Source organism: Emydura macquarii, unplaced genomic scaffold (assembly GCF_026122565.2).
Source record: "Emydura macquarii macquarii isolate MOO-44397 ecotype Brisbane River unplaced genomic scaffold, CSIRO-AGI_Emac_v2 contig_1363, whole genome shotgun sequence".
NCBI lineage: Eukaryota > Metazoa > Chordata > Testudines > Chelidae > Emydura > Emydura macquarii.
Window position 1 is genome coordinate 14,478,067 of NW_027131500.1, and position 288,358 is coordinate 14,766,424.

At 40.0% G+C, this 288,358-nt stretch overlaps 1 protein-coding gene and 2 long non-coding RNA genes across 5 annotated transcripts; 2 read left to right on the top strand and 1 right to left on the bottom strand.

The window, feature by feature from the left end:
• Nucleotides 1-60,971: 60,971 nt before the first annotated feature.
• On the top strand, nucleotides 60,972-121,342 carry NAF1 (nuclear assembly factor 1 ribonucleoprotein). The gene is made up of 8 exons (XM_067551802.1): nucleotides 60,972-61,433; nucleotides 65,836-65,962; nucleotides 70,126-70,219; nucleotides 83,408-83,490; nucleotides 88,319-88,479; nucleotides 106,840-106,891; nucleotides 116,207-116,315; nucleotides 120,575-121,342. Exons 1-8 carry the CDS (start codon nucleotides 61,216-61,218, stop codon nucleotides 121,000-121,002), a joined length of 1,272 nt encoding a protein of 423 aa, XP_067407903.1. The 5' UTR covers nucleotides 60,972-61,215; the 3' UTR covers nucleotides 121,003-121,342.
• A 32,566-nt stretch (nucleotides 121,343-153,908) lies between these two features.
• Nucleotides 153,909-176,637, bottom strand: LOC137155600 (uncharacterized). Its single transcript, XR_010920566.1, has 4 exons — nucleotides 176,578-176,637; nucleotides 176,393-176,443; nucleotides 175,680-175,783; nucleotides 153,909-154,123 (listed from the first exon to the last, which is right to left on the bottom strand). It is a non-coding gene; the product is annotated as an uncharacterized lncRNA (long non-coding RNA).
• Nucleotides 173,041-181,813, top strand: LOC137155599 (uncharacterized). 3 transcript variants are annotated; one of them, XR_010920565.1, is made up of 4 exons: nucleotides 173,041-173,082; nucleotides 178,935-179,088; nucleotides 179,296-179,411; nucleotides 181,679-181,813. It is a non-coding gene; the product is annotated as an uncharacterized lncRNA (long non-coding RNA). The 3 variants fall into 3 exon arrangements; XR_010920563.1 differs by lacking the exon at nucleotides 173,041-173,082 and adding an exon at nucleotides 176,935-177,086; XR_010920564.1 differs by lacking the exon at nucleotides 173,041-173,082 and adding an exon at nucleotides 178,315-178,840.
• Nucleotides 181,814-288,358: the final 106,545 nt, after the last annotated feature.

Here is a 288,358-nt window from a genome sequence, read left to right on the forward strand (position 1 = left end):
TGATGGGGCCTGAAATGGTAATGCCCAATAACCTATCCCAAACAGAAAGAAAAGAAAGAAATTAACAAATTAGAAGTGATACAAGCTTAACTACGTACATACTGCGACTCGTTTGTGACTAATGTAGTCATTTGAAAATGCCAAGGCCAGGGCAGGCTGCAAAAGGAGAGCGGATTCTCCCAACACTGGTGGATAACACAGCAGTAAATTCACCAACCACTCGCAAACAGTGCTTCTGATCCCCCACACTGGTTATCAAGAAGTTAAAAAACAAGAAGCTACACAGCCGCCTTATTGCATTTCAGTCTCAGGCTCCCAATCAGCCACTAGGTCCAGTAAAGAGACAAGTTATTAAAATGCTATTCCCTTTACCAAAAAGTTCTCCTGACCCCAAAGGGTCAGCCACAGTACCAGATCAATATGAGTTTGGATCTTACCCCAAATACCAAGCTGCCAGCCAATCCGTTAGTAACTAATACTAAAGGTTTATTATAAAAGGAAAGAAACAAGGTGATAGGTGTTATATAATTAAAGCAATCAGATACATACAAATGATTTGAAAGTCCATATATACCAGATTCTCAGTAGAATTATGGGTTTGCAGGCTTGTATAGTCCTTCTGGTGTACGTCCAATACCTGGATGGGTCTCAGTCCTTTGTTTCACAGCTTCAGTTGTAGATGAGTTGATCTAGAGGTAGGAAGCAGGAATGAAGACTGAAGACAATGTGGATGTGGTGCAGCTGCCTTGTTTCAAACACAAGTCCTCAGCCCATGATATGGAAAAGCCTCAGTCCCCGTCCATAGGGCATGTTCTTACATGTCCTGGTGACTTAAGGTGTAGTCCTGGCTTCTCTCCCTGGGCTCATTGTACTTATGAGTTTCTTTAGTGGGCCATTAAGCAGGCTTATTGCTGCTGCCATTCTGTCTGGCATTACAAATATGACACATATACATACACAATATCATCATATTCAACAAAGTATAACCTTTCTAATGGTACCTGACTTGGCATATCTCATACAGATTATTGTAATTTTGCAATATTGATATTAAATAATAATCTAAAAGGTTCTTCTAATCTAGACAGTGTCACACATACATACATGCTTTCTGTCAGGACAGTTTCATACTATCAACATAAGAATTTTATTCCCACCCAAAACTTTGGGGGCTTTTCTCTTCCTGAATTTCTTTTCAGTGTGCTCCTAAGGCATGTCTATTGTTTTTGTGGAAATTGCTGTCTGTGACAATTTTCTGCCCCTTCTATTTAATTAGAGGACTTATAACTGTCACAATTTTCTCAGCCTCAGGATCCGCAGTAACATTCTTAACTTCAGGGGGAGCCCTGCCCTGATACTGCTTATGTAATCCTTATGGTTAACTTTAAGTTTAGTCCTGGGACCCAATTTATCATATGAATCACTTTGTTTATCTGACTCATTACTGGATACCTCCCTAGGTTTGTCCTGTTTAGGGTTTCTACCTTTCTTTGTCCTAGGATTGTGGAACAGGCCAGCTCCCCCTTTTTTAAAGTATTCCCTTATGAACTTACATCACACAGCCTTTTCATTTCATCAGAAGCTATCCTCAAATTTTCCCTAGTAAAGATGTGAGGTTTTTCATTGTGGATTGTAGGATTTCTACATAGTCCAAATGGTTCAAATCCCTTTATTCCTCTTCAGGAACTTCATTCAAAATGTTTGCTGGGGTCCTTTGCTCATGCCCAAACATGAGGCAAACCGGGGTATACGTTGTATTCTCAATGACTGCTGTTCTATAAGCTATCAAAAGGAATGGGGTATGCTGGTCCAAGTCCCTTTGGTGCTGTTCTACAAAGGTAGCCAGCTGAACCTCCAAAGTCCACAATCCCATCAGATTGTGGGTGTGCTGGGTGGTTTGAGTTTTGTGGATCCACAAAATCTCTCAAACCTGTTGAAATGCTTTGGATTGAAAGTTTCTCTCTTGATATGTGTATAACCCACCCACAACACCAAATATGGTGAAGAATTAATTCAATATGACCCACAGCATCTTGATTTCTCATTGGATATGCCTTGAGCCATTCTGTGAAGATCTCCACAGCTATCAGCAAGTATTGGTTATTTCCAGCCTCTGTCTGAGGCAAGGGCCCAAGAACACCAATGGCAATGGGCTCCACTGGTGCCCCCATAGATACTGTTGCCAGGAGGCTCTCCCAGTTTTAAGGGGAGCCCTTCTTTGCAAGAGAAGTATCACATTTCCTGCACCAATTTCCTAGTTCCTGCATGTATTTTACTCAATAGAAACTAGAAATTCTCCCTTAGTTTCGCTAAGGTTTTTGCAACCCCCAAACATCCAGCAGTTTTATGATCATAACACTGGGTATGTCTACATTGACAGCGGCACTGGTGGCACCACCAGATTGATTCTGCAGGATTGATTGAGCAGCAGTGTAGACCAGCTCAATCATCCAGAAGTCGACACCATTAATCCATCCCTACAAAAAGATGAAACGCTGCATTGACAGGAGGGCATTTCTCATTGGCGCAGTGTAATGGGGACGCCACACTAGGTAGAAGTTAGGAAGTCGACGGAAAATACACAAGCTACTCTACGTAAGTTGTGTATCTTCCATCGACTGCCACTGAATTTCGCTGGCAGTGTAGATCAAGTCATTATCTCAGAGCCTCCTTTTTTAACGTATCTGGTACAACCAGCTGGTACCTGTACCATCAGCCACTGGCTTCTCCAATCCCATATACAATATTTCATCTTTAAATTCCAAGCTGTCAAACTGACCAGATAGCTCCTACTTTTGTATTGTGAGGGGATGCTATGTTGCAGGGTGACTGCATTTGTTGGTTGATTTTCCTCTCAGACACTATCCAGATATCAGGATCTTCACTTTAGGATATCAGGAAAGTGAAGTTTATGACTACAGATGACAGGATAGGTGTGAGTATATCCTCATCTTTCAAACATGTTTCCATGAAACTAGAAGGAAATGGTCTAGATCATTTAAAAAGAGGTAAATTGGCAGGGGGAGAAAGACATTAATCCATAGCAAATGACAAGAGTTCAAGGCAATTCTCCTGTTCAGTGAGCAGACATCGTATTTTCTATATCTTCCATAAAAATTCTGAACACACTTGCTGTTCATGCCATCACCTTTTATTTTTTACAAAAATCAAAATACAGCATCTACTGTGCTTACTCTGTGCTGCTGTGTATTAAAGTGTTTACACTAAGAAGAATCACACTAGTGATGTGTGTGTGAAAGCTTTGTTATTTTAGAAATGCTAAAAGTGAGAAGTTCTGAAGTCACTATGGAAATGAATTGACTCTTGCCATGTTCTGTAGTAAAGGTTTGAAAGATGCAGCAGTAGATTTTTTTTTAACATAACATAAAACAATGAGTGTACACGTGATAATTTATAGCCCAGCCATGCAAACATTTACTACCATGTATAGTGCTCAGAATATATGTGGTAGACAATAAAGGAGGAACAGAGTGGGAGGGGGAGAGAGAAAGAGATTATTCCTGATCCTCCCTTACTAGTATCACTGGGAGTTTTGCCATTGACTTCCACTGGAGCAGCATTAGTTTTTTATAGGGTATGTCTACATTGCAAAGACAGACCTGCAGTGCAGAGTCTCAGTGCCCGGCTCAATTTGACTTGGATTTGTGGGGCTTGGGCTATAGGGCTAAAAAAATAGCACTGTAGGTGTTTCAGGTTCTGAAATCTGGAGAGGGTTCAAACATCTACACTTTTGGTTGGTTTTTTTGTTTCTGTTTTTTGGTTTTGTGGGAGGGAAGGAACAAAGAAGCATTCCCAAAACAGCTATCGGTGTCTTCCTTTCATTTTCATCAGATTTGCTACTATCACTTTGATCCATATAACTGGCTGACAAAATTATCTGTATTGTTCACCAGGGGGCACATCACAGCTTGCAGAGCATGTATATAGTATGGTGTAACTATAATGTAAAAATGCTTATGAAATGTCTCAAGCTACAGCCTTTCATTCCATTGACCTTTCCTTTTGGCTCTTTCTTCTTTAGTTTCATACTGAATTCTAACCTTCTCTGTTAATTAACTGATGATTTTCTACGATAACAGATGGAATAACTTAGTCAAAAATGCCAAACATGATTTAAATAAAATAGTTCTTTTGCAATACATATAGAGTTCCTTTCCTTTAACTGACAGGGAGGATTAAATTAACCAATGTTTAAAATAAATGCAAAACACTGTAATGCAGGCCAGCTAATAACAATGGGATTTCCAATTTACCCCAAAAGCACAATTAAAAGAAATCCACCTTTCCATCAATAAAGTAGAATGTGTCACCACTTGTACTGACACTGAAGACTCAAGATGAAATCCTGGCTCCGTTGATTTCAATGGAGCCAGAATTTCACCTTCAATTTTTTTAAGGGGAGATATATATTGGGAACCATGATCACACAGAAAAAACAAATAGAAGAAAGCATTTGAAATGAAAAAATTGCACATAGAAGGAAATATTCAGGACTCATTCCTGAAGTCCCAGTGTGGACAAAGCTCTCATTATCTTTGGAGAATGGCCAGCACAATGTATTGCAGGATCAGGCTCTCAAAGACAAGCTAATAATGTGCAGTCAGCTTCCCTTCTCCCTTATAACCTTCTCCTCTTACTCTCTCATCATAGATAGAGAAGTTTCTTATCTGCTACCCTCATCTAACCACTACATTGTCCTCAGTGACCTCTTCCCATTCTATCTCCTGATCTCTCTCATGTCATCCCTTCCCTTACTCTGAACCTCTCATTCTCCTCTGGATCTTTCCTCTCACAATACAAGCATGCTTTAGTCTCTCCCATCTTTAAGAACAAACAAAACAAAACCACCCCCTTGATCCTCCAATTACCACTCCATCTCCCTTCTTCCTTTTGTCTCTAAGATAATTGAATGAGCTGTTTACAGTTACTGTCAGGAGCTCCTCTGCTTCAATTTCATATTAGGCCATCTCCAATCTGGCTTCCACCCCTTTGCACTCCACTGAAACTGCCCTTGCCAAACAAAGTCTTTAATGACTTCTTCCTAGCTAAAGCTCAGAACCAGTACTTCATCCTCATCCTTCTTGACCTTCACACCTTCCACACAGCTGCCCATACTCTCCTCAGAATAATGTCCTCCCTTGGCTTCTGTGACTCCGTCCTCTCCTGGTTCTCCTCCTGCTTTTCTAATCACACTTTCAACACATCCATCAGAGAATTCTCCTCATTGGCTCTATAGCTTTCAGTGGAGGTCCTTCAGGGCTCTCCCTTGGTACCTTTTTCTTCTCCCTCGACACCTTATCAAGGTCAGTGGCTCTCAACCTTTCCAGACTATGTATCCCTTTCAGGAGTGTGATTTGTCTTGCATACCCCAAGTTACAACTCACTTAAAAACCTACTTTCTTACAAAATCAGACATTAAAATACAAAAATGTCACAGCACACTATTACTGAAAAATTGCTTACGTTCTCATTTTTACCACATAATTAAAAATAAATAAATTAGAATGTAAATATTGTACTTACATTTCAGTGTATAGATCAGAAACTCATTCTGTGTATGAAATCTTAGTTTGTACTGACTTCACTCATGCTTTTTATGTAGCCTGTTGTAAAACTAGGCAAATATCTAATTGAGTTGAGGTACTCCTTGAAAAACCTCTGCATACCCCTAGGAGTACATGTACCCCTGGATGAGAACCACTGCTCTAGGTAATCCCATCCATAAGCACATACTCAACTACCATGTCTATGTAGCTGATTCCCAGATCTACCTCTCTATTTTATGTGCAAACTAAACTCTCAGCTTATCTATCTGACATTGCCTTATGAATATCTAGCTATCAGTTCAAAGTCAACATGGCTAATAGAGAGCGTCTAATCTTCCCCTCGAAATCTTTCTTGCTACCTCCTTTCTCAACCACCGTGGACAATACCATCATCCTGCATTCCACTTACAGACTAAGGTCAGAAGGGACCAATATGATCATCTAGTCTAACCTCCTGCACAACACAGGCCACAGAACCTCACCCATCCACTCCTGAATAGACCCCTGACCTATGACTGAGTTATTAAAGTCCTCAAATCATGGTGTTACCGGGCTGCCCTCTCTGGCCCGGTTGTTGGGGTCCTTCCTCAGACTCTGTCTTTGTGGAGGCCACAGCGCCTTCCTACTCACAGGGAAATAGCTCACTCTCGGTGAGTAAACAGTCTCTTGCTCGACCCTTAGGCAGGGTGAGCAAGCAGTTTAGGGCTCTGGCCCTCAGGCAGGGTGAGCGAGCAAGTAGTTAATTGCTCCAACCCTTAGGCAGGGTGAGCAAACAGTGGTGCTCTGGGGAGCGGAAAGGAGCAGGAGGCTAGGAAGAGGGACAGGGAGGGGGACGCAGGCTCACCCATCTCCACTGTGTCCCAGCCCAGGGCCCTAGCAATGGCGAAAGCATTTGCCACTGTCGGCGGGGCTCCCGCCGCAACATGCCGACTAAGCCTCCGACTCAGCCACAGGCTCTGGCTGCCCCTGGGCTACTTCCTCCCAGTATCCCCCGGTACCTGCCTTCTCAGTGTCGCTGGCGTACTCCGTCTGGGGTAGGCTCATCAGTCCCTCCTCGTCCACGGGCGGCAAGGCGGGGAGCTCCTCTTCGAGGGGTAGCTCCTTTAGGTCGTCCGGTGCAGGGAGGGGTCTGACTTCTGGCAGCTCCTCCAAGCCCTCTTCCAGCTCAGGGGGCCTGGCAGCCGGCAGATCCTCCAGGTCCTGTCCGGCCTCAGGGGGTATCATCCATCTGGGCTGCTCCAGGGCCTCTGCCCAGTCCCAGGGCTCCAGTGACTTGGTCCAGTCCCGGGTACCTCGGTCCAGTCTTTCTGCCCAGGTTGCCTGGTCCAGCTCCGGGAAGGCCCTACCCAGTCTCCAGGCCCGGTTGGGGCCGGGGTTGGTCGGTGGCTCTGCTCCAGCCGAGCAGCACATTTGTCTCCAGCAGCAGTCTGTCTCTGACTGAGCTCTGGGGCCGTGCTTTTATACCGCCCCTTCCTGTGGGGGCTCCGCCCCGCTGCCGCTGATTGGGCTGGCCGGGCGATCCTATCGTGGGCTGGTTCCCTTGTTGCCGGGCAGACCTAGCCGCCGGGCTTGATTGGGTACATTCAGGCTGCTCGCACCCTCCCTCGGGCTCTGGCTCCGAGGGAGGCCACAGCGCCTTCCTACATATGGTTTAAAGACTTTAAGGTACAGAGAATCCACCAGCAAGTGAGCCGTGCCCCATGCTACAGAGGAAGGCAAAAAACCCTCAGATCCTTTGCCAATCTGCCCTGGGGGAAAATTCCTTCCGGATCCCACATATGGCGATCAATTAAACGCTGAGCATGTGGGCAAGACTCACCAGCCAGACACCCAAGAAAAAATTCTCTGTAATAACTCAGAAACCACCCCATCTAACATCCCTTCACAGGCCATTAGCATATCTACCACCAGCAGTCAAAGATCAGTCAATTGCCAAACTAGGCTGTCTCATCATACCATCCCCTCCATAAATTTATCAAGGTCAATTCTGAAGCCAGCTAGGTTTTTAGCCCCCACTGCTCCCCTTGGAAGGCTATTCCAGAACCTCACTCTTCTGATGATTAGAAACCTGCATCTAATTTCAAGTCTAAGCTTCCTGATGGCCTGTTTATATCCATTAGTTCTTGTACCCACATTGGTGCTGAACTTAAATAATTCTTCTCCCTCCCTGGTATTTATCCTTCTGATGTATTTATAAAGAGCAATCATATCTCCCCTCAACCTTCTTTTGGTTAGGCTAAACAAGCCAAGCTCTTTGAGTCTCCTCTCATAAGGCAGGTTTTCCATTCCGTGGATCATCCTAGTAGCCCTTCTCTGCAACTGTTCCAGTTTGAATTCATGGGGGACCACGTGTCATCTTCAATTCTGACTCCTTTCTCTAGCTTCTTACTTCCAGGATATGTCTAAGTCTTGAAGATTCTTTCTGCATCACATCTCTAAGATATGGGCTTTCCTATGCATCCAAACAGCTAAAACATTTGTCCAGGCTTTCAGCATCTTATGTCTCAAATACTGCAACATCTTTTTCTCTAGTCTTGGCAAATGCAATCTTACCCTGCTGATGTCCATTCAGAATACTACTGCAAAGATCATTTTTCTATCCATGGCCTTGATCCCTCTCTTTGCATCCCTCCATTGATTCCTTCTTCTCTAGCATATAGGCTACTTGTTTTCACTTTCAAGGCCCTTCACGGTCTATTCTCACCCTACCTTTCATCTCTCAGTCACTATGGAAAATTTGACCTGTCCCATCTCCCTCCACACCTCCAATCAGCCAGTGATGCCAGTCTGGCCACTGGTTAAATTTTCAAAACAAATACCTTTGCCTTTCTTCCATGCTTCTGTGCTTTCTTTATGCTTGGGAAGTGTTCTTGTAAACCTCTGCAAAATTAACTCATCCTCCAGATTCCTTTTTAAAACTCTCGCTGGCTGTGATGTTTATAAAACATTGACACTGGCTAGGCTGCTGGTGCACTGATACACCACAGCTTATAATGGTGACCAATATTGTTTGTGTTTCCTTGCACTCCCCATCTATCTTTGTTTATCCATCTGTCTCTTGTTTAATACTTAAGCCTTGTCTATATAGGAACACTTAGGAAAATTAATCTGAAGTAACAAAAGGTGTGAATGTAAAGTGGATTGGTTAGAGTGCATTAATCCCCTCATTCAGAAATAAAGTGCCTGTATTTCAATCAGTTAAACTAAATGAATGAAGATCATTTTAATTCTGAATGAGCCCTTAGATTGTAAACTCTTTGCGGCAGGGACTGTCTGTTTTGTTCTGTGTCTGTACAACACCTAGCACAATGAGGTCCTGACCTGTGACTCCTAGGTGCTACAATAATAATAGTAATAATAATTAATTAATAAATTAATCACTAACAACAACATAATATAATATTGGAAGGAGCTCAAATACCACAGTAATGTGTATGCCATAAGACCCTCTATAGAATAGACAGTAAATGTGTAATTTAAATTTAATTCAGGAAATTAATTCAATTTTCAAATTTAATTCAATGTAGTGTAATACATGCTGTTAATACTGTCAGTATGTATTTTTACATTCAGAACTATGATGGACCAGTTATTAGAACGTATAGCTTTTAACTGGTCTTTCACTTCCTGCTTCCTTTGTTATTGTGGCTTTCATGTTTCACTAAGAAAGAGACTGTTTACTGTCTGTGTGTCTGTTTTAATGTCTTCCTTCCCAATTTTTGTGATCTTTTTCTTTATCACCTTAACTCTAGCTTCCCCCATTGATTACACTAATATATAACACTAAGCATCAAGGAAGTTGATTGCTCAGCTTTCAGTGAAGATAGTTGCTTATGACTCTGTTGGGCCCAGTAAAAGAACATAATTATGTTTTCTGGTTTTGTGAGTGCAGGATTCACGTGGCTGCTATCCAGACACAATATTCTTCTAAAAAGACACTCATGACCTGATTATCAACATCAGGAACTTTTCTTGAGTTTGAATACTCTAAATCAATATTAGCCTATTAGTATTAGCCAGCATTATGTACTATCTTTTAAAGTCTAAATAATATAACTATTTCCTTTCCTGCCAGTTTTCAATCCCTGCTTATTATTAAGCAGATAAAATTATTTTGAACATTCCCCAAATATTGTATTATTTAAAGAGGAAAAAATGAAGAGCCCATAAGATTGGGTAACTGGAATCTCTGTGATGCCGTTTTTGGGACTATAGTGTTTGATTAATAGGTGGAAAAAATTTTAGTAAACCTTCACTCATTTAGAGCAGGATCCATCAGCAAATCTGTGCCAGTTAGCAGGGTTAAGAAAGAAATAAAGACTTCAATCTCGCTTGCTTCTCCTTTCCTTAATTAATTTTACTTCATGATTTAAGTTCCAGTTGGTTAGCATATTCAAGCAGTAAATTAAACCTCTTACATTTTAAAATACACGAGTGTATTAACATTGTTAGGAAATTGTTTACAAAAACTTAGTGCTTATGTTTATATGCTGCTTTTGGGGATTTCTTGATGATTTTAGCTATTGATGCTTTAGCAAGCTCAGAAAGATCACAGAAAAATGAAGCTAAATTTATGAAGATGAGAGGGTATAAACATACTACTTGCTCTTCCCCATGAATAGATTGGACTTACCATCCTTGATCGTGTTTAATTCCTGAAATGATGATTATCCTCAATTATTTCCTGTCTGTCATTTTCCATCTCAAAGTGCCAGGGTGGTAGGTATGCTTCCTTCTGAGACTTCTCATCATCTTTATTCTTCAGAATGCTGGCTGAAAAGCATGTGCCTGTCTAAATCCATATTGATTCATCCAGAAGGAAGCATCTTGATAAGACTAAACTTCAAGGTGCACTTCAAGGTCAGAACACTTCAGAAGTTAGAGCAGTGAATGCTTTCAAACCTCCCTTAATTGAAACTAAATATCGGTGCTTTCAGCAGAAGGACAAAAGATTTAATGAGCACAGAGGCTCCACTGCTGTCTGCACCTTAAAGATGGATTCCAGGTCAAGTTGAGGTACACTGAGGAGGGACTGTGTGGGAAGCTTACGCTACTATTCCCTGGGCTGTACCTATTCTGTGAATAAATGGAAAACTTCAGGCTCCAGGGCTGTCAGACCAACATGTTTCACAAGCACTAGATACACTCTAACTTCTCCCAAGACTCCCCCTCTCAAAACCAAATTTGCTACCAATTAGAATAAAAGCTACTTGAAGCCCCAGGAAAATCCATTTTCTTATACTATTACCACTTTTAGCATTGTGAGGGGGTGACTACACTATAGCAAAAATGAAATGCACAGCATTCACAACCCTTCCTACCTGTAGACTAGATTAGTAGTTTTCAACCAGGGGCACATGTATCCATGGGGGTACGCAGAAGTCTTCCAGTGAGTACATCAACAGATATTTACCTAGTTTTACAACAGGCTACATAAAAAGCACTAGAGAAGTCAGTACACACTAAAATTTCACAGGCAATCACTTGCTTATACTGTTCTATATACTATATCAGCAGTTCTCAAATTATGGGTGAGTTCGTTTTAATGGAGTCGCCAGGGCCAGTGTTAGCCTCGCTGGGGCCAGAAAGCCCAAGCCCAGCCATGCAGCTGGAGTTTTTAAGTGAGGTGAAACTTGGGGTACGCAAGAAAATCAGACTCCTGAAAGGGGTACAGTAGTCTGGAAAGGCTGAGAACCATTGGGCTAGATTAAGCCTTTATACATAACCCTGAGAAAGGTCTGGTGTGTAGGCTGCACCAATCCAGAAGCCTGACTCAAGGTATCCTTTCTGAGGCACAGTTCCCTCCCTGCCTTCTCCTTGTGAAGGGCAGGGGAGTATTTTGCTGCTGGCCTATATGAACAGCAAATTAAGACATCCGCCACATCCACCAGCAAAGGAGTGATTATTTTCTATCTATTTCCACCCACTTGCTCCAGAAGGGGAGGAAGTGTACATGATGGACCACTTGATGGCCTGGACTCAAAGATCTTATACCCACTTACTCCCTTGATTGGGCATGCAGTCTGAATTTCAATTTAGCTCTCTAATAGGAAAAATCCATCCCTCATTAATAAGAATAACAATTACAGTACTACAGATTATCACCTACTCAGTGCAACTCAGGGATCATTTTAGCCAGTGTATGTTTGTGGAATTATTTAAAACTTCTGAAGACTTACTAAAAAGGAGGTTAGCTATTGGTTCCCAAAATCAGTTACCTTGGTTGCCTTCTCATCGACAGACATCTTGCATGTTCAGTTTTTCATTAGAGTTTCTAATATCCTAGGGAAATAAAATTTATAAGATACTTTTTACAGGCTAAGTTAATATGCTGTTCTTGCAGACTCCAGAATATGTGTAGTATATCTCTCAGCAGGGAAATAATAATTAAAAAAAACCCCAAATGGCTTTTTTAAATAACATCTAAATTTTTATAACACACCCAGGACTCAAAGCCAGACCATCCACAGCATGACATACCCTGCATTTTGCCAACAATTCTGTCAGTAACCACGTATTAGCACTGATCTCCCATGGTGATCATAGAAGGCATAAATTAGAGTGCTTAACAGTAAATGTGTTGAACTAAGCCCTGCTGGCCAATGTTCCTTGCCTGTATACTGTCCAGCACAAAGTCATGTCAACTCCAAGAAATGTGACATTGCAAGGAGCATGATATTTCTTATAAATACATCAAAGTCAGCCAACAGCACTGGTGAAATGAAGTGCCAAGCAATTTTGTAGAATTCATAGAATCATAGAAGAATAGGATTGGAAGGAACCTCAGGAGGTCATCTAGTCCAACTCCCTGCTCAAAGAAGGACCAATCCCAACTAAATCATCCCAGCCAGGGCTTTGTCAAGCCAGGCCTTAAAAAAACTTCTAAGGATGGAGATTCTACCACCTCTTAAGTAAACCCATTCCAGTGCTTCACCACCCTCCTAGTGAATTTTTTTTCCCTAATATCCAACCTAGATTTATCCCACTGCAACTTGAGACTATTTCTCCTTTTTATGTCATCTGCCACCACTGAGAACAGTCTTGCTCCATTCTCTCTGGAACCCTCCTTCAGGTAGTTGAAGGCTGCTATCAAATCCCCCCTCACTCTTCTCTTCTGTAGACTAAATAAGCCCAATTCCCTCAGCCTCTCCTCATAAGTCATGTGCCCCAACCCCCAAATCATTTTCATTGCCTTCTGCTGGATTTTCTCCAATTTGTCCACATCCTTGCTGTAGTGGAGGGCCAAAACTGGACACAATACTCCAGGTGTGGCCTCACCAGTGCAGAACAGAGGGAAATAATCACTTCCCTCGATCTGTTGTCAATGCTTCTACTAATGCAGCCCTATATGCCATTAGCATCCTTGATAAAAAGGTCACACTGTTGACTCATATCCAGCTTCTTGTAAACTGTAACCCCCAGGTTCTTTTCTGCAGAACTGCTACTTAGCCAGTTGGTCCCCAGTCTGTAGCAGTGCATGGGATTCTTCCATCCTAAGTGCAGAACTCTGCACTTGTCCTTGTTGAACCTCATCAGATTTCTTTTGGCCCAATCCTCTAATTTGTCTAGGTCACTCTGAATCCTATTCCTACCCTCCAGCGTATCTATCACTCTCCCTAGCTTGGTGTTATCTGCAGACTTGCTGAGGACGCAATCCACCCCATCATCCAGATCATTAATGAAGATGTTGAACAAAACTGGCCTCAGGACTGACGCCGGGGCACTTCGCTTGATACCTGCTACCAACTAGACATTGAGTCATTGATCACTACCAGTTGAGCCCAATGATCTAGCCAGCTTTCTATCAAAATTATAGTCCATTCATTCAACCCATACTTCTTTAACTTGCTGGCAAGAATATTGTGGGAGACCGTATCAAAAGCTTTGCTAAAGTCTAGGTATATCACATCCACCACTTTCCCCACATCCACAGAGCCAGTCATCTCATCATAGAAGGCAATCAGGTTTGTCAGACATGACTTGTCCTTGGTGAATCCATGCTGATTTGTTCCTGACAACCTTCCTCTCCTCCAAGTGCTTCAAAATGGATTCCTTGACCTGCTCCATGATTTTTCTGGGGACTGAGGTGAGGCTGATTGGTCTGTAGTTCCCCGGATCATCCTCCTTCCCTTTTTTAAAGATGAGCACTATGTTTGCCTTTTTACGATTGTCTGGGACCTCCCCGCCATTACCATGGGTTTTCAAAGATAACGGCCAATGGCTCTGCAATCACATCAGCCAACTCCCTTAGAACCCTTGGACGCATTGCACCCAGCCCCATTGACTTGTGTATGTCCAGCTTTTCTAAATAGTCCTGAACTTGTTCTTTCACTGCTGAGGGCTGTTCACCTTGTCCCCATACTGTGCTGCCCAGTGCAGTAGCCTGGGAGCTGACCTTGTCTGTGAAAACAGAGGCAAAAAAATCATTGAGTACTTCAGCTTTTTCCACATCACCTGTAACCCGGTTGCCTCCCCCACTCAGTAAGGGGCCCACATTTTCCCTGACCTTCTTCTTATTGCTAACATACCTGTAGAAACCCTTCTTGTTATCCTCATGTCCCTTGCTATCTGCAACTCCAATTGCGCTTTGGCCTTCCTAATTTCACCCCTGCATGCTTGAGCAATATTATACTCCTCCCTAATCATCTGTCCAAGCTTCTGCTTCTTGTAAGCTTCCTTTTTGTGTTCAAGCTCACCGAAGATTTCTCTGTTAAGCCTGCCAAATTTACTATTCTTTCTGCACATCAGGATGGTTTGTTCCTACACCCTCGGTAAAGTTTCTTTAAAATACAGCCAGCTGTCCTGGACTCCTTTCCCCCTCATATTAGCCTCCCAAGGGATCCTGTCCATCTGTTCCCCGAGGGAGTCAAAGTCTGCTTTTCTGAAGTCCAGGGTCCTTATTCTGCTGCTCTCCTTTCTTCCTTTTATCAGGATCCTGAACTGGACTATCTCATGGTCACTGCTGCCAAGGTTGCCATCCACTTCTACTTCCCCTACCAATTTTTATGATAAAAGCAACATGACTCCTACCTGAATAGAATGTAAATATATTAAAAATAAACCCTCCATTCTTTGAAATTAGGCTGTGCATTATTTCCACTTCAGGTTCCACATTCAAAAGGTTTTTCTTAAGTTTTAGGTTCAGAGCCATCTTACACCTAACAGATATCAGTGAAAGCAGTTGTGTTTGAATTGTCCTATTAATCCCTCTTTAATGAGATTCTTTGTGTCACAAGAGGTGTATTATGAAACCAAGTAATTACAAACTAGAGATGAAAAAACCCACCTTGCTTTAGCTTTTTGCATTTAGAAAAATCAACACATGATAAAGAAAAGGGGATTGTGACAAGGTGTTGTCCTGCTCCTGTCTTCAGATGTGTCTACACAGATTGTCTGGAGACATTCAGGTGTTAAATGCCACCATGTAATTTTATTTATACTGTCTTTCCACCACCTTTACTGATCCATACACAACATTATTTACACCATTAGTTTCTCCTTCGCTCTCTGCCAAGGTGAGGAGAGGAAAGAAATCTCTTCGCCTAAAGATCCTTCCTAGTTCTGGCTCTGCTGGCTGGCTTGCCTCTACCCCTCAGATTCCCCCTTCCTTCCTTCCTTTTTATGCCTTCTTCTATTGCCTGTGTTAATGGACTAATTAGCTCTTTAGTCTTCCCCAGCCCATTCAATCTATTAATTAGATAAAGTCAGGTCCAACCTGAGGGAATTAATTGGAGTTTAAGTGATCAGAGTTCTGGCTATGCTATTGGTTCCCAGTACTCTGTCACAGGGATTTTCAAGGATATCTCTGCAGACTTGACAAACACAAACAAATAGTCTGTGGGCGTGTCTAAACTTGAAAAGCTACAATGATGCAGCTGTAGTGCTGCAGCCGTACCACTATAGCACTTCAATGTGGACACTACCTATTCTGATGGGAGGTGTTCTATTGGCGTAGGTAATCTACCTTCCTGAGAGATAGTAGTTAGGTCAACAGAAGAATTCCTCTGTTGACCTAGCACTGTCTACACTGGGGCTTGGCTTGGCTTAACTACATCACTTGGGATGTGGACTTTTCACACCCCTGAGTGACATGGCTGGGTTGACCTAACTTTTTAGTGTAGACCAGATCTGGGATGTTCAGTGGGCTGTTCCTTCTATTTTTTAAACTAAACACTTGACCTAAATAGAATGGTTAGGAGAAAGGTAAAGGATATGCATTGATAAAGGGTCAGAGTTAAGGTTATTTGTGGAAACTTAAATTCAGAATTAATCACTTTCAAGTGATTTTTATAGCTATACCATGTTGACAATGTTGTTTTAAATAATCTGTATTTAAAATTTTAGCTTTATCTTGGCACTTTTCGCAGAGAATTTTTTCCCTAGGAAGTATTTAATAACAATGGTATGTGAAAATGTAATATATATTATTGTTTTTTACTTTAATACAGTCCTTGAACCTAATCAGTTCACCTGATGTCAACCTGTTCCTGCAGAGTTGATAAACCATTTGTTTTACTAGTCCAGCTGGAGGAATATATAAACTCTGCAATCTATGAATGAATGGGAAGAACCATTAACATTTTTGATTCCACCATGGTCAAAACATATTGTCACATCTACACTGGGGATTGCCATAATTTGTTCTCTGAGGAATCTGTTATTTTGACTATTCTTGCATGGAGTTTGAAAAAGAAGAACACCAGCCCTAATACAGATTCTTGGAGAAGTCCACCCTCTCACCATTAACCATTTGTTATGTTGAAAATTGACCATTTATTCCTATACTTTCTTTCCCCTGTATATTATCCAGTTTCTACTTTGAGATAGATCTTATCACTAGTTAGTTTTTCTTAATAGCCTCTTCTAAGGGACTGCATCAAAGGCTGTTTGAAAATCCAAATACATTATATCAGTTGGTTCCCCTTTAGCCACTTTTTGTTGACCTTCTCAAATAATTCTAGTAGATTAGAGAGCCATGGCTTTTCTTTGCAGAGCAGTTTTAGTTTACCCTATCATATCGTGTCATCCAAGTGTTTTATAATTCTGAAGGTACAACAGTGACTGCCCTTCACTTACTTCAGACTGCATTTGGCACTTGATTTCTCTACAAACAAAAGATTTGTTTTCTCAACATCATATGCCATTTCTCCAGAGTGTTTCAATAGTGTTACAACTTCACTTTTTACTTTCTATTGACAAAGTATGCTGAGAATGAGGTGAATTTATTGGCATGGACTAAGATTGAAGTAGGAAATCATATTTAAGGCAAACAATGTGTGCTTGTACCGCCTGTTTTAAATACTAGATAGTCACACACAGGTTGAACTTGCAGCAGCTAATTCATTTCCTTTTTCATAGTGGCAAATTGATAACAAGTACAAATACAGTTAAATGTATCTTTCATTGTTCCATGTTCACTACTCCACATGCTTTACCAATGCATCCAATACATAAATGGCAAGACTATAAAAGCTCTCATTTTACTCTTGTTATGTCCACAGGACATTTTTCTGGTACAGAGACCTTGCCTATAGAATTTGTTCCTTCTGGAACTTCATTGAGTGTACTCATCTACAGGGCAGAATGCATCTAGCTAATCAGGTTTTTCAATTCATTTTGAATGGAAATGTGTGATGTACAAAACAGTGGAAGATACCAGTTAGATATTGTGTACAGTATGGTGCTGTACAAATAATAATAATTGGGCTACAGTAATATTGGCTGACATTGTTTGTTTTAACTGTATATTTTCAAATAGCATGACAACCGTCGATGCTATGGAAATGATTGTGTGGAATGCTTCAATTACAAATTTCCAAGTTATGACTTATTTCAGCTTTTGATGCCTCCATGGTGATGCTTCTGGAGCAGAGTATAAGTGCACTTTCTGTGGGAGATCCCCAATGCTCTTTGCTTTACAGACTGCCTGGTTCAAGTCTCCAGGCATAATTGGAAACTGATGTTATTTATTGAAGCTGGCATCTCTTTCTTAGTCACTTTTTCTCTGCCCTTGGGAAAAACAAAACAGAGAATAACAACGTAGAAAACTGTTATCAAATCTTCATTACAACTGTGCCACAAAATAATTTGTAGAGAGCTTGTTGTGGGAGGTAACATAACTGATTACCTCAATATTCAGTATAGTTCTGTTCTCTGCTCTTCACCCAACATATTGATTTTTTTTTAAATGTATCTTTATCTATGCAACTTGAGACAGTACTTGCAGGTAACTCTCTCTCTCTTTCAGAATGATAGGCATTATGTTACTTTTTTACCTTTGGATTATGACTCTTCAAGATGCCTGAGTTTCACTTTCCTTTCACAGTCAACATTATGATGCCTCTGCAGGGACTGACAAAGTTTCCTTGGGTTTGTGATTATATTAGTCGAGCATGCCAAACAATGTGATGCTTCTCCACTAAACAAAACTGAAATATTGCATAACTGTTGTGTTCCAAAAACAACCCTGTGGGAAAACACTTCCAGTTTTTGAGAGCTTATGTAAGTACATGTGAGTAACATTGTAGTTTGTCAAAGAGACCTGTTGGGAAATCTAGCATTTCAAATTGCAGACATACTAGTCCTTGCATACTACATTTAGGAGATGTGACAATTAAAATACTTTTTTGTCTCCAGAATCCCAAAAAATTATAAATAGCTGTTTGTGATAGAGTTCTGAGAACCAGCAGCTGAATCGGCACTTTGGTCACTGTAACTCCAGTTAGCTCTCTGGAGAGGGCGTGATTGAGGGAAGGGGTGGCTAATCACTAGATCAGCCTGGGCTGGGGAGAGCTAAGAAGCTAATTAGCCCCTTAACTGCAAGAGTAAAAAAGGAGCACAGGAAGGAAATGCAAGGAAGAGGAAGCTCTTCACATGGAGTGAGCTCTTTTTTCTCTTATGATTGTATGACACTATAAATAAGAATTGCTGCATGGAACTGTAAGAGGATGGTGGTTGATAAAACACAAATTACACAGTGGTGGTTACAGACTGGAGTTGTCAGAGTCCAGGAAAGACAGGAAACATGAAAGACAGGAGGAACGGAGGGCTATGCTCTGTCACAGTTAACTGATGTTCCCTCAAATTTAGAAGAAAGATATTCCAATTTTTTTTGTGAAATGCCTTGAGCTAAACTTATTTTGATCTCAGGTATATAACACTTTCAAGATTCAATTTAATAAGAGTTCATATATTTGCCAGGAGATAGAATGAAGAAAGATCTGTTCGGAAAAAATGACGGTGGTTAAGCCCTTAACGGAAGAGGAGGATGGCGTTTCTGTTAGTCCACCAAAACTTTCCCATGTCTGACCAGCATCACTCTGGTCTTGCTTGGTGTCAATCTGAGACAGCTGCTTTTCATCCATGTATGATCCCCTCTAGGCATTGTGATATCTGTGTGAGTATTGGGCTGTTTCTGTGAAAAACGAGATGTACAGCTTAGTGTTGTTAGTGTACTGATAACACAGTCTGTATCTCACTACTTCTCCAAGTGGTCTTACGTAGACATTAAAGGAGTAGGGGAACTTTTAGGATCTCACAGATCAGGTCTTTAGGGGAAGAGGAGAAGTTGCCTATCACCATTCTCTGTTGAAGAGAACTGACTGGCAATACTGTAGCAGGGCAAATAATGTACACAAGTTTTAGTATTCACTTGAGTATTAAAATGAATTTCCTTCAATTGTGCTTATCCCCCATGTTGAGATGGTGTTGAATCAATATATAATATCACAATGGACAAGTTTGGTGAGCCTGAGTGCTAGAGGATTCTGGGAGCAGGGCCTCGTAGCAATAGTCTGTGGAAAATCATTGAAAAGGCCAAACTTGCACTTGGCATCAATACGTGTCACAAATGTTTATCCAGACCCTGTGTAAGCAGCTATGCTGATGTGGAAGACCAATGGTCACAGTCAGCCAATGGCCAGTTCACCTGATGTGTACATGTAGAGGCGGGTAATGGCGAATCTGGGGCTAGCTGACATGGGTCAATTGACCCTATAGAATGACGTGACATCAGGTGCCTGGACGGGAGTAGTCCACGATAAGAAAACATCAGCCAATCCTGCAGCCCCCTCCCAAATTATGAATTAATTGGAATATGCCACATAATTCGCTGGCAAAGCATATTTGCATATTTTGGGGACATGTGGCTTCTTTGGGAAGAGGGTATAAGTATTGGGAAGATCAGATGGTAGCTAGCTTTTTCTATCTATATCTCATATATCTAAGAGGGCCGGTGATACTGCCAGACAGAAGAAGGATTAAGACCAGAGGGCCTTGGGGTAACCTAGACCCCACTATGAGGGACTTAGATCAAGGACCTGAGGGAACCTGAAGAAGGAAGAGACAGTTTTCACCTAGGAGTGGTAGCTATCCTGCTATGCTTGCCAATCAGGATACTGTGTGGGGCCAGCATAGTTACTGAGAGTTTATGCTTGGGAAATTGAGGCTTACTAAGGAGACGTATTGTATAGTCCTTTCTATTTGTCTGTGATACTTATTTTTCAATAAACAATAGCTCTGCATTGAAAATATTGACTTTTGACCTTCACTGGTATGGTTACTGGGTGCCCAGAGGTGGGCACATGAATTGATCTGAATTGATCCCCGGCTCAACACCCCTCTTTCATCAGTCATTGAGATAGAATCCAGAGCTTGAACTTGGCAACTGAATCAGAGATTTCTAATGCTTGAACTAACGGAGTAAGGGCCAGATTTTTAAAGGTATTTAGGCACCTAACTCCTATGGAAGTAGACAATTAGGCACCTAAATACCTTTAAAAATTTAGTTTTAAGTCCTTTGCTAGTGGAAAAATACAGATCATCTCATTCATTCACTTAATATTTGTTGATAAAGCCTACTATGATTCTTCCAAACTTTGAATGCCAGGTTCTAATGCATAAGCACCTACTCTAATTAAGATAAGGTCATTTTATGTCTGGCTCATACTAACTGACAGAGCAATACACTGGAGTCTTGGAGTTCATAATATGTATAATGATGATAGTTTAAATAAGTTACATTCTTTATTACAATTTGCATAAGTTAACCAGCTCACTGCACGATTTCTCTACAATCAATTATATAAACTAGAAATCTAATCTGATTTGAATATCTAACCAGATTATGAAGGAGATGGGAGAGCTTGCAAAATAGAGGTGGATTCCATTGCAGGGTGATGTTAAAAAATTTGAAGTAAAATTTGTGAATTACACATTTAAATTACATTCTCAACTAATCAGTTCAATCAAATAAGAATTTACTGCATGCAAAGGAGAATAAAGACTGAATGAGAACCAGATCCACCAAAAAGTCAGAGGCCTCACACTTTCTGCATAGCCTCTTCCTCCCAATCCCAATCAAATCCTTGACCTGGATCCTAGCCAAACAATAAACACTTGTTTCAGTTCATTCTTCACTGGTGCCTTGGCATGTTAAATGAAGACTTCAGAAATGCTCACCCAAACTGGATATCTGGTCTAGTTGCCAAGTCAAAGGAATGTTACTGTGTAGGGAATGAATATAACTCCAAGTAGCAGCCTTGCATGTCTTTTTAATTTCTGAGACATCCTTCAAAGGTTGCTTTAGACCTACATGAACATGTTACAAGACTTGGATGCTGAGACCCACAAGGTCCCAATAAAATTTGATTAATTTAGACAGTATTTGAACTGAGATCATTTTAATCCTGAAGTCATGTTCATAAAATAATCTAGGAGGCTTCAGTTATTCACAGATACAATCTAAATGTTGTTTTCCATGAACATGTGCGGAAACAAAACACACTCACTGAATGTTCACTGAAAGGAACCACAAAAGAGGTACATATACTGGCTAAGAGTGTTGGATCATTTTCCCATTGTTGAGTAGGAAACACACACTACGCCATCCAGTAGGTATGCCAAATGAATCTCTGAGTTGATCTATATTTTAAATTTCCTTATCTTTGCTGTTATTGAGTTTTTACTACTTTTATTTCTTTGTTTTACACCAGACAAAAAGTCATTGATCAGAAAGGAGGACCAGCAGTGGAGCATGATGTACATTAACAACAGCAGAATTCATTTTCTTTATTATTATTGTGAAAGGTAAATGGACCATATTTGCAGACTTTTTTCCTTTAAGATTTTATTATGGAAAACATGCTTATTAAAATATGCCAGTGAAGAATTAATGGATTTAAGTTTATAACTTGGTGAGGTTGGAGAAAGCAATCATTTTAAACTGTATGAAAAGAGAAGATTTCAGTGACACAACCCAGAAAAATCAATGTCATCATCGCAGAAAGGACACTGAAATCTTTTCTGACACGATCTGTGTGCCAGCATCTCTTCCCCCAACTCCTCCACAGCCCATTATCTGAGAGTTATACACTTGTTTGTTTTTCCCCACATAATTATTCACCCTGAGTTCCACCCTCAAAGTGATATTAACAGAGGAGAAGAATAGTCTTGTGACATGACTCAGGAGACACAAGTCAGATTTCTTGTGCAACCCTGGGCAAATCACTTTGGGTACATCTACACTGCATCTAGGAGATTCATAGATTCCAGGGCTAGAGGGAACCATTTTGTGATCATCTAATCTGATCTGTATAATAGGCCATAGAACTTCCCGAAAATAATTTTAGAGTGTATCTTTTAGAAAAATATCCAATGTTGATTTAAAAATTGTCAGTGATGTAGAATCCACTGCAACCCTTGATAAATTGTTTCATTGTTAATTACTTACTATCAAAAATTACATCTTATTTCCAGGCTGAATTTTCTAGTTTCATCTTCCAGCCATTGGATTGTGTTGTACCTTTCTTTGCTACATTGAAGAGCCCCTTACTAAGTACTTGTTCCCCATGTAGGTACTTATAGACTAATCAAATCACCTCTTAACCGTCTCTTTTAAAATGAATAGATTGAGCTCCTTGAGTCTATTAATATAAGGCATGTTTTCTGATCATTTAACCATTCTCAATACTCTTCTCTGAACCCTCTCCAGTTTACCAACATCCTTCTTGAATTACGGGCACCAGGACTGGATACCATATTCCAGCAATAGTCTCACTAGGGCCAAATATAGAGCTAAAGTAATCTCTCTACTCTCACTCAAGATTCCTCTGTTCATTCATCCCAGGATTGCATTAGCTCTTTTGTTCACAGCATCACATTGGGAGTTTATGTTCAGGTGATTATCCACCATAACCATGACATCTTTTCGGAGTCACTTTTTCCCAAGATGCAGTCCCCCATCCTGTTAAGTATGGCCTACATTCTTGGTTCCTAGATGTATACGCTTACATTTAGCTATATTAAACATTTAGCCATTTGCTTGTGCCCAGTTTACCAAGAGATCCAGATTGCTCTGACTCAGTGACCTGTTCTTTTTGTTATTTACCACTCCTCCAATTTTTGTATCATCTGCAAACTTTATCAGTGATGATTTTATGGTTTTTTTTCCAGGTCATTGATAAATACATTACATAGCACAGGGCCGAGAACCAATTCCTGTGGGATCCACTTGATGACAATTCCCTGTTTACAATTACATTTGGAGACCTATCACTTAGCCAGTTTTTAATCCATTTAATGTGTGCTATGTTAATTTTATATTCTTCTAGTTTTTCAGTCAAAATGTTGTGTGGTACCAACTTAAATGCCTCAGAGCAGCATTTCTCAAACTGAGGGTCCTGACCCAAAAATGGGTCACAAAGCTATTGGGGGGAGGGGGGGGGATTTACGTCATTGCCACCCTTATTTCTGCACTGCCTTCAGAGCTGGGCAGCGAGAGATTGGTGGCTGCTGGCTGGGTGCCCAGTTGGAAGGCAGCACCACTGCCAGCACCAGCACAGAAGTAAGGGTGCCGTGTATGATATTGCTTGAAATATTTTCAAAGGGGGGCCCAGCAAAAAAAGTTTGAGAATCCCTGTCTTAGAGAATTCGCAGTATATTACATCAACACTATTACCTTTATCAACCAAACGTATAATCTCATCAAAAAAAGATATCAAGTTAGTTTGACAGGATCTATTTTTCATAAATGGATGTTGATTTGTTTTGATTACAATTACCCTCTAATTTTTTATTAATTGAGTCCTGTATCAGCCATTCCATTATCTTGCCTGGGATTAATGTCAGGCTGACAGGCCTATAATTATCGAGGCCATCCTATTTACCCTTTTTAAAACTTAGCACAACATCAACCTTTTTGAACTCTTCTGGAACTTCCCCATTGCTCCAAGACTTATTGAAAATCACTTTAACAGTGCAACGAACTTCTCAGACAGCCTTTTAAAACTCTTGGATGCAAGTTATCTGGATCTGCTGATTTAAAAATGTCTAACTTTAGTAGCTTCCATTCAATATCCTCAAGAGATACTAGTAAAATGGAAAGAGCGTTGTCATCAGCATTTGATGAGATTTATATCATCTACTTTCCCCCAAAACACAAATAAAAATATTTATTAATATTACTTCTGCCTTTTCTGAATGATGATTATTATAGATAATTCTTCCATTTCCATCTAGTAATGGACCAATACCATTGTCAGGATTCTTTTGATTTCTAATGTATTTTAAAATGTATTTCTTATTGTCCTTAACTCTGCTGTAATTCCCAGTTCACGTAGACATACAGGACTAGCTTTGATCACGTTAGCATGCTAAAAATGGCAGCATGGACGGTGACTTGGGCTAGCCGCCCAGCATGTTCCTAGGATCTCAGATGGGATTATACTCAGGCTCTAGCTCTCACTGAGCAGGTGCGAATATAAATAGCAGTGTAGTTGCGGTAGCTCAGGCGGCAGCAGCGGTGGCACAGCTGAGCCATGCTGAGTATAAATCCTCTTGAAATCAGTGGGTCTGTACTTGGCATGGCTCAGCTGTGCCTTCTCTGACACTACCAGTACTACCAGGGCTACACTGCTATTTATACTCATGCTAGTTCTATGAGAGGTAGTGTAAGTATGTGTACATGAGCTGGGGACTCACCCCCCAAACTTGTACTGTGGACATATCCTTCATCTCTCTGTGCCTCAGTTTCCTATCTGTAAAATGAGGCTATTTATACTTCCCTATTTCATAGGGCTGTTGTGAAGATAACTCTGCTAATGAGTGTGAGGGGCTGGGCTACTATTGCAATGGGGAATAGATTGATAGATAAGCAAGTCTAAGAATATGGTAGCACAGAAAATTCAAATGTCAGCAAGCAGGAAAAATAATTTTAAAAAAAGTTGTTGGTGGTTGCTTTTCCCTGTTGTATAATCAGAATAATGTTACTGGCAAGCTCAAGGTATAATTAACACCCCCCCCCTCTCCGAAATGAACACTGTGGTTTCATCTCAGCATCTAATTGTTTGGGGGAAAATGCTGCCTAATATAACCTGCTGCTATGAATATAATCCCTTAAAGACAAAGCTGAAATGTATTCTATCTGCTTTAGGCAGTTAAAAAGTGTTTCTCTCTGTGATATTTAGGGTCATTTTCTGCAACAGTCCCAGTCCCATGGAGCTTTCTGGTTTTTCATCTCAGCTTAACTATAATAAGCAATGAAAGCTGATTATTTTATAGATTTGAATGGGGAAATATAGCTGAATACCAACTACCTCCAAATATTCTGAAAAGTACAGAAGCAGGAAAAGTAAGGATCTATTTCATCCAATGATTTGCTACCAAAATTTTAATAAGGGGATAAAAAATGTTCCATGTGAGTTGAAGCTATATGTAATGTTGCCTAGATAAAATCATTTCCCCACCCCAAAACCATCAGTCCACATAGCCATGCCATCTCAATCCACCATTGCTACTTCTCCTTGCATCTCATGGAGGCACCTCTATCTGGCTCCGTGACCTGGCAGCTCTTTCTCATCGCTGAGGTGGGTACAGGTGGGTGATCTGTAGCCTTTGCTGGTAGCAATGGAGGCAGACATTTCATTCGGAGGCTGTGGCTGGTTGATGCGGAATGGGTCCCCTCTGTTGGCTGGTTGGAATAGATCCCCTTTGGCTCTTGCAGGGACGAGTTTCACTTTGCTGGTAAAAGAGGGTGAAGTGAGGGAGCAAGTCTCTTCTAGATGGCGTAATGGGTTTGTTGGGGGAAGAGATTTACCCTGCCTGGTGGAATGTCTGCAGGGACTAGGACACCAGGCTGGGGGCAGGGCAAATAAAATGTCTGGGAGAGAAGTCAGTTTCAGGATTCCCACTCAGGGCAGAAGTAACGTGACCATGCTTCCTTCCCATGCATTGCTGGAGTAACGCGCAGGGGTGCATCTTTCAGAGGCTATGTGATGTAGCCACCTATCATGCTCTTAATGGTGTTGTTAGGGGATGTAGGAGGGGAGTTCCCCTTGCAACAAGCGCGGTGGCAAAGGCAGGCACACGCACAGCACAGCAGTTAATGTCAATGCCAGCTCGAAAGAGGGCTGGAAATTTTAACAAGTCAAGCCAGCCTCAGCCTCTCAAACAAGATTCCTATTCACCATTCTCACATCACTATGATCAGGCCTGCGGATTTTGGGGCAAGTTACAAATTATTCTTTTTTTTAACATCCCAGATTTAACATAATCATTTTATATAAGACGCCTGTGTGAAGGGGTGAATGGAGGTAGTGTGGATATCTTAGTAACCTGCTTACCAGACATTTGTTGCTGAAATCGAAGCAAGATACTTGTTCCTTTAAATCATAGAAATCAGTTTACATAATTTTATATTTTCAAGGTTATCTTCTCAAGAAAAGGGACTCGACATTTTTTAATGATAGCTGGGGCCAAAGGTCTTTTCTGTTAGAGGTTTGCAGAAGCCCCAGTCCAACTCATCAGTAATTTCTTTCATTTGTATAGTGCCATCAGTTTCTTCTTTTCCTCTAACTTGACTACAGGAAAGAGACTTCTAAAATGTCCCCATTTATTAACATTAATAATGTTAATAAATAAACAGAGCTTCTTTGATCGTGTGAAGAGAAAGCTTAATCTCAAAGGATTGTGGTTTGGATCAACTCAATAAGCAAAACTTGTTGTAGACTCTAACAATTTTCCTTCCATACTTTGTAGGTGTTTGTAGTTAATAGGTTAGAAACATGATCTTTTCTTAAATGCCTCAAACTGATTTTATTAAGTGTTTTGGATCTAGGATATACCTAACAGAAGCTGGGTTTTGTTGTTTTCCTTCTTTCAAACTGCATTTAGGGTAGGATGACCAGATAGCAAGTGTGAAAAATCGGCACAGGGGGTGGGGAGTAAGAGGCATCTATATAAGAAAAAAGCCCTAAATATTGGGACTCTCCCTATAAAATCAAGACATCTGGTCACCCTAATTTAGGGCTAGTTTGGAAGTGTTAATTCCTTTTTCTCCCTCCATTACCCATTCTCAAGAGCCTGATAGAATATATCACTCATGTGAGAGTGTCTGTTGGAGGGAGGGTGTGTCTGATGCAACTGTATATTTAGCCTCTGCATAGTTAGGGTAGCTACCGGCTTCCATGATGAAGCTCAGTTTTCTCTATCTTTAATTTGGAAAACTGGTTTGGCATGGATATCTCCAGATTTACTCTATAGACATAACAGAGTATCTTGGTGAAGCTGAAAAAAAAATTGCCAATATATTTTTTAGTTACTGGTTATTTAAAAGTTATCAGATTTTAAATAATTATTTCTTTTGTCTAACATTTTTGTCTCACTCTTGCTAGTTGCTACCACCTTCACAAATATAGTAATAGTTTCTTGAAAACATGTCTGACTATATTTAAAGAAAATATTATGTAAATAAGCAAAATCATTAACAATTTCTGGGCACAATCATGTTCCTACAAAAAAACTCCTATTGACATAAATGGGAAAAGGATCAGGACTGTTATCTACAATGCACTTACATTCATATTTCAGTCACCATAAAGACCAAATAAAGTAAATCATTAAAATGTGACATCATTCCTAAATCAGAACAATCTTCAATTTATTTGAAACAGCCAGGATCAGTTTGAAGTATCTCTTCAAATTTTTCTACTTGTAACTTTTCTTTCATATAGACCTAAACACATACTATTAAATATAATTTTTTAAATTATTAAACATTTCAGGATCTCAAAGTTTTTCTGTAAAGCCTGATAGGATTGTATATACAAGAGCATGCACATTTTAAGTTTATTTTTTTAATTATTGCAGGGGATGACTGTTCTGTTTTTATAGGAGACGCTATTTAACTGTGATATATGTCTAGCTTCACAGTCTTGAAGTCTGCATCATAAAGATCTGCAGATGAGCTCCATTAGCACTGACTAATGTACCTTGGTTTGTAGACCTCCAAACACTTGCTTTGCGATGTCTCTAAAGGCATTATCTTCATATATAAGTGCACTAGCTTTTCACTTACGGAGACTTGGGTCTCAGTCTTGCAGAGACTTCAGCGCATGTGCTTAAGACTTTTCAAGATTGTGACCTTGGATTCACACTGTGGCCAGGCACAAAGCATTGATAATTTCAACCTTTTCTCTAGTAACTTTTTGTGTATCATAGAAAATCACCATCCAGTGGCCAGCCCCTTTTCATTCAAGTCTCTCCTTTCAATATCCTCTCTGTGAAGCCTTATCAGAACTATCCACCAAATAAATAAACAAACCAGACAACTTCCACTGCTTTGGGACTGAATCCTCATTGTGTCATCTGGTATATTTTGTGTCTGAACTTTATTGTTTGTCTAATTTAGAATGTAAATTCCATAGATTAATAGATTCCAAGGCCAGTAGAGACCTTTGTGATAATCTAGTTTGAGCTCCTGTATAACATAGGCCTTAGAACTTCACAAAAATAATTCCTGTTTGAACTAGAGCATATCTTTTAGAAAAATGGTACTGTGCAGTGTGTGCAAACAAGAGAAAACTGACAAAATCCACTGAGATTGCCCCCTCCTATCTCCTCTTTGCATCATCCTATTGTTGGAAGTGGAGAGGGCCACTGTTTGCTCTACCCTAGAGCGGGCTGTGTCATGACATTCCAAATGTGGGACTGTCTTGTGATTTTTCAGGACATTTTATGGATCTTGGAACAATCTGAGAGCTGGAGCATTCATGCAGAGACCCAATGCCTCCATAACACTCCCCTTTTCTAATGATAACCACATGCCTTTCATGTCCCTTCAGGTTTAAAGGGGAATGATGCTTGTGGAGAGTAGCCGTCCTCCATTTGGCAACTCATCTCCTTTCCCTACCCTAGCAAACTAAGACACCCTACTTCATCTGCAGAGCCAGTGAAACAGTGTGGACTGAACCGTTGAAGAGGGAACTGATCCAGCCAACCTGTGCCACATTAATAGCCTCTTGCTCAAGCCAGCTAGAAGGCATCTGGACTGTATAAGAAGCTAGAGGTGGACAGGCAACAGGGAGAGGAAGTGGTGGCAGAGTGAAGCTGTAAGGAGCTAGAAGTCTCCTGCAGGGTGTTGAGAATAGAAGATTGCAAGGGAGTCTGAGACTTCAGGGACCAAGACTGCAGTCAGGTAGGGTTGGGAGTGACCTGCCAAAAGCAGGGAATAACCACAATGAAGTTAGAAGGCTTGGCTCCTCTCCTATGAAAACGTGAGAAACCCCGGGACTGAATTTGAGACATGAGGGGGAATAATACTCCATGGTCTAGGAGACAGGAGAATTCTCTTCTGGAAGAAGAGGAGACACCTCAGGACTGAGTACTGTTTTAAATTCTATAAAGTAAATTAAACATAGAAGGGGAATGTTTTAAGGATTCTGGACTGGTGGAGCTTATGTAAGGAGTCCCGAAGCGAGGGAAACTGAAGTAGGGTGTTGCAGAGCCACCAAGCCATGAGATGGTGGCTACTCTTGATACTACCCTAAACATGTGAAAGAGGTTTCTGTGGATGCAAGTTGCTACTGCATAGCTCAGCTCCCATTCCTCTGTCCATAATTTTCTTAGTTTTTGAGGAAATTCTGGAACATTCCTAAATTCCACAGGATTGCCTTGCAGTGGACATTATTTAGTCCTAAATCAGGAAACAATTATCCTTTATAAACTAATCATTGAAAACATTTGAACAGAAAGTGGAAGAGAGGTACCTACTCAAAACAAAAACAAAAACAAAACCAATCAGTGTTGCTGAAACAAATAGGACCCTATTCCCGTCAGTGTTCCTCTGCTCTAGGTGTCCCTGTTTGTGGTGTATGAAACTGGAGCATGGAACTGATTTTTTTTCTCTTTATTTTACTTTGCCTTTTGAACAGCTAACATTCATCTACACTTCTAAGCTTTGTGTAAAATTTTTTAATTGGATATTATTCTGCTGTCGACAGCATTTGAATTAAACGGTGAGAATTTATTCTTCCACAGTACATTAACCACATCCATTTTCTGCTAATCCACTAGCAATAAAGCACCCCATTGGTATTTGAACTCAGTTATTTCTATACCCAAACTGGCTGTGTTACCCCAGCAGGCTAGGCAGTTTGGACTCAATTACTTTAAATACTCTTTTGATGTTAAATTTGCCACCAGAAACTTGCTGTCCTCCTCCAGTAATGACATTGCTCAAATATATTTGACGAAGTAAGCCACTAGGTGAAGTTGTTAAACAAAAGCAGTCACATTCATTTTATTTTAAAGCCCTTTAAAATGAAGGTGGAAGGAATCCATGTTTAATATATGGGAAATGTAAAAGTATTGTGAACCCATTGTCTAAGAACCCATTAAAACAAAGAGACAAAAAGAAGGGAGAAAAACATTGCCTGACTCATTTAAAAAAACAAACAAGGCTGAAATAGGTATTGAACTGTGTGATTAACTTGTTTACAGGTAACTTAGACTTTGCAGTCTTTCTGACATTTTAATGTCATCTCATAATTTGGTTCAAAGCTTTTCTATAAATTGATTTTGGATATCCAGGAAAAAAAACATAACACTACATAATATATTTCTGAGAAACAGAAGCTGGGTATCATAAACACCTAAACATTCACTCAGGGAAACAAGACTTCAATATCTCCTATTTGTATTTTATACAAAATAAGCTGCTGTTTTTAATTCAGTGTTCCTTCTTCACTATGAAGGCAATATTGGTGGTTCTGGCGACAGGTTACACCTTTTTTCCCAAAATGAAGGCTTAGATCCTTAGCTGATGTAAATGGTTGACTTACACCAGCTCAGGATAAGGCCCTAAATACCTAGACATTTTACAGACACCATGTCACTGTGCCTCAGTGGGCCACAGCTGAGGATATCAATTTCAGGACAAACTGCTGAGCAATAGGGCAGACTCACCCCAAACTGGTGGTTATTCTATCATTAGATTATATCAAGACAGTAACAAAAGTGAACTTCTGTCTCGCCACACTGGTTAACAAAGATGCAGTTTCCTTAGGCATTCCAGCCCTTCTCTCACCACTCAGACACCGGACTTTATAAAAACAATTTTATCTAACTTAGGGTTGATCTAATCCAAAGAGATCAGCTACATAGCTAGGTCAATATATAACCCAATATATAAATATATATAATCTTATTCAATAATCATGCTGATGCCAATACTTTAGTAACTAAAACTAAAGGTTTAATAATAAAAGAAAAGAAGAGAGTTAGTAATGGCTAATAGATCATATACATACAAATAATTGCAAAGTCCTTATATCAGATTTGTAGCAGTGATGGAATACACTACTGTCTTGTAAAGTCTCTCTGGTAACTTCTAAAATGTTGTAATGTCCTCAGTCCATAGTTCAAAATGCTCCTTTTAGTTGTAAATCCATAGTCTAGAGAATCAGAGCAGAAAACAGGCAAAATGGAGATATCTGAGGAGTCTTTTATATCCTTTGTCATGTGCCTGGAAATGTACTGTTTCAAATAAATCTCACAGCCCAGGTGCATGGAAAATTACTGGCCCCCGATGGAGTCTTGGGTCACATGAGCATATCACATGTCCTTACATGCTTTGACTCTAGGGGCCCATGATCTTGCTGAGGCTTACTAGGCAGGATGAGTTTCTTCTATGGCCCACTGTTAGAGTGAAGGGTCCTTAATGGGCCATCAACACATAGCTGTCTAGCCTTGATGTAAATCTTATCTGGTGGGTGTTACCCAAGAATGCAACAGGTGTAAGATACAAATCCATGGCCAATATTCTTAACTTTAGATACAAAGATGATATATGCAACAGGCTAATCTTACGTATCAAATCATCTTTCCATTGACACCTTACATGATATACTTTGTACAAGATTTGTTGCAATTGTCTAACAGTAACAATATCAATGACATAAATGATCATATTCAATCACACAGCATCCCCACCGCTGGTGACACTTCACAAGTTGAAAGACACACTTGGTAATTCAACTACCCACTGGAAACAGCACACAACAATGTCGCTGCAAGCCAACTATTACATTAAGAGAGACTGGAATTCCACAGACCTTCAAATATCAAAGATTAATTTATATAATAGGCCAAAGATGTAACTCATAAAGGAATAATGTATGATTTATAGTTATAAAGAAATAATTAATGCATAAATAATGCATTTGGTCATACTGTTCTTATCATGTATCCTTTTTACTCAAGGTAGATTATGGCAATACATGTACTGTATTTATTCATGCTTTAAATTCACTCCTTCTGATTCCTATATTCTTGTGTTTCTCTCTCCTCCCATGTACTTTTAAAAAATCATTTAAAAAAAATAACATGAAAAGGCACTAAAACATCCTTCTAAATTTTAGGAAATTACTATCAGTTCAGATGTTTTAGTGCCTTTTCATCTTATCATAAACTTCAACAAGAAACATTCCTTCCATCAATATGATATTGGTATTGAAATCGAATACAATGAGATTTTCAAGGCATATAAACACATAGGAAATTATACACAATTATATATGATTCAATATTCTGAAATATACAAGAAAAATAGAATCCATAATTCAAAATACTGGCTGCAGCAATTTCTTGTCAACACGCAAATTCTATTTATATTGTATTTATATTATTTAACAATACTAAATAGTGTTTTTATTTATTGAAGATTTGACATTTCTGCCCAGCTACTAAGGGATAAGAAAGAGCTTAATCTGTGTCCTTTAAGGAGGTTTCTGCATAAATCATCAGCATAAACATGGTAGTTAAAATCATAAAAGCAGATGGGGTCACTCAAGCACAAGGTGTAGAAAGAACAGAGGAAGGGACATAGTGTTACCAGTGCTAGCACAAGTGTGGCTCTTTGTTGCCCTCTAGGGACTAGACTGAATATAACATTTTGTGAGGCTGCAACTGCATTTTACTAGAGAACCTTATGCTTTAGCTCGAGCAATAGAGGTTCATGACAGGCAAAGGACTTTTTTATAAAAGCATGCATCCCCATAGAGAAACCAAACTCAGATCTCCTCTGTGACAGGCAGGGACATTTACCAATATATGTAACCCTACCATCACAGAAGTACAGGTGACCCAATTATGGATTTGAGCCAATGCCGGGGTTTGGTGGGGTCAGAGAATGCAGCTGGAGAGAGGCGTCAAATGTGGAGAGAGAATAAAGTAGAAAGAGTTGACCATGGAGTAAACATTGGTGAGGTAGGGGAGGAAGGGCAAAAGAGAACTCAGGGTGCTGATGATTGAAAATCATAGAAAACGTAGGAAAGAGGACAGGAAGGCGTGTGTAATGTTAGGGAGCTGAGATGGCGGTCAGAGAGGGAACTGAGCTATAGAGTGGTCAGAGTTGAAGTGGTACTGAGTAAAGACAAGGGTCCAGATTCTGAGCTGTACCTCCCAAGGGGTGCAGTGAAAGGTTGGGACAAAGGTAGCTGTAGATTATCGTTTATGCCTTCTGAATTCTAGACGGGTCTGGGAACTGATGCAGTCTCTGGCATAAGTTAGGGCAGCCTCAGAGCCTTCTCTAAAATTACTGCAGTTTCCCCAGGGTTGCTCCACAAAGAACTCTAATCACACTTTTTCCTGCCTCCGGGCTCACCTCTGCTCTGCCACAGAGCCAGGAACCTCACTAGGAATTCCTGCTTGATAGTGGTAGTGGAATCCAACAGCTTTCCATTCCCTTGGCTCAGATGCAGTATAAAGACACCAGAGGGTAACTGGGAACAGAGATCACAAATTAGAGCATGGCTAAGGGTGAAGGAGAAAGGATGAAATTACAGCAGAAGGTGGAGACTAAAGGTCAGAAGATTGCCAGTGTAAAAATTGAGGTTTCTGTGGATAGTTGCTCAAATGTCCATCATTACAACAACCCAACAAGGACAATGGAAGACAATCAAAGACAAGTTGTAAATATCAAAACTGCTTGGAAGTGAAAAGGAATTATATGACAGTGAGAGGATTCTTCTGTCTGTGAATAGACAAAAAACCTGATTCAATATTGAACAGGGAGGGGAAAGATTGGATCCATTCGCTGAGAAGGTACTGTGAAACAAAGGGGGTGCTTCATGAAAAACTGGGTCCTGGTTTCTTGAGAGCCAGCAACTGCTGCAAAAGATTGAAGTTTGGGGTGAGAATCAACTCTATTAGCTAGAAAAAGTAACTATTAGTTAAGTGTAGACCCTAGTTTGCCTTTAATTAATTTATTTGGTATATAACCATTTGTTTTCCATCATTCATACTTGTTTCTTTTTGAATCATAGAATCATAGGACTAGAAGGGACCTTGAGAGGTTTTCTAGTCCAGTCCCCTGCACTCAGGGCAGGACCAAGAATTATCTAGATCATCCCTGAAAGGTGTCTGTCCAACCTGCTCTTAAAAATCTCCAGTGATGGTGATTCCACAAATTCCCTAGGCAATTTATTCCAGTGCTTAACTACCCTGAAAGTTAGGAAGTTTTTCCTAATGTCCAACCTAAACTACCCTTGCTGCAATTTAAGCCCATTTCTTCTTGTCTTATCCTTAGAGATAAATTAAAAGAATTTTTCTCCCTCCTCCTTGTAACAATCTTTTATGTGCTTGAAAACTTATGTCCCCCTCAGCCTTCTCTTCTCCAGACTAAACAAACCCAATTTTTTCAATCTTCCCTCATAGGTCATGTTTTCTAGACCTCTAATAATTTTTGTTGCTCTTCTCTGGACTTTCTCCAATTTGTCCACATCTTTCCTGAAATGTGGCGCCCAGAATTGGACACAATATTCCAGTTGAGGCCTAATCAGCGTAGAGTAGAGTAGAAGAATTACTTCATGTGTCTTGCTTACAACATTCCTGCTAATACATCCCATGTTTGCTTGTTTTTGCAACAGTGTTACACTGTTAACTCATATTTAACTTGTGATCCACAATAACTCCCAGATCGCTTTCTGCAATACTCCTTCCTAGGCAATTCTCCTTCATTCTGTATGTGTGTAACTGATTGTTCCTTCCTAAGTGGAGCACTTTGCATTTGTCTGTTTTGAATTTCATACGATTTACTTCAGACCCTTTCTCCAGTTTGTCCAGGTCATTTTGAATTTTAATTCTATCCTCCAAAGCACTTGCACCCCTCTCAGCTTGGTATTATCCACAAACTTTCTAAGTGTACTCTCTATGCCATTATCCAATACACTGATGAAGATATTGAACAGAATCAGACCCAGAACTGATCCCTGCAGGATCCCAATCGATATGCCCTTCCAACTTGACTGTGAGCCACTGAGAATGGTTTTCCAACCAGTTAAGCACCCACCTTATAGTGGGTTGTGTTTCCCTAGTTTGTTTATGTGAAGGTCATGCGAGACAGAATCAAAAGCCTTACTAAAGTCAAGATATACCCATCTGCTGCTTCCCCCCATCCAAAAGGCTTGTTATCCTGTCAAAAAAGGCTATCAGGTTGGTTTGACATGATTTGTTCTTGACAAATCCATACTGAGTGTTACTTATCACTTTATTATCATCTAGGTGTTTGCAAATTGATTGCTTAATTATTTGCTCCATTATCTTTCCAGATGCTGAAGTTAAGCTGACAGGTCTATAAACTCTAGTCTTCCTTACAATTTCTGTCTCAGTGTGTAGGGAGTTAACAGGTGAGCCTGCACTCTGATCATTTTGACACCCATTAGTTCTCCCAGAGACAGCTGATTGGGATAATTAAAGGTAACTAGCTAATCAGAGTGGTGAGCTAATAAGCCAATTAGCCTGTCAGCTCAAGACTGATAAAGAGGCAAAGGGAGGAAGTACCGGGGGAAGAGAGGAACAGGGCTAGCTGAGTCTAGTCTCACATGTGCCTCAAGTAAGGGAGACCACTGCTTCTCTTGGGCCCTGAGGAAAGAGCCAAAAGCACAGGGGATACTGTAAATAGTATGGTTGCATAGGACTATAAAATAAATGGCACTGTGGATATACAACCAGTAGATTCCAAACCAGTTTCTGTGGCATGAAAGGTAGGAGTGGAGTGGGCCTGCTACAGTTTCCTGTTGCTTTACAATAATCAAACTTCTATGCTCTGTATGTACAGGCATGGTGGTCTAGGAGTACACTGTTCCTTTGGGAGCAGGGGACCTGGGATTTCTGTGGGTACCCAGTGATCAGGTGGTAGATACTGCAGGGGGACACTTTGGATGGACTTCTTAGTGGTAGGAGTGTATTTACTCTCAACCAACAGGGGTGCTATAGCGCTGCAGAGAGTGCTAGAGTGTCTTTAATTTTGGTTGAATTATGCAGCTAGCACCCAGCTGGCACAGGCGGGACTCCTTCACACTGGAGGCAGGTGAGAACAAGGTGACTCTCAGCCACAAGTTTCCTGAGAAGCAACATGGAACTGCCCCCTGTTCCTCCCACAAAAAGACCCAACTGCAACAAAAGAAGACACTCTATTGCACAGACTTCTCTCCCTTGGGAGAGGATGAGAGAAGAAACTCATCACATGTTATCAGTGTGGCCAACCTCAAGAGACCACAAATCATGAGACTGGCCCAAACCTAGTGAGGCTTTTCTTAAAGTTTCAATTATATTCTTTGGAACTAAGTGGTTACTATTCCTTTTTTGCTAAAAAATTAATTTCCCTCACCATTAAATGATTGTCCTCTTGGCCTTATCCTCACCATTGATAAACATACACTGTTAAAATAGTCAGGTCTAATAATGAAGGGCCCTTGAGAGAGTATTCCCCCAATGGGAGTGTCATCGTTCAATGAGACTTTAAGCTGTGGCGTCATTATCCCAGGAAAGTGAGGAGACAGAAACTTATCCTAAAAGAACAAAAGAGTCCCCAGGACAAAAGGGAGGAAAGTCATTTACACAATTGCACACAATTCCATTTTCACTTACATCACCTGCATGTAGACTCTATCAGTGTGTTCAAAGGCATCACACCTTTCTGTGTCCAATAGGAGCTGAATGTTGAAGTAATGAAAGCAAAGTCAAAAATTCACCTCCTTTTGAGGTTTTCGCTCAGTGCTTAAATTGAGCATTACCTCCAGATTAAAAATATATTCCTACTTGCAGGTCCCCTAGCAAATGAAGAGGATAAACAATGGAACCTAATTTTTGGATCATTTAAAGATGTGTTAAGTGTCGTATATATTGTGAAAATCCTGACAAAGGCAAATGTCAGACTAATGCAGAATACATTAGAGTGCTACAAAGAAATTCAACACATAGCTAATAACATGCTGAAAATAAGGATCTTCATTTATGTGGATAATAAGACAATGAGTCAGTGATAGCCTAAATAGCTTAGGTCAAGAGGTACTTGATTTCTTCAGTCTGGGCAGACAAGAATGAAAATGCCACTGATAAGATATATGCAGAAAACAAGTGAAATCTATAGGCATGGAAGTGAGACCCAATGCCCTGCTCTCACAGAGAGAAGGAGTTAAAGTGATACAAATGAACACTCTTCACCAGCCTTACAGTATTGCTAAGTAGTAACCCCTCCTACGGGGCCACAGCTCATCATGCTGCTGCCACCCCCAGATCCCCGATCACCCCTCAACCCCCCCACTGCATACCATCCCTGGATATTGTATTACTGTGCCTTGTAAACCCTGACCGTTGCTTTTTTGTTTTTTGCTTAAACATTTTCTGATACAAAGTTTAAATTTGTAAAGATATACAGTTTTTCCTTTCATTTCTTAGAGGGCTGGATCCACAATGGGACTTTTCACTGTGGCTCTGAGCATCACAACACCTAACTTCTAGGTGCCTAGAAATCTCTGGAATGGTATTGGGATCAACAAAGCCTGAGTTAGGCACCTATGCTCCCTATACAATGAATGGAGAAAAGCAGGCCTGTAAGAATGCGAGATGAGATTGTTATTCAAATCCCTTCTTCTCATCAGGCAGAGGAGGGGCATTGAACTGGGGTTTTTTCACATCCTGAGTGAGTACGCTAATCACTAGGCTAAAGATGGTAAGGGAACTCAGCCTCCTCTGGCTTAACTTATGGGAAGTTAAGTGACCTCTGAGCAGACCTACCAGATCAGGCCCCACAAATTAGATTGATGAAGGAGTGCTTATTTTCCCTCAGTTTCTGGATCATACTGGGGCTTCTTAGGCACTTGGATGCTTAGAGTCAGGCAACAGTGTGCATGCCTAGCGGCAGAAACATGGGTGCCTGGGGAACTTTTCCAGTGAAAGATGTTGAATGAGTTCACATGCCTACAGGGTTAGGTGGCAGCCAAGCAGCGGTTTTGTTGATTGCAGGGGTGCCTCAATCTGGGGGTTAGGCACCTGAGTACCTATATGGATCCAGGTCAATGTCACAAGCTTCTTGAATCAATTATAACACCATAATCAGAAAAGGAATGGGGTAATGAAACAAGAAGAGAGGCTCATCAATGTCTCTTCATTTAGCATACCCCTATGGTGCAAATGTTTTCTCTTTAAATTGAGTAATCTCACTGAAGAATTAACATGGGGTTATAGCAAAGAATCACACAAATGTGTTATTGGTTGCTCTCTCAAAAGCCTCAGTGATATTGACAAGATGTACTCAGGTTGTGATAACGCACTATGCCATGCTCTCTCGGGGCTTCAACCCTGCTGAACATTTATTGGAGACACGAAATCATAACGGACTCCTTCCACAGCTCATATCTTATTTAATGAGCCGAGGAATCAAACATGACTGATGTCAAGTAACCAAATTACAGCATCGACCTTTGCAATACAAAGGCTTCCTGTCAAAGTTTAATAGGCTATGAATCTGAGAAAATGTATCCTTCAGGAAGTGACTGCCTTGACCCCCACTTCATAAAATATTGTGCAGAGCCCTAGTCCACAGAGACAGCCACTATGGATATCATACACATTGCAGAAGTCAGCAGACATCAGTTTGATGAGGAACGCTTTTAGTCAGTGACATAGTTATTTGCTGCTGATTCCAGTCATAAAATAGATTATTTCAATCTCTGAATCTTCAAAATGCATGTGGGAGCAAGTATGGAAATATCTGTTGGCCTCAGGCAGAAAATGATACCTGAAATTTTCTTTGATACTGAATGGTTATTAGAGCTATATCTCCTCAATTAACAGGAGTCATACTGCTTGAGACCATGGCAGAGTCATTTTACTTCTTCTTATATATAGTTAGAGAGCCATGTGTGGATATTACTTTTTACTAATCTGCTGGGTAGTCATGACTGATCGTCACACCAGCTGCCAAGCATTTGGAAAAAGTGCTCCAGCAAAGAGAGTATATAATGACCAGAAATTTACTCTGCAAGAAAATAAGATTGGAGATAACTTTCTATTACAAAACCAGCAAACTTTCCAAAAGATCCAAAAGCATGTGTTGGATTGAGTTGTTACTTTATCGTATCGTATGCTATACCTGCATTTCCCTGATGGCCCAGATTATTTTCTGCAAAATATAAAATTTATTTACATGCTTTGAGGTCTAGATATGAAAAAGTGATATACAAGCTAAATATTATTAAATTTATACATTAAGTTTCTAATCCTTAAGGTTTCAGACAAAGCTTTCTGAATACAAAGTAACCACTTGACTACAGTGTTTTTAGAGGCCAATCCAACACTCCTGAGATCAATGATTGGGATTATACCAAACCTGCACAGACAGACACAAACAATGAGTGAAATCCCAACTACATTAAAGTCAGTGGAAAATCTCCCATTCACTTAAATGGGTCTTGCATTTCACTTAATAGCTGTATATGTGGCAATTCCCATTACTGATACTAAACCTAAGAACAAAGGCTTTATGGAAAGCTGACTCGGAGTTTTGGGAACACTGAATCCACCCATACCAATCTGGAGTCACTTGCAGGCAACTGGAGCACCTGCTCACGCAGTCCACAGCTACAGCCTAGATACTACAGGGCATCTCCATACTGGTCTATCACATGAAGGTGGCTGCCAAGTCCTCTTGCCTAGCCTTCTCCATAATTTGGCTCATTTGTGCAGCAGAACCATGATATCAATGAATTTTAGGCCTGGATAAAACACACACTTGTATGCACAGAGAAACAGTATAAATGTCAATAAGCAGCACTGCCTGTTTATTTTCTGTCTTCCTCAAACAAAAATTTCCAAGAACACAGTATTTGAAAACATTCAAATGTATAAATACTGCCTTTCTCCAAAATCAAGATTCAGCGGGTGTAAATCTATATAGCTTCTAAATTAACTAACGCGAGTTCAGAAAAGGAGCATTTTATCTGTGAAGACAAGAAACATTAGTAGTAATTGGTGAAATTATTTTGAAGAAATGCCAAATTTTTATTGTTGAATCTACTGACACTTCTGGAATGGAAAACTGAATCTATCCTCTATATTAATTCTTTCTATGTTCTGAATACTATGTTACTGTATTTTAATGTACAAAAAGAAAAGGGTATCTGAAGAAAACATCCAGTTCCTACTAACTGTGAGATGTAAATAAAAGATATAATAGTGTAAAATTAACAATCAGCTAGGAGTACCTGGCTAAGGAATTGTTGCATTGGCTAACCAACTGTTTTTGCAAAACAGCAGAAGGCTTTGGTAATACTGCCAATGTATTTGATCCTAGTCAGCTTCATCAAAGAAATAAAATACATACACACATTTGTATTGATTTTTTTAAAATACAAATCAGAAAGTACATTTATTATACCATGTAATACCAGATGATAAAAAGAAATTTAATACAGCAGTGATTAAATAGGGAAGTGGCAATAAAGTGATAAATCAAACAAATTATTTGCCTTTTGTTATTGGTTACCATGATTATCTTTCAGCAGTCTTTTTGTATTTGATATCTATGCTCTGTGTGTGAAGGCTACAAAGATAAGCAGAAGAGAAATTAAGAAAAAGATAGGCATGCAAATATGGTTGCAGATAGAGGTCGCATATTCCAAATTTTCTCAACCTTTTTGTCATGTTTGTTAAACTACCTTTTTTATTTTATATTTCCATGACTACCATACACTGTAAAGACAATTCTATTGCTTGATTATATTGCCATTTTGTATAACATCTGTGGGGCCCTGCTTCTGCTACCATTGATTTTAGTGGTACAAGTTCAAGGCATAGAATAATTGAGTAATAGTAACACTCAGTCTACGACAGTAATAAGAGATATTGGACAGATTCTCCTCTCTCACAAGGGTAAGTGGAATTTCCAGGATGCTAAATTTTTATTTGAGTCACTTTGCAAATAGAACCACACTTTAATGAAAATGTATTTAATTTAAATGTAGCTGTATTAGAAATACAATTATTTCATCTAAATTATTTAAAGGGACTCTTTTGATAAGCCCATATGTAATTCTTTGACCTAAGTATCTGTGGCTTTCTTTCTTTTCCTTTTTTGTATGTGATACTAGATGGAATTAAGATGCTGCATTTTGATGGTCTGTTAGTGATCTGAATCAATGCTCACTCTTACGGTGACCATGGGGAGTGGCTTCACATGTTAGTGCCACTATTAAACTAACATTTAAATGACCTTCACTGCCCCCTGCTCCAATGACACTGCTTCCCCCTCTTAGCATCTCCTCTTAATGGCCACAATCCAGTAATTTACTATTGCTTCCCCAGATACCGAGTCACTGCCTCATGCTGTCACTTCTCTTTTTCTGCCCTAACCCATTGCCCTTTCACCGTTGGTTCATTTTCATTCCATTTGCCCCAATCAATGTCTTTCCCAATCTTGTCAGTCACTTATGCCTCATTGCCCTGTGTCAGTTCCCCCAGTTCCACCCTGTACTGACAGAATTGATTCCCCAGAAGACAGCGGGACCTCCAATCTGTCATCTTTTATCCTTCCGGCCCTTGCTGAGTGCCACTCTTCTAAGCGGTGCTCCCTGTCTACTTTCCCTAGAGAAAGGAAGTAACTAATAGCCGTGGCTAGGGTGGTCTATATACAGTTTAGTAGGACAGAGGTATGGGAAGTTGGATCAACGGCACCACTTGCCTACAAAAACAAGGTAGTTGCAGGCTGAAGGTACAAGGAAGGGAAGTTTCAGACAGCGGCTCCGCTTGTGTACTTGGAGCTGCAAATAGCATCCCAGGCTTCTTGTTCTTCAAGAATTCTTCCATTGTTAAAGCTCTTCTTCTGTTCTGGAGCTGCAAAAATAGTGCAGATGACCAGAAATTCCCAAGTGGACTGAAAATGAATGAACAACTCTGGCTTATATTTCCTTTTACTATATTGAGTTACTTCAGTAAGTAAACTAAATTAAGAAAATTATAGGCATCATTCAGTTTTTCCAGAGACACTAATGAGTTTTAAAGTTCAGGGTATCTTTGCCTTGCCATAAAATAAATTATGTCTTTTCCCTGATGAAATTAAATTCAACTTGTTTACCAAAAGGGTCAGCAGAGGTGGCAAAATCAGATGAACCTCCATTGCCTCCACTATATTTTTGTTTTCTATTTGCAGCTTCTGATTTCTTAAAGTGGCTTACTTTACAGACCCTTCTCCCTCCCTCCACAAAACAAAAGAAATGAAGTGTTCTGGTGCCACTGAGGATCAGAAGATTATTATTATTCTAACTAGAATCTAACCTGTTTTGCGGAGCAAATGGAGTGCTGTATTCTGAACCAGTTGTAGATTCTGTAAATTTGGCAGTTCCATTCTTAGGTACGGAAAAGTCCAGTAATCAAACCTGGAGGTCGAACGGGCATAGACCTCTGAGGTGAGGTCTGAAAACAGAAGGGGCACAATCTTCTTGTCATCCATAGATTTTGTGGTCATGGCTATTTGGGTATCCAGAAATATTGCAGATGTCAAGTGAATGTATGTAAAACTCATGAGACCATGACGAAGTTATTTATGATGGACCCAGGTGACAATGAATTCAAAAAGATTTTGCTCTGAGTTCAGTTGTCTGATCAAAATTACAAGTCACAACATGACACCTAATAATCATGGTCATGTATACTATCATACTCCACATACATTTAGTATGTGCTAACTCCAACATTTAATTTGATATGAGAATGATATCACATATCTCATGTTATAGAGCTAGCTGCACTTCTGTCCCCTCTCTAGTCTCTCTATGTTGGGTGTAATTCCACAATTCTCCCACTCTTAGAGTGGGCCACTGGGCTAAAGTATCCTGTGTATCTACTGTACTTATATAGCTGGTCCAACTGAGTTTGATATCAGCAGTTATTCCCTATAGGTGTATACATTGGTTAAATAACTGTCTTAAAACAAAGTATTGTTTATTTTAACAGTAGGAGCAAAGCATTTAGAAAGAAAAGATCTTAAAATAACAGTCTACATGCATGTCAATCTTACCTAATGGGTTAATGTGCTCTAATGGTAACCTAAGCAGGCCTAGCTTCTTGAGGTGCCACAATGGCACCTAAATCTAATTTCCCTGAACAATTCTTCTCCTCCTTTGAGAAAGAGAGAGAGAGAGAGAGAGAGAGAGAGAGAGAGAGAGACTTCTTAAACTGCTGTAGTCTTTTTGTTCTACTGTGTTCCCATGCTGTCGGCCTTTGGGACAAAACTAGTTTAGCAAGAGGGCTGAGGAGTGGGTAAAATTATTACAGCCCCCCAGCTACAGAGTTCTGACTCTTCAGCTCAAGCTGTGGCAATTAACACTTATAGCTCTAGAGTTCCCCATTCAAACCTATATGTGTTGGCCAAGAGTGCAACGGTCACACTAACAATCTAGGCCTTGACCCTTAACAGCCCTTGAGTGTTTGTGGAGAAGTGGCTTATCTCAAGCCATTACGTGTTCTTTCTGTTGTTGTTTTTTCCTTACAGCTCCCTATTAAATTAAACTGACATGTTCATACAATAAATAGCCTAATAACAAAGTATTCAGACATTATTACAGAGCACCTCCAATTCTAGCACACCCTATGTTACAGAGCCAGATTCATCCCAGTGAGTACAGAAAGATGCAAACTGCAGCTCCCTATGTCAGCCAGGCACAATGCTCTCCAGTGAAAATTTTGCTTAGAGAGGGCAGGAGGTATTTCCACCCTCAGACTAGATTGGGGAGCCAGTATTAACTTGTGGCCAAAGCTCCATAGGATCCCGCCAATAGAGGCTGCTGAAGAGGTTCACTAAATCAGAGCATCTCCCCAACTGCCTTGTCTAGCTGTCCCAGCCTAACACAGCACAGTTTTGAGCTGTGCTTGAATTCCTTTGTGCTCTGGCAGAGGGTAGGTTATGGCTTCTTTGTGTGACTTCCAAGTCCTTTGACCAACTTTTCACTGATGGGGTCCTGCATCCTGATTTATATCAGCAGAAGTGAGCATAAGTTGGGGTGAATCTAATCAGCTGTAGTGCAGAAAGATATGTGATGTGCTAAATCAGAAGCAGTTTCCTGCTGACATTGTGAAGAAGTTAGAACATCCTTCATTAGTAGTAGAAGATCCTTGCCACTCTCTCAGTGGATCAGTTTTTACCAGTGACAGGTAATTTTGTCAGTTTCATCAAGATCTCTGAAGCAGTTCCTAATGATTCATAATTTATGCAGAGCTGATGTGAGAGGCCTGTCACCCTGGAATACAATTTTATATTTTGCGTTGCTTGGTGTAAATGTGAACAAACAAGAGACAAGCTCATTGCTATAGGCATTCTGCTACTGAAGAAGAATGTGATGTTTAGAACAGGGATCCGTATTCAAAGTAAATGGTCTTCCATATGAACACATCTAATCTCCAAAACTATACTGATAGATTCTTGTTCAATCCATGTATGGGTTTTGTCAGCTGCATTCAGTGTTCTCGATGGAAAAGTAATTTGGTTTCTTGTCCCCATTTGGAAGTACAAAAGTGATGCTTGCTTTTATATGAAAAGTATGTATTGTAAATCCTAAATCAAAACAAATTGTTCAATTTAACACCACCTCTGCTTGTTTAAACAAACCAAACTATTTCACACTCTTATCCATTTCCACTAGAATAATTGTATACTTGGTACATAGGTTTTTCAAGGATTGCCATATTGAAGAGTTCCCAGAAATAATCTTACCTACAGTCTTGTATTGAGGATTCCAAAATTGCATTTACCTTAACTGGTGAGGAATGAGGGAGGTAATGCTCTTGTGATTAAGGTACTGGCCGGGGAGTTAGGAAACTTGAATTAAAAAACAGACTTCAAAGTGAAACTGCAGAATTGGAACTCATCTGCAAACTTGACACAATCAAACTGGGTCTAAATAGGGACTTGGAATGGTTATCTCATTACAAGAAGTAATTGTCACTGTTCACACATTCTCACCTCCTAATCAATGGTTGTGAATAGGCCTCAACTACTCTAACTGAATGGATTTTGCTTATACCTAACTTCCCCATTGTTGTTCCTTAACCTTAGATGTATATATCTACCCCCAATGTGATTTCTATTCCTCACATCTGACGAAGTGGGTTACAGCCCACGAAAGCTTATGACTGCAGAAATTAAATTTGTTAGTCTTAAAGTGCTACAGAACTCTCGGTTTTTTTTGTTTTGTTTTGTTTTTTTAATTCTACTACCACTCTTTTTGGGATATCTTGTGTGACCCAGTATGAGTCATTTAACTTTTCTGTGCCACAGTTTCATAATTTGTATAGGAATAATACTCCATTATCTCCTTGGATAAAAGAATTGTGTATCCATATAAGTGAACTGCAATCCATATCAATGCAATCTGTTTTGTTTCTAGAGTCAATCTCAGCTTGATTTGTCTCTTTTGTTTGTCATGGCAGTTCTTTTCAATGTAAATCTCCATTACGCCCTTAACAGTACTGACTTTTTTATATGAGCTAGAGAGGGAGGATCAGATTTTCAAATGGCAGCCTGGACTTGTGAATGCACAACTTTGAAAGAGGAAATCAAAGATTAAATTTGGCATTCTGAGTATAATTTTCAATGAGACTGGGCTGACATTTGTGGTTTCATGACTTTGAACACTCTCACATCTGCATGTGCACTTTCTGTGCACAGTTGCCTGCATACATACACAATGAAATCAGAGTACAAGCAGGTGTAAACCTCTATTATTTGTTGTAGACAAGTGATGGAATTTGTCATCTGAAAGTCTGATAGAGTGCACAAAAACATGCATATTGGAATATGTATATGCACACCTAAGGTAGAGAATAGGATGAGACACCACCACTCCTCTTTGAAAGTTAGACCTAGGTAATGTCAAATGTAACCTTGGATTTCCTATTTTGTTATGTTGTATGAAGCAGAATCTTAATATTAAAAAGATTTTTAAATATATAATTGATATACTTCTAGTGCAAAATGAATGGAATGGGTTGGCAAGAACATCTCATACTTGCATAGGGAGGCAGAGAGGTTTTGTAGTTAAGGTACTAGAATAGGACTCTGTAATCTAGCTTCAATTCTTGGCTCCATCAGAGATTTTGGACCAGGCCCAGCCTCTATTCTGCCTATCTCTATTCTCATATAACCCTTCTCCTGGCAAGGGCAAACCACAGCCACTTCCCCCTATCTCTCCTATGCTGTCTTGTCTGTTGAGTGGTCTTTTTATCATTGTTTGACGAGGTCTGCAGATGTGTGGCATATATCTGAGCTAATGAGTGTCATTGAGGTGAATATATTAATTTTGCCTATTGAGTTAGCTCAAATTGTCTACATTTGAGTTATCATCTCTTGAGTTAGCCTAGTCCCAATGAGAGGAGCCACAATGCAAATTAACACTTGAGATGCACAGATGGTTGGGATTAGCAGCACACAACAAACTGCATCTGCTTCCCAAATTACCAATTTCACTTTTGCAGGCTCTTGAAATTTCTGGCCAAAATATAAATAGAATTAAAAAATTAAATCACTTTGGTAGATGCAGTTACAAGCTTGACAACTGATAAGACAGTCCTTAAACTGGCATAAGTAAAAAGACCTGATCCAAATCAATAGTGATACAAATCATAATCAGGAAATGTCTAATATAACCTACTACAAGAGATGATAAATGAACTGTACATTCTCTAAGAATAGTTGGAGATGAACTAAATTGCTATAAAAGAAATTGGCTGTAGGGAGCTCAATAATCAGGAAATTACTGGTTGTGTTTGGAAAGATATAGAATATGATGAATGTTTGGAAAATAAATCTTAAATGAACTTTATTTCTTCAAAATTTGAAAGCAGATGTTTTGAAAAAGGTCTTCTGTAGCTAGAAGGTCAAGCTGTCTAAGTTTCTTTTTATCTATTTATCAGAAAAGGATTTTATATATAGAATAACAAAGTTGACGTTGAAGGTGAAAATGTTGTGCAGTAACTTTTAAGCATGTTTCAGAACAAGACATTTTAACTGTGCAAGCCATAGTATTGATATACTGGCAAAGATGAAACGTGGGAAACAAAAAAAAATTATACAAGTAAAGATGGACCTGTTAATATCATAGCAAATCATAAGGACTGTGGGTTGCTGATACAAATATGACTGCAAAGGAAATATGAATTGGTATGCAAGACAATGATGAAATTAAATACATTTATCAGTAACAATACAGAATGTGTCCTTAATTTTCATTAATTTTTTTCTACTTTTTCTCCTCACACATATAAAGTAGCATATTAATCCCCAGGAATTTTGCAAGCTTGAGATTTAAACTGAGATTTTTAACTAGTTCCTAAAGTGAAAACAATTAACCCAACATCATAATAACAATACATTGCAATTTTTATGGTGTCCCTTTTAACTTAAAAAGTATGATGGAGTCAAGCAAGCAGAATCTCTCAGCAGCTTTTGGCAGGAATTGATAAAGTAAGTGTCAAAAACAGCTACTTGGAGCTCCAACAGAAGGAATTGCACATGCCAGAGAATAGGAATGAAATCATTTTTAGTCCTATCTTAACAGATGGCATTGGATCACAATCCTAGTAAGAACATTCATTAAATGTTAAGGCTATGAAAACTAGTACTGTAATTAATGGCAACACTTTTACTGAATATATGAAACAACTTGCAAATATCCCTCTGTGGACATGATGATCTATGCTAGTGACCCAGAAGACAGCTGTCTTCCCTGCCCTCCAAGAAGGGAGAAAGGAAGAAGAGAAGTAAGCATGAGGAGGCACAAAATCTAGTGTCAGGACCAGCCATAAAGACTCCTGCTCCCACTCTTGCTCCACCAAAGCAGATTCAACTCACTCTCCCCAGGGCTGGAGGGAAGTGGCAAGATCTGGCAAGGATATCATGGACAGAAAGAGCCATGAAGGTGCAATGCCCAGAAGTTTCAGTTCCACCTTAGAACACTTTGACTAGACTAAGCACCTTTTGCTTAGCTGAATTTTTCTTATTACACAATATAATTCTGATTGGGTTATCTGATTCTTTATCAGGCAAGGAGAAAATGGGTAAGATGAGTCACCAAAATACATTGGAAGAGGGATGGAAATGGTTCTTATATTTAAAATATCATGGCATTAGCAACACACATTCCTCCCTACTGTGTTTGTATGCCTATCACCTTCTCATACACATTGTTTCTCTTGCCACCTTAGGTCGTGATCCTGTGCTATGTCCTGACATGCATAACTTTACTCACATGAACAGCCCATTGAATACTTACTCTGCCCAAATAGACACTGTCAGCTGCTGACATTTTCTCTTGACTCTGTTCACTCTGAAGAATTATGCCATTTATGTTTCATGAGTCATGAAGAACACTTTGCTGTATTAATAATAAATAATAAATGCAGAAAGCTATGCACGGCAGATACAAACATCATTTGTACTTAACTATAACTAGCACAGTATTCAAACATGCCATTACAGACCAGATTTTGAAACCTTATGCTAAATAGTTCTTTACTCATCAAATAGTCCCACTGAATACTATGGAACGGCTTTCAGAGTGAGACGCTATTCACCTTGAGTAAGGGTGGAAGAATCCAGCCCAGCATGAATACGAAGCTTGTCCACCTTGGAGCTATAATACAGTTAATTCAGCAGAAAATATTCTATTCTGATTAGACTATAGCTGCTATGATGAAAATCTGCAAAAGCAGAACTGATAAGGATAGGATGTGGAGAAAGGAAAAGGAACTTTAGTGTCCTCATACTGCCCTGTGCAATATCAAAAAGGCAGATCACAGTCCTGCCTTTAAAAAAAAACTAGTATCTGAAATTAAACATGTTGAATAATAAGTTGATATACAGTTGATTTTGTAAACGCTGTATGGACATAAACAACTTAAGTTTGGGTTTTTTTTGCCTGTTTGGCAAGTTAATTAAAATATCATCTGATACAGTCTCATTGCAAATCAAGGTTAACTAATACTCCCCTGACATAAGAAATCAGTATGCTCCATGTAAGTAAAAGGATTTTAAAACATACTTTTTTCCAGTTGATGAAATGTCTGCTTTCATATTTTCTGCTATTCTCCCAGAACAAAAGCAAAAAAGAGCAATGGGGGAGATACTCAATAAAATAAAAGCAAAGAATTATTTTTGTAAACATATTTATGCAAAATGTACCTAAGCCACCTAAAAGAAACTGAAATTGCATTATCTTTTCATTGCAATAGAGGATGGAGAATAAAATAGACATGTGAACTATACTGTCTCAGCTGTTCATATATTTAATATTTCTCTTTTTATCCTAGAACATTTTAGTGCTGGCATTGCTGCTTGCAGATTGCTTCAATCTCTGCCCTTGTTGAACAGATGCTGATGTTTACTATGTATAATGCCTTTCATCACTATTATTCGAAGAGAATCCCTATGATAGATGTTACAGGCTCCATATACCGTGTTCCCACTAAATAGTCTTCAGATTTGAAAGATTCTCCAATTTGAGAGAGATTCCATTTACTCAGAATGAAGAATTCTGCTGGAAATGATGATTTGCTCAAAATGGAGGAAACTTGTAAAGTACAATCGATATAGTTGCTACAGGATAATTTCAAAAAACTAAAATACTTTACAATGCATATATAGGGAAGGTATGATTCATACGATGCTTAAAAATCACTTAGTGCTTTGCCCAAACAAGGACTGCACAATAGGAATCAGTGTTTTATTATTATTATTAAGATGTTTACATTTAGCAGGGAACTTGTCTGAACCTGATTAGCTCCTTCCTTGGAATGCCTTCCTGCACTGTCTTTGAATTGTGGCTGGGGAATTGAACTTGATGTTCCAGGGTGTTGTCGAGTGTGGCTCCTCCTATGGTCACAACTGGGTATGGGGCTGCAGGGCTTTGGGGTCCCTTCCAGGGATTCACCAAAAAACCTGTCAAAATGGCACTTAAAATCAGTAATTTGACAAATTTGCAGCCCTTGATGTATTATTTATTAATTTTAATATTGGTTTTATGTCCAGGTATTTATATGGCTCCTTTAGTGTATTTCCTGCCTGTTGCATGTTGAGCTACTGTCTTCAGTAGTCTGTGAAACTTATAATGCCAAAAAGTGAGCTTCCATATATGAGCCCTCTACTGAGCTCAATGTCTCTGTTCTGAATCAACTCTATAGTGTTGAGTCAGAGCAGGTCCAACCTGTGCACTGAATAAGTCAGGGATCCTGGAAAAAATAGTATGGGATCATGTAGTTAAGGATTGCATCAAAAGCACATACAGGAGGAGGTTGAATTAAGGTTGCACACATAACCTTAATATTGACATTTCCAACCTTTTGAGTGCTTGACTTTGCAACCTTAATGTTCTTAACATTTTTTAGCATAACATTTCCTATGTGTTTTTAAAAAAGCGAACTGAAATAACAGAAATTCATCCATGTGGCATAATACTGACACCTATATGGGTCATCAGCAGGGCTGTAACCTTTCAATCCATCTCGCAGACCACTGCCACTTGAACCAATGGATAGGACTGATGGGAGGAGTAGTAAGTTGTCGTCCTTGGTGTACCAGCAGTACAGGGAGATGGGACACCACCAACTTGTTTCACAGATATTTGCTGACAGCAGAGGAATAATGAAACTTAGAAATCTTGGGTTTCATTGCAGGGTCAGAGGGAAGTGTGCTCCATAAGGCACACACAGACTCTTCTGCCCGTTCTCCCCAAGCATAACCCCCCTCTGCCCTGTCTTGTCCAGCCTGACCTTTTCCCTGTCCTGTCTCTTCTCCACCCAGTCCTATTCTCCTCATCTCACCAGTCTATCTCCATTCTCCAAGCTTCTCATCCAAGTCCCAATCTCTGTGCCAAGCAAGTGCCAGTCTCACTGCCAAGTCCCACCTCCTTGTCTCTTTGCCCAGGCAGTCTCAGTTCACACCCTCCCAGCTCCTCATTCGATCTCTCTTTCCTATCCTGGACTACAGCCACATTTCCTATCATCTCTAGCTCCCAGTCCCAATCTCCCTCCCCAGGCTCCTTCTCCAATCTCACTGTCCCCCTCTCCCCATCGGCTCCTTGTCCCACTCTCTTTGCTCCATGAGCCCCATTCTCCACACCGGTTCCCAGCCCCACTTTCTATTCCTGGCTCCCAGTCCTAGTTCCAGTTTCATCATCCATCCAGTTTCAGTCTTCCCTCTCCAGCTTCCTGCTCCCACTTCTGAGTTCCCCTGGGTCTAGCTCTTCTCTCCACAGCATTAAATCAGGTGCCTGAACCCAGACCCAGCACAGTCCAGGGTGGCACAGAGAATTGTAGGAAAAAAACTCTGCTCAGTCCCAGGCTTGAACATGTCCAGTGCGGATGAAATCTTAGTGGAAGTTAGCTGCTTAAATGTAAGAAGCCTCTATCGAGCATGTGCAAATTGCAATTTTTCAAAGGCTTGTAATTTGGCCAAATTTTGATGGACTTTCATAGAGATGATAAAAGGTTCATCCCTGACACAAAAGCCAACTCCCCAACCCACCAAATTTCATGTTCCTATTTCAAAGCATGAGGTTGCTAGTGCTTTTCAAAGAAAAGGTACTAAAATATTTAACATGGGCAAAACAATGTATTTTCCCTAGTCTCTTCCTCAGAAACAGCTGAACAGTTTTGGCTGAAATTTCCCAAAAAGATTCCACTTGAGGCAGACACATGACAGAAAATTTGAGCCCAAACAGCAAAAATCTAGCAAAGTTTTAAGCAACTGAAAACAGGATTTCATAATGGGAAGTATCAGGCAACCTTAATTGTCAGTATTACTAATCCCACTGATAAGAAAGGGATTGTTCTGAGGAAAGACGGTGACTACCTTGTATGCTTTATGCTTTCTGTTACATTTTTGAGTTTGGTGTGTATAAAATTGCATGGAAGGATTGCAGCTAGAGACATTTATTAAGCTGATGTCAATTTGGGTTGAACCAGAATTCCTGCAATGACTCTTATCCAGAGACGTTGACTTGTGTTCCAACCTGAACTTCTGAATATTTTCTTTGCTGGATTGTCCTAGCCCTGCTACAGTCACCTTGTATACTCTTAGGCTCCAATCCTGCAAAGGCTTGCTTAACTCTTAAATTAAGCATGTGTATAAGTCTTTGCAGGGCTGGGGCCTTAGCAGGATTCTGCCTTTCATCCATCTTCTGTGCTACATATTCCTCCCTATTTCTGTCCTTTCTGAGTTTCTGGTAATCAAAATGAGTTGAAACCATAGTGCTAGTGAGTTTTAAAATATATTCTTTCTGATAAGAGTTCACCATTTATTTTGGGACATTAACTGTGCAGTTATGAAGAACTGTTTACATCTAATGTTGTTAATGTGTAATATTTTTATTACAGAAGTGCCCAGGGACTTTGATGAGGGTTGAGGCCTTATTCTGGTGGGTGCAGTGCAAACAGAGAGGCAGACATAGTTTCTGTTCCAAAGAGTTTACAATCTAATAGATCTGCAGAAATATTTAACAATGGCCCTATTCTAGTTAATTGTACATAACAATTCCAGGTAAATCTACCACAGTAAAATAATGCTGCATTATCCTACAAACATTTACTTGGGGGCTTACTTTACATGGTGAATTAGTCCTATTATTTCTATGGGACTACTCACTTAAGTAAAATTAAGCCTGTGCATAAATGTTTGATAACTCAAGGCCAAAATTCTGATTTAATCCACAAGAGAATAAAAATGTACCTATAATGGTAAACCCTCCTGCATGCAGTGGTAATAGGGCATAATTTGACATTGTTAAAAATGATATAGTATTGATTAGACTTTAGAGGGTTATCTTTAACAGGGAGTACCTATACATTAGAAATTAATTTTGACCACAGAAGATGTTCATGATGCTGTTCTGCCAGCCCCTTAGCTGAGCCATCTGAAATACTAAAATGAATGGAGAATTCCTCATATCTTCAGCATCACTCAAGGTTTTATTTAAAAAAAAATCTTCATAATGGTGTGTTCATGCCTACTCAAAACGAAACAGAAGCAACAGTCCCTATCTTTGTTCTGTCATGTAAGTAAATACATGCCTAATGAAAATAACTTACCATTTACAACTTTAAATAAATTATGAAATACAGTAAACATTTAAATTAGCAATCAATTAAGCAAACAAGGTTTCTTTAAAGGATGACAAACTGAAAACCATTATTCATATCGGTACAGCAAATTAGAGATGGCAATAACTAATTGAATATAAATATTGACTGTACCTTTGCCCAATAGATTAACAATAGTTGCAATGCTTTTCTTAATTTCTTGTGGCCATAAATGACCTATTTTAATATAGGGCTCAATCCTGCAAAGTACTAAATCAGCCTGCTAAATAATTACAGTCTTTAATGAAATAGCACAAGAGTTTCTTAACTTTCTACCTGCATTGTCTCCTTGTCCAATACTTCCCCTTTTCAGAGGCTATAACTGGCTCAGTGCCCTGCCCTAAGAATTGGGCATCATGGCTGTGAAAGATGCTCTGTGCTTTGTACTATTGGGGGGAGGGTGCAGGAAGAGCTGATCTATGTTTCCACTCCTGTGCATCGTTCCCTGTAAACTTCATGCACATGTTGGGGGCGGGGGGAGTGGAGGTGAGAGTGGAAGCTGGAGGGGATGTGGTGGGCACCATGGCCCCTTGGATCCGGCTGGGGAGCAGGTAGAAACTCTCCTTGCTGAGTCTCAGTAGCTTACCTTGCTCCCCCAAAGAGCACCCAGTCTACTCCCACTCACTACTTGACTCCCCAAGCAGAGCGCCTCTGTCCCCCATTCACAGCCAGCTTCTGCTGCCTCTGCAGCTTGAGCCCATAGTTAGATCTGTGTCTGCAAACTAACTCTACTTTCATGTAAACAAACCACAAGTCACGTGGCTTCTAAGGGTACATCTACACTTGCAAGTGGACACACGTACATGTGTGCACTGCTAGTGAGGCACTCCATACTTACACAATATGTCCATATATGCCAGTCCAGGCATGAGTATATGCTGTGCACTGGCATGTACCCACATCCACACTGACCCTTTGCAGCACACAACAGTAGAACCATGAATTCAATGGTGGTATCCCAGAATCCTTTGAATCATAGGGGACACTCTGGGAACAGCTTTGCTGCATGTTTCAGGTATCATAAGATGCTTTCACACATTTTGGTGACAGCAGCATCTGCTCATCTCACCCTTCTTCCAAACTACTCTGGAGACACAGACTGTGAGGATTTGTTTCTGCTCCTGCTTGTGGAACAAATGTTCCAGAGGTCCAGTACAGGACACTGGAAGCATTCACTCTAGAGAATTTTGAGTTGCTGAAGACAGGTGGCCTGAGAATGAAAGTCCACTGGCATCTTATAGAAATGCTATCTTGAATGCTGGGATTGCAATGGTATGCCCATGGGTGGACTGCCTCTTCGGATCTTTTAGAATCAGAATGGTGTGGTAGGACCACATTGTCTTGGACAGTACCAGGGATGCCAGCCAGTGGCTGCAGACCATCAGGAGGAAGAAGCACACCTTTCTCAAGTTGGGTGAGGAGCTTGCACCAAATCTCCAGTGCCAGAAGTGGTTGCCATGCTGGTACAGAAGTGGGTGACCATCACCTTTTGAAGCTTGCAATGCCTGACTGCTACCAGTCAGTTGCAAACCAATTTTGGGTTGGGAAGTCAACGGGAGGGACAGTGGTTGTAAGGTGTGCAAGATTATCACTACTGTGATCTACCAATGGGCAGTTACCATCTCCAGTGTCCTTGAAATAATAGCAAGATTTCAGAGGATGGGATTTCCAAACTGTGCAAGGACCATCGAGGGAACACTCATCCCTAGCATTTTCCTATCAAAAGAGGCCAGTGAATACTAACCAACAAAGTTACTATTCACTTGTTCTCTAAGTCTTACTGGACCACAGGGGTCGGTTCATGAACATCAACATGACACACAGGAAAAGACAGTGATGCCAGGGTGCTTAGGAGGTTGGGACTATACCATAGGGGCAAGAAGGGACTTTATTCCCCAGAAACAATGTCATTGTCTACGGTACTTCTGTGCTAACCTTTATTTGGGGCAACCCTGCAAACTGCTCCTACCATAGCTAATGAAGCTGTACTCTGATACTGATGACTCAAGGAAAAGGGAATTCAACCACAGACAGAGTAGCTGCAGAATGGTGGTGCAGTATGCCTTTGCGCATCTGAAAGCCCATTGGTGTTGCCTGCAGAACCAGCCATGAGATTTGGATTATAGGCAGTGTGCTTGTGCTTTCCACGTCTGTGAAGGCAAAGGACAAGAATTCCACAGTGAGTGCTCGCAAGACAGAACTGCTTTCCAAAACTTGTACAGACAGCCTGACCTACCTATGTGCACACCCCTGGTTCCTGGTGGGCAGAAGAAATTTGGAATGCTGTGTGTTCCTACATCAAGGACCAGGGGAAGCCAGGTGTCTTGGAACTGTGCCACGGTAGACTTGTGACACTATGGTGCTACAGCAAAAGCTCAATAAAGCATTGCAATTCACTTGTGTGGCAAGACACTAACTACTAAATCACACAATTGTGGCAAGGATCCTCAAGGTTAACTCCTTTTCCTGTGCATTTGTGCTGAAGTGACCATTAATGCACTGCAATGCCATCATTCACCAATTTTCTGTTACATGTTAAATGCTTTGATTTGATTTGGTTTCTGGAGAGTGCTTAGACACTGTTAAAAAGTAATCCATTTTTTTGTTTGTTTTTATCAAGGACTCCACACATTCCTTCCTCACAATGTTCTCAACCTTCCAGACTACTGTACCCCTTTCAGAGTCTGATTTGTCTTGCATACCCCAAGTTTCACCTCACTTAAAAACTACTTGTTTACAAAATCAGACATAATACAAGTGTCACAGCACACTATTAATGTAAAATTGCTTACTTTCTCATTTTTACCATATAATTATAAAATAAATCAATTTGGAATATAAATATTGTACTTACATTTCAGTGTGATACTTGAACCTATTTTTCAGTTGTGAGCCTTGTCTGAAGCCTGAGCCTCAGGCTGCATGTAACTTAGCTCTGTGGGGCCCTGGGCTTCATGGGGTCCCACTTGCCACACTCTAATGCCGGTCCTGCACTTGCAACCCCCCCTCAAACCTATCCCGTGACCCCCATGGGGCCTGCAACCCCCAGACTGAGAAACAGTGATCTAGATAATTTGAGCACCCACTGGAAGACCTCTGTGTATCCTTGGTTGAGAATCACTGTTATAAGACATTGTTGTTCCTAGGGCTTATCAGATGCTATGCATGATTATGCACATGGCAAAACTACTCCCATGTTTGCCATTTATGACTGCTTGGGGGAGGTATGGGAAGAGGGGTCATCAAAGCACAGTGTCAGATTTCTCCCATGTCACTTTATTTTTGTTTCTTTTGTATTGTGAGTTAAATCGTTAACAAAACTATAAAGACTTTTCAGTTAACTTCATTGTTGTTCATTTTGGCGCTTCTGAACAGTAACAGTTATTGTACAGCTTACTTCGTTGTTGGTAAACCCCTCCCTCCTTTTTTTAAACACAAGTAAATTCATTGGGGGTGGGAAAGAATGGGTAGTGTCAGGGATATCTATTTTCATTTCAATGACTCCAGATTTATACAGAAAACACAATTATGTGCTATGATTCCTGATATCCTATCCTAAACCCCTGTGAACTCATCTTCATCAGATTCGGAAAAAAAGGTGCACATACATACAACTGAAGTGAACATAAACTTTTTTATTTACAAACATACATTTTACTTAGTGCAAAAATGTTTTGTAATAGGAACAAATCAAACAAAAAATGGACAAAATCCCTAATGAGTAGGCAAACTTTACTGACTTTGGAAAAATCTACGAGTCCTTCCTCTCCCCCTGCCAAAGAGGGCATGCCTGAGGAATATTGTACAGGGGGACACCGGGAAAGTCTCCTGGGTGGGGATTGGGCACCAAACACAGGGTGGGCTACAGCAACAGAATCAGGCTCATTGTCCCCCCTTTCCCGAATGCTCTCAGGAGTTCCTCTGCAAGGGGGTTCAGGTGTCTGTGGAAAATGCTGTGCCAGGCTTCCAGCATGCTCTTTCTCATCAGGGGTGTGATGGGATTCACATCCTCAGCATCTGGCAATGCCTGGAGGAGGAGTAGGGGGAGGTACTCCCGGACAGGAGGCAGCAATGATGTGTTCTGTCACAAATTGGACCAGGGCAGTGATACTCAGGCCTCAGTGGTTCAAGAGCCAAATTAGTGATCAACATTTCCCCAAAAAAGCTGCAGTAATGTGAATTCATTGTTTCATTTACTATAGTACCATATATTCATATTTAGTTTATATATAATTCTCACATCAAAAATGACTGACCAAGTAATATTATTGTATCAACTACAATTGGCTAGTAACATAGTAAAAGCGTCCTGACAGGTTAAGAACGTAGTTATTAAATCACACAGTGTTTTAATATCATGTGCTGCAAAGAGCCACCGAAGACACATTAAAGAGCTTCAATCTGAGTATCATTGAACTAGAGATTGCACGAGCATATTGTCCCTTTTGCTTTGCCCACGTTCCCATTGCCTGTGCTATGTCTCCATTTGTAGGAAATGATTCATTATAGCATAAGACCCTTATTGTCTCTTGCCCTAAGAAACTCAAATTGCTCTTGACTCCTCTGTCTATGCCACTGAGCAGCTCTTCCAGAGTCCTCTTCTGTCGTCCTCTGCTATCTCTACACTGCCACTCCTGATTCATGGAGGAATGGTTTCTCTGTCAGCATTGGAAAGTCCTCTTAAGTCAAAAAAAGATAGCATTATATTTCATGTTTTTGCTTGGAAGATACCTACTTCCCTCCCACATAAAGCAACTGTGCGCTAAAGGTCACAATACTGATACCTTTTAGAATCCCAGGAGTGCAGCTTTTACAGCCACCTTCCTTCAGACTATTTCTGGAGCCAACAAAGAAGTAGTTGAGGTTAAAACTGGTAAGATACCTGCATTACTTTTATTAACATGTTGTAATGTTTACATGCATCAAAGGCCTGCTTGGGGTGGAGTTTGGTTCTTTCAGGTGTAACAGTACAAGTCTCCTTTTTTTTCTTTTCTTCCTTCAGGAGGTTGGCCATCACTTGGAGGACACAGTGTTACCTGGGGTTTTGCTGAACCCAAAGCTCTTGGTAACTTTAGTTTTTGAGAGATGGGGGCAGGAAATAAATTGATGGAGACACAGCTAGCTGATAGATAGTTGTCTATCTGATAGATAGTTGATGCAAGCAGACAAGCAAAAGGGCTTTCATTGAAAGCTTCTACTTTATTTAGTCTCCAGCATTTACAGATGTCTGTAACAGATTAGTATAATACCCCAAATTAATCCCTGATTTATAATTATCCAAGGTCTTGAGAAGGTCTCAAGTGGATTTCTGTAGCTGTCCAGTGGCTAGCCTTCTGTTGCAGTGTGCAAGTGTTCACGAAGCTCAGATATATCCCTCTTTTTATACCCAATTTATTAGTATTACAGAGCTTGTTCATCAAAAAAACTGCTGAGCAAAAGCTAAGTGTGGAGTTTTCAGCCTGTAGTGTAGAGTTTTCCATCAGTTAGCCAGCTGTGTAGCAACAGTTAACTGTTGCCAGACTTTCCGCCTTGCACAACTGCACGCTTCAGAAAAGAAAGCTCAAATCAGGTGGGCACAGGGTCATGTTTACTCTTTATTGTCATTCTCTTCCCCCACTCCCCTCCTGGTCTGTTAGTTGTGATAAGGCTTCAGAAATGGCCTTTCTAGCTGTTTTCAGCAATGAGCAAAAGAACTGGTATTTCAGCAACTGGCAGAGGTCTAGGCATGTTACTGGGCTTTAGGCTATCAAAATCTCCCCCTCCTACAACAGCAGACTTGCTGGTGAAATAATGGAAAAGAGAAGTGGCTTTCCAATCCTGTGGAGGACACCTGAACATCTAGCCCAGAGAGATTTTCATGCTGCTGATGGTAACCCCTCCACATATTGCTGAGGTGTGAAGATGAGCAAACAAATTTGCACTGCTGTTAAACTTGTTGAACCAGCTGGAATTTCTTCTAACACCAAAAGTTTGCTGAATTATGCTTACAGAACTGGGTGGTGATTTGAGAGAAAACTGACTTTATTCTAAGATAGAAGAGGGGGTTTCCCAGGCAGGAGGAACAGAATCACAGAAGTCAGCAACCCAAACCCCCTAGTCTCCTCTGCACTACCTGAAAGTCTGGCCCGTGACTAGAGAACTGCCAGGGACAGGGAAACAGGGATTCATTGCAGAAGTGTATCTTCTTCCCTGAATGTGTGAAATAACACCACAAGTCAGTTGCCACTCCTTTGCCAAGGGACACGGCATTGGGTTTGTGCAATTATCGCAGTGGATGCTTCACCGATCACTGCTCCGCGTGGGGAGATGACAGACACTAGGGACTAGAAATGGTGCAAAACATTTGAAATGGGTACAGAAAGAGTGGACTGCTCTGACTTTCTTCAGAAAACCAAATGGTTCTCTTTCCCTTCCCAGACTTAGGGGGCCTGCACACAAGCCAGCCCTCACCCCATTTCCCCTTCTGTGAAGCTCCCATTCGTTAAGGGGAAGGGTGGTGCACAGCCATGTGTCATGAAACTGTTCTGTCCCCCCGTGTCCCCCATTTTGCATGGCCCAGGAAGTATTGCTTGTCAGTGCTGTCTGAGAAATGCACAGACCCAGGGCCACCATGACTGCTTGTTTAATAAGCTTTACAGTTTTGCTAAATGCTTTGTGATTCATGGGATATCAATAAAATAATTGATTCACAGCCATGTCTAGCTGAGGGTCCATGTTGGGGTGGACTGTGGGGTCTAGCCCTGAGGCATCTAGTACTGAAGCAATAGAAGATATTGTTAGAGAGAGTGTGTGTGGGGGGGTGTTTTGCAAAACTTACCAACATGGAACCTGGTTCCTGCCATGGCTTAGAGTCCTCCACAGGCAAGGCTTCCTCAACCAGGTCCACAGGCTAGAGGTGCAGAATAACATGCTTGACTTCCTCTAAAATGCCTGCTGATTTCTCACCCTTTCCCTCAGTGCTGTCCCATCATAGGATGAGCCCCGCAGGGTTGAAGAGGAGGAGGAGGTCATGATACATCAAGTTGGGCTCCATGCTTGCAGCTCTGGCTATGTGGGTTCAGGGACCTTTATACCTTCATTGGGTAAAGATCAGGCAGCAAAAGGAGCAATGCACTGTGCGAATAGCCCTGGAGGCCTACCGCAACCTGTGAGTTGTTATGCACTTCTTAACCCCATCAACACTGCACTGTGGGATGGGTACAAGGCCACGGCCCAACTTGGGGGCATATGCAACTACTGCCCTCATGTTGTGCCAGGTCTCTGCCCATCCCACAGTGCAGTGTTGACAGGGTTGAGTGCGCTAATTTCCCACACTTCCCTCTCCTTCATGCTTTGTGGGTTCAGCTGGGGGTGGTATGTAACCAGGTAGGGCTGGGGCCTTGGAAGCTGTGTGTGGAATCATGTAGCAGCTTGCAGGCTGGGGGCTGCTCAGAGAACTGGGTCAATGCAAAGAATCACACTCACAATCTGCAGTTTCAGTGGCGGGAGGCCGAAACTGTCCACGTGCACCTGGGCCCGCCTCCTCACCTTGACTGACAGGACAAAGCGGCTGCCCCCGCCCATGCCGTGGTCATAAGTGAGGGCGGGGGAGAGGGGCGGGACTAGCGTAGCGCTCCAGTCCTTGCGGAGCTGCGTCCCCGGGGCTAGCATTTTGCGCATGCGCACGCACACAGAAAAAAGTCCGGACGAATTGGAACTCGAGGGGTAGAGGCGCATGCGCGCTGGTGCTGCCGCGGTTGATCCAAAGAGAGCGGCTCCGCCCCCTCACCGCTACACACGTTTAGGAAAGCGCGAGCCGCCGCTGTAGTTGTTGGGAGAGGGTGAGATTGTGACAAGCGTGACCGTTAGCCGCGTGGTGTTGCGGGGCGGGGGGAGCGACCGGCTGGGCCGGTCTCGCGGGCAGGAGGACATGGAGGTGGTAGCGCAGCTGGAGACGCTGAAGGTTGATAACGTGCCGGCTCCGGGGAGTCCTAGCGCCGGAGGGCCGCAGCCGAGTCAGGGCCACGAGGGCAGCGAGGAGCAGGGCCAGGGCCAGGGCCAGGCCTCGGAGCCGGCAGCTGGAGGAGCCCCCGGCGCTGAGGGCCTGCAGGAGGAGCAGCCGGGGGAGAACAGCTCTGACTCGGACAGGTGCGTAGCGCTGGGGCGGGTGGCCCGGTCCACCCGGGGAGCGGCGACGCCTCTAGCCTAGCTGCCCCCCCCCCCCCCCGCCCCTGGCGGACACTGTCCCCGCCTTCAAGTGCTGCCGCCCATTCTCGTTCCTGCGCTCAATTGTCGCCTGCGCCCGCCGCCTCCTCTGCCAGTGACAAGCCGGCGGCGCTCGCAGCTCTTCTCAGTGCCGGGGTTTGCAGCAGCAGCAGCCCCGAAACTGAGCGGAGGGTTTGGTCAGTTTCACCCTTGTGCGACCTGCGGGAGCGCAGACCAGGCCTGTCGTCAGTCTCCACAATCAGGAAAAAATCATGCATTGCCCCGTTCACGTGGTTTCAGTTATTATGGTCAGCCTGGCTTTGCCCACACGCCCGCGTCTGGATGTGGTTTGTGCCTCCTCCTCCTCGCAGTTGTTGGCCTGGCCAGGCCAGTCCTCCTCCCTGTGGTAAGGGACTATAAAGGAGACCCGCCCACCCCTAAGCACTAATTGCTGAAAATGTGAACATGTCAATCAATGTAAAATGAAAGGCAGGATGTTAACTGTCAAGTGGCATTTTAAGCCAAAATCTAATCTCTGCTTGTTGTGGGGTTGGTTAGTGGGTAGGGTCTTCATTTTAACAATGGGCCCTCAACCTTTTGCTCTAGTATTGGTGGATCGTGGTGGACAAATTTGGAAGAGTTGATTTAGAGGACTTCTAACATTCATAACTATGCTGAAGCTATAGTGAAGGGTAAAAATGTATCTAGTCCAGGCCTGCAGAACTGTTCTTTGGTGTATGAAACACAACTGAGAAAAGACTCATTTTGTAAGTACAGATATGAACAGAAGTATAGTGCAATTAATGAAAGGAATCTTCCATCTGCTTTGTGAATAAGGTCAGATCCGACTGACTTAAATCATTCTATAGATTCACTATCAAAACAGGAGAAGAGAAACATGCTGACCTGTTGGTTTTGTGTACTGAGGTGCTGAGCATGCATGGGGAGCTGCAACTTACTAGCTATGAGATGCACACTTTGATACAACCATGAGTAATGCTTTCTACCCTCTCCATTTGGCTAGGAGACTCCATCCCATCCTAGTGTACAAAGTCTTGGCCTCTGTTGTTCATGGCTTTGTCATCTTTTGACTGAACAGCAATGCAGTATACCTGGGCATGAAGCTTTTGGCACTTTGAGAACCCCTGCTGTCGATAGTGTTTCCTAACTTTTTTACTGGGACTCCTCTGAAAATATTTCAGGCTGTGATTCTCCTCCCCCTCTCCCCCAAAGTGATAACCTTTCCCATGCCATGCCACCCTTACTGGCGCACACTGCGGCTGACAGCTTGCTACTCCTCCATAATAACCTTGCGACCCCTTGAGGGGTCATGACCCCCAGTTTGAGAGCTCCTGATCTAGAACAAAACACTGCAGTGCAGCATCAGAAGTTATCTTGAGCACAGCAGACCTGTTCTTTGCACTGGTTTCCCATATAATTTTGAATCAAGTTCAAGGTCTCAGTCCTTGTCTTTAAAGCACTCCATGGCCTGCGCCCAAGATATTTAAAACATCATCTAAAGGTCCAGGACAAATATCGTGGCCAACAGCTACCTGCTCTTCTGGTATAATGGAACTCTCCAACAATAATAGTAAAATTAATCTGTGAGGGAGACAACCGATTCTTGGGGGGAGGGGGAGTAGTCCACAACTGTAGAGTGTGCTTCCCCGAAACTAAGGACCATCACAAACATCATCACTTTCCATTCCAAGTGCAAGGCTCATTTCTGTGACTTGCCTTTTCTAATAAAAACACATAGTAACAGGTATATTTATTTAAAACAAACAAACAAACAAAAAAACCCCCAAACAAGACATTGCACAATACATTCTTCTTCCTCAGGGGAGAAGATGAGATAACAAAGAGTGACAGATGTGTAGTCATTTTTCTTAATGCATTACTGGAAGGTGATCAGATACCACAGTGATGGGTGTGGTATAAAAAAACCTATATAGAATTATGTCTGGTAAAAGTTAGTGCAGAGGTTGAAGGTCCATTATTTAAAGGAAAAATACCTTAAGCAAGTTGTGGGTCATCTTATGCTCAAGAAGTCATCTCTTGACACCAAAAAATTTGATGGCACTTGTCTTGAATCTTTCTTTGGCTTCCTAGAGATTCCATTTTGTTATCCTCCTTTTAGTGTATGTTTGGGAAATTGTAAAGAGTCCTAAGCTGTAGTACAGCAGAACCTCAGATTTACGAACATCTCGGGAACGGAGGTTGTTCGTAACTCTGAAATGTTTTAACTCTGAACAAAACGTTATGGTTGTTCTTTCAAAAGTTTACAACTGCACATTAACTTAAATATAGCTTTGAAACATTCCTATGCAGAAGAAAAATACTTCTTTCCTTTATTTTCTTAGTAGTTTACGTTTAACACAGTATTGTACTGTTTGCTTTTTTTTCTTTGTGGCTGTCTGATTGTGTATTCTGGTTTCAAATGAGGTGTCTGGTTGACTAGTCAGTTTGTAACTCTGGTGTTCATAACTCAGGTTCTACTGTACAGTCATTTTGCTGCTGATACTTTGCTCTGTCTTTCATCAGATCTTGAAGATAGATTTTGAGAATACGATGAAATTGGCTTTGAGAGAGTTGGTTGAAGTTGGAAAAGGTAGTTTGTGGGGGAGAAGTAATTTGGACAATGGATCGTGACAGTTGATTGCTCTCCCTAGTTGCAGACAGTGCCATGCTCAGACTTAAATTTCCAATGTCCAGGTCAGATTGCTACAGTGCATTCAGGGCCGTCTTTGAAGGTGGTTCAGAAACTGACTAATGGAGAACCTGGGAACTTGTCTGCTCAATGGAATAAGATCTGTCATACTGGGGCAGGTCAATGGTCCATCTAGTCCAATATTCCATCTTCCAACAGTGGCCAACAGGTTTTTCAGGGGGAATGAACAGACTAGGCAATCACTGAATGATCCATCCTCTGTCATCCACTTCCACCTTCTAGCAGACAGGCTAGGCACACTCAGAGCATAGTGTTACATCCCTGGCTGTCCTGGCTAATAGCCTTTGATGGACCTATTCTCCATTAATTTATTTAGTTCTTTTTTGAACCCCTATTATATTCTTGGCCTTCACAACATCCTCTGGCAATGAGTTCCACATGTTGACTGTGTTGTGTGAAGCAGTACTTCCTTTGTTTGTTTTAAATGTGCTAATATTAATTTCGTTAGGTGACCCCTAGTTCTTGTGTTATATGAAATAATATTGATTGTGTTATGTGAGTAAATAACATTTCCTTATTCACTTTCTCTGGACCAGTCAAGATTTTATAGACCTCTATCATATCCCCTCTTAGTCACCTCTTTTCCGAGCTGAAAAGTCCCAGTTTTTTTATTCTCTTCTCATATAGAAGTTATTCCATACCTCTGATCATCTTAGTGGTGTTTCTCTGGGCCTTTTCCAGTGCTAATACATCTTTTTAGAGAGAGGATGTCCAGATCCATACGCACTATTCAAGATGTGGCTCTACCATGGATCTATATAGAGGCATTATATTTTCTGTCTTATCTATCCGTTTTCTAATGGATCCTAACATTCTGTGTCTACATCCGTTATAACTGAGCACCATAAACTCTTTGAACTGCATTGGCCTCCCATCTATTTCTGTTTGCAAGTCAAGGTGTTGTTTCTTATCTATAAAGTCTAATGCTTAAGGACTTGGCTACCTTAAAGACATCTTGTACCCTGTGCATCTTTGTGACAGGTGAAATTGTTAAATCTGTAAATACATAAATATAGAAGAGAGGCTACTTGCAGGCAGTTGTCATTGACCATGAAAATGGTTCCTTATCTATAAGAGGTAGGAATTATTCACCTTCAGAGCATTGTGCAAGGTGTATTTTTTGGGGGCAAGTATTTGCTTGACTGGGTTAGACTCCATGTTCATATTTTTGTTGTTTGTACAGAAAGGATTGCTGTGTACTCTGTAGCAAACAGTTTAAACTAATGTTTAATTTTGTCCTATGCTCAGATGACATAAAACACCTGCACATAAACAAAAAATACCTCCACATAAATTTAAATTCGTTTTGTAACAGCAATATTTTTGCATAAAGTGAATTTATTAATACTATAATAGTGTTCAGGAAGCCTAGTAAAGTAGGGCCTTAGTCTTGACTATGTAAACACTCCTAGACCTAGAGAGTTTACCATCTAAGAAAGATGTGGGTTTTGTTCTGTTGCTGGTAACTGGTCTAACCTTATGTTGTGGCCTTATTTGAGTTATCCAAGGATAACCGATTAAAGTATAATTCTGAAGCCTTATTTTACTGTAGCATAGGAATACTTTTACAAAGAGAACTAGAGATTTATAACTTCTGTTTTTTGTCTTGTGCAGTGATACGGATTCGGATAGTTCGTCTTCTGTTTCCTCTTCTTCGTGTTCTCTTACAATTGTATCTGCTGAAGGTGGTGATAAGCAAAATGGAAAGGATAATACATCTTACCATGTTAAAACAAAAGACGTAAGTATATTATGAAAGCTATCTTTCCACATTCTTTCAGTTTTCATATTAAATATATTAACTTAATATATTTACCAGTTTTGTAAAATCACTTTTTTAAAATAAAATGATCAGTGGTTTATGGCTTTCGCTCGCTGAAAAGAACCAGAATTGATTATTTAAGATTTAGTCCTAAGTGGCACACAGGATCTGGTCCAAGAGGTGAATTCTGAACCACTCGGTAATAGCAACCATAATGTAATTAAACTCAGTGCCCTTGTAGCGGAGAAACTAACGAAACCTACCACAGTAGCATTCAGCTTTCAAAAGGGGATTTACACAAAAATGAGAAGGCTAGTTAAACACAAATTAAAAGGAATGGTGACCAGTGAAATGCCGGCATGGAAAGTTTTTGAACACCATAATAATTTTTAAAAAAAAAAGAGGACCAAAAAAAAAAAAAATGCCACCACAGCTAAACAGAGTAAAAGAGGTGATTAGAGATAAAAGGACATGTTTTAAAAATTGGAAGAGAAATCCTAATGAGGAAAAGAGAAAGGAACATAAACTCTAGCAAGTCGAGTAAAAGTATAATTAGGCAAGTCCAAAAGAGAATTTGAAGATCAATTAGCAAAAGACACATATAAGCAGCATAACTTTAAGTACATAAGAATGAGGAAGCCTGCTGAATAATCCGTGGGGCAATTGGATGATTGAAGTGCTAAGCACTCAGGGAAGGCAAGGCCATTGCAAAAAAGCTAAATGAATTCTTTACGTCAGTCTTCATTACAGAGGATGTGAGGGAGATTCCCCCAGCTGAGCTGTTCTCTTTAGGTGACACATCTGAGGAACTGTCACAGATTGATGTCAGTAGAGGAGATTTTGGAACAAAATGATAAACAGTAATAAGTCTCTAGGACCCAGATGGTATTCACCCAGATGTTCTGAAAATGTAGAACTACTAACTGTGCTATGTAACCTATTGCTTAAATTAGCAATATTTGTTCCAGTGGCTATACTGGCAATTACAGGCTGGTAAGCCTGACTTCGCTACTGGTGAAATTGCTTGAAACTATAGTAAAGAACAAAATTATCAGACACAGATGAATATGGTTTATTGGAGAAAGATTTGTAAAGGGAAATCATGCCTCACCAATCTTAACATTCTTTGGGGGCAACAAACATATGAACAAGGGTGATCTAGTGCAGTGGTTCTCAAATGCGACCACGAGGGGCTTTCTGTGCAGCCATGAGCAGCTGGAGGGGAAGAGGGGGGGGGGCAAGGATCCACAAGGCCCAGCCAGGTTTCATCTGATCACAATCCCGGGACTTATTGGGAGCAGCCCCTGCAGGGTGAATAACCCCCGGCCCTTGGCTCCCAGAAGTCCTACTGTAGAAATTTGCAGAGCTGCTACGTGAAGCTCTAGTCACACATTTTTTACTAAATAGACTTAGCATGCTGATCAGATGCTCAGTTTGGTAGCAGTACTTCAGTCTGTTTAATTAGGGCTCTACATTGCACCTTCTCAGATGATGGTACTTTTTCTCAAACTATCGCATGAGTTTGAAATGTGTAGAGGCCGCTATCTCAAAGTAGAAATGATGGTTACTCACCTGTACCTGCAATTCTTTCCACATTCAGACTTCCTGCCTATCTTCCTCTTCCTTGGAGTCTTAACTACAATTTCAGACCTGAGGAAGCAATGGAAGGCACTCAGGTGGCTGGAGCACCATGCTGCCTCCTATAGCCTCACGCTTAATTCTCAGAGGGCACGAGCACTCTAATGAGCACTGCTATGAAATGTTCCACCATCCTATGAGTGAGAATGTGCAGGATCCATCAAGATGAACTCCAGATGCTGCAGAGTAACCTTCATATGGTCCCTGCCCCAAAGAGCTTACAATCCAACTAAAAAGTTGATCGTTTGTGTGCGGTAGGGCTAAGAAGGAGAATTGAGGCCAAGAAGTCCTAACCAGAAAATGTAGAACATAGCTTGTTGGTGGCAAATTGTTGGGGTTTGATTCCTCAAGAGCTGAACTCCTGTCAAGATTGAACGCTTATCTGCCAAGACTGAGGAGATCTTGACTACATGCTGCCTCCAAGAAACTATTGAATATATTAAGCTAATGTGTTTTTAGTTATTTAGGGATGTGAGAGTCCAGTAAAAACAATAGTTACATATTGAAAGTAGAGACAATCTGGCTAATTTTCTATCCCTATCTTATTTTAGGCCAATCCCAAATCTTTGTTTTCCAAATTAATTTGGCCAATTCAATGTTTCGTGTGTAGAGGGAGGCTGGTATTAAATGTCAGGCAGATATGTTTTGGTTTCCAATGTTTGTATCTTTTTGCATAACTATAAGGGTAAAATTTTCCAAATCCTGCACTTTTTTTGTATATGCTCTGCCAGGACCCTGAGTATTTTATGTGGGTCCATAAAGTAATCATTGATGTTACTATATTATCCCTGAAATACATTTTGTGTACCCTAAGCCCTCCTAAAAGTGTGGTTTCCGCTAATATAAAAATTCAATGAAAATGGGAACCTTTGTTAGATCTAAGTTTAGAATGATATGAAACTATATCTCAATACAGGAGATCTAATAGTGTTGGATGAGGTATTACAGGCAACTACCAAAGCCTCTAATGAGGTTGATGCAAGAGAAGCACAGTACTTATACAAAACCCCTCAAGCTGTTCCTTCATTGTTCAGATGAAAATACATTCCAATAATTGTCTGAAATATGGCAAAAAAATTATAAATGTAGGTCCATCTCTGGTTGTGTTGAGGAGGTATAATATCAAAATTGTTTATCTTAGCATACAAGTCCATCCTAGAGAACTGGATAAAGGACTCCTCGCTATTATCTGGTTTTTAATATAATGGTGCTTCCTGTTTGTGGACCGGGAGGGGAGGGAACAAAAAATGAAGCTTTGAGCACTTTGAGGTCTAATGACTATTTCGGAACTCTACCTGAGAGAATCCAGAAGACATTGAAGGATGAGTGAACTAATGTGTGAATTATCTTATAACACTATATGGTCCGTAGCAAATTTGCAGGAATATAGGGAAAAATTGTACCTGGAGTCTTCCTGACAATATCAATATAATAAAATCAGAAGAAGAGGATAATTAATACAATTTTGAGTGTTTTTAAGTTTGTTAATGCTTTTAGAGAAAAATTTTAACTTTGGAGGGTAGTAATGGTTGCTGTACAAGGATGGGTCTTTCAACCTTTTGTTATCTACAGTGACTCTTCGGGTAGGCCTATGCTGCCTTTAGGAGGTGTGGTTGCAGAATGGTGGCTGGACAGGTTAGTTCTGCCCGCCCAGGACCTATGGGTACATAACTCAGTGCTGCTGCTTATGCTGCTATAACTTTACTGCTATTGTTATTCAAGCTAGCTTTGATCTAGCTGGATCAAAACTGTCCTGTGTATGCAGTATAAATATAACTTTAGATATGTGTTACATGTACTGATTTATTTATATTTGTATATCTTAACACCTTCCTTCCTCCCCCAAAACCTAAAACAAATATTTAAAAATATTATCGTAGGCTGTTTTAATGTGTTCCAGGCAACAGCTCAGAGATCTTACTGAAGGCTTAAAATGATTCCTCTACCTAATTTATTGCAGTATTAGCATCCTATATAATTAAATAATATTTAGGTTTAATACACTTTTCTCTATGCTGTCATAATCAGATATTTAATTTTTGCTGTATTGCATTTAATTCCGTTTTTGTCTGCTGCTACAGAAATATTTTCCAGTCTTGTACCTACATGTGATTATATAATCATCTAAAAGTTCATACCAGAAAGTGAAGTTTAAAACCAAATTCCTCTTAACTGTTCAAGTTAGTCTTCTCAGGTTGAGTAAATCTGGTTTAGATGTAATGAATATACATGCAGCGGTGCTGTGGTAAGTATTTATAAAAAAAAAAAAAAACCCAGAAAAAGTGCCCTGAAGCAATTTTAGCTCTTTAATTTGAACAACTTTGTCTGAATGCCATTTATTAGAATGAATTATTACTATAAATTAGCTGTAGATTTTTTTTTTTCTTGAACTGCAAAAATGAAATGTTTAAAATCATTTAGTAAGGGGTGAGTGTCTTCAATGTTTATCAGGGTATGTGTAACCATGAAATACTATATTTTGAAAATTAATTTTATATTGGCAGGAACTACCTCCTGTTGAAGATTTGACAATAATTCTGCCTGAGGATGTTGAGCTGAAGCCCTTTGGGACAGTTTCAAGCATTGTCGAGCAGTTGGGTAAGCAAGATAAAATTCTTTTGTTTTGTTTCAGTGTAAATATTTTTATATGTGTATGAGTACATATATTATCAGTATTTTGTGATTTGTGTTGCCACAACATCAGATTTCTTAAGGCTGTCCTTTATTTCCTTTTACTTCATGCCCTGCAGAAGGGAAGGGAAGATTGGGCATTGCATGCAAACTGTTTTGCTGAACAGATAAACTATAACACTTGTGCTGAATGCCCCTCTATGGTTATTGGATAGTTGTCATGTGGTCTGTCTGAGTTTGTGTGAAAATACCATCAAAAGCTGAATAGAATCAGCACATATAATGGAGAATCTGGAAGAGACAATGGAAAAACTCAAGGTATGTCTACACAGCAAAAGAAAAGCTCTGCAGGTGGGAGGGTCCCAGAGTCTGGGCTCCAGCCTGAGTCCAGAAGTCGGCACAGCAACGAACCAGCCCCACAGCCTGAGCCCTGTGAGCCTGAGTCCGTTGGCAGAGGCCAGCCGTGGGTTTTCTTTGCTGTGTAGACATACCCTCAGTGACCAAACTTTAACGCTTAATTGGGAATCCAAAATGAATACAATGTGGTTCCAGCAAGAGACACAGGAAGGAGGTGTCTAGTGGCTGTGTTTTTTGTGAAAGTTTTAGGTGGGAAGTGCAGGAAAATCAAACCAAATCTCATTTTAAAATGAGAACTTTTTTCTCATGATTTGGAATGAGTTATTGAGGCAGTAAATGTTTAATCTTCCTGTAAACGATTATCATCAGAAATTTTTTAGTCCCATATGTTAAATTTAAATTGTTGGAGAAGGTATATATAGAATGGTGAAGGAAAGCCTTCAAAATTCTGTAGCAGCGCAGGCCAAGTGCTTTCTCTTCTCTCTCCTTCAGTATATGATGATACAGAAACAACCTTGTGTTTTGTTTCTGTCACAGTGCACTATGCATTTGCTCATCCTTTTCACATTTTTTGCTTACTTTGCTCCAGGCACCCTGACTAGATACAGGTTGCCAGTTCAAGCAGCCATAGGATAGAGCATGACTGAAGTGCAGAAGTGTTTCATGTATTGAGCTGGTTGCAGAATTAGACCAGGTAGGATTGTGAAGTATAGTGGGCAGAAGTATAGATACAGGTACTGTATATTAAAGGGATATTTCAGGTCCATATAGGCCCCGAATTTAGATCTTGTGAAATCATATATTTCTACAGCACATGACATTAGAAGAAATACTTCTATGAAATCTTGTTTAAAAACCTAACTCAAAGCTTATTTGTGGGAGCACATTAGTCCTTTAAAAATATTTCAAACCTAATTGTTGCAGAAGCCTTCAATTTATGAGAATTGGGAATTGAAACTCATCTTAAACACGATTGAAATTGACTAGTGTTCTTTTGTTTCTTTGAGTAAAAGATAAAAAATAAATTAGATCATTACAATTTATTTGAATCTAAAATTTTGTTGGTAACAAGGAAACCTGCTGTGTTTTTCTTTTTAAATGAATTTGAACCTGACAGCCTCTTTAATTTGGAACCAGATTTAAACTGCAACAGCAGTTGCTGAAGGAAAGAAAGGAGCTGTTCTTGCAGTCACCTTGCATTTCTAGCCATTTGAAGGAGTGGAAATGAGTCTTGGGAGGAAGTTGTGTTCAGTTGTCCTCAATTAGAAGGATAGTCACCATGATACAGAGCTCTGGAAGGAAGTAAAAGGAATAAAATAGGGCCTAACACCTCTTTCAGTCACTTATTTTCTGAGGGTCACTTATATTTAGTTGTCTACATGTAATTTTAAGAGACTGACTTTACAGGCTTGAACAATTTTGTCTACATTTCTAGTCTGTATGGCTTCCAAGGAAACCTTCCAAAAGTAAACCAGTTCAGGGGGTGGTGTCTTCCCGAGTTTGCAGACTGCCTTATGCAATAGCTGAGGTGTGAACTGCCCCATTAATCTCAATTGGTTATCAGTTTTGAAACTTTATAATGGCAATGTAAGTCAGCTATTTCAATTATCACTTTAGAAAGTAGCATTTCACATAATTTAGGCAAGGCATCATGGTATAAAGAATGGGAATCAGAGGTTCTCACCTCTGACCTGCTGTGAGGCATGGGCAGATCACTTCACCTCTCTGCACCTCTGTTTTCCCTCCCCTTTAATTCATCTGGAAAGGGGCTCTAACCCTATGGCCTTGTGTTGTCTTCAGTTGGTTTAAGAGTGCCCACACTAGGGACTTGCACTGGTTTAACGAATCAGTTTCTGAACTGATTTAATTAAATTGATACACATTTTTGTGGGTAAATAAGGTCTATATGTTGAAACACTGTTTAGCAAGATAGGGCCACAGTCTTATATGAGACTTCTAGTAACTACTTTTAGTACAAATAACAAGTTTATCTCCCAATCTCAAACTGTCCTCCTTCCGTTTGGGTACCAAAGCCTCCACTGTCCCTTCTGCACTAGCAAAACTTCCAGCTTCGTCTCATCAACAATGTAACAATACATCATAAATACAAAAGTCTGTGGTGTGCTGAATAGTAAAATATAGTTGTCACAGAGTTAAAGTCTGTGCTGTGCCCCGAACTTAAAAAAGTCTCCTTGGAGTAACCCTTTCAGTGTGTCAGGTCCCAAGGGCCATACTTTTTTCAGGTTGGATCATGCAACCCCCTGATGCTGAGTCTGAACCTTTGGGCTGTAGCACCCCTTGTTTCTTACTATGGCTCTCAACAGCGAGTCCAACTGAGATCAGACTGCTCAGAAAGTTTTTGTCTTCTGAGGGAGCAATGCAACCAGCAAAGTATTTGCAGTGAAGCAGGCAGCCTTTTCAAAACAAGATGGCATTTATTAGTCAATGGGAATACAACATATGGCAGACTTTAGGTGAACATGATAAAGCCAAGTCTAAGATTGAGTCCATATTGGTGGGAACAGTGGTCCCAAGATTCCTGTGCTTCTGAGATCCTTGTTGTCTCCTAATATAGCTGTCTGTGTATGCCTACACTGCAGTGTAAGCCTGTGCTTGAGCCCAGGCTCAATCCTACCCCCTCTTGCTTCTATACTGCAATTGCACTAACTCAGGGTTTGGGTCCAGGGTCCCAGGACCATGCAGGGATGGAGGATCCGAGGTTGGGTCAAGCCAGGAAATCTGATCCAAGCCCTACTGCTTTGCAATGTAGATGTGGCCCTGCTTGACTCAGTTTCTGGGAATCAGCCAGAAGTACTCCACAGTTCCACAGGACAACTTCCTTAGTCCTCTCTCTCTCCCAACAACCTGCAATCCACTCTACTGAAAATGGAAGCTCCCTTTTCCTTGGCAAACACCAGCAGCTCAAGTCAGCATTACCCTATTCTCCTCCGATCACCAATCTACAGGCACGCTATCAGAGATCCTCCTGAGTTTGCCATGGAGTTTTTACAAAGTGCAGCCAGATTTTGGTGAATCTCTGATTCGAGGCCAGTAAAACTATAAACTTTAGCAAAAACACCAGGAATGACTGTGTGTACCAGCAGATTGCTAAAACACTGGCAGTTCTGCAGATTTTCCAAACTGTGATCAGTGCAGGGATCGTAGTGAGATGCTGACTAGTGAGTACTGGAAGGCCAGGGACAAGAACTGAACCTCAAGCAGCTTGCCAACAACGTGCCCATTTTATGACTGTTTTGACCAGGTTCTGGACATTGCACCCAGGACGGAGCCAGCTGTGCTTCATGACAACTTAATCTGCAGTGATGGTGCCCTGCTAGCCCCTAAATGCAGCATGGGGACTGATGGGAGCCAGCAGCAGGCTCCCAGTGAGGAGCACAAAGTGACTCTTTTAATGAGACCAGTCTCAGAGCAGGCTGTGGATCAGGATTGACAGCAAATACTTGGTCTCTGTTTGGAAGAGCTGTCTGATTTCCGCTCCTCCCTTCTCCTCTGCCGAGGAACAGCCCACGAACAAGCTTACGGAGAACGTGGTAGAGACAGAAGCTATCCAGAGTCCAGTAAGTGTATGATTCAAATGTAATTATTACAGTAATGGGAGAGATTTCTGCTGTAAGAAGCAATGCAAAAATAACCCTGGCGACCAGCATTCGGCAACTGATGGCTGAGTGTATCACAGTGCCTAGGTGCCGTGCAGCCCCCTCTCCCTCCCCCCGGTATAGCTGACTAGTCTGCTCCACTCACAAATGGGCTGTTCAGTCACTGTACATTTGAATACTTGACCTGCACACACCACCGCAGGTTTCCATCCAGCTGCTTGGAATAACATCTTCCTCTGCCAGTAGGGTACCACAAAAATAGTTATGTCTTCCAAATATGAAAGGCAGAAAACGTCTTTTGTAGTAAGGCACTATACACATTTGCTTCCCACCTGACTTTCACCCCCTCCCCCCCCAATGGTACTTAGTTATTACATTTTTTTGAAACAGAAAATGGTTATAATTTCAAACTTACCATTGTCTCTGCACGGCTGTCACTGCAATTAACAAGGCTGTCCCCTGAGACAGTATGAGGATTGAAACATCCACATCACAATATGTTGGTTCACTTTAGAAATGTTATATTCTGTGTCCTTGAGATTCCACAATAATTAATTCTGTGCTCCTCCACAGAAGTTTAGCCAATAATCCTCTGTTTCCTGTCCTGGTTCGGGACCTTCCACCTATACTGCCTGCTGTTCTTTAGGAACTTGATCCCTGGCCCAACGTACCTTCACACACCATTTCAAAAGGAAGTGTTTCCATGATGACATTATGGTCGATGTTCTTGAGATGGTAGACCAGCAGGTCTACCACCAAAAGAAGAGGGATGAAAGATTGGAACAATGGTATGCTGACAGACAGGAGGAAAAACTAAGGCTCAACGCCCAAGTGGAGGACAGGGTTTCAGCAAGGGAGCAGGCACTTGCAAAACTGATTTTGGAAGAGGAATGATAGCTAAGGGAGCAGGACAGAGCTCAACAGAGAGAACTGTTTCAGCAGCTGCTGTCCATAATGGCTGCAAGAGCACCAGTTCCTACTGTCTCTCTGACACCAGGGCATGATCACCCTGCAACATACCCTCAATCCAGGAGTAGTTTGGATGTCTCCATGCTGGGGTGGCCTATGCATTCAGGCGTCACGAGCAGCTGGGCAGGGCAGCTACACCCCATGCAGCCTTTCTTCTTCAACTGCTTTCTGGTGGAAACCCCCATCCACCTCACCTAAGTGAGGGGGAAAATGTATAAAGAAGAGAGAGAATAATGTGGGGACATGTAGTGATATGGGGTTTGTGTCAGGCATTAACTATTTTTTTTGTACCCTTTTTGTTGTGTGTGGTTTTGTAATGGCAGCTGGCCTGCCCAAAATTGAGTGTTTTAAGGCATGTTTACAAAGAAAGCATGTTATGCTTTCAAGAAAGTTTTTATTGCTATCATTGCATCACATGCAATCATGGTTTGAGTTAATACAGCTAAAGACACATTCAGGAGCATTTAACATTAGTAGGCAAGCAGCATACCTCTGTTTAGCTAGGTACAGCAATTCACATTTCAATAAATTCTGTCTTGTTTACCCATTCTGCTCCTTCTCCAACAAAATTCATTATTTGTGTCATTCAGACTTCCACTGCATGGTAATCAAGCCCAGACCCCTCTCAAGCACATTCGTACAGGTACTATCCCCCCTCTTCCATTGGACCATTAAAATCTATAATGAGAACACAAAGCATCCTTGACTTTTGTTGCCCAGGTGCAACCAATTTTCTGAGTGCTATCTTTACTTTCTGGCTGAGGTTACTGTTCCATTGTCCCCTCGCTGTCATAGGTCTGTTCAGGGATAAATGCTCACCTTTGGCTTCACAAAGGTGAAGAGTACCGAAAGCACAGTAATGCAGACAGCATTGATGACACTGGCATTTGAATAGGTTTGTTGAACCCTCCAACGTGTTTTTAATCTTCCAAGAGTACATTCAGTAACCATTCTGCACCTGCTAAGTAAACCTTTTTTTGCTAGGACCTCTGAAATCAGGGTATGGTTTCATAAGCTAAGGCAAAAGAGAGTACATGGGATCCCCCGAAATAACTGTGGGGACAGTAACACCTTTTAAGTCAGTCATTTGGTGAGAACAGTGTTCCAGCCTGTCCATGAATGTAGACTTCTGAGTGGTGAAAAATTCTGGCCTTGTGAACTTTTCCTGTACAGCCCACATTGACTTTCATAAAAATGCCTCTGTGGTCCACTACTGCCTGCATAACAATGGAGTAGTACCCTTTGTGGTTTATGTATTCATGTTCAATAGTCCTGGCATAGTTAGGAAACCCCATTCTCTCAAAACCACCGATTACCTCAGGAATATCTTCAATACCTATCTCCTTGGGGTAAACCACAAGCCTGATAGCCTCAGAAACATCCACCACCAACCACAATTGACTTTCCAACCCCAAACTAGTTGGCAATGGGCCTGTAGCAGTATGAGGTAGTCAGCTTCCAGATAATTATAGCAACTTATTTCTGGACTGGCAAAAGTGATGTCAGATGTGTGTCTTTATGCTGGAGGGTGGGGGCAAACTGCTCACAAAGCTCCAGAAACTTGGCTTTCTTTATGGGAAAGTTCTGGACCCATTATTGGTTATCTGAGGTCTGCATGACGATGTGGTCCCACCAATCTGGCTGTAGCCCTGTGCCAGAAGTGTTGGCCTGCATGGGGGCATCAGGGCCTATGTCAATTATACAGAGCAGCATCTGCCAGTGCAAATCTGCAAGTTTTGTTTCTTGCTGTAACTAGTCTGTGTTCACATGTTTAGCCTGCTTTGACTTCCCAGATGTTAATCATTAATCATAGAACATAATCATTAATGTTCAGTCATTGAGAGTCATCTTTTCTCTTCCAGATCCCCATTCATATGTTCTGATTCTGTTCAGTTCTTGATGGCTCCTTCATATCAACTCAGGCTATGTGACATCCCTTATCCCCCCATGGCACTCAGTGTATAGCAGTATAAAATGGGTGGGTAGATCGAGGCACACATATGGATCATAAAAATGTGATAAATGTGAGGATTTTTGATAATAGTAAATTAATTTGTAATGTTAGAATATAAATACAGGTAATACTTCACTACTGTGAAAATGAATACTACAATAAAACCTCCCTTTCATAGGAGCTGGTGCTGGGAGTGCTGCCGCACACCCATGCTTGAACTGGTTTCCGTCACATTCAGGGTTTACAGTTTGGTTCAATGGCTCTCCACACCCCTGCTCTGTTTAATATGTACCTAAAACTGCCACAGAATTTCTTGCCTGCCATGCCAGAGTGCCATGGTACTTGGGTTTGTTTTGCTGCAGAGTACGTGGATGGATGGGGGAAGTTTATTGTGATGCTAAAAGGTGTATATGAATTTTTTTGCTCCCTTGTGAGAGTTTGAATTAAGCACAAACTTCGTGTGTTCATTTACTGTTTACTTTGGCTTCTAATGAGAGAGTTGAAGGTAGACCATTTTCCCTACATCCCCAGAGATTAAGTAAATGGGCCAGTCTTACTTATGATAGCATGCTTGCAGACTTGGTTGGTATGTCAGATATCCAACAGTGTAGTTTGGACAGTTTTAATACATTATCCTGCTGGGACACTTCATTGTTTCAAGTCCCATTGCAAAGAGTTTGCCAAAAATGCTGCTACTTAGAAATGTTTATTGAAGTTTTGCAGTTTTGCAGACATTAAATGATCAAGAGATGGTGATGGGGCAGTGAGAATGCCTAATTGAGCATTATGCTGCCTCTGGAGGGGAGAATTTACCTTTGAGTCTGGATTTAGTATTCCTGAATGTTGTACCCAAAAGGCTTATTGAGTTTTTGTGGGCCAGCAGCTAACTTCTAACTGGGATAAAGAATAGATCTAAACATTTATGTGTGGTAAAGCAGCAAAAATAAACTAAACTCTAAAATACAGTGAAACTCTTTTTTAAAAGAGACTAGAAAAGGAATAAACTTCCATTTCCGCAAAGATGAAAATACATAAAAAAATAACTTGATTAAAAGAATCCTGTGAACTCCTTTCCTGTCTATTAAACTATCTCTTCAAAACAACAGAATTTCTTGCATATCTGTTTAAAGGAACAGGTCTGTTAAAAATCTACTACAAAGCAATTGTTCTTCTAATGTATTAATATTTGATATAATCTGCCCCATGCGCATGCTCCTCTTACAGTAGCTGGTGTCCCATCATCCTAAATAACTTCAAAGGAAATGCTATCTAATTCTACTTTCATAGAATCATAGAATCATAGAATATTAGAGTTGGAAGGGACCTCAGGAGGTCATCTAGTCCAACCCCCTGCTCAAAGCAGGACTAACCTCAGCTATATCATCCCAACCAGGGCTTTGTCAAGCCTCACCTTAAAAACCTCTAAGGATGGAGATTCCACCACCTCCCTAGGTAACCCATTCCAGTGCTTCACCACCCTCCTAGTAAAAAACTTTTTCCTAATGTCCAACTTAGACCTCCCGCCCTGCAACTTGAGACCGTTGCTCCTTGTTCGGTCATCTGCCACCACCGAGAACAGCCTAGCCCCATCCTCCCTGGAACCCCCTTTCAGGTAGTTAAAGGCCGCTATCAAATCCCCCCTCACTCTTCTCTTTTGCAGACTAAACAAGCCCAGTTCCCTCAGCCTCTCCTCATAAGTCCTGTGCTCCAGCCCCCTAATCATTTTGGTTGCCCTCCGCTGGACTCTCTCCAACTTGTCCACATCCTTTTTGTAGTGGGGGGCCCAAAACTGGACACAATATTCTAAATGCGGCCTCACCAATGCCGAATAGAGGGGAATAATCACTTCCCGTGACCTGCTGGCAATGCCCCTCCTAATGCAGCCCAATATGCCATTAGCCTTCTTGACAACCAGGGCACACTGCTGACTCATATCCAGCTTTTTATCCACCGTTACCCCCAGGTCCTTTTCTGCAGAGCTGCTGCCCAGCTCGTCGGTCCCCAGTCTATAGCTGTGCATGGGATTCTTCCTTCCTAAGTGGAGGACTCTGCACTTGTCCTTGTTGAACCTCATTAGATTTATTTTGGCCCAATCCTCCAGTTTGTTTAGGTCACTCTGTATCCTATCCCTACCCTCCAGGGTATCTACCACTCCCCCCAGCTTAGTGTCGTCCGCAAACTTGCTGAGGGTGCAATCTACCCCATCCTCCAGATCATTAATAAAGATGTTGAACAAAACCGGCCCCAGGACTGACCCCTGGGGCACTCCGCTTGTGACCGGTTGCCAGCTAGACATGGAGCCATTGATCACTACTCGTTGAGCCCTATGCTTTAGCCAGTTCTCTATCCATTTTATAGTCCATTCATCCAACCCATACTTCTTTAACTTGCTGATAAGAATACTGTGTGAGACAGTATCAAAAGCTTTGCTAAAGTCAAGGTATATCACATCCACGGCCTTCCCTACATCCACAGAGCCAGTCACCTCATCATAGAAAGCAATCAGGTTGGTCAGGCATGACTTTCCCTTAGTGAATCCGTGTTAACTGTTCCTGATCACCTTCCTCTCCTCCAAGTGCCTTAAAATGGATTCCTTAAGGACCTGCTCCATGATTTTTCCAGGGATTGAGGTGAGGCTGACCGGTCTGTAGTTCCCTGGATCCTCTTTCCTCCCTTTTTTGAAGATGGGCACTATATTTGCTTTTTTCCAGTCATCAGGGACCTCCCCCTGTTCCCACGAGCTTTCAAAGATAATAGCCAACGGCTCTGAAATCACCTCAGCCAACTCCCTCAGCACCCTCGGGTGCATTGCATCCGGCCCCATGGACTTGTGAATGTCCAATCCTTCTAAATAGTCTTGGACCCGTTCCTTCAGCACTGTGGGATGTTCGCCTCCTTCCCATTCTGTGCCACCCAGTGCAGCAGTCTGAGAGCTGATCTTGTCTGTGAAGACAGAGGCAACCTTTTTCCTCATTTATTCAAATTTTTATACTGTTAGCCTAAAGACTCCAATTAAGACATCTGATTCCAATTCTTAGAAACAAATAATCCTAGATGCCTTTTGAGGTGGGTATATCTTAAAAATGCTTGCTTCTGGTACTGTTCTATGCACAGACTGCATGGTGTTCAGGCACATGAAGAATACTCTATGGATGTTCATTAAATACTCCAAGGTAGCAGTATCATAAATGTTCTATAACAGATTGCCATAATCAGTGTGGTGTTTTTCTTTTTTCTTAAAAAAAAAACAAAAAAACAAAAAACAAAACTACTGCTCAGTGACTGTTCAATTATACCACTCTAGTAAGCTCCCATCAATTATAGAGTATTATAGCTCTCTGTCAGGAATCTAATCAGTTTACAATTAGCTTTAACAGCAGCACTGTGCGGAAGCAATGAAGCTTCAATATTTATAGCAACAACATAACATGAAGTTATAACCTCCATGCCATAGTGTTTTGGCACATCTGCGCTTCCCTTCTGACAAGTTTAGCACTTTGCTGGAATGGAGGATTACCACAATGCAGGATATTGAGATGACCTTTTAAAAAGACAGGAAAAAGATGGCAATATTATTTTTAAAAAAATACTGTGAACTGGGATGTACTGACTCCGGAGAAACCAAGTACATATGTATTCACAGTACTGTTTTCAAAGGATAATGCTTATAACCAAAAATCAATTTAACAGAAACACCAGAGAGAATATTCCCCCACCAGTGATTTGGCCTAGTCCTATAACCGTGTCTGTGGAGCACTACTTTCCTACAGGCAATCTCCCTTCTTTCTCTCCCATGCAGCTAGTGTCCAGCATTTAATTGCTGCACATCTTCCCTTCCACAAGTGTTCAGGAAACCATCCACTTCACTGGGGACAAGGCAGTGCCTTTCACATCTGTTCATATTGAGTCATTTAACTCAGTGTTTCTCAACCTTTTAAGAAGCAAGTACCCCCTAACTTCTGAAAGTTTTAATAAGTACCCCAACCCTCACTTTTCCATGGGATTTTATATTTACAGACTAATATGAGCCATATGTAGGAAGAAGGGCTGAGTATATAAGGCCATGATATGGCAGATGTCAGATCTAGTGTGGGTACGGTTACCACCTTTACAGCAGGCGTGCACAACTTAAGTATGTACCTGGGCTAGAGGTGATGTTGGCCAAAGCTAGGAGACTTTGAGCAGCATGCCAATGCTGGGGAATATAAAGCACTGTGCCAAATTTTTTGCCATAGATTTGAGAGCAGGAAGGGGTGAAAGAGAGACAGGGAAGGAGGGTGAGCGTGGGTGAGAGAGCCAGGGAAGGAAGGTAACTGGCAAAATCTGGGGCTGTCATAGAGCAGTGAAATTGATAAGTTTTCTGGGCACCAGGCTTTGAGTCAGAGAGGGAGGCTGCCATCTGGGCAAGTTGTAGGCAGCTGCCACCTGGCTGCTAGCCTGGGAGATGGGTGACTGCCACCCAATCCGAACTGGGGCAGAGGAGGCTTCCGTGCCAGCTGGGACCTATGGATGTGGGCAGGTGGCTGCTGCCCATCTTCAAGCCGGGGCGCGGGAGGCTGTCCCTCGGCTCGGAGCCGGGGCACGGGTGGCTGCCACCCTACTGCGACACCAGCTCACGAAATGCAGGAGGCTGCCACCGGGCTCCCACCTGGGAGCTGGGACCCAGCGGGAAGCGGGGGCCTGCTGCCCGCCTCCCAGCTTGGAGCTGGGACCTGGCAGGAAGCAGGCGGCTGCTGCTCGCCTTCCCCAAAAGCCGGTGGCTGCCACCTGCCTCCCCAGCTGGGGGCTATGACTGGGAGGGAAGCGGGGGCTGCCACCCGCCTTCCCCAGAAGCAAGGGGCTGCCACACGCCTCGAAGCTGGGACCGGGTGGGAAGCGGGCTGCTGCTGCCTGGCTTCCCCAGAAGTCGACAGCTGCCGCCCCCCTCCCCTTCACTCTTTTTCCCTAGGTACCCCCCGCCTGTGTCTCGCATAACCTTGTATCCCAGGTTGAGAAACTATAATTTAAGTGTTTTCCATCTTACAACAAGATGCCAGGTGATGTAGTTAGTCCTGTAGTTCAAACTCTGTATGTTGGGGTTGAAGAAGGTGGTTACAATTGTAAATAATGGTTTATAAATAGTTGTCTTGATAATACAGATAGTAGCAATTCTTTGAAGTTGTTAACTGTGTATGTGTGCTCAGGTATCTTCACTGCAGCTAAGCTTCAAAGTCCCAATATCTTTGAAGAAGAACAAACTTTATAGAGAAGCTAACAAGTTCTGCTGTGTTCATGGGAGCAGTATGTCTTGTTTCTTTTAAACTCTGTAAAACAATTTGGGCAGGGGGAAGATGGTGGAGGTTAAGAGTGTAATTCAAATAGTGCACTGTGTAGTTGTGCATTTAATCTGCAATTATTTGCTCATTCCTGATCACTGTAGCTAGTCAAGCTATTTTTTTCAAACAAAAACAAGCCTGCCCCCAACACTCAACAAACCAACACACTTTAGCATGTTTCAAAGACTGTCATCCATAGTCCAGGACATAACTTTAGTCTTCACAATGATTGCATCCAAAAGTAAATCTAAACTGCCAAGCCACTTTCTCCACAAATTTGACAGGGTCAAATTATACGTAGTTGTAACAACAAGTGACTTGCTACTTAATATGATCCTACAGCCCTCACTTGAAAGATAAGAAGCTTTTAGGGGATCCACATTATTTTTTTGAGCCAGAAGGGAAGTTTTGCTTGGCTGTTGTGGCTCTTAGTTTGTGAAACTATTCTATCTTTGCCCCTTCTTCCGTTTCTTCTTCCATTTCCATCGGGATTAGTTTTTTCTCACTCTCGTCCCCCCCCATGAATGACTGTTATGAATATTGTCATGTACTTAACCTTTCCTTTTCCTTTCTTCCTATCTAGAATCTCCATCAATCTGCCATTCTTGTTTGCAGTATTGCATGGGAGGTTTTTTATAGAATGTTGGAGTTATTGTGTGCTGCAATTTTCTTGGGTGGGTGCTTTTATAAACTCATGCTCTTGCTAATAAAATGTTGATACTGAAAACAAAAATACATTTTCATGTATTATGTATAAAAAGTTAAAGCTGTATTTGAAAAATAGTTTCATGTATGCCTATCTCAAAACAAACAAGCATTTTATTATTGAAAGCTGTTTCATAATTAAACATTCAATCACATGCAATCACTGCTTCTTGTTAAAATTATTTCATAAATGCATCTTTTTAAAAGTTAATACGTTTTAAATCTTCTTTTATTTTAGTAATAATTGAGTCTCTGAAAGGCCTACCTCCAGTAAATGAGGAAAGCATCATTTTTAAAGGAGATCGTCATGCAGCAGGAAAGGTGTGTGAAACACAAAAGCTATTACATTGTATTACAATTTGTTCTGTAAAATAATATTTGCTAGGTTAATTTGCTGGCTCTCTTTAATGTAGATTTTAATTTTGCTTACTTTTTCAAACATGTGTCTTGCCTTTAATAGACTGTATATGTGATACTAGAATAATTAGACTTTTAGTACTTTCAAGGAAAAGAGTCTTAGAGTTTTTATAAAACGTTGAGTTTTCAATAAGACACTTCAGAGGTATCCTTATAAATGAGACTATTTCTTAAAGGGACTCAAATGTCAAATCACGCATATATGAATATTTTACCTTCTCTTACATGGTAACATTTGACAAAACTATAAATGAAACATCGCCTTTTTTTTTGTTTTGTTTTTGTTTTTTGTTTCAGTTTTATTTTGTGCATCTGACAGCATTTCTCTATAATCATTTTCTCTGTAATCCATTTCCACATCTTGTTTATGTGGGAATTAGACAGTAGTGGGGGAGAAGCACCTTTTTCCCCAAAAGAAAGTGTTTGGAAAATTATAAACATTAACTTTTTTTAAATTCTGGGGTTGCACTGGTGAAATTCTGTCCCATTTTTTTAAACTGACTAGACCAGTGTTTCTCAATTAAATTTGGCCACGGAACCCTTTTGAACTCCATAAATAATTGCGGAACCCCCCAAACTCTTAACAGTCTTCAAATGTCGAAATAAACAAAGGTCAGCATTTCTTACTTAAATTAGACTTACACTGGATACCCTCCGCCGGAAAATCGGAGACATCTTCCCTTTTTCGGCGGCGCGGAGAGCAGCTGTTCGCAGAACCCTAACAGTGTTCCCACGGAACCCCAATTGAGAAACATTGGACTAGACTTCAAGATCTTTGTCCTTTTAAGAATTACAGGACAAGATAAAAGTCTCTGCTGTGGTTTGATTTCAGGCATGTAAAAATGATCAGTTAGCTCTTCTTTCAGTAAATCAGCTTTGTGCAGGGAACAAGGAAAAGTTTGGAGAGAGTAGGATCTACTCCTAAACAATAGGATAGGTCTGGGGTGATTCCACAGATCTCTGCTGCTGTTTTAGCTTTGGGCTAGTGTGGTGGTGGTCATGTATAATCAGTGATATTCTCTGAGAAAATTGGCTGATAAATGTCATTTGCTTTTGAAAGGTGACTTCCAGGGCTTTCTCCCTGGAAAATATCAAAGTTCTGATGCAAACAACAAATGTGTTAGAGATGATGATTCTTCTTTTTTTTTTTTTTTTCCCCCTAAGAAGCTCTTATCACAGAAAGAGTTAAGTTGCTTCTGGCTTCTACTATAATACTCTTTGTAAATTAAGACTGAATGCTTATTTCCTATTTAAGAATAAATAGTGAAACCTCTTCATCATCATTAAGTTCTGACATTTAATTACTAGCAAATCTTACTGTTTGATTTTAGGAATATGACTCTTTGTGTATTCAGGAACTATCTGCAGCTGTCCTCAGAGTAGACATCTCAATATTAATCAGCAACTTTTCAGAAGGTATGCTCTTGGTCATAGGAAAGATAAAGTGATAGAAGGGCCAGTAGGGTTTTGTTTCTACCAGTCTATTGAGTCAGCTGCCTGTAGAATAATGGGTTCTGATACCTGCAAAGGAGAAGGAGTTGTTTCTGTATTTTCATAAATAGAAAACTGACCTTATTGGTGCAGGAGAGGGAGTGTTGGATGGTGTTGGGGGACCAGTACCAGCTGCTTAATTCTAAGGGTCAGCTTTAGCTTTGACAATTGAGAAAGTGCCTGACAGCTACTGTAACATTTACACCAGTGATGTAGGGGCTTTGATGGCTCTCACAAGATTAGCAGAGCTACAGCTTTTCAGTGGGATGATGAAAAGAGATGGTCTCTAGAGCTGGGTGAGAAATGGTTTTCCCATGAGATTTCAGAAACTTTTCTATTCTGCAACAGTACCAAATCAAGACCTTTCAAAATGTTTAATAAAAATTGAGAGGTCTCTTCTCTCCCCTCCTCCAGTCCCATGTGAGTGCCATAATCACTATAGTCAGCCGCCGCCCTCCCCCACCCAATGAATATTGATTTATTTATACAAAGTGGGATAAATTGAGGACTTGAATCTGGACCTCTCAAGTCACAAGTGAGTGCCCTAACCACAAGGCTACCAACTTTTCTGCAGTGGGATTTTCTCTGTGGTTAAAACCAGAAAATCCATCCTAGATCTGAGAAATATTCCTAACAAAAGTTTCATTGGAACAGATAGATTTTGGTTTTGACGAATCGGCATTTTCCAATTAAAAATTGTAATGTTGGGGGGAAAAAAAAAATCCTGATCAGCTCTTAATAGTGCCTTCCACAGCTTAGAGTTTGTGCTATGCACTCTTCACTCCCCTTCTCAGCTAGTGTGGCGAGTGTAGGCTCTGGTACCTTCTTGCCCTTTTCCAAATCTTTGTAGGAACTATCACTACTAGGGACACAGGTCCTTCTGAGTTCTTCTGTTTGGTAAGTGAAAGGACTTCTGTCATGCCTGACTCCTTGTTAACTCACTTCCTTACCGTATATTTGTTTCTAGATGCATGTGACCAGGTCTTTCTCCACTAAATTTGAGTATGATCCACCTTTTTATAAAGACAGCCTGCTTATCAAGATTTCATTCAGAGTTGAGTTTTTCCTCAGAACTCAGTGAAAACTTTGAAGCCATCTAATTGCAGAACATATTTAAGTGGGTTTTTTAGATTAAATTGTACATTTCCCTTTATTTTATACTGACTTGAAAAGAAAATTGTGTCTGTTTTATTTTACACAGGGAAGGAAATAGTTCTTGAAAAATATTTCCTTTAAAAATTGTTACCTTCCAGTTGAATAGTAACAATTTGTGGCCCTGTTGGTATCAGAAGCCAGAAATGAAAAGCCCAAGAGCGTAAAATAAGTTTCCATTCTGCTTTAATATTTTAAGTATTAAAATATTTCTGGTATTTGTACACTGTATACTGTCTGTACAGTGAAAGCTTTCTTTGAGTTGAACAAGCAATAAAATGTAAAGGATAGAGACTTTTACACTGTCACATCTCATTAAGATAGTGGTTGACGACAGACTTAAAGCTGCTTATCTTAATTTAACTACAGATTTTGAAAAAATCGGTTTACCCATTGAGAAGTGTTTTTTATTACATACATGCTGTTTGACTTATGTGAAAAGCAAATGGATTACTTATCTAAGTTATATAGTTTAGATAAGTAAAATTATAACTTAGATTAAAAAGGAATATGAACATGATACTTGGATTATTACAAATCATTTATGTAGTGCTGTAAATTTACACAATATATAGTGAACCTATAAGGGGACATTCCCTGGTCCAAAGAGTTTCCAGTCTAAATAAGACAAATTGCACAAACTCAGTGGTACAAGTGAGGGATGCAGTGTGGATGTTAAAAAGAGAGGAAGGATTGCTTGAAGAGGTGAATTGTTAGTAGGGGTAGAAAGTTCTTGGTAGACAAAGATAAGGAGACTGTTCCAGGTATAAAGGACAGTGTGGCAGGGCAATGTCCTGTCATATCCCTGAAAACCTTATTGAATTAAGTATCTTTGGGGTCCATTGTATTAAATTAATGTTTTATGTATTATTGTAACCGGGATTGTGTGTAACCTTTTGAAGCGGGAGATATGAGAGCTGGAGATTCAAAGGACTATATTGAACAATGTACCAGACAAGAATGGACTTTTAGAACAAAAACTGTTAAGTGGTTTTCCTGGTGAATGTCTACGGGGAGATGAATGAAAATTCCCCATCTCTGGTTATGTAAAAAACTCCATACTTTTGAAGTTATGCCCTGAAGAGTGGGTCGTTGTCTGCTGATCATTTGTTACATGAGACCAAGATCAAAGTCCTAAGCAGTATAAAGGAAAGATGGAACTATTTGAGGTAGTTGTGGTTCTGCATGTAAGATAGGTATGAACTGGTAACCCATGGGAAAAACTCAGTTGTGGGTTTTGAAGGACTGACACGTACCAGAGGTTGGAGTTCTTTGGTAAGCTTTTTGGCATTTGTATAGGTCCTTTTATTGTTTTCAATTTATTCTCTTAATTCTTTCATTTTAAGAATAAATGTGCTACCTCACAGCTTTCTAAGAAAACTTGTAACTTTGAGCAATTACACTGTTCATAACCTTTGGGAGAAAGCAAAGTACAAATGGTTGCCCTTTGGGCAGTCTGGCTTGTTGGGAATATCATAAATGTAGGTAGGGAACTATGCAGACTGAGGGGGAAAAAAACCATCGAGGAAGGGTAGAGACATGGTTCTTTAGTCAAGAAAGGTGATGGCTGAGGAGTAATGGCTGTTGGTGGACCCTGGAGGGGAATACAAGTGCCTTGCCCTGAACTTTGACAAGCAACATGACAAAAGAGAGGAGGCCAAGAGTAAGAAAGAAAAGCAAGGAATTAACAAGGCGAAAGGACAGGGAGGAGCAGAGGGAGTCAGAGTAGTAGAAGAGGACAATGAGAGATGGGTGGAAGCAAGATTATGTTGGCAAGGATGAGGAGTTTGCATTTGGTCAGAGACCACTACTGGTGGGGTGGTGACACAGTCAGATATGGAAGAGGAAAATTACTTTTTAACAGAAGACAGACCATAACTCTCTGTCAAACAACTTATAAAAAAATCTGATCACAAAATCTCAACATGCAGAAAATTAATGATTTGATGTGTCTCTGCTTTCTTAAACCGCACTAGTTAATAATGTTGTCTTGATAATAACCAATAATGTTTACATTCAAAATCTCTCAGTTGTCTTTTTCTCTAATAGTGGTTTCTTCAAGTAAATTGTAATTTTTATTTTCTTTCAGATATTTGAAGTATTTGGTCCTGTTTTGCATCCCTTCTATGTGTTACGATTTAACAACCCTGAGCATATTGAAGCAAAAGGTATTAATACCCAAGACGCTTTGTATTTTGCTCCCTCAGTGGAAGACTTCACCCAGTATATATTCACAGAGAAACTAAAACAGTAAGTCTCTAACTTATTAAAATATTAGTGTAATGTATATTGTAATGTAGCTAAACAAAGCACAATAACTAAACTGGCCATAATAGGAATGAAAAAGGAAAATAGATAAAAGTTTGACACTACGATCTTTGACAGAGATAATCTAATTTTCTCTGCATGTATTTTTTCTTTAAGAACAACTACAAAAACCACCCCCACAAAACTGTTCCAGAAATTCACAACCATACTGTAACAATAAGGTTGTAAATACTGCAGTGTAGAAAGAAAATTATTAAAGGAACAAATGTAATCTTCAAGCTTCTAAGTGTTAATGAGCAATTACTGAAACGTAAATCATTGTTAAAACAAGCTAAACTACATAACCAGACTTCCAGTCTTTTCATGTTGCTATTTTATCTGAAATAGTTTAATACTATTGTAACTAGACACAGTTTCTGCAAAATAAACCTTTTCTTTTGTAATGTATTGCATTTTTTGTCTTCCCCAAATGAAAGCTTTCTTTTGTCCTAAAACTCCTCTATGACCATTTTAAAAATCCCTTTAATGATCCTGATTTCTGATTCCAAATTTGATGTTATAATACAAAATGTATTCAAAGTCTAGCAATAAAACAAAATAATACTTGTGCAACTGTACTTGTACAACTCAGTCTGAAGTTTAGATATATCAGTAAACCAGTTTTAAATATACATATCAAGAGGTAAAGAGAAATATGTTCTAATGCCAAAGGATGAGTTGTAGGATAGGTAAGAGACCCTAAATATCTGGTCTTGACAACTAGAGGAGCAGGGCAGTACACAAAGTGTAGTTTTGGTGGCCACTTGCGACTTATATATTGGCTATTTGAGGAAACAACCAAATAGATAGGATGTGGTTTCTAGTCTCTCTCTATTAAAAGTAACCTGAAACTGGTAAACTGTAAATTAAAAATTGGGACATTATGGTGTTAACTTGGATTCTAATATTTGCTTATGTTCCTTTTGAATTATAGTGTTTGAAGTAAATTTAGGTAACAAGTAATAGATTCTTCAAAGATCTTTGTGAGATTCTCACTACTTGGTATCAGCTCCTTAATGTTGGACTCTATCTAACTCTTCAGGTATTTTGATTGGAGGAGAGTGGTAGCCGTTTACTGCTGTTGGCATGTGGCTGCCCATCCAGATGTACATGTGGCTATCTGACCAGTCAGGTTGACTCCTTTTTGACCATGGTTAATGAAGACGTTCCCCACAGGAGACTGCACTTTTTCGATCTCTAGAGCATTCTTTACCATCACTTTCCTTCCAGTCAAGTTTCATATGGTTACTCTGGTTTTTTTAACTCATGCATTTCAGCATCTGTTCGTGGTGTTTTTTTGGCCAACTTTTCTTGCTGCTTCAGCTGTAGTGCTCAGATACTACTAATCTCTGGTGCCTAGCATAGTCATTGTGCAGTATATGTTAGTTGTACTTCAGCAACAGTGTGGCAAATTTTATGTCAAGTATGGCATTCATGGAGAAAGTAATATTGTTCAGTGTCTTTATGCCTTGCCAGTGTAGCTGAACAATGACGAAGATTGAGTGTTCATTGTTACTTGGTGTCATATGTGGCAGGAGTGTCAGATATGTCTGCAGATGTCTCCCTGAGAAATGTAGGAAGCCATCTCCATGTCCTTGAAGTCTCTGTGGAGATGTATGTAAGTCTGGCATTACGTTTGCCTGGACCTCTTTGAAAGTCAAAGCCTAAATCAATCAAGACCGTTGAACATTGTTACTTGGTACCAACACTCATTTGTCAGCACAAACTCTATTTCCTCTCTGGCAAGCTCATTGGGGCAATTTCACCAAAGCATTGTGCCATCGCTAGTGGAAATGACTGTGCTTGAAGTCTGTGATACTGAACTCTGGCCTACAGGATGAAGTAGTCAAGAATATGAAGCCATGAGAGCAGATGCGGGGAAACAGCCAGCTGATCTCCCTGATGTATGTCAGTCATAGCCCTTGACTCCAAGTAGCTTTATATAAGGCTTCTGGATCTTCATTTCCTGCATCCATGTGCTACAAGTGCAGAGGGGGATGGTCATATTGAGTACCAGTACATTGTCTAACCTAACCCACAGTCATCTGCAAGGCTGCCACAAAGCATTTAGTACTGGTTTTGCATTCCTGTCATCCTGCGTCAGCAGATTCCCTCAGTGCAGCTGGAATGATATATTTTTGTGCATGTGTGTGTGCTGAAACTGATGCTTGGGACCTGAGAATCAGAGCTCCAAGTACAGCTAGGTCTCGCTCCTGTGCAGCCAGCATTGATGATGGAGAGCACTTATAATGCTGTAATTCTTCCTCCTGGCTAGATAATTGTAGCTTCTTGAAAAGGGACAGCTTGAGGATCAGGATCATAAGATAAGCTATCTGTATTCAGATGAGCTCCTTTGAAAACAGCCTGTGTTCAGGCCATTTTGAACAAAATAAAGTTTTAGTGTTTTATGCGTAAACCTCACTTTGTTTTGTTAACCAGTACGCCAGAGGAAATGTAATGCTTTTAATGATGAATAATCACCTGCTAAAAAGGAAAACATTGTCAGGAAACATGATGTCCAATATAAAGAGTATTCTTTTAAGGTTTATTGTTATACAATATTTCTAATCAGCCTTTTGAGGGACTTGTAAATCTTAACAATAAATGCCAAAGTTCAAAGATTGAAGAATTATTACCCCTTATTGCAGAAGGTTATTTAGTATCTCTGTTCATGTGAACTGTGTTGTGCTGTGCTGAGGAAGAAAAGCCTGGCTCAAAAGTAGGATGAAAAATTTGTCATTGTTCCCTGTCTGGTTTACAGCAAGGTTTGAGTTTTATGGACAATCAGTATGTTTGCATAGTGTAATCTAGTGACCTACCAGAGCTACAGGTTCCCTTCGATACTTTGCTCTGGTATTTCTGACAGACGTTTATTTTTCTTACAGAATAAACTTTTGGGGTGAAGGTGGGGGAGGAAGAGAAAATTTTTGTTAATCTGACATCAAAGGCAAGAATTACATTCCATTGTTAAAGCAATTTAGCAGTTTTATGCTGGAATAATTAAAGGTGTGCATACACACAAAAAGCAAGTTCCCCTCCTAATCATTGTCTCATCATTGTAATGTTTGAGTGCCTCATCATTATTAATAGATTTTATCCTCCCCTCCCTGTGTGAGGTAGAGAAATGCTATCTGTGGTTTTACAGAGGGGAGAATTGAGGCACATGGTATCTCTAATGACTTGTGCAAGGTTGCACAGAAAGTCTGTTGCTGGAGCAAGAATTGAACTGCTGAGGTCTCTTGAGTCCTAGTGCAATGCCTTAATGTGTAGACCATATTGTCGGCACTTGAGGATCAGAGTATGAAATGTGTGCTGCTATGAGAATGTTAGATCCTCTTGATCTTTACTGCATGTTGTATCTGCTTAATATGTGTATCTCAGCAGTAACGTACTTAGCAATAACTCTGCTATCTTCTTCCCTCCATTGTCTTCCTTCTCTCTTGGGGAATGTTTGTGATGTGGTGGATCTCATAAAATAATTTTCTTGATATAAAGTCTTTTGACTGAGGTAGAAATGGGAGGGCTACTGTGTCTGACTTCAAACCGCTTGGAATGTTAAATTCTTGCTGCCTGGCTTCCTTCTTGATAGAGCCATAATATGTAATGTAGGTGATGCTAAGATGAAGGGAGAGCAGTGCAAGTAAAATTATTAAATAGTTTTGATGTCCATTATGCAGCTGCTATTAGATACTTTTGAGGGAATATACATGTGCACTTCAGTTATTTCTATGTATACATTTTATGTAACACAACTGTGGTGAGAAAAACTTATATTACTTTTTGGCACCACGTGTTTAGTGTTATCATAGCTGAAACAATTTTTCTGAAAACTGTCATTTGCAGTTAAAACCCAGTTGCTGTTTTGAATATAATTGACATTTGGGCTTAATGATTAGCATGGGCTGATTAGTGTTGCCTTTGACAGCCTCAGGAGCCTTTGAGAATGTTGACAGATGCTTGGATTTGTCTGAATACATTTCAAATTAGATCTTCAGAAATCCCAGTTTATTTGTGTGTTTTCAAGCCAAACCCTATAAAAGCATTCACCAATAAGAGCAGAGTACAATTCTTCACTGTTGCGTTTTGGTAACCTCCCTCCCTTACATATCTATTGTTTGTTTAGATTGCCATAGGATCTCTCTTCTATTTGGTAAAATTTTGGTGAAGAAATTTTGGTCCCTTTTTGTGAACAGACCCATAGGAGGAAACCTTGTAGGATTCCCTCATATAGGTCCCACACATATTATTTCAGGGTTGAGAGTGGGGACCTGGAAAAGGCTACAGAGCCTCTACTTAAACCTGTTCAATCCCCAGTAGGCAGGGTCAGTCCAAGAGAGGCAGCAATGACTCAAGGAAATCCTACTCCCCAGTATCATGGTTTATTTAAAGCTGTGCTGTCAGAGACTTCCTTGAGCCACAGATGTTTTCAGGAACATTGAGGAAGATACAGAGAAGTTGTATGATCCAGTTTCTGTGGAGTTGGAGAAAGATGAAGTGCATTTCTTCCACCCCTCCCCACCATAGATTCCAGATATAGAGAGGAGATGGTGTGATGTTCACCTAGTCTGGAGTGGTGAATCACTGTCATCACAATCCTCCATTCCTGGAGCCCGTCTTACTCTGCTTTACTGTGAGCACTCCCACTCCTGGGTGTTCATGCACAACCTCCAGCAAGTAAGTTGCCCCCCAACTCATTGAGCGAGTGCTTCTAGCCCAGCCACTCTTTGGGTTATTCCACAGAATATATCTGAGAGAATATCCCCAGTCCCAGATGCTGCCCACTGAACACTACAAGCTCATATGTGTGTCAGTTTATCAATGAAATAGATATGCACCAGCCTTGTCACTTCAAACGGAGTCTCTAACACACCTTAAACCAAATGCACTGTTTTAGGTAAAATAAGCAAATAAATTTATTAAACTACAGAAGGATTTTAAGTGATTATAAGTCAGAAGAAAACAAGTCAAATTTAGTCAAAATAAACAAAAGCCAAATTAATTCTAAACTAAGCTTAACACTTTCATCAACCTTACAAACTCAGGTGATTTTCACCACAGGATGGCCAGATTCCTTTCTAGCCAGTCTCTTCCCCCTGGCTCAGTACTTCAGTTTCTTGGTGGTGTTTGTAGATGGAGGTGGAAGAGAGTGGCAAAATGTCTCCCCTTTTTAAAATGTTCCTTCTCCCTTCGGGGCTTTGCTCCCCCCTTCAGGGTCAGGTGACACAGTGTCAGTGTATGGTTCTCTCCATGCCCTGAGTCACTGAGGTCCTTTCTGGATTCCTTTCTTGAGGTCTAGACCAGTCCCTTGTTCCTGGAATGTTGAGCTGGGTTGTTCTATATAAACCTTAATGAGGTGCAAACTGCCCTGCTGCTCAGAAAGTCTTGCTTGGATATTTTTTAAGCCATGAGACATCTTTTTTGGGCATATCATATAGCTGAGCCTCATAACCATACACATGACATCGCAACAAACATATTACTATAACAATAATGTTTAGTATGTCATGAGCATTCCAGAAACATCTTACATAATATACTTTGCATTAAACAACACACACTTACACTGTAAGGGTGATCATGGGGGGGTGCAGTGTGTCACAGATGGTACCACAGAGGAGCCTGAGTCATCCTTCTTTGTGGGAGATCTGTCCACATAGGATCTCCTTCTGTGTATGGATTGAAGGGGAATATTATAGTCCATAGAATGTATGTAAGTCAATTAAAGCCCATTCAGGGATGCCACTGATGCATTAAATATTGATGCTTTATCATAAATACTAAATGTGGATTTTAATATCTAGAATAAGTAGGTTCCTCATTCTGAAATAGTAAGAACTCAGTATTAGTACCTATTTTTTGTATATTTTATGAATCAAGTTGAGTACCCTTGGTGCTCTTCCTCAATGTGTCCATCATAGATAACTTATTGTGAGGATCACAACAGGCTTCATGGCAATCATAGATTTAGTAATTCTTTAGAGCACATTTCATTTGTTTTTTGTTTAAATATTTAATATCTAACTTAACTGTTAACAATTTAAGTTAGATATATTAGCAAAGTATAGCTTAAAAAGCAGTTGTATGAAAAGTGGGGGGAGATCCCCCCAAGTCCCTTTTACTTTCTGACCGTTTTCCAAAATATAACTCTTTTTATACTCATTCATTGTGAGATGACACTTGTTTTCCTCACTTCCATCTGCTTTTTTTCCCTAAATAAAAGTTGCCAGGTTTTTCATGTTTTATGTGCTTTGAGAATAGATGTTGTCAGTTTCAGGATAACTGCACCTTTGACTCCCTCCATGATCTGCTCAAACTGTACCTTCTTAGGTCTCTGGCCTCTTGCAGTCACTTCTTTCTGGGCAGAGACATGCACTCTTCTATCTCCAGATTGGGGTTCAAGGCTTGTGGGCCTCCTGCACTTCAATGTTGTTATCCTAGCAGTCCTGACCAGAGTCCAGCACCTGCACTTTACATTCTCTAAGGGCTATACAGTGTATGCCAGCAGTTACAAGTTACAAGTAACCAAACAGTTCTTTCAAATTAGAGTACATTTATTTTGGGATAAAAAACCTTATAAGAGAATACATATAAAAAAATGGTAAAAAAAATGGTCTAAACACCATGTTAAGCTCATCAGTGGAACCCTGGCAGATTCCAGTCCTTTTGGAGGGTTTGGTCCCCACTTGGACAAAAAGTCGTGTCAGTTTGTTGGATCAAAATAAATGTCCCCCCTCTTCAGTTCAAGTTACCCCAAAATTTTTTGTTCCCAAGCCCCCTGAAACCAATAAGATTCGTTATTGTCCATTCCCCCAAGGGAAGCCTCAGTCACTGGGTATGTGAATAATCAGCCTTGGACTTTTACAATAATCACTGTCTAGAGATTCCATATTCCACAGTGAGCCAGGAACACACAAGTATATTTAAACTTATACAAAGATATATGAATGTTCCATAGGTCGATATCATCTGGCCCATCTCAGGATAATAGTCTTTGAAGTTTTCATGCTGTGAAGGACTGATTCACACCATACAGATAGTATTCAGAATGTTAAATACAATAGTCTCAAGATATGGCTGTGTCAATCATATCTGTCTGAGATGCTATAAGAAAATGCAAACTTTTAGGCAGCATCTTGCTGATGGGCAACCTACTATTTGCACTGAACCATTGGTTGTGTAGTTTGTATTTCAATCTATATATTTGAAAATCTATAAAAATTCCACATAATTTGTTCTTGTAGCACTGAAAAGTTCTGGAAGTCCTACTGGCAGTTCCTTAGTTGAGGTTGAGTTTTTTACACTTAAATATTTTTATGTATGAAGAATTCAATGTATCCTCTCCAAAATTTTAGCACTTAGCCTTTGGAAACAGAATATATTTTCTGAGAATTTACAAATAAATCCAAGTTAAAATTTAATTTAAAAATGGGTCTTTTAAGAAAATTAGCACCCTGTGTCAGACAACTGTTATGTCCTGAGAGATCTTAATAATGGAACAGTTCAGGCTCTTCAAGCTTCCCATATAGTTATGGTTCACTGGCTATATTTAAAGAAACTTTAAAGTATTAAAAGTCACTTTTTAACATTATTCTTCATAACTGAATGTTCTCTCTTTGAGTGATTGCTCATATCCATTCCAATGTAGGTGAGTGCACGCCCCGTGCACGAGTCTCCGGAAGCTTTTTTGCCTTAGCAACCCCCGGAGTGCAGCGCTTATGCCACTGTATATATGGCGCTGCGGGCCCCCAGTTCCATCTTTCCGCCTGCGACGGTAGCTGGAATGCTTGCCCCTTGCTATCACACAGCAAGTATCAACCCCTGTTTTCCATTGTTATTGTTCTTTCAGAGTTAGAATTAGTGTTAAAGTTGTTTATAGTGTTAAGTAAGTAGATTAGAGTTAATTGTAGGTATTAGCCCTTAGGTGCTTGGATTGAGTCATGCCGGGCTCGATGGGGTTTAAAGCCTGCGCAACCTGTGCGAAGGCCTTCCCGGTCAGTGACCCCCATGACAGATGCCTCCGATGCCTCGGGGAACTGCATCGTAAAGAAAAATGCAAAATCTGTAAAGCCTTCAAACCCCGGACACAAAAAGAGCGGGATGCTCGCCTGAAGGCAATGTTAATGGAGTCAGCACTCCGACCGGCCTCCGAACCCTCCAGGTCTCCGGCGGCACCGAGCATTTCGTCGGTGCGGAGTGCTCCACCGGCACCGGTATCATCGCAAAAACCGGTACCGAAGAGAAAGAAGCGGCCCGAGGCTGTGTCTATGGACTCCCCCCTGCAACCGATACAGCAGGGGGTGATTCAGGAGATTCCCCAGCCACGTGCCATCGAGATCGCTCCAGCACCGGCATCTCTCCCCCGGCCCCCAGCGCCCCTGGCAGGGACCGTCGAGGCTGGAGGTGTTTGCGGCATCACGCGCCTTCATGGGCATGCCCACGCCTCTGTCCCCCCTCAGCTGAGGGTTCTGGGAATGGTGTCTCGGGGTAAAGCCGTGCTGGATTACCCTGGTAGATGGCGGAGATGGGATTTGAGGTCTCCCCCCAGACGGTCAAGGAGGGACAGCGACAGCTCCCCTCCTAGCTCCGACCAGAGGTCGTTGAGCCCCTCGACACCATGGCACCGGGGGGGGGCGGTCGCAAGGTTCCAGGCGGAGTCACCATAGTTCCGCCTCTGGCGGTGACTGGTCCTTCGAATCCCGGCACCGCTCTCCTGCCTGTACCTCGGCACCGGCAATGATGGGAGAGACGGGACACTCTACCACAGTGCTCACCTCAGTGTGCTCACCGAGCAACTACACCCAGCACCGATCTCCCTCCCGGCACCGGTCCCGCTCATCCAGAGACACCTGGCACCGGTCCCGCTCGCCTGGGCGATCCCGTTCCCCAAGACACAGCCAGCACTGGTCTCCATCACCGATCCCAGTGCAGGGACCTTGGTACCGAGGCACGAACACCGCTCCCGATCCCCGGCACGGAGCCCAGCGTGGATTCTGGTGTCCTAAAGGACCAAATCCTCTCAGCATCAGTCTAGATCCCCAGTCTACAGCCTGGCACGGTCCAAATCCCAACACCCTGGGTGAGAAAGGCACCGAGCAGCTCAGCACCGACCGATGACCCCGAATATGGCCGCACTCGCTCCTCTGCACCTAGGGGCCACAGTCGAGACCGCCGGGGCTCCAGATCCCCGACGTACAGCCTGGTGCAGGCTCCGGCCCCGGAGTACTCAACACCGACCAACCCTTCGGCACCGCAGCATAGGGGGCGCACTTCTGAGCGGCACCACTCTAGGTCTCCGGCTGAAAGGCACTATCCTAAACCTGAGGCGCCCAGGAGACACTCCTCTACTTCCTCCAGCCACTCACCCCCACGCTGGTGCCGTAAACATCGCCGGGACCGCTCCTGGTCATCCCGGAGTACATCTCCGGAACGGGCGGATAGAGACCGCAAGGTTAGGAGGCACCGCTCCAGCAGTGCTGCCCTCCAAGCAGCTGCCTTGTACCCGGCACCGGAACCAGTACCCAAGGAGCTGCCTCATACCTGGCACCAGGACTGGTGCCGACGTGGCCACAGGGACCTTGGCAATGGCCCTACTGGCCTCCTCAGACTACCCAGGGCACGGGGTCAGCACCTTCCATGGGAACTCACCTGCCACCCCCTCCCCCCAAGCCAATTAGATAAGGAGAACTCTTCGGAAGAAGAGTCTGATCCCATGGAGGGCCCTTCAACGGGTCCCATTCCTCAGTCTTCCTCTTCATCCCCAGCTGAGTCAACTGCTAGGGACCAGAGGACTCCTCTGCCAGTTTTTAAAACTCATCAAGAGCTCCTGAAAAGACTGGCAGACAATTTAAAATTGGACATTAAGGAGCTATTAGAGGAGGAGGACCCGCTCTTGACCAGCGGGCCATCTAGAATTGAGTTCCCAGTACACGATCAGGTTCTTAAATTAGTTCAGCCCCTCTGGGAGACCCCAGCCTCGGTAGTACCCACTTCTAAGACGGCGGAGTGCAAGTACTATGTCCCACCGCAGGGTTTCGAATATCTTTATAACCACCCCTCCCTGGGGACTTTGGTGGTTGATGCGGTGAACCAGCAGGACAGACAGGGTGCCCAGGCCAATACTCCATAAAACAAGGAGAATAAAAAGTTAGACCTTTTTGGAAGGAAGGTCTACTCCACAGCAGTGCTACAGCTCCGCATTGCTAATTATCAAGTGCTTCTGGGGCGCTACAATTTAAATTTATGGTCCTCCCTCCAGAGGTTTGTCCAAGCCCTTCCCCAGGACATGGTAATGGACTTTAATACACTAGACCAGGAAGGTTCCTTGGTCGCAGGGGCCGCCCTAAAATCGGCCAGCGATGCTACGGACGCTGCAGGGAGGGCTATGGCTTCCGGCATCATCATGCGCCGGTCAGCATGGCTACAATCCTCCGTCCTTTCACCAGAAATTCAACAGGCCATTCAGGATCTGCCCTTCTCTGGAGCAGGCCTCTTCTCAGACAGAACTGATGAGAAGTTGCATGCATTGAAAGACTCCAGGGCCACCTTAAAGTCCTTAGGCCTATATGTGCCACAAGCCGCAAGACGTCAGGGCAGACCGCGCCCCCCGAGACAACAACAGCCTCCGCCCAGACCACCTCCCACACCCGCCCAGACAAGGAGGGGTCGAGACCGCTTCCGGCAACCAAACTGTCGGGACCGCCAAGGCTCCGCCGGGGGCTCTCAACAAGGGCCGCAGAAAGGCAATAAGTGGTCGTTTTGATGAATCTCACTCGGCCTTTCATGAACAGACTGCGGCTGTTCCTCCCAGAGTGGCAGAGCATAACTTCAGACCGATGGGTGCTCAGTGTAGTTCAGAGAGGTTATGCCCTGCAACTCTCGGCCTTCCCACCGGCCTCTCCCCCTTCCCCGTCCCTCTTCAGGGACCCCTCTCACGAGCTGCTCCTCATTCAGGAGGTACACACTCTCCTCCTCCTCGGGGCGGTGGAAGAGGTTCCTTCCCAGGAAAGGGCCAGGAGGTTTTATTCCTGGTACTTCCTTATCCCCAAGGTGAAGGGAGGTCTTAGGCCTATTCTGGACCTTCGGCGTCTAAACAAGTTTATCAGGTGCCTCAAATTCCGTATGGTCTCCATAGCCTCCATCATTCCTGCTCTAGATCCAGGGGAGTGGTATGCTGCCCTCGACCTCAGGGATGCCTATTTCCATATTTCTATCCTCCCGGAACACAGAAGGTTTCTGCGCTTTCAGGTGGCTGGTGGCCACTACCAGTTTTTGGCCCTACCCTTTGGCCTCTCTTCAGCATCCAGGGTCTTCACAAATTGTATGGCGGTGGTGGCTGCCCACCTCCACCGCAAGGGGGTTCAGATCTTCCCCTACCTAGACGACTGGTTAATCCGGGGCAGGTCCAGAGACCACGTTCAGAACAGCCTGGCACTGACTTGCACAATATGCGCCAGGCTGGGGCTGCTCATAAACAAGCAGAAGTCCACTCTCACACCGGTACAACGCATAGACTTCATAGGGGCCACCCTGGATGCTGTCCAAGCCAGGGCCTTCCTTCCACAGCCCCACTTCGAGGCAATGACCGCCATAATTACAGATCTCCACAGGTTTCCCACTACGACAGCCAGGCACTGCCTTCAGCTGTTGGGGCACATGGTGGCATGTACTTATGTGGTAAGGCTGGCTCGCCTCAAACTCAGGCCCCTTCAAGGTTGGTTGGCCTCTGTATACACCCCAGCCAGGCACTCTCTGAGAGAGGTAGTCACTGTTCTGGCCCAAATACTAGCGTCCCTCAATTGGTGGATAGACCCAAGGGAGGTATTATGGGTGTCCCCTTTGCAGACTTGACACCCTCCGTAACCCTGATCACGGACTCTTCGGATGTGGGTTGGGGGGCCCACATGAGCAGTGACCTCAGCACACAAGGACTTTGGTTGGCACAGGAACAACGCCTCCATTTCAATGTGCGGGAGCTCCGGGCAGTCCGCCTGGCCTGCAAGGTGCCCCTCAGGTTCCTGAGGGGCAAAGTGGTTCAGGTCATGACGGACAATACAGCAGCCATGTTTTATATAAACAGGCATGGGGGAGCTCGCTCCTTGGCCCTTTGCCATGAGGCGGTGCAACTTTGGGACTTTGCGGTGAGGCACGACTTCCACTTGTCTGCCTCGCACCTCCCGGGGGTCAGGAACGACGAGGCAGATCGCCTCAGCAGGTCGTTCTTACCCCGCCACGACTGGTCACTACACTGGGAGGTGACAACTTTTCTTTTCCGCAATTGGGGGGTTCCCCAACTGGACCTATTTGCGTCGGCATGGAACAAGAAGTGCCCGAAATTCTGCTCGCTCCGGGGTCGCGAGCTGGGCTCCATCTCCGACGCATTCCTCATAACGTGGAGGGGGCCCCTAATGTACGCATTTCCCCGTGTTCCACTGCTTCCCAAAGTATTCTTAAAAGTCAAGAAAGACAAAGCGAACGTCGTGATTGCACCAGCTTGGCTGAGGCAGCTCTGGTTCAGTCTGTTGCTGGACCTCTCCATAGCCACGCCAATACCGCTTCTGAAACACTATGACCTGCTTTCCCAGGACCAGGGTCGCCTGCTGCACCCGGACCTGGACTCCCTCCACCTGACAGCTTGGAGGCTCTGTGGTTGATGGAGGGGGAGAGAGAGCCTGTTCGGCACAGGTCCAGCAAGTCTTGCTAGGAAGCAGGAAGCAGTCCACCCAGGTTGTGTACAGGGCTAAATAGAAACATTTCACTGTTTGGGCAGAGTCCCGGGGTATCCCGCCAAGCTGTTCGCCCATTCAGGCGATTTAGGAGTACCTGCTCCACCTAAAGACGCAGGGCCTGGCACTGGCCTCCCTGAGGATACACCTAGCGGCCATCTCGGCCTTCCACAGACTGATGGAAGGAAGGTCGATCTTTTCACCTCCTATGTTCCTTAGGTTCTTCAAAGGGGTAGAGAGGCTATATCCACAGGTCCGTGACCCGGTGCCTCTCTGGGATCTGAACCTGCTCCTCACCATACTGACAGGATCCCCCTTTGAGCCTATGGCTACATGCCCACTGCTTGTCCTCTCATGGAAGGTAGCCTTCCTGGTGGCCATTACATCGGCTAGGAGAGTCTCCGAGATAAGGGCATTGACCTCGGAGCCCCCCTACACAGTCTTTTATAAAGATAAAGTGCGGCTGAGACCCCACCCGACCTTCCTGCCCAAGGTGGTGTCTCAGTTTCACTGTAACCAGGATATCTTCCTCCCCGTGTTCTTTCCTAAACCACACGGTTTGGAGGGGGAGCGGAGATGGCACTTGCTGGACGTCAGACGAGCCTTGACCTACTATATCAAGCGAACCAGGCCATTCCGGAAGTCGTCAAAGTTCGTGGCAGTGGCGGAATGGATGAAAGGCTCACCTGTCTCCACCCAGTGCATCTCCACCTGGATCACCGCCTGCATATGGACCTGCTACGAGCAGGCGAAGGTGCCACTCACAGGACCTGTCATTGCGCACTCAACCAGAGCCCAGGCCTCATCCGCGGCCTTCCTGGAACGAGTGCCCCTGCAGGACATCTGCAGAGCAGTGACCTGGTCGTCGGTCCACACCTTCATGTCCCAATACGCCATCGTACAGCAGGCGAGAGAGGATGCGGGCGTCGGCGGAGCTGTGCTGAGAAGGGCTACTCGCCAGTGACTCCTACCCTCCTCCAAGGTATGGCTATTTAATCACCTATATTGGAATGCATATGAGCAATCACTCAAAGAGAGAAAACAAGGTTACTTACCAGTAACTGTTGTTTTTTGAGATGTGTTGCTCATATCCATTCCAAACCTGCCCTCTGTCCCCGCTGTCGGAGTCGGCAGAAAGAAGGGATTGGGGGCCCGCAGGGTTGGCACCATATATACCGCGGCATGAGCGCGGCACTCCAGGGGGCGCCGGAGCTGGCCCTGCAGGGGTTGCTAGGGCAAAAAAGCTTCTGGAGACTCGTGCACAGGGCGTGCACTCACCTATATTGGAATGGATATGAGCAACACATCTCGAAGAACAACAGTTACTGGTAAGTAACCTTGTTTTTCTCCTCCAGCAGGCCCTCATAAATTGTGGTATTACAGAAAACTATTAAATATCACCCTCTTTCAATATGACTGACATCATATAGCTCACAAGAACAGTGAAGTTAGAATTGCCCCTAGAAAAATGTCCTTTATGAAAATGGATACAGCCTCCTATTGTTCCCAAAGGGAATGAAACCTAGATGCCTGAGGAAAGATTGTGATTCTTGACATGTTCCACCATCCCTCAGTTGTCTTGGTTTTCCCATGAGGAAAAAACTGCAAGTCAAATGTCTTCAGAAACAAATGTCTTCTATCTTGAGACTACATACTATTATGCATGAATCTTAATTGTATGGCTACTGCATAATTAATTGTAGGATGAAGTTAAGGTGCCTTAATTGTGTATTTTCATATCTTACCATGTTTGGATATCTCTTAAATGTAACTTTAACTTTGAATTTCCTGAGTTTGTAATGCTTGTTGTTGTTGAGACAATAATATCTCTTAACATTTTTATCCTTTATTTACCCATGTACTTAACCTTAATGGGTTTAATATTATATCTAGGAATGTAAGTAAGGTCACATGGCTTGGCTTTTTAAAGATGTTAATGGGTGACCATGTTTGCTATGAGATGGTATAATGGCAGGTGCAATTTAAAATGAGTTCCTAACAAAGCAAGTACTAGTGATTCAATACACAAAATGCAATTTGGTTAAAATTAATTTTTTTAGAAAGTAGGAATCATACTTATCTAGTGTTCTGAATCCCTAAAATGTGAACTGGTAGTTCACATAATGGAAAATGATGAATGAAATTCAGATTCTGAGCCAGTTTTGGTCTTAAATCTTTGAAATAGTCATTTTCATTATGTGCTTTATCTTGATGGAAGGTATCTCTCTATTTCATATATATTTTAGTTTCATACAGTTTAAGGTCAGAGGGAACCACTGGATTATGAAGTCTGAGCTCCTGCATATTATTACAGGCCATTAAATTTCACCCAACTACATCTATATCTTCTATATCAGTTTTTTCCTTATCAAGAATTCGAATTCATCCTTTGTTAAAATTCAATTTTGAAACTAGTTTTTATTTATGTCTTCGATAATAAAGAATACTTAACATTTATATTGTGGTTTACATTTACAAAGTGCTATTAAAATATTTATTTTTCACAGTGTCTCTGTGAATTAGGTAATTAAACATTCTTATCTCCATTTTATAGATAGAGAAGCTGAGACAAAGTGGTTCAGTGACTTTACCAGCTAATATAGTGGCAGAGCTAGCTTCAAAACTCAGGAATTTACTAGTCTATCTTAATTTTCTTATGGGTATTTCAGTTTTAGGTTGTTAGCAGCCATTAATACAGGTTTAACTGTATGCATATGCTGTGACCCCATCCTAGGGAAGGCTATGCTAAATGTGAGGGGAGGCAGAGGCAAACCAAGACAAAAGAGCATTTTAATTTTTTAGAATTTTAAAAGGGAAAATCCCAAATTGTCGCAGGAACATAAATAATATAAGATATTACAAAGTACTTACTACTTTTAATAATAAACTATAAGTTAACAACACATCAAACTTTGTGAGCTTGTACACACTTCCTTACTTTGTACCATTAACACCAAATGCATCTTTACTAACAAGAACAAGAAATTATTCAGTAAGACACTGTCACTTCAGAAAAGAATAAACTTTTCCTCTCCTTTGTTGTAAGTCCAGTGCCACTCTTGTTGTCCTATCCTTTGCTTCTCTTCAGCTTGTGCTTGTTAGATTCGATGTTCCTGTGGCTATATTTCTTTTTCACTGAGTTTATCCACGGGGGAGAGGGAATTCTTCACTTAGCAGCCCTCTCATGTCCATTATGTGTCTTTGAACTGTATACTTTCCAATAGATGTTCAGACAAGTCATTCTCTGTTCATTTATTTTAGTTCCTTTGAAAATGGGCTTCTCATTTATTGTTTTCAGCATCTATTTTCATCTAACACAGCTTTTCGATCAGTTCCCTTTTCACCCATTATATTTCCTTTCATTTTTTTTTCTGTTTGATATTCTCTCTTTGGTTCATCTTTACCATCTGTGCATCTGTAGATTTTATTTCCTCTACTTCCCTTCTCTCATATATACCCAGTTCTATTTTTTTCTCCTTCTGACCTGAAATCTTTCTTATTTTCCTTCTCTTTGTTTTTCTCATTTCCTAGTCCTACTTTTATTCTCTCGTTCTTCTTTTATCACCTCACATACCCCAGCTACATTTCATCTGCTAACTTAGCATCTAGATCCTTCTCCTCTCCTCCTTCTCTAACAGTTTTTTACAACTGCTCCAGATCTGACATCATTGAGCCCCTCTTCTGGCTTGAGCTGCTCTCCCATTGACTGTTGTCTTCCCAGGACATCATTCCATGCTGCTGCATCACAGCTGCAGGACCTAATAGCACCTCTATAACTCAGAACTGCAGCAGGTGCTAGTGCTGGGACCAGGGTTACTACACAGAAAGTTGCTGTGAACAAAATTAAGTTATTACTGGCTTCAGTGATAATGGATTGGCATTCACAAATCCATATGAGTAGAAATGTTTCTGCTATCAGAGCACAGTTAGGAATCACTGTGGCCACTGTTTGGGGAAAAAACCCAAAAAACCCTGAAATGCATATCCCAGGAAATATGCTTAGAACATTTAGAAGAATAAGAGAATACCTACAACTCTGATTTACACTCAAAATATATAGATACTGCAGTGTATAAATTCATATGGTAGCAGAATTATCAGTGTTTGAAGACAAGATCCATGACTCATTAGGAGACAAACATAAACAGTGGCCAATATGGCCTTCATTACATATAACATTATTCACCCAGTCTGTACCCTACTTTAAGGTCCTCTTCCCCCATATACTTGCTTTCCACAGAGTGCAGCGACAGCTCATTCTGTGTGCCGCCTGTGGGTCAAACACACCAACAATGGCAGGGAGGATTGATAGGAGATGGAACACATTGGTATATTGGAGAGTTTGAAGAGGTGTTTCAGTGCACATGCTCACTGGAGAATTCTGCCTTCCTGAGGTAGCATTCCTCCCAGAGCTCACTTTGAGGCAATGTAACCCTGACCCTTCACAATTTGGCGCTGTGACTTAAAGGGATAATAGAACCACAATACTGCTTTCTAGAAATATCCATTGGACTTTGCTTAAACCGTGGCTCACCACTGAAATAGAATGCTGGCATAAACAAACATCTTAGCAAATATTGCAGATCAAAGTGTTTTAAAATTATTTGTGAGATATATGGAGAAAAATATTTTCATTATTTAAAAAAAAAAGTCTTGCGTAAACTTTCTCTCGAATATCATGATTTAAGTTTGCCATCTAATGTTGATGTTTTCACAAATTGTTGATAGTACAATTTAACCTTTCATACCTACTAACTTGCAGAAGACTGACTTGTGGAAATTCAAGGACAATAGTCAAATTGACCATTTTTGCATTTGCTTTTTATGTTGATATCTTTGGGGGTTTTTTAGAAACTTTTGAGTGAAATTTAACTTCAGACTGGTAATTGTTCATCTGTGTTAAGAAAGAAGTGTTTACCTTAGCTTTCTTAAGCCATCTTTCTCTTGACAGTTTACTTACTGGCACAATAGAATCTGCAACCTACTAGAAAAGTTGAATGCTCTTCAGCTAGTGGTAGATGTGGCGGTGAGGGGTTTCTGATAACAGGAAGGGGAATGAGACAAAAATGATAGAAAGAGATAGTGTGTGATGATTATGGTTTGGGGTAAAAGGGGAATGCAATGGTAAGCACAAACCTGAATTGGCAATGAGGAGGAGGATGAGTTGGCTGGACAGAACCATAAGTAAAAAGAACCTTCTTTTAACATTATCTGCTCCTCCAAACTATGTTGTGCTATTGTCAAAACAGGCCCTCAGGAAAGAGAGTGGCCATGCAACAGGTACCCCAGTTTACTATAATAATTTAGCTTTAAAAAATATTTGAAAAAGTACTCAGCCAAAGCTTAATATTAGCTATATGAAACTTTCACTTTTCACGCAAAGTAGAAACTGTTTTAAAAACAAGCTGAAAATCTGCTTACATTAAATTCAATGTGTGCCATAGCTGCCTGTGTGTTATCTTAGTGGGTTTTTTATAAAGTAATTACTTTAGATTAAGTCACAGAATTAGGACTCTCTTGTTAACCAGTGAATTAAGTTGCCATTGAAAGCTTCTCAAAATCTTTCTGCCCAATATTTTAGGGAGAAAGGGTCTGATGCATCATGGGAGAATGACCAAGAACCACCGCCTGAGGTAAGTGTTAGTGGATCCTGTGGTGTCCATTTTGAATTTGCCTTCAGTGCCTGTGGAGGAGATATCTCATCCAGTGTTTGACGTTCTTGAGGCTACTTCCAAAAATATGATGTCTTTTCCAGTCCCTGATGGTTTGCTCCAGCCTGGTAAGGGAACTTGGTCTGCTGTTGCTTCTTGTCTATAGCCAAGAAGGCAGACAAAATTATATCACATATCTTTAGAGGGGTTTTCATATTTTCATACACACTCTGTATCTAATTCACTGGTAGTGGCTGCTGCAAGTAACAGGTTGAGGTCTGGACAGGCACATTCCACCTCTTCAGATAGAGTGGAAAAGAAGATTGATTCTCTAGGAATAGAAGTGTTCTCTTCCTCCTCTCTTGGTATTAGAGTGGCAAATTACCAAGCTCTTATGGTCTGTTGTAAATTCCACCTGTGGGAAAAGATGGCACTGTGTATGTGAAGGATTTGCTGGATGACAAAAGGACATTAGCAAATGCGATCCTAACGAGGCTCAAATTGTGACACAGCACTCTCTCTGGGCTTTGTTTGACACCTGAATCTCTTCTGCTAGAGCATAGGCTTCTACTATTACTCTGAGGAGACATGCTTGGCTTTGTTCCTCTTCTCTGTCTCTGGGTACTAGAATAAAAATGGAAGATCTTCCCTTTAAAAGGGATGATGTTCTCAGTGGAAAGGTAGATTTGTTGCTGAAGAAGCTGAAGGAGACGATCAATGGCCTGCTCTTTGGGTTTGATTTCTTCTACTAAGAGGAGACTTTTACTCCTCCTTTCTTTTATCAGACAATATTATCTGTAGTCATCTTCAGCTTGTTTTTCAACAAATCAGAGATGTCAGCAGCAGCAGAGTAAATCATTCCAGAGCCAGCGTAAAAAGAGATCTTTTTAATTCAAGGCCTAAACCTAAGCAGTCTGCTATCTTCCCATCATCTTCATTGCACACACAGCCTGAGATCTGATGTGAGTTTCAAGAGACCAGAACTAATCAGCAAGGACCCTTTGCTTCCTCAGTTTGGAGACAGGCTAGCTCATTTCATCAGCAAACGAAGGCTGCTTATATCAGACAAATAGGTCCTAGAAATTATAGAAAAAGGGTATGCCATTCATTTAGAAAAACTTTCAATTTCCGCTGCTCTTCCCTTTTCAGGGAACTGTCGTATGAGGCTCTTCTATTTTCAGAAGTGCAGAAGTTGCATAATGGCTGTAGAGAAGGCATCCAAACCCCTGAGTGATTAGGGGTTTTCTTCAAGGTACTTTCTGGTGCGGAAGAGGAATTGGGGTGGTGTGTCCAATTTTAGATCTAAGAAACCTGAAGAAGTATATTCAGAAGTTTTGGTTCCATATGTTAACTCTTGTCTCCTTAAGTCCTCAGTCATGGATTAGTTCATGACTCTCGATTTAAGGGACACATTTTCATAAATCTATTTGACAGTCATTGAAAGTACCTTAATTTCATGTTAGCAGGATGGCATTTCCAGGATAAGGTGCTGCCATTTGGCTTGTCCACAGTACCTAGAGTTTTTAAAAGTGCCTCTCTGTGGTAGCAGGTCAATTGAGAATGCAGGGTATTTTGTTTACTCCTATTTGGACAATTGACTATTGAAGGTTTGCTATTTGCAATGACCTGTTAAGCCACATTGCTTTTACAACCACCCTTTGCTCAACCTGGGATGACTTCTGAATGTCAAAGCTGAATCTCTGTCCAACTCAGAATTTTATTAAGAGGCTCCATATTGGACTCAGTAGCAGGGAAAGCGTTTCAACCAGAGGAAAGATCTTTTTAAAGATAGTGCAATATATTTTAAACATTCAGATATATCAAACTCAGATACTAATCTTCTCTCCAGGTCTCATGGCAAGTACTACTTACAGGATTCCGTTTACACATCTCAGAATGAGATCAGTGCAGCATTGGATGTCATGAGTATACAAACCAAATCTAGGCAATCTTCAAATGTTACTCATCATGCCTTGAGACATTCTGAACTCATTGATGTGTTGGTTAGTTAGAGCAAACATTCACAGAGGTGTCCAGTTCAATTCCATGTCATCAGTGAGGGTAACTTCAGATGTGTCAACAGATGTTGGGAGGGGTAAGGGGTGCATCTGAACCATCTTAAAGTTTGAGATTACTGGGCTTCTAAAGAGAGGTGTTGCACATGGTGTTGGAGTTGTCATTTGTCTTGCCCTCAAATCATTCTTCCCTCATGTGTAAGAATTCTGCAAGTAGTTCTGCTATGCGGTATGTGAACAAATGGGGATGCTCACTTTGCTCAGCTATGTACAAAGGTGATCAGGTTGTGGGACTGGTGCATTCTTCATGATGTTTATCTGATGGCATTCTTCATGATGTTTATCTGATGGTCTGGCATTTAGCAGGAAAGAACACAATTGCAGATTGTCTCAATAGAGACGGTTCTCAAATGTACGAATGGTTGCTAAAGGATCAGTTTATTCAGAGCATATTTTCCAGTTGGGGTCAGCCAGAGATAGACCTGTTCATTATGACGTTCAACAAAAAGTGTTGCCCCTTCTATTCAAGAGCAGGCAGGACAGTCATTCTATATCAGATGCTTTCATTTTACACTGAGGAAGGAGGCCTTTTGTATGCTTTCCCCTCCCTTTCTTTTCCTTTGATCCAGAAGGTAGTGAGGAAGATAAGTCAGGACAGGGCAAATGTGCTTCTGGTTACTCCGGCTAGGTCTCATCAGTAGTGGTTTATGGATCCCCTTCAACTGTCCTGTGGGGTCTTTGTACGTCTTCTATCTCCAGGTCTTCTGTCCCAGCAAGTGGGCAGGATTCTTTATCCAGACCAGTAGTGCATTCACCAGATGGCCTGGATGATCAGACTCTGTCTCTTGATGTGTGTTCCTCATCAGTGCAGGATGTACTGCTAGAGAGCTGTCTACCAGAAGATGTTACCACTTGAAATGGACCAGATTTGTAGCTTGGATTGGGGGGAAGGTCTGAATTCTCCTGTCTCAGCTTCCATGCCTTGTATTTTAAAACATTTAATGCATTTAAAAACAAGGGATTATCTCACTCAGCTGCCAAATTAACTTTCAAACATCCATCTGCTTACCATTTTTTAGTTGATGGTAGATGGCTGCTTCTGCATAATATGATTAAAAAGTTTATGAAGGGCAATGCATTATGTATCCCCCTTTGAGAAATCCTGACCCTTCTTGGGATCTTAATGTGGTTTTAGCTACACTCAAGAAACCGCCTTTTGAAGCCTTGGGTGAGTGTTCCTTGTTTTCTATCTGTTAACATGGGGTTCATTAGTGTCATAACAGCAGCCAAAAAGGTGAGTGAATTAAATACCTTAATGGCTGATCCACCTTTTACATCTTTTCATCAATATAAGGTGGTTCTTATGCCTGGTTTTTTCCCAAAAGTGGCTTCTGATTTTCACATCAGTCAGACAATTAATTTGATGATATCTTTTCTGCATACTTAATAAGAGTGAATCAGTTTTACATACTTTGGATATAAAAGCTCTTACATATTGAGATAGAACTAAAGTTTCGACAGTCATCTAGATTATTCGTGTTTTATGCTAAGAATCACATGGGCTATAGTTTTTCTTAGACGATGTCTAGGTGGATTAAAAATATAGTATCGAATGTTAAAAATTAGCAAAAATTCCTGTACCTGCAACGGTATGATCTCATTCCACTAGGCACCACTAGGGAGCACAATACTCATAAGTGAATATGCAGAGCCATCTCAAAGAACTCCAGTTATAAGTACCTTGTTTCTGGAGACTGATTCCTGAAACAAGCTGGTGGAGTTACCCAGCAGTAGTTCTTCTCTGAGAGCATTGCCCTGACATTCCTATTTGTGGAATGAGCCTCATTCCCCTCCCTCCTCCACATCATTTGAGCTTTGGAATAGCCTTCAAAAAACAGGGTTTGCTGGTGCTGTACAAGAGCTCTCTCACAATAGCGGTTATAAAGAGGTCACTAGCAGTTTTACATAGCCAGCTGTGGATGAAGGACCTTCTTTTTTGCCCAGAGTGACTTTTGTGGAGTTATGATCCAATACTCCTTTAATTTCTAGTATTAAACCATATTCTAGTTAGCTAAACTCTGATTTTTCAGCTATTTAGGTGCCTAGATATTCAGAGGGGTGTCTGATAAGATTTTCAAAAGCACTGAGGTGCCCAACTCCCATTCTCCACACTTAGGTCAACCCATTTCAGACCTCTTTTCCTTGTTCTTCCTTTAACATATGGACTTAACATGGCTTTACTGCCAAGTTTGTAATTTTCAGTTAGGTCTGGATTAATCATAAACTCAGTTGTCCCATCTCGTGGTCCCCCCACATCTTTGGGGTCACATGAGGATATCTACTCAGTTAAGCCACACAGCTTTTTCTAGCAAACTGAGGTTGGTTAATTTGCTGCAATGCGAAGGGGAGGTCATTGCAGCTCTTCAAGAAGGTTGTTTTTACAGAGCATTAAGTGAAAAAAAATCAGGTAGCCACAGGAACTGCCTTAGTTGTTGGAGGAGGAGAAAAAAGGTTTGTTTGTACAAGGTCTTTGAAAAATCATGACTGAAAAAAGTTGCTGAAAGGCTTCTTCAATAATAAACATTACGTTGGGATATCCTTCATGACTTTTATGGTTCACTTATGAATGTAATGAATGAATTTTGAATATAGCTATTTGCTGTTCTGTGTTATCTTTTTAACGATTTTTAAATCCAAGCAGTGTTTTAGCTTGTTGCTTTTAATGGAAACTTGTGCCTGCTTTGTTTTTCTACCCTTACTAATATAGGTTTTTAGTATAGCAGCAAAATAATTTTGACGTTAGGTTTTTTTAAAGCCCAAAACAAGGGAGCAAGTTCTCAAAGAACTAATTATACTACAAGACTGTTATAGTGTGTGGGTGCATACTGTGGCTTTTTTCTGAGTAATATTGATCTTAAATGAATTGTGTTAGTCAGAATTCTAAGTGCAAAACCAAGCTGAATCAACACAAATGATGTAGTAGTATTGAATGCATTATAACGATGGCAAATGGTCTTTAAAGATCAACATTCTTTAAAAGAAAGAAGAGTTTTCCTTCTATTACTCCAGCCTTCAGCAACCTGGTTTAAAATTTACCATTGTTGTGAAACTTCTGTTGTATAAAAGGTGTATATATTATATTTGTAATAGTGGATAACGAATTAAAACAGAAGGCAGTGAGTTAAAATGTATTGTTGTTTCCTGCTGTTGATTAGCACTATTCACAAAAAAAATTACTTTATGTATTGAATTATTTTTCAAACTTGACTTGTTATAATGAGTACTTAACAAGCACTCTGTCCTCTGTGTAAATGGTTAATTTCTCACTACAGCCTCTAGGCAGCTGAATAATTAGAAGGCTCAGATTTTTAAAAACATTTAGGTGCATAACTCCCATTGATTTTTGGTGGGAGTTAGGTGCCTAAATACCTTTAAAATCTGGGCCAAAGTGTCTTTTATTTTTCATCAGTATTTCTGTTTAGTAGCTGGGAATTTGTTGGGCTGAGGGAAGAAAAGAGGAAAATTAATGTTATTTCTCCATCCTCTGATATGAGGAATTTATGGTATGTGCTTTTTTAGATTGAGATTCACTGAATCAGCAGATGGGTCTAAGAAATCTTTATTAAGGCAAAATGTTAAGCATGTGATCAGTTACTTACAAGTAGGAAGCTCATCTAAACAGTCTAATCACAATCGACTCTAGCACTGGACAATACAGTGACAACCTCCCTATGTTACACAAACTTTTTTTATAACTTATCTTTTCTTATACATATGTATTAGTCTCTCATTTCTTCCTCCATCAGCACAAGTTTAGTGTTCGTTCAAGCCAGTCTTTTCTAGCTTTTTAGTTACTTTATCTGTTTTTTCTCACAACTTGATTACTGTGCAATTTCTTACATGTGCAGTTCTACTTACGCTTATTCTGTTAAATGTTATCAGACAAATTCTTAAAATTTGCAAAAGACTTCTATCAGGCCTAAATATACCTTTGCTCCCAACATGCTGCAGAGGGTTTTCTAGCCAGTTCAAACTTTTGGATGAGGAATTACTTGCTGTGTGACAAACAGGCTTAACCAGTTAGCTTCTAATGCAGGGGTTCCCAACCTTTTACTCAGCGTGACCCCATTTAAACACTGAAAACTTTGGCTTCCCCAGCAGACAAGTCATGGCATTGCAATGCTTATGGTATTTATATTTTTCATTTAAAACATTTCAAATCATTTCAATGTTTTTTAAATAAAAAATACAACATTGAATACAAAGCCTAAAATAGCTACTAAATTCATTTATCTGACATTTATTACTTTTGCTTTAACTATGGATTATATTTACTGTGTGGTCATATTATTAAACAACCCTAGATTTCATGGTTGCTAAATTGAGATTTAAGTGTGTAATCCTCAAAAATTATAAAGGAAATTAGCCATTACAGTTATTGCTATGCTTGCTTATTACAACTGCCTCTAAACTGCCACTAAAAATGAAGCAAAAAAATATCACATTTTCTTTTAACAAGAAAAACAATAAGTGCCATTCCATTTTCAACAATGCGTCAGGGAAAATAAATATAGTCTATATATGCATTAATTTATCAATGCAAATAACTAATTCTGACTATAGTCTTAAACGACAAACAGAAGAAGCTCAGAACGTTAAACTGACCACCTAGTGTAGAAATATTTAGCAGAATAACATTTTCTTTGAATTTTTCGTGCCAGGTCATATTTAAAAACTTTATTATTATTAAATACCTGAACTAGTGTGACACTTGGGCCTGAAAGTCCCGACGCAATTTGCCAAAGTGGTAGACATTACTTCAGAGCTGCGGTGTGCAATGTCCAAAGTAGAGTGATAACATGTCTTGATGGAAACTAGGGTACTGAATCCTGCTTAACACAAGTAAGTTGTGGCAAAGGGCACAAGTATCTTGAGGGCATGTTTCAACAGAGCAGGATTTCACACTGAACCAGAAGTCAGCTATAGCTAGTTAAGAAAATAAAGATCGTAGACTCCGATTGCAGGACAGTTTGATGAGCTGTTTGACTTCATTTGACGGCAGATTCATCGCATCAGGCTGACACAGAATTGGGCTATGCACCAGTCCATTACGGATGTTTCTGGGATGTCTGCAAAGAATGTCTCAAACTGCTCCTCAAGTTGTTGAAGATGGGCAGTCATCACCTATGTAGAAGTCTCAATTCCATTGTTCTAAGCCAGGAAAGCGGACAACTGAGGGAACGACTCATAGTTCCTCTTGATGAGGTTTTGTCCCCAGAAAGTGATTTTTTTCAAAAATTCATTGATACGATTTCTCAGCATAAGAATGTATGTGTTTTTTGCCTTGAAGACTGGCATTTAGATCATTTAGCTTTATAAAGATGTCACTCAGGTATGCCAGCAAGACACATCTGGTCGTTATCAGAAAGGAAGTTCACAAATTCTTGTTTGTTCATTCAACCATGTATGCATCTTTGAGTTCAAAAAATCGTTCAAGGACTTTTCCTTGTGAGAGCCACAGAACCTCAGTGTGAAACTGCAGAGCATCATACTGGGACTCCATTTCATCACACAACTGGGCAAAGAGATGAGCGTGTAGTGGTCGAGCCTTAATAAAATTCACAATTGAAGTGACATTTTGTAAAACATTGCTCAGTTCCTTACTCAGTTTCTTTGAAGCCAGCTGTTCTCTGTGGATGAGGCAGTGTGTTCATACTGCAGCAGGTCCAAAATTCTTTACCATGGCACGCAAGCCTGCTTTGCACCCAGCCACACTTGGTGCTCCATCAGTGTAAAATCCCACCAATTTATCCCAAGGGATTGTTTTCTCCTGCATGTAATCCTGGGGCACATCAAACATTTCTTCTGCCCTTTTATTTTTGGGGAGAAGCTTGCAAAAAAGTATATCCCCCAAAATGTCTCCTTCCCAGATGTAGCGCATGTAGGCTGAGAAATGTGCATCACTTCTCTCAGTGCTTACATCGACCTGAAGAGCAAATGCCTCTGTTTGCTGCAGGCATTTCATCAGATTTTCTTCTTGATTTGCAGCAATTGCTTCTACGCTGTGCTTGACCGTAGTATTAGAGAGCGGTATTGTTTTAAGTTTTTGCTGCATTTTCCCCAAGCATAATTCTGACCACATCAATTGCAGAGGGCAACACTAACATTTCTCCAGTTCTGTGAGGTTTCTTGCACTGAGTAATGTGATAACTCACTTCAAAGAGGCCCTCTGGGACTGCACCAACACTGATATAGCGGTTTTGAATATTAATTTCTGGGAAGACAATTCCTTTTCATATTGTTCAAAAAATGACCTTGGCTTTCCTTCATGTTCCCCATGTTGTGAACTCAGGTGACGTTTAAGTTTATTTGGTTTCATGCTCTCTGCAGACAAAACAGCCTGGCACAAAACACAGTGGCCTTTCTTCCCCTTTCACTTCCATTCTTGTAAATCCAAATTCAATGAAGAATTCGTCAAACTTACGCTTTCGTGTCTTGCATTTATTTCGGTTCCCGGGATCATCTTTGTCATTAATTTTATTCCTCGAGCCCGAAGCAGAAACTTTTCGGAGAAAAGAATCCATGTTAAATTTCTCTGGGGTGTATGACGTATTTCACTTAGCCAGTATGAACATTCTAATTTTTCATCAGCTTCCTGTAATGTACAGGTCTTGCATTGGAGCTGCAAGTGTCATGGTGAAGAAATAATTGCCATGTACAAGTTGCATGTTTATAAACAGAAAGCGTATTCATTGATTAAACAGTGATCAGATTTATAAGTGGTATTGTAAATGTATTGAAAACATTTGTTAAATAGACTGATTATCGGTTTTACTGAAACATACCAAGTGAAAAAATAAAATCTTGAATGACATTGTTGAGCATCTTTGTGACCCCATTTTTTATCATTACGACCCCAAGATTGGGAACCACTGTTCTAATGAGTAAAAACACATTGCAGGCAGCATCCAGTAGCTATTAACAATACTACATGTATGTTTATATACATATATATAGTTAGTTATTCCATCCAAAAAACTAAGTTAAAAGAACATTACCATTGCAAAGCCAAACATTCAGAAGTTAAGTAATTATAGAATTAAGGCTGTCTGTGCAGCCTTAATTTAGATCTATTGTGCATATGTATTATGATAGTCTGTAATTACTTGATCACACTGTTTTCCAGAGGACTTCTGTAAAGTGTTCTAAAACTTAAAATGTTTTACTTTTAAATGTATAACAGATTTTTGATAATTTTTCTATCTTTTTGTACTTTTCTAAGGCCTTAGATTTCAGTGATGATGAAATGGAGAGGCAGACAAAATCTCAGAAGAAAAAGAAACCTCAGAATCAAGAAAGAAAGAAACTCAAATCAGAAATGAATGAATCAAGTGAGTAAATACTGTAGAGAAAATAAATGGCTTAACCTCAACTTCTCAAACCAAGTCTGAAAAGCAGAGTGATAGATATTTCTTTAAATTTCATACTGGTTTAATATTGGAGTTTCGGTACAATTCATTATGAAATCTTTCAATTCTTTTAAAAGTTGTAATTAAAAACACATGAGGGCACATCCTTTGAATTTGGACTGCTTGATACAGATAAGTGCATTAATAGTTTTTTATGAGGAGATTATATTTTTGTTAAAAGATCATTTTTAATGCAGTTATACATAACTTATTAGGTATCAGCAGTATGTATAATGAATATTCTAAATTGTTAGTTTACCTACTATGCAATAATGAAAAAGTAAATATGCTGGTCTAGGGGGCTTGTTGAAGCATGGTTAGCAATGGAATTCAGTTCTTTACTCCATAGCTGACAGGAGCTGAGAACACAGTGGAGAAAGTTGCCACAAACTATCATAAAAGTAGCAGTGACTCTTCAATGACCCTTTCGAGACAATAAAAACGAGAGTTCTGTGGTACCTTAAAGACGAACAAATTTATTTGGGCATAAGCTTTCGTGGGCAGAAACCCACTTCGTTAGATGCATTCTATTGTAGACAATATATATCAAAACTGACAGATTGCATGGAGCTTCATCACAACCACCTTGGCTAGAAGGGCAGAGTTTTGCGTCAGTGCAGAGCCATTAAGAAGAGACAGAAGACCCTACCTACTAAATTAAACATTTAATCTTGATGAAGTACTCAGTTCGTCATTTAAATCAGAATGTTACAATTTTGGTATTGATAGATTTTAATTTATATTTGTCAGGAGAATGCACAGACTCTTTTAAAACATATTTATCATGGTATTATGCAGTGTTTTCTACCCTGTATACTTTTAAACTTTAGTGTGGATTGTTCTAAACCTTGCAAGAATATTGACTTACACCTATTATCAAGGAAAGAGTAGTTCCTTTCTTTTTCTGTTATAATCTATTAAAGAATATATAGACTGGTAGGGATTGTGGTGTAACTGACATTTTAAATCTAATTTCTTTACTGGAAAAGTGGAATATCTGTTATATGTTGATGTATCCATTGAAATTTCACAAGTGTACCAAAGAGTTTTTTAGAAAAGTCTAACCCTTAAACCATGGGCAAGGGTTGTCCTTGATGTGCTAGTTCAGTGGCAGCCTGGAATTTACTGGTGTTCAGCATTGTTTTTCTCTTTTGAGTTTTGAGCCTGAAAGCCAAATACAAACATACCCACTAAATTGGAACAAAGAACTGCTATCAGATGAGCTTAAATATTTACAGATTAAATGACAACTTTATTGTGAACTAAAATTTTTACTTTGCTGATCTATTGTATTGTCTGAAAGATTATATATATACACTTAATATTAAGTTTGCATGTCTGTGCACAAGCTATAGAATGGTGATTGGTGGTATACTAATTTAGATTGAATAAACGGGCCCAAAGAGTCAAAGGTGTTACTATTCAACATTAATCTTTTAAAATCAGATTCAGCGTTTGGTATACAGAGACCTTAGCCTGCTTAGTGCCATGGCAAACACCATTAAAAATCCTATTAACCTTATATTAAAGATACAGAAAAGAAGGAAAAAAATTAAAACATTGAAAATGTAAAGTACTAAATAAGGTTTCATTTTAACTACATCTCTAGTTCTCTTTCCCTTGAGCTGAAGAGAATTTTTAGAAGGACAAAAACTCTTGTTTGACAGTCTTTTAGATGGTATCAAAGATAGTAATAGCTGTCCTTTTTGGAAAAAAGAGTAGTTAGTTGTAGATAGGCAGGAGCTGTTAAAGTCCAATCTTGTTTCCTAAGATGATATAAGACAAACGTGAAAGGGGAGAGAAGAACAGCAAAAATAGAAAATGCAGCGTTTGTGCCTGGTATTGACTTTCACTTGCAACCTCACCTCTGGAAAAACACAGCACACAGTCTTATCAGCCACTCCAAGACCTGACAAACTTGTACCAACATTGGACTGTTCAGGGCATTACTTTTAGGTGCTTCTTTCTGGTCTCTGGCTTATAGCTGTGTTATAAAATATGTAATCTTGGCTAGCTAAACCAGCCTTTTATTAAACAGAAGGCAAAAGGAGAGGGATAGGAAAGAGAAGTAAAGTGGGGAAGGAAAAGGACCCACGGGAGCGTCAAGTGGTTGACAAAATCTAACATCATAGAAGGTATTCAGGATTCAACTGGAACTGGTGGAGGTAGTGATGTCATCTAGTTCCCTCTCTCTGTCACAGTCTAAGACATCTTTCAGGTTCAGGATAAAGAAGTCCTGAGGTTCCAGGAGATGGTGGGGACAGCAGCCATGAGGGGGAAGCTTGCTTCAGTAGCTGTTGGCAATCAGCTGCTGCTTCTGCTATTTTTTTTTCAAAAGTCTTGTGGTTTTTTTTTTTTTTAATGACCCCGACAGGGAGGTTTGGATGGAATAGTCCATTCTTTCATTATTTTTGTTCATCAATTATTAGGCCTAGTTTCCGACACATCAATTTTGGTCTATTGATTTTCGGTTCTACACTTTTCTTGTTTACCAGGCATGATTTTAACATAGTCCTTGACATATACCAGTAGGCATTTTTACTGGGACTAATTGAGTCTTTCTGTTTTGCTTCTGCACCTTTTTCCATTAACATTTGTTGTTATAGATTGTAACCTCTTATGAACTTACTCACTTTTTTATAGTTGAGCTCATAATTAACTTGTAGGCTCAGTTATTATAACAGAGGGAATGTGAATAAAAATGAATCTTCTGAATATTTTATGACCACAGACATTCTGATAATTTTCCTTTCAGTGGAATGATAAACTAAGTTGTTTGTTTGTTTGTTTTTTAAATGTACATGCCATTTAAGCTTAAATGATCTTGCACAGTGAGTCAAAATATCTTTTAATTAAGGGCTCCATAGCTTGTTTTTTGTTCTAATAAAATCAAGATCCTGATTAAGCCTCTTATGTGCTTACTCTAATAAACTAAATAATTAGAGTTAATATTGGGGATAACATTTGACACTACCTTACATCACCCATGTAGATGATGAAATCAAGATTGTCATACAGCTATTGATAAATTGTATAATCAGTTGCTTGACCACTCTTTTGTTTGGTATGAAATATATTGAAGAGAACAAATAACAAATGTCAGTCAGGTTTATTGCTAAAATTCAATAATAGTATAGTACAGGAAGAGAGGATACTAGTTGCAGCAAAGCCATCTTGTGCGGTGTTAAGTTCACCATACACAGAAGGTGTGCTTGCAAAGTTACACATTTAACTAGGAGTGTTAATCATCCTATAAAGATAGTACAGATTACAAAACCTTTTACACATCACTAAAATCCAACCGGCCAGTTTGTCCCAGTTCTTAAACTTGTTGTTCTGTTCAGTCTTTATCTTTGTTTTGGATACTAATATTCCAGATACTGGTTCATGAAGGTACCTCCTTAGCTTGTACTGGGACAGAACATTAATGTATTTTGCCTTTGGCACATTTTTTATGTTCTAATGCCAAAGCTGACTTCAACTTTGTAAAATGTTATGGTATGCTTAACATAACTGAACAGGATTATAAAAAGACAAAGGCCTAAACAGGCCATATTATTGCTTGAAATATATATACAATATAAAGTTACATTGATACTGTGTGCTTAAAGCATATGTGGTATCAATAATTCACGTTGATAATGTGTGATATAATTAGCCTATAGTTGGTCAACACTGCATAAATACTATCTCTTGGCTTTTTAACTGAGCAAAATGATTTTTGACAGCTTGCTTATAAGCGTTGCAGGCAATGCTAATTGGGTAAATATAGTACCAGTAATCTTAGCAGTGTTCAGTGGAGTTAAAATCTGAAAACTCCCGCACAGAATGAGAACACAAATTTTACATCTTCAGTTTTATATATTTTCTCCTCAAAACAAACTCTTACATTTTATTGTAAAGGAAACCTTAGAGTGTTGTGTTCATAATTTGAGTATCCCTACAGTGGTAAACCAATGAGCATCTGATAACCACTGAGCATAATATATTCTTGTTTTGAATTTAATTGCAGGTTACATATTTTTATTCCAATACTGTTTAAGTATTGGATTTTGGAAGGTGGGGAGAAGACCACGTTTTGTGAGACTTTTAAACTAAGTTGTTTTAAACATAGTCCAAGTTCCAAAATTTGAATATTAATACTTAAAAAAAAAAAAATAATTCTGTGCGTATTTTTTAAGGTGAGAATAATGGAGTTCAACATCAGCCTGTACAACAGCCTACTTCAAATTATTCAAGAGGATATCGTGGCAGAGAGTTTAACCCTGGTTTCTCAAGGGATAGATTTCCTCATCCGTCTGTTAATCCAAGCTTCTCAAGACCACAACTAAGACCTCCACACTTTTACTCTTCAGATCACAGGATACATCAAGCATCTACAGTGTTTCCACAGCCTCACAGACAAGAAAATCCCATGATGCAGCAGTATCCCTTTCCTCCTCCAGGATTTGGACCTGTTGGTAATCAGATGAGATTTCCACCCCCAAATCTAAACATGATGTGGGCAGGGCCCAACATGCCCTTTAATATATACTGTCCACCATTCCCTCCACCCCCACCTCCGCCGCCTGCTTCTCCAAATGGTCATCCATCTCAGTTTAGGCCTTAATGTTAGATGAGTATTTTCATGACTTAAAACTACCATGAGCTGCAGATCCTGGAAAACTGTGGCTTCCCCACCCACAAAAACCCACTTGTGTTTTGTGATTGCTATTTACATTTTGTATGAGGAAGTTTAAATTATGTAAAAGAACAAAACAGATCCAAAGTTCTAATGCTAAATAGCTACAGCCTTATGCAGCACATATCAAACATTCAAAGACTGTGGTATTTCTTTTGATAAGTCCACCATTAAAAATTTGAAATATATTGAATAATGGTTTAACTTTGATAATATGCAGTAAGTTTGAAATATTCCAAGAATTAATAAACATTATTTTTACATTGTAGTTGTCTAGATGTGTTTCTGTAGCAACTTTTGAACTAGCATTTATATAAAATATCAATCTGATAGAGGTACAAGAGAAAATATTTGCTCTTGAGATGAAAATAAGGATATATTGGCATAGATAGCAAGATGATTAGTCCAGAAAAATATTTGAGGGGAAAAAAGCAAATATTGCATGTTGCCAAATCTTAACTGAAAATATTGCTTCTGTACAACTTGTTGAAAAAACAATTCACTACTTTCATCAGATTCTGAAGGCTAGTATTATGCCCCTTTCAAAGTGGGTTCTGTGATGGATATCGCAACTGCATGCAGCATCTATTGGGACAATATTGTATTAAGTTTATGAAACTGGATAAACAAGCAAACTAAACTGAACTATTACTAAGCGCTAAAAGAGAGAATTTATAATCCATCTCGGGCCAAAGTATAGTTGAAAAGGAAACGAGAGTAGTTCTCCCACATAGCTCTATATATCTCAGCACAGGGCACAAGAAGGTGTAAAGCATATGTGTAGATTGAATGGGCACTGCTACTGAAAATCTATCAAGGGCATATGCGCAACTGAAGTGAAGCACCCATAAAGCTGCTACTCAAAAAGGATTCCTTTGACAAGATAGAGGTCATGGATACCTATAGCAAGATATGGAAGTTGGTCATTACCAGCTGAAGATATAAAATACAAGGAAGTGTTGGTGTTGGGAAGCAACTGATATATATTTCTTAGACCTATAAAGAAATAGTAGCAATTTTCCATATTTACATGGAATAGAAGTAAAAACACTCCCTCTTTCTTCCTTCTCTCTTCCACACACTCCCCTTCCCCACTTGAGTGGCTATATTCAGGAGTTGTCATTTCTGTGATGTGCCAGGTTCCTGTCATCTAGGAAGGAAGAGACACTTACCCCTCTGGCTGTATGTATGTAGTGTCCACTTCACACTGAAGCCTTTTTTACAGACTGAGCCGAATGCTAATCAAGAGACTGTGAAATTGACAAGAGGAATACGGGGGGAAACATCAGAGGGGTGTTTACAAGTAAATAAGATGGATTGGGGTATGATATTGTTTATATTCCATCATGTCTGCCTTTCCTTTTTTCCCCTTTTTATGATGTTTTATCTACTTATCCCTTTCCTGTGGTTTACATTACAATCTATAAACTTGTGATTCAAGTTGCTTAGCTAATCATATTTTACTTAGCAAGCACAGATGTGATTAAAAGAAAATATATACAGCTGTACCTAGAGGTCAGATGCAAACATATTTCCACTTAACAAGCAGTTTAGCTCTTGTTTGCTAATAATTCTACATTATCTATTTTAGCATTACTTTTTGGAAAGTTTTATGGCAGTTCTGTAGCATAGCCATGATAAATATTTAAATTTTAGGCCTACATAGGCCAATGGGGTGGGAGGAGGGGTCTTTGAGCCTGGACCTGAGACTGGTCTCAGGGCTTGCTCCTCATGAGCAGCCTGAATTTAATTGCCCTGTTTTTATAGATGTGCAGATCTTACACGTGACCACTGTCTCCCTGATAGCAGAGGCACCAAGAATGACCACTGTTAACTGGAGCAGACTCCCAGCAGGATAGGCAGCACTTGAAGCCTGGGGCTCATGTTTATCACATTCTGGTGACCTGCCTTAACTCACATACAAACCTTAAGTGCATAATTTTCAGTATTGATACATAACTCCTTAAACATCAGTACATGTTTTGCAATGATTATTATGAACAGTGGGCTCTTGGGTTTGGGTAGGGACCTTGCATGCCACCCTTTGGTAAACTTAATATGTGTATATCTGACCCCTGTACATCCCCTCTATACCTCAGCTAGTTGGCACAAAAGGGGTCTGAGTCACAACTTCCTCCCCCTCATTGGCACAAAATTGACAAACATAGGGTCTGAGTCACAACTTCCTCCCCCTCATTAGGGAACTACTGTATAGCCAATCACAATCTCTCTTATTATCCAGGCATTCAAAACCTCATGGCCAACAATCTGAGCAGGCACTTCTTCTAAGATTACAAATGTGAACTTGATTCTTGGATTCTCAGACACATTTTTCTAACTTGGGTTCTCAGAAGTGTATCTCTTTGCAATCATTGTCAACAGAAAATGCAAGAAATTCTGTTTGGGAGGGAGGTGTGGTCTGGGTCATCATTCCATAGGGGACTCACTTCTCATTCCTTGGACAAAGCATCTCTTATACATATCCACACACACCTCTATTTTTGATGGTGCTGAACAAAACCAAACAGGACAAAAGTTATTCTAATTGCACTAACTTGATCCAGACAAGTGTGGTCTCCTTACTTGATTCGCCTTGCTACCCATCTGCTGTTACTTCTGACTATTTTTCATCTGTTATCTCTGAGCTCCAATTGTATTCTCCATCCCAATTCGGATATCCTTTGACTTGAAGATTGGCTCCTTAATGACTCTTAGGGATAGATGTTTCCTGTTTGATGGAGGTTCAAAAGGTCCTGTTACAAAGCAGAAAAGTTTCCAGTAGACCTACTAACCTTCAAAAGTGAAGGAGATTTCATCACTGGTACTGTTCTTGATTATTTATTGGAATTAAAGTCAGGTCTTTCTATGAGTTCTCTCAAAATTCATTTAGCGGCAATTACAGCCTTCAGTGGAGGGATTGTCCATATTTGCCCACCTGAAAATGGCAAAGTTCCTTAAAGGTTCTGTGACTGACAATTCCCTATAATATCATGAATAAAATTGAACTTTATTGAATTACCTTTAATACCTTTGGGGGATCATTGTATTAAAATGCAATTTTGTATATGTTGTTATGGAATTGTATGTATGTAATTTCTCTAAGAGACTGGCTAATGCAATCGCTGGAAGGTATTAGGAACTTCAAAGGGCCTTTTGGAACAATATGTATAAAGTGGATTTCCTAGGAAGTACCTGGATGTAAGGAGAATTCAAATGACCCGCTTTGAATCCACCCCTTTGAAGCTATGCCCAGGGGAGGAAAACCCATTGTTTACTAATTGTTCTGGAGTTTCCAGGAACACTTGTAGACCTCTGAACAGTATAAAGGATGGACTAAGCATGTTATGAATATCCTTGTTCTGAGCTGAAGCTGTGATGAATTTGAAATCACAAGGAAATCCCTTGGGTGGGGTTTGGAAGGACTTCTCTAGCCAGAGCCCAGGTTAGGATTGGGGTGAACCCTGGTTAAGTGTATTAGCACGTGTAGAGGTTCTTTTATTGTTTTTAACATGTTTTCTTTGTAGTGCCTTAAGAATAAAAGAAGCTTGCCTAAAAAGAGCTATGTGGTAAATATAACACCAACTGTTTCTGAAGAGAGAGCAAGTGGCTGTGCTTGGGCAGCTTGTCTCTGCTCGGAATAACACAGTGAAGGCAGGAACAGTGAAGTCTGGAAATGCCTGATATAAGGGAGTGTGATGTGGGCAATGGCTGAAGATCTAGAAGCCTGAGAGTGAGTGCCCTTGCTAGACCACTTAGGGAAATACAGGTGTATTTGCCCTGAACTGTGAAAAGTTGATGAACCTATTCCCACAAATAAGGAAACCCTCTTCTGCATTGGATTTGAACTTAGTCCTCAATTGCCTCATGAAACCTCCACCTGAGCCACTAGCTGATTGCTCTATGCTACACTTATTTAAGAAAAAAGCATTTTGGTAGCCATAACTTCCATCCACAGGGTTGGAGAACTGGGGGCATTAATGGCAGACCCACTTTTACAGTTTTCTTTTAGAGAAAGGTTTCCTTATGACCATGTTTTACATTTTTAACTCCAAATATCCTCTAATTTCCACATCAACTAGGTTATACACTTTCTTGTGCTTTTTCCATAGCCTCACCATTCTAGGCAGGAATCTACCCTCCATACCCTGGGTGTTAGCCTTTTTTTTGGACAGAACCATTCTACGATGTGTCTCTGAGACTTTGTTTCTGAGACTTGCAGATATCAAAAAGGCTTACAATTTCCACCCAAAGACTTTCACAATGGGTTTCCGGGCTGTATCCTTACTTGTTAAGAGGCTGCTAACATTAAGCATCCTTTAAGAATGTGACAGCCCATTTCACAAGATCTCAATCCACCTCCCTGACATTAGTGAAAGATGTACCAGTGACTGGAATTTGCAAAGCTGGGCATCTGTTCATACTTTCTCAAAGCATTATGCCCTAGTACAACCTCTAGGACAGATGCTGCTGTTGGCACGACAGTTCTATCACCAGTCTTACATCTGGCTCCAAAGTGCTCTCCTACAAATATTGCTTGGGAGTCACCTGAAGTGAAGTTTATAGGACACAACTAAAAGGAAAGGTTACTTGCCTTGTTCTTCCAGATATGTTCCCCTATGGGTGCTCCACTACTAGCCCTCCTTCCCCTCTGCTTCAGTCTCTCATCTGTGGGATTTCACATTGGAGAAGGAACCAAGGACAGTTCACCCATACAAGTGTATATATACTAGGTATCAGACACAAGGAGGTGTAGCACACAAGTGTAGGTCAAAAAGGCACTGCATCTCTGATCAAAATCTCTGATCAAAGGTATGTGGTCCACCCGCTGGGGGGGAACACCACAAAGAACTCCAGTTACTGCATAAGGTAAGTAACCTCTCCTCCTCAGCTTTACAGTCTCCCCATTTTCTTTTCTCCTGCCCCACAGAGAAAACAAAATCTGTACCTGAAAGGCAAATACCTCCTTACAACTCTGCTAAATAGCCCATCTCTTGCTGATCTGGTTCAATTGATTGTAGGAAAGACTCTTCCTCAGCCACAGGTTTCTTTCTTCTCTTTTCAGAAACAATACTTCCTCTAGCCTTTTGTTGTTGTTCCGATTACTAATGAACTTACACTACACAGTAATAGGTAAGATCACGTCATTTGAAGGCCCTTTCATAATATTTAGGCACAACAGAATGATTAGATATATAGAAGCCTTCAATGTCTTTGGTTTTCGAAGTTAAAGCACACTCCTAGGGTTAGTTCAATATTTTCAAGTTTGTTGATTAATATTCATGATTATTGTAAAACAACATTGTACTGACTGAGCTACAGAGCTTGACAGACTTAAGAGTTACATGTTTTACCTTCTGTCACTTATGTTCCAGAAGATTTCAATAAATAGGTTTTAAAATTGTAGCATGACAAAATATTGCGAGTTTCTTTTTTGTAGGGAATTCCCTATCTGGTTATAGAACTAAGCTTTCAAGCAAAAGGTGCTGGTTCATCTTTTGTTTCACAATATTTTTGGTTTTACCTTTCTTACTACATCGTGTCCCACCTTGAATTACACCTATGGAGGAGCAGAACTTATCAGTTTTTTGTGTCTGAGGTGCTGAATTCATTTGTGATAGGCAGTCCCATGACCCATGGCAAATTAGACACTTAAGATTTACATATTTTCCATTCCCTCTCTCTTCTGTGAGCAGTTGGTAGAAATTGAACATTTTAAATATACTTCCAGGAATGCTGACTTTCACACAAGTTAGTGCTGGCAGGCAGGGGCTGAGTATCCTGATCAGTATGATCTAACTAGACTTGAGATGTCATATAGGCAGTGTGTTCCTTTGATTGTCGTATGTTATCAGCTTTATCTGTGTTTTTGATACACAAGTGTCTCCTCATTCTTTTAAGTTTTCCGCTAACCTGAGGCTCTATTTTACAAGTGCCCTTGTCTGCTCACACATATGGTGGGCAGTACTGATGTAATTAACAAGCTTCTTGTCTGACTTCTGTCCAGTGGCAATATTTACTCTAATTCTGCACCTCCTGGAAATCACTGGTGTTTATGTGCATTTGGTCTACTTGCCATTTGTCTTGAAAGCAGAGTATGGCTATGCATTCGTTCATAGTTGGGATCTTGGTTTAAAAAAATGTGTTTGCCAGAACATAAATACATTTTTTGTGTACTCTTGCATGGCTGCACAGTTCTAAGGCAATAATCATTGTGAGAGAAAGTAGGAGAGAGGAATCAGCTAGAGACTCCAGCTGGCGGTAGCACCCAAAGCAGTTACTGATGCACTGGGGGCCTACCTGGTGCCACCCCTTCTCCAGTACCCAAAAACTTTAGAACTGTGAAAAGAAACTTCCCCATGCACACTTGGGAAACTAGGACCCAGGTGGTGCATTCCCTCTCCCTGTCATTTGTGGTTTTGAGGGGAAAAAACTGCAAAAAGGAACCAGCTAGTAGGATCAGCTGCAGAAGTAGCCAAAGCAAGGATCTCCAGACATTCAGAAAACTTTCTGCAGTTTTGACTAGACTTTTTCTGTCCTCTGCTGAGGGGCTGGTTGCACCAACCCTCTCCCTCCTATTCCCTCATAGTCTTTTTACATCAGCCTCATTCCATGTGCCCATCTTACCTTCTTCTCTGCCATGTTCCTCTCATCCTTTTCCTTTCAGTATCCTCTCTCCCTTCACTTTTCTTTGCATTTTAACTTATCCCTTCCTAACTAAACCCACCCAAAAACAAAACTATGGAACTAGCACGTTTTCTGTGCTCACATAGTTCACTCTGCTTGTGCGTTATACCCCTTTCCCCACCCTTCCCTCTCTATTTACGTTGTAAGCTCTTTGGGGCAATGATTGTCTGTATAGTACCTAGCATAATAGGGCCGAATTCTTTGCTGGTCCATTAGACACTGCCCTAATAAACATGATTGAGGCTATGTCTACACTGACGGCGGCAAAGTCGCCACCATCAGATCGACTTATCTGGATTAACTGAGTGGTCAGTGAAGATCTGCTCAGTCGATCCAAAAGTCGATGTACTAAAATCACCTCCTCTAGTGGTGTAGTGCTGCATTGATGGGAACGCGGTTTCTGTCGGCGCAGTGCAGTGAAGAAGGTGCGCAGAAGAGAAGCACAGCAGTCAACAGGAGTTACACAAGTTCTTTGCATTGACTGCCGCCAAATCGCCGAGGTAAGTGTAGACCAAGCCTAAGAATAAATTAAGACAATCAGAAATGTGGTGTCTCATTTCTTGTCTTTTTCAGAAAGGTTCATAAGCTTTGTTTTTTTCAGTACTAGGTTGCAGAAAAAAGGGTTTTAGATGCTAACATTGTCAGGCATTTATTTGTTGCGATTAAGAGCTACCACTGATCTGTGTAGTTATCCTAGGACATGGCTTGATCAGTACTGCTACATCAAAAAAAAAAATGTGGTGGCAATGGATTGTTAGATATAAAACATGATGCGTCATAAAAAGAACATAAAACCATGACATAAATGTTCAGAAAGTAAAGAGGCAGATCTTTAGAGAAAGATGTAATGTTTTTCACATCTTGGAAAATAATCTTAAAATGCTTTCTTATGTTTTTACATGTGAAAAGTAGCATCAGGTAATCAGGAAAAAAACCAGATTTGTGCAGTAGCTCAGAAGGAACGACTCTTCAATGTGAAGGCAATAGTTTTCTAAAATAGCTGAAACATTCCTTTTTAAGTGATGAACTGTAAGTAGCATTTACAATATACTCCCAGTCCATTTTTTACACAATTTTGAAAGGCTACTTCTGAGCAGAGCAGAGTGAATAATGGATTTTTCATTCTTTTTGGCAATTCAAAAAAAAAAAAAAAAAAAGAGAGAAATTTCAGGTTGAACTCAAAACAATTTTTTCCAGCAAATGAAAGTCAGAAAATCTTGAGTTGTATTCAAATTAAACATTGAGGTTTGACCTGACAAATTTCCGTCTCAATAATCTAATAGTCATTGGAGCAGGATTTGAATTTGGTCTCCCTCATTTTAAGGAAAAATCATGTCCTGACTTCAGATATGTAAACTACACACATAAGCACCTCTGAAAATTAGGCCATTCATTTATATGTTTATTCCTAGTGAAGGCCCATTCAATCATTTTTACTGGAATACAGTACCAGTTTTAGTAATTTCATATTTGGGATGGGAATCCTAAAGTTACAAGCTTATGCAGGGGTATGTTTTAGGCTAACATTTCCAAATTTATCACAAAGCTGCTGGAATAGATGATTTGCAATAAAATCTCTCAATAATACCCTTTCACTCCAATGAGACATAATTAGAGCAGAGCAGATTGGCAATTTTTCAGCTAAACTTTGTTTTTTGGTTGGAGATTTTTCTGCGGAGAGTAAGGCAGCGAGGGTAAGTCGATTTTAATCCAGTGTGGCCTGAAAATTCCCTAGGTGCACACCCAAATGTAATGTGCTGCGCACACCTATGCTAAGGCACTACAGTTTTTACCATACAGCTAAATGTGGGTATAACTAACTATTTTAGTGAGGAAATAACTAAAATCCCTGCCCACGGTAGTTACAACTTACTGTGGTATTTGAAGTCTCTGTTCTGAGAGCAGGGAATACCACAAATAAAATATTGTGGTAAAATTAAATATTGCAGTATGGCATGTGTTGAAGAGGTACCTATTATGCATAGTAAACAAACATTATTCCTTGCATTAGCTTTTTAATCCTTCTAATTTTATTTGAAATTTTATTTACTATAAGTATAGAATTAACTCCGTTTTGTCCCCTAAAATATATAGAGCACAAAGATTTCCACAAGTAACAGAAGTTTCAAGTCTCATTTGAAGTTTCTAGGATGAGCTGTTCTACTGATGTATAGGAAAGAATGGATTAACTGTGTTCAGAGTAGTCTAAAGTGATTTAAATCAGCAATCAGAAAATCTTGATTTACATAATGAATTTTAATCTAGTTTTGCATTTGTACATTTTAGTTATTTTCCTAAAGAAAGGTTGTCTCATTGGTTGGTAACTATGAAAACATGTTAATTTGTAACCAAATATAGCCTTTACACTAAATTTGGTACTTCTTTTTGCTAACCAGGAGGATATATACATTTATTTAAGCAATTGTATAGCTTAATGTAATGCATTCAGATACATAATTTTTACATTTTGTTACATATGTTACAAAATGGTGAGTGATCCATTTCTTATTTACTAGATAACTAAAGTTTTACTCAGTGTAGTTATAGCTGTGTTGTTCCCAGGATATTAGAGAGACCAGAAGGATCAGGTACTATCTTTTATCACCCACCTTGTGTCTCTGAAATTTTACCTGTGATTTGTATCAAGCTCTATTTGGATGGAAATTGGAATTCAATTTTTAAAAAAACAAACTATATATATCTAGAATAGTTAAATAAAACTACCTTAGATGTGCTGGGTACATAAGAAAAAATAGTAAGTTTATCAAAATATGTTTTGCATTTAAAACTAGCTGATTTATTAAACAAAAGAAGTATCTGCAATTAGTGATGTAAACTTATTGTTTCTGGTCACCATGTCCTTCCGCAATTTAGAAATAGTAGATGTCATCCTCTCACACCTTTTTTTTATTCATAGATTGGAAGAGGAAAAGAGACTTTCCTGCTTTTTCAAGTGCCAGTTTGTTTCTTAAACTTTGAATGAATTAGTCATTGAACTAAACTAGTTGAATACACTGAAATGAAGAAATATTCTGTCTGCACCTGCAAAAGGCTGTCAAAAGCTGGTTTAGCACTTCAGCACATTCTGGTGCCAAGGACTTAGGCCGTAACTTCTACCAGTTCAGTGGTTTGTCTCTCTTTTTAAAATTTTGGCAACAATCTTAATAGTATTTTAATTCATAGAGTACAAAGCCAGAAGAGACTATTGTGATCTTCTAGTCTGGCCTCCTGTATAACACAAGAAATTAGACCTTCCCCAAAACAATTACCTTTGAATTAGAGTATATCTTAAAAAAAAAAAAAAAAATCCAATCTTGATTTAAAAATTGCATGTGATGGAGACTCCCCCAATCCTTGATGAATTGTTCCAATAGCTAGTTAATCTCACTTATATTTGCTTAGCTTCAATTTCCAGCTATTGGATCTTGTTATATCTTTGTCCGCTGTACTGAAGAGCCCATTATCAAATATTTGTTTCCAGTGTATGTTCATATAGACTGTATTCAAGTCACCCCTTAACCTTTTCTTTGTTAAACTAAATAGATTGAGTTCCTTGTCTATCATTATAAGGCATGTTTTCTAATCCTTTAATCTTTTTTATGGCTCTTTTCTGAACCCTTTCCAATTTAACATCTTTCTTGAATTGTGTACATTAGAACAGGACATAATATTCCAGCAGTAGTGTCAAATACTGAGGTAAAAATTATCTCTATTTTTACTTGAGATTCCTGTGTATGCATCCAAAGATAAGATTAGCCTTTTCGTTACAGCATTGCACTGTGGGAGCTCATGTTCAGATGATTATCCACTATGACCCCAAATCTTTTTCAGAGTCACTGCTTCCTAGAACACAGTCACCCATCTTGTAAGTATGGCCTACATTCTTTGTTCCTAGATGTATATATTTACATTTAGCCTTATTAAAATGCATTGTTTGCTTGTGCCCAGTTTACCAAGCTATCCAGTTCATTGCTGTGTGTCAGGGACCTATCTTCTTAATTATTTACTACTCCTCCAATCTGTCTCTTTTGTAAACTTTATCAGTGATGATAAAGTGGTCATTGAGGGAAAAATGTTAAAAATAGCATAAGGCCAAGTAGTGATCCCTGTGGACCCCATTGGAAACACACCCACTCAGTGATTCCCCATTTACAACTGCATTTTAAAACCTATCAGTTAGCCAGTTTTTAATTAATTTAATGTGTGCTATTTTATATCATTCTAGTTTTTTTAATCAAAATGTTGTGCCATACCAAATCCTATGCCTTACAGAAGTCTGTCTATTACATCCACACTAGTATCTTTATTAAACATGTAATCTCATTATAAAAAATATTATTTTGACAGGATCTATGTTTTTCATAAACCATGCAGAATGTCATTAATTGTATTACCCAACTGTCAGCTGTTCCATTATCTTTCCCAGAATTGATGATAGATTGACAGGCCTATAACTACTCTAGTCATCCTGTGTACCATTTTTTAGAATATTGGCCCAGCATTAGCTTTCTTCCAGTCATCTGGCACTTTCCCATTGTTCTAAGATTTATTAAAAATTAAAATTAACATTAATAATCTAGCAAGCTCCCTAGCCAACTCTTGGATGCAAGTTATCCAGACCTGATGATTTAAAATTGTCTAATTTAGTAGCTGATGTTTAACATCCTCCTGAGAGACTAGTGGAATGGAAAGTGTGTCGTCATCTCATGATATGACTACATCATCTGGCTTTTTCCCCAAAATATTTCTATTCTATTTATTGAACGCATCTGCTATTTCTGCATTATTATTGGTACATCTACCACTTCCATCTAGTAATGGAGCAATACTATTATTAGGGTTCTTTTTGTTCTTAATAGACATAAATAACTCTTTATTGTCAAAATGAGGTCTAATATAGAATTTTCCCATGTTGAATGAAACACTTTTTGGGTTAGGAAATTTAATTTTTGAATAGATTGTAGTAATTTTAGGCCTTAATAGATTGCCCTAATTTCAAATTTAATTTTAAATACACCTACTTTAAAAAGAAAAATGTACTTAATTTAAATTAGATCAAGTAAAAAAAATCTGTATCCACCCTGATCACGTTTTATAAATTCTTCTAAATCTGTATCTCCAAAATGTCTCCTACAGAACACCTCACATTTAAGCAAGTATTTGGTCCTCTGCTCACAGACCACATATACAGACTTGGAAGTGGAATTTATTTTTTTCAAAGATACTAGTCACTGTGCGTGTGGAAAGTTTGTTTGTAATGGAAATGAAATCTGAACCTTAAATAGATTACTTGTTTCATAGAGTTTAAGGCCATAAGTCTAATCATCTGGTTATTACAGGCCATTAAAGCTCATCCAGTTATCCTTGTATTGAGCCCATAACTTGTGCTTGACTAAAACCTATCTTCTGGAAAAGTTTGATCTGAGGACATCAGGAGATGGAAAAATCTACCTCTTACCTTGATAATTTGTTTAAATGTTTGCCCTCAGTGTTTTTTTTAAGTGCCTGATTTTTCATTTGAATTTTTCTACTTCAGCTTCCAGCCATTGATTCTTTTTTATATCTTCTTCCTCTAGAGTGAGGGTCTATTTTAGTACCTAGTATTTTCTCCCTGTGTAGGTACTTATACACTTTAATCGAGTCACATCTAAATCTTCATTCTAATAAACTAAATAGATTGAGTCATTTAAGTCTTTCATTGTAAGGCCTGTTCTCCAACCCTTGAATAATTTTTATGGCTCTGTTGCACCCTCTCCAGTTTTTGACAGCCTTTTTAAAATGCGGACGCCAGAACTAGATGCAGTGTTCCAATATCAGTCTCACCAGAGGTAAAATAGGCCTCCTACTCACTTCTCCTGTTTATAAAACTAAGGATTACATTAATCCTTTTTGCCACAGCATTTTACTAGGAGCGCATGTTGATTTGTTTGTTCAGTATGACCATACATCTTTTTTTTCTGATTCACTGCTTTCCAGGATACAATCTCCCAGTCCGTAAATATGGCCTACATTCCTTTGTTCCTAGATGTATAACTTTGCCTTGGTTGTATTAAAACACATTTTGTTTGGTTGGGCCCAGCTTATCAAGTGGGCCAGACCACTCTAACGGCTGTGTCTTTTGCCAATCTTTGTCATCTGCACATTTTATCTCCAGTGATTGTATATTTATGTCCAACCCATTGATGAAAATGTTGAATAGCATCAGGCCTACTACTGTTCTCTGCAGAACCTTCATAGAAACACCCCCGTCCCGTGATTTTCCTTTGACAACTACTATTTGAGATCTGTCAGTCAATGTAGTCCACTTAATGTGTGCTTTATTGATATTGCGTGCTGCTAACTTTTTAATCAGAATGTCACAAGTTACTGAGTCAAATGCCTTACAAACCTTTATCAACCAAACTTATTTAATCAAAGAATGAAAACAAGTTTGTTTGAGAAGCCCTGTTTTTCATAAACCATATAGATTGGCATTAATTATGTTCCTATCTTTTCATTCTTTATAAATTGAGTCAGTATCAGCTTTTCTATTATTTTGCCTGGGATTGATGGCAGGCTAATTGGCCTATGGTTACCTCAGTCATCCCATATGACTATTTTGAATATTGACACAAACTTATCACTTCTTCCAGTCTTCTGAAATTTCCCTGCTATTCAAACTAGAGAGGCTTTTGTTTCTACATTATAGAAGGAGGGAATAGCCTAATCTGAATTACTGAATTAAGCCTAGTTCTAATTGTTTAAATAATCATAGCTTTTAATTTGCTACTATTATGCTATTATACTATATACTATATGCCATTATACGATTACTATACTATTATACTATTATGCACTATTAATAACCTAGTGGTACAGATATCTGAAATCTCCATAGTGTGTTAAAAGTTGGCCTTGCTGTGGAAGTTAATCATTAATCTATTTTCATTCTATTCACTAATTCAGAGGATTGTTCTTTTATTAGTTGTTTGAGAACTAAGGCTAATTGAGGTCTCGGTTGCTGTCATTTTCTCCCATAAGGGAAAAACATTTTGTGTTGTACAATTTACTTTGAAAATAATTTTCTAAATAGTAAAAGAGCACCAAAAAGTAAATAAAACCAAGATAAAAATGTAACTTTGAGAATCACTTTTAACTTCTGTAATTTAGCTCTCCATAGATTTTTTTTCCCCCCTAAAGGGGACCTTTTTAGATCAAGCTGTGCACTCACGCTAATAGAAATGTTTCTGTCACACAGCTGGAAATAAGAGTCTGGCAGTTTTTCTAAGTATAGCTATAATTAGTGATTTCCAGGAAGACTCAGTGGAAAATATTGTGTGGACATACTGCAAGATACTGAAACTGCAGGTGATAACCTTTCATAGTAAATATACATTTCAGACAACAGAGTTAATGTTTTCTTCTATGCCAGGTTCTGGAGGTTTAAGCCCATCTCCACATCAATAGATGGCAAAGCAGTGCAGTTTTGGTTTGATGAATTCTTAACTATAGAAAGTTATTTGTGATATTGTTCATCTAAAATTGTTTGTTCTTTATTTTGAAAGTGTACATAGCTGTAGCACTGTGCACTAGCACTTTCTATGCAATTGCGTGTGTGTAGAACACAGATGACAATTCATTAGAGTGGCTGAAGATTCACAGTAACACAAAACCAGTGGCCCCGCATTCCCACATGGGTAGTGATGGGGCACTGCCCAGCATCACCCTGCTTCTGAGTTGGGGAGGTGGAATTAATCTTTCCAACTGTTTCAGACTTCACCTACATAGAGTATGAACAGTCAGGTTCCTGTGTAGATACAGTGAATTTCCACCCTTACTGAACAACTGATAATTTGTTCCATTAGATGCTGAATCCTAAATCTAGCAAAGAGGTTATGCTGGCTGAAATAGCATAGCTGAAAAATCTCAAACATTAAGTATCCACGTTTGCTTATAGTAAGTCTTTACAAAGGCCATTTGGTTTGTGTTCTCAGAATGGGCATGTGTAGTCAGACTATGGATCCCATTACAAAGCTAGGAACTTCTCAAACTTTAAGAATAAAATGCCAGTTAAACACAGACTAGCTTCCTTGTGTGTAAGAGTGATTCAGGAGATGATATTTTTCTTCTTTTTACAGAAAGTATATATGAGCATATAAAGGTTCGGAAGAATATTATTTATTGAAAATATGTGTGAATTTGGTAGAATTTCATGTCTCTCTTGTGAGGAATTATGTGGAAACAGATTTGGAAATGGGAACTATATGAAATGGGAAAGAGAAAAATGACCAATTTTATTTCAACAGTGATAAAAACATTATACCAGTATAAGAAATTTAAAGGTAATATTGTATTATCTAGATGTAAACTATACTGGAAGGACAGGTTAGATCAAAGATGTGTGGGAGGTAGAGATTAAATTTGGGTAGAGGGGACCATATGGTAGAATTTGAGAGGATACAAGTCCAAAGTCAGAAGGACACATACATTAGTAGGGTTATTCTATTGGCCTCCAGCTCAGGAAAATGATAAGGTTACAATAGGTAACCAAGTCTAATGAAACTGGATTAGCTGGTGACTTCACCTACTATTAAACTGCCCAAATGTTAGGATAAGCTTTAGAGAAGTTATACCTGGATCAGTTAGCAGTAGAATACAAAAGAGAAGCACCTGCTGTTTAACTAGATCTTTCATACACCCCCCTCGCCCTCCAACCTTTCTGAACCAAAAAAAGTTAGGCAATTAAAATCCTTAGTCAGCCTGGAGATTACTTAAATTTATCATAATATTAGCAGGAAATATGGATACCCCTTAAAAGAAATAATATGATTAGAGAGCAAAGGCACAAGAGACTATGGAAACCAAATAAATGTCCTTCAAAAAGTGGAAATTAAGTTCAAATGAAGTCAATAGAAAGAAGTATGAATTTATAGCAGATAAAATGTAAGATGAACGTTAGGGAGCCAAAAAGCAATATTAAAGAGCAAATAGCTAAATTAAGATATAAAACCAGGACTACAAAGAACTCACTGTATTCATTTGACTACCAATAAATAAATGAAGCAATTACAGGGAGGATAAAATATTGCAGAGACTTTAAGGGCCAGATATTTTTAAGTCATTTAGGTGCCTAAAGATGCAGGTAGGTGCCTAGTGGAATTCTCAAAAGCACCTAAGTATCTCTCATTAGGTACCTAAGTGCTTTAGAAAAATCACACTGGGTGCCTACCTGCATCATTAGGTGTCTACATTCCTTTAAAATCTGGCCCTAAGTGATTTATTTGCATCTGTCTTCACAGCAGAAAATATTGGGGGGAGACATCCTCTTTTCATGTGATAAAGAGGGCCAACCAAACCTACTCTTTTTAAGTGGTTAAAAATGAGATGCTGTCAGATCCAGCTGCCAGAAGTAAAGGTGCTGGAACAAACTGAAGAGCAACAAGTCCCTAGGACCAGAAGGCATATAGCCAGGAATTGTGAAGGAACTTAACAAAGAGGCTGATTGGAATCTCATTAGAATCACTTGCAGTACCCATCTTCAAAAGAGTGACTGGAGCTGATTCTGATAATTACAAATATGTAAAGTTTATTTCAGTACCATGGAAATTGGTTGAAATGATCAAAAATAAAGTTATAAACATCTAGAGGAACATGAAATATATAATGACAAATCAGTACAGTTTCTGTAAAGGAAACAATTCCAATATTTTATGAAAACTCATGGAAGCAAATACTTGCTCAGACTAACATTCACAAAAAGCAAACGGGCCAGTGGATACAGGCAACATGAATTTGTTTCTATTTTAAATGGTTTTTTACTAATACTGTTTTAGTATGCACCTAGCTCTGCTTTTGATCTTAAAACTGCATGCATATACAGATTGAATATTTCCCTTTTTCCTTTTCATACTGAGGTACAGAGAGAGCTACTGTACATTACGTCTGACTATCTAGGATCAGTGCTTCCCTGCATAAATGTAGCTATTGCTGTACTGAAGGGTGTAGTATCTTATTGACCAATAGACCAGTCCCAGGATAAACCCTTTATTAGGAAGAAAACTCTGCAGAAATAAGGTAACAATGTCCTTCTACTCTCTAGCTGCAGCCTGCCACTGCACTGTGTTGGGCTCCTTTGTTGTTTCTATTGCCCAGCATACAGCACCTCATAGGAAAACCAGGCAACTGCAGCAAGACAGGACCTGTGGAATCCCTATACTTCCTGGAGGACTTACTCGATCACACAAGTGGCTCCTTTTGTATGGGCCAAAAAAGACAGAACTTCACTACTTCTCTAGCCCCCTGGAAGGAGCAAAAGATGGATAATGTTCTTAAATCAGTATCTCCATTTCTACCTTGTTTTAATATGACCAAGCTAACTCGTAATTCTGATCTGAGCTTTCCTTGTCTTTTATTTTTACGCTTTTGTCTTGAGAAAGCTGTGATGTATGGGGAAGAGATGTGGTTTGAGCACAGGACTAGCAGCTGAAAACCTGAATACCTTCACTGATACTGTTTCTGTGGCCTGAGAAAAGTAATTAGGACTGAGATTTTTAAAGCAGTCTAAGGAAGTTAGATGCACATCTTCCTGGAAGGCTAATGAAATTTAAATCAGACTAAGGGATTTAGATATCTGATAACCTTCCAGGAAGACCTGCATCTAAATCAGCTTTGAGGGACAATATGACTTACCTACAGTGCCTCTTAGGAATGCTGTAAGGATTAAATATTTGTAAATCATTTTGAAAATAATAATGCAATGCAAGTGCTGGGCATCATTTTCCTTGAATATTGGTGCATGAGAATACAGGGCTTTATTAGCATCCAGAACGTTCTATCAATGTTTAGTTAAGTATTTTCCTTTTGAAAATCTATTTTTTTTCATTGGCCATTGGCAATTCTAATTAACCTTTGGATGGTGCACATCATTGTTGTATATACTGCTGCAGGATTCTGACTCTGGACCCAGGTACCAGCCCAGTGTTTTCATCACAAGGCCATTGTTTGTCTTTCTGAAACCCCAGCCTCATTCGCTATATAACCTTACCTCATTTCTGTTCATCCTGTAGGAAAAAAGTATATGATCACATAATTATATACTGTCAATGTATATGCATATGAGGTCAGCATGAAGGTTTTACATGACAGTCTTAATCCTGGCATTTCCTAGCTTTTTAATTTCATTTTACAACACTATTAATATTCTCTTGGTGTGGATTTTTTTTATATAGAACATACATCCCTCAACACAAGTAAAAGTGAATGTAAGTCTGTTAGTGCTGAACACTCCTCTGTCTTTAGTGCAGAGTTAGGTGTGCTCATGCCTACTGGATTGAGCCCAACATGCAAGATAGATGAGAGAATGCATAGTTTGTGAACCCCTCTGGATCTTTGACATGAGTTAGATGCCAAGTTGCTGAGGTGTGTCATGAGTTAGTGTCATGAGTGGCTGTGCGCATCCCCAGCCGTTGAAATGTAGGTACCTCAAGGACATTAATAGTGGAAATTTAGGTGTCTATTGACTTTAAGCACCTATAGGCTTAGGTGGCAGGTGAGTAGGAGTTCTGTAAATGCCAGTATCACCTAAAGTGGATTTAGACACCTAAAGTGGCAAGCAGCTAGGCATCTAAGTCCCCCTTGTGAATGTAACCCTATGTCTTTACTGTATTAAACCCTGGTCCTGCCAACAAGATCTTTACCCATATACTTTACTCATGCAAATAGTCTCTCTAAAGTCAATGGATCTAAATTACATGCATAAGTTACATGCATTTGTACATGTTTGCAGGACTGGGGCCATCCTCAGTGAGAATCGGTTTGCATACCCAGAAGAAAAAGGAATAAAGACTCAAAGGAATGTGTAAAATGGGGAAAACTCAATCAGAGCATAATCTTCACCTTTAGCTAGTAATGATGCTTGCAATCTAAATGGATGGGAGGCATTGTCTTTTTCTATGCCAGACTTCTTAGCATATCTATCAATTCTATCCCTCTACCTCTTCCCTGTAAGGTTAAAATAAATAAATAGGGTAGGTATCCATAGGTGATTAATCACTTATCCAAAAAAACTATAATATTCTATTTCAAACCACATATGTCTGGATACAGAGTGTAGAAAAGTAATCATAATTTCTTAATAATCAACTCTGAACCAGACATAATGCAATAAAAAGGGAGGTGTGTGGGTGGCAGAGAAGGGAGGGAATCACTGAGGCTGATCTTTTTAAGCCTTATATAGTTTATCATTTTCAGAAGCAATATACCGAGGGCAATCCCATCTGCCCATCCCGGGTGAGACAAAAGAGAGAGAAATTTTTTGATTCTGTGTGTTGGGCTGGAGTGTGGTATCAACTGGATTAATCTCCATTCTGGGTAAACAGTAATCTTATATTTCAATATGAAAATATATACAACTTTAATAAATAAAATAACAAATGCTTTTTAGTTATTAATTCTGAACCAAGAATAGAACAATAAAGCAAACAACTAAGACTCATTGTTTTATATTATCTTCAAGAGTAGCCTAGTAAAAATCACCTTTTCTTCTTTCAAGTGTGGGGAAAATCTATTTTATTAATGACCTTTAACACTACTCTTTCTTCTCTTCCCCTTTCTATTTTTATTTCTTGTGTAGGTTTTTGCATTACCCCATCACTCTTATTCTCCCTTTCTTTTTCAGTGCTAAATTTCAACCAAATTGCTGTGTGAATATACTTACTGGCTAATTTTGTTAACATTTTGGTCTTCTCAATTAGCCAGTTCAGTTATTTCAATTCTGTATTGGGGATCAGTGTCCTTGAGACATTTGAGGGCTTCAGATTAGTAGTAAAAATACCTAAAAGGGTTACAATACCCCATCAGGTCCCAGGGGCTAAGCACAAATCTTTGTTGTAAAGAATCAGCTGTGGTAATAAAGCAAACCATGAACAAGGTAAATAGCCAGAGACAATAATAATTGGCTAATGGATTCTATTAATACAGGTCCTTCAGATAAGTTTCTACCTTTTCCATTATGGGAAAAATGTGAAGCTGGTCATTTTTTCCCCACTCAGAACACAGTCATCTAGAAATTAAAATATAACAGCTAAAGACCTCTAGTTAATTCAGTAGCTGTTCAGAATGTGGAGTCTTGTCCTATAGATTTTATACAGACCTGGAAAACGACTTTTTTCAGGGCATCAGATACCTTGCTACAATTTTTGAGCTTCCTGGCCTTCCTCCAAAATGTTCCTGGGGGACTTTGGTGCCAGATATGGAATGTGCACATAGATATGTAAATGAAGGGTATCAGTGGGTTGTAATGATTCATATAAAAAGAAAAATAATCTGCATAATTTCTGTGGGTTTTCCTTTTATCACATATTCTGGAAAGACAAACAGACATAACTTGGAGTGCCCAAATGGGTTTTCCAAGTCTGCAACCTTATTCTGTAAAGACTTTTATTTTGTTCTGTGTGACATTAGTATTCTGTGTCTCTAGCCAGATTCTTCAAATGAAGAGTTTTGTTCCATTGCATTCTGAATGCATCTCTGCAAAGTACCTCGCAGTAACTGGTTTCAATTTTAATTGTGTCTGTAGACAGCCCCTTAGAAAGGTGTGGATTTTATCATAGTCAGTAATATTGTTGCTGCCATTCCACATGGTGCTTAGAAGTATTTCTGCAGACATAATAGAAATTAAAACTGGTTAGCTGGCCTATGCTGTGGCCATTATTCCAGGCAGGGGTGTGCGCAAGGTGGGGAAGTAGGGGCATGCGCCCCCCCCCCCCAATCAGCGGGGACACAGAACTCCTCTGAGGCTGGGGTGGGAAGAGGCGGGTATTAGAGAAAAAGGCTGTTGCACAAACAATAGAATGGTGGTAGGCAGAGGTACAGAGGAACCAAATAAATGGATAAATCTGGGATGAGAATAAAGTGGATCAGCATCCATGAGATATGCTGGAATATGTCCAAGTATGTCAGTTTTAGGAAGAACAGGAGGCCGGTGCAGGTGACTGAGGATGGTGATGATATGGTCATGCTTATACAAATGAGAAGGCAGGAAGCAGCACTGAAAGCATGCAAGATTTTGAGGATCTAGGGCTTGTGGACTGAGATACAATAAAGGGTAATGGTGCATTTTAATGGCCTATGATATTCAGGAAGTCAGAGCAGTTGATTTATTGGTCCCTTCTGGCCTTAGATGGAGTCTACAAAACTTTGAAAGATATTTGCAATTAGAATTGGTTGAAAGATTTTTTGATGCAGTTTTGCCAAACAGGTTACTCTACTCACCACTAGAGCACCTCCTTTTGCCATGTCTGGGGATTAGCTCCTCCAGGTCAACACCCCTTCCTGCTGTTGCATTCCATCACCCTTTCTCTGTGTTGATCTCCTGGAGCTCAACTCCTGTTTTGTGGCTTGCCCCTCCAGCCAGGTCACTCAAGTTTCCCCCTCTTTGGGGGGTTACATTCTCAAAATCTCTCAGGACTTGCTGTCCTAGGCAGTCTTTTCATTCACTGCCTCTTAATGATGTCACTTCCCCAGGGGCTGGTAAGGGAACCCAGACCCACCTTCTACACTGGGTTCCAGTCCAGGGACCCTAGAATAAGCAGTTAAGGTCTGCACAATAGTAAACTTTACTGCAGTATCCCCTGACTGCTGCCTCCCATGCCTTCTCTCAGCCTGAGTGTGACTGCAGTCTCTCCCTCTACAGCCCCCTTCTACTCTCAGCTATCGGGCTTTATACAGGCACCAGCTCTTCTTGTCCAGCTGAGCTTCATCTTTAATTAACACTCATTTTTCCCTGGCTCCTTCTCCAAGTGCAGCCTAGATGGATGGTTAGTCACCTTAACGCAGTGTTTCTCAACCTCGCAAGTGCAGAGCTGGTATTGGGGGTGGCCTTAACGCCCCGTTTCAGGCTTCTTCTGTGGAAAGGTTAAGAACCACTGCCCTTTAGGCATGGATACCCCATTGCATGTGGGAAAAGGGGGATGACAAGTGAGCAGCATGTGTGGAATGATGGCAGGTAGGTCTGCAGATGTAAAAGATCTGGGAGGAGAAGAACATCATCAAGGTACTTGTAAATATCACATTAATAGTTTCGGGTGCTGTTGTGTAATTATCTTGGGCACTTGAGAGTTATGAGGTCCAGGAAATAAAATGTCAAACTGGAAAAAGCTACTTAGTCAGTGATTGTTTATTACAAAATACTTAATCCAGAAGAGGACCCTACCCTTACCCAGAATACAGGAAAGCCAAATACAGGAAAGGAGGAGGAGATTACTTCCTTGACAGCATTAGTGCTTCCTCCATTTCAAGACTCCCAGGCCACAAGCATCCTTCAAGTCCCACTTGATCCCTTTTTTGGCTCTCCTTTGAAGGCAGATAACTTTGCTTCTCCCTTGCAGATTCCTGCAACAAGAATAGATAACTGCTCTTTTTTTGTAGGAAAGCAGATCAACTCTTTCCTCACTTCCCCGAGAATTCCTTGGATGAGTACTCTCAGTAAAACTAATGAGACCAAAGGGTCACACTCTAGTCTCATTTACCCAGGTGTAAATCCAGAGTCACGTCACTGATGTCAGAAGAGTTACACTGACATAAAAGCAGAGTAAGAGAGAGCAGAATTAAACTTATTAAGGCCCAAATCCACAAAAGTACTTAGGTGCCTAGGTGCCTAATCCCCAGGTTTAGGCAACTAAATCTCAGCTGTAGGCCCCCTAACTTCCATCGTAATCCACAAAACTCCCACTGATGGCAGGCACCTAAACTCACTCAGAGCCTAAATTTTCAAAGTTAAAGTTCCCTGGGTGCCTACATTTAAGCTCTCAGTATGACCACTGCTGCTTTCCTTCAGGTGCCCACAGTGCTCAACTTATGGGGGGAAAAAAGTGTGTGTGTGTGTGGGGGGGTGCTTAACAAATGCAGAAGGTCCTGGAGGCAGTGTAGCTCCTGTGCTGGCTCCTCGGTGCTGCTGAGCCAAGCCCAGCTACAGTCAGACTGCCCATTATTTCCCTACCTATTACCCTGCCTTCTCCCCCACCTATTCTCCCACTCATCATTCCTCCTCCTGACCCCACCACAGCATCCTTTCTGCCTGCCACTACCTCTTAAAGCTCTGGCTGCTTTTTGCCCCTGTTTCTAGTCTGCCTCCCTACCACTGCCTCCTTCCAGCCTTCTGCACATGCAACACCCCTTAGCTCTCCTGCTCCACTCCTGGACATTTTGAAGCTGTTTGCCACACCAAAGGAGTCAGTGAATTGACTCATATTGCAGACAATGGAGAGCCATTGTTTCTGGGATCTGACACTAGTGATGACACAGAGCTTGCTTGGAGAGAGAAACAGAATATCCCAGGCAAGACTATTGACTTTAAAATTAACTCAGGAGCTGATGTCACAGTCATCTCAGAAGGGACCTACAATCTCCTTCAACCCCTCCCAGAGCTGAAGTCACCTGCCACATCTGTGACTAGCTCTGGAGGTATTCTGAACTGCATGGGCCAGTTCTCTACCGAACCAACTTACAAGACAAAACATATGCCTTCAGAGTACATATCATCAAGGGATCAAAGACCAACAACCTTTTTAGCCGCAGCATGGCAGTCATGATGGGCCTAGTGAGAAAGGTGGAAGAACTCGATGGAGGATCTGATAATATTGGAGATGTAAGTAAAGGAAATAAAGGAGATGTAGTAAAAATCAACATAAGAAACAATGCTGAACCATACAGTGTACAAATCCTTGACCAGAGAGACTTTGGAAGTTACTATCAGCTGATTTATGCCAATTCAGAGGACATCATTACCAAGTTGTCATAGACTATTTTTCCAGGTATAAAGAAATAATGTACTTGAAAGACACAACATGTTGCAGTGTTACTGAGAAACTGAAACGCAGTTTTACTCACTTTGTATTCCAGAACAGCTAGTGATGGACAATGGGCCACAGTTCACTGAAGCAGAATTTAAGTCATTCGAAATGATCTTGATCATATTAGCAGCAGCTCACATTAGACATAAGTATATGGAGAGGCTGAGGGAACTGTACAGTCAAGAAAATCCTATCCAAGAAGATCAATTCCTTGCCCTTCTGAGTTACAGATCAATACCAATCGCAGCTACTAGATATAGTCCAGCACAACTCCTGATTGGAAGACAACTCAGAACTGGTGACAAGAACTAATGAACATTTAAAAGTAGATGTCACTCAGACACATCACTCAGTGCCGGGTCTAGAACTGGATGATAGTGTTCATGTCAAATTGGATGGAGAAAAAGGATGGACAACTCCAGATGTCATAAAGAAAAAAAAAATCAGCACCTAAATCATACGTGATTAAGACCAACATTGGAGAGTTCAACAGAAATTATTGACCATCTACAGTTTGTTTCTCAGAGAAAGCAATCAACAGAGCAAACTACAACTGGCAGATGCAGAACAAGAAGACAGTTCAAGGATTCTGGCTGATCACAGCCAGTCGTAACTAATGGACAGCTAGATGACTAAATTGTTGTGTTTGTGCCATATAATTAACAAACTGATCCATACTGAACTTCAAAGACCATGTGGCAGTGTTAATATTGTAAAGGGTAGGAATGTAGAACTTAAAGGGGGAGATGTAATAGAATGAACTGTTTTGTGCTGTTCAGCCACCAGCTGGCACTGTGTGTAAAAGTATTTAAGCTAACCTCAGCCATACCTGAAAGAGCAGTAAAAGATCTTATGGTGTTACACATCTGGTGTATATAAGCAAGACAGAAGCATGACAAACACCCCCGCTGCCTGCCCCAGGCCTGCCCCCATCTCTTTCTCTCCTTCCACTTTGACTTCCCACCCAGTCTACAGATGCCCTCTCCCCAGTTTGGAGCCCCTAGAATGGGCAAGGCTGGGTCTATGCCCCCCTCATTCCCTGGGCCCCCGGTGCTGACAGCTCCTGTTCCCAGCCCTCTTTTCCCTTTGTTGGTCTCCTTTTCCTTTCTCCCACTCCCTGGCTCATCAGGTCTCTGGACAAGTGGTTGGGACAGGAGGCAGCTGCACTGGGCACTACGTGTACCTCCTGTTCCTTCTGGGATGAATGGTTCTAGAGCAGGGTGTCAGAGCCAAGGTTGGGTAGTGGGACCTACTGTGGTTGGGAGACCTGCCCTGATGAAATGGTGGTGCCAGGGACCCTGATTGCTCTGACAGTCTCCCCTCTCTTGGTAGACTGTCCACTTGCTGCACCCTAGCTTCCCCCCATTCCCACCAAAGGGCAGCAGAACCTGCTGATGCTGCTCTCTCTGTCTCTCCTATTGAAGCTGTTCCACTGTGGGTAAATAATTAGACATTGGGCCAGAGAGAGCAAAAGAAGGAATGACTCTCTAGTCCAGTGGTTATAGCAGCCACCTAAGAGATGGGAGACCCTGGGTCCACTCCCCCTGTTCCAATCACTTTCTTATTATTTATGCACAGTGGAACAGCTTTAATTGGGTGGCAGTCACATCAGAATATCCCATAGCTCAAACCACTGGGATAAAACATAAAAGGTGAGTTGTGGTGATAACACCACCAGCTCCTTCAGTCATTCATGGATGGCTAGGCACCTCCATGCATCCTAGACTTTGGTATCTATCTCGGTGAGAGAGGTGAGGCTTAGTGCACACACCTCCAATTGCCATTTCTCGTTGGCAAGTTTAAGTGGCTTCCCACCTAGCATGTTGATTTTTGTGGATCACATTCTTTCCCCATTCATTGTATAGGGAGCCTACATGCCTAACTTAGCTTTGCGGATTGCAGTGTTGTTCCTATGATTATTTTAGGAACTAAAAGTTAGACTCTGTGATGCTGAGCTTTGAAACACCAAAATGCCACTCGTAGGCTCCGCCTGTGCTAATTAGAAGGTAAAGCACAGTGCCAAGAATTCTCTGGAATACCCTTCTATTCCATGAATGGGACAGATCTTCTAATATTATAGATGTATTGTATGGGAGACCATAAAAATGCCTGGATGTCAAATGTGAAACTGCTTCTGATGAGTGAAGTCTTTCCAGATTATTAACACATGTCAAACTGTCAACAACAATCAAGAAATGATAAACTGATTAATCCTCAGCTTTATTGCCACTGTTTTAGGAGGATTAATTAAATATTTATAGCACATTTTTGGGTTCCTAGACTCATTTTGCAGGAATATATTACTGCATTTTACTCCATTAGTTGTGTGATTATAAAAGAAGGCAGTTTTTAACTCCAGAAATAATCTTGGCAAACTCTAGATGTAATTACAGTGCATGATGGTTCAGAACACAGGCAGGTATTTTCTTATTTTCACTCATAAAATGAAGCAGATGCCGAAGGCATTTTGAGCAAAATCAGCACGATATTATGTAAGCAGATATTCAGAAAGTTCAGTTACAAAAGTGGGGTATTTTTAGTCATCAAAATGAAGAAAAAGCCACAGTTTGCTAAATGCAGTTTGCCGCTTAGGGCACAGTCTTGCTTCTGTTGCATGTATAAGAATTTTGTCATAGAACCCAATGGGAGCAGAATCAAGCTGATAGTCTGTAATAAGAAAGAATTGTTGGTGCCTAAGATGAGCATGATTACTGCCATTATTTTTAAAGTTTATAAATATTTTTTCAGATTCTCTTTGTCACCTTTTATCTTCCCACTTGTCAAAAAACTATTAGTTAAAACAAAAATAAAAGATCAGGTACAGGCATAAAAAAGTCAATGTTCTCCTTCACCAACATTTACAAAATAACTTGGAATTATACCAGATCCCAAAGCAGTTATTTATGTGTCCATTGGAAACATCAAATATGTCTATTATATACAGACAAACCTGCCCTAGGAGTAATCCACAGACACACCCAGCTTCTCTCCCAAGACATTCAAAGTGTATTTCTTACTTTTATTGTTAGTCACTATGATGGCTGTGAATTTTTTCTGTTTTACTGTTTATGGAACTAACAAGTTACAACAATATGTAGATACGCAACTGTAGTGCGGTGGTGTAGCCTCTCCGTGAGCCGGAGGGGGAGGGGCCACTGTCTGTGGGCGGAGCCAGGCTGGACCCATCCTGCCCACTGGAAGTTGAGAGGCAAGACAAGAAGTATAAAGGGCACAGCCTCCAACTAAGTTGTTGCAGAGCCAGGGAGGGAGCTAGATGTGTCCTGCTTGCTGCAGGCCTTCAGCTCTGCTCTCAAGCCAGCGGTTGCTGCCACTGCCCTGAGGCCAGAGAGGAGCTGCTGAGTCTGCTCGTGGCCGAATACTCCGATGAGGCAGAGGACCTCTGAACAATGGTACCCTTTCCTGAACTTTGCTAGGAAGTAGCTCAGGAACCAGACGGTAGCCTGGTTCTTGTGGTGGACATTTGTGTCAGCGTGTTTCAGTTGGAATCCTGTTGACCTAGTGGTGGTACCCACTGCTACTTGACTGGGACCTAGTGGAGTTGAGTGGGCCCAGGTCTCCCTGCCACCCCCACCATAAGCCAAGAGGCCTGCATTTGCCTGTTGTTACTTGAGCCAAGACATCAGGCCATAGCCCATTCACTTTCCCTACCCTGCCTAAGGGTCCAGAGCCTATAGTTTGCTGTTGTCTCTGTGCCTATTTAAGGGCCCAGAGCCCACAGACTGCATATTCACCCTTCTCTGCCTGAAGGCCAGAGCACCCATAAACTGCCTATTTGCTAATTCCCCCTTCCAACAGATTGTGAACTGAATGACGTAGATATGGCCTTTCTCTGAGCCAAAGGAGGAGGGGTGACCACGACTACATTGCACCAACAAAGTATAAATGAAGAAAAATTTCAACACAGAACTACTCATTAATATTTGTATTGTTTGCTAGCAATGTCAGTTTGTTAAATTTTTAAACAGGATAGGATTTTGCCTGCATGAGAGGCCTAAAACTATCTGAAGCATCCTATTTGGCTACTCTATACTTTGAATCTTTCTACACATCTTTTAACAAAAACAAAACAAAACAAAAAAGTCATATTTTGTTTTAGATGAGATAGATCCTGATCCAAAGCCCATTGAAGTCACTGGGAGTCTTTTCATTTACTTACATGAGCTTTGGATCAAGCTCAAATTTCATTTTCCTTTTGCTGTTTAAGTTTAGGATATTTTACCACATTTCAGGTTCAGTGGGGTGTCTAATTTCAAACCCTTCAAAGATGAGAATTTGTCAGTCCCTTGACTCCCTAGCATTTAATAAATTCTGCAAATTCAGTGCTCAGTCCAGATGCATGGGTGTAGCTGTATAGGAACTGAATAGTATGTTTAAGCCTTTTACTGGCTCTTCCTTTACTTGAGCCCTTTACTGGCCCTCTCTGACTTCTGTGTTTCAGAAGCCACCAGAACCCTTCCAGAGCAGCAATGTGGTGTATGTATATAGTTAGACACTATGTGTTGTATAGTTAGTAAACACAATTATTTGGACTACAGCGTGCGTATGTTCCTTCATTTTATGTTTGTTGTGTAAAGAAAAAAAGACACAATTATGGATTCTAAGGAGCAGCTCCTCTGCTGCTGTAAATTGTTGTTGTACCATTGACTTCAACAGCACACTGGCCATTTATTCCAGTTGAGGATCTGCCTGCTTATTTCCAGTCACGCTAGATTGCTGTACAAATGTCTACTCTCTTCTTAGTGACACTGCATGATTGCAAATATGGACTGGTAGGAAATTTCAATAGTTCAAATTTATTTCTGGAAGTAGTGAGGGTACCAAAATATGGTAATAGATGAGATGTTAATAGAATGAGACTGAAGTACTGAATCCTGTTAAAACATGTTTGTACTACTCACACTTAATGATAGTTTTGAGGAGGTACTGTATGCACCTAGTCCATTACTGTAAATCAGAATTGATAGATCTTGTTCTTAACTGCTGTTGTGTTAACTTCTTATTGCACTCTGAATTCCATATAGTAATGCCTGGTTATAAGAATCCACAAAAGAATCAGGGCAAGACAGCAAGAAGATTAAAGAAAAACCTGTGAAATGTGGGGTGGTGGGTTCATTTTATTTTTTTAATGTTACACAAAAAGAAAAAGTAAATTGTGTTTGTAAATATAACAACTATTATGATAGCATTAATAAAACTTAGTAATGGAGGCAAAAATATGGGAAGTTTACAGACAGTACAGAAACAAACATGCTGCTGTCTACTTAATACATGCCTTTCATTTTATTCTGACTTAGGTTCCAAGCTCTAAAAGTCATAGGATTCATTACAAATTGCTCAGAAATAACACAGGTCCATCTAGAGATTAAAATAAAGAATCCCTTGCTTCACTTCAGTGCTTCATCCATTACCTGCAAATAACCTCAGCTTTTTTGTTAGGAAAAAAACAAAACAACCAACCACATAATGGATTCCTCCAGGACCTAAAAGGTTTATATCCTCCTTGATTAGTAAAGCCTAGAAGTTAATGGAGGTAGAAATTGTGATTTCATACCCCCACCTTTATTATTCTAATACCACTCAGCACTATAGTTGAATAAATCATTGAGTTTGATATTGGACAGGTATAATTTAAGAAGAATCTGGTAATTGCATAAGGAGAAGAGAGAATTGCAGATGTGAGTATGACGTACATAAGCTCTCCTGTACCTGGTGATGTTTCAGACAGCCTCAGGGGCAAGTGTAGGAATTTAAATTTCAGCACTTTTGGAGCAGCACATTTTGTGCCCCTGCTAGGGCTCTGGGAGTTGGAGGAGCATGTGTCCTCCCCGCCGGGGCCCTGGGATTAAGAGTGTCATTGAACCACTGCACAGATAGTTTAGTGTTTGAGGACAGAAGAGACCCTGTAACAGGCTTCACACTCTTCTGGGGTGCCCCTTTGAGGTTGGATCTGGGAATCAGCTCTTGTCTAGTCTAGTGCCCCCTTCCATCTGCTCACTCTGCAGTCCCTCTCGCTCTCCAGGACTTGGGTGCTCTCTCTTTGTGACTCAGCTATCCAACCAATCACTGTATAATTTTTCTCTTCTGGGATATCGACATCTCACTGGACCAACTGTCCAGATGCTGCCTTCATCAGTCCTGCACCACTTCCCAGTAGCTGGTAGGGGAACATGGACTTACCCTCTACATAGGGCTCCAGCCCAGAGACCCTATAACCACCAGCTAAGATCTGCATAGTTCTATTCCTTACTGCAGTTTTCGTGGGCTTCTTCCCACACAGAGTTTTTCAGGTTTCCTTCTCTGCAACTTCTCTGGGTTCTTTCAGGGCCAAGATCCAGGGCTTATTCTCCCCCCCTGGATTCCTCCTCACCACCTCTGCACTTCCAGAGAGTAACTGCAGACTCTCTTCCTGCAGCCCTCTTCTACTGTCAACTTCCTGGCTTTATACTAACCATCCTGCACCTGCCCAGCTGGGGTTCATGATCATTTAAGCCTGGCTCACCATCCAGGTGCAGCCAGGTACAATAACTGGTCTATCAGGCCCACATTAACCCCCTCAGAACCTGTGAGGGGGAGGGCGGTGCACACCTCATTATAGACCACTGGATCATTGTGTTTGTCCTGTATAACAGACTAGGTTAGTTTTCATGATGTCATTGGACAGCATAGAGGCCACCAGTACACTGGGTGCTTCCATGATGTTTTGTCCTGAGCCAAATCTGGCATGTTATGGGGTAGGATGCCTGTGAAGTATAGGTATCTGACACCTTCTAGCCAGGGAATCAGGTTTTAGGTCTTTGGGGAGCCATTCCTATCCTGCTTTCATTGTCAAAGTCAAAGATGATTCTCAGGGAAGTTGGTAGACATTCAGAGAAGATGACCATATCACCTTAAAGAGGAGTGGTGGCCAACTGTTTGTGAGAACAGGACTTGTTTAGTTAGAAAACTGAGCTTTTAATTCAACTTGAATTCATACCATTTCATGGTTTTGATGATTTGGAGATGCTTCATCTGAATGGTGTCCAACTTCTTCTCATGAGAGTGAGGTGCAATGTTTCAGTTCCATATTCAGGTCAGAATACTGACCACCAAAGCAATATCTCTTTCTTTCTTTCTTCCTTTCTTTCTACTTATCAGCTCTGTCTTTCTACTTATCAGCTATTCTGTGGCTGCAGATGCTCTTAAATATCATCAGAAGCAGTCCTGTCTGACTGGCAAAACGGCATTATTTTGCCAGTTTGGAAATGAAAGGCAGCAAATGAGACTGTTGTAACTATCATGGCATTGCTCTTCTATATCTTGGGAAAAGTTTTTGCTTCTGTCTTGTTAGCCCAAGCAGCTGATATCTAAAGGAGCGAGAGAAAACCTCAAGCTGGCTTCCCTCCAGGTTATCAAGAAAGTATGAGAATTCAACCGTTCACATTGCATTTGTGTATATCAAGGCCACATTTGTTTCTATTGACAGGGAATCACTATGCTGACCTAGAAACTCTCAGGCCTCCCTGACAAGCTCTGTGGAATGTTCTTTCTCTTATATGATTACTCTTCAGGTTACGTCCTTTTAAACTGAAAAAGAACTGCCATTTTCTCAATTAGATTGGACACTGGACAAGGATGTGTTGCCACCCCAGAAATCTTCAGTTCCTTCATATACTGTGTGCTTGATCAGACACTAAGTAAATGAATTTTAGGCATATGACTTGATGATAAGAACCTCACTGATGTTGATTTTTCTGATAACATAGCATTTGCTGTCAAATCAATGGATAAGCTAATTGTAACACTTAAAGCCCTGGAAAGCTCAGCTGCAAAATCAGCCTGAAAACTAACTGGGGTAAAACCAAAATTCTTCCAGTCAGTGATTATGAACATGCTGCAGGCTTGGCATGTTAGTGGGTGACCACCCAGTCAAGATTGTCCATGATTTTACTTATCTCGGCAATGTTGTTGATAAGATAGATGGCACAGAGAAAGAACTTGCCTGCACTGCAAAAGTTTCATCAGTAATGGGACACATCCTCAAGATTGTATTTTGCAAACTGAACGCTTTAGTTAGACTAAAGCATATAATTCCTTGGGAAACTAAACTATTGTGTCCTACAGGCAAAGAACAGGAGAAGTTGAGGTCCCACTAAGACCTGAGGTCCCTGAAATAGCAGGGAATTGATTAGGTGACAGATAATCCTAGCAAAATATTCATGCCCCAGCCTAAAGCAAGGCAAAAAACTCCCAAGGTCCTTGCCAGTCTGATCTAGAGAAAATTCCTTCCCAGCCTGACTTCTTTTTCCCCATTAATGGCTACGTTTTGAAATGGGTCAGAGAGTCAGTTTTTAATCTCTGTGCTCTGTCTATGCCATATAATGCAAATTTCAGTCAATGTGTCCTGCAGTACTAAGTCAAATGACTTGGAAAAATCAAAGTATGCTATATCACCACAGTTGCCTTTATCACAGTTGCCTTTTTCTTATCAAGGAAAAACACAGATTTGTTTGACAAGTCCTACCTGCCATGAAACCATGCTGACTGGCAGTAATTATATTTTTAGCCTCTAGTTCTTTGTTGCTTGTCTTGAATTAACTGTTCCATTGTTTTATATGAGATTGATGTCATGCAAACTGATTTATGGTTCCCTGGGACATCTTTTACTTTTTTTTTTTTTTTTTTAAATATTGGAACTACATTGGCAGTCCTCCAATGCTTTGGAATTTCCCCAGTTTTCCAAAATATGTCAAAAATTAACATTTGTACTTTGGAGAGCTTTTTGTTCTACATTTGAAATGAAGCAGGAGAATAAATCTATTTCATATGATGTTGTGAGTGGAATAGAAAGTTTATCATCTTTGTCAAAAGAGGATGTGAGGCAGCATCAGCTAAACTTAAACATTTTCAAATCAACAGGCCCCAGATAACTCCTTTGGGTGTAAGTTAGCTGAGAAGCTCTCATCAGAGAGTCCAATGATTGAATGAACATGAAGACTATCAACCCTTGAGGTGGCCCTCCAAATCAGAGTTGTCAACAGAGCTAAAGACAATAAGAAGGCATTTTAAAACATACAGTATTAGGAACAAAACAAACAATACTAGATCATGTACATGGTCATTGCTAGATGCAGATGATAAAATTGTCAATAGTGATGTAGAAAAGATACTTGCCCTGCTTGCTTTACTGCACATTAGACCATTTCGTCAAAGACTCAGCTACAGGTCTTTAGCTATTGAGTAATGGTTTTATGAATTCAATTATATGAAGAAAATGTAAGATCATCACTTGCATTTCACAAATTTTTATAACTTTTAGTTTATTTAGAAAGATGAACAAATACAAACCTTCTATGAAGGAAGTATTCTTAATATTCCCATTGATACAGCTAGACAATGTAGTTCTAATTTTCACCAGCACAGGTACAATGCAACAGTTCATGCCCTCTTGGGTCTTTGTATCTCAGCTCTGATTTGGAGGGCCACCTCAAGGGCTGATAGTCTTCATGTTCATTCAATCCTTGGACTCTCTGCTGAGGCTGGAAACAAATGTCAGTTTTGTTGGTGCTGGGAGTTGGCTGTGTGGTTAAAATATTTTCTTTTTTTTTTTTCTTTTTTTTTTTTTTAAATCCATTGCTCCTTTACTGACTCATCATTTTGTATGCCTCCTTTCTCTCCCTAATAATCATGCAAAAATAATCATGTTTATGTTTCTTCTTGGCTCAGATCTTTGCAGAACAAAGTGAAAAACTTTTAAAATGTGATCCTAATTCCCCCCTTGGAGCTTAATGAGCATTGCTGATTGCCAGCCTAACCTTAATTTCAATAACTAGCAGTGCAGCAAATGGCATATGAACTTTAATTTCTTACTTCCTGTAACAGGGGGGCTCGCTCTTAAGGGTTGGAGGGCTGGGGACCAGCAGATCCTGATTACTGAACAAGCCACACCTGGGAGGAATCAGGTGATTTCCCTATAAAAGAACAGCAGGAACCTGAAAAAGAGGGGAATACTCAAAGACTTGAACTGGTAGGAGCGAACAGGCTCAGGTGTCAGAGGAACAGAGTGTCAGGACTGAGACTCTAGCTCGGTAGGGCTTAGGAGTGGCTCTCCAAAGCAAGGAAGGCCTGGGAGAAGGGAGAGAACACTTTATGTAGACTTTTGGATGGACTTTGTTCTGGGAGTTTGAATTTTGTTTGGAGTTTTTTTTATATTAATAAGCCCAGTCCTCAAGGAGGGGATTTTTGACCACAAAAAGCCTGAATGAAATTTTACTTGGACAATTTTCAAGGGTGCACTTGGTTGATGGCTGGCCCTGTCATCCTTCCCTGTTCTAATGTGGTATTTTTTGTTGCCCCAAGCAAAAAAACCCAAACAAACCTCAGTGGAATAAAATGTTATTTAGGCTCATAGACTTTAAGGCCAGAAGGGACCATCATGATCATCTAGTCTGAACTCCTTCACATTTCAGGCCACAGAACCTGTAATAGACCTATAACCTCTGTCTGCCTTACTGAAGTCCTCAAATAATGATTTAAGGACTTAAAGTTTCAACCAAAGTGGATTCTCTGTATGTGGATCTTTTATCACTTTTTGACCACTCCAGAGAGGACTAAATTTGCCACTTTTGCTTTATGTGCACATTGTTTCATGAAGTAGCCATGTGGCAGAGGACTGATATAGTGGTGGCTTTTGTACATTCAGGTCTGCAGCAGGTTGTGCAAAGAAGAAACATTCTTGATTCTCTGCTTCATTTGTCAGCAGGATGGGTAACATTCTACCACCTTTTCTTTCATTTACATGACTGACCACTTGAAAATAGAATTTGTCTGAAGGCAATCAATTACAGGTACTGCTTACTGATCTGCTGCTTGTAGTGATCTATAGAAAAGATGCCTGGTTTTCTGCAGGTGTTTTTGGTGTTGAGCCAGATAGAAGTTGTTATGAAAATCAAAGCCCAGTGGTCATTTAACAGTCTTGCTGTCTTCAACTGTGATATCATTAACCTTTATTCTAAAGTAGCCACACTTTTATTTGCATATTTTCATCTGTCATTAAATAGGAATGATCATGAAACAACATATGAGATCTGAATATCCTTAAAGTTTTGATTCAGTCTTCATAAATGGCCTGTAAGGTATAAGGGGCCTAAACTTCGAAGCAGGTGTCAATTTTTTTTTGTTAAATAAACTAGTGGAAAGCAATGTGGTATGTCATATCACAATAAACCAGAAATATAGTTTTGGAAAAGTTTTATAAATTGAAAACACCAAGGATAAATGCTTCAGAATAGTTCTTGTATCCAAAAACTATGCAGAAAATAAATGTTTTATCATCTATGAAAAACAAGCATTCAATTCTTTTTGCTCTCCCAAGGTATATACGGTTGACAGGCTCTCTTTGGCATACCTCCATTTGCTATTTAATAGGCAGAATAATTAGGATTAGATGTTTAATTCACAATAGAAAGGAATATTGATGGGGTAGCTAAACTCATAATAACCCATCCAGCCTGATGGAGTTCTGAGCCAAAAAGTCTGTAAGCAATTCAATTATAACAGAGGTTCAGTTAAATGTTACAGCAGTTGTTTATTGCTCAGGAACATATCGCTTTCCAATAATGAAACATCTGCCAATAGAAACTACAGGGAAGATCCATACCAAGATTTTTTTAAACAATCTACTCATCCATAAAAGACGGTAGGAACCCACTCCTCCACCTATTGCCATCAATGGCAATTTTGCTATTAATGTCAAAGATGCAGAATTGGACACTAAAGCCTCACCCCTGAAAAGATTTATACAGGTGTTCAACTTTACACTCATGAGTAGTCCTAAAGAACTCAGCATGTGCATAAAACCTTACAGGATGTAGGCTTGAGTGTTCAGCTGAATCTGTCTTTAATATTTACATGGTGATTCAAGTTTTGACTTAGCAAGTTTCCAGGATAGTGCCATCTTCATCTGGATAGCCTTCACTTACATTACGATTATAACTGGTGTTTGCTACAAATTACTTGTGAAGAGGTGACCAATTAGGTTCCTAGGTTACTTAGGCATTTTTTCTATTAGGTGGGTCTCTGGGTAGAAGATAAGGGAACACCCTGAAGATGCCAGACAACTGTGAATACCCTATTGGACCAACTGTCAGCATCACTCAGCAGGGCATGGTGGGGTAGCTGGTCTCAAAGCTAACTCTATAAAATGTCATCTGGGGCCTATGATGATGTTTTAAAGGGGAGTAAAGACCACCTTAAAATAAGTCTTGTCAGGGCATGTGGGTTTCATTAGTCTCAGTAGGCAGCTTACTTAGGAAAAGAGAAACTTCGATTTCAAACCAGGGGTGTCAGGGCTTGGACAACTGACCTGTAAAATTCATCTAAAGGATATGCTCATGTGAACATACCTACGTTGAATAGGGAAGTGGCAACAACAGGGTATGGTACAAATTAACATTTTATTTTTAATTTTTTGCCTCATTTAACCTTTTGTTCCCTTTTTCACTCAAGACATACTTTACTTTTTATATTCAAAGAATGTGTCACCTCCTTAGTGAAAAACAATTGTCACTCATTAATATTAATAGTCTGACTTTTGTCTGAAAATTTCAAGTTAGACTTTTATTAGTCGTTTAACAAAGAAAGACTTGTGATTGCAAGGATGTCTAAATGTGCGTGTGAATAGAAAAGAGAAAATGCTTATTGGGGCGTCTATTAATTTAAAATAAAAATTGATGGTGTAGCATTACTTGCTTAAAAATAAGGGTTCGTGTGAATTTAGCTGTTACCTGAAATCAGTTTGTTCTTACCCTTAGTAGGGAAAGGGAGCCGATTCCTGCAAGAACCAGGGTATATTGAATTTAATACTCCTAGATATGACCATTTAATTTGCTAAAATCCCACAGAAGTGCCTGTTTGACAAAGGATTCCAGATTTTTTCAAAAGTGACTTAGGGATGTTAACACTGCAGAGGGAGACTGCAGCAGTGAACCTAAGATCCTGGGTCAACTGTCGAGGATTTGCAGGGTTCATGCTACAGAGCTAAAAATAGAAATGTAAACATTCAAGCTGGAGCCTAGGCTCTGAAGCCCAATGAGGGGGGAAGGTCTCGGAGCCCTGGCTCCAACCTGTGCTCAAACATTTACACTGCTATTTTTAGCCCTGTAACATGAGTCCTGGTCATTGACCCAGGCCCTGAGACTCACTGCAGTGGTGTGTGGTTTTTTTTTTTTTTTTTTTTTTTTTTTTGCAGTGTAGACATTAAGGCTTGTTCTACACTTACTGGTCAACCCAGTGCTACACTGCTTGAGGAGGTGGTTTTAGTGTGTCGACTTCCTGATCGAATGAGCTGGTCTACACTGACCGCCCAGGTTGATCCAGATAAGTCAATTTGACAGCAGCGACTTTGCCGCCATCAGTGTAGACATACCCTTAGCAACCAAATCCTATTGATGTGTAATGAGACTTCAGGTTCCTAAGCGCTTAAGAACCTTTTGATAATGGGATCTAGGCTCCTAGGTCAGTGTGTGTCCACACTGCAATAAAACACACACGGGACATTCCCCACAGCCCAGGCTCCATCCTGCCCACGTCTGCACTGCAACTTTACAACCCTGCAGCCTGAGCCCTGTGAGTCCGAGTCAGCTGACATGGGCCAGCTGCAGGTGTTTCACTGCAGTGTAGAAGTAGCCTTAGGCACTTTTGAAGATTTTACTCTTATAGGTTTTATCATTATAGATGGAGCTTTTCAGTTGTTTATAACTGCCAAACTTTAATCATTTGGGCTGAAACTTTCCATACTGGGTGTCTGCCTCAGCCTGATTTTTTATTTTCTTTTGGACACTTCAGCTAAAATGGTTCAGCCATTTTCAAGAATGATATTATGGAAAAATGTTGTTTTGCCTATGTTAAATTCATACAACCTTTCACTGAAAAGCTCTAATCCCTGCAGTCTTTGGCGTATATTTCCTATATTTGTTTCTGACAATTGTTCTAGTTGAGGAGAGATGTTAAAAGAACAAGCTGAGAAAAGAAAGGAGAGAATATCATATTTAAGAATGAGAAATGTTTTAGCCAGAAAAATTAGGAGTATGTCTTCATTGCAAAGCTAACCCAGACTCTTAGTTATTGTCCTTAAAACTGCTCCTATTCTCTCTCTCACACACACACACACACACACACACACACACACACACACACACACACACACACACACACACACACACACACACACCCCCCTCCCTCTCTCAGCCTGGGTTGAAAGCATCATTAAACTCCACTATCTGGGCCATTTGGGACTATAGGCTAAAATGTGAGTGCTTCTTTCACTTGGACTGGTAACCTGACCACTTTGCAGTGAGGATTTGGACTAAATCACTCAAGTGCTGTTAGTCTTCCAGTGCTTCCCCACTTAATTCTGTACCTGAAAATATAACTCTTGGAATGAAAGTGTGATAGCATCTATAATTAGGCTTGGAAGAGTTCAGTTTATTTTTTTAGAATTTCAATGGATAAGCTATTTAAGCAAGTTTTCAATTTTTATCAATTTAAATGTTCAGTTGTAAATTATGGGGGGTCAGATAATAGAAGGGCTAGTCAATAATTATTTAATGACTGTTGATGCTGAGAGTCAAAAAGTTAAAGCTTTATAATCGCTAACAATGTCAACATCACATGTTAAAATACACAAATTAAACATCCTTTAATCAAGCTCTAATGAGTTCTAATAAGCATTTTTCCTATTTTGCCTCTAAAATTTTAATGATTACCAATGAAAATATTTTTTGTCTCTTTGTGTGTGTGGTGAAATCAATGTTTGCTGCCATTTACCAATAAAAATCAAATTCTTCCAAGCCTATCAATAATTTACAGCATAGTTGATTTTGCAAAGTGATATTAATGCTGCCTTTATGTAGTGGGCTGTAATATGATTACACCATTAGATTTCTTGTTCTCTGATGGGTAATAATATGAGTGGAGTACAGACTCTTCTGTCTTGGGTTATTGTATCTAATCATTTTAGATTTTTTTCATAGTAAATCCAGCATTCTGATAATGTTGAAAAGTTTGTCTTTGTTTGGCTTGGTGCAAGAAACTTCTAACTTCCACAGAGCTACTTGTAATAAAATAACCTTTCATAATTTCAAGACAATCCACAATTCTTTGAGAGAGTAAATTTAGGTTCAACTTAATGTTAAAAGCAAAGGTACATGTTTCTGTGAATGGTGCTGTCTGTGGTTGCCGTGAAAAGGTTATGATATTTGATTAAAGCAGGACTGGTTTATGTAAAGCATTTCCTGAGTCCTTGGTTCCCTATGTGTATCTGGAGACACGGTAGCAAGCAATCATGAGATGGAAATGTGGGGATAGAGCAGGGTTGCTAGGTATAAGAAACAACCTTAGGCACAGTTTGAAAGGAAAAAGTAGTGGATGTGAGGCTTTATTAGATTCTTTTAGGCTTCAGCCCTGCAAGCATTCAAACATGCTTCACTTTAACACATCAGTAGTCCCATTCCCTTTAATGGGGCTATTCGCCTGCTTAAAGCTAAGCATGTGCATAAGTGCTTGCAAGTCTAGGGCCTTGGTGTAGACAGCATATTTCCTGAGTAGGAAGAGGTTTTGAAGCAGCAGATTATTCATTTAAAAATGCAGACTGAAGAATGGGAAGGCAGATTTAACTACTGAAATTAATTTGACAACTGAGCATTTGAGACAGATGGATATGTTTAGACCACTGGAAAAGAAGCGGGAGTAAAATAAAATCTTGCCAGATATAAATGAATCCGTTTAGAAGCTGCTTTAGCATCAGCTGGACAACATTAAGGAATACAAGATAAAGAATTCGGCTCTGAGAAAAGATCTTTGTCAAGCAAGAACGAAACTAGAGAGACAGAAAACTGGAAGTTGATATCTCTAAAGCATTGGGATTTATTACAAGGTGACTTGCAGAAGCCACAAAGGAAAAAAGAATGAAGAGATAAAGCTGACAGAAAGCTATTGAGTTTGAAGAAAAATTAGAGGCCCAAGCTGAGGGTACATCTGAATTACAGAAAAGTGTGACGATGTATGGAGATTTTAATCAACAGAGAGGTAAAGAGTTGAATGTGCTAGTAAGGTGCTAAATTCAAAGAGGTGCTGTAATGAAAACACTTAAAGGGGAGCGTGCAGAGGCTAGATAAGCAGCTCCTGCGGTTTCTGTGGAGAAAAGAGGAGAGAAATCTCAACTATGAAATTGTTCCAACCAACAGCCAAATTTAATCTCATGTATGATCCCAGCTTCTGTGTAGAGGATCTTAATGAAACTCGGAGAGGGTATGAGACTTTACGAAAGACTAGTTACCAGGATAACTGGTAACCAGGATAAAATGAGTCTCAAGCAGACAGCAGCTCCAGAAGTAAAAGCTTCTTGAAACTCTACCGGAAGCAGTCGGACATTTAGAAAGCGTTTGCATTGAACTAGTGGAAAAAATAAAGCAAACAATGAGAGACAGACTGCCAAGGGTGTGAATAATAAATCCCTCCCCAAATCTTTTCTGTCCAGCCAAAACGGATACAGTATATTGTTAAGACCAGGTTTAATCCTGATAAATCAGCCCCCTCTGCCAATGATGCCAGCATTTGCTATCCATTTCCACTTCTCACACAATGAGCTTCCTGTCTTGTTACCCCCTCTGCAGGGAACATCTTTGTTGAGTTCATCTGAAGGGCCCCTACCCTGTCCATATTTAAATCCCTCTAGAGCACGCTTTTCAGCTGTGTCGCCTACAAGGAATCTCATTGTTTTACACTGACATGTTTTGCCAAGATGGGGCCAAGCACCACCTCAATCATTCTGTTTATATGTTGGAGACATATTCCGCTAACATTGGTCTGTCCTTGGATTGTGAGATCCTCGGGCTAGGACTGTGCTCTCTTGTTTCTCTGGAAAGAGTACCTATCATAACCAATAATGGTGAAGAATAGTGAGTTATAATGAGGTTGTCTGAAGATTTAAGGAAAATATGAAGCACCATTTGTTTGTTCCAACACCACATTTTCCACTAGCAGAAATAGCCAATGGGTTTCTGTCCAGAAAGTATTGCAGGAAAAAATGTTTTTAAATACCCACTCATCCCAAATGAAATAAATACACTAAATACAGGCAGCTTTAAGTAATAAGTTGCTGAGATCCCTGCGGGATTGCAAATGGGAAGGAGCGGAGAGGGAGGGAACAACTACCCCGTCACCCTAATTTCAAAGGAAGGGAGAGGGACTTAAATTTAAATTCAGAAGCTGTTGTAATATATGGGAAATTGGATTCCAAAAGGCTGTTGCTGGAGAACAGCATGGGAATCACGAGCTGGCCAGCTATATGGGTGATTTTGTGCCTTTTTTGCTGATTCTGCCCTCTAATGTTTTGTCTTAGTTTTCCAGGAGAACGTCTGAGCTATTTCTATTGCTAATGACATCCCATTCAAAAAACATTAAGTTGGAGATGGCAAATATTCAGTAGCAAAAAGACTTGGTAAATGAAGGATCTGCTCTACATTTGTTGTACTGGTGAATTTACATACCAACTTATTGAGAGTTTACTCAAATTGTGATTATGACCTTAGACACTCATCACAACCTATTGGATTGTTAATTCAGAATTAGGGCCCAATCCAATGTAAACTGAAATCAGTGGGATTGCTTCCATAGTCTTCAAGTCCTTAATCAGGAAGACTGACAGAAGTATCAATGACTTGACTACATCCCCGATATCAGTCTATTTAATTCTAATGAGGTTAGATCCAGCTGCCTTCTGCACGTAAATCAAGAGAATTGAGTCAAAACAAAAGGTGATGCAACAACCTAAGATGTCCTAGAGCTTTGGGGGGGTCTTGCTTTGTCATCTGTAAGTGCCATTATTGGTATGATCCAATAGATCTCCCCAAATGATTTGAAAGCATGATACTTAGCACCAGCTGAATAGCTTGAGGCATTAGCAATGCATTTGTTAGGATGTTATTGCTTGGTTGCTGACATAGGTACTGTAGAATTCTTGGAGAACCAAGACTGTGCTTTCTGAGCTGTAGTCTGAAATTGACAATATTGGCTAACATTGTATGAATTTTTTAGAAGTCAATTTGCTACCTACCTGCAGATTGAGATAAAACAACAGCTTTTAGCAGCAAGCCTCAGATTTTTAATGGTCTGCTTTTCTGTTGTAATTCAATGTATTTTTAAATGAAATAATGTATATTTTATAGTAGTGTTTTTCTGTAAGGGATAAATTTGTGAGGTCTTTAGTTGCTTGTCTTCTGTGAGACATTCATTTTTTTACATCACTTGGAGAAGTAAATGAGAGGAAAAACTAATATTGTACATATCTGCATCAAGAAAAAAAAAACTTTCCACAGATAAACTCGATACAAAAAACAACCTTACAATTGTTGTTATATATTTGTATTAAAGTAGCACAGATGGGTCCCAATTGACATTGGGGTACAGTATACCAACACACAGTAAGCGGCAGCCTGTGCGCAAAAAGCACACCATCTAAAGAGGGGAAAGAAAGGCAAAGTGATTTACCCAAGAATATGCAATAGGTCAGTGGAAGAGCCGGAAATAGAATCTCTTAAGTCTCATCTCAGTGCCCTGTCCACCAAGGGTAAGTTTTCACTGCAAATTAGTTTGGGTGATTAGCATTCAGGTGTAAGTGCCCAGATTGTCATAGCTTGGGTGTGAGCAACCACACTGCAAAGCCACACTTGTGTGGCCATTCAGCCATGTTCACACTGATACTGTATTCCCTCATATGACATGTTAGAACTTCTCGGGGAGCCTTACGTTACTCTTGGCACTGCAGTTAGCTGAGCAGCTGTAGGATTCTTTCCCAGTCACCAGTGAGAGAAATTGTCCATGCTGGGCACACAGGGAGATTTCGGGGAAGGGAATGGAAGGCTAAGTGTTTAACCTACATCCACAATGCAAAGTGGGTGAGTTTCTAACCTGTGTAAGCAGTACTCAGACTTTAATCAGGACGGGCCAGCAAGCTCGTGTTATAAGTTTTGTGTATAAATAGGAGTGGTAGGAAGTAAGAGTCTGCATTAACTCTCAGGTGAAGATGAAGACACACCCTAGGACACACTACCTCCCAAGGGTCATATGCTTTATTCTGTGTTTTGAGTGACAAAGTGAAATCCCCCTATTGAAGTCAATGACCTCCTGTTCACTTTAGTAGGGCCAGAATTTCATCAATTATGCTTACAAAATACACTATATGGAGTAGCTGTAAAGCACTCATCACTGTAATATCTAGATTTCTTACACATCTGATTCACTGTGATTTGAGCTTGCTTATGTCTGAAAGCTGCACAATCACTACTCATGCTCTATTTGTTTCTTGGCTAGGGTACTCAGTCTCCAGGGCTGTCAAGTTGGAACCTTTCAGAAGCTCTAAATAATAAAAGGCATGGGTCTTAATTTTGACTTTCTCCTCTCCTACAAATGATTTAGGTATGCAAAGTGTTACTATGAGCACTCCTTATATTTAAAAGGTGTTTTTATTGGAGTAGATATAATGAAAGTGAATACAAGTGATAGTCATAATGCTAAAGCTAGATTTAAAGACTACTGCACATAGCATCTTTCTGCATGTAACTATCATTATGTTTTGCACAAGATAATATTAGTGTCACTCAAAATTCAGCATTTGGTAAAATCCCTGCTTTGCAGTGCCATTATTTTTAACGTTTTCTGGTAAATGTGGCTGCCTTCAGAGTATCCACATTCTCCTAACCATTTATAAAGCACAAATGAGACCTGACAAAGAATGTATATGCAGTTGTCTCTATTGATCATTGCATATTGTGGCTAACTTGCTAGAGCCCATCTTTGCATTTACAGGTTGTCAGATTTATTGTAGTTCTCAGTCAGCATCATGATTCCCTTTAGCAGTCTGTTATGATGGGATATTGGATTTTAATGTGATATAAAATCCAATCTGCTTTTTCATGCACCTTGTGTTGGAAAAACATTGCATTTTTTTATTCCCATAAATTTACTGAGATTAGCTATTTCCTTGCAACAGAGCAAAGAATAAGTAACTGAGTTGAGGTACGGTTATCCTTTAAGAACACAATAGTCTAGAAATTAATTGCTCCAGGGATGCTGCAGGACACTGGGGAACATAGCTATTCACTGCTAAACTGCAAATCTAAGTAATCTAAAAAATGAGTCTATATGGAATTTTTCCAGAAGTGAATGTACTGGTAATTCTGCTTTCCACCACTGTAAATGTATTTTATTTTATATGGTGTAGTGACTGTAGACACTGGACTATCCTTTTTCAAAGCAACCTCAGCTCAGTAAGACTCCTCCAGCTCCAGCATTGTTAAATTGATATAGTTTTTAAAGGCTACTTGTACCACTGTTGCCAGGCTACCTGACTCCACTGTGCTGATTGGAACCTCTAGGAACAGCATTTCCCCTCTTAGTGCCATGTCTGGAAGTGTTGATTATACACAGTTAGGGATTAATGTCTCAGAGAAAATAGCATGAGGCCAGAAATTCAGACAGAATTGGGATTTTTCTGAACAGTTCACCTAACTTTCTACAAGCACTTAGAGAAGGGACGAGCTGAGTTCTTTACCTTTCCATATTAGACTCAAGCGTCTTTCTAATCAGCAATGATTGAGTTCCCCTGCATTGTAAATTTATTACAATAGGTTGTGCCTGTTTTCTCCCATAAAGAACACATGGGATCACTACTACTGACTGACTAAGAATTGCATGCATCCTATTAGATTTATTTGTTACACTGCCTGTCCCAACCCTATCTTGACCTGGTTCTTTGTCACATTCATCTCTTACATCTTGTCTTTTTGCTTGTAAGATCGTGGGACAGGGACTGTCACTTATTGCATACTTGTACAGTAACTGCAACAGTGGGCCCAACTTGGTCAAGGCCACTAAGTACAACCATAATATAAAGGTTGCATTACAATACAATTATTATTTTTTATTTTTTTTTCCCCAATAGAAAGTTTGAGATTGACTTGAGTCTAGTTTGAGTCACCTATTTAAATTACCCACATGGAGCATACAGGGTCAGCTTTTACATCTTCAGGTGCTCAGTAGAGCTGGTTGGGAATTTTCTGTCGGAATAATTTCCAACAGTTTCTTCAGAAATGAAATTTTCAACAGGAAAATCTCAATGTTTCACTCACAGTTTTGTTTTTTTCCCATTGGGAAAATTTAAATGAAATTTCATTTTGGGTCAGTTTGATCTGAATTGGAATATTTCATTTTTAATCAGTTCACTAAAACATTAAACTGTATTTTTCTATTGGCACATTGCAGTATGAAAGTTTTAGTTAAGCACCCCGTTTCTCTGACGAGCTGAGCTCCCTGCAGGACTACATCTCCAATAATGCAATGTGGATTTCTCTCTAACCAAGCTCTATGATGCATCATGGGAGATGTAATCTAGCCAGGGAGCCTGGTCCATGCGGGAGAACAAAGGCACTATGACTCTAAACTATAACTCCCATAAGGCAATGCACCACTAAAGGAAAATGCTGTTTAATATTGAACTGACTCTAAAGAGAGCATTTCAGGTCAGCTCAATAAATTGAAACAAAACCTTTTAATTTCAGGAATATTGAAATCTTTATTTCCAAATTGAAATTTTTCAGAATTTCCAATCTGTAAAATTTCAACTATTTACCCTAAATTGAAGGGAAAAAATCAATGTTGAAATATTGGCATTTTCTATGAGATGGAAATTCTGAATTTTTCTCAGCTGTAGTCTTCATTTTCCAGCGAGCTCTATTAATTATTCCTTAGTGCCATCAGAAATGCTGGGTGCTTCACTGATAACTAAGTGATGCCCTTGACTGCAGGCATCCTTTGAGTACTCAGACTTGCCCGTCATTGTAACTTCTCTTTACTACAGCTAGTTCTGAAGGAGCTGCCTAGCTGTCCTTCTTTTCCCAGGTGAATTGGTTTGCACAGAATGTCCTTAGTCTTGTAATAATCCTCAGGTCCCACTGTGCCAAATGGACAGCAGTAAAACAAATTCTGTATGGGACCTGAAACCATACATTTCCTTTTCATTTCTGAAATTGCAAAACTTGCAAATATTTGGTTTCTTGGCGTGTTTTAAATCTTTTTATAAATGTTTCTGCAGTATTCTGAGCTTGCGATTCATAATACTCCCACAGGGTTATTTCAGACAGTTTGAAGTCTAGCAAGAGAAAAAATTCTTCTGTGAGCAGTTAGAAAGAGGTAATGAATCATATCAAATTCCTTAGACACATTTTGACCCTGTTTTGAAATCTAAAGGAAGTAAAAATTAAATACTGCACAATTTATGAAACAACCTGAGCAAGAATATAGATGGTAGAACAGTTTCCATGGTGAGAGATCTGAGCAAGATTCCTCTCCCCATAAAGTAAGCAGAGAATCCTCTTCTGAAAATTCATCTGTATTCTGAGTCATGGACAAAACTATAAAATGTCAGTTGACTGGTAGCATAAATAAGAGGATGAGGAGCTGAAAGTAGGAATGACGTGCACATACTGAAGAAAAGCTATTCTAGAAGGAGTTGGTGTAAAGTCCTCAATGCAATCCATTTGATAAAGCTTATGATTCTTAGTTTCTACATTATACATCATTCCTCTTTGAAGATTTTGTCACAATTGAAGGATGCACTGCTGCATTGCCATCTCTTTATGATTTCTCCGGGTACATCTACACAGCAAGCAAGATCCTATGACTGAGAGTCTCAAACCAACAGGTCTACAGACTTGAGCTCACAGGGCTTGTCCTGCAGCCCTAAAAATGTACATTTCAGACTTCAGAACCTTGTCCCTTGGCTTCAGAGCCCAAGCCCAAACTTCTGCACAGCTATTTTTAGTGCCTTAGTGCAAACTGCACAGGCCCAAGTCTGGACATCTGGGCTCTATGACTCATTACCATAATATCCTACTTGCTGTGTAGATCTTCAGGGCTTAGGTAAAGGTATTAGGCCTATGCTGGGGTGGAATTCCACAGTTCTCCCTCTTAAACTGGGTTCTGGGATTTAGTGTCCTGTGTATTGACTGTTATCTAGGAGCTCTGACTGGGTCCAAGGCACCAGTGTTTCTTCCCTGTGGGAGTCTGCGATCAGTTGTGTATATAGCAACCCCACAGACTTCTTAAAATCAAAGTAATGTTTGTTTTAAGAACAAAGCCATTTTGAGAGAAAAAAAAATAAAACAGTCTCCATGAATGTCTATCTTACCTAAAGGCTTACCACTTAACTAACTTATTCAGACTCCCGAAATAGGTGTCTGTGTCTCAGTCTGGTTCTCCCAAACAACTACTTCCTCTCTTGAGAGAGTGTACCTTTTTTAAACCCTGCTGTAGTTCTTTTCTTCAATGTTCGCCAGCCTTTTCCTGTCCTTGTTCAAACCAGTTTTATAGATTGGCTGGAGAGAAGATAGAACCTTCAAAGCTAATATTTTGGTCATTGTCCCGTAACAGCCCCAAATAACAACCCGTACTTGTTTACTGAGTGGTGGCTTCTCTTGAGCAATTCTTTCCCACCCTGCCTGCTTTTCCAGACAGCCTCTTTAAACTAAACCAACACGTTCAGACAGCAAACATCCCAATAATGAAGTTAGCATACAGTATTCATAAGTATTACTGAGCGGCTCTAAATCATGTTGCATCATGGATACTACCTTATATTTTCTAAAATATTAAATCAGCCAAACCAATAACTGACCCCTTTTCTGAGCAGAAGGATATAATTTACTCATCAACCTTAGGTGCTGCTCTGACAGCTGGTAAGTGTCCACCTATTTTAGAGCCTGGTCCAAAGCCAGTGGCATAATTTCAATTTATTTACTGACCTTTGGCTCTAGTCATTAATGTTTACTCTCTTCAAATAATTATAAGTGAATTTAGTTTTAGTAAAACAAAATATCACTTGGATGGCTATAGAGATGGAAATTCTCTATGAAAAAAAAATAGGTAGGCAGAATCAATGTGATTTCACTTGGAATTTAACTTAGAAGGACCATGTTTAGAAGTGAGATAGTATCTCATGTTTCATGTATTTTAAATCCTTGGCCACTCTGATAAGACTTCTTCTAAGAGTGCCAATAATGCTTGTGGATTTTGTAATGTGGAACTGCACTATTCACTAAGCCATTCATTTATACAGGACACAGAACAGCTATGGTAATAATTCTGGGTCACTCACTCACTTAGCTGGCCCAAAATCCAAATTCAATCCAGACCACTTGGCTGTGGCTTTGTATAGCCTATTAAAATCTCATGAACTTTCTACTCTTTATTTTTTCTTAATTTTCATTCTGTGCCTAATTCAATGTGTTCTGCAATACATTTGAAGAGATTTAGTTTAACAAGCAGCATTTTGCTATCTAGCACAGACACTTCTATAGACATTTAGGATACTGCCTGTGGCTTCTAATACATGGTAGAATTACCACATCCAAAAAAAAAAAAAAAATCAATTAACATGCAATCCTTATTTAACTCAAAACTTATAGTGGTAATTGCAGGAGTGACAATATTTTTTCAAAGCTGGCAGGAGATGTTTGATATGCACACCCAACTTGAATTGAGCCAAAATATTTAGAATGGAAAAGGATACTATGAAAAGTTAGGTCACACTCACTGTGAATAGATCTGGTTGAATCTGATTCATAGATAGTTTAGTGAATGAAAATGAGTCTTTTTTGGTATTGTTTGAGTATTTTGAAAAGTGACAGCTCTTTGTGAAAATATGCAGGAATTCTTAGAATCCTATAATTTAGGGCAAATGTGTATGAAAATTCATTCCAGAAAGTTAGTGTTTGCTGATCATTGTTTTCTTGCTTAAACTGTTTCAGTCAGCCAGTAAGGGACCAGAAGCAACTTCAATGGCCAACATGCAGGGCTTAAGGTGGGCAGGGTCATGTAACAAAATAAATAAAAATTGAGCTGGATCACTGAAGCGTATACTAGACGCACTCTCTTACCAAAGTTACTGATCTCAGTTCCAGCCTCTGCTCTCCTTCCCCCTGTGCACAGGCACTATGTGCTCATTGGCTGACAGCCTCTTGGTCAAGCATGCAACCATGCCACTTAGCTCTGTTTACTGGTTCCTCATTGACAGAGGTGTGCTCCCCATCCACTCCCAGGGCTGCTAGCCTGCTGGTTGGCAGAATCTGATTGGCTGGCTGTTTGTGACCTGGATAGAAAGGGATTGGATGGTGAGTATGTTAGTCCCAGAAAAGTGCCAATGGTTGTGTACCTAACACAGCTGGGGAGGCTTCCACGTGTGTCAGATTGAGGTGGCATGAAAGTGACAGAGGAAGCTGAGGAAGGGCAGTGGAGGAGAGGCAACAGGAGGACCACTGCTTAAAGTGCACTAGGTTACAGATTTGAGATACAGAATTTTCTAAAATGGGGGACTGGAGGAGGCAAAACTGATGAGGGATGGAAGGCAGAATGGATGGGCTGAAGTTGTGTGGATGCAGAATAGATAGTGGATCAGAATTGGTGGAGGTGTGGGGGGAGCAGAGCAGTTGTGGAGACCAAATTGATGTAGGAACTGGAGAATATGATTGATTTGGGGGCAGAATTAATTGATGGGTGGTGAGCTGATAGGGGGTTGAAGACCCCTCCTTTTTTCAGAACACATTCACCCGAATAACAGCCTGAATAACAAATAGTGAAAAACTGAAGTTTGTGAACATAGTCTGAAAATATCTGCTAAATGCTTACCACTAATAAATACCTTCAAAGAAAATCAGGATGAGTTCACATATAATTCACTAACCTAGGAAAAGTGTCTAAATTCATAATGAAACAAGCTCAGCCTGTGAAGATTCTATTGTTATCTATTGGGTTATTGATAAAAGACATGTAGTTGTCACTGTAGTACTGTATTAAAGAGGATAGAAGACAGAAATATCTTCTGCCAGTCTTTTGATCAAAGACAAAATAAAGCTATCGAAAAAATTTAGCTTAGATTGAAATGGTAGCTTGTTTTTCAAGAGCCTTTCACCAAGCACATTATCATGCGTGATATGTCACCCTCAGCCTAAGAAAGCCAAAGTGACTCCCTAAGAAAAATTAAATTGATATTACAATTTTCTGAAATAAGGACACAGTGTTTGGGACCTCAGCATCTATCTCAATTATAGGCTTTGTATTTAAGAGTTTAGGGCTTGATCCAAAGTCAATTAAAGTCAAAGGAAGTCTTTTCATTGACTTCAATGGGGTTTGGATCAGACTCTTACTCTTTCTGATATATAATCTGAAACAGGTCTATTTGCAGCTCCAAAAATAAAACAGGGGACTTTGGCACCCAAATGCTTTAAGATTATGTAGCTCTCTTATCTAGAATTTATATTCACCCATAACACCAGAAACTAACCTCAGTGTTTCTAGTACCCAAGGTATTTAGTAAACTAAATGGAATTCTACACTTTCTGAGGTTAACATTTTTATTCAGCTTAGGTAAAATAGGCCCATTATTTTTTTAAAGGGCCCTGTATAAACATATTGAACAGACCCACTGTACCCACATCTGGGGGAGGGAGTAGGCAGCTTAGGCAGACAACCACACCACACGGTAAGTGAGAGGAGGGTAAATTTGCTATTCAAAGCTAAAACATAGTCTAAGTACATTTTATGTATTTTGACAAACTCAGGATGGACAGCTGCAAGAGAGTGGTCCGGGATGTGGGCGGGTGAAAGCCTATCACAGCTGAAAGCCCCGCCCCCAGCCTAAGGGGAGGAGCTACAGAGCCCAGGAATCAACCAAGTATAGGGGTGGGGAGGGGGGGCAACAAATGACAAATCAGGAATGGGCGTGGGGTCAAAGGGTCAAAAGTAGGGAACTGTCGTGGAAAAGAATCACACTGCTACATTTTAGAGTTGGATCGGGTGCAGCTTTAATTGTGACACACACACAATCATATAACCATAGCTATGGGGAATACTATAGCCATAGGGAAAACCCAGGTGGCTATAGGGAAGTCAAGCAGCATGTCTGGATGCTGGGCAAATGTACTTCACCTGGCTACCAGATACAAAAGACTTATATACGGGTTGCTTAGGTTCATTTACATGAATTCGTATAGTGGAATTTGATTAACAGTTTATACTTAACAGGAAAGACAATTATATGTACAATGGGGTACGCCAGATGTTTTCACAGGAAAGACCAAAGAGTCACTTGATTATACAATGTGGTTATCTGGTACCTGGCTATCACCCAAAGATGGGTGGCTACACAATACATGTTAAAATGCTAAATTGTATGGAGTAACTTCCTATGGGGCCAGGAAGACAGGGGGGCACGTACTGATACTTATCAGAACAGGAGATGTCGGTTTACAGACATCAAAAGGGCTAGAGTTCACAAAAGGAGTTTGCATTTAAATGTGGTCCTGAGACATCCTGTGGGATTTTAGCATCTTTATCTCAGTCTGGGGCATCCTGTCAATGACTTAACCTGAGGGCTTCCATCACAGTTCAGGCTACCCGGTTTCAGGCCAGGCCTTCTATGACCAGTTTCAGGCCAGGCATTCTATTAATCAATTCTATGATTAATTCTTTGATTCCACAGAACCTAAAGGGGACACTGAACAGAGAACCCTGGACAGTGTGCATTGCTCCTCAAAGGTGTCTAGGGAGCCAGCAGACACAGCCCAAAGGAACACCTTTTCATTACACACACCCTATCTGTGGCTGGACTATCTGCACTATAAAGAAGTCTCTGCCGGGCCTGGAGGTGGAAGACATGGACCTGAGTGTGAAGGCAAAACAAATCCTGTCCTCCTTCCTCCAGGGGGAGACACAGGACCCCACAGAGACCCAGTGGGGTGCTGGCCAAAAGAACCCCAAAGCTAGCTTCTGGAGATGGACCAAGAAACCCGGGCTGGGCTCAGGGTGTTGAGCCAGTGTCAGACCACGGATAGGACCAGCTGGTTAAGCACTGCAGGGAAAAGCACTGGAGCAGTCCTGTTCACCTCCACAGCTGCTCATCCACCCTGCCCTCCAAATCTTCCCAGTTCTTCAGCAGAGAGGGTTAGGTGATGGAAGGGTGGCCCAGATAGAGAAGTGGACCCATGCTTCACCAAATGGCTTGAAGTGTGGGTGGGAGGGAGCTCACCTGCTACCCATCCCCAACCATCAGGCAAGAGCTCTTGACCCAATTGACCTGGGCGGAGGAGGCCACTGAATAAACAGTCTGACAGGCCTCCACCCACACCAGGTCACCCGGGTTCTGTACCATGAGGAGTCATTGGCATATGCTGACAGGACCACCCGCAACTCCAGCACACAGAGCACCAACCCCATTAGCTCTACAATGATAAAGGCCCTTTTTCCTATAAAATGAGAAGGGGTTACCTCAGGTCAATTAGGGACACCTAAGTCCAATTAAGGGCTGTCTGAGACCTTCAAAAGCCCCTCTTCTGATTAAAGAGGTGGAGGAGAGACAAACTGCTGCAGGGTGATAGGCATCCCAATGGTAAGCGCTGCGCTCCTTCCTACAGGGGGAGTCACTGAAACTGAATGCCCGTTTACGTGAAGGACTGACACGCCAGTGCCATGAGCAGGACAACATCACCCCATAAGGGGGTGGGGAAAGATATTCCCCTTTGGGTTTGTGTTTGTAAATTGGTTTCTTTTTGTCTGCTAGAGGAACACTCCTTTCGCCTGTCCTGAGGCCTACTTTGAAAATACTGATAAGAGAATACAGAGAGGGAAGACCAGCACTGTCTAGAGGGGGCTGATTAACCCAAGTCCCTACTGGGGGAAGTGCCAAGTCTGGTGAGACAGAAGAGGGGCCTTGCCACAGTATTTTCATCTATTGCACAATGTTACTGATATTTTAAATAAGGGATATAACTGTATACAGTTGGTGCCACTGGAAAATCAATATTCACCCACAATCACCTCAGCACAACCTCTGGGATCCCACAGTTGTTCTCTATTCTAAGTATGTGGTGGAAGGATGGTCCAGTGGCTAGCACACTAGCCAGGGCCTTGGGTTTAAGGCTTTGCCATAGACTTCCTGTGTGATGTTGGACAAGAGCCTTGTGGGTAAAATGAGGAAACTAGCACTTCCATACCTCACAAGAGTATTAGTTGTGAGGATAAACACAATTGTGAGACAATCTTTAGTTATTTGGGGGCCATATAAGTTTCTCAGATAGCTAGATAGTTGGTAAATGTTGAGTTTATTATGGTAGCTGAACATTGCAGGTGAAATCCTGGCCCCATTGAAATCAATGGAAGTTTTGCCATAGACTTCAGTAGGGCCTGGATTTCACCTTTTGTAACAACATTTTTACTTTTGTGATGTCAAGTTGCTTGTTTTAAATGTATTTGTTAATTATAATACTTTTGTGCTCCATGCAATCCTAAAATTGTGTTCTATTGCGAATTCTTGACAACCCTCTTTTTAAGTGCAAAGATTGCCTGTGCACGAAAGAAGTGTAAGGACAAAGTCTGTAGGATATCCGAGGTCCTGAAATTCTTTGAAAAACTGTCAGTTCTGCTTACTAATGATACAATAAATGGTGTCTGTGATTAATATTATGAAAGAAGGAATATCTGTCTAGTAAAAAACAAGTTATCTAAGCTCACTATCTATATAAATTGATTTTAAAGTCCAAAGGGACCATTATGATCTGCATAATACAGACCAGGGAATTTCACCAAGTGATTCCTACATCAAGCCCATAATGTCTCAACGTGCTATTATATATCTTTTAGAAAGCAATCCAGTATTGATTTAAAGACATCATGTGATGGAGAATCCACTACATTCTCAGTAAATTATTTAAGTATCTAATTACCTCATTTAAAAATGTGCATCATATTTCAGTCTGCATCTGTGTAGCTTCATTTTCCAGCCATTGGATTTTGTTATATTTTTGTCTCTTGCTTAAAGGGATCATGATCAAATCACCTTTTAATCTTCTTTGATAAACTAAATAAATGGAGTTTTAAAAGTCTCTTATAACACATTTTCCAGACCCTGAATCACTGTTATAGCTCTTTTCTGAACCATTTCCGGTTTTTCAATATCCTTATTTTAATGTGGACACTAGAATTGGACACTGTATTCCAGTAATGATCTCACTAATGCTTATTCATACATGGTACTCCCCTGTTTATATATCTAAGGATAGCGTTCACTTCCTTAACTATACATCATTTAGGTCTTTCAAAAAGTGACTTTTTATTATTTTAGAGCAGTCTGTGTTTTAACAAATGTAAATGATACTTGAATGTCTCTTGGCACTACGTCAGTGAGATTTATTATAGTTATATTTTAAAAGGCATGTTATTTTAGAAAGTGTGGGACCTTTCCTTCTGGCAACTGATTTACATTTTTAATACAATCAAATTATGTTTCTTCTCCTTCAGGAAAATGTGACTTTCTGTAATTGAGTAGATGTATATTGGGAAAATGGTTGTTAACTAAGGGACAGATTCTACCACACTTATTCATGTTGCGCAGTCCTATATTCTTTCAGTAGTCCCATTGATTTCAGTTGCGCTAAGCTTTATTAGTGTTGTGCAAACACATAATTGTGGATTGGGATGTTAAGACAAATACCTGGGCAAAAATATTGTAATGAGTTTTGAATGAAAAAAATTCTTATCAATGGGGAGAAGGAGATGAATAGAATGTAGTATTCTCTACAAAAAAATTAATCTGGAAAATCAAGGTGTCATGTACAAATAAGAAAAATATATTCAAATGAACTGATTGCCAAAGTAATATTAACAGCGCTCAAATAGGAGTGCCAGCTTTCCATTTCCCCTTCCCCAGCATAATCTTTGTGCTTACTTTGTATTTAAAAATAAATTAAATAAACCATCCATTAGTTTCCATGATTGTGTGTTCTGAACAAGTTTAAAGGCTTTAAGGCAACTGGAAAAGCCTCAGAGATGGATTCTGCTCTTACTTACACCTGTGTAAATTTGGAGCAGCTCCATTGATGTGAATGGAATTACAAGGGTGTTAAATCAGTGTAAGTGAGAGAAGAATCAGGACCCCTGTATTTGGAGAGTCAGTGTATGGAATGGAATGTAGTAACCATCCTACAGTACCTTGATTGGTGTCTTGGTAGGGTAGTTGGCTAGCTCTCTTCTGAATCTGCAAAGTATGTTGGTCTGATGCTGTTCTCCTTTCTTTGTGGAAACATGACAGGGTGCTAGGCAAAGAAAAGCTGAGTCAGTCCTCTGTCATATGAGCCTCGATTCAGAAGGGAGAATTGGAGCCAGCTGGGTAAGCCTGCACTTAATGGGCAAATAGGGAGCAGCTGCTGGCCTTGTTAGCCAGGGGCTACAAAAGGCTTACAGGAACTAAGCATGGGAGGGGGAGATGTTTTAAAAAAAAAAAAAAAAAAAGGTGTGTGTGTGTGTGTGTGTGTGTGTGTGTGTGTGTGTGTGTGTGTGTGTGTGTGTGTGTGTGTGTGTGTGTGTGTGTGTGTGTGTGTGAAGGTGAGGTCATCTTTGTTGATAGTTGAGGTTCTTAAGATGAACTGTCTATAGATAGAAGATTGAGGGCAAGTAAACTATAAATAAATGACACTGGTGGGTGCATGAAGCTGAGGTCTTTGACTAGTTTATGGGTGCAAAGGACCTGAGCAACAGGAAGACCCTGTGCAAACTTGCTACAGGGAAGTAGAAGCTGGCAAGGAATTTTCATATCCCTCTCCTCAATCCAGACCTTTAGGAGAATGGATGGCTTGTTCACTGTCCTCAAGTTAAAGCGGGTGGTTAGGTTCCATCTTTTGCCATTGCTGTGAATGGTCACTTACCTCACACTGCACCATGCTATAAGGGATACGCTCTAGAAGAAAGACAAGCTGCTAGGGGAGAAGTAAGATGGCTGATTATTATCTTGCCACTAGAAGACAGATTTTAACAGAACCAAAGCTTTGTTAGTACTGACTCAATAAAACAAAACTTGATTATTAGTCATGTCCTGACAATGCAGAATTACCTCTAACATGCTCCTTTAGTTGCTGCAAATGTAAATTAGTATTAGCTATGAAAATAGAACTGGAAAAGATCAATTAAGTAATAAAGTTCTCTGTCATATGACATTTTCTCTCTACCTTTCCTCCCACACCACCCAAGAATTGAGGAACAGTTGTTACGGTTCTGAAAGAACTTCTTCTAGGCTAGTCCTAAAATACAGAGTATAGAAGATAAAACTAAAAAAGGAGAATGCTAGATTATACAACAGCAGCATCTGCTAACATGCTAATGGGAGTCTGCTAAATCCCCATACTCCCACTTTAAATTGCACCATTACAAGTCTGTCAGGATTTCCATTATAAAGCTGAGGTATGCCTGGGAGGCTAAGTAGTTCAGTGGGCTATCATGCAAGTTATCTTTCAACTCCATGGTGCATTCAAATCCTGATTGGATAAGATGTGAATTTTGTTTGGTGGTCTAATTCTGATCTCCTGTGGATATTTATCCACACCACATAATGATGCATGACTGGTAAATATGTCTTATTCAGGGGGTGGCTCTACATGAATAAGAGTGGGTGTTGTAAAATTGATCAGAATGAAATAGCAGAACTGCAGTACCTGAAAAACTTGTATGACTCCTGGCTGTATCCAGAAGTATTAGTATCATTGACTTGAACTTTCCCATGGATTTGAGTTCTTTGTTATTCACTGCAACTGGTTCAGAAACTATGCTGGAATTGAATGAGTTCAGGCACTGTAATCCATAGAATGTGTATGTATAATACCAGCATTTTCTCTGTTTTAGGATCTCTAGTAGAGAAAACAATGTCTTTTGCTCCTTTGTTTAGAACTGGAGGAACACTAAAGAGTGGTGCTGATGTTTAGCAGGAGGGTTTAATTAAAGAACAATAGCTATTCTGGACTAATTTACGTAGCTTGCAGATCTCTTGTTGATTGTCGCTGAATTTGCCAGTAAGTGTAAACCAGGCCTTAGAGTGAGAATATATGCTGGCTCTTTGCATATGGAAAGCATAAGACAGAAAACTGGTACTGAGGGTGGATTATTAAAGCCATAGACCATTTAGTGAATGCAAAGTTGTAGTGAACAGAAGGTAAACGCATAACATCCCTTACAGTTAAATAACTGCATACGATACACTGAGTTCACATACACCTGTTATTAGTGGATATAGTAAAGGTTAAAGTTATCAGTGAACAGTTTGCATTTGTGCACTTTGTACCCTTACTTTCAGGGAAGCCATTTCTGGGAAAATAAATCAGCTGTCCAACTGCAGTGTCCAAAATAACTCTCAAATCCTTCAGTAAACATGGAAGTCTCTGGCTTTTGCTAAGTAATTTCTCTGTTTCACTTATCAGAGTGCTAGCACGGGATGGCGATTCTGTATATCTCTTGCCTTCCTGTGCTACGTTATCTTATTAAAGAGTCCGTATAATAGCTCAGATTTAGCTAAAGTTCTCCTCAGGGAGTTTCTTATATTTTACTGATAGTGACTGTTGGCACTTAATTAGGGCATTTGACATTCAGAAGCACTTCAGGACCATTTTCATTTGGTAAAAAATATTACATGAAACTGTGCTTCTTCTGGAGCGATGCTATGTGCTTGGCCATAATGGCATATCTGCAGAATTCCCTAATAGTGGATGTGTAATGCCCGGTGGCCGAGGCAGGCTTGGAGGGTCAGTCTAGAGTGCTAGGGTGGTCAGGTTGTTGGCAGGTCAATCTGTATCAGAGGCAATCCAGGGCAGTAGTCAGAGTTTTTGCAGTAGTCAGTGAGACGGCAGGGTAGCATGATGGAAATGTAACCAGCAGGTACTGGTTTATAGCCCAGACAGATTCCTCTTCGGTATTTATTCAAGTCCAGGTACCCAATGAGAGTGCCATCTGTCCATCCAATCAGGGACAAGGGGTGTGGCTTCTGTAGGCTTTTAGCAGTAAGGCTGTTAGTCAGGGGTGCTAATTAAGTGCATTACTATAGCACAACAGTTAAGGAGTTCAACACTAGCCTCCAGATAGGATATAATATTCCAAAACACCTTTTGAGAATTCCACACTCAGAATTATTTTGTTAATAATGTTAATGATAATTGATAATTAAGCAGCAGTTTCACAAATTCAATTTGAGATCTCTCCATGACCCCTCCTAAAATAAGTAGATTCAGCCTCTGGTTATATATAAAATAAAGCTGTTAGAATGCCATAACTTTCTATGAGAACTCTTGGATATATAGCATTCCATATGTCCACAGAAAGGAACTCAAGTGGTAAGTCAGCCTAATGACCTAAAATGGAGGGAGGAATATCAGGATAAGGTGGTCCAGAATAATTATGTGGGGTTTTTGTTTGTTTTTTCTGCAGGGGACAAAGACAACAATTTAATTCTAAAGTTTACTGGAAAAGTAAGGAGAAACAAATAATAATCCAGGCTCCACCATCCTCGCAGAGCCAGTGTGCCTATTCCTCCCAGCACAACCAGCAACAGGTCCAACATTTATATTAAGGACTCTTGAAGGTTTGTCATCTGGCATCTGTGGCATGCACTAGAAAAATCACAAAAAAATTTTGGATAAAGAATATCAATTTATTTAACAGGATGACACAGATCTGATACCTCAATGGGCTAAAGCCCAGGGACCCAAACCACGGAGTGTCTTGAAAAGGGAGTAATAACAATACAATTGAAGGTTTATAACTCACACCCCCTGGGCACTCTCAACAGGGATGGATGACAGATGGGCATGGAACTGGACATCGGGGAGGATGACAAGAATGGTCAGAATCGTGGCAGGACAGCAACCAACAGCAGGGATAGATGACACAAGATCACAGGAACAGGTAAGGTCTCTCAAACTTCTTTATCTTCTGTCTTGATCTGTCGTATTGGGGAAAAGCATGGGTTGCCACCTGTGTGAGGACAGCACCCCATGGGAGCTCTCCAAAGTCTTTTATACTATTAGGCTAACCAATCAGAATGCCCCATTTTCCCACTTGTCTGCACCTGTCACTCTAGGTTTTACAACCGGTATGTTCACATGGTGCACACAGCACACTAAATCTTTGCACACAGTCCCAATTTGGTGCACTCAGTACTCTGGTGTTGCACACGGCATTGTATCATTAACTTTTAATCTTTACCTGGGAGGAGAGGGTTTACAATTTCTATCATCAACCAAAAGCAAGCCTAATCTAGAGGAATCATTAAAATCAGTATCATGGGTGGGATCCAAAGTCTCCTCAGGCTGGTATTAATTGGCCAGAAGTAATGCATAATGAAGCAATAATTTTTCTGTCAGTACAACCCAAAAGCCAAGGCATTATCACTGGAGGTGAGAATAGGTAAAAAGGACTGATTGGAAAAGGTTATTTAAAATTATATTCCAAGTGTTTAAGAGATGGTCCTATCTGTGAAATTAGAAGGCCACTGCTCACAAATAACCTCCTATATTTAATTGCAAAAAGCATTATATTATCATTACAATATATTTTCAAAGTTAACTCCCTGCATTCTCTGTCTCTGCTGTACCATTGGAAGACACACAGATACGGGCAGAAATAAAATATCTACCTTTAAACGTAACTCATTTCATAGAACAAACTGATTTGGAAAACATAAGAGCACCTCCACCAAGTTTTCATTCATCATGAGAATTGAGCTCAAACTGAACTCTTTTTGGTGGGAGTGTAGGGAGTTCAGGTAATGAAATCTGGAAGGTTCAACAGTCTCTACATGGCTGGTAGGCCTTACTTCAGCAGCCACCTTATCCTCCCATCTTTCAGGAGTTGAACAGAGGACCTGCTGAGTGTTTCCATGGCGTGGCTGGAAGCCCCTTCCACAAGCTTCTGAATAGCAGCATGCTTTCCCCCTGTTTTTCAGCAGTGGGATCCTGAAATGCTCCACAAGGTTCAATTGCACAGCAATGGCATGCTGACATGTTAGAGAGCAAATGATTTTTGGGGACTCAGGAGAGAGGAGTTTTGTCCTTGGCTCAACGTCAAACTTCCTGTGTAACTTTGGCCAAGCTATCTAATCCCTCTGTACCTCAGTTCCTCAGCTGTAAAATGAGGATAATATTTCACAGAAATATTGAGAGGATAAATTAATGTTTGGAGCAGCTCAGATACAATAGAGATAAATGATATAGAAACGGCCATAAGTAAATATACTCTGTAAGACACTTCGATGTACAGATGTAGTAGAATACGCTACAGTGTTTTACAATCCTTGTCTTTCTGTGTGAGAACAGACATTTCAGAATACTGCAGTGTACTCTGTAACAGCTGCAACAGAACTTCAGCAAAACCTTTCTGACTCTGAAAAATGGGGTGTGAAGCCTGAAGTCAGTGGGAATTGAAGGCACTCGGCACCTTTCATGATTGAGGCTTTGATCATCATTGCATGTTTTATACCTGTAAAACATGGAGGAAGGGGGATTGTGCTTTTCTGTGGAAAAAACCCATGGGAGGGCTCCAGAAAATTCTGCAAACTTCCTCCCAATTCTTCCAGTGGGCAGAGCAGGGTACATTGCTTCTCCCTTCGTGCTCACATGGAAGGAGCAAGGTCAAGCCCTAACCTCTGTGGGTTCCTCTGATCTAGTCTAGGCACAGGCCATTCATGAGACAGCTGTGTACTTTTACACTTACTCCAGCACTCTCTGCTTCCTTCCTTTCTTGGCTCCCTGGAGGCACACAGTGGTATTTCCACACCATTTGTTAACCCTGGGACCTTCCTGCAAGGGAAGACTCCATGATGCAGAGCAATAGGGATTTTTCTATTCTGCACAATGGTTGAAAGGGTACAATACATATCCCCAAGCCTTGCCTTTGGCTTCTGCCTCCCTACTAATGCATCCCCAGGAGATGGCGGCGGGAGGGAGAGGGGATTTGGAGAATTGTATTGTGTAGGCGGTTGGTTTCCCCCCCTCATGGGAAAGGGGAAAATGGTGGTGTGTGGATTCAGGCACCTCCGTCTAATCTATATGGATCACTGTTGTAATTGTTTTTTTAAAAAAATATGTATTTTAAAGGGATACTTTGTAAGTTAGTTAGTGGGAAATCCTTTAGTTTTATCCTTCTGACACTAAAACCAGTGTTTTTCCCCATAGGTTACTATGATGTAACACAAAAAAGCAAAGAATAAACTATATATATATTTATAAAACCCCACAAAACAAATAAAACCTATCACAACAACACTGGAACAGACTGTTTTCCTTCATGTGTCTGTGTGCTCTGTGTTTGTGATCCAGCAAAATAATTAAATGTATTAAGAAATGCTTCTGTGAGGATTCTTAGACATTTCAGTATACTGCATACTAACAAAAGAATGAAGTAGACCGGCAGAGCAGGGAGAAAAGCAACTTGAGCATACACATGCTTTCAGTCTGAAACACAGCCAGTAGGTTTTATTTTCAGTCTTCCAGGCTTGACTATCTCCCTTAATAATGGATACAGCTCAAGAAAGAAAAGAAAAAAAAAAACACTAGACAAAGATTTCTATTGCTGTAATGCCATTGATTTCAATGGTGTTAGGTTAGCAGAGAATTTGGCTCTCTGTATCGAGATAACACTCAAAATAACATTCAGTGTTTAATAAATTGTGAAAGATGAAATATTAATTATGATTCCATCTTGTATATAAAAATAGTTTAATATAGCATCTGCCATGTTAAGAAAATACATTCTAATATACTCATGAGTATTACAGTCATCTATGCAAACATCAAATTTCCATGACTACATTTTTATAATAACCATCAGGTAAATATATTGCTTACAGAAATAAATTATTCAGTGACCATATGTTTAAAATTGACTGCACTTCTATATATTTACAATATTTATTTTGCCCACAAGCAGAGTTTTGGACTCAACACTTGAAAAATGAATTGGTTGGATGTCCTTGAATGTCACACAAAGTACACAAAGGCTGTGTGGGCTTTGGTTTATTGCAGATGAAATAAACAAAAATAAAATTAATCAGCAAAGGAAGAATAAACTGCATGCAAAATCCATATAGGAGCAGAGCTATCAAAACCTGATGCAAAGCAGAAAGCCATGTGATAACACCAAAGACAGAGAATGAGGCTGAGAGAGGAAAATAAATAGACTGGATTTTAAAATTAGCCTTAACTAGAACATATAGCTGAGGAAGTGTTTTGACATAGCTATCATTTGATGGACCTAAATCTTTCTCTCAATAATTGTGCCTGGGCCTTATGCCAACTCTGAATGGTTTGACAATGGCTAATAAAGGCTAACCAGAAAACTGTGTTGAAGAGCCTGACTTTTTCCTATGTTTTAATTAATAATTTTAATTCTTGAATTGTAAACAGCTCTAGGTTTGTATGTTATAAACCACGATTTGTAGTTAAGAAGCAGAAATATTCTGTCCCTCAATATTGATTTCTCCATCTTAAATTGGATTAAGTGTCCTTGCTGCTTAGTGCTCACTCTGTACATTTTCCTAAGCAAAGATGTTTACTAACTATATTCTATATTTGTATTTTTAAGTTGCCTTCCTATTATTACTCATTTATTGTAACTTGTTATGCATTTGAGTATTGCTAATGTACTCTGCATTTCCTTGCACTCACTGAGGCCAGATTCTGATGGCCTTACTTTGAGTAGTAGCTTACTCCCAAGAAGTCTCATTGAAATCACAAGGAACTATGAAATTAATGAGAATATTCCAGGAGACAGGGACTACTCAGAGTAAAAACATCACTATTTTGCCATTAATAAACCACAGGAATATAGATTTTTTTTTTTTTTTTTTTTTTTTTTAAAGAAAAACTTTTAAAAGGGCTTCAGTAATAAAATATGTGGTTTAATTTACACAGGGTTCAGAACGCAACAACACTGGGCTGCATTGATCAGAGGAGTAACAGGTTAATATATTTCATATCTGAAAACTGTACTATCAAATGTTATTACTATCTACATAATAAGATTCTGGGATTGTCACTCAGTCTGTATGTGTCACTTTGAAGCCTAGAATATTTGAGTGAAGGAATTGTGTCATGGGGTGGGCTTACCCCACACTAAAGAGTTAATCATACACCGTGGGTGGCAGAAGTCCCAAGCCCCAGACACTGCTGGGCATGCTCCGACTGCTGCCCTAGGATAAAAGAGAGTAGCCCAGCTCATTCCAGGTGGACTACCGAGGAGGGAGGAAGTGTGGTGGAGGCTTTGAACCGGGAGTCACTTCAGCCCCCAGCTGAGAGAACCAGGGAGCTGGGAGACCTGGATGAAGACCTGCTACCTCTGGTGCCTGCCCTAAGCCAGATACGCAGAGAGTTGCTGGCACCAGGGAACCCGAAGACCTTGAGGAGACCTGGATGCTGGCATCCCAAGGCACCATAGGAAGTGGCTCAGGGGGACCGAGTGAGTGGTATCTCCCACCCAAGATAGGTCAGTGTCTTGCTGGGATCCACACTGACCAGGAGGGAGATCATCCCAGTCATGGACAGGGCCCTGGACTGGTATGCGGTGAAGTCGGGCAGGTCTGCGTCCCCCTACAAGCTTGCCTGTCCCCCTGCGGAGACAGCAACTCTGCACCTGAGCCTCAGGCTACAGAGGTGCAGCAGTTCCTACTGCCACTATAGACTATATACTTGCCCCATCCCACTTGAGGACCAGGGCAGCAGGCCATGTATGGCCTGGTGCCCCTGGGCACAGGTATTGACTCTGGCCAATAGGCCATACAGCCCTGACCCAAGGGCAGTTATTGATCCTGGCCACTAGGCCACGCAGCCCTGACCTGGGGGCAACCATTGACTTCGACAATTAGGCCGCACCGCTCCACTCTGACTTGGTCTCTTGAGACACACGACTGGCGAGAGACCAGTCAGATAGACTGCACCCATGAGGTTGCTTCGCAGCCTTGTCTCCCCCTAACTTCCCCACTGAGGGGAGATGGGGTGGGCTTACACCACAATGGATTCTGACAGTTTACAAGTGTGGTTGAGAACTTTTTTTGTTTAGAATATCACCAGGTTGAATCATCACTGGAATTCATGGTGTGTTACTGGCCAATTTTTACACTTTCAGCCATTTTTGTTTTTTTATTCTTTACAAATTATCCCCATGACAGGTTTTCACTAGTTCTGTAATAATGTCTTTTCAGATTATCAGTGAAACTTTTATATAAACAGTTCTATATTTATAGGAAACAGCGCATGTGTAGAGGACAGAATGTCTTTATAAAGAGTTGGTTATCCCTGAATAAGGAAGTTAGGTAAACATCACTGGAATCATATGTTAACAAGAATTAAATAACTGCTGAATGCTATTTATTCCCTCAAGCTGAAATGTTCATGGGGTGAAACACACATGCAACACCCCCCATACTGGCACAGAGGGTGAGGAAGGAACAGCAGAGTTTCAGCCAAGGGGGACTCTGACATAGGCTAGCACCTTGCTTTGGCTGAAGCACATTTTGGCTTATGTAGATCGGATAGCTATCAGGATTATGGCCCTATGATTATTTTAACATTGCAACAGGTAGAGAGTTATTCTCACAGGTCAGTACTGGAATGTTCCTAAGAAAGAAGACAAATATATTGTTCTACCCTAGTACAAACCTAAGAGAAGCTTTCACACCCCTTGGTACTTGGAATGCATGTGTTCAGAAAAAAAAGAGAAGGGGTACACTATGGTATCAGAAAAATAAGGTAGAAAACAGATTGGTTAAATGTCGTTTCAGATGACATATACATTACCTTTTACCAGTAAACAGGTAGGGTATTAAAAGATGGCTTTAGGGGTGTAAATTTGGGAAGCACACCTTCTGCACAAGGTGAATGTAATTACTCCGCACAAGATGGCATCCCCCAGAGAATGGTATCATCTAGAACCTTTTTCCTATACTATATTATCATCGTATTGCAATAATCCTGACTGACATTTGTCATTTGGTCTCTTGAGTATAAAGTGGCTCATCAATTGCTTATCAATAATAAGAATACTTGGGGTAAAATCCTGGCTGGTTAAGTTTTGCCGTTTACTTCAATGCAGCCAGGATTTCACTCTTGGTCTAGGTCTTGGATTATATGTTGTTTTTTTACCCTAAAGTCACATAGAATAACAACTCTAGTCATATGAATTTGAAACAATTCTTGTTTGTTTTCTCCTCTTGGTATAAGTGTGATTAGGGCTGTGCAGAATGTGCTGGTTTCAGTTCATTGAGATTTTGAGAATATACACCACTGAATTTAGTTCACATTTAGCCCTTTAATTTTGAATTTACCTATTGAAACCAGAAAACTTCATCACATTTTCTTTTCCTGTGTTCCCCTACCCACATTTTTCAAGGTCATCCACCTGTCTTTTTTTTCCATATACCAAATTCCCATGACAAACATCTTCAGGGGAGTGGTCACCTAAAAATAGGGCAAAAAAAGCTACTTCTTCTGTCAGGATCCTCTACTCTTGGAAAAGACAGCTGATCCAATGTCATCTTCTCACCATACAACTGAGAAGTAGTGTAAGAAGAGCTGTCTTGGATTTTGACATGAAAACAATATCCTTTAGGACAAATAATAGGCTCTAAAAGGTGCTATTGCTCTTAGTATGTTCCTACTTTCATACACACACCTTTTCTTCTAACAATGACTGCAGCAGTAGAGAGTGGAAAAGTGATGTCACTGCTGTCTCTAACTGGGAGGAAGAAAACAAAGGGGGAGTGAGAATGTGTCACACCACATGCCAATACCACTCATTTTTTCATGGAGGGATGATAATTCAGAATATATACAGGCAGTTGGTGTAGTGGTTGGTCACTGGCTCATGTTGCACATAACACTTATTTGGCTTCACTAGGACATGCTCAGCATGCAAATAATAGGTTTTTTGTTATGAAGATGATTCATCAAAGACATGATCATTGGACAGAGATCCTCAGGTGAAAAGAGCTACATATGTGCAAGTACTGTGCATAAGTGCAAAATATTGCCTTGACACCTCTTGTAATGAGTGCACAAATTTTGTTTTTATGGAAAACCTAAGGATAAAACTATTTTCCTCCAGGCAACTGAAGAAAATACTAAATGCTGCATCTCTATAACAACTTTCAGACTCAGAGAAATGCAAATATGCTATTTACTATTAGACTCATAGACTTTAAGGTCAGAAGGGGCCATCATGCTCAACTAGTCTGACCTCCTGCACATTGCAGACCACAGAACAGCACCCACCCACTCCTGTAATCGACACATAACTTCTGGATGAGTTACTGAAGTCCTCAAATCATAATTTAAAGATCCACCATTTACACTAGTTTAAACCTGTAAGTGACCCATGCCCCATGCTGCAGAGGAAGATAAAAATCATCACAGTCTGTGTCACTCAGATGTGAGGGGAAATTCCTTCCCGATACCATATATGGTGATCAGTTAGACTCTGAGAATGTGGGCAAAACCCACCAGCCAGACACCTGGGAAAGAATTCTCTGTAGGTACTCAGCGCTGTCCCCATCTATGTCCCCTTACTGACCATTGGTGATATTTGCTGCTGGCAGTATCAGATTGACTACATGCCACTGTAAGCTGTCTCATCACACCATCCCCTTCATAAACTTATCAAGTTCAGTCTTGAAGCCAGTTAGATTTTTTGCCCCACACAGTTCCCCTTGGAAGGCTGTTCCAGAACTTCATTCCTCTCATGGTTAGAAAACTTCATCTAATTTCAAGCCTAAATTTGTTGATGGCCAGTTTATATTCATTTGTTCTTGTGTTCATATTGGTGCTTAACTTAAAAAATTCTTCTCCCTTCCTGGTATTTATCCCCCTGCTGTATTTATAGAGAGAAATATTAAAATAGTGGTGAAAACCATATTCCACAGGAAAAAATATTTTCTGAGCGTGCCATACATTTTTCTCTTGTGAGAAAGCAGGAGAACTTATAGCTCACTAAAATATAGAGTTTCTAATACCAACCAAATACAAGATTGAGACTTAACAGAATCTTTAATAAGGGGCTGAATTATTTATAGAATCCATGAAAACGCTGTAAGGGAAAAACCCTAATGAGAAAGCAGGAACTGACTTTGGACTAAGCAAGACAATCTACACTTTATTTATGGGTTGTTCTTCTAGTAAAATCATTTGGGTGCTCAACAAAATAAATGTTGTGAAAGTGCATCTGCAGACATTATACTCACCAGTGAAACCGACTAACAAACAAAATGCAGAACTACTGATGTAATACGTGGGTAAGGGTAGGTATTTATAATCATTCTTCTCTTTTAAGAAGTACTCTTCCTTTCCCCCACCTACACACTGCTGCCTTCATAACACTGGGTAAAATGTTGTGACAGTTGGGCCTTTAACTTTTTATATGCTTGGGAATTAACCTTGAAAAGTAGGTCAAGTTATTTTCAGTAAAGAATGTTCTAAACAGATGCTAGAAAACCAGACAGAGATTAAATTAGTCCAAACAAAACAGCCTGGTGAGATAACTCAAAGGCTGTGCGAAGATCGTGCCTGGTAAACAAGATATGGATCTGGAAATTAATTGACCAAGACTGGTGTAGCAGATATGGGGCCTTGATTGGTGAACAAAATAATGAGGCAATAAACTACGTCACCCACCTTGCCTGCTCCCAACTTTTTGAGGGGGGTCCTTAATAGGAGACTTTAAAAAATCATCATGGCATCTCAGCACAGCACATCTCAGTTTGACTCATCTTGTTCCGCTCATCTCATCTTGTCTTCCCTGACCCCAAGAAAAAAGCAGTAGAGCAGATCAAAGGACTTTCTTCTCAAGAGGAAGGCCATCAACCCTTGCTCTTGTTTAAGGAACTTTGCTTTTCATCTGAGAGCCCTGAGAGTCAATATATCATTATATCATACCAGTCCTCAGCCCATCAGTGGGGATACCTACTTGTCAGCAACATAGAGGCTGCAGTCAGAGGCACATAAGATCCTGTTTTGTCTTCCTTCCATTTCTGTGTTACTTTTTGCCTTACTAGTCTTCTTCCTATCCAATCTCTCACTCTTTGAATTTCATTGTATCCTGAAATCAACTGTATTGCATGCTTTAACACAGCGATATGAGACAACCAATCCAGCCTTGCCCTGTCTAAGGAGAAAGGACCCAACCAGATCACTTCCTGAACTGAAATATGAGCCAAGGTCCAAACAATAGATGTCGTGGCTGGCAAGCCAGCCCAAAGCCTCCGTTCATAACTGACAAGCCACTCAGTGTTCCAAGAACATAAACAAAAGCCATATTTACCCCACGCCTTTCCTATCTTGTCTCTCTGTCACCTGGTGTTTCTCTGCCTGTTTGTTTAAAACAGGAGAAGGGAATGCCTTTCACACAGCAGGATTGAAAATTAACCCTTTCCTTTTCATCAAAGAAAGGTCGTTTATGAAAATCGGAGACTGGATTCACAAACTGTATGTTCTCACACTTCTCTCACCTTCTGGGGCTGAGCTAATAGATATGCTCTTGTTTAAGGAACTTTGTTTTTCATCTGAGAAATATTAGTTTAGGGCACTCACCTAGAAAGTTGAATACCTTTACTTTTACTGGATGTAGATCAGAGATTTGGATTTGGAGTGCCAGCCCTAACCACTGGATTATAGGGTAGGGCTCTCTCAATCTCCCTTGTTAAATCTGCTCCACTGCTTAGGTGCATAACTTCAGGAGAGGAATAAATCCCAAGCAGAGATAGATACCTCCCTCCAGCCTGGACTGGTGCCTAATTCTCTTTGAGGGGTTGGGCTTAGGTCACACTCCTCTCCTCTGCATATCTTTCTGGTTAGCTTATTTGGATCAGAGGGCTGACCTTTGTGAATTGCATTCATAGGCATCTAACTCTCCTAAGCAATGTGTAGGGAGCCTGGCACCAAACTTAGGAGTGTGAATTACATTTTGTGGCGGGTGCCTAAGTCCCTTTCACAGCTCCATGCAGGCTTCCCCTGCCAGCAGCTCCGAAGACTTCTGTGAGGGAAATCTGGCCTCTGGATCCCCAGTATGAGGGAACATGAGTCTCAAATCCAGGCCCAGGTCCCTAAATAGTGCTGAGCATGACCACCACTCAGCTGAGCAATGACAGAAGGGAACCAGACAAATTCAGCACCACTGATTGTCTGAGAGTCTCTGTATAAATCAGGAACTAGCACAGGAAGTTGACTAAGCAACTAGAGGAATCCCTGGCTGACTGCTACTATGGACCCTTCTTGCTTTCCTGATCCTGACCCTTGCATTCCTGCATTCTTATCGCAGTCCCCTGTCTATTCTCAGTTTCTGGTTTCCTGCCTTACGCCAAGTCCCTGTTCCTATATCTTAGCCCTGACTCTGATCTTTTGCTCTGGCCAGTAGACCTAACTACTGCTCTGACCACTAGGCCTGACCAGTCATGCCCTGGTCATTGCACCCAGATATTTGTAAGCCTCTCGAGTCTGTACAGAATCCCAGGTACTGTCCCAGTCTTGAGGTCCAAAGGCACACTCTCAGAGTTCAGGCTTTCTATCTAACACCCCCTCCTCAGAGTTGTGACCATGTGGCCCAGCTGTTTACCCCTTGGAATTAGTGCTAACTCCACCAACTCCCCCTTTAGCTTAAACACACCCTCTCTCAGAATCCTGCTGAAGGTGTGAACCTTTGGGTTTCCAGCTGAATGCTTTGAGGGCCACTCTGTTGCTCTTTACTTAATCAGTCAAGAGATATGCATTTCCCCTTGCTAGCTCACCCATCCCTGGGGAGTCTTGGGGAGATGGTCTGAATAGAAGTAGCAGGTTACCTCTAGCTGATTCAGCTCCTACAGCAATTTCTCATAATCTTGAATTAGTGAAAAATGGCTGAAGACAGAGCCCAAATAGAACAACTTCTTTCATTTTATAACTTTCCAAGTTCATCAGTCAGGTAACTCCATGGTCAGCCTATACAGGTGATCACAAAGCCCTACCAGGTGACTTCATTGCTAGATGACCTCTTCCCTGCTTAACCAATTCCTCTGGACAGGGGCCAGCCTTTTGTCTAGAGCAACTAGATTTCAATGGTTGCCATTTAAGTTAACCCTCTTTTGTTAGCCCTTCATAATTTCACACAGAATTAACAAATTGTACAGATTTCTCTCTCAGTCATCACAGCCCCAATTTTGAATCCCACTCATAGCTTCTAATGTCCACAAAAAGCTGAAGAATATCCTAGCCAAGTTTGAGTAAGTGTGAAATCAGAATTGGGCCTGATTAATGTTCCCTATGTGTCAGATTCAGTTCAATAGAGAAAGAGACAGCTGGAAAAGAGACTTTCTAATACTGGATGCAAGACAGAATCCTCAACACCAGAAAAATGTGACACTGAGAAAGGTTAATGAGCAATTAATAATGTATCCAAGCAGAGTAGTTTCTAAAGCCACAAGTTTATAAACAGTATATTTTATTACAAAATGTAACTCAGAAGAAAGGAATATTTTAAACTGTATCATCTTTCAAAATATTATACAAATTAATAACAGCACAGATGGTATGTGATCAAAAATCATTATGAAATGTTATGGTAAAATAGCTGTAAATATGCAAAACCACTGAATTGTTAATAACAGAATATGTCCAAAATTGATAATAGCAATACACTGCAATTAGCCCTAAAATTTGAGGCTTGCAGGTAAAACATATTAGTGAAATGAATATGAATAAAAGCATTGTAATTTAAATATATATATAATATAAATGGTTTTAGGGAATCTAACTATAGTCCTGAAGAACTGTAATCCAAATATTAGAGCATTGTGGTATTTCATTAGAATCAGCAAATGTAATTAACCAGTCAAGTTTCATTATCCACTTTGATGAAAGTATAGAACAAACCACACAAATGGCAGAAAGTAAATTGGAAAAGGTACAGAAAAGGGCAACTAAAATGATTAGGGGCACGGAAAAGCTTCCATATGAGGAGAGATTAGTAAGACTGGGACTTTTCCGTTTAGAAAAGAGATGACTAAGAGATCTATAAAATCATGAATGGTGTGGAGAAAGTAAATAAAGAAGTGTTATTTACTCCTCATAACACAAAAACTAGGGGTCACCAAATGAAATTAATAACTCAAACAAAAGGAAGTATTTCTTCATACAAAGCAGTCAAACTGTGGAACTCCTTGCCAGAGGATGTTGTGAAGGCCAAGACTATTACAAGATTCAAAAAAGAACCAGATAAGTTCATGGAGGATAGGTCCATCAATGACTATTAGCCAGGATGGATGGGGATTGCTATTTGCCAGAAGAGGGAAATGGGTGACAGGATGGATCACTTGATGATTACCTGTTCTGTTCATTCCCTCTGAAGCACCTGGCATTGGCCACTGTTGGAAGACAGGATACTGGGCTAGATGGACTACTGTTCTGACCCAGTATGGTCATTCTTATGTTCTTAGATTAGATAAATTTCTACAGTGTTAATAGAAACATAGGCAAGTTTATTTATTATTTTTACTTTGACAATGACCCCTTAACAAAACCAAACCAAATAATATGCAGTTCAAGAATTTGAGAATTCAAAATGATATATCAGATGGAAATGGTACTTAGTAAACTCTTCTTTCTTTGCAGATTTGTTATTGTTTTCTTTTTAATGTCCCTTTTTCTTTTAAAATGTCCCTTTCCCTACTGTTGATTTAATTCTAAGTGGTGCAGGTAAATGGAAATTAGTTCATTAATTTTTCTTTATCACTTAAGAGAAAACTATATTTTGCATCCCACTCACCTTTTGTACCTAAACAAGGGACCAGATCCACAACTGGGGAAAATTGGCATGCCTCCATTGATGCCAGAGGAATTGCATTAATTTACACCAGCTATAAAGATCTGGGCCTAAGTTATGTATTTATTTATTTTGATGTTGCTCCTTTTTAGTATTCAGTTAATTATGGATATGAAGAATTATATTACTCAGTTGGATAAGATTCATTCAGATTTAATTTATTAAAGTATCCTTGGTTTTGTGAATTTTGTATAGATATATAAAAGACAAGACTTTGTACACACTTAGTATGAGTAAGAATTAAGGTATCATTTTTAGGCACAAATGAACATTTTTGAAAGTTAGATGAAGGGTGGATAAGATTGATTTAGATTTGTAGACTTTGAGTCGTCTGTCTGAAGGGGTAGAGTTAAAGTTGTTTTGTATTTGTATTCTAAATGTACACAGAGATGTTGATTCCATTAAAAATATTAGTTCATTTCAGGACAACCCTGTTTTTTGGATTGGTAGAGAAGATAGTCATTTGCAAAAGTTCTCCGTTGAAGTAATTAGAGTATTGCTATTATTTAGATCCTATTATTTAATTATTATTTAATACATCCTGTTGAATGGCAGCTGAGCACTGCTTCATATTTACCATGAATATATGTGACTCCAAATTCATTTTTAAATGTAGTACTGGAAAAATTCCATAGGAGTTTTTAGAATAGTTAAAAAAATAAGTTTATAAGCAATCTCTCTGGTTTCCAGCAATGGTAATTTTTCGTATACTTTTAAAGTACAATTCAGCACAGAATATAAGGATGTTCTTCTGTGCTTTGTTGACTAGAGGTGGACTGCTGAATTGGGGCCAAAAAGTTGTTACACTTTAGGTTTTCTTTTCTGAAAGTAGTAAAGGTAGTAACTTTCTGTACTGGACATGTCTGTTGATTCAATAAAAGATGATCCAGTGAAGCTGACTGCTGCACAAAATATGGTGAAGCTGAAACGTTTGATCAGAATGCAAATATTCAAAGAGGGATAAATAATTAATCAAAACCACAGACTCATCTGATGTATCCCACAGCACTCCACAACATCAATAGACAGCAACAACTAACATTAATTAGATGTGTGGTTTATTCAGCTTCTTGATGTGGCTTTTCAACAGTTTCAGGTAAAGTTTATCTGGAACTATACAATTTAACCCCTTGACTGATGAGAGCATTTGCTACCACCTTGTGCTGCAACTATTATCTGATTTAAGGATTATGTATTCAGTTCCTATACTCCTATAGTATATTCCATATATATATATATATATATATAGCTACACACCTTTTCAGTCTCAGTATTTGCTTACAAACATACATTTCTAAATCAAAAATAAAAAATATTGGTGGTGCTGAAAACAACATCTTTCCAAAGAAGACAGAGTGAGCTGGATTTTTGGAATATATTTTACACATCATATAAGCAGGAAAAAAAATGGTATGAGATACATTTGCATTTCATAGTTGACTGCAACCCCTGCCAACTCATTACAGCTATAAGGATGGTATGTATACGAAAATATAAGCACTCCCACCCACCCTCCAAATAGTTACACTGTGACATTTATACATTCTCTGCGACTGCAAATAAGGATTTATAGTTTATTGCATTTAATCCCTTAACCTCAAGTTATCCCAAATTTTCTTTGAAACAGGAACAATATAAATAAATAAAAATGAACAAGTCACAGCTTTTTCTCAAACTACATTCATTGAAGATGTCAGGGATTCATTATAATTTCAGCTGGCACTGGCAGCTTAAATATTGTCTGCCAAAGTCCTACTTACACATACAGCTCCTGAGGGTGGAAGCTACATATTTTGTATAAATCCTATTTTGTCAGTGTGAAATTTGAATGTGCAAGGGACACCAGACTGGACCCCTAGTTATCAATCCAAAATCTCTGCATCTTTTCTTCACAATGATAATATTTAAATTTTTTCCTATTATTATTATTATTTCCCAGTTATGTGCACCTTAAATTAAAAAATTAAACAAACTATTTCATATGAAGATTTATTATTAATGACAAATATACATTGGAACATAATGGGAGAAGTAAAAATTTGGAGGAAAATAATATCCATTTGAGTTAGTCAGGAAATAAGGGTTTTTAAAGACACAAAGCAACATTTTAAAAAGCCTAAAAAACCTGGAATACAAGAAATGAAACTATCATTTACTTCCAATTTATTGCTTCTTAAAATTAACTTCACAATACACTTTAATGTGTAATTACATAGGAAACGGACACAAATTGCTTAATCCAAAACAGCATAAAATTAAAAGCCTGCTCCTGTACCACTGAAAACAGTGGGAGTTTTGCCAATAGCTTCAATGATCTCAGTATTAAGTCCTAAATGAGCAGTTGCTTATTGATGATGCCACCGGTATCATTCCTGTGAATTTCCCTACTTTTCTCAACTTGTGTGCAGGGCCATAACAAGACCAGTAAGAGTGAAGGTTATTGTTGATGGGGAGCTTTGGACAGTGGAGCCAAGGCACAGATTTAAATTTACAATTAAAGTATGTTTGTGTATGTATGTGCTTATATCATATGCACATTAGTTATTTGCCTTTTATCAGATATTGAAAACTTCCAATGGACAATAAAAGTTTGATTTTCCTTGATATCATTTTGCAATTCATTTCTTAAAAAAATGAGTTATTATTTCCCACCAAATATTATATTTTATCTCTTTTCTCTTCAAAACAATTTTCTGATTTTTCAGTTACTCTTTGGTTTATTTTGCCTGTCTAATGTTCCTTTTAGAATTTTCTGTCTGTCTTTCTTTCTTATTTCCACATATTCCCTCTTTCCTCTCTTTCCTGTTGTCTTTTCCCCCAAATTATATCATTTTCTTCATTCAACTTTCCACCTTATTCTTTCCTGTCCACCAAAATAACACCTCTCATTCCAGCCTCTGGACAGATTCTTCTCAACCACAGATTGCCTTCCATCCAGTTCTTCGGGTCTTACCCATTCCTCCTTTGGTAAGTTCTCACCCTTCTATTGAGGTCTTTCCCATAATCTTTCTTTTGAGTTCACCTTCTTTTTCTGAGTTGTCAATCTTCCTATTCTTATTAGGAAAGGGCCACCAGTAACTAGGTCTTTCAGGCTTAAAAGATTTTTCTCTGCTTTCAATCACATTTCCCACCACTGGCTTCTCTGCTATATAGTAAATCTCCTTCTAGTGCTTCCTATTCACCACAGGTGGTAAACAGGAAGTGCTTGAGGGAACCACATTGTGAAGTAAGGTGGCCAGCAGTAGAATGGGAACTGCTGTGAGCACAGATAATGTGCAGCACCAATCAGGTGCTCAGTATATAGGAATGGGGGAACGATCAGGGTGTTGAAGTAGCTGTGTTCTCCCAATAGGGTCCCTCAAAGATTATCCTTCTTGTGTACCATATCAGAGTTCAGGAATCATGCCATTCTATTCTAGAGAACAGTAACTATAATGTAACTGCACAAGAGGCAAAACTGACTGACACAGCACTCATGATAAATGTCTAGTAAGCACTGGTGGTAGCATGTTCATAGATGTATCTGGCATGTCCATCAGCGCACTGAAGCAGAAAACAACATTGAGTACTGAATGTTACTAAAGTGAATGACTCATGTGGAACCTTCTCCTCCCATGTCTTATTTAGAAAATACCTACGTAAGCGTTTTTTTCTATAGGAGGCTAATTAAAATAATTATTTCTCAGTAATGAGAAGCTTCCAAACCAGTTCCATTGAAACTGCAGGAATAAAATGGTGTGTTGGATGGCATGTACTAATATTTCAATGCTCCTTCTAGTAAATACAATTGAAAATAAAAATTACTAGGAGATCTCTTTAGTCATAAACATTTCCTTCTCAACATTTCTTTGTCATAATTCTTCAGACTTCAGGGTATTTCATAATGCACTCTCCTTCCAGCAACCAAACATAAGCGTTGTTTATTTCAAATGTATTCTTTCTGCCCATCATTATTATTGCCCTCATTTGTGTATTTCACATTCATAATCAGTTCAATTGCCTCACATTTAATTCCGATGTAATAGCTCAGTCTGGTATATTTTTTCTTCTCCTGTGATGTGAATTTAGGTCACTGATAAATCCATATCTTTTCAAAAGCAGTGGTAGCACAGATCTCAAATGCGGGTCTGATTTGATTCCCCCACTTCAGGGTAGAAAGTTTGAATGGCAAAGCTGTAAGTCAGGTGAAATGTAGTGTAGATTAAAACCCCCAAAATACATTTGATAAAGGCATTAGATCAAAACTGACAAGATAAAAATCTCGCTTTTGTAGCTCTTTACTAATATGTGCTCCACTCAATCTATAAAGGAATTTGCAGATCTAGTAAGAGCTGAGAATAATTGAAAGACTTTGCCACTGCTCTTTGAAGTAATACTTCTTCCTTAGCAGCTCATCTAACAATCTAACCTAACACTTAGTATTGGATCAGCATGCTACAGTGATCCAAATATTGCTTTTGTTTAACCTTTTGGACATCACGCATGGCCCTTGCCCTCAGCTCATCTATGTTTCAGCATATTCATGTGAGCAAGGACCTTGTACGCTGTCTTTGTTTATTTTACTCATAGGGCCTGAACTAGCACCCACTGAAGTCAGTGGGAATCTTTCCATTGACTTCAAAGGCACTAACTTTAAATTTGAAAGATCGAGCAGACACTGTCAAGTTATCCATTTTAACAAAAGCAGCTCTGGCAAAGTAAGTGAAAGCTGCAGAAACATCTTGAACACAAGACCTCATAGTTCTTTCTCAGGGAGGACTCCATTTTCTTGTTAGTGAGTTCTTTAGAAGAAGGCATTACTTTAACTAGTGATGCTTAGAGAATGATTAAGTCCTTTTGGATTAACAAAACTTTTGATTTTTGTCTGTTTAGATACCTGGTGGTGTTAACATATTTCTTCTCTGTTTTAGATTTTCTGAATACAGTGGGACACAGACCAGCTTAGCTGGGTCTGAAGGGAATTGTTATTTATGGCTGGTTTTGCTATCATTTTTAATCTTGACTGTCTTTTTCTTCTTGCTTTCTTTCTCTTCAGGCTGAAAGTCAAGGGTAATAATATCTTCAGCATAATTGCAATGCACTCCATTGGGAATAATCTATCCTGACTTTTTTCCTCTGACTTTTCTTGTTCAAAATCTGAGTTGTCCCCTGAGTTGACTCTGGGAAAGAGGAGCTGTCAGTGAAAGAAAAAACCTCTCTCCCTCTGGTCTTTCTTAAAACCCAAGGGCCAGATTTTTCCACTTTAATTCAAATTTAATAGTACTCAGTGAGAGGTACCATTGAAATCAATGGGGTTACTTGAAAAGTAAGATATTACTCAGCTTGAAGAAGAGTAGCAGATTCCCTAAAGGAGGAATGTTCTGTTTTTTAATAGGAAGCTCATCTTCTGAATCTGATAGACTCCATTTCTCTTCTGAGCTATCTCCTATGAAATTGAGTGGGCCCTGGGAAGAGATTCTTTGTCTTTTAACGTTAATGGGGACTAGATCAGAATCTTTAACTCCTCTATGGCCTCAGAAAGGAGAATTTTATTTTTGGATTTTTTCTTGTATTTCTTAGAACTATTTTTTGTGGACTTTTACACATAGAAGCTTATTCATGAGAGGCAAAGGAGTCAGCAACATATTGAGGTATCTATTCCTCTTTCTTTAATTGTCAGACAAAAATATGTAAAGATGGACGTAAGGGTGTGAACACATATAAATGATTTAAGGTAAAATACATTACAGGGCTATTGCAGTTATACCGAAACTAAGCATGATTAAGCCTGGGCATTTAGAGTTAAGGTTAAACATAGAAGGAATCCAAACATGTTAAGGCATAGAAATGCACAGTTAGGACTCCTCACACAGCCTTAACTCCACCCTATAGTGACACCATGAAATAAACTTGTAATTTGATTAACACATTTTAGAATTTATGGTTCCTGATAGGATGAAACTGAATTTTAAAGACACGTTAGATATTGTTGTCATATTCTTCTCCTTACTGGGTCACTACAGGAGAGAGCTAAGGTTTTCCGGGTTATGAGAACCACGAGGTTGATATAGAACTTTATATTGCTCACAGTGAGATTTTGCAATTGGCTATGAATCCCTGGATTTCTAGAGCAGCCTTGCCTTTCATAACCCCCTGCCTAAGACCGAAAGAGATTGTTCCCATTCTCTTCACACCCTGCAGCATTCTCTCTCTCTCTCTCTCTCTCCCTCTCACACACACACACACCCACCCACCCACCCCCCGGACATATGAAAGCCAGGACCAATCTCCTTTGGTCCTAGGCAAAAGGTGTGTGAAAGGACTCTGGATGCACAAAGAAGTCTTGCTTTTTCATGCACCCTCTGCCTAGGACCAAAAGAGAACAGTGCAGTGCAGAGCAGCCTTGTCTTACATGCACCATCCTCCCAGTTCCAGGTAAGATTGGTTCTGGTCTTCACACACCCTACAGTGCCTTGGATCTGTAATAGTTTGTGGTTGCCTGGCATCTCCAACTTTCTTCCTCCTGCCTGATCAATCTGGCCAGGCCATGACAGAGGACCAGGAGGTCAGCATGGATCTTCAAATTGCCCTCATTGGGACTTTGAAACTTTCAAACTCTAGTTGCCTGGAGTGTTAGTCAGCGCATAACCCATTGAGGAGCTCCCCATCTGCCCAGTTGAGAAAGCAAAAGACAAAAACACATTCTCTTGACTGATCTGAAAAATTAAAAGTTTGATGAAAAACAAAGTGATTTTTTTTAACTTAAAGATTTTAAACCAACCTCAAGCTCTTTGAAGGTGGAGGTAGTCAATTCATAAATTTTGAAGACATGGAGTTGCAATACTGCATACAGTGGATTTTCTATTCCATGTACAACACTAGTATATAAGTAAAGTGAAGGATGAAAAATCAAGCAATGAGAAGTCTTCAAGTTCAAAGTCATTTGAAAGATTGAAAGCTCAGTTTTAACTCTGACTCTGGTGCTTTTGCCTTAAAATAAGACCTTGCTTTATATCATTTAAAAGTATTTGTCAAATTAATACAATTCATGCTTTCATGCAATCAGGAATAATTACATATACTAACCTTACACAGACAGTATTACACACATTCTTGGTAATGCCAAATCTGCTTAACCTCAAGGTCTGACACTCAGGTGAGCCTCTGCATTTCCCATCTAGACCTCCCCAAAAGAGAAACCAAGATATCCTTCAAGATCAGGAAACACTGTTCCTTTTGTAGAAAGCTACTGGGCAACCTCCACCTCCTGTGGGACAACTAAGCTTGAAAAAATCATGAAATTTTGCATTAATTTCCCTCTCGGAGATAGAATGTCTCTGGAATTGTTTCTCTAACTCTCTCCCCCTTCATGCCTCTTCGACTGAGTGCATTAAAGTGAGGCACCTTTAGAGACTCAGAATTAACTGTTGTCCCTCATCTAAGACCTGGAAATCCTAGGGCTAAGGCCTGTGCAGTACCCCTTCCCCTCTCATCCACTGCTTGCTTCAAGTGACTGGGCACTGCTGTGTTTCCTCCCTAAGGGAGAAGGCCTTTTTCCTCACCTTACAGCCAGTCTGTTGGCATAGATTGGACAGTTACCAGAAGTTGAACCCTGCTGTCAAGATTCAACATAGCAATTAGCCCAAGTGAGAAGCTTCCATCTGTTACCTGCAGGGGAGTGAAGGAGTCTTACTCCACAGAAGTCAGCTTTGTACTCACTGTTCTTATTTGAAGTCTATTGTGCATAGAGAGAATTTGCAGCATGAGGGAATCTACTGAGCTTTATAGTTACTGATTCCAATAAGAATTTTCTTTTCAGCTCACGCTATCTTCTCTCTCCCTGTTGAGATCTCAGTGGAACTTCTCCGCACCGTGTCTCCAACGGCCTTGCACTTTACTAGGGTCCATTCCCCCATGGTGTCCATCTGATAGCTTTTCGGGAGTAGAATACAGCTCTTCTGTCTGGAAGGTGCGTTCATTTAATTTATGTTTCAAAGAGGAAAGTTGAAATTTCCTTAAGGTTAGTCCCCGTTCACACCTTGACCCCTACACCCATCCCTGCTCCATCACCAGCTCCCACACATATTCTTCACACACAGAATTTATCCATTCCCAAGGACTTCTTCAGGTTCTTTTCTTTTTTCCTCATGATGCCTGTTCTGTCTCTTCTACATATCTTTTTTTTTTTTTTCATTTCTCTTTTCCCTGTGATTGACTTTCCCTGTGTGCCTCTATGAGCATGAGAGTCTGCACCTAGCCGCTTTGTTCCCACACTGCTGACCTGCTAAGTCTCTTTTGAAAGGCAGCCCAGGCTTCATCTCCCACTCCATGTGCTGTTCTGACCTCACTGCTGACTTCATAGTACTGAGATTTTTGGATGACCGGATGACATCACAGTGCAGAGCTCAGATGCTCTCTCCACTGTCTCTTTTCTTTCTCTCAGATTTAGGCAATACAAGAAGTATAAGTATTGAAGTATCTGAGTCCCCCTTTCCTTCCTAGTTTGAGCAGGTGTTCCCTGTACTTGGAGTAGGAATACCACTAGTACAGACATTATATTACTGGTAAATAGGCTTTAAACTCCAAACCTTTAAACTGCACCCATTCCATTTGCCAGGTAAATTGAACTATTCCCATTCTGTTATAAAAGGGATAATGTATGCTACTGGCTTTAGATGCTCTTGCCATGGGTAGACAGGTTGGACCTGTTCTTTCACTTATGCTGGTGGAAATCATAAGCAACTATGGACACACATATGATTATACTAATAAAACATTTATGTGAAGGAAGAAAAATGCTCAGAATTGTATATTTAAATCCAGCATTTTGTGCAAACTAGATTATTACAGTATCAGACATATATAAAAGCCTTTTTGTTGTCTTTTTGTCTGTATTTTGACAATAACAATATATCATCTCCCTCGAACGTGTATGAGATGAGTTAGATGATTGCAAAGCCCAAATACTTAGAAAGGGCACGAAATACCTTATTAATAGATTATAAAGTGAGAAGGTATTGATACTGGACACTTAGTGATCAGTGTGGATACCAGAGAGACATGGTACACCTGATTTGTAGATCATTACGGTTTAATGTGCAAGGTTTTCTATAAATATACTAGTTAAATACAAAGCCTAAAATTAACTACAGTATATTATACTCACTAAACCTGGAGAGCTAAGCAGTCACTCAGAAGGCTGTATAGAGGAATGGCTTTCTTCAGGGGCCTCACAAAGGAGTCAGTGGATCCTCTGGGCCAACTGGCAGCACCTTCCGTGGAAGAAGCACACCCCTTTGTCAGCTTTTTCTTTTGATTTGAGTTGAAATACTTTTTTTTAAAGTCAGAATTTCCCGCAGAATGAAAATTCCAGTTTCCCACCAGCTCAGTTTTCTTAGAAAGATCTGCATAGATGTTGCTGCATATTGCTGCACAGGGAGGCAGATGAAATCTGACAATTTTCCTTGGAAGATTAGGGAACAGTCATTATTGGTATTTTCCCTAATCTCCATGGATATGGAAAACCCACTGCTAGAAATAAATCTTGAGAAATCCTTGCTCTCTCCTTTTCCTTCACCATTAGTCCCTCTCATATTATAGTTAAGGGCTGCAAAGGGCAAGTGAATTTCCTAATAGCTGCTCTCGCTGATGGGTCAAACACTGGCAGGTCCAACACCATGGTACCTTAAATCAGAGCAGAGACCTGACCAGACTACAAACACAGTGTCCAACTCCAAACTCCTTGTGTGCAATCCAGGTACCTGTAATGGGTAGTGAATGGGGGAAGGATTGCCTAGATTTGAGGTGGCTGGCAGTCTAGGTACTTACTTAAGCCAAGAAATCGACAAGATGAGCAAGAATCAAAATAATGACCATACTGGATCAGACATCACCCATCCTAAAAAGGTCTGGGAATGTCAACTGCTGCAAAAAATTGGCTAGGAAAAAACAATCGTTCAGTGCCAAAACAAGAGTGCATAATGAACCATGGGTTGTGAGAACACCACAGAAGTATGGCAAAGCCAGAATGTTAATTGATGAAATTCAAAATCAGAGTTACATCCTTTTCCACAGACATTCTCAGTATTTGTGATGTTGAAGGCCCAGTACAATTTGAGTTGCTTGACCTCTGTCCTACAGGCTTAGCACAGCATTCAATTGCTTGCTTGGCTATATTCTCAGTTTCTGCCCTGTAGAATGACATCTTTCAGTTGGCAGAGACTGAATAATAGTATAGATGTCTCAGTTTCTGCTCCATCAACACCTGACTCCGCGGGAGGTGCTGCCAGTTGGACAAGAGAATCCACTTACTCAGACAAAATACAGATACTGCTTAGTGAGTATGATATATTGTAGTTAATTTTAGGCTTTGTATCTAACTAGTATATTTATAGAAAACCTTCTCACTATTGTCTCACTGTCTCACTGGTATCCACACTGATCACAAAGTGTCCAGAATCAACATGTGAAACACACTGGACTGGTATTGATGAACTCTCCATAAAGAACTGCAAAATCATTTGCTCTGGTAGGACTGACAATACTCACAGGGAAGGATTTGCCTCCATACTATCAGCAAAAGCTTACAGTGCTTTGGATAGCTATAGGGGTATCTCATCATGCATAATGAGCATTAAGCTACAAGAGAAACACAGTTATCTGACTGTAATGGAAGTCTACTCACCTACACAGCGCTGAGGACAGTGTCATAAACCAATTTTACAATGAACTTCAAGCAGAGATTTCCCCAACCCCATTTAGAGATTTTTTGGTTCATAATGGGAAACTTTAATGCCATGTTTGGGAGTGACAACAAATGGGAGAATATCATGGGAAAAGATGGAATATGATTAAGAAATGAGCAAGGCAATAGATTGCCTTATTTTTGTGCTATTAAACAACTTGTTTATAGCAAACATAGCATTTCAGCACAAGCAAGTCCATAAAGAAAAATGTTACTAGAAAAATCATGCTCAACTTCATCTTAATAAGATAATTGCTGAAATACAAGCGTACAAGCCTGCAGAGTCTATAGAAACCTAAATGCAGACTCAGACCATTGGGTAGCAGTTGCTGCAGTCAGGATCAGACTGAATACTCTGAAATTTGGAAGGAAAAAAAAAAGACTAGAAAGTCTATAGAATTGAAGCTTGACAAATACAGGCACTATAATGCCCTTTCAGAACACCATCAGTGGTCCTTTGTCCTTATCTTAGACCTAGAGGACATAACACTGGAACAATTTTGGGCAAAAGTGAAAGTCACTCATGCCATGAGCAAAGAGCTTTTAGAAAGATGAGGTTGTATCCAAAAAGGAAAGACTGTGATCAGAGATAGAAAACCTATGAAGAAGATAAAAAGGAACCATATCATGAACTTCTTAAAGCTGAAAGTTGCCCTGAGTGGAAAAACAAATACAGACTGTTCTACAAGGAATTTAAAAGAATGGTTAAAAAGCTTAAGAAATATTGGCTTGAGAGAGAAGACAAAAAGCTTGAACAACACTGTCAAAAACATAACGTGAGAGGTCATTTTCAGACGGTCAGATTACTATCAAATAAATTACCACCTGTGACAAGTCAGCCATATGACTCTAGACATGAGATAAAAATCAAAAGATCAAAAGATGAAAGAATATTTTCATTAGTTATTGAACATGAATAGTCAAGTTGACCCAGTTGTCCTTGAGGCTATCAACTATGAAAACAACAACAAAGAACACCTATTGGAAGCAGAAATTGAAGCCTCAGTCAGGTCCCTGAAAATCAAGGCACTTGGACCAGATGATATACTGCCTGAAGTGTTAAAACATAGTCAAAGAAGTCCGGCTCCTTTGAAAATTATTTAACATCATTTTGATGAAGAGTGAAGTCTTTGAGCACTGGCAATGTTCAGTGCTATGGAGATACATATGAAATGTTTTCTGAGGAGCAACTGCAATAGCAATCTTATGCAACCAAAGCAAGAGTGAGTTCAAAATAAAAAATGAATGCACAGGATGTGTTTTTTTATATTTTACTAGCCATAATTGACTTCTGCACTAAAAGCTGGAATTTTCTAAAGTATACTGAGGAAACAGTAATGGAAAAGAAAATCTTGCATTGTGGAAGCTGTGTGTTGACAGACATTCTTCCTCTTACCTTCTGAATCCTTTAAACCTCACCAAGCCAAATAGTTTCCAATCTCTACTGGGAATTTTCTGTTTCTTTTTCAGCTGCACTCTTATCAACTCTTGATCAACAGGAGCCTTTAGCTGTCATGCTTTTGAAGAGTTTGAAGTACAGTAAATGAAAAATAAGGACTTTTTTTTCTTTAAACCCATAGGTTTATATAGTTGCACCTGCAGCTCAGAGACTTATCTGCTTGATATAGCAGGTACCACTGTTACACATAGTCTTCCAATTTCTTTTTCTTAGCATGTAAGCAAATGATCAGTCTTGGGAAAACATACGGTGGTGCTTGTTTGGTTATAAAAAGTTTTGGGGAGCAGCATCTGTGTGAGTAGCACGATAGTTTGCTCTCTGCCTTGGTCTTTTATTAGAGTCAAACCTAAGGTATAGGAGCTGAGATGCATGAAAAGAGGAATTGCCTGCATGCTGTTTGAGCACCTCTGTTTCAGGACTGAAGTGTATAAATAAAATGCATTAAACTTGGAATATACCTTCATGTAACTGATTTCTCTTCCACTGGGTAGCTGACCTACAAGACCCCCAAATTTACTAATGATTAGCAGTGGATGATGCTCGGGTCAGAATAGGACATGATGTCAGAAAGAAAGGACAACATAATCTTTCATGGATTTATTGTAATTATTCATTAGGTTGACTTCACAATAGACCTCTATGGAGCAATCCTTCAACATCCTGAACACTCTTAATAATAGCCAATAAAAGATTCTTTCAATTTTTTTGTCTATTAAACATCCCATTATGTAGCAAATTTCCTGACTGCTTGTTTCTATGAAGTTCGTAACAAAATAATAGCTTTGAAAAACAAAGATAACTACATTGTAAAAAGCCAAGTTTGACAAATATTTTGAGTCACACAGAATCTTGGATAGACAATAATGTAAGTATTTGATATGGAGAAAAATTTTTTATATACTCTGCAACAAAAATATCTGCCATCCAATGCTCCCTTCAAAGAAACCCCATGGCACTGACTCATATATTGTCCATCAATCAGCAGATTCTCTTAATTTGCCCTTAATAAATTGTATCTGGCCAATATTAAGTCAACAATTGTCAAATATAAAATAACCATTCTGAGGGCACCATGTAGGGTATGAAATAAGATGGCCGAGCTTCAGTGCTCCCGTGGTGCTAGAACACTCCAGAATGACATTCCCTTGCTTTTCTTGAGAACTGAAGTAGTGATCTGGTACATTTGGCAGGGGTGCAATGAAGGGGCCAGCCCCACCTCCCCTTCGGGAAGCTCTGAGCAGAGACCCAGTATCTGCTGACTCCTCTCCTGCTCAAGATAGCAATGCAGGGAGACAGCATGAGGGATCAGGCCCAGCAAATACTAGCACTTCCTTTCTCAAGAAGATGCTGCGACATGCAGAGCCAAGGAAACTCTGGTGCAGAGCCTAGTCCCCCAGTGCCAGGGAAGGCCACAGCCAGGAGAGAGCAGGGGGAGGTACTGTGCAGCTCTATCAGGCCCTGCTCCTCCTGGAAAGCCCCCTCCCTGTTGCTGCCCTGCCTAGGGCAAGGTGCTTGGAGAAGTGCTGGGGCCTCACCTCCCAGCCTGGGACTCTGGCAGGAGCTCCTGCATTGGATAGAGATGCAGGCACCCCAGCCAGTTACCTCTTGTGTGACCAGTACCATGGGGGCACCCTGGACGGCATGGACGAGGGGGGCAGGCAACAGCAGTCTCTGCTCAGAGCTGGTCAGAGGGGACAGTCCCCTCTTCATTGTGTCCCTACCCCTGATTTCCCTATGGTTAGTGCCCCTGGCACCCATTTCTTTCCCACAAGGCAGTAGGGAGGAGGAGAAGTCCTTCACTTTTGCATAGGCCAAAGATTCCTGGCAGGAGTATAGTGACCCAGTATTCTGCTGCTGCTGCTCTGATCTTGCTGCCCATACGCAAATCGACCCAGACCTGTGTCAGCAGGGCTCTAACACGTCTCTTTTTTGGACTCCGAGCACTCCCGAGCTTTCAGGTTGTGCAAAGTAATCTTCTTGGATGCTCCATCCCTCCTTCTGTGTTTCTTTCATAGCTGCTTTGTAAGATGTTTTACTTTTGGATCAAAGAGTTTGTTTAAGCACTTGAAGTCCAAAGTCTATGGCTTAAATTTTGCCTAGCCTCTGTATTTTTACAGCTTGAAGTGAAGTATTGAAAATGTGCACCACAGTGGAATGGTATATAATTACTGTCATGTCTCTGTAGACAGGCTAGCTCTGTGTGAAATGAATCTTGAATCATTGGTTAGCATATGAAATCACAGAACTTGGTCCTCTGAAGTGCTGATCACACTCATGATTGCGGCTGTAACGAGGAGTGGGGAGTGATTGACCTCCGAGTGCTATTTGTCTAATTAGGAATATGTAAAGTAGTCTTTTCTTCTCCCTGGATTGTGTAGGACAATAAAAAAGGTTAGAGTTAGCACAACCACTGTATGATTAAGAATAAAGTATTCTAATGTTGTGTTCACTGATAAAATGAAAATACTTGTTATGGAAGTATACCATTGCCTGAATTTCTCAGCCCATCACTACAGGCACAGTGCCTTAATTAGGAATTTCCATAATCTTAAAATGGGTTTTTTACTAGTGTAACCTTAACTCTGAATTTCCTACCTTTCTAATGATTATTGTTGGTTAACTACAGTTTGGATCTAGTGGTTCCATGGGAAGGGTGGCAACCATAAGACATCTAATGAGATTCATTAAGTACTTACAGGCCTTCTTAACACACACATGCCCATGAGCCTTAGGAGGCTCATCAGGGAGCCCCCTAACAGCCATTAGGGATCTTATGGCTAGATCCCTATTCTGTGAACTATAGGAGCTTGACCATTTGGATTCTGGGTTGTGATATGGCCTATTTTATGGATGGAGTTCCACCCACAAAGCTTGGATCAAGAGATGAATCTCCCTCAAAATTTGAGACAAAGGAGTTGTAGCTTGGATTTTGTTTCTGATCCATCTTTGACAATAGAGAGACAAGGTGGGTGAGATAATATCTTTTAGTAGACCAACTTCTGTTGGTGAGAGAGTCAACAGAAGTTGGTCCAATAAAATGTATTACCTCACCCACCTAGTCTCTCTAATATCCTAGGACCAACATGGCAACAACAACACTGCATCAATCTCTGATAAAGCAGTAGTCATATTAGAACTGAAGGGGATGATTAAACAGATTAAGATTATTGAAATGTCAAAATTAAAATCAGGTAATGCTATACTAAACAAATGCATGTTGTATCCAATTGTTGTACCAGCACATCATGAGCAGTTAGGATGAATCGCTCCTGCAAAAGTCCAGGAAAAACGAAAAATGTAACATAGGTTCTATCCAATAGCCATGTCCAGTTCACTGTGGGCTCAAGCTATTATTTTATTGGAAATGCTGCAATAATTTGAGCCCTTCTAAATTGTTGAATCTGGGATAAAAATAAAAAATTATAAGAGGATAGATTTTTAATTGTCCCCATATTTTAAAAACTACTAACGCTAATGGTTCTTATAAAGTTTTCCATACTATAGGAGGACTAGGCTATTAGAAACCAGCAATGGATGGGTAGACTTTGAAAAGATTGGTTCATATAAGCATACAAAAATGCAGAGGCTCATCTCAATTTATACAGGCAAATCCCACGAATTCAGGATTTCTTCTGAGATTTTTCTATCATTGTTGATTTCAAACAAGTCATAAAATGTGAGAACCATCATTGTTACAATCACACTGGTTACTAGCCAAAACTAGGAAGTGCAGAAGTGCACAGACTCTTTCTTGAAAACAAAACAAAACAAACAAACAAACAAATTGATTAAAAATATTTCAAAACTGAGTTTCAGATTTGATTCTGATTCAAGTTTCAGGCTTATTTTACTCAAGCTCTTTCATCTATTCATATTGAAATAGCTATAAAAATTATAATATCTGTAAAACAGTGTCATGGTAGAATAGTTCTAGCCAAAGCTGTAAAATGGACAACAGTCTTGTATATTTTATCAGTATACTGCCTTTCAGGAAATTGTCTTATAGCTTCAATTCTGCAGCATATTCTTACATTCAGAATATTTTTTAGTAGTAGATGTTAGTGAGAGTTCATAATACTGATTCACTTTAACAGAGTCTGCTAATCTTCATATCCGTGGTCTGTATGATACAATTCAGTTTAATTTCTGTAATGCAATTGGGACATAAATGTACATGAACGCTAATCAAATCATCATGCAGTAAAATGCATGAAAAGGTAAATAGCCACTCCAGTAAAAATTTTACCAGGAACCTGATAGCCTAACTAAATTGATTTTTTTTTCCTCTTCAGCATCCATAAAATATCTAAATTGTCAGGTTTAGATAACCATAGCAAAGTATTTGTGCAACAGGGAGTGATTGCAGGAACCCAGGGCAAATGAGAGGTTAGATACAACATTTTATGACATTGAAATGATTAGTAATTCTAAGAACATATTATTTTTTTTAATCTGCTCAGTTTAGTTTTTGTTTGAGGATTGCATAGTTTGCCCAGAGTTCCTCATTTACAAAGACAAATCCCAAATAGAAGATAAATTCATGTAGCAGAATGATTAAACAAATCTTCCAGGACAAATTGAAAAGTGACAGCATGCATATACTTGAATACTTGGACAGTCTTAATGGCCATGAGTCTAGGTTTCTTGAAGATAGGATGGGCTTTCATAATCCAGCTATGTGGAGTTCTCATACTCTTCAAATATATGGGGGATGGTCTTTAATATCCAAAGATACATGTTGAACTTAAAAAGATTATGTAACCCTCCATTTAATATACTTATTGCCATCCCACAGTTTGTAGAATGAATTTAATGACCAATGACATTGCACTCAGGATACCTCTAGGTGAGCAATAACATAAGACAGAACATGAATTATACTGAAATAGCCTGCCTTGGATGTATATGTGCCTCCTCATAAGACATGCTGGTGATGGCCTTGATATGGCAAAGGAGGAACAGAAGCTTAGTTTCTGTACTATTGTACTCTATTAATTGCATGGCTAGAAGACAATCATATCACTGGCATAGCCCAAATCATTTGATAAACGATATACATGTTTCGTATACAGCAATGTTTAATTTCAATCACCAATCCCTAAATTGTTTCCAAGGAAACAATTCTCATACTATTTCAGCAGACATAGCACACCAAATGAATAACCTTTAGAGCAAGGTTGTTCAACAGCCAAGCACAAAGACACTACAACCAAATAGATATGTATTGAACTTGTCGTTGCAGGATGAATAGTGCATAAGGTTTAGGCCTGATTCTGCTGAGTCTGTCACTTTCAATGGTGTAAAATGAAAGTCATTGGAGTTACAATGGTATAAAATTAGGGTAAGTGAGAAGAGGGTCAGGCCTGTAAAATCCATATATATATATATATATATATATATATATATATAAAAATAAAAGGATTGGGGCAGATGAGTACAAGATGGTTTATTATTGGTGTTAAATATGACAGTGAGATAGCAAAAATGTACCTTATAAGGAATTTCAGTAAGTGAAAGAGGTTGATAGTTGTCAATCTGACTAGCCACTTTGCTTTACTTTCTTCTACCCTTCTTTAAAGTGACATTTTTTCTCACATTGAACTTCTCAGTCTGTTTTATAATCTGCTCCTGAAATGGGACAGAGAAATCACCCAGAGGACTAATCTTTTCTCATATTTAAATATTCTTCCATACCAAAAAGACACTTTCTGCTCGATTTCTTGTTTCTGTTGCTGTGTTTGCTGTTACAAAACTGAGGCGCATTCAGTAATGATGTCTTCTGGGATGCTCTCTTACTCTTTTTTATAGGTATTCAAAATAGAAAAGCAAACTTTTTTGACTTTTCTGTCCTAATGATGTTAGGTTGTCATAGCCAGGATGTAAAAAGAACATAGGAAAACAATCCTGTGAGGCATTTTCATCTGTGTATCATACATTAAAAAATATAATGGAGCTCTCTTGCAGGGAAACGTTTTATATTTCTGCCCAAGAAAACTGCACCATAAGAGAAGAACGGGCTTTTCAATATTTTTTTATATCATACAAAAGGTGCTTAGGTGACCTGATTCCAACAGTAGCATTAAGTAGGGCCTTAGAAAAATACAATTTCATGAAGTCTCGAAAACATATTTTTTGAAAAACCCTCAGGCACTGGGTCAGATAGGGAGGCACTAATACCTAGTGCTACAAATCAGGAAATTGAAATGAAGTCTTGGTAAAAACTGACATTTTTCATATTAGAAATTGTTTGAAAAGAACATGTATAGTTTGCTGGGAGTAAGAGGAACAAATATGGAGAGGAGTGATGGATGGAAATATAATTTTTTGTTTTGTTTTTTGAAAAAGAATCTTTAAATTTGAAAATAGCAAAAAGACAAGGTGAGGCAGATAATCAGTTTTATCTATTATTATATAGGCCTAAATCCAACATTACAGAAAACTGAGGGTACATCGGTAACATTCTTCTTCCTGTGACTTTACAGGAGTGCACAAGTCAGCTCTGCCCACTTCATTTATAATGGTGTTGGGCCTAGTTTTGATTTATGTGGCTTAGAGTGAGATGGTCATGTGATTACATCACTAGGACATAGGAGAACTGAGTTTGATTAATACCTCTTCCACAGATTTCCTGGGCAAACTACTTCATTCCTCTGTGTCTCAGTTCCACATCTGTAAAATAAGAGTGATAACATTTCTTTTTGTCCACACATTGTCTTGCTTGTCTATTTAAATAATAACTTCTTGAAGGCAAGGACTGTGTCATGCTTTGAGTATGCTGGTGGTTAGCATTGTCACAGTCAGTGCCTGATCTTGATTGGGCCTCTTGGTGCTACTATAATACAAACAAATAAAATTTATGATAAAAAACTGAAATCCTCTGTTAAAAGAGGTAAGACACAGATATTAAACTGAAGCCAGAGCTACTAACAAAGTTGTAAACATTTTTCTTTTTCCTGCATCCTTATTGGAATATATAGAACACACAGATTCATAGATTTTAATGCCAGGAGGGATCACTGTTATCATGCAGGCCTGGTTTACATTTAATATTTAGATCAAAATAACTACATCATTCAGGAATGTGAGAAATCCACACCCCTGAGAGGCATAGTTAAGAAGACCTGACCTCCAGTGTAGACATGACTAAGTTGATGGAAGAATGTTTCCTCAAGCTAGCTACCACCATCCAGGAAGGTGGATTACTTACAGCAATGGGAAAACCCCTTCTGTCGCTTTAGGAAGCATCTGCACTACAATCCTTGGTAAGTTATTTTGGGTGTAAATTACCCACACTGTTAAAAATTTGCACCTTATTTTAGTCTGAATTTTCAAGCTTCAACTTCCAACTACTGGATCTTGTATCTTTCTCTGCTAGTTTGAAAAGCCCTCTATTACCAAATTTCTGTCCCCCATGTTAGTACTTACAGACTGTGATCAAGTCACTCCTTATACTGCTCTTTGTTAAACTAAGAAGATTGAGCTTCCTGAGTCTTTTGTTATAAGGCAGATTTTCCAATCCTTTAATCCATCTAATGGCTCTTCTCTGAAGCCTTTCCCATTTTTGAACATCCTTTTTGAATTGAAGGACACAGTATTCCAATAGCAGTCACACTAATGCCAAATACAGAGGTATTATAACCTCCCTGCTCGGTATTCCCCTGTTTATACATCTAAGTACAATATTTGCCCTTTTTGTCATACCATTGCACTGAGAGCTCATGTTCAGCTTATTAACCACCACAACCCCCAGAGTCTCTCTTGATTCCCCAACCTGTAAATATGGTCTACAATCTTTATTCCTATATATATGACTTACATTTAGCTGTATTAAAACACATTTTGTTTGCTTATACTCAGCTTACCAAACCATCCAGATTGCTCTGTATCACTGACCTGTCCTCCTCATTATTTACTATTCCCCCAGTCTTTGTGTCTGTATATTTTATCGATAATGACAATTGGTAATGGAAGAGAACATAAAATGTTAAATTGCATAGGGCCAAGACTGATTCTTACGGGACTCCATTAGAAACATACTCACTCTAGGATAATTCCCCATTTACAATTACATGTTGAAACCTATCAGTTAGCCAGTTTTTAATGTATATAATATGAGCCATGTTGATTTTTCTTCTATAGAAAATTACAGAATGTTACATCAACATTAATACATTTATTAACCAAATTTATAATTTCATCAAAAAGATATCAAGCTAGTTTAAAAAGATCTATTTTCCATAAATCCACGTTGTTTGGCATTATTTAAATTACCTTCTTTTCATTCTTTATCAATCAATTCCCATATCAGACAATCCAGGCTTGAAATCAGGCTGACAAGCCTATAATTGCCTGGGTCATCCCATATACTCTTCTTAAATATTAGCACAATATCAACTTTTTCCAGACGTCTTGAACTTCCACAATGTTCTAAGACTTATTAAAAATCAACAGTCCAGAGAACTCCTCAGCGAGCAATTTTAAAACTCTTGGAAGGAAGTTATCTGAACCTATATTTTTTAAATGTCTAGTTTTAGTAGATGCTGTTTAACATCCTTTTTAGTTACTGTTGGAAAGGATATTGCATCATCATATGATATTACGACACCATCTAGCTTTTTCCAAAATATGGAAGAGAAACATTTCTCGAACACTTCTGCCTTTTCTGCATTACTATTGACAGTTCTATCATTTCTGTTTAGTAATGGATCAATACCATTGTTATGATTCCTTTTGTTCTTAATATACTTGAAAAATGCTTTCTTATTGTCCTTAATTCTGCTGAGTATAGATTTCTCCTTTTGTGTCCCGGATCAATTTTCTAGAATTCCTAGCTTCTGATTTATATTTGTTACTGTTAACTATCAGCTTCCCCTCCACCCCACCACCTCTCTCACTCTTTTTCCCTTTCCTTCTAAATCAGGTTGGTTTACTAAGGAGCATGGCTTTCTTCTGAATTGTGTTTTTTAGTCATCTAGTAACATGTTCTTAAACAGATCTCAATTATCATTCAGGTTTTTCTGTTTAACTTTTCTTCCAACTGATTTGGCTCAAGTTTGTTCAGCTTTGTGAAACTGGCCCTTTTAAAGTACTAGGAATCAGATACTCAAAGGTTTTTAGGTGCCTTACTCCCATTGAAATCAATAGGAGTCAGCTGCCTAAATATCTTAGAGCAGTGTTTCTCAATTGGTGTTCCGCGGAACCCTGGGGTTCTGCGGGAACACTGTTAGGGTTCCGCGAGAAAGTGACATCGCGCCACCGAGAGCAGCTGTTCTCGATGCCACCAAAAAAGGGAAGATGTCCCGGATTTTTTGGTGGAGGGTATCGAGTATGAGTGTAATTTCCCCACGGAGCCTAAAGGGTTCCGCGGGGAAATTTAATTGAGAAACACTGACCTAGTTGTTTGTATATAATTTGCTTATTTCGACATTTTTTTTGGCCCTGTATGTAAAAATACTGTTAAGAGTTTGGGGGGGTTCTGCAATTATTTATCGAGTTCAAAAGGGTTCCGTGGCCAAATTTAATTGAGAAACACTGTCTTAGAGGATTTGGGCGTGTGTGTGTGTGTATTACTGATTTAGACTTTATTCTGTTTGCACATAACAAATGTTATCAAATTATGATCACTGGTAGCCAAGCTACCACTAATATTTAGATCTGTGATCAGTTCCTCTTTACCTGTCAAGATGAGGTCTAATACAGAATTTTCCCATGTTGGATGCAACACTATTTGCATTAGGAAATTATAATCTATATTGTAATACTTTAAAATACCATTCATGTTTTAGTATTGTCAGCATGAGACCTCTGACATATGTCTCTCAAATCGAAGTGCCCCCAATTACCAGCTTTTTTTTCTTCACATTATAGATAGGTGCTTAAGAATCTAGTCATCCTATTCTTTATGATTTGGTGGGCTCCAACAGACACCACATTAGTATCTCATCTTGTGCTTTATCTGTTAGGACATTGAACATTCAAGATAATTTATTTTCGAGTTGTCAGTGATTCAAAAGCGGCAATGCCATTTTTGACATAGAGTGCCACCCCCTTCTTTCCCCCCCCCCCCACTCTTTCTTTTCTAAAAGGGGCATAACCAGTGGTTTTAACTTTCCAAACATGCTAATCTTCCCACCATGTTTAAGAAATAACAACTAGTTTGAATTTATGCCCTTTAAAGAGCAATTCCAATTCCTTTTGTTTGTTTCCCAGGCTTCTAGCATTGGTTTATAAGCAATTAAAGTATTTCTTCTCTTCATGTTTTTTGGTTCCTTGACTGATTTTGTTCTCAGCATCTTGCTTTTGTGTTAGATGAGGGCTTCTTTGTTCCCTCTTTTCATCTTCCCCTATATCCATTGTATAGCTACTGAGAATGTAACAATGAGGACAAGTTTCCTCAACAGAAAAAAATAAGTAAGGCTTAAGCCTAGAGCATTTAGAAGTATGAGACACTCCTTTACCAGTTTCAGGGACAGTAGTGAATGGGTCTTTTGGCAGCTATTCTTGATCCTGTGCCATTTCTGTTGTGTACCTGCAGAATTTATCTGATAATCTTATATATCTATCTGCTAGTCTTCTCAGAACATGAAAATATCCTCTTACCCACTCTGTGTGTTTATGAGTCTAGCATCAAGAGATCAGAAAAACTGCAGTGAAAGCAAAGTTGCAAGATAATTTATACGGGACAAGGTTTAATAAACTTTACTTGGTTTTCCAACAGCATGCCATTATTGACAGTAAACGGAAAGAAAGCTAAAAGAGACAGATGGCTTAGAGAAAGGAATAAAAGGCTCTGTGAGTTTTTTATTATTTGTCTAGTGTTCCCCACGTGCTAGGTGCCTCACAGACTCTTTTTGAAAGAAACAGTCTGGTCACTATCTAAATAGATATCATTGTGACCCTGGATACCTTGTTTTCACACCATACACACTGCTGTACTCTTTGTGAGGTATCATTTGAAAACTAATAACACACTGGTTAATAATATCACTGTAAAATATATGTAAAATATACTGTTTGTGGAACTATGGATACTCACTAACGTTATGCTTTATGGTCTGCGACCTCACTAAAATGTGCATAAACAAGGCATGTCAGTGAGAGCTTGTGATACGACCCATGCCCAGGGTAGCCAACTGATAATGCCAAGGTCAGGGCAGGCTGCAAAAGGAGAGCAAATTCTCCCCACGCTGGTGGGTGACACTGAAGCCCGGCTTCCCAACCAGCCACGAACTGCTTCTGATTACCCCACACTGGATATCACGAAGCCAGTCCACAAATGCCCACAGCCCCCTTCACTACATTTCAGCTCCAGGCTCCCAAATCAGCACCAGGATCAGCAAAGAGACCAGTTACTTAAACTCTCTGCTCTCTGCTAAAAAGGTTCCCTCTGACCCCAAAGGGTCAGCCACAGCACCAGATCAATATAAGTTTGGATCTTACCTAAAATACCACGCTGGCAGCCAATCCTTTAGTGTCTAAAGTAAAGGTTTATTGTAAAAAGAAAGAAAGAAATGATGAGAGAAATGATAAAGAGTTAAAGTAAATCACAGATATACAAATGATTAAAAGTCCATATACTTCAGGTTTCTGGAAGAAATGTGGATTTGCAGGCTTGTGTAGTTCTCTCTGGTTCACATCCAGTATCTGGATGGGTCTAGGTCCTTCGGTTCAGTTGCAAGATGGATTGGTCCAGAGATAGGTGTGTGTCTGCAGACTGGACAGGAACAAAAGACAAAGATGGATCCTGTGGTTTGATCTTATAAACCCCCTCCCCCGGCCATGCGGCCTGTGGGCAGTCACAAGACTCAAAATGGAGTCCATAGTCACATGGGCCAATCCTAGTGACTCCTCCGGTGTGCCTGGGGTCCATAGTCACATGGGACAGTCCTGATGCTTCATTAGGCAGGCTGCCTACCATGGAGTCCAGAGTCACGTAAGCAGGTTCTGGTGACTCAGTGGTGATGCTGGCTTCTCCCTCTGGGCCCCTTGCACCTGGGAATGCCTTAATGGGCCATTATGCAGGCCATTGTTCTGCGGCCTTCGTATCTGGGGTGTTGCCCAGGCAGAACAATTTGAAATACAGATCTCTCAAATACATCTATAACTTCCATTTCACATATCACACGTGAACATAAGTATTATTCTCTTACTTAGCACATTATAACCTTCCTAACAGTACCTGACATGGCATATCCCACATGATCATTATGATTCTGCCATACTTATGTCACCCAATATACTAAATGCTCCCCCACTCAAGCCAGCCCGCATGACAGAGCTGATAAACAGGTTTTCTCCAGACAAAGGAAAGAGGCCCACACCTCAAATCAGGTGTGGCCCAGATACAACAGACTATTTATTTGTATTGGAGATTGCAGCAGGAACAGATAGTTTGCACAGTAGCAATCACCAGCAGGAAGAGAACCAGCATGGAGCCTTATCTTCCAGACCTCATCACTCCTGTATTTAGGGTGACTAGATAGCAAGTCTGAAAAATTGGGAAAGGAGGTGAGGGGTAATAGGTGCCTGTATAAGACAAAGCCCCCAGTATCAGGATTGTCACTATAAAACTGGGACATCTAGTCAACCCTACCTATATTCATCATGACCTAATGAACTGGGGGCATAGTTCACAAGAATATATTTCAAAGATTCATTGAACTATAAAGCGAGGGGGAGTGAACACCTAAGTTCTCCTTCACCTTAAGAAGACAAAGAAACCAAGATATTTGATCTCTGTCATGGGTCTATGCCTGGCCAACCAGTAAAAAACTGGAAAGAAGACTGGGGGTGAGAGAAAAAATATCTTGAACAAAGACTGTATCATGCTCGATTAAGTTTTAGATTTTTAGATGTGTGTTCTCACTTTTATTTATAATTATTTTTGACTTTATCCCTTAAACTTGAACTCACTTGAAACATCTCTCTTTTTCACTAAATAAGCTTGTTTTACTTAAATTCTAAATCAACCCAGTCCTGTGTTTGACTTGAAGTGAGGCTTAACACCAACTAAAGCAACAATCTGCCATGCTTTTGTCTCTTTAAAGGAGCAATGGACCTTATTATTTCTTTGAACGTTCCAGGAGAGGACTGAACATTTGAGGGCAGACAGTTTTGGGGCAATGAGAGACTGGGGGTGTGTGGGGGTCATGTGGCTAGTAATATAACCAAGACTGATGGAGATTTGGGTGTGGCTGTGGTATAACAAGCAAGCTACTGGAGTCAGAACTGCTGAAGGGACTGCTTAACATGTACATGCTTGTATACTGTCTGGAAGCAACCAGAGAGGGAGCTACAGCAGCAGAGTTATTTTAAGGCACTTGGGGTTATAGGACAAGTGGTGATACAACTTCTCCGTGGTCTGGTTTGAACTCCAAAACTTAACAGTTATACAGATGAGCAATTGGGGAAAAGGGAGCAACAAACAAAGAAAGAGATCCAGGTTATAAATACAATTTTTTAATGGTATCTCTCTGTGATCCCTCTGGCTAAGCAATATTAGTGATGCTTTTCCCACTTTCCCTAGTTTTCTTCTTCCCCATATATGCCACATTTACCTCCATAGTCCCCAGCAAGGAGTAGGAACATCAGCTGGTAAAAATATGCTCTAAACTATAGTCCAAAACCTGTAATTAGTGTCTCCTTTCAACTGTAATGAATAGATGTCTATTGAGAAGGCAGAGATCTCCAGAGAAGGTAATGTTTTGTTTCATCTACATGCCAGAGGAGGAAATTAAGTACTAATACTGATTTATTCCAGCTGGTTCATTTTAACTCCAAAGTAAAAATGAAACTAACACAAAGTAAATTTCCTCATTTGAGGATGGTGCAAGAGGGAACAGTGAAAAGAAGTTATCTGGATGAATGCAAATGGCAATAGTACATATTCTCTTACAGAAATAAAAATAAAATAAATCCTTTAATGTAAAAAGAAAAGAGTTGTGAAAGATAATATTTGCCAAGACTATAGTTAAAAAGTGTAAGTAGAATATTTCATTGATTTTTCACTTCTTGGGTAATAGGAAGATATTTCACAAATTCAGTTTATAGCATCAGAGGACTGAACTCTGGCCCCTTTGTGTGTCCCAGCATTAGTAGAATAAAAGGGATTCCCACAATCCCCCAAAAAGATACAGCTCCATAACCAAAACTGTGGACACCTGGACAATTACTCCTATCCACACAAATGTACAGAATCAGTGGAGATGAGCTTCTACTGCTTCACCACAACATTTGATTGGATAGAGTAAAAATTAAGGAGGAAAAAAACTAAAAAATGGTTGGGTTACATCCACAACCCAACTCTACAAAAAATCAGTTTCTCTGACTATTCCAACCTTCTTTGTCTTTACTGGTCACCAAGACAGTAGAGAAAGGAGGTGCCTGAGAAAAATCCCAGTCAGTTCTAGGTTGTGTCTTTGTGCTGGACTAGCAAAGGATTGTGCTGAGGCCTCCATCTCTAGTTATGAGCTTCTGAAGCTTCAGCACCACTCACTGGTAGATATGAGGGTGAAAAAAATCCTTGGATTTTCCTGGCTCACTCTATCAGGTCCAGAGGACATGGACTATGTACATTTTCACAAATATTTCTGGTTTGAAATTTAAGTTATGAAACAACTGTATTTTCAATCAGCTTCTTTACCGTACACTCACTTTTTAAAACAAAGTAATTCATACAAAAAGCTATTTACTATAACTCTCAAATGCATATTGTTACCTTTTATGGATATAGGTTTGGCCTTAAGAGGCAATGTATCAGTGTTCAATTGATAAGGCAGTTAATGGCATGTCCAAGCATAACTACCTTATACAAACAATGCACAAAGATAAAGATATTTACATAGGATTCCTAGACTTTGTGGAAACTGGAGCTTGCAGCCTCTGACATGAGCAGTTTCAAGATCAATTCCCCAAACAACACTACTTATAGATTAGTTGTTCATCTCTTAAAAATTCCCCCTGTTTTACATGTGACAGTTACTCGTATTCCTTTTGGTTGGTACATGTTGCAAATTTCCAAGCAACATACTGCAATATCCAGACTTTCCATAGTAATGCAATTAGTACATTTTGTGGTTAAAAACACTTGCTTGGATAAACAGGCTATTATATTAAGCAACTAAACTTTCCATTTTCACTACTATCAGTAAAGACCAAACATCTTAATTTCATTACTCTACATTTTTATTACAAATTATTCTTCAAGATTTCTAGGGGTTTGTTTCACTTATCAATAGCCCTTTGCTTAGCAATAGGCCCTTTTTTATACATTCACCTTTTGTTATAAACCCACCATTTTAGCTCATTAACCTTTCATTAGAATGTCAAATGCATGCCAGCTTCCTTTAAAGATTTGCCAAGCTTTGTGCAATCATCGGCCAGGTTTGATGTGGATCAAGTGATTCCCTGCTTATCTTGAGGAGGGATTAAAAGTTTTGTTCAAAACCATATGAAACTCAGCAGATTCCAATTGAATTGAATCCAGAAATCAAAGCAAGATACAAGGGTTGTGCATTCACACAAACTGGATCAAACAAATTACAAAGATCAAGGTTAAATCATCTGAGAGTATGCCTCTCTTATTTTTACACAGCTCTAGTCAGTATGTGTGGCTTCTCCAAACTTATTTAGTCAGAACTAGTGTTAAATCCTTTTTCTTTATCAGATTGTTTTATGTCGATTGCTATATTTTACTAAAAACATTCTTTATTGTATAATCCCTGCATCATACTTCTTTTTATACTTGACAAAGATGAAAAAAGCTATTCATACAAGTACATACTCCATCCCACTTATCATAGATGATTGTCCTTTGCATTCTACTTTCTAATCATAACTGCAATCCAAAGTTGTCTCTGAGAATATCAAGAGACTAGAAAATCTGTTGTGATAGTGTGTGTACTTACATTTGCAGCAAAAAGGTTAATATGGGCCTGATAGGCTAATTATGTTACCTGGCTGAACCTGGAGGGTGGTCCAGGCTTAATTAAATATGAAGGCCAGCTGGGAAAGGAACTGGGTTGTGACTACAAAGGTAGGAATCTGGCACAAAAGAGCAGTGGGTTGGTTGTGAAGGATTAGAGGGAAGGGTGATCCTAGCCTGTGATACTCAAGTTGGCTGGGCTAAACTGGCTGGTCAGGGAAATGGAAGTGAAAATAAATTATAAGTGATAATAAATTATACCAGACTGGAAAAAGTGGGTAGGGAAAATATTGAGGAAGACTGGATGCAAACAAGGAAAAAGAAAAGGGTAGATTCTTTAGAATCAGTAGAAGGAACAGCAAGTGGGAAGGCAGGAAGGGGACCTGGGGAAAATTTAATAGTAAAATCCCTAGCTAAGAACATAAAAATAGGAGACATCAACTCCCTGAGGATGCAAAGTGTTTTAAAAATGTGTAAAAGCTAGGAAACTACATTGTGGAGCTTTGTTAGTGGAATGCAAAAACAAAAGATAAGTAGGGAAGCAAAGATGCTAGAAAAAGTAAAAATGAGCTGTCAGCTCCCCAGATTCTTAATTGAAAAAAGGGGGATAGTGTATGATGTGCCACTTAAAGTGCCAGAAGAGGAAATAAAATGAGGAATAGGTGAAAAAGGGTGATACATGCTAAGAGGCTGATTTAGCAGAAAGGGATATGATAGCAAGTCCTCAACAGCTCTGCTAGTAACATTTAAGGGAAGGACCCTTCAAGACATACTAAAGTTAGTCTATCAGTGATTCTGGACTTAGCCATATATAACTCCTCAATTGAGGTGCTGCAGGTTGGTCACACAGCAAATAAGTGCAAGGGGAAATTAAGGTATAGCAAGTGTGGAGGTGACCATTCACATAAGTGTGAAGAAGGGATGGAACAAAACCGCTGTAGTTGTGGAGAAAAACACAGCTCAGCATATGGAGGCTGCAGTGAGGAAAAGCAAGCTAGAAAAATACAGAAAACCAAATAATTAACATTTCATATGTAGAAGCTGCTAGGAGACATCTAAAAGGAGGGGAAAAGTAGACCAATATGGGGACAGGTATTAGCAAGTATCTGGGTAAAAGGAACTGATGTGCTATTTATAGAAAAAGATTCATTGCCTTTATGATTCAAGTTATAAAATTGTACTTCTCAGGCAGAGAAAAAATAGAGAACATTAGAATTATTATTAAAGGTGCTGAAAAGTATCTGAGTGAGTAATCTATCAGTGACATGACTCCATGCTTTCCTAAGTGAAGGAAGGATTGAAGGTTAAGAGAATGGGAGTGACTATTTTTTAGCTAGAATGAAGTCTTATAGCACATGAGCAGATATTAAAGAAATATATTGTTATGAAAAGAAAGTCTGATATAATATGCATACAAGAGACTTGGCTAATAGAAAAACTAGACTATAAAATCCCAGGATATGTTTAGAAATGACAGAGGAATAAAGACAAATGGGAAGAATCTAAACTACCTGGAAGTAGAGATTAAAAAGCCAAATATCAAGTATAATGCTATTGAGATACCAATAGGAAAAACTCTCCTGTCTCTCAAACTTTATAAACTTTATAAACCCCTGCAGAAAACTCAATGATGAAAGAATTAATTGTAGATGTCATATACCCATACATTATCTGCAGTGATCTGATCAGTCAAAACAGATTTTGGAGAAGTAGGCCAAATTATGATAATGGTGTTGAGTTATTTTTGAAGATAATAATTTAGAAATATTAAATGATGGAACACTTACCAGCTCAATACAGCAGATAGAACCCTCTCTTGGCTAGATCTGGGAATAGCTTCTAGTTATGCAGCAAGCAAATGCATCTGAGAAACTTACAGAGAGGAGGAAATGGGTAGTGACCACTTCCCAATGTTAATTCTTTTTCCTTGATATGTAATTATCAAAGAGAAGAATAATGTCCACACTTGGAACCTAAAAAAATTAAACTGGAAACACTTTAGACTCAAAAGTGAAGACTGTCAATGAACATTGTGGAACTGAGGATATTAAGGAATTCTGGAGTAATATTACTAAGAATAAGGATAGCATGCCTAGCTATTCCAAGGAATCAACCCTATTTAAAGATAGCAAATATTTACCAAGGTAATTAAGGAAAAGACCAAGGCAGACAAGAAAGCAAAATCCATGCTAAACCATGAGGACTTCATGGCATATTAAAAAAAAGTAAGACAGTTGCACAAAGGTCTATAAAAAGGATGCAAAAAAAAAAAAAAAGCTTGAGGAAATACTGTGAGAAAGTAAATTAAATATATCAATACGTCAGAGGTATACAAGCAACTTCAGAAAATGAATGGATTAAAGAGTAAGAGCAATACAATACCTAGCCTTCCAATGGAAGATCATGGAGTAATAAGCTCCAACAAAGAAAAACTGGAAATTCTGCCATCCATGTTTTTAAAAAATCACTAATGATGAGGATCAAAAGATAGAAATTAGGGAAAGAAAAAGAACATTCCTTAGTGAGGATTATGGGATGATGAAGAGGTAGGAAGAGGATGCAGATCTGATTTTAAATGAAGATTTCAGCATGAGTGAACTCCAAAAAAGTGATAAGGAGCAAAAACACCACATGGGCAAGCGCAAAATAAGTTTTGAAATGCCCAGACGCCAATGTGACAAAAGCCTCAATACCACATGGAGGAAAGGGGAAATACATAGGGACTGGAAATATACATGTATTGTCTCAGTTAAGAAATGAGACAAGATGCAGTCTAGGTCTGAAGTACACAGACCAGCTGATCTTACAACACGTTTAGATAAAATTATGGAAAAAATGCTGACAGAGATAAGTAGAACACTTAAAAACAGGCTCATAGAAGCAATGAAAAGTGGGTTCAGAAGAGGTAGGAGTATAAATATATGTACAATGAGGTCAGACAGAAGCACAAAAAAGCTTGAGAACTAAAGAATACATGATAGTATCTTTCATGGATGTAGAAAAAGCCTACACTGTGTTATGGAGAGAGGGATTATTATATAAAATTGGCAACCATGTGTATTGTATGAAGAATGTACAGATGGATAAGGGATTTCCTAAGCAAAAGAACCATACAACTCCCAGGTAGGGAAAGCCTTTTTTCACCATATATTTCATTACAGAAGCAACTCCTCAGCCCAACCCTTTTTAACATAATGATTAATGACCTTTGAAAAGATTTGAGTACAGGAATATGCATCACATTGGCTGATGATTGTGCCATATGGACCAAACACAGAAACCTTGAAAGTGCCACCAAACATAATCAATGATGTACTTCAAAGGAGTACAGAATGGGGAAACAGGAGATGCCTCAAGTTCTCCATTGACAAAACTAAGGGAATGATCTTCACAACATGGATGATTCAAAAAGAGGTAAAATTTTTATATAAGAGACCAGCAGATAAGCATAGTGGAAAAATGCAAATTCTTTGGTATGATATTTCATAACAAGATCACCTGGAGAGATCACACTGAAAATATTATAAATAAGTGCAAAGGAAGAATCAACTGACAAAGTATATCTGGACTCTCCTCATGGGGAGTGTACAAGAAAATGGTGATGATGCTGTACAGAGCACTAATCACACCTATTATTGAGTATGGCTTTAGGCCTTTAAGTCAGCATCGAAAACAAACCTGAGAAAACTAGACTGTATCCAGGCACAGGGATTGCATATAGCATGTGATTCCTTCATTACTAAGCTCCTGCATGTAATGCAAAAGATATGTCTATGCTGCAGACTGAAGTCAATTTACTTTAAATTAACTTTCACCTGCCAAATTTTAGAAGTCGCAGGAGTGTGATCACACCACTCCATTTGCGCCAGGCTCTTGCATCACCACTTGTCACACTTGGGTCGACATTCAAAGCAGTGCACCATGGGTAGCTATCCCACAGTGCAACTAGCTGCAGAGGCTTTTGGGAAGCTTGTCATCCTCCCATGATGCAACATGCTCCCTCCCCCTCCCTTCTTCTCCCAAACAAACTGCAAACGCGCACGCTGTAGCTGGAGAGACATAGTGCAGAGTTGAGCGAGATCTATCATTGTGAGCATCACAAATACCTCATGGCTTATCCTGCAGTATTTTCAAAGGTGAGAGAGAAGCCACAGCATGGAAAATAGCGATGTTACTGAGGCTGCCCTGCTACAAGCCATAAAGCGGAACAATTCCCGTTTGCTGCAGGCTGTCACGCATCATCTTCAATCCATGGAGCGCCGGTTTTGGTCCCAGGAAACAAGCACAGATTTGTGGGATCGCATCGTTATGAAGGTGTGGAATGATGAGCAGTGGATGCAGAACTTTCATATGTGAAATGCCACTTTCTTTGAACTTTGCACGGAGCTGTCCCCAGCCCTGAAGCGCGTGAATACTTGCTTGAGACCAGCTCCAACAGTGGAGAAGCAAGTGGCCATCGCTCTGTGGAAGCTAGCAACCCCGGACTGCTACCGGTCAGTTGGGAATCAATTCGGAGTCAGTAAATCCACTGTTGGAGCTGCTGTGATAAAAGTGTGCAGGGCCATCAATAGGCTTCTGCTAAGAAGGGTAGTGACTTTGGGAAATGTGCAGGACATAGTGGACGGGTTTGCCGCAATAGGGTTCCCAAACGGGGATGGGGGAGAATAGGGAAATGCGTGCCATCTATCCTAGCCACAGAATATATAAACTAGAAGGGTTACTTCTCAATGGTGCTGCAGGCCCTTGTGGATCACAGGGGATGTTTCACCGACATCAGTGTGAGGTAGTCTGGAAAGGTGCATAACGCACTCATCCTTAGGAACGTGGGTCTGTTCAATAAGATGCAGGCGGGCACTTTCTTCCCTGACCAAAAAATAAACATCAGGGATGCGGAAATATAGTGATCATGGGGGGTCCTGCCTACCCCTTGCTCCCTTGGCTAGTGAATCCCTACACCGGGCACTTGAACAGTGAGAAGGAGCATTTCAATAACAGGCTTAGCAAGTGCAGAATGGTGGTCGAATGTGCATTTGGCCACTTAAAAGCCTGATGGAGATGTCTGCTTACTAGGCTTGACATCAGTGAAAAGAACATCCCATCACTTATATCTGCATGCTGTGTGCTCCATAATTTGTGTGAAACAAAGAGGGAAAAGTTTCCCCAGGGTTGGGCCACAGAGGCTGATAGGCTGGCTGCAAATTTTGAGCAGTGAAATTCCAGTGCTAAACTCAGAACCAATCGCAGAGCGCTTCGGCTTCCGTAAGCATTGAAAAACCGGTTTTGCAATGAACTGCAGTAATGTATGTCTGTCTTGTGCCTTTACTTCCCATCCCCCACCCTCACTCTAGCAGCCCCCTTCCCTTTTCTCCCCACCCAAGCTATGAATGAATAAAGACAGATGTTTTTTAATGCTACGAAATTTTATTTCTGACCCATTATAATGGGGGGAAATGAGGATAACTTAACATTGTAAAGTGTCACTGTGTAAGCAACTGGTTGCATGCAGTTCTTAAAGGGGCCGTCATGTTCTTCTGCTCACCTATAGGCATTTTTTAACTACAAGGATTATGGAAAATAGAGATAAGAGGAGTTGGAAATGCTAAATATCAGCAACTGCCTGTGGAGAATGGATAGAATTGAATGGGTTTTCAAATATTTTTAGTGTTGTGACCACATCCACATACTTTTAAATCAACTCCTTGCCCTTTTGTAATTACCCACACCACTGTTCTTCCTCTTGAATATCATACAGGCCATCTCCCTTCCTATTTGCCATAAGCAAGAAGTCAGCACCATGTGACTGTAGCTCAGCAACAAATGCTGCATAGACCATCATTGGTCCTTGGACTGCACTTTGAAAACTGCTGAAGTAAACTGAGCCAAGTGATACTTTAAAAAACAAACAAACAAACAAACAACCCCCCAAAACTATTGCAATACATGTGCAAAGACAGAGTTAAGGTTGGAATTGGGACTTCTGTGCAATTAAAATCTAATCTTTAGTGTTACATTAATTTACGATTGGATTCTTACATTTACAGTAACGTAATACAAGTAGAAAAAGATAAGTCTTATGTCTGTAACATATCCTAATCTTAAACTTGTTAATTAGAGTTGGATGAGCATTTTGGCTTCTCTTTTGCAAAACTTTTGTGGCAAAAACATTATTTGTGCTGTCCTATTATTTCTCAAGGCAGAAAGCTGGACAAACCCTGTTGTAGCATAACACCTTGCTTACCAGCAAGATTGTTGACCTTTATCAAGATTACCTCTGCTGGAGGAGGAGAGTGTAAGGGCAAATAAAATACTCAAATATATTAAATATTAGTTTTTAAAATATAGTCACAGCAAACAATGTCTATGATGGCAACAGTGGAGGTCTGTTCATTTGCACCTTGTGAGGGATGGGGGAGTGTAACCCAGACAGATCTTGAAAGAGTGAATGTGGGCTTGAGAGTCCAATTAGCATACCAAGCTACACCTGGAGGGATAACCAGGATTAACTGATCATGAAGCCCATGTTGGATTGAAGTAGGTTTGATAGCATAAAGAGAGTCGGAAGGAGAGTAGGGCTGTATGGAGAGAATTTGTAATTTCCTTCTGGAACTAAATAAAGGGAGAGTGAGGAGGAAACCCAGGGAAAGCAATGGCTTGGGATCATCTCCTGAGTAGAGAAGCCTGGCAAGTGGCCAGGAGTGATGGAGCCAGCCCTGGGAATAGAGCAGGCTCCAGTTACTAAATCCTGATTTGGGCAGAATTTGGGCATTAGTTTGAGTTTATCGTTTTAGTTTGGGATTTATGTTAAGGGATTCCATGAGTGGGCCCTGAGAATGCTGGCACTGAGAGAAGGGTGAGCCTAGAGAAGTTGTGGGGGAAAAGGCCTGAGACACACCCTGGTAGGAAGATGCTCAGGAAACAACGGCAAGTAGTCTGAAGGAGCTCAAGTGGTGAGTGAATTCCTTCACACACCTAGAACACTTTTCTTCAGAAAGAAGCCAAATGTGTACTTTATCTCCCCATGTTACTTTTTTAGGCATAATTCTAGATTCTCCCCTTTTTTCTGAGTCAGTTAAACTTTCACATTGCTTTAAGAATCACTTCATTTCTAAAGTAATTCTAAATTTGTTTCTATGAATCAATGACAATTTGGCTGAATGTATGACAGACTATCTTGTGCCTTACACCTGGAGAAGACAAGGCACCTCTGCACCTGTGTGCACTGGGAACATTCCTGAAGCTAAATGTTCTTGCTTGTCAGGAGACAATGTCTTTTTACATTTCACGTATCCTGGATATAAAACCATTAACTAGAGATTAATGCTGCTTCCACTAAAATCAATGGGTAAATTCCATTGACTTTACTAGAAGTAGACAACTGACTCATTATGTTTAATCAAAAATCTTAGACGTTTTCACTTCCCCAGGAAGTGAGTGTCTTTCAGTTATCTTTATGTAGAATCAGGTATTATTTAATCTGCTGGCAGCACATTTTCAGATTGCAGTTAAACACAAATCTAAACATCAAAACTCTTGATAAGATTAAAAGCTAAATTAAAATGCTGAAATCCTTATGAAATACCTTCCCTTTTTATGTCAGTAAGTTTTCCTATAGGAATTCCTGGTGATTAGCTCATACCTATGTAAATATCACTAATTAAATAATGATAATTAAATCACTATTTAAATAAAAATATCACTAATTAAATAAAATCAGGGGCCATCTATTTCATTATTTAGATAGACCATGTATTAACCACTGACTGCAAAAATGTTTCTATAGTTACCAATATGAGACTGAGAACATTCTGTCAATGATAAATTTACTGTGATCATGACTGTAGTATCATTTTTATTATTTTTAAAAAAGACCTTCTGAATTTCAAAGTTATGTCAATTTAAAAAAAACTATATTCTGTAGTTCATCCATACAGAAATTAAAAGGAATTTAAGAGCATGGTAGACAACAATATGTATGCTGTACAGACTGTGCAAACTAGATTTTTCCAAGATGCCTCACCATTCCGACTAATCCGCTAAAGCGACTACTGACTCAATGCAGGCATTGTCCACATTGGTAGCTACAACTACCAAAATGAACACGAATGTACTCTGAAAATGAAAATTAAACTAATTAAGGGCCCACTCCACTCCTAAGGAAGTCAGTGCTTGTTTAAAACCTGGTTGTAATCAGAGCTGGTCAGGAAATGGAATTGGTCTCCATGGGGCTAATTGGGTATAAACTCTATTGTGAACAAGGCTTTATTCTAGTCCCAAAATACTAGAGTCCTTTAAAGTCCAGTATACACTAAAAATATGTCCTGTAAAGATTTCTGGTATGATACAGGTGGGTGTAACCTGTTTACAGATATTTCCAATATGTACAAGTGTACCATGATCTCTAAGTGTGTTTTATAACTAGGCTACAGCTTTGATCTGACCACACGTAGAAAAATGGATGTGACAGTCTGTACTAGGGTGACTAGATATCCCTATTTTATAGGGACAGTCCTGATATTTGCAGCTTGTTCTTATACAGGTACCTATTACCCCCCACCCCGTCCTGATTTTTCACATTTGCTATCTGGTCATGCTAGTCTGTATCCTGTGTTCACCACTTTTACACAACTATAATAAATGTTGCATGAAGTGTTCCTTGTCTGGTATCATTTGAAAACTCATAATTTGCTAATCATTATTGTACTGATAAAATATGTGTGGCAACATTATATGTAACTTTATAAGATTCTATTGTATGATGTTACTAAGGCATGTTCCAAATCTGGGGAAGCAGCCCGAACCAGTTTGTCAGAGAAAAAAGGCTAGTCAGCACCTCAACCAGGTGTCAGCATAATCAGATTGATTATCTCCTGATTAAGTGGCCATCTTTGGCAGAAAGAAGGATGTGAATGAGAACTTCACATATTGGCAATGGAACAGCAGGGGGTACCTAATGTAAACAGACTGGCTGTTGCCTGAACCCCAGGTGGAAATGATTCTCAATGAGAAGAAAAAGATTAAAAAAAAAAAGAGGAACAGACACCCCAAATCATCTCTACTTACAGCATCAACAACATTTGAAAGACAAAGGAAATATCATTAAACTGGGGAGTAGTCCCGGCTGAAGGGATTCAGCCAGATTGCTGTGAGCATGTGGTGAGAAAAACCTCTTTGCTTCAAGTTCACTTAGCTTGTTAAGTTAGATATTAGTTTGTGTGTTACTTTTTATTTCTTTGTAATTAATTCTGACTTTTATGCCTCATTACATGTAATCACTTAAAATCTATCTTTCTGAAGTCAATAAACTTAGATAGACTTGTTTTATTGTTTTATCTAAGTCAGTGTATTTGGACTGAAGTGTTTGGGAATCTCCATTTGAGAAAACAGGATTTGTGCATATCATTTTCTATTAATGAAATGATGGACTTTCTATAAGCTTGTCTTGTCCAAAATGAAAAAGACTGGCAGTACCAGATGCACGTTTCTGGGAACTGAGAATTTACTGGTGTCACTCTGCAATATAATTCAGGAAAGCCTGGCTAGAGCACTCATATCATTCAGCTGGGAGTGATTTTTGCATGCTAAAGGCTGTGTGAACAGGCCAGGAGTGGCTGGTCTCACAGCAAAGCAGTGTAAAAGGCACCCAAGTTGAGAATTGAGGGGACGCTACTGTTCAACAGTCCAGATTGTAACCTGTGGAATGTCACAGTGGATCTTTTCCCTAGGCAGGCATGGGGGACAGTTCCATAACATTCAGTTATATTTCAAACCAAACAATTCTGAGAGAGAATTAACTGATCTTTTAAAAAAGTTTGATCACATTATTATTGTCTTTTTATGCACTTGAAGCATGAAGTTGTGTTAGGTGTTAACTAAGATTCAGAATCAGAGCACAGAACTTTCTCTCAGACGCCAATACATTCATTTTAAATAATTGGAAGAGCTCTTCAAAACTTCTGCAAGTTTTTCAAGCAAGAATGATGCCACATATTTCTAGTTAGAAAATGGAGTACTTTAGTGGCAACTTCTCCCAGATTTTCAAATTATTACTTTTTATGATGATAAAAAGTATCATGTGAAAACCACATTAGGCCAAATTCTTAACAAATCCCTCCCCCCATTAGAAATAACACTCACTCTGCCAGATTTGTTGTAAACACCTAAATTGGCCAGTAGTTGACAGAGGCAACAAAATAAAACTTTTTACCTTACCATAGTAAGTTTCATTTAATTTCTGAACAGAACAGAGCAGTTACAGATTCTGGTGGATGAATAGATTGTAAAATGGGAGGAAAAGAGAATACAGGCAAGGAAAAATAGGAAGCAGAAAGAGCCCAGAGGGGTTAGGAAGGGAGATATTACACAGAAAAGAAAGAGGGAGACAGCAGTGGCTAACCCTGAGGGCTGTCCTTGTAGCTGTAAGGACTAGTGACAGTGATCCTGGGATACATTTTGAGTTTCATTTGTGCTACAGTCTAGGCTACATCTGAGGGAGGGAAAAAAGGCTCCAAAGGCCCTTAGAATTGATAAGATTCTGATCTTTGGCTTAATGAGAAGCAGATCTGAGTTTGTTCACTTTCAAGCCAGCACACAAAAAACCTAAAGAATTGTCTGGCTCCTCAGGGTTGAGAGATGTCAAAGGACTCAAAAACAAAACACTAGAGAGAATCACATTAAGGAATAGTAGAAAATAAAGGTTGGTGTAAAATAGGAGACATGAAAAATAGTCAGATGAAGACAAATAGAATAAAATGAAGCAGAGAGAATGAATTTTTAAATTAAAACATGAAAATGTGTTTAAAAGAAAGAAAAATAACATAACTATATGAAATAATGAATTAATGGAAAACAAAAACAAAGGAAGCAAGTCATACTACTAGAAATATAATAAATAGGAATAATAGCCAAGGAAAGATGAGACACAAAGTGTACTTCAAATGGGTCTATAGGTTTAAAAAATTCTTCCTATTTTCCAATTTTTTTCTCAGTGTTTTTTAACCAGTGTTAGTTATATCCTCCTCCTTTGGGTCCTCTAACCAGTTTCCTCAGTCTTTCTCCCTATTGTCTCATTAACCACAGAGATCGCCTCCTCTTCATCCCTCAATTCTGTACCACTCCTTTTTCCAATCACTAATTCTGAGTCAATCTGTTTCCCTTCTATCTTCAATTTCTATGTATGGCCAACCTGGCCAACTCTCAGTTGCGATCCTCAGATTTGGGCCCTCCATGAGCCTTTCTACCTCTTACTCAGTCCTCCTAATCTGATCTTTTAATTGCCCATTTTGGGCCTACTTCCCAATAATTTTAGACTCCATGTCTTAATATTTTTCTGTTATTAGTAAGGTAGGAGATTAAATTTACAATAATATAATTCCCAAGAGTTATCCTAGAGCAGTATCAGAGACTATGATAGTTTTCTCTTATTCTTAGCACAGGAGATATGGGGTAATATTTTGCAGATGTTGAGTTTTAATAAATTCTGACAAATAACTCCACAACTGTCCACAATTTTTTTTTTTTTAAATTTGCTCTTTGATCCTATTAAAAATTGATAAACTATCTAGGCCAAGATTTTCAAAAGTGATATTTTGGGCACCCAACTTGAAACACCTTAAAGGGGCTCTCTCTCTCTTTCTTTCTCTCTCTCTCTCTCTTTTTTTTTTTAAAGAAGTGCTGACCACTCGTCTGAAAACCAGACCCCTTTAATGTATCTCAGATTGGGTAGCCAAAAAAGCAAAACACTCAAAATCACTAGTCACTTCTGAAAATTATCCCTTGGTTTTATCCCTCTCCCTAAGGGCCCAGTCCTGTGAGACACTCAATGTCTCTTGCAACATGCTAAACACTTTCAGCTCCTGATGGAACTCATTGGTAGTGAAGGGCACTCAGAATGTTGCTGTAATCTTAGCACTACTCAGGATTGGGACCTCAACTAATTTTTAATAGTGACTTGTGAACCTCAAAAATAAAGCTTGAAATAAATATCTGCATTTATTTTAGATACTTATCTGAAGTACAATCAAATCATTTTGGTCTAGGAATTGGGTTGGAAATACCATAAGAAAAGGCCTTCTCATTCTATTCTATTCAGGTACTTATACCATGCTCATTGCTGTAGTATGTGAGCACCCTGCAGAGGTAACAGATATACTGGTCTGCTGTGGTGGCTTTATTGTTCTTCTAGCCTCAAAACTGAAACTAACACAAAAACGAGGCTTTACACTGGGGAGGCGGGAGTGCTCAAACATTTAAAGGGAAAGGGCATCACAGTGTGTGGGCTGGTATCCAATCTGCATGTGCAACTGTGGAAACTGCCAGCAAAAACTAGATGTGCCATTGTACGTGGTTGTCTGTCCATTGCTATGTGCTCCTCAGGTTTTGAAGTCATCATTTAGTAGACTGTATAGTGATTGCTTAGTATCTGTATAGTTTGATCAACTTTCAAATGTCACAGATTATTTTAGCTTCAGATTTTCCTGCCTCCATTATGAATTTGTGAGCACTTTGGGAAGTGGGGGAGGAGGAATATCCATTTTACACTGTGAATTTAAAATACAAATAAATGATAGATGCTTGAATGCTTCTTCCGTTAGCCATTTTCTTCTGTTATTTCTGGATCCATCACATTCTTAGATTGAATTATCTAATGTTATTAACTAATAAAAGTCAATACAATGCTGAAAGCACATATGAAGCCCCATTTATTCAACTGCACTTTGAATTCAAACAGTTTTAGATGCCCACTGTGCTCGTGTCAGATTCACAGAGCTCAACATCTGAATCCTTATATTTTCTGTGGTTGTGACCTTCAGTAATAGACATAGTGAGGAAATGTAAAGAGAAATGTTTCAGTAATGCATTATATAGAGTCACTGAAGGGTCACAATGAGTGTGGTATGGTATAGATCGGCTGGTAAACATTTAGAGATACTTAGTAACGTAGCAATTATTTCATTTATTAACTTTTTTTACACAACACAAACTAGAAACCACATTGGTACACTAAGCATGATTTGCTCGTACAGTTGATTATATTAATACGATAGAAGTACCCATGCACACGTTTATGTATTGCAGAGGTATCTGCAGCAGCTCCACAACAAAGCTTACACTGAGATTTACACTCAAAGTGGTATTAAAATCTTTCATTTTCACACTTCAGTTATTGAATTTAATCTCCATATTTAGTGTAACTCTTTAGAGGGCAACTGAATTACCCATATGGTAAATATGCATACACTGTGAACAGAAGGCACTAAGAATTGTGGAACACCCGAGTGATTTAGGTACATCTGGCAATCAGAGCAAGCAAGGTTTACATCTGTTCCATATTTTTTCTGTCTGATCTATTGTGGCATGCTGTCTATATATGCAACTCATGAACTGAATGCCCCAGAATTCACAAAAACAGTGACCCAGCTGGCAGCCCATGGGCCAGATCCTATCCAGCCGTGAACATGCAATGCAGAATAAAATGGCATCCTCTGAAAAGTGTGACCTCACATGCAGAATACATGCAATGTCATGCCCAGTGGAGGATGCCTTTTTGTGCAACATCACTAGAAAAGGTTGGACTCTCTAGGGCAGTAGCTCTCAACCAGGAGTACATATACTCGGGATATTCAGAGGTCTTCCAGGGGATACATCAACTCATCTAGATATGTGCCTAGTTTTACAATAGACTACATAAAAAGCACTAGTGAAGTCGGTACAAGCTTAAATTTCATATAGACAATGATTTGTGTATACTGACCTTTGTACTATACACTGAAATGTAAGTACAATATTTATATTTCAGTTGATTGATTTTATAATTATATGGTAAAAATGAGAAAGTAAGCAATTTTTCAGTAATAGTGTGTTGTGACACTTTTATATTTTTGTCTGATTTTGTAAGCAAGTAGTTTTTAAGTGAGGTGAAACTTGGGGGTTTTACAAGACAAACTAGACTCCTGAAAGGGGTATAGTAGTCTGGAAAGTTTTTGAGAGCCACTGACCTAAGGCGTGCAAATGTAGTACTGAATCACGCATCAACAGCCTGCCTGGTGGGAAGCGTGGACCCAGGAGTCCCAGACTCCCATGGCTTCCCGTCTCCCAGTTGCTTGGCAATTTGCCTGGCCAGGCTTCCATGGAGTTGGGGCTTCCAGCCTCCAATCTCCTTGTTCCCTGCTACAGGAACTTCAGTGTTTACAAAATGAAATACTGAAGAGTTTCACTTCAGCAAACCATTGAGGGATTTGGCTTTTTGTCCCAATTTGGAATGAAAAAATTTCCAAACCCTTGAAACTTTTCACAGATGTGAAATTCAGTTGCTTGGCTAACTTTATTTGACATACAAGATTGTCAGTTACTAAGAACTTATAATATAGCACCTAGAGGGTCGAGTCAGGCTCCATAGTAGCAGGCACTCTACAACGTATATCAACAATCCCTGCCTTTATCATTGCCTATAATAATAAAAGTGGAAACATATTAGAAATGGGTTACTGGAAAACCTCAGCTGAAATACAAATACATTTACATTGCAGGATAGGAGGAACATGCTCTGAGGAGTATGTGGCTGAATAGCTACTTCTGAGTAGAGTTTTGGGTAAAATTTTTCTACCAAAACTTTTGATGGAAAATGTAGATCTGGTACCACACTGAAACATTTTGCAGATGTATTGATTTCACTGAATTGTTTTATTTAGGAGGGAAAAGAACATTTGAAACAATCCCAAAAATTTAAACATTTTGTTTCAACACTTTCAAAACAAAACTTAATGGCCAGATTCCACAGGGCTGCCCTCTCTCTGGGCAGCATTGCCTAGTGGCCAGAGTGGAGAGGGCAGGGGAACCCAAACTCACCCTACTCCCCAGGTTCTGACCCACTCTGGCCACTAGGCAATGCCTAGGGTTCCCCTGCCCTCTCCACTCTGGCCACTAAGCTTTGCTGCCGACAGAAAGAAGGCGGTGCTTTCGATTCACGCTGTTAAGCACCTTGGACACTTTCTGCTGGTGCCATTGTCCACCCCAAGGGGGCAGCCCTCTTGAACCCCCACTGCACTCCTTGACAATGCCTTGATTCAATCTATCTTGAGGGTGTCCTGGTCATACTTCCCCCTGGAGGTAGTGCCACTCATTTACTAGACTTTATCGATTAGCTCAGGGCACCTTACTAGAGAAGGTGTTGCACTTGGAACGTCTCTCCTATAGGTAAATTATATCTAAGGGTATTCTTCATACTCATTCATCCGAAGTGGTTCCAGCAACCTCCAGGCTCGAGAAGGCAGACAGCTGATGGAAAATCCCTCATTTCTCACTCTTGTCTTCAAGTACACTGAGTGGAGCTCAGACCCATATGAGGAGCAAACCTGTGGTGGTGTTTGGAAGGAATACCTCAGGACTGAGTGAAGAGAGATTAGATACATACTGGAGGAAGTCAATATCATCATGAAACTCTGAAATATTGGGGTGAACCAAAGTGGGAAGTTAGTGAGACAGACGTTGTAGTGGGAAAAAGGAGGAAAGGAGTCAAGGGAGGCTGGATCTGGAATGTCAGGGAGCAAAGAGCTATGGACTCAGTAAGGACACATAAGACCTCTGCATTCATGATACTGTTCTCTGCTTGATAACTAAAATTTCAGGAGATCAGAGAATAAATAGGATTTGAAGGCTGGACTCCCAACTTCCCTCACAGTTGTGGACCTCAGAGATGTTTTTTTTCTCTTGGCTTCCGCCCAAGAGTTTTCCTGCAGGAGGACATCTAAATGTTCATGTTATTCATCCATGCTATTCTCTTCTTTATGATCCAGTATAGATCATTGCTGTGCATCATGCATCTTCTTTGAACTCCCTACAATGCTTCCTTGACCTTTTTCATTAAAGGTTACAGACCAGACCATTCAGACCCATCACAGCATTTTTGAAAAGCAAAAATATTTTTTCCAATGCACATTGTTTCCCATATCTAAATTAAATTTGTGAACATGATGCCCAGTTTTTACTTAATGGGATTAGATCCTTCTGGTGCTTCTCACAATTTTTTATCTTTCTAACTGAATAATTATGTGTTATCTGCAGATTTAGCACCTTTTATACCTACCTTTTATATCATTACTAAATACCTTAACCATATCACTACCAGCCCTCATCTCTTGGGCACTCCGCTAATTTTTTCTCCATACTGTCAATTACCATTTCCTGTTTCCTTACTAAGGGTTTATTCATTGCACCTTATTTCTCACCCTATGGCTATTAAATTTCCTTTAAAATATTTTGCAAAGGACCTTGTCAAAAGATCTGTGGAGGTCCAATAAATTATATACATTTGTTAACCTTTATCACTAATCATGGCATGTTTGACAGGAATGACACACATTTACAGAAATCATGCTCATTTATCCCTAACAGTTGAGATTTATGCAAGTGATATTTTAATCTGCTTGTAATGAGGATTTTAACCACTTTCCCCATACTGAACTGACTATATTTTCAACCACTGTTATTCTTTAAAAAAAATAGATCCCATGTTGCCCACCTACCAAGCCTCAGGGACAGGTGCTGTTTTGAAGGATATATTCTGTTTGGAATTCAGTGGTTTCATATTTTACTTAGTTTGGAATTCTGATAAATTCCATCTGGCTATCATGACTTAATATCTCTGGTTAATGTCTTTATTTCTGTGGTCACCAAATGTGTGCAACTCCATGTGTGACACTATATGCATATTATTTAATAAAATAAGTTCATGTTTGCAAATAATTTGCATATAACCATAAACTCAATCTTAAAAAAATTAAGTGATTTTTATTGCTAGTAAAAGGGATAGCATTGGCAGTGCAGTTAATTTAAGTCTTCCATCTATGTACAGGACAGTAGTGAGCCAATTTCCCCCCTACACTCTGCTCTGCCAACTTCCTTCAACGCTGGAGGGGGATTGTAGCAAGGCGCTGTGGCCTTCCTCGGAGTTTGGGCCTGAGAAAGGGTTGCTCTGCCCCCGCTGGACAGAAACAGGCCCTGCAGGCCCAGCCACCCGGAAGCGGAGGGGTGGAGCCAGGCCCAGGGCAGGAAGTATAAAAGACAGGCCCAGCAGCTCAGATGTGCCTTCCCGGAGGCTACAGCCTAGGCCTGACCCAGGCCCCACAGCGGTGTGGCGTAGACGTCCTGCCAACCACAGGCACGAGTGACTGGAGGGGGCTGCCCGGCCCGGTTGACTGGGTGGGGTCACTGAGACCGCTGGACCCTTTGGACTGGGAAGGGCCGCCAGACCCTAGGAGCGGGGAGGTGCTACCCCCGCCTGCTGGATGGGAGAAGCCCTCCAAGGCTGGCCCTGACCTGGAGGAGCTGCCTGACGTGGAGGACTCACCGGCATGGACGGCCCCTAGCCGACCGGGGGAACCCCCTGAGACTGGCCCTGACCTGGAGAAACTCCCGCCCGCAGATGACCCTCAGATGTTTCCGGACCTGCTGCCGGTCGATGGTGAGGGACTCGCTGGACACCCGCTTGCCAGCTTTCCCAGTGACCCAGAGGGAGATATGTGAGCACAGGTACCAGGGGACCAGGGACACCCATAGAGAGTGGCTGAGTCAGGGGCAAGACCCCCGTGGGCGTGTTGCGGCGGGAGCCCCGCCGACTCGGTGGCAACAGCATTGCCACTACTAGGCCCTGGGCTGGGATGCAGTGGAGACGGGTGGGCCTGTGTCCCCCTCCTCCCTTCCCTAGCCACCCCGGGAGAACATGCTCTCCCTTACCGCTATCGAAAGCGGCGCTAGACTGCTTGCCCGCCCGCCCTGCCTAAGGGCCGGGGCGCTAGACTGCTTGCCCGCCCGCCCTGCCTAAGGGCCGGGGCGCTAGACTGCTTGCCCGCCCGCCCTGCCTAAGGGCCGGGGCGCTAGACTGCTTGCCCGCCCGCCCTGCCTAAGGGCCGGGGCGCTAGACTGCTTGCCCGCCCGCTCTGCCTAAGGGCCGGGGCGCTAGACTGCTTGCCCGCCCGCCCTGCCTAAGGGCGCTAGACTGCTTGCCCGCCCGCTCTGCCTAAGGGCCGGGGCGCTAGACTGCTAATTCCCCTTAGCCAAGGCGCTGTGGCCTTTCTCAGAGCCTGGGACCGAGGAAGGGTCGCGACGCCCCAGCCGGGCCGTGCTGTCCACTTACAGGGATCTTGCTTGTCTTCATGACTCATGCAGTTCTTGGACTCTCTGCTGAGTTTGCCAATTAGTGCAAAGCATGGTGGTGATAAGGGAAGTGTAAATAAGACCCAACAAATTCTTTAACAGCTGCCTGACACATGGCATCTCTCTGAATTTCCTCTTTACACCTTGTCTACCTTAGTTTATTCTTTGCTCTGGGCCTGATCCTATTCTCATTAAGTCAAATGGAGTCATTGAGGTATCCACCAAATATACCTTTTGTGACTGTATCTCATCCTAATTTAACAAAACCACCAGAAAGTTTTACGTCATGTCATGGGGTTAGTAATCTTCATTCTAGATGAGATGGATCACTTGATGATTACTGTTCTGTTAATTCTTTCTGAAGCACCTAGCATTGGTGACTGTTGGAAGACAGGATACTTGGCTAGATGGACCATTGGTCTAATCCAGTATAGCCGTTTGTATGTTCTTATGTAGACAACACCAGGATGGGAATAGCAGGAGTGGGAGTTGAATATCAAGATGTAGGTGTTTTGGCAGAGCTTTGGGAGATCCTATCAATCTGTCACTTTATACATGGCTAAAGATAAAGTCTTCAATTTACTAATGAAATATTTCACTAATATTAAAGTAAATCACTTAGACAAGAAGAAATGGTCATTTTCCTAAAAATAGTGGATTTTGTCTTTCATACAAATTTACCCAGAGCCCATTGAAGTCAACTGAAAGACACCCATTGACTTTGGAGCTATAGAAAATTACATTAGCTGACCACATATCCTTTAGTCTGAGTTAAAATAAATATACTTAACTGTAAATAACACAATTAAAAGAAACATTACCACAGGGACTGAGAAATTAAGAGGACCAGGCAAGGGATAAATTATATGATTTTAGATAAAATATGAAAATGAACATAGTATTGATGTAGCTCATTGATTCTATTTCAGATGGCAGAAGCTGTAGAGCAGAAGATTTTTTTTTTATACCACCAGTGACCAGGCTGTGTGCCCATTCTGTTTTTATAAAGCAGTATATGCACACAAAGTGAGGACTCCCCCAATACTCCTTTCCAATGAGAACAAACCCTTTTGATTGTAGTACTGGTAGAATATGAGGTATTAGCCTGTAAAACTAAGACACAGTTACATTTGGAAATATTATTTTCCATAATCTTTAGCGATTCCTATCTTTATTTTTATTGTCCTCTGAAGTCTATCTAAGAGAGGCAGAGATATGTGAACAATGTATGAATAAGGTTTGTAATTTTTTCTAAAAGTGGTTTGGTTTCCCGCCCCCCCCCTTCCCTCTAGGAAATACAAAGTATATTATTCTGTGACATAGGAGTATTTGGCCCTCATACCCAGAACTCATTTGTGAGTATAGCTGGTCAAAAAGAATGTAAAACAAGTTTTGCAAAACAAATTGGAAATTTCAAAGTTATTTTATTTCGATGGGTTTGAGATTATTGGAAAAAATGAAAATGGGTTAATGTTAATGGAATTTTCAATCTTTTTCCTTTATCCTCTTTTTAATCAACATTTCCAAAGTGCCAGTTTTGGTCCATTGATTTTTTTCACTCCCCTACCCTTTTCGTTTACCTGTCATAATCTTAATACAGTCCTTGAATGGTATTAGACTGAATTAATGTAAACAAAAGGGTTTCCTATCTCCTTTTTACACTGTTATATAGCAGATCATAGTGACAATTCATCAACCTTTACCCACTTTTCAGTTAGGCTCACAACTGAAGTAGGCCTGCTAGGCTCCCATTATTACAACATTATTATCTCTAAAACTGATGGTTACTAACAGCTACATTCAGAGCTTTGAATACAATAGTGCTGGGGTATGACTCTGTATAATGATTTCTGAGAAGCCCTTAGAGGACTTAGAGGAATGGATTCTTTCCTCGATATATACAAGAGGATAAAATGATTTTTTCCTTCATTTGTTCTGGTGTCAAATATACCTCAGAAATATTATATTACTGTTATTCATCAAAACCGTCTCTGTTATTTTCAGACTTATTAAAAGTTATGCAAGATAACTGCCTGCTAAACAATGAAAGCAAGTTAGTATCTTACACCTTTTTCTCCTTGCTTTTTTTAGCTTACTTCCTTAAACTTGAGTGTGTTGTGCACACACAAAGGACCACACGTTATTGTTCTTGCAGAGGTATTGTGTGCTGTGTAAGCTTAGGGTCTTATGATGGCTGTTATGATGACTGCACATCCTGGATCACATTTTCAGTCTGGTGACCTCACTTTGTGGCCACAATTTGATCCAACAAAACTTGCACCGTAACTATTTAATTGCTGGTGGAAACTAGATAGTTTCACCTGGAAGTGCTCAGATTTGCACCTGTAATTCATTTGCATGTACAAGTTTTGTGGGCCAATTACACCAGCAAAAGCAATCGTATATCCCATGTGTCCAAAACAATGTGCAAGGATTTAAAAAAAATGCCCAACAGATTGTTGACAATAAATGCACAGATGCTTATAAACAGACATGACAGCTATGACATTTGATACGACAACAAAGACAGAAGGTGTCCCTCTGAGGATTAGCTGCTGAACGGCAGCTCAAATTTACTAGCACAAAGTCTTCTGGCAAAAGTGCCACGGCCAGGAAAATATCTCACATCACTTGTTATCTGGGTCATGTAATAATTATCCAAAGTAGAGAAAGATGGATAGGATTCAAGTAAAACAGATAACGCCGTCCCTACTGTTCTCCAGGAAGTTACCTGAATATACTGATTCATGGAAAAAGCGGAAACGTAAATTATAAAAAGGAAAACAGGAAGATGCAGATTGTTAAATAAAGAACTACTATTTCTTTCTGCTGCTATTATAGTATTATGCTAATGGTAAAAGACCGCATTAAGAATTGGCCCTCTGTAAAGCCCCACAAGTCTGGTACCCAGTTCTGTAGAGTTACTGGGTAGCTGATGGTTCCAGGTTGCCACCTGGAAGCATCTATAATAAACTTGCACTCCACTTCCCATGACCCACTGAGGACATAGACCATGGGAAGTTCCATCTCAAGTGCTTGACAGACAGCAGCCCCATGGCTCCGTATTGGCTCCCTGCCCTATATAAACACAGGAAGTAGCCAGGCAACAGAATGGATCTTCTATAGCCACCATGACTGTTCCTGCTCTTGAATTCCTGGTTTGATTTTAGCTTGATTTGAATTTTGACTCCTTACTCAGGCCCTGAAATCTAACTTGGACTCTGACCCTTATTATTGACCCTGGCCTGGACCTGATGATGAACTCCTCTGCTACACTCAGCCTCAGGTTTGACCCTGCTCGGTCCCTGGGCCCCGGCTGTCCTTGTTGGGATCCTGGCATTCCATAAACATGGAAGACATGGTACTGCTCCAAAATGCTTACTAACTAAGGCCTCAAATCCTTCACTGAGAACCTCATGGATGGATCTGTGTGCCATCTGGAACCCCACTGAAGTCACAGGGCTTCATACATGTTCTGAGGTCCATTTGCATAGTTCTCAGTAAAGTGTTGGGACCTGCTATAATGCAAGATGCAACAAAAGGATATACAAGAGGATATACAAGAGGATAAAATGATTTTTCCTTCATCTGTTCTGGTGTCAAATATACCTCAGAAATATTATATTATTGTTATTCATCAAAATTGTCTCTGTTATTTTCAGACTTATTAAAAGTTATGGAAGATAACTGCCTGCTAAACAATGAAAGCAAGAAGGGGCAAGAAGATGACATAAGATCACATGTTTACATAGGTTAGGTAGGTGCATAACTTAATGGTTCTGAATTAGTTGATTTTTGTTGTAAATAGAAACATCCACTGGCCTGCCATCTTGTCATTGTCAACTGGTAACTATATGAAGGTACTGTTGCAAAAGTTGGAGAGATTTGAAAGAGGACAGTTTAGTAACCTTATAGACTAGTTTTAAGAGGGTATTTCATGTATAAAGGGCTGTGCAGAAGAAAGCATGAATTTCTTTCTCTTTTACAGATTCTTTAGAATTCTTTGGATGCATATTGTCTTGCATGAGTGTAGTGGACATTAATACTGACCATTTAAAAAACACAGCTGTTCAAGCCTAAGATTTCTGTTAATAGTTCTGTGATAAAGAATGATTTGAGAATAAGAAATATTATAAAATGATGTTTCTTAGTTTAAAACTCTAGTTATTTAGCTTCTGAAAGGAATTTGGGTTGCTGGTTGTGAACATGAGTGGTGTTGGCGCATTTAAGAAAACACCAACTGAATTTAATGAGAAATGCAATTTGTTACCGATATGAGGATGTTAAGGATAAATGTGACCTCATTGTGACCCCTAGAGTGAAGAGGTTTCAAAACAGCTCTGAGGGAAAACCAGGGTAACAAAACCATGGGTGATAAGCAGTTGATAACGAAAAAGAATAAATCTTGCTAAACTAGATTTTTTTTTAATACATTAACAAAATTATTAGTTGAAGGGAAAGTGGTAGATACACCTATATTTTGAAAAACAAGATCTTAGATTTCTTAAGAGTGCATCTTCACTGTTCCATTTTCTTTCTCTCTCACTCTTGGAAACAGTTTCTCAGAAAGACAGATTCTTGTGTCCAAAGTCATTCTCCTCTCATATTAAGTGCTTTGTCATCTCCCCTCTCTGCCTCCTTGGAGTCTCCCTGCAGTGATACACTTGAGATTATTTTGAATTGCCTCCTGGGATCACTCTGGCTCTTCCACAGATGTCTCTTCCAAGGAATATATAATAGACTCTTATGAAATGTCTATTTATATTTCCCATGTCTGTTCGTTGCTGTTATCTGCTGCATTGGATAAAGTTTGTAGTTTTTCCTGGGCTCCTTTTACAAAGCTATTTTTCATGTGTCCATGCAATAGTTTTGTCTCAGCTCACATTTACATGACCCCTATTCCAAGGGCCATCAGCTCTTTGTTCTAACTTAAGGACTATGTTTTATTCTTATTCATATTTATGACTTGTATCATGCAGAGGTCCTTGGTAGGAATGGAGTCCTATTAGTAATAGAGAAGCTCTACAAGATTACAATCAATTTAACCCAAAACACAACAAGTGAGTGTAACAAATGGAAGGGAGGGGGAACTCAGGTAAGTGACTGAAAAGGTTAGCTGATGGTTTTTTCACCTCATCTGGTTCATGTTGATGGAATTGCTGGCTGGCTAGAGATTGCTTGCTTGCATATGTTAAATGTTACACATTGATGAATTCTTATCCCTTGGTGACCATCTAGGAGGGTGAAAACACAGGCGTCTTTATCAGGCGTGATGGGTTTGCATGGCTAGAGGCTGGTGACCAATAGCAGCAGCAAGCAACCATGGCAATGGGAGACAAAGCCAAAAGCAGTGTGTTCTTTACCTTCGTCTTTTGAAGATGGTTGCCTGGCAGAATCCCTTCTCTCATGACTCCTTCTGAGGAATTCTGTGGGGAAACGCACCAGTAACTTCAGAAGCAACAAATGGGGTTCTGTTATGCAAATAGAGTTATGCAAATTGGGGTTATTATACAAAACCTAATGTAAACAAAGAACCACCCCATTCCAGTAATTTCTGGCTCAGGAAGTTCATGGATTCAAAAATACATCCAGTCAGATAGCAGGTCTGTAAGTGTGTTCTTGATCATGAGTCAGTCCACAGACATTAACTGAACCATCCTACAACAATCGAGACTCAAAAGTAATTTAAAAAAAAAAGCCAGATTAGCAAATAGTTGCAACTGAAACTGATTCCATTCAATCATTCATTCACAGAGGAGCAGTTCTTTATTCTGCACAGATGCTTAGCTTCCCTTTTATATTTTGGTATTCAGTGGTTGATTCTGAACATCATTTGACACACTATTTGGATGGAAGGTTTGATTAATCAGGGTAAAAAGTTTGTCTTAAAAATCCCAGTTTTGGCACTCAGTTTTCATTTACAAGCCTTCATCTGCCTCATAAAGGTGCTTAAGGACATGTATAGTACATAAATAGTTGCACTGAATTCAATGGGATTACTCGTACTTAAAGTCAGGCACATTCTTAAGAATCTTAGTGAATCAGTGTCTTATTGATTAGTTTTAGGGGATATTGCATGCATAAATGATATAGAGCTGTAATCCATCAAATATTAATTTGAAATACATAACTCCAATCCAGTTTAGGGCTGTATTCACCAAAGTATAATGTCACACAGCCAAATAATAGTTTCTGTCTCTCTCTCTCGCTCTCTCGCTCTCACTCACCCACTCTAGAGAAAAGAAGCTTGGAATACTGCATTTAGCTCTACCATTAGAAAGATATTAACAAATGGAAAGGTGTTCAGAGACTGACTTAAGAGGAAAGGCATATATTGCTTAACTTTCAAACGTGTAAACATCCATAGCTCCCAGTGAAGTTAAAAGGGTTGCTATTGCTCAGAAGGTCTGGAAACCACATTAATACAATATCATATTACTAAGTGGAAAATACTGGGGGAAACATAATATTTTACAAATATTTGCTGCATGTGAGCACCAAAGATGGAGACAGACTGCTCACAAAGGGGTACAACTCACACCAAGGAGATGAAATTAAGAATAGAAAAAAATTTAGACAGAATAGCAAGAAGATACATCCTTACAGTCAGATATTTCGCTATGGCATAGTCTCTCAAGAGAAGTGGTGGAGGTCCCAGTTCTTGGAACACTTAAAATCAGTGTGGACAAGAAACTAACAAATGTATGAGAGGCAACAATTGTTTATTGAGAGAAGAATAGATTAAATGACATGATTATTTTCTAACCTCTACATTCTATGTTTGGTTTTTTAAAAAATTTACCAGTGGGGAAAAGAATAGTAGTGTTACCAGAGTTAGAAAATTATTCTGGAGGATCCTTCAGACAAACTGTTAAATCATGCCTGAAGTAGTTCCTTTCTGGCCCTTATCTGTGACATAGAAATCACACTTTGACAAACTATCATATATTAAGCATCACATAATCTGGGGAATTGCATGCTTCTAGATAAGTTGACAACAATTGAAAATGTTCTTTTTCACTGAGCAATACCTGAGAACTTTCTAAATTCAGAATCAGTTTACTTAACGCTTGATACTTAAACACTGCTTATATAACACAACAAAATCGGATCAGATGTTAATTCCAGTTTCTACTTTCTAAGTAACATAAATCACCATTTGTCCTCACCAAATAAATAGAGGAAAGGAAGTCCTGAGAATTCTCATACTAGAGAGCTATTCTCCTCCTATTCGTACCCACTTAGAGTCTGATCAAACTCGCAATGCAGTCAATGGAAACACTGCATTGACTTCCATAGGCTTTGGATCTCTGAGTCTAAAGGCTTGACTAGTATTGGGCAAAAATCAATTTGTCCATTATTTGAGGGCAATATCTGGTAGATGAAAAGTAGAAGGTAAGTGCTAAGTATGAGTTCATTATTTCTACTTCTACTGCCAAATGAAACTCAGAAGTGTAGAGATGAGCAAAAAAAAAAAAAAAAAAAAAAAATGATGAGGCACACAGGCCCATACTGGTAAAGGGAGGAAATTAATTTGGGCTATGGATCCAAATGGTTTTACTGCTATGCCAGAAGCAGATGTCAGGTGTGGAGAGGCGAGTTAAAAGAAGGCCTAGCTCAGTTTGGTGCTGACTATGGTGGGTGAAGAGCAGAGCTCTGCTCCCTTGGTTTTGGTCAAGAGTCAGAGACAGCTTGCTGCCTGGAGAAGTCGCCTGGTGGATGAGATGATTGGACCCACAGAGATTGACCAAAAGAGTGGCTGAATGAAGACAAATCATGAGTAGGATGGGATCCTGCTGAAGACTTCTAGGATGACCCAGTTTTGAGTCCTTAGCATTTTTTTATTTTGGGGCTTTAGTACCTCAGAAGGGGTAGTACTCATGTGCTTTACTCAGAAGGCTAAAGCACCTCTGCACTGAACCCATGAGAGGCAACAACGAATTGTCAGAGATCCTGTCACCAGATGAGTAGTGCCCTGTTGGATCACAAGGGGGCATGACTGAGGCAGGCCCTGTCACAAAAAAGTTTAAAAAGCTTTCTAAACTTTTCAACCTCATAAAATGATGGGAAATAGAAATTTTAAATATATAGTGATAGCAGTTCATAGGTCAGGATATCTCTTGGGAACAGTGCAGTGCTCAGTGATATGGCAAAGGACTCCTTCCTCTGTGTACATCTTCATAAAAGAAAATCATTACTGGGGTTATCACACTAACTATGAAACTGACCAAATAACATGTTTACTGGTGGCAGCCAGATATGCAATTTGAATAGTTATGGAAAAGACAAGAACTCCCGGACTGTATCGGATGTTACAGAAAATCTGACACATTCTCAATGGAAAAAATTGATAGATGACTTGAGAGAGTTGGTACATTCTCATCAAATGTGGCTGATTTCCAGAATTTGGTATAAAGATCATTCATCTGTAACCAGAGAACAAAAGGTTTCTCTGTACGGGAAAATCATAAGTTCTCAATACATATGTAAGATTAAAGATGTCTTTTTTAAGCATGCTGGATGTGTTGCACTTTTCAGACTTCGCTTTCTTTCTTTGAGATCACATTCAACAGTCACATTTTTCTTGATGTGTTTGTATCTTTTTGTGCATGGGTTTTCTCCAAGTATAAAGAAAATGGTCTTATGAAAATGAGTTGGTCTGGTTGAAGGATTGAGTAAATATTGGGAACAGTTCTTATTTTGGCCACACCGTTTGCTTTTCTTTATGTGGAGCTAATGTGGATGAAATAGCAACCTATCTTATACATATACACTCCCTTAAACTAATTTTTTTTAACTTGAGAAATTGGCCAAAATATATTCAGGCAGTGAATGCCTGCATTCCCCCAAACCTTACCTATGGGCTTGCTGAACTTTATGGGCAAAAGAGGGACTATATCATTCAAAAATATCTCCTCCTCTAGTTGTACTCTGAGGAAACAAATCACAGCATGAGCTAATGTCAACTTCCTATTGTAATGCAATATTGAAAGTGCTCTGGAGTCTGTACTTCCAAAAAGAAGAACGCATAACTTACCACTCACAGGTATGTCAGGTATGGAAAATATAGGGCTGCTGGCAGGTAGTATAAAATCTAAATGCTCAAATTAAATGTCTGACCCTCCCCGTTGCCATAAATTTCCTAGAGAGGTTGTGGGATCTCCATCATTGGAGATTTTTAAGAACATGTTGGACAAACACCTGTCAGGGATGGTCTTGATAATACTTAGTGCCATAAATGCAGGGGTCCCTTCCAGTCCTAGGATTCTGTGATTTCTAAAACAATCCCTTTTCTCCCCCTTGATGATCCAGGAGACTAAATCTCATACAAATTCTCGATCCTTTTCAGACTTTTGGTTCCCTTTTTTTGGCTGCTCTCATGATATACCACACGGTACTGCCCAACTGTCTGCAGTCATGAGGCAGTAAAACATGTTTTCATTTGCATACATGCAGGAACCAATGACTTCTGTTTACTGCCCAGCTTCTGTCAGTGTGGCAGATGGTGCTAGCACACAACTGTGTCCTTTCAGGAAGACTTTCCAAACATTATTCTGCTGCTGTGTATAATCTCTACTGGTCCTGCACTTGTATAACCCAGTCTATCAAGTGAAGGTGCATGGCTTGCTACCTGGAGGAACAGGATTCCCTTAGAAAACTAGGCTGGTTCCTTTCCCTCCAAACCCCCCGATCTGTGCTAAAAGTGCAGTCTTCACAGCTGCATGTTCTGCAATGGGGGGGGGGGGGGGTCTGTGATGGGTTGTAAAAACCACACAATAGTAAAGTGAGGGTTAACGAGTTGCTCTGGACACAGGAGGCCATGCCCATCTGCCCCTGCTGGGCAGGTACATAGTGGAGGGAAAGCGGTGGACGTGATATACCTTGACTTTAGCAAAGCTTTTGATACGGTCTCTCACGGTATTCTTATCAGCAAGTTAAAGAAGTATGGGTTGGATGAATGGACTATAAAATGGATAGAGAACTGGCTAGAGCATAGGGCTCAATGAGTAGTGATCAATGACTCCATGTCTAGCTGGCAGCCGGTCACAAGCGGAGTGCCCCAGGGGTCGGTGCTGGGGCTGGTTTTGTTCAACATCTTCATTAATGATCTAGAGAATGGGGTAGATTGCACCCTCCGCACGTTTGCAGATGACACTCAGCTAGGGGGAGTGGTAGATACCCTGGAAGGTAGGGATAGGATACAGAAGGACCTAAACAAACTGGAGGATTGGGCCAAAAGAAATCTAATGAGGTTCAACAAGGACAAGTGCAGAGTCCTGCGCTTTGGATGGAAGAATCCCATACACAGCTACGGACTGGGGACCGATGAGCTAGGCAGCAGTTCTGCAGAAAAGGACATGGGGGGTAACAGTGGATAAGAAGCTGGATATGAGTCAGCAGTATGCCCTGGTTGCCAAGAAGGCTAATAGTATATTGGGCTGCATTAGTAGGAGCATTGCCAGCAGATCGCGGGAAGTGATTATTCCCCTCTATTCGGCATTGGTGAGGTTGCGTTTGGAGTATTGTATCCAGTTTTGGGCCCCCCACTACAAAAAGGATGTGGAGAAGTTGGAGAGAGTCCAGCGGAGGGCAACAAAAATGATTAGGGGGCTGGAGCACAAGACTTATGAGGAGAGGCTGAGGGAACTAGATTTGTTTAGTCTGCAGAAGAGAAGAACGAGGGGAGATTTGATAGCAGCCTTTAACTACGTGAAAGGCGGTTCCACGGAGGATGGAGCTAGGCTGTTCTCAGTGGTGGCAGATGACAGAACAAGGAGCAATGGTCTCAAATTGCAGTGGGGGAGGTCTAGGTTGGACATTAGGAAAAGGTTTTTCACTAGGAGGGTGGTGAAGCACTGGAATGGGTTACCTAGGGAGATGCTGGAATCTCCATCTTTGGAGGTTTTTAAGCTGGGGCTTGACAAAACCCTCGCTGGGAATATTTAGCTGAGGTTAGCCCTGATTTGAGCAGGGGTTTGGACTAGATGACCTCCTGAGGTCCCTTCCAACTCTATGATTCTATGGGGGTAGAGTCCAAAAGGGAGCTGCTCAACGCAGTCTGGGTGGACAGAGGAGGAGAGCAGTTGGGTGTTGCAGCCTCCTGCAGAGAAACTGCCAAGGCTTCGATAGGCCAGCAGGCCTTATAGTCAAGCTGCTGCTGACCCTTCAGTGGCAGTGGCTGAGGATGACAAGCCACCACAGATAGAGGAAGACCTTCCACAGAGTGACCAGAGAGAACTTCAAGGGAGACCCGAAGACTGACAGACCAGTGGCACTAGCAAGGAACTGAAGCTGGGGTAGGAAATGACCCAGGCAGGTGCAGGGGCACACCCTCCCTAGTCCAAACATTTTTAATTATTGTTTCTTTGGGACCTGAGTTGAAACCTGATGGAGTAAGTCCAGGTCCCCCTCCCCCGGCCACTCACTCTTCACATTCGGTGATACTGCTGCGGACTATTGCCACTGGGTGACCCAGTCACTGACTCCAGCCGGTAGGTGAAGTAGCTATTGACTCTCACCCCTGGGTGACACAGTGCGGTACTGCCAGCCTTTGACTCAAAACTCCCACCTTTTGACGGTCTCAGGTTGGAGAACAGCCCAAAGGAGTAGCTGACAGTAATGATAGTCTCAGCAATTAGATTTACACTACAATCAAAGATGTGATTGCAGTGCATGTAGACGTACCCAAGCAAACTAGGTCAAGTACCAGTAGCAGTGAATCCATGGTAGCCTGAGCTACAGCCTGGGCTGTAGATGTCTCCCAGGATCTGGATATGTACTTAAGCAGCTAGTCCCTACTGAAGCCTGTGTGGCTGCAAAATCACTGCTAGTGGTACTCAAGCTAGTTAGCTAAGATATGTCTACATGTGTTGCAGTCATACCTGTGATGGCAGCGAGGATATACTCTAATTGACCAGCAGCCCATACCTCCTGTGCCCTGCATATAGCGTGGGGTCTGCATTGGGGGAAGTGCAGATTTAATCTGTTCTAAAGGAACTGGTAAATCCCCCAGTGGATGAACTCTCCCAGTACCCCTGGAAACACTAAAGCTCAGATTTTTAAGGTATTTAGGCACTGTAGCTGCAGATAGGTGCCCAGCGGGAATTTCAAAAGCACCTAGGTGTGTGTCTCTGTCTTTAGTACCTAAATATCCTTAAATCTCCTTTTTAACACATTATATAAACCAAACAACTTAACAGCTCCATTGAAATGATGGTGATTTATACTGGCTGAGAATCTGCAAAAATTTTGCATCTTTTATCATAAAAATGCAACTTGCTGCAATGTATCTTCCTTGTTTCCATTGTCTTCTACTTCTCTCTTTTTTTAAAAAAAAATTTCTTTCCTACATTTTCTTTCCAGCTACTCTGTATTTTGTTGTAGCAGTTCTCACATCTTTTGCAATGTCTCTTTTCACAATCCTCTGCTATGGTTAGGAGCATCTGTGGTATAAAGTATGTTTTAATTGCCTTTGGGACCATAAAAAAAAATACAGCTCGATAGCTGTTTGGTAAATGTTTTAGCCTATCCTTGTATCTTTTCTTACTCAAGACAGTTTTGTATACATATAGACTACATGCATTTTATGCATGGAGCTTTCAGGATACTAAAAGTTCCATTAATGATAACAGGACATCATAATCAGAGCAATACCACTAGTCCGAGATAATGAATATTCTGTACTGCTACTGGGCACCAAAATAATTGCTGCTTTCTCAGTGTGCACAGCCCAGTGGTTCACAAAATACATGTCAGATGTGCTGTGTTCCTCTACCTAATTAAAAAGACATAGTGAAGAGCTGTCAGCAGCAAAAATGACCACACTTGAAAACTATGGCTTTTTTATACCACATGGTAGCTACAATAGATGAAGAATCAGAAATAAGGCTCATCAAACTGGCATTTTCAGACTCTAGTTAAACACGTCATATCCTGTAAGAATACCATCGGAAGCATTCTTACGTTTTTTTTTTTTTTTGTAGTGAACCACATCTTAATGGGGAAACTGTCCCATGAGCCACCTCACTTACCTATCTGCAACCCAAACCCCCTCCTCCCACTCACTATCATTCAGAGCACCTCTCCTCCCAGTTGCAAATGCAAATTACTCTCTGACAACTGCAGCAGTTGCTCACATGGAAAATTAATATCAGGAATGTAATTAGGGATTTTTAGCTCATTTTAATGCAATTTAGCAGCTGATGACACATCTTCCTTGTTTCCATGTAACAGCATGCTCTGCACAAATGGATCACCACAAGTCCACAGTTTGAAAGCTGCTGCTTTAGAAAGACAGGGAAGCTCGATGCAGTAATATCCTTGCCAGGAATACCAGTTTTTGGAGAGGTGCTTACAGGCAAAACATAGGTTGTACAATGATTATATACCTTATAGTGCCTTGCCCCAGTTCATCAGCAAATCTAGTATTTTTATGTTTGGACAAGGAGACAGATTAACATGAAATTTGGAACTGCATTGCAGTCAATGAAATTACTAGGAGTTTACACTGGGATAAGTAAAAGCAGAATTTAGCTTAGTAACTTCATACTGGTGTGTCTATTAAAAAAGAAATGCTAGCAGAAAAATAGTCTATAGATGCACACACTGATTTACCACTGTAACTGTTTTATTAAAGGAAAACTACAAAAAACTGCTAGAATAAAGACCTCTGTAACATAGCCCTCCGTTTGTGTGCGTGTGCATTCATTCATTTGTAGTGGCTAAGTTGTTGGAGCCATATGTAGGTAAATCATTTTCTTGGGTTGTATGTCCTCACAGAGCTTGATTGGTTTGTTCTTCAAAGAGAGGCCTGTCTTTTCCTAGAGGAGAACTAATAAGCTGTAATAAGAACCAATAAGATCTTTCTCTCTCTTTGAAGCAATATTGGTTTGGTTTCTTGGCAGTGTGAATCTGATGATGTATTCCAAAGGTCAACACAGACTTCTGTGGATCTGGACAATATCTTATTTTTTAAGCCAAAGGGCTTGTCTACACTTACCTTGGAGATTTGGTGGCAGTCAACTGGAGTTACGCAAACTACGCAAAAAAGTTGCATAACTCCTGTCGACTTCTGTGCTTCTGTTCTGCACTCCGTCTTCAATGCACTGTGCCAACGGGAACTTGTGGAGGTGGTCTTAATATGTCGATTTCTGAATCTACTGATCGGGTCATCACTGACCGCTCAGTCGATCCAGATAAGTCGATCAGAGGGCGGTGAATTTGCCGCTGTCGGTGTAGACATATCCTTATTTTTAACTATATTGAAGATGGGAAATTTTTAAAAAGCTCAAAATCAAGAGACTGTATTTTGAGCGCTTAAAGGTTCTTAATGTAATTAAGCAAAACACTAGAATTGAAAAATGGCTAATATATGGTGCTGATAACTCTCCAGCCTGGTCACAACCTCAAAGAAGTGTTAAGTGTAACAGTTGACTTGTCCTGATAGGCATCAAAAGAATTCTGAGAGGCACTGTAGAGGGGTCAAGCCAATTTACTTGTCTGTTGGATTAGTTCAAAGTAATGTTAGTGCTATTGTCTTCACATATCTGTAACTTGTTGATTTGCCTTGTCTATGTATACCCCATGCATAATTATTCCTAGATTAGAGATTTGTGTTAGCATTAAAATGAGAATTTGCTTGATGTGTAAACTTCCTGAAAATAAAATGTGACCTTTATTGCTTTCAGTTATCTATTTCTATTGTAATGAATAGCCAGCAATTGTATTATGCATATCATTGTAACTGGATTTTTTGTGTATTCATAGGAAGTAGAATGTTAATTTCAAAGCAAGTGGTCTTTGATGTGGTGACCCAAGATTCAGACTTCAAAGCAACAATGGAAGCTCATAGACTGTCTGCAGTGGCTACCCATCAGAACCCATGCTGAGATGAAGGTGCCTGTCATTTAGCCTTCATGTGAGCAAGATCTATAAAATCTATAAAAGATGCTGGCAGTGCTTTCTAATCTTATTTATCTGAATGCTGTTGGGGGCATTCCAGATAACAGACAAAGGCCCTGAAAAGCCATTTTTAGGAAGCCCTGAGGAACTTAAGAGACTCTAAGGTTATGTCTACGTTGCCATAGTGGCAGTCATCGATGCAGTAGCATCAATTGAGCGGGTCGGTGTAGACCCGCTCAGTCAAATGGAGAGCTCTCTCTGGTCGATTCAATTAGTCCACCACTCTGAAAAGTGGAAGGCAGCATTGATGGGAGAGTGTCTCCCCTTGATGCAGCCCCGTGAAGACACTGGGGTATGTCAACATAAGTGCATCAATAGGAGATATGCAAGTTATATTACGTATATCTCCTGTCGACTGCTGCCACCAGTGTAGATCAGCCCTAAGAGACTGGCAGATTACTACACCTCTTGAATTAGAGTATTATCTAATAACTCACATTTCTTAGATAATAAATCTTTAGTTACTTTACTAAAGGAATTAGCTGTCAGCATTGTCTTTGGAAAGATCTAGAGTATATTTTGACCTGGGGTAAGTGACTGGCCCTTTGGGGCTGGAAGAACCTAATGTGTGGTGATTTTGGTTTTAATAACCTTTCATTAACAAGTCTAGTCTATCTGGGTGGTAAAGTAAGGGTTGGAGAGCCTAAGGGAGACTGTTTGTGACTCCATGGTAAAACTATATAGCGGTCCAAGAGTACACTTTTATGACTGGCTTGGTGAAATCTAATGATAGAATATACCACCAGTCTAGGATGTCTGCCCTGATTTCCGACAGTCTGACCTTAGTTTGGGACTCTTAGCTATGAGCCACTCCAAGCACCATGACAAAGTGGATGAATAAAGAAGGGCAATATTAAGGGTAAGAAATAGGAAATATCACTGTAATGCAAGATCAGGTATAGAGGAACGCCAGGGAGACTGTGAAGTGAGGTTGTGAGGTCAAGAAAAAATTAAGAAAAACAAAGATACAGAGTTGAGTAGATGATCAAACATGAACTGAGAAGAAATACCGAGACATTTTATAAAACAGTGGGCACTTAAACAAATTACTAAAGAGACAATCCACTACTCTTCAATCTGCTGCCTATCAGACAACTGATTTAATTTCTGTGTTTTAGTTTCCTCAGCTGTAAAATGGGGAAATGATACTTATTGTAAGTGAAAAATGTAAAATACTTACTACAGTAATTGGGCTAGTATTACTATCCCTACTTCACAGAGCAGCAAAGTAAGAGATTAAGTATTTTGTGAAAGGTATTGGACATCCATCTGGGAATCTAAAAAATTTTGACTGATCAGAGACAGAGGTGGAAGTAACTTCCCCTTCATGCTGAATCCTCTAAACGAAGGACTTTGGGTAGAGTTCTCTTCTGACTCCTACATGCTTTTGATGAAAATGGCAGACAAGGCAATCCTGGGTGGTATTTCAGTCTTGACATTTTTACTAGATGTGAATTTTGAAACAGGATTAGGGAGAAATGCTTGGGTAAAGTTGGGCCTTAGATATTTCATGGAAATTAAAACATACAGTGGATCCAAGACCAGGAAAAATGAATTGAATAATTTTTTGCAATATGTTGTGAAAAAGTGCTCATTGGATTCCAACTGTTATTGTCATGTCCAATACAGACATTTTAAGAACAATATTATAACAAACTTTCATCCAATATATTTCTTTCCAGGGCTTTATCTTTGCTTATAGGTCTGATAAAGCCTCCCAACCTATTATAGTTGTTTATTCCCTCTGCTACATTTAATATTCTGTGATTCCTCAGAAAGTACAATTAGCTTTAGCTTGTGAACGGTATTTTACGAAGACTAGTTCTTTCCCAGGTGAGGATTCTAAATAAAAAACGTAACTATTCTCATTCAAGATTGTTTTATCTGTATTGAATTGGGAGACCTTTACTGAATAAAGGGTCAAAACCTTTCTCATGGCAGGATGAGGTAAAATTAAACTTGACCAAATTATCCTTTTAGAATGTATCCACCCAGAAGGTCTCTTAAACTACAGACACGTCCATCATCTGTTTTTAAAAATAGCTTAACTTATTCTCCTACATAGGTGTGGTGCATAAAGAAGAGAACTTATTTTGAACATGAATCTCATGCAGCTATTCTGCTTTTAATACTGGAATGGGTAATATCTGGTAAACTATACTTGATCCCAGAGCTCATTTGCCATATACAAAAATAGGTTCCCATAATAACAATGCACCAATACATTTTCTTCAAAACGTTATTTCAGAAACAAACCAAACAAAGAAAATTGCTATGTTCAGACCAGTAGCCAGATTATCATAAGTACTTTGGGCTTAGTACCAGAATAGCTGGGAAACAGAGTTTGCCTCTTTTTTCATGTGTCAGACTGGAACAAGAAAAATTCTGATTATATTTACATAAGATGTTCAGAAAAAGTAACCAGGGTCTACAGTTATTTAGGCTGAAGTTGTCTGTCATGCATAGTCAGAATAATGCTAGCCCTGCTACTAGTACATGCGAAATAGGTACAGGGGCTTTGCACAGCCTCGTCTGTTAGAGTTGTACATATAAACAGTAGTGGTCCTAGCACTTATGCATGCACAACTGTCCTAAATTGGACATGTCATTCTGTGTCTAAGTTTGTGTTTTTTGGAAAATGTTTATATTTCTTGCTTTGAAGTCAGAGGTGTATGTTTGATTGAAGTCACTAGAAACAGGACTGAGTTGTACCTAAAAGGCTGCAAAGTAAGCTGTTTCATAAGCTGAACAGCATTTGTGCTACATATGTTTCTGCTTCAAAGTGACTCAAATTTCTAAAAATAAAGTTGCATCTGAATAATGAGTAATTATTTTTCTAAAATAACTGGCACTTGGATGTATATTTTTAAACTCTTGATGTAATACATATATATGTATATGTATATGTGTGTGTATATATATATATATATATATATGTATATGTGTATATTGTTAACCATGTATTTATAAACAGAAAAGTTTAACTGACGCAACACATAGTAAGGGAAGAATAGTTTATTTATTTTTACTTAGAGAATTCTGGACTATTATCCAACAACATTTATCATTCCCAAGACTTTTTAATATAATCTTATTGAAATCTGTCACTGGTAGGAAAGAGGACTGATAAATGACTTATTTAAAACACCTGTTCCTCTTAAATCTCAAAGCATTTTAAAATAATGGGAGAGTAACTGTTTTTATATGAATTTTAACACAACAGGTACTTCAGTCCATCTCTCCAAAATAATTGCAACTTGCCAGGTCACTAAATCCTCTCAGGATGCCTTAATGAAATATAGTATCAAAGGAACATTCAAAAATAGACATGCACCACAAAGCTGATTTAATTCCAGCTAACACTCTTGGATAGGCTAAAGCTGGAGCAGAGAATTTGGGAAAGCAGAGAGAACAGGTTGTAAGCACTTTATGTGGTTTTACAAGTTCTAAAGCACCGTGGTGACTTCTTTAGATGTTTAAAGCACTGCCACAGTATCAGGTAACAGGAAGGAGGTTTGAAGCTCAAAAAACTGATCTAGTAGTATGTGTATATTGAAGATGTAGCAAGTAGGGGTAGTAGCATTTAGTGGGCTTGTGAGAGACTAGAGTTCTAGCCGAATTCTAAAAGCCAGTTTCAAAATGTTTCTAACAGAAAGTGCAATCTTGGACCTGATCTACACTTACCTTAAAATTCAGCAGCAGTCGACGGCAGTTATGCAAGCTGTGAAGAATAGCTTGCGTAACTCCCATCAACTTCTTAACTTCCATTGTGTGTGGTGTCTTCTCTGCGCTGTGCCACTTGAGGGGGTGGTTTTAACAAGTCGACTTCCAGATAGATTGAGCGAGTCTTCACTGACTGCTCAGTCGATCTGGATAGACCGATCCGACGATGGCGAATTTGCTGCCGTCATGAAGAACTGTGGAATGGAGATTTCCTCATGAGGATATATTGTGATTCTGTACCACTGACAAAAAGAGAAACAAAGAATAAAAGAACACTACCAAGAACCAGGAGTTCAGGAGGGCCAGAGAAATACAACTCTGGACTTCTCCTAACTGAAGTTAGAAAGAACTCGGGGTCAGGGCTGCAGACCATTTAATTATGTATAGATCTTACATTTAGCATATTTAAGACTATAACCTATGGATCTTGAATGCAAGGAGTAGAGAACACTCTGGCCCTGATACTGAGCTTTGGCTGAGAACATTTCTAGAAGTGGGAGAGCGATGCAACTTAGTGGTATGTCACCTCTGCAGCCTCTGAATGGCTGCCAGTTGGGAACCAATCCAGCTGCCAATGTAAATTAGGCCCGGTCTACACTTACTCGGTGATTCAGCAGCAGTTGATGGGAGTTACGCAAGCTACGCAGAGTAGCTGTACTTCTATTCTGCGCGGTGTCTTCAATGCACTACAATGACGAGAACTGTGTTCCCATCAACGCAGTGCACACTACTAGAAGAGGTGGTTTACTAACGTCAACTTCCTGATCGATTGAGCAGGTCTACACTGACCGCTCAGTTGATCCAGATAAGTCGATCTGACAGCGGCGACTTTGCTGCCGTCAGTGTAGATAGACATAGCCTTAGAATAGCCTCATTTACACTTGGTAGTGATGGCCACCTGGAGGCTACTGCAGCAGCATACAATAGCTGAAATGCAATATTGCTTCAGCCGCACCTGATTTCCCTGATACATACCCTACTCCAGAGTCTGTAGGAAAGCTTTCCTGTGATATCTATCTTACCTATGTTTGTGGTATCTCATACTCTGGATAACCAGCAAACCAGTCTTTATTAACTATTATATTAGATATACTAAAATTCTATTAAGATGATGTATTAATACACCCTAGTACTATGTCAAATTACTGATAAATCATGTAAAAGCATACCAGAAACAGTCAAGTTCTATCACAAAGTCAGTCTTACGTTTCTAGAAAGATATAAATGATCAATGTTCCAGTTCTTTAAAAAAACAAAAAAGCTAGGTTAAAAGTGAATTAACCATAGAGAGTCTGATCTCCCAAATATGACTCTGAATCAAAAGCACAACTCATGTAAGTATTAGTGTGATCAATCTTTAAATAGTAAATTTAATCAGGAAGCAAACTGGCTAACACTATCTCCAACTATGTGTGGCTGTTGGAAACTTACAAGAGAAGTTATATTGCATCTTGTGATTTGCAAAGCTAACTCATAGATTAATTTTCTGCTGTTTTTGAAGATACCCTAAACACACCTACATTAAAAGGTCAGCAACCTGAAGATGTGGTATGTTTGATTAAGTTATTTGTTCTCTTGTTAGTATAGAAAAAAAAAGAGTGAGACTGCACTCATCCATAACACACACAGAAAACAAAAATATTTGTAATTTTAGCAGGGTTAATGAAAACATAGACTAAATATAGTTTAAACCCTCATATCTCTCCAGCCAAGTCAGGAACATCCACAACTCAAGCTACAGACACCTGTCTAATAAAACAAATCCAAATGCTTTCCTGTAAAGGAGACACTAGAGGCAGCTCACATAGATATAAAAGTTTCACAGATGTGATAGAAACATGTTGCCATTGGCAAACTTTAACCTCTTTACAACTGCTAAACATATAAGGTACGTCCAATGGCCCTGCAACTGTCGTGCTGCTGAACAAGTCTGGAATGGCAGATCCTGATGCTCCTCTAATTTCAGTGAAATGCCCATTTAAAATATTAATAATGTTTTTCAATTCTCTAGCAAATAGGAAACCAGTTTATTCATAAGTTTTACTGAAGCTATGGGATATGAAACACAACTGGTTAGTAACCAAGGGTTTATACACAGTACAAAATAAGGAGTAACATATATACACACACATATGCACACAAAGAAAAAATAATGCCTAAATATTTTTGTTAACCAGAAATTAATTTTTCTTTATGTATTCTAAGACAAAGAAAAAGTTTTACTACCATCCTTTTACAGATATTTATTTATGACCTGGTGGTCATGTGAGTTATCATGACTCTAGAATGCTTACTTCAAAGACAGTACCCATGTGAGGCAGGACTACTCATGTGAGTAAACATTAGTAGGCCTGGATCTTTGGTCCTATCAGTGATCTTAGTTAATAAACACAGCTATTACAATCTTTTTTGATGCTAATGTGATTAGTTATGCACAAAAACTCAAAAAAGAATGACATTCCATTGTTTCAATACCAGAGATTCTTCATGGAGTTAATTTTTTTTGTTTATTAACAGCAAAGCTATTTTCCTAGAGTTATGTTCAGCTTTCACTATTTGTTAATAATGTTTTCCTCTTCTATACAGTTGTCATTATTTACTGTCTTTTATCTTTGTTATAAGATATAAAGTTATGTGTAAACAAACGTCTGCAGTAGAGCTAAAGGATGTTCTGCTGTATCATTTAAGAAAAGATTCATCACAATTTGAAAGTTCTTTTTGAAAAGAATAGGTCAGATCCTCTGCTTGTTCTGGTCTCTTTGTGTTGCTTTGATGTGTAGAGGGGATGGAAATTGACTGCTTTTCCCCATCTGGTATTCCTCTGCTGTATATGAAGTCTTGAGCATACATAGACTTCCTCTGACAGCCATGCCCAGTAAAATAATGTCCATTATCACATGAATAGAAAAGTAACATTTTATACTTGCCATAACAGCTTTATTAAAATATCTTATAAGCAACTGAAATATTAATTCTGAATTACTAAAGCAACAGACTTCTGATCAGCCCTCTTATGGTAAGTATGGAAATGTCCATATATTTAATCCAATCAAACACACGATACAGTGGATTAGTGACATGCATTAAGCTAATATAAATTAATGCCCCTGATTTTATATAGCAATTACATTTTTTTCTGTATTATTTTGGGCCGCCCTACAAGACCGATAAATCTAGATACTGCCACATTCATTTTAAATTAAAGGAAATGGCATACTTGTATCTGGTGTTTTGATTTGGATAATTCTGACAGTTTATTGAGTCACTTTTTCAAATAAATAGTAAAACAATCCTCTCCAGTCACTCATATTAACAATAATTCATACAAGAAAAGGACGACAACTTAATTTTGACATTGTTTCCCAGTCCTGGCAACATTTGTTCTCAAATCGAAAGTCTTAGATTATAAACCCCTGGGGCAGGGATTGTCTTTTTGTTCTGTTCATACAGCACAATGACATCCTGATCCAAGACTAGGGCTGCTAGGCCCTATGGTAATACAAATAATAAATCAATACATTAATAATAACAAAGGCAGTATTTAATTATTTTCAATTAATATCTGCCAGTGGAAACCAAACTCAGGAGACACAGGTCTATAACGTTTCATCAATGTTATAAGGCTTGTGTAGATTTGCTTTCCTTGCCTAGCACTCTAAGTACAGCCTTGCAGAACATTTCCTGGGCAGACTGCTGGATCATCTTTATAGCTAACTTACATAGTTGTACCTGTTTCTTTTATAAATTTGTCTTCCTGAACCTTCTCCATCTTGTTTATTCACTTGTCACATTTCTTTATATTGTAGAGAAAGAATTGTTATTCTTATTTGTTTTACAATGCCTAGTGCTAGGATATCTGATTCTTATATGGGGTCCTTAAACACTAATGCAATAGAAATAAATTAATCATAATAATGAAAATACCAAGGGGAATTTCAAAGGCACATAAGGGAATTAGATGCTCCACACCAACTGACCCACAGTGGGAGTTGAGTACCTAATTTCCTTAGGCATCTTTGAAATTCCGACTCACCCAATTTAATGGTATCTATGATATATGACAGACAAACATTCATAGTTGTATTTTGTAGACAAAATTCTGTCCTCAGATACATCTAAAACTCCTCTTTACTTCAAGGGTGTAGACATGCATATTTTAGGGCAAATCTATCTCCACAATTCTTGTCTATTGAGTCACATGTATTTTCTGTATAATAGTATCATAATACATATGAGTACGTAACTTCTCTCTGTTAACTACTGACAATCTCTGAGGTAAGTATACTGCCTAAATGTTCTAGTTTATTTTTTCAGTCACTTGTTTCTGATCTCTTGGCAATAAAATTCTCCCAGTTTTTCAAAGACTGTATAAAACAACCATATGGCTGTCATTGAAGCTATATTCTGTTAAATTTATGAAGGGTGCATGTGTAAATGTATAAACTGAAGATCAAAATGGGTCAATAACAGCTGCACTCTAGCAAATCCTTATATAATTTTGCTTGCCTCTTCACAGCAGTGAGCTATGTATATATATCCTCACTTTGCATTCACATTTGCTTCAGTAAGAGCCTCTCATTATCATCTGGAGCTAAACTATGAAACAAAGAATAAAGAAATGAGTGGGGGAAAGACTGTGCATCTTAATAAGCGGGTCTCACAATAATTCTTCAAGCTGTTCATAATATTCAGTACACAGCTCACCAGGCCCCTGGGTTCCAACTTTGGAAGAATAACTCTTAGAATATTGAATAAAGAAAACAAATATGTTAAATTTTGTTTCTGGCTCAGTCAACCCACTAAAAATCTAACAGAAAAATAAATAGAGTACGTTGGTTATTGTGCTTAACTACATCAATCTCTACATTTTTTAAATTTATTTATTTTTAAGATAAGACTGAAATATCAAAGCATATTCATGAAAGCATCATTTCTTAGCTGTAGCAGGAATGACTGACTATAAGGATTCCTTATCACATAAAGGAAAAATAACCATACTGATCTTTATATTTCCAAGGCTATAATCTTGTGTGATTGATAAATGTAATGGAAACACAATGTGATAGCCAGAAACAATCCTTCCAGTTTACACATCCAGTACATTCACATTTTAATACTAACACACACTTTAATCTAGGGTCATCTAATTACTAGGTATACATATTCACAATGCGATAGTAAGCAACAGGATATAGGTAAGTGAAGACTGTAACATTAACATTTCTTTGATAGTCTCCCACAAGTGAATTAGCCTATGGCTTTGCTATGAGCTGGCCTGACAGCATCACAGATATAATTCATAAAAATAACCTACTGTCAAAATACATGTCTCACACATGGCTTTTAACTCTTCGTGACTAGAGACTGCTGGAGTCTTGAGAAATACTTTAGAATATAGAAGTAGTTTATTGTGAGATGGGGGGAAAAAAACTTCACTGGAATATCTGAGCCTATGATCAAGGTCTTTCCCATAACATAGGAAGTTTTTAGTGTCAATAATCTTCTGCAAAACCGTCATATAAGCCATTGCTAACATACGTTATCACTTTCTCACCAACACTGTACCCTGACTGCATTCTCAGCTTCCCTTAACTGTTTTAGTGTCTATGGTAACTCTTTACCTATCTTCTCCCATTCTTGTGCTTTTTCATCTCTATAGGTTGGTCCAAATTGCAGATTGTGGAAAAACACAAAATAAAGGAAGTTTACATGCACATACAATCTGGATTGAATACTGAGAGCCTTGAGATAAACAAGCATAGCTGTAGTTAGCAGAGAGTTAAATCTGTGTGTCATAGCTTAGGTTTGCAAATACTAATGCACCTTAATGGAGCTTGTTAGAAATAATCAAACAGGTTGTCCTGGGGGTGGATTGGGGAGACAGAACCCTTTATTGCCTGCTCGTTACACCTCGACGCTGCGAGTGAGCAATGAGGGGGTTACTTTTATCCATAACAGTATTTAAATGTATACATTTTCAGCAACTCCCCATAGATCCTTATTTGGTTACATTGATACCTATAAAATGAATATTAACAACTACATGATGAATATAATTATACCTGCCCCTGTTTGTTGTTTACAGGATTACCATACAGAGGTCAGGTACATCACCTTAAAACCTATAAATTTTACAGTAACATTCTTTTAAGTAAAGGCATGCCAGGGGGAGAAGGAAGATAATGCTTTCTTCCCACCAAAGGCCTTGCACACGTATGGTGATAGACTCATCCCCTGCGCAGATGGCCAGGAAGAGAGGAGAAGAAGGGAGATAACAGACTATAACTAAAATTCACACCAATTAACAGAAACAAGGTTTGCCTGTGCCTTGACCCCATTCCCTGTAATTTAGGCCTGACCACTTGTCCAGCTTTTAACTCTTTACTCTCCTACAGAGCTGTTGCACTGAAGGAAGAATTTACAGAACAGATCTATTGATATGTGTGGGACCAATACCTCCTAACTGCCAGAGAAGTCCTCTTGTCAAATAAAAGAAAGATACGGAAATAGTGTCAAATAAAAAAATGGAGTCAGCTATGGAGTGGGTCCTCAAATCTATTTTTCAGTGGTGCAGACACTCATTGATAAATTTTATTTATTTTTCTTTTTTTGCTTTTGTTTAGCACTTCCTGGTTGGACTACAACTTCCATGATGCACCACTCTTCACTCTTGAAGAGAGGAGACTGTTTATCATGGGAGTCCCTGGCCATGGTGCATTATAGGAGAGACAGTGTGGCTGGGGAGCCAGGAGAACTGGGACATGAGTCAACAGAACTACTACTCCTGTAAGGCATAAGGCAGCATTTTCAAATTGAAATATTTTGATTTTAAGATAACATTTTACAGTTTATCGGCATTCAATTTTTTTGCAGAAACCAGACACTTTTTGTGAAAACCTGTGTTTAGTCAAAAACCCAAATTTCCACCTGTCACAACAAACCCCAGTCCCACTCTCTGGAGGTATGTTAGTCTCTCATGATTGGATCCAATAGCTGAATCTCACATTTTTCTAGGGCTCCTGGGTCTGGATAGTGACTGATCACTGTTCCAAGCTCTGCTGCTCTTAAATACACCCCCAAGTGGAGACCCTGCAGTCTGATATCCTTGTTGGGCAGTGGGATCCTGCATTTTGGCCACTTAGGACCATAGCACCAGCCTTTCCGAGGCATCAGTTGCTTAGACATGACCCCTTCCAAACACGACTGCGCTGTGGGAGCTCTGATTTCCATAGTTACACCCTTCAGGGACAATGACAGTCAAGCAACAAACACAGGCTTAGGCACTTCTTATTCACAACACAGTAAAGTACAAAATAATTAAATATCCATGGCAAACAACTAACTCCTGATTCTGAGTTCAACTATCCTAGGTTAGTCCACCCCTGTGGAGTCCTGGGTTTAGTTGGAGTGCTTAGGCCAAGAAGCTGTTCCTGCCTCCTTGTCCTGGTCTCTCTTTATTTCTGGCATTTGTCTGTCTTCTTGCACCCCTTTTAAAATGCAACTCTATCCCCTCTTTCTCCATGTACCTGCAAGCTGGAAATAGAGGTCCTTCTCTCCAACCTCAGTTTCTGTAGAGAGAGATATTCAAAGTCAATTACCCTACAAGTATTCCCTACCATTGTTCCTGCAGGGAAAAGTAATTCAGTGCTGATGGCTCCATGATTGTTCTCTCACAGCACCTCAAATATAATCTGTCCACTAAGCATCAAGCTACAAAATGGAAGCTCTAATCCACAATGAAGGTTACCAACACAAATGGCATTCACAGAACAAAAGGGAATTCACAATCTGACACATGCATATCCCCAAACTGTGGCACCATCAAAAAATAGAACTGATGAAAATGTTTCAAAAAGCCCTCATACATAATCCTGGAACTGAAATAATGTATAAAGCCATTTCAATGTTACCTTCTGTGACAGGATATACCCCACATAGCCCCTGAATGAGTTAGGCCAGATCTACATGTACCTGCATAGCTTGCGTAACTCCCGTCGACTTCGTAACTCCTCTTCTATGCAGCGTCTTCACTGCACTGCGTCGACAGGAAATTTGTTCCCATTGATGCAGCACTGCACCACTTGAGGTGGTGGTTTTATTGCGTTGACTTCCCAATCGATGAAGCAGGTCTTCACTGACCGCTCAATTGATCTGGATAGTTTGATCTGACGGCGGCGAATTTGTCGCCATCAGTGAAGACTTACCCTTAGTGTGGGCCTGAGAGGACAATTATGTTAACTGAATGCCCTCGGAGGGAAAGCCAGGATTAATTGGTCATGAAACCTAGCTGGGGAGGGGCGGGCTAATTAGCATAAAGAGAGGAAGTTTGTAGCAGAAAAGGGCTGCAGGGAGGAAGTCTGTAGTCCCTCTCTGGGAACTGAGTGGTGGTGAGGAAGAAGCTCAGTAACGAGAATATGCCCTGGGATCCTAGTGCTAAAAGAAGGGGTCAACCTAGATAAGTTGTGAGGAAGATGGCTTGAGAAAGGCTGGGTAGGAAGGAGTCCAGGGAAAAAGCAGCAAGAAGTGGGATTGGGTAGATTTTGGCTGCTGGTTATAGGGCCCTTGGGCCTGGAACTCAATGTAAAGGGAGAGTCTGGGTCCAAGTATCTGCCAGTGGGAAGGTGTCATAAAGCCCCCTGACAGAAGGAATAAGGATATTTCAGAGCCTGGAGAGATGCAGTGACCATCAGGCCCAGAGTCAGGGGCCAGGGACCTGACATAAGGTCTATGAATTATTTCTTGGACTGTCTTATGTTGTGTTACCCCAGATGCAGAGGATTAAATCTTGACCTGGCCAAAGGGCTGAATTATGGAGATGACCACTGTAGTGACACAGTGACTGTTGGCAGCGGGTACCAGGTGAAAGATAGCTATTATATGAGTGCATCCCATCACACCTTCTCAAACAAAGCAATGTCTTATTAACATACAGGCATTGGTTAGTTGTCATTATATAATATAGCAGTGCTTGTTTTTAGCTTGTGCTGCCATCACATGGCTATTTCCATTCATCCAACTAAAGCTGCAGAAATTGTTTTAAAATCTCCTGACAGTTTCCATGTCTATTCTAGTTATTTTATTATGGAGTTTTTCCTTTTGATTTAGAGAACTGAAGTATTGCAGTTTGGATAGTAATATTGTCATTATTTTTTTGTTGTGAACACAGACAAGAAATGCAGGTCAATACTTTGCTAATGTAATTTCCCCCTAGAAATCAAGAGTTCTGACAGTTTGCCCTAGCAGAGAATTTGGCTACGTACCTCTGTTTTGAAATGGTTTTTGGTAATATCTGATGTTATGGTATAAAAATAAATTAACTGGACACTGACAAATTTAGGCACTTAAATGAAGAGGCTATTCTGAAGGTGAATAGGTTGGATGAATAATTTTCAGACTAAGGGATGTTCACAAAATGTTCACTTTTGCTATTCCCTCATCTGTATTCATGGTGTGTGGCTAGTAACCAAAGTGACATGGTAGTGGTTCTGCTCCCTGACTGGCTGGCTGAAACGTGTGTAAGCAGGAGATTAGACATTAATGAATAATATATTTTTGGATTGTTGGGTGAATAATTTGCACTACTATTAATACAACTTTCAGGATGACTTGCATATATACTATTCATTTGTACAACTACTCATGAATAACAAATAACATGACTCCATAATTTATAGAAAACTAAATTTGATACTTCTGTATTGGTGTATACATATTACAATTCAGATACCTGATTTAAGACCATCATAATTTGTGCCGCTGTTCTAAGCACAAAACTTAAAAATAAATAAATAAATAAAATAAAAAGGCTTAAGAACAAGAAAAAGTTAAGTCAATGTAATATAAACTTATTTGACTTTAAAATGTTCCATATATTGAACTGAAATATTTTTTAAAATATAAAATTTCGGAGTCAAAAACACCTTAACTATGTGAAAAGACTCTGTTTTAGTGATATGGATATTCATGAGTAGAAAAAGAGATGTGAAGAAAAGAAGGTAACATAGAAACAACACAGCATGCCATGGCAACAAGGCAAAGTTTCTGACTGAATTATGGTTAACAGTATAGCAGGTATTATTTTTAACTCCTGTTTCTCAAACAACTCAGTATTCCTTTTCACCATTGGTTTGTTAGAACTTTATATGCCAGACCATATATTGCAGAAGTGAATAGTGATTTTGCAGCTTCAGCTGGGTACCTGAGTTGAGGCAACTTAAAAGGGCCTGACTTCTTAAAAGTGCTGGACGTTAAACATCTGAAAATCAAACACCTTTCAAGTGTCATTTGTGCACCCTGTAACAACTGGGGCACCCAAAATCAGTAGTCACTCTTTAAAATGTTATTATTGACAGTAGCACCTAGATCCCTCCCTCTGCTGCACCCCAACCTCCCCACCCAAGAAGGATCAGGACCCCATTGTGTTAGGATCTATACTAGAAGAGGAAGAGGATGTTGTAACAGTAAAATGAACATGTCATGTATTATCACTTCTCTCAACCTTTAGGAAACAATGCTCATGTTTGTTTGAAACTATAGATTATTTTAATATAAAGCAGTTACAGAGATTTATATATGTATAAAACATTTCAGAGGTGGCAGGGGCATGAAAGACTGGCCACAAATAATGTCAGGTTTCAGGAGAAAGCTGAGAGCAATGTGATAATCCTTCCTGAAGCAGTGCTATTAGTTGGGAGGACACAGGAGTGGGAGCCAGTTGTGCATGAGGAGAAAAGGGGTCAGGTTGTCAGTTCTCAGTCCCTTATTCACAGACAAGAGGAAGAACCAGCTTAGATGAGGGGTTCCCACAGGCACTGAGTTTGTGTGCAAGGATCCAGGAATAGACACCTTTTGGGAATAAGGTGAGCCTTCATAGGCAGAGCTTCCCAGAATATCTTCCAGGGGTGATGAGCAGCAAGGTCTGGAGTCCTGCGTCAGCAATAGGAACTAATAATTCATTCACTACTCTGAGTACAGATGCAGCCAGACAGTTTTAGATCCTGGAAATTTAATCTTCATCAATTTCATGATTAAGTCAAGTGTTGTTTACTCCAATCACAGAAAGTTCATCCTGGTAAACATTTGATTGCCATTTTGGTTGTTTCATTTCTGTAGTTATGGTCTTTTCAGCTGCACAAAACAAACAAAATTATAGTACTACAATAAAGCCCTTGTCTTATAAATGAATATCTGTTATAGTCTAGTTAAAGGTTAAACATCCAAAGCATCAACCAGCAAGACACAATAGAAAGTTGACTTTTGAAAATGTCTGTTAAATAAATCATTTGCCTTTTGTTGTATTAACCCCATTTGTCTGACTGTCATTACAAATGAAAACTTTTGCAGTGAAAGTCAAATAAGTAATTTTAGCTCTAGTAGGAGCAGAACTGTCAATGCTGTAGAATATCTTGCTTTTCAGGACTAGTTTTTTTCATGGTCTAAATTAAAATCAATTAAAAAAAATTAAACAGTGGGGGTAGAGGAAGGAAGAAAAGCCATCTTCATGAAGCCTGCAGGCTTCCCTAATTGTTATGCACTCTAATAATGAATGCAAAAGTAATTACAATAGCTGCTGGCATCTCCATTTCTGAGTGCACAACAGGCACTGAGATTCCATAATGAATTATATATGGGGTATATTTTTTTTCTCTTATGAAGTTAGCTTTTCATTCCTGCTGATGAGAATTTGCTTTATTAACAGTTCCAGCAGGACTTATAAGAATTGCGTGCCGATCAAATACACAACCCTTCTGTTTTGGCATAGTATTTATTGTTTTTGAAAAAGGTCACTGAGTACGAAGTGTGGAATAGTTGGATTATTGAACACTACCCAACTTATTGCGGACGATCTATATGGCATTTATCAGCTACTACTTCATAATAGTTGTAAAAGCATATGATTGTAATATGTAAAAATCTGTTTATATATGTCATCTGATGGGTTTATTGAAGACCAGAGAACCACAAACAGTACATACCTCACTCCAGACCCAACGGAATGCTTTGAGATCCCCTGGAGCACCAAGCATAAATTAATTATTCTCCTTAGTATTCATCATCCTTTGCTCCCAGAGGCACTGCATTGAAGTTTCCTTGTCCTGAAGTGGAGGAGGCAGGGTCTTATTACCCATTTTTAATTAGCTCACTTGTATGTGAGGCAACATATTCTTTCCGTTCAATGTGCTGAACATTATAACACAAGTGTTGATATTATTGGCATAGACTATTACAGGATATGAACAAGGGCAAAAAGTGATGCTATGAGTTGTAGGAATAAGACACTTAAAAGTGTCTGCCATTGAATTGTACATATTCCACTCTGTTCCTTTTTATTACCTTTTCAATCACACTTTCATTTTTCAAGGAAACTTATTTTTGCAGTTTGCTGAAATATTTAGTGTGTGAATATATTTTTGTTTGTTTTTGTTTACCAAACTATGAATCTACAGGCTGTTAAGACTGAAGAATTAAAAGGATATATGCAAACTTTGCAAGGAAATTTTCAGTGACACCATAGATTTATTATTTTTCCCCAGGATATTTACAATATGTTGTATGTAGAACTCTTCATCATGAAGGATCTCTAAGCACTTTACAAAGTTAACAAATGATTTTGTGCTATCTCTACAAGTGTCACTCATCCACCACTGAAGGGGAGCCTGCCCTGGACTGAAATAGAATAGCTGTTTAACAGAGCAGAGTAACAGTTTAGGATAAGGAAAGATTCAGAGAAGAAGATTATAACTGTTTAGATTGGGCTAGGACAGTAATGTACCTACTTTTATAAAAAGTACTAAATGAGGTTTAATAAATATAAACTGTCACTGTATTATGGGACAAATCAGGAAGTCTCAAGACGATAGCAATGCTGTACTTTTGTGTATGTAAATGAAAATCCCAAATTTTATGTAGAAAAGACTTTTAAAACTCATCAAAAATATTACACAATCCATAAGTCCTTTTGCCAGGGAAAAAATGCCTTTGAGGAATGCCTTTCCTGACAAAAACCCTGCAGGGGAAATCATGCTCCTGGGAAATGCTGGCTTTATCTATTGCTGAGCCCCTTTACAGTTGCAAGCAGAGCCCATATAGTCCAGAGGTGGACTCAGCTGTTCTTTAACCTTGTATAATTCATGTGTGGCTCTATCACAGTCCAGACCTCCTCTTTATGCCACATCCAAAATATGGTGTCTCCAGTGTGATATTTCACACCACCACAGTTCTGGAGCATTGATTTAATGCAAACACAGAATAGAGAGTGCTGCTGATTAAAACACTAAGGCTGCTTCCTATACCACTTAGCTGTTTCTTGGAGATTTCCCATCCAACTAGTGACATGGTCTAACAATACTTACTGTGTCAATATTCCCATATCTATACATATTTTGGTGATATTATTTTTATTGTGCACAGTTTTTCAGATGACATACTTAATAGTCATTGGAGTGGAGAAACAGCAAGAATGACTCAATAGCCCAGTGATGAAGATGCTCACCTGGGTGGTGAGAAACCCAAGTTCAAATCCCTAGTCCAATGGCTGTTTAATGATACAAAGTGGAACAACTTCAAGAGGAGACCTTGAGAACCAGTTACTCTGAATAGCCACTGGCCTGGTGGTTAGGACACTCCCCTGAGAGACAAGAGTTCAAATCCCTCCTCTACATCAGGCAGTGGAGAGATTTTAATCTCAGCCAATGACATCCTGGGTGAGTGCTCTAACCTTTGGCATACTGGATAAAAGGAGGTGGGTGCATTTCCACCTCCATTTTTTACAAGGTTGGGCTTAAGGGTCTTGGCTGTGAATCCTGAGCAGAGGGAGGTGCCTCCTTCCAGCCCAGACTTATGCACCTAGGTCCCTTTAAGGGGTGGAAACTAGGGCATCCCCCTTTCTTTGGTGCTGTCTAGTTTAGATGGCTCCCTGTTCAGCTGGCTGGCTTTTGTGTACCCTAATCTTAAGCGCTAACTTTCCCCATGTCTTGCATAGGGTGCCTGAATGCCTAACTAGATGATCAGTGGTCCCTTCTGGCCTTGGACGCTATGAACCCACAACTTTGGACTCCACTAGCAGGGTGGCTAAACATTAGGTGCTTCAACCCTAAGCCTAGCCCCAACTGTTAATGTGTTAGGGCCCATTCATTTTAATTAAGATTAAAACAATATCTCATGTGGCATCAGCCATCACTAACTCATGAGTGCAAATAATTTCAGTTTTATTTTATAGAAGAGGCTAGCAAGGGGTGCTGGATAGCTTTATAATCCGTTTATAATCAGGATCTGGCTTTTCACTTCTGAAATAAATTGTTAGATTCAAACTTGACTTTCATTGTTAACTAGTGGATAGTAATCTGTGTTCAACACACATTAATTTGGTGTGATAGTTTGTGAGAGTGGAAATTAAATTATCGCCTTTCTCTTTATTGAAATGCCAATCCCTCCGGGCATTCAACATGTGGCAGATCTCCGACCAGTAGGAGTATTTACTTTTCAATTTTTTCATAACTTTTCTTAATAAACTTTTGTTGTTTGAAATGACCATCATGAGATATGAATGTAATAATTATTGTAGTGTGACACACTACTGAACAAGTCAGCATATCTGTAAAAGTTAATTGGATACAGGGGAATGGTGTATTTTGTAGCACATTTATTAATTTGATGTCAAACTATACCTGTTATCTCTTCTCTGAATATTTTCTACTTGATTTATTTTGTCTAACTTTTAGGCTTGATCTACACTTACCTTGGCGATTTGGCAGCAGTCGATGGGAGTTACGTAAAGTACACAAAGAACTTGTGTAACTCCCGTCGACTTCTGTTCTTCTCTTCTGTGCACCGTCTTCACTGCACTGTGCCGACGGGTGTTGCGTTCCCGTTGACGCAGCGCTACACCACTTGAGGAGGTGGTTTTAGTATGTCGACTTCTGGATCTACTGAGGGGGTCTTCACCGATCGCTCAGTCGATCCAGATAAGTAGATCTGATGGCGGAAACTTTGCTTAAATACTTAAATACTATGGCACTAAGCTTGGTATGAGAACCTGTACAGAACAGAATAGAATGCAACACTGGTTTTATTGCATTGACTTCAGTGGAATTCCTCCTGATTCACACCAATGCCAGATCAGAATCAGGAAAAATGCTGTCTAACGTTTCTCTCAGAATTTTAGGTAACTTTCTAGAATTTGTCAAATTTAGCATCACTTAAAGGCCATGCAACATTCAGTCCTGCTCTCTTGCTGAAGAAAATGTCAGAGACACCAATGTTTTTGAAAGCTGGAAAACAAACTGAGTACATTCTGTCTCCTGATTCAAACAGCAACCGTAACACATGAAGCCAATAAACAATGAATTATATTCTGTGTTATCTTCAGAATGCACAGAATATCTTCTGATTTACAAAAGATCCAAAATGACTGAATTAAGACAGGTTTTTTTGTTTTAGAGGCAAATGAACTTCTTGGTGGGGTTCTGAGGAGCTGTTGTTGATGCAGTGGTGCAGAATTATTGTACCCCTACCACAGCTGTCCTGCAGACAAACTGAAAATGTCAGACCAACGATATTCAGTATTCTTTCTCTTATTTATCTATTTGGCTGTATATACCCTGAAAACCCAAAGCATAGACAATCCCATACCACATCAGACCAGCAAAAGTTCAAACATCAAGATAATATAGCAAAATAATCATTACAAATAGGTTACATGGCCTATATGGGAACTGTTCAGTTTTACAGAGTAGAGGAAGAAGATGTACTGTACCTGAACAATGAATTCATGCCATTGCGTCTGATGTTGCCAGCTCTGCTGCTCAGAGCAGCTGCTAGGGTACATCAGATTCCTCTGGGGTTGGTGCCACTTCATACTGTGACACAACAGGCTCTTTCTGGATCTTTAGAAGCCAAAGGGAGGAAAATCAATCTCACCTCCCAGTAGTCAGAACTACTAGAGCAGAAAGTGATTAAGTTCTGTCTGTCTGTTGTGTTGTGCCTGGCATCTTGAAGGGACACTGGGGTAAGAAAACAGACATATGTTTGCAACATGACCCTCTAGTGCTGCATCACCGACCCAGTTTATACTGGCTCCAGCTTAGACAATGGAATTTAAGCATGTGCCTACGTTCTTTGCTGAATAGGCATGGGCTGATGAATCAGGGCCTCAGTGAGGGACATCAGGAAACTGAGATAATGGCGGAGGAAAAGGGAAATATTTTGTAAAGGCATCATCCAATATTTGTTTCTGTACATCTACTGAAGTTTTATTTAAAAGAAACAAAACTATGACTGTCATAGTCACTGTGTGTGTTGTGTTATTGATTTCCCTTTCCTCTCTTCCATCCTTTTGGATTTTCATTCTTTCAGTTTCTCAAATAATGGAGTAGAGACCAAAAGCGTGAGCACGCACACACACACACATTAAGGTTCTGATTTTCCACTTAGTTCTGTCAATGGTACCAATGAATTCTTAAACTGGTGTAGCTCCACTGAAATCAGTGAGTCACACTGCTATATATGAGATATGGTGCAGTGCAGTGGGGAATCAGGTATAACCTGTGTTTTAACTATTTGCCTGAGACTTCTCAAAATAGATTACAGGGAATATCATGAAATATCAGTCTAAATATTTATAGATACATAGATTGCAAGTCCAGAAGGGAGCATTGTGGTCATATTGTCTGATCTCCTTTATAATACGGGCCATAGAACTTGCTCAAGAATTCCTAGAGCATATCTTTTAGAAAAACATCCAATCTTGATTTAAAATTGTCATAGACGGAGAATCATCCATGCCTCTTTGTAAACTGTCCCAGTGGCTAATTACACTCACCATTATAAGTTTACACCATATTTCCAATCTGAATTTGTCTAGCTTCAGCTTCCAGCCATTGTTATACCTTTCTCTGATAGACTGAAGAGCCCATGATTTAATATTTTTTCCCAATGTAGGTAGTTAGACACTACCTTCTGTTTGTTAGACTCAAGGAGCTCAGTCTATTTCCCAAAACAATTCCTTTTGAACTAGATCTGTATCTCTTAGGGGGAAAAAAAATCCAATCTTGATTTTAAATTTCCAGTGATGGGAAGGCACCACAACCTTTGGTAGATTGTTTCCATGTTTAATTGCCTTCACTGTTAAAAATGTATGTCTTATTTCCACTCTGAATTTGCCTAGCTTCAACTTCCAGCCATTTGATCTCATTATAACTTTGCCTGCTAGATTGAAGAGTCAATATCAAATATTTTTTTCCCATGTAGGTACTTACAGACTGCCACTCCTTAACCTTTTCTTTGTTAAGCTAGGTAGACTCAGCTATTTCAATCACTGTAAAGCATGTTTTCTAACCCTTTAACTATTCTTGTCTGTTGTCTGAGCCCTCTCCAATTTTGTCAACATCCTTCTGAATTGTGGGCACAAGAAATGGATAAAGTATTCCAGCAACAGTTGCACTAGTGCTCAGTAGAGAGCTCCTATTTACTCCCATTCAAGAGTCCCCTGTTTTGCATCCAAGGACTGCATTAGTCCTTACTCAAATATATAATGTTAACCAGGTATGTAGCATTTACTGTACTGGAGCCACAGTTTGTAGCCTTGTATATATGCATACAAAATTTACTTGAGTAATACTGGAATCTTCTACTAAAGGTCACATTTGAATATTTGACCATGAGGGTCCTATTCACTGCCTAGACAGCTGAGTATATGGCTGGATTTCCTTCAGCCCTTTAGATATCCAGGAAAAAGTTTAGGGAAAAAGTTTAGGGAATACAGTCTAGCACTATCTAATGTTAAATGTGAGATCCTTGGGTTAAGTAGCATATGTAGTGTGTGAAATTTATACAAACAGCTCTTGTTAACTGTATTGTGTACTGAGGAGATGAAGGGGGGACAAGAGACCTATACAGAGAAAGAAAAGTATATTATTTTTCTGACATCCTTGTAACAGTGAGTGACTCAGTCGAGCTTTACATTTTCTTTGTGTGAAAAATCTCAGATTGTTATGTGAAGTAATGGGGAACTGTAGGAGGTTGACTTTTATATCAGTGTCTAACTATAATTTTCTTTCATTCTGCTACACCATGGAGAACAAGTTACAAAATAAAAGATAAATGTATCCATAAAAGTTCCAGAAATGAACATGTTTAGTGTTGACCCAGTATATTACTCATCATTAAAAAAATTCTCAGACAGTAAGATTCTATGACTATTAGGTTATGTACTGTTGAAATGAGATGGAATTAAATACCCTGAACAAATGATTTTACTCATGTCTGTAGTCTTTTTAGAAATGTATCCAAACTTTATTAGATGATATGTGTAAAAAGCAGAAGGCTGAACAGATAGAATAGATACTGTGGTAGGATCCATGGGAGCAGAGACCACAAACTGAGATAGCTAGGTTCAGAGGCACATCCACAAAGGTAAGGAGTCAACTTTGAAAGAACTACCACAGATTAGAAACAAACTCCTTTTTTATTATTAAAACAATGAGAGTTCTGTGGCACCTTAAAAACTAACAAATTTATTTGGGCATAAGCTTTCATCGGCAGTGGGTTTCTGCCCACGAAAGCTTATGCCCAAATACATTTGTTAGTTTTTAAGGTGCCACAGAACTCTGTTGTTGTCAGCAAAACAACAGCATGGCTACCCCTCTGGAAGTTTTGTATTATCTTTCTCCAGAGAACAGAATAATAAAGATGGCTGCTGCCATTGATCGTTTTAAAATATGGACTAACAAAGGAGACCAGTGAGTTGCAACTGCAGGGGTGGGGAGGTGGGAGGATAGGGAGAAGGGGCACGAAAGGCAATCAGGAGATCTACAAGGCATCTAACATTTTGCTGCAATCTAAATCAAAGAAAATCCCTCTACCCATCCATCCTTACCCTCCAAGATTATTCTGTCAGCCTCTTGAAACACACACACAAATGATATAGATTTATCATTTGTTATAAAGATATATTTACTATAAAGTTAAGATAAAAAAAATGAAAGGGATTTGCTAAAATCTTTGACTTTGAATAAGGGGTCATCAACATGAAAAGGTTGAGAAACACTGATGTAGATTATTATTGAAGGCTGGTAGCATTCCCCATTAAAAAGCTGTGTTTGCAGTGCTTAAAACTTTGCCAAATTTGAACTATTAGGGATGAAATTTTCCATGTGAGGTGTTTGCCTCAGGCCAAATGTTGGAAAAATTCCAAAATGGTCCAGCTTTTTCTGAGAATGAAAATAGGGGGGGAAAAAGACATTGTTTCACCCATGTTAAAAAAATTCTAGCAACCTTTTCTTTTAAAAATTCTAGCCCTTCCAGGTTTTGGAGCAAGGACTTGAAATTTGTTGGGGGTGGCCTTTGTGAAAGGGATGTACCATTTGCCATGCCATCCCTGTGAAAATCTGCCCAATTTTGGTCAACTTATAGCCTTTGAAAAATCGCAATTTGCACATGCTCTGAGGAGACTTAATAGACCTTTAAAGCTAAAATCTCTGAAGATTCTTTCCACAGTGGGCATCCTCAAATGCAAGGCTGATCAGGGCTTTCCCTGCAATTGCTGCCTTGGATTGCTTCTACTTGAATCAGGTCTGGCTACTGGAACTGAGAGCTGGAAGACCATTTCTCCCGGGTTCTTAATGACCACTCTGGTGGCCCGAAGTAGGAATCTGCTTGATTCCAACACAGAGGGGACTAGCTGGACTGGAAGAGAAACTGGGTGAGTAAACTGGGTAAAGGAGTCTGGATGGGGAACTGGGACTGGAGGCTTGTGGATGAGTAGACGGAAAGTGGGACTAGGAATTGGGGAGTGAGGGGAAGGGACTGTTTGGACCAGCACACTGGGATTGGCTGGGCAAGGAGACCTGCACTGGGAACAAGAGGGGCAAGGGGAAAAAGTTGGAGAGAGATATCTTACAAGGAGACAGGGTATGAGGGGAGAACTGGGGTTGAAGAGACTGGGGAGCAGGTGGAGGAAAGGACTTGGCCAAAGAGACCGGGGAGAAGGTGGAGGAAGGGAGGCAGACGGATTTGAAGAGAGGGAGACTGGAACATGGAGACAATGGAGATGGGGAACATATGGAGGTACAACTGGAAGCTGATGTAGGCGGGGGGTGGGGTGGGGAAGAGAGATCAGACAAGGAGGTGGGGAAGGAGGAGAGGCTGAGGGAACTAGGCTTGTTTAGCCTGCAGAAGAGAAGAATGAGGGGGGATTTGATAGCAGCGTTTAACTGCCTGAAAGGGGGTTCCAGGGAGGATGGAGCTAGGCTGTTCTCAGTGGTGGCAGACGACAGAACAAGGAGCAACGGTCTCAAGTTGCAGTGGGGGAGGTCTAGGTTGGACATTAGGAAAAGGTTTTTCACTAGGAGGGTGGTGAAGCACTGGAATGGGTTACCTAGGGAGGTGGTGGAATCTCCATCTTTAGAGATTTTTAAGCTGCGGCTTGACAAAACCCTCATTGGTATTATTTAATTGAGGTCCGTCCTGCTTTTAGCAGGGGTTTGAACTACATGACCTCCTGAGGTCCCTTCCAATTCTATGATTCTAAGGTGGGAATTGGAACTGGGGCTGGAGACAAGTGGGAGAGCTGAAACTGGCTGTGCAAAGATATTGGGGACAGGATGGAGGAAATTGGGAATGGGTAGAAAGGGGAATTAAATTAGGAGTGGGGAGGTGAGGAATTGCAGAGGGGGAAACTAGAACTAGTGGGGTAAGGAGACAGGAATGGGGATGAGAAGTCTAAATAATGGAGATTGGGACTGGGATGAGCCAGGGGTGGGGAAAGAATGAGTAGAAGAGTCTGTGCCCACTACAGCACACTCCCTGTCACAGTGTCTGGTATGGCTTACAGCTGGGAGTGCCAAAGTCAGAACAGACTGTCAGAAAAGAAGGTGGACACCCCAAACTGGTGCTATAGCCTATAATTAGATTTCACCAAGCCAGTAACTAATGTGCTACTGTATTAGTCTTACCATGGTGCCACAGACAGTCCCCTTAAGCTCTCCAGCCCCTCTTTACCAACCAGAAAAACTGGACTTTATAATGAAAGGTTATTAAAACGAAAATTCCCCACACATTAGGTTCTTCCAACCTCAAAGGGTCAGTCACTCACTCCAGGTCAATGGATGCTCCAGATCTCACACCAAAAACAGTGCTGACAGCCAAATTCTTTAGTAAACTAGACTAAAAAATGTTAGTTAAGAAAAAGAAATGAGAGTTATTGAGAGGTTAAAGCAGGTAAACGATATAACAGGTGATTCAAAGTTTGTAAATTCAATTGACAACAGAGATCTGATGTCTGCTAGTTTCCACAAGTCTCTCAGGGTTACCCAAAATGGCTTTGGGGACCGCTGTCCAGTCACTCAGAATTCCTTCTGTCCGAATTCATCAGTCCAAAGGTGCAGAATTGCTCCAAGGCCTCCTTTATATAGTTGAAAACAATCTGGCAAGTGTTTTCAGCACAGTACAGGCTCTCCCTTAGTTGCCTACATTCAGACAAAGTTTGTGGATTTTCCATTGTTGAACACAAAGACCCATGCTTTGAAGTTAATGTGTTTCTTCATTTACAGTCTGAAGCTCCAATCCCATTTAATGGGCAATTTAGAGATAATGCACTAAATTACAGTCATCCAGACAATCCTTCATTAGTTTTCATGCAGTTTTACATATTAAGTAAATTTTCATCTAAACGCTAATACTTCCTTTTGATTTAAGGCTAACTAAGCACAATGATAGCAATCACAGGGAATAGATAGGCAGAACAATACCATTACATTCCTTTGAACTATTCTGGCATACAAGTGAATTGGTACACTTAACACTTTGAGATTCACGCCCAAATGAATTGTTCTGGGACTCTGACCTGAGCTGGCCTGTCAGCATCATACTCACATCCAAAACATGGAATAGAACCTGAGACTTCTGAATCTTACTATTTCTCCACTGTCCACAAATATCTGTGAAGCACACTAACTAAGTGTGTCTCATCCCCACATAGTGCTGTTCACCCAGAGAATGACAACCTACTATTTGGGCAATCTTAATTCTGGAATTACCTAAATTTTAGTGCTTGACTTTGCAACCTTAAAGTTCTTTTAATATAGGGGTTTTTTGGTACATAATTCTACATGCAGCCACAGAGAGTACCAATATTGGACAAAACATACTAGGTTTGGGCTTTGTTTTTGTTTTTGCATTTGTTTGGCTTTTCTGTCTTCTTTCATTATTTCTCTCTCTTTTTAACCAAGAGAGCAGTGACATACTGTGACAATCAGGGTCCAGATACTCCAGGGACAGAGCAGAGAGTGTGAAAAGAATAACCAATTGAAACAACTGATTGTGTACAATATTATTGTACAATAAAAGTGCATAAGTAAGGTCTCTTATGAAAGCTGTCATTAATATCACTGAATGATGTATAAAGAGTTTCATATATATGTACTAGAAATATGTTCCAAAAATATGTTGTGGAGAGAGTTGATAAACCAGCCTGCCTTACACAAAGGAATGTGGATTTACCTGTCTGGATTAAGCTTTGTAAACCAGAGGACAATGAAAGTATATTTACATATAAGGTAAACAAACCATGAAGCTAGCAAGTGGTAGCTTGGTGAGCACACTGAAGGACAGAGCTGCATCCCTAGCAAGTCTTCCTGGCTCTTGAGACAGAGACAATGGACTTTGGGAAATACAAGGGAGCAAAACACCATTCTAGGGATCCATCACTCAGGGGACATAAGCCCCATGAGCCTGTGAAAGGCAGAAGCTGCTGATAACTTGTAGGCGAGAAACTGTTTTAGGCAAAGATATAACTTGATAGAATTAAGTTTTAGTCACTAGAAAGCGTGTTTTATTTTGTTTCTGTTTGTAATCAGACCTGTCTCTTTCTTTTGCGTAGTATCACTTAAATCTCTGTTCTTTGTTAATAAACTTATTCTTGTTATATTACAAAACCATGGCACTGTTGTGTATTAAAATGAAGTGTGGGTCTCCAGATAATCTAGCAGGTGTGTGTGTACACAGTCTCTTTGAAGACAGCAAACTTAATTTCTGTGTGTGTCCAGTGAGATGGACTGAACCTTCAGGGAGACATCTTTGGGGAACTCAGGAACTGAGTTTCACTGATTGTTTCTTGCAAGGCAAGGTCTAGATTGGCAGAGTCTTAAGGGGTTTACCAGTGAAGCAGGCTGATTGGTGTGGCAGGGAGCTCAGATACAGGCTAATCTCAGTAAAGTCACTTTTGCTAAGGCACAGGTAACACAGTGGCTTATGTTTCCGGGTGTCCTGAATAGAATATCAGACATTCTGTGTCAGAAATATTATTTGTCCGCTGAAGTGCATTGACACTTGTATTACTTAGGGGAACATTGTGCAAGAGGCACCTCACCCCCCCCCTCCCCCCAGGTACCTTAAGGTAGGCGATGGTTACAATTGCATGTTGTTTTGGCCTCAATCCTCTCCAAAGGAAAAAGGGGATACCAACATGATCCTGCATCTCTTCTGAGCTGCCTGCAAAGCAGGGACAGATGCTGCATTCCACGGAGGGATTAAGAGAGCAGTGTCATTCATTTTCACTGTCAATCATGGAGACAGTGCAGCTGTGCACTGTTCTGGGCCTGTACCTAATTAGCACAATCTGGCCCCATAATATTTAAATGTGACCAATTGCGTTTTATGAAAAACCAGGAAATAAAAATTATTTAGCAGCAGTGCCACTGCAAGAAAGCACCAGGCTAACATCACTCAGAAGGAGAGGGTTGCCAGCCATATATCCAAGACTGTTAGCATCATATGTTTCTCAACTGCTTGATATGAAAAAGGTGTATATGTCAGTACAGCTTTTACATGATTCATATATAGTAAATGGGCATACACGAAAGTTGGACAAGCCATACAAAATGTATCGTAATGGTGAGTGTACATGTGAATTTGACACAGTATAAACAAGGAGCATGAAAGAGATTAAATAGAATAGAAAAATACAGGGTTCTGGATCTCAATATATTTATGTTATTCATAACTTTGCTAACAGCAATGCTAGCACACATATGTAACAACAAATACAGGGATATATATGTATAGTATAATATCTTCTCCTGTCACAGGATAGAGGGCAGACATCCATTTTCATCCTCCTGGACATCTGTACAATATTTGACACTGTTGACAATGAGGTACTGCTATCTTGCCAGAAAGGGAAAGAGAGAGAGTTGGCAGAGATCTAGGATAATGCATTAAAATGTTTTGAGGCCTTCCTAGAGAGATGCACCCAACAAGTAGTGATGGGAAATTGCATCTCCACCGCTAGACCCCTCACTTGTGGAATCCAACAAGGATCAAGTTGCCTCTTTGGTCCTAGTCAATATCTACATGCAGTAAGTAGGTGAAGTGATCAAACAACATGGACTCAAGTGCCAGCAATATGCAGATGAGACACAACTCTATCTTTCACCACACCACTATCAACAAGACAAGATCAGCTTCTAAATGAAGAATAGCTGGTTGAAGATGAACCTGAGCAAGACGGAGGAGATGCTGGTTTGTCAGAGGAAATGATTTTGAAGAGTTTGCAGTCATGACATGCAGAAGGCAGAAGGCACATACCCCCAAATGATCTATTCAGTCTGTCATTTAAAAAAAAAACCTTTTGGATTACTCACTGAAAATAAGTTCTCATATGGCAACATCAGTGAGTAACATTATCATCTACAGTTGGCTGAGAGATGTTGTCTCATCCTTGCAGATGAAGGCCTAGTCTCAGTTATGCATGCTTTCGTCACCTCTTAACTGGATTAAAACAATGTGATATACTTGGGCATGGAACCTTCAGTAGTTATGAAACTCCAACTGATACAGACCACTGTAGCGCATCTCCTCAGCATCACAGGCTACCATGATCACATCAAACCAGTCCTCCACTCTCTACATTGGCTCTTCATAGGTTATTGAATCAAGTTCGAGGTCCTGGGTCATATCTCCAAAGCACTCAATGGTCTGGGCTCAAGGCATCTAAGCATAGGTCTACACCCCACATTTGATACAGTGGCATGTAGCGTACATATTCTACATGCCCATCTAGCACAGATATAAAGAGCATTGTAAATGGCGAGGCACTGTATTCACATAAAAAAGACATGCCTGAACCCTATGGGTATGTATCCTATATTCCTATATGCCTCTCTACATACCCACACTGCTATTTTTAGCATTATAGTGTCTCACTATCTCTTTGCTGCCAGAGTCTTTTTCTACCTCAGGGAAAGTCTTCATCTGTGGGGAAAGGCTCCAGCGGAGGGGAGACAGCAGGGAAAGACTTTGGCAGTGGGGAATGGCTCTAGCAGGGATGTGCAGTGGAGAGTATCTGGAAAAACCTCTGGCAGCTCCCTGCTACTGGAGCCTTTCCCCACTGTCCCTCCCCCCCACCAGAGTTTTGCGCTGACGCATGTAGCTATACACCATTGTGTGGATAAAGCTTGCTTTTCACTCCATCATGTAGCTACACATACACTACATGGAGCCACTAGTGGTGTGCAGCATAGATATGTATTAAAAGCCCACCTAAAGCCCTGTGATAAAGGCCATGGTTGACAACTCCTCTTCTCTGGCACAATGGCACCGCCTACAGTAACGGTAAAGCTCATCTGTGTCAGAGACAGAACTTTCTCAAGGGTCCATCCTGAGACTTCATAAATCAAAACCCATGCCTTAAACTCAACCTGGAAATCAACAGGAGACTAATACAGATCATAAAGCCCTAATGTAATAAGGTAATGGTAAGATACATACCTCTCTAAATAAATAGTCCAGCAACTCCTGCACTTTCAATTTTAGCTGTAACTAGAATTGAGTGAATAATAAATTTTGGTTCCGTGGCTGACTCAAAATATTTTAAAAAATCATTTGGGTTGACCTGAAACTATATAATACCTCTTCTCTCTCTGTGTGTATATCTAACGTAGTATTCTCAAGAAAATGAAACTAACAAATTCATTGTGGGTTGCCCAACATGCTAAATGTTTGGGGGTTATCTAATCCTTATTTTTAAATTAAATTTAGGCAAACTTCATTCTGAATCAAAAACTCAAAATGTTTTGACTTATATGTGGCGAATAAAATATTCATAAAAAAAAATTCACCCAGCTTTAGGTGTAACCCCATAGAGAAGTGGTCACAACCTCCTAGCAATATGTAAAAGAAAGAAAAAAGATTCCTGGAAGTAGCTGCTTCCTTATCTTCTAGTAGCAGCTGGGAACATAACTCCTAAACTGTGAATTCTAACAAAGCTGTTTGGAGTGTTGTGGTAGTCATGTTGGTTCCAAGATATTAGTGAGAAAAGGTGGGTGAGGAAATATCTTTTACTGGACCAACTGGTCTTGGTGAGGGAGATAAGCTTCTGAGTTTACACAGAGCTGTTCTTCTGGGAATCAGGAATCTGAAAGGTACTTGGAGTGTCACAGCTAAATGCAAGGTGGAGCAGATTGTTTAACACAAGTAATTAACACCTCTTGTAAGAGACCATTCAAGGTGAAGTCCCCCATTAACACCTCTCCAGCCATTGGCCAAAAAAAGGGAGGTTATCGGGTTACAGATTATTGTAATAAACCATAAATCCAGTGTCTTTATGAAATCCAAGATCTTCAGTGTCTAGCAAAGCTCTGGATTTAAACTCCCAGGCTTGTGTTTTGAAGGTGTCGTAGGTTTCCTTTGAGGATGAGAACTGGGGAATGAGAGGTCAGATATGGATTGATCCTTCTGTGAAAAAGTTTTGTCCACAGGCGATAGGGTGTTTTTTGTCCTTTATAATTTTTCTGTGTGAATTCATTCAACAGAGTAGAGATTGTCTGATTTCACCCATATAGTTTTTATGGGGGCATTTAGTGGACTAGATGGAGTACACCACATGTTGTGATAGGCATGTGCAAAACCCATGGATCTTGACAGATGAGTTGTGGGGGTATTGATGATCATACCACTGAAGATACGTCTACAGGTTTTGCATCTGTTGTTCGGGCAGGGTCTAGTGCCACTTTGAATTGGTGTGTCCTGATTTGTGGAGAGTTTGACAAGGTTGGGAGATTATTTGAAGGCCAGAAGAAAGGGTCTGGAAAAGATTTCAGGATGTGGTCCCCATGATATATGGGTTGGAACTGTTTAAGAATACCCCATATAGGGTGATAGGGGACAACTAAGGGTGTGTAGTCAGAGGTTTTTTTCCCATATTGAAGCAAGTTCCAAGATGCAACTTACTTCTCTGGTGGAGTGTGTTGCAGGGTCGATTGAAAAGAGAGATTGAGTCTGGTGGAGTGATAAGGAGTGTTTATTCGGTTACAGTTTCTAATCTGCTCGTTCCTCTTTGTTAAGCGCATCCAATAAAGTGAGCCCTGAATTCACTACTTTACAACTTTTTATCTAAAATAATATGTGAGTATATACACTTCTACAGTGCCCTATAAGACCCCTATTTGGTAATGTAAATGGTTATAAAGTGAATATTAATGGCTAGGGGAGGCATATAATTATACCTGCCCCTGTTTCTTGTTTACCACTTAACCTGCATGGCATATGCATTTTTGCTGTGAATTTGGCTATCTTCACAGCAGGAATGACCATAAATTCCCTTAACAAACCAGAGACAAGGGAAGAACCAGGGGGAGAGATCTCTAGCCTTCCCTAACAGACATGCTGTCTGGGAAAGAAGAGATAACACCCTTCTTACCACATTGTTTGTCCAGGTGATGAGGGGAAGAATGGAAGTGGGAACATAGTCTGCCCATATTATGACCCCTTTACCATGGTACCTATTGGGCAGGTCTGCCCTGCTCCAGACACTGCTAGAAGGTTGCTCTGATTTGCTCCCCCCTTTCCTAATTTCAAGGATAGAAAGTTGCTATGGTTTGCTTGTGATTATTGCTTGTGTAGTACATGGCCTTTATGGCCCAAGTCAGGAGTCCCATAGAGAACAATTTGTGTCCAAAGCCTGGGCCCAACTCCCAGCCCCCCAGGAATCTGACCCAGCACTGACATCCTTTGTTCCTGCGCCCACAGAGTGTCCTTGTTTGGTGAAGGTAGCTGTTTGACTGGTGTTGCAACCTGGTGCATAGGCTCATGACAGAGGGGTGGCTGAGCCAAACCAGAGTGGTGGGTGGGTTATGGGAGCAAGCAGAGCAGGGTGGCTAGGGCTGAGAAGAGCCATCCTAGCCCAGGACGTGAGCAGAGCACTGAGCTGAGAAGATAGCAAGGCAGAATGTGTGCTTCTCAGGGCTAGGAGTGGAGCCTAATTTCTACATCTGAATCCTAGAAACAAAACTAAACTTCAAGTTTTTGACTAGATTGAATCCAAAAGATTGATCTGGATATAGCATTTTAGATCCAAAGAGGGGTTCAAACCTGGAATTTGGCTTCAAGTCTGTATCTAATATTAGGCAGTCTTGTTTCTAAATATGTAGGATGTTTTTCAAAGTTTTTCAGAGTTTTCCATGAGGAATTACTTGCACTTTTTATTGATTTTACACAATGATCAGATAAGCCAAAATGCAGAAATATGTGACCAGAAAGAACAGTAACTCCTTCAAAAATGTAATCATAATGAAGCCTCCCAGTGAACAGATAATAAAGGAAAGAGAAAAGAAAGGAGATAGAAATTGAAAAATGTAGAGATTACAAGCAGTAGAGATTACCTGCCCAGCAGGTGCTGTTACAACATCAATTTACTGCAATCATCAGTGTATATACATTTACTTCTCTTTTAAAGTTTTGAAGAAAATAATTCAATCCTCTGCCTTTCTATAACAAAACGTGTATTTAACTTTCAAAGAAAACTATTGCACAAAACTTCAGCATACTTGAGAGCTTCCTAGTTCTCTTGTCACAACTGTGTTGTATGCTATTAAGAAATAGATGATCTCCTTCCCCACAGAGCCATAGACTACAATATAACTTTTGGAGTATGGCTCAATAAAAAGACATATAACAATGCATGAGGGAATTGGTGTTTCTGTTTATAACAAATGCTCAGACAGAAGAAGTTTTCTCCTATCTCTTAGGGAAATGGCTATATGAATGCTTCCTTAAGAAACTTCTTGTACAAAGCACCGATACACACCTCAGGCTATATTAGCATATCTTTCACATTAATCTAACTCTACCTCTTGCAAATGTTACAAGTACTGGCACTGGACTATTATGTTTCATGCAGATCAGAAGGGCATTATAGTTCAAGGCAAATGCCTGGCAAGGATTAAGGCAGAAAGATAGTAAGTTCTATAAATGTCAATTAGCATTCTTATTTTACTGGTCCTGTACTGAAAGAAGTAACAAGTCCTTTAAAAGTTAAATGATGATTTGATGCTCAAACTGTCCTTTGAATATCTGCATGTTAACAGGTTGTTTAAAAATAACTGTACTATATACTAAATTTTTCTGGCTTCATAAAATATTGAAAGATTCCAAATGATAGTAAACATCATCTTTCTCAGTCTTTCCTGCCAGAAGTCTGCCTCAGACTTGGTTGGAAGAATGTATATTAAATATAATAAACTTCTACCTAATGTTAGTGCTATTTTTCCTCCTACTACATTTTAATAATCCTTTAGTTTTCTACATACATTAATAAAATAAAATACATTCTATTAATAAAACAGATATAATTAATGAACATATACTGACATTTACTGAGAATCTGTGATTTAGATAGTATAGGTATAGATATTATTATTACATAGAAATTAATTCTCAATGAATATCTTTAATAATTAGTTAATTTATATATATGTTATCTATCGTCAGCTAAGGTAAACTGGGGTATTTCTGTTGACTCTAATTTATCCCAGTACACATCTGGCGTTCAAGTGTTACTAATCAGAAGATTCACTAAGCATACTGAAAGTTATTTAAGCACTAGGTTAATAAAAAGACTTGTCAGAGAATTAATATATCTAAATCACTTTAGGTTAACTAATAAGATGACCATAAGCAATTACAAAAGTTACATTTTTGTTAAACCAAAGCAAACCACTTTGCATCATCACGTAGTGATGTTGAGAAGTGCCAATAGTCGTACTTCTTAGAACTTTCACAGTGACTTTGTTATATATGGTGCTATAAATACAGTATGTATCAAACTATAACTATCAATAGTTTAAATAACTGACTTACACATCTAAATTCACATGCTTCCCTTAACACCTCCACAGTCAACTTGGTCTCCCTGGCTGCAGTGGTGGCAACAAGGAGGGTCCTACCATATTTACCTCATCAGCCAGAGAACAGCTGCTTGGGTGGTTGGTGGGATGAGCTGGAAACGTTCTGTTACCGCACACAGTCCCTTACAGAGGTTGTGTGGAGCACCTGAGAGGCAGGGGTCTGGGAGATAACATCCCTTTGAGATGGATGGCATTTCATCCTTTTCAAAGCTATTGTTTCTGGCTTTCAGTCTGTTTCAGTCTGTAACTGCAGATTCAGGCAGATGTCACAGGATTGGTTATGCTTGGATCACATTTTCAAGCTTGTCTTGTCAACCATGAAGGTGAAGAACTTACTCTTTATTTTCAATGAAAACTTTGATTCTGGTATAATCTTGACTCCTGGAGCAGGGGACCTCGGCACAGGCATATAATGCCCATTCTTTAATCCATCCCTGCCCTGAGTGGTATATGTAAAGTGGTAGGAGAATAATAGAAAAATAGGGCTGAAAGTGCTTTGAGAGGTTACCAAGTCCAGGTCTGTATACTCTGGCAGGACCAAATAAACCGAGACCATCCCTGACAGATGTTTGTCTACCCTGTTTTTAAAAATCACTATAATGTGTATTCTGCAACTTCCCTTGGAATTCTCTTCGAGAAGTTAACTATCCTTATAGTTAGAAAGTTTTTCCTAATATCTAATCTCAGTATCTCTTGCTGAAGATTAAACTAATTACTTCTTGTCCTACCTTCAGCAGACATGGAAAACAATTGATCACTATTCTCTTTAGAACAGCCTTTAATCTATTTGAAGATTATTATCCTATCCCTGCTTCATTTCCTTTTCTCTAGATTAAACATGTCCAGTTTTTTTAACCTTTCCCTGTAGGTCAGGTTTTATAAACCTTTTATCATTTTTAT

Excerpts from the sequence above, each read along its gene's own strand:
- NAF1 (XM_067551802.1), top strand. The coding sequence starts at position 61,216 with ATGGAGGTGGTAGCGCAGCTGGAGACGCTGAAGGTTGATAACGTGCCG. Across the intron at positions 61,434-65,835 it reads AACAGCTCTGACTCGGACAG|TGATACGGATTCGGATAGTT; the intron begins GTGCGTAGCGCT and ends TGTCTTGTGCAG. Across the intron at positions 70,220-83,407 it reads AAGCATTGTCGAGCAGTTGG|TAATAATTGAGTCTCTGAAA; the intron begins GTAAGCAAGATA and ends CTTTTATTTTAG.